The 288,358-nt window shown below is 35.8% G+C and overlaps 1 protein-coding gene across 28 annotated transcripts; it reads left to right on the forward strand.

Annotated features, from left to right (window-relative positions):
• Window positions 1-37,022: 37,022 nt before the first annotated feature.
• Window positions 37,023-236,826, forward strand: MBNL1 (muscleblind like splicing regulator 1). Of its 28 annotated transcripts, none has more exons than XM_008951855.5 (11): window positions 37,023-38,109; window positions 68,212-69,173; window positions 186,470-186,640; window positions 204,212-204,415; window positions 216,501-216,758; window positions 217,925-217,978; window positions 218,842-218,995; window positions 226,770-226,805; window positions 227,496-227,590; window positions 230,483-230,557; window positions 233,424-236,826. In XM_008951855.5, exons 2-10 carry the CDS (start codon window positions 69,000-69,002, stop codon window positions 230,537-230,539), a joined length of 1,203 nt encoding a protein of 400 aa, XP_008950103.1. In that variant the 5' UTR covers window positions 37,023-38,109; window positions 68,212-68,999; the 3' UTR covers window positions 230,540-230,557; window positions 233,424-236,826. The 28 variants fall into 28 exon arrangements, 26 of the variants coding, with proteins under 26 accessions (XP_008950103.1, XP_057157927.1, XP_057157932.1 ...); XM_063602980.1 differs by lacking the exon at window positions 68,212-69,173 and adding an exon at window positions 103,564-103,683 and having other exon boundaries at window positions 37,922-38,109; XM_008951857.7 differs by having other exon boundaries at window positions 37,946-38,434.
• Window positions 236,827-288,358: the final 51,532 nt, after the last annotated feature.

A 288,358-nucleotide genomic window follows, 5' to 3' on the forward strand; every position in this document is an offset into this window, starting at 1 on the left:
AACCACATCTTCACTCATAAGTGGGAATTGAACAATGAGAACACATGGACACAGGAAGGGGAACATCACACACCGGGGCCTGTCAGGGAGTTGGGGGGTTAGGGGAGGGATAGCATTAGGAGAAATACCTAATGTAGATTACGGGTTAATGGGTGCAGCAAACCACCACGGCATGTATATACCTATGTAACAAACCTGAATGTTCTGCACATGTATTCCAGAACTTAAAGGAAAAAAAAAAAGCTGAGATACAACCTTGGAAAAAAAAAAAAAAGAAGACATACAAATGGCAAATAGACATATGAAAAGGTGTTCAACATCATTGATCATCAGAGAAATGCAAATCAAAACCACAATGAAATATTATCTCAGTCCAGTTAAAATGGCTTACATACAAAAGACAGGCAATAACAAATGCTCCAGAGGATGCAAAGAAAAGGGAACCCTTGTACACTGTTGGTGGAAATGTAATTAGCACAACCACTATGGGGAACAGTGTGGAAGTTGAGCTAAAAATTGAGTTACAATATGATCCCAGCAATCCCACTGCTGGGTATATACCCCAAAGAAAGGAAATCAGTATATCAAAGAGATATCTGCACTCCCGTATTTGTTGCAGCACTGTGTACAATAGCTAAACTTTGGAAGCATGTAAGTGTCCATCAGCAGATGAATGGATAAAGAAAATGTGGTGCATATACACAATAGAGTATTATTCGGCCATAAAATGAATGAGATCATTCAATTAATGGAGTGATGTCAAGATCTCTTCATTATAAAGGTCTATTTTCTCTTTCTAATTTAAAAAAGTTATCTCTAATATGATATTTTAAAACTGTGTGAATATTTTGTTCTCTAATAAACTTTCACTAATTGGTTTGCAAATCTCTGATATTCTTGTCTAAGTTACATATTACTTTGGGGGTTGCATAATGATGATGTTTTAACTCTGTAATTGTATATTTATTGTTAACATTCCTCTCTATGAAAGACAGCTCCTCTTTTTCAGGCATCTTTATTTCCTTGTCCTTTCCCATCATTATGTTCCTTCTCATCATAACATTATGTTAAGTAAATAAGCCAGACATAGAAAGACAAACATCACATGTTCTCACTTATTTGTGGGATCTAAAAACCAAAACAATTGAACTTACGGAAATAGAGAATAGGATTGTTCCAGGGGCAGGGAATCATAGTAAAGGGCTGGAGGGGAAGTGGGGATGGTTAATGGGTACCAAAAAAATAGAAAGAATGAATAAGACCTGCTATTTGATACCACAATAGGGTTACTGTAGTCAATAATAACTTAATTGTACATTTTAAAATAACTTAAAGAGTGTAATTGGATTGTTTGTAACTCACAGGATAAATGCTTGAGAAGATACATACCCCATTCTCCACTGTGTGCTTATTTCACATTGCATGTTTGTATCAAAACATCTCATATAACCCATAAATATATATACCTACTGTATACCCACAAAATTTTTTAAATAATTTAACAAAAAAATGAGAAAACAATCATTGCTTACTATGTTTGATCTTTGAGGGTTTTTAAAAGACATAATAATCATGGCTGCTGTTTTATTTGTTAAGTAGGCTTTTATGAACCTGTCAGGAAAGTTAACAACATCATATAACCTTATAATTATGAGAGAGCAAATTCAAACAACTAACATGCAAATAAACTTTTGGATCGCATCCCAAAAAAACTTGGAGTCTGTCTGTATTTCTCAAATTAATTAGTTGAAGAGTTGTAATCAAATGACTGTGGAGACCAAATTACTTAGAACATGTTAAATCATGTCATAGTTAACGTCTCCTCTTTGATGACTCTCTGCCATTTTAAATAATTCCAATGAGTCACTTATTCTAAAAGTTGAGTATGTATCATTTGCATTGCATATTACTTATTCTCACAAAGGTGTTTTCCCTTTCCAGTCCCTTTTATAATATTCCCAGTGCAACCACCTCTCTTCTTGCACTTCAAGGTTTGGTTTTCTAAATAAACTATATAAGGAATAAAATACTGAATGATGATGTACCCAAGAGTTAATGATTTTTCATTCTGAGATGTTAGTTATATCACTTTCTGAACTTCACTCTATTTAGAATTTTGTTTCCAAATTAAAAACAAGCTGGTCATTTTCTAAATATTCTGCAGCTTCTGACATCAATTCCTTAGTGAGTTTTGATTTATTGATGATTCTCAGTACAATGTTCACTGGATATTTGTCTGAGATTTTGATTATATATCTCCCTGAAGTCTTCATTTTCCAAACTAACTTTCTTAAGTACTATAGCTCCTTCCCTAATGACCTCCTCCAGATCTTATCTCTTTTTAGAAACTTTCCCAGGTTTTGTGGAAAGAAATTACTGATGCATTTCACTCACTTTTAGTATAAGAACCACTAATACATACCTCCTGAAGTCACATAATTACTGATTTCCAAGCTTGTTTCTTGCAAGTTGTGGCCTATTCTGGTTTGGGGCAAATATTTTGCGTGTTTTTGTTGATAATTATAGAAACTATAGCAGTAGAAATTGCTTTGAACATGGAGCAATCAGCATAGCCACAAAAGGTTGGCTTGCTGCTAAAAGATTTAAATCAGTAGTTTACATTTGCAGGTCACAGTTTTTACAAAAGTTCTTCAAATCATACATCCAAATCATTCAGTAGCCTGGCTATGTAAGTTTTCAAAGGATATGTGTAACTATTGTTCAAAAATATGCAAGTGATGCTGTGAATAATAATTTTATATGTCACTAAAATATAGTAGCTTTGTCATTAGCATATTTCCTGTCTGTAAGTAATAGAAATAGAAAGGTGGTTATATAGGATTTTGTTGTATTTTTATATAATCCTACTTTTGAAAAATAATCTCTCTCTAATCTGTATCTATAGAAGATAGATAATAGAAAGATATAGTCATGCATCTTTTAATCGTGGAGATACCATCTGAGAAATGCATTGTTAGATGTTTTGTCTTGTGTGAGCGTCAGAGAGTGTACTTACACAAACCTAGACAGTATAGCCTACTACACACTTAGGCTATACGGTATAACCTATTGCTCCTAGGCTACAAACTTGTACGGCATGTTACTGTACTGAATACTGTAGGCAGTTGTAACATGAGCTAAACATTTGTGTATCTAAATATGTGTAAACATGGAAAAGGTACAGTGAAAATACAGTATTTTAATCTCACCGGAACACCATTGTCTATGTGGTCCATTATTGTTATGTGATGCGTTTATATACACGTACATGTGAATCTGGAAGGATGTACATCAAAATTGAATAGTAATAATCCCCAGCTGATTGTAATAAAGAATGATCTTTATTTTCCTTCTCACAGTTTTTTATTTTCTAAACTTTTATGATGATCATATATTGCTTCTGCAACTCCCGTCCACCAAAAAACTATATCTATAGTGTACGTATATATATATATATATACACACACACACATATATTTGTGTATGTATATCTCCAGAAAAAGTATTTTCAAAAAGCAAAAGTTTATCATGTCCTGACCTTCAAGAAACCTTTAAAACTACTGATTTACTTAAGAACACAAAATAAGGTCTTAGTTTCCCTAGTGTGTGCCAAGTATTTGAGCTTTGATATTTTTGTGAGTTTTTAGTCACTGTGAAACGTGAAGCTTTCTAAAAGCTGTGTAACTGCTGGTAGTTGGCTTTTGGGAAGAACAGATACATTAAGGTCCAATTTCAAAATGTTTTATTATAAAACAGTACCTTGAAAAGCTCTTCAGTATGATTATCGAGGGCTCAGTCTGTAGTGACCACATGGGTATCTGTACTTGCCATCAACTGTCAGAACTAGTCTTCAATGTCAAAAAGAGTTATTTCTATTGATACAGACCACTACCTCCAAAAACCAGAGATTAAATTCTTCCTAAGAAATACCACTTCTCTTATTGATGATTAACAGTTCCACAAACTGTGGATTCCACATTTTCGAATACGTATCTCATCATAACTACAAAGAAAAAGCAAATAAATGAAGCCAGTGTATCATTTTATGAGACCTCCCAACACTAATTGCTCCATTGTTCCCTGGCACCCTTGTTATAAAAGTGGCTGCAAATATCTCATTTGCTGAGGCCACCACTGATGGCTGTTGCATTACCTTCTCCATGGCTAGACATAGCCAGTACCCAGCAACTTCCCTCTTGGGACTTTTTTCTGACCTGCCCCCCATTTAGAAACATATTCTTCTCTTGTACTGGTTTCATGCTGTTGAAGGAAAACATATCCTTTTTTTGTTTCACTATAGAAATAATAAACATAGCCCTCATCCACTTGGCAGAAACAAAAAAATGTTTACCTAACTATATAAAATGCCTCTGCTCAGGAATTTGAAATGTTCTTACAGAAAAGGGTGTTTCTCACAAAAAAAGTTTTCTGTTTATGTAATCCATTTGCTAGGACATAAAGACTCTTGGAACTTACAATATCATTTGATTAAAATTGTAATGAATGTCCCAGGTAAGAAGTATTATATCTTTAAATAATTTCACATTTATAAAAAAATAGAAAGAAAATGGAGTGTTGATCAGAAAATTTTAATTTAAAAAGTTATTAAAAGATGTTAAATAGATTAAAAATGGAAGACTATTTTTAAAGAATTCTATTTTATATTATTTATCCAAGAAGACTAGAAAGACTATTATTTGTATTTTATAATTCACTAGTTACATTAAACAATTTTTTTTTCAGTACCTAATATGCCAAAGAACTGAGTTGAGACAACAACAAAATGAAGCATACTTTCCTCCTTTGGAGCAGAGAGTAGATAGTATATTTTCCTGACTCTAAGACTTTGTGTTCCTGTTTGAACATGTCTCAAACCAGGATTGGTCTTTTAGTTAATGAATACATTTGAAAAAGTACTATTAATCATTCATGCATCTTACATTTGACTCCAGTCTTCTACTGTTCCTGATGATCTAGAAGCAGAAATCAGAAAGCCAATGCCACTTCATGCTATGGGGATGTTCCAAATCCTATCAGGGACAAAAGAATGGGTGAGCTAGGTCTTGAGAGAATCCTGCTCTGCATGAGTTATTTCTATGGCTGCTGCATTCTAAATGACTAAGCATTTCTGACCCTGAAGAACCTGGCATGTGTCCTTATGACTCCACGTGAGAGGATTATAGAGAAAGGCATTAATTTGACTGGGATATCAGGAAAGATTTAAAGATACTGGAGCTGTCAGATTATTTTTATAAAAGCATTGTTTTGCTTCCATTATTTCTTTGTTCAAAAAATATCAAATATCCAGCCTGAGCAACATAGTGAGACCCCTATCTCAACAAATAAATAAACAAATAAATAAATAAGCCTGGCATGATGTTACATGCTTGTAGTCCCAGCTACTTGGGAGGCAGAGGCAAGAGGATTGCTTAAGCCTGAGAGGTTGAGGCTACAGTGAGCAATGATCATGCCATTGAGAACTGAATTTTTAATTATATTTAATTTTAATCTATTAAATTTAAATTTAAAAAGGGAAACTGATTTTCTATATTGCTGCATATTTGAATGGTAACATTTTTTATATATTGCGTTAAATAAAATATTTTATTATAATTTATTTCACCTCTTTCTCTTTAAGGTAGAGACTAGAATATTTTTAATGATATATGTGGTTTGCATTATGTTTTTCTTAGACAATGCTAGTCTAAGGACAATAAAAAAGCCTGCTTTTCTTCACATTCTACACTTCAAATAAAACATTCCCTTTCCTTCAGATTTCCTCCCTGTTATAAAAGACTTTTGGTTGCAAGTGACAGAAGTTTAATTCAAACTGGTTATAGAAACAAGAAATAATTTATTGGCTTAGTTAATGAAAACAAGCTGAAGAGGGATTCAGGCATAGTTGGAGTCAGACTCTGATGATGTCATCAGAACTCTCTTCCTCTTCTCACTTTCCCTCAGGTCTGCTTTCCTCTCTGTTGGCTTCATTCTTTTACTGGTTTTCTCCTCACAGTAGTCCCCAGTTTTAGGCTTATATAATTCTTACAGCTAGCCAATCCCAGCAAAAGCAGGGCTTAAAATTTCCATAAGTAAGTCTTACTGGCTGGCTTGAATTACACGCTCCTCTTTGAACCAATCACTGTGTCAAAGGAAAACAATTAAACTTATTTCCCAGACACTGGTCATATGCTTACACCAACATTGGTGTAGGAGGAAATTGATGCCACTCACCTCACATGCAGTGATACCAAAGAAGGGCCTGTTCCTCAGAGAAAAATCGTGACAACTTGTCACCAGAAGAAAGAGAATCATTAATGGGTAGGAAAAAGCACAGACACCCAAAAAAGCTGATTGTTCACTCTAGAAGTTTTTTCTTCTTCTTCTTCGGAAGACATATAAGACGCCTGGTCAACATAATGAAACCCCATCTCTACTAAAATACAAAAATTAACCAGGCGTGGTGGTGGGCGCCTGTAATCCCAGCTACTCCGGGGGCTGGGGCAGGAAGATCACTTGAACCCAGGAGGCGGAGGTTGCAGTTAGCCGAGGTCGCGCCATTGCACTCTAGCCTAGGCTACAAGAGTGAAACTCAGTCTCAAAAAAAAAAAAAAAAAAGACACTGTTCCTTACAACACCCTTCATTTTCTGAAGCCCCTTTCTCTCTGGCTTCATCTGTTGTGCTCCTTCACCACCCCATTCCCAACCCTTCCAGTTTATGCCTCCCAAATAGGATACTACATGTAGCTCCGTGAATATGATTCTGTTTCTCTGACTTTCATGCCTTTTCCAATTTGTCCCCTCCACTTTCAAACACCCATGAAGTCCTACTCATCCTCAAGTGTCAATTCAATCATTACACTTTCTGAGCCAATTCTTGATTTGGCTAGCCTAGGACAGTTCTATAACTCTCCTTTGTGTTTCCTCTGAAACGGTACACCTTCTAGCAGATCAGTTTCCAATTAAAGTGTATAATTTAATTGTATGACGGGACTAATGTATATTTTTTTTAACCTTGCTTTTTCCCCTTTAGAACCTTGCTTTCTTGCTCAGGCTGGACTTGAACTCCCGGGTTCAAGTGATCCCCCTGCTTCAGCTTCCTGAGTAGCTAGGACTACAGGTACACACCACTGTGCCCAACGAGGGCTAATGTAAATCTTGAGCAATGTCTGCTTGAAGTGGTATATTTTAAATGATCGATTTCATATAGTTTAATGAAGGGAGTATTTAGAGGTGTTGCCATGATTAGTAGTAAATGAGGTATGGCAGAGATGAGCAATGGTGGAAATTGCTAATTGGATTACCACCCCTAGACCTGAAAGGCAAGGAAGAATCATGATATTGGAACCTAGTAATAGCTAATAGCTGAGACTGAGAAAGACAGAGAGTAGCTGTGGCTGTAGGTGAAGGGATACAGACACTTCCAAAACCATGCCCTGGCAGCATAAAGGAGATACAAATAAGCACTCCAAATTCCCTCTTCTCTATATCATGCTGATCCATCCATTAGCCAAAGTTAGCTGGAATTTATTTGTATTCCCAGTCCCTATCATAACTCCCTACATATAGCAGATACAAAGTATTGAATGAATGACTCTCCATAAATCCCGTATATTCCTAGTTTTTTAAAGTTCATTTTTCTTAGTAAACACAATCAATGTAATATAAATGTACAACTAGATGTGATTTGTTAACCTTTGCTATGTTTTCAAATAAATATATTCAAAAATTAGAAGAATATTTTTTTCCAACTATTCATTCACAAATTAGGTTTGAAAATGCTCATCACCATCGTTCTCAGGAAACACGGTCTTCTTGGCCCTGTACCTATGATATTCAATTAATCCTCACAGTACCCCAGTGGAGTTAGTATTATCATCCACTTTTATATGTAAGGAAACTAAGGGTCAGAGATACTTGAAAATAATCAGACTATGCTATCCTCTTCAATTCTTTAACTGCATGTTAAAGAATTTAAATATTTAAATTTATGTTAAGATAAATATAAATATAAATGTTAACATAAATATTTATTTATTTATGTTAAAGAATGTTAAAATATTTAAGCCATTCTCTTAATAAGTAAAAAACAAAATCAGTGAACCAGAAATATTTCTGTCACCACTGAGCTATGAAAAGAGCAGTTGAAATATTGCTACTTCAGTAGTTTTAAAGTGGCCATGAAAATATACCTTGAGAAAGAAATAGTGGTTAAAACCATAAATATATTTATTTTATTTTACTTGAAATCTGTTTCCAGGGACATATGCACAGATGCTTATTTTCTTCTATGTGATAGGCACCTAATAGCAAAATTTACAAAAAAAGAAGAAAAAGAAGAAGAAAGCCGATTTAGGATTAAAATGGTAAATGCAAATGAAAATAATGGGAAATACGAAAACTTTAATATTTTTCTAATCTGCATGGTTTTTGAAATTTCTTTGGAAGGGTATTTTGAAAGTTCTAAATGCAAAATGTGATTATTACTATATTGTTACCTTTATCAAAATATCCTTTCATAAGAAAATAGTGCCCGAATTGTATTTAAAAAGAAGGTATTTTTGTGTATTAGATATATTAATCATAAACTATTTTTAATGCAATATATGATGTAACACGTTCATATATATTATAAACTCCTAACACATGTTTAAATATATTTTTTCTTGCAATTATGTACTGCTTGGCACACAGAAGAAACTAACAATGTGTTGACTGAGTTTATTCCAAATGCTATTAATAACCCAATAGCAATAAGCACTACTAAGGTTTAGATGGTGATCTCAAAAATCCCTGTCTACCAAAAGCAACGAAGGTTCTTTAGAGAAATGGGTGATTTCAGTTCTGGGGCAAGAAATACACAAAATGAACCTGGCTATCTTGTGCCAGAAATCAAAGACATTATCAGAGAATATTAGGGTCATCTCAAGAGGTTACCATAGCCAGCATGAAAAGCCCTAAAATGGAGGATGGGGAGAATGGACCATCACCAAAAAAGAAAAATTATTGCAATGCATTCAAACAGAATGTACTTATAATCCTACATATCAATAAAAAGCTGACAATTATGCAATAAAGAAATGTTTGGTCCTGATAGTAGGTGATCAGGTAAAAAAAATAATAATGAGATAAAATAAAAAGAAAAGTTTGGAATGAATTAACAGGTAGTTCCCAAAACTGGAATTGTAAAGGAGGATACAACATTAATATGTGTTCAATATCCACAGTAATCAGGGAAAAGCAAAATAAAAATATTAAGACTCCATTTTCTTGTCCATCAGATTGGCAAATCTTTAAAAGTTTAATTAAAGCAAAAACTGGCAATCGCATAAAAAAACAGGAAATGTTGGAGATTCAAACCTTTTTTGACTGGGCCATTTGGCAGTGACAATTAACATTTTAAATGTATATGCCTTCTGACCTAACAATTCTACTTTCCTGTATCTACCTCACATAAAGACTTGTACTACTTTTAGAGAGATATTTAAAATGCTCAACTGATCACATTATTTTTAGCTGTGAAGAGTAACACAAATTCAATCAGTGAGGGAATTAGATATATATGAATCAGTTCAAACGTATGTCTTGGGATACCTTCAAGCCATATTAAGCTTTTTAAAAGTCCCAGTGAAGAACATACAGTGTGATGTTATTTACATTAAAACCCCACAAAATTATTTAACTCCTTATGTGTCTTACAGGTAATTATACAGGAAATAGTTAAGCAAGTATACACATCAAACTGATAGTATTATTTCTAGGGAGAAGAATCATGTTAGAGGGAATTAAAATGGACTTTTGCTTTAACTGTATTTTTAATACTATAAACATAAGAAAGTGTTTAAGTAGTCTTTGTTTTCTACTTCCAGTAACCGTATTAGGTGGTCATTTAAGGCCCCATTTACAGGTGAGGAAATAGGGCTCAAAAATATTGCCTGACCTGCTGAAGTTTAAGCAATAGTAGAATTGAAAAATTAATTGAGGCTTATCTTAGGGCCTCTATGCAGACTCTTTTCTGTACATTGCAAGTAGAAATGATTTTATATTTTGCATTGGTGAAAACTTTTCTAGGGAGATAACTGGGTTGGAAACAGAGATTTGGGAGCAATTAGTATTTGCCAGTTAAAACCATGCAAGGATAGTGAGATTGTCGGGTAAGGAGAGTAAGCCCAGGACAGAATCCTGAGAAGTGGCAACATTTACTAGAGGAGCAGAGTTTAAAGACTCATAAATAAATCAGAGAAGTTGCTACATAATCAGAAGGTGAGAGTGAAGTCAAGAGCTGAAAGACAGATAACATTTCCTGGAGGAGGAAGTGGTCAACATTGGCATGTGCTGAAAACAGGTCAAGTAAGAGGGCTTTTGGATTTTGGATTTGGTAACAGGGAGATCACTGGTGATTTTGGCAAGAGTCTTGATAAATAGGAGGAAGAAGAAACCCATGCAGGAGGAAGAAATGTGAGAAAGATAGGTGGACTTAGTATGGTGGATCCTCAAAAAGTATAAAATTACAGTATGATTCAATTCCACTTCTGGGTGTATATACAAAAAAAAAAAAATGAAAGCAAAGATTCAAACAGATATTTGCACACCCATGTTTATAGCAGCATTATTCTCAATAGCCAAAGATAGCAACAATTCAAGTGTCCATCATCTGATAAATAGGAAACAAATGTGGTATATACATACAATAGAATATTATTCAGCTTTAAGAAGGAAGGAAATTCTGACACATGCTGCAACTTTGATGAACCTAAGTGAAATAAGCCAGACACAAATGGACAAATGTCTTATGGTTCCATTCATATGAAGTACCTAGAGTAATCCCATTCATAGAGATAGAAAGTAGAATGGTGGTTGCCAGGTTGAGGGCAGGAAGGAACGTTCAGTTATTGTTTAATAGGTACAGAGTTTCAGTCTAGAAGAATGAGAAAGTTCTGGAGATAGATGGTGGTGATGGTTGCCTAACAGTGTGAATGTACTTAATGCCTCTGAACTGTACACTTAAAAATGGTTCAAATGGTAAATGTTGTTAAATATATTCTACCATACACACATACAAAAAAGATATAAGGGCTCAAGTCAATGTGGGCAACTTTCTCAAAAAGTTCTGATGAAGAAAAAGAAAGTAATATGACAAGTCAGTCAGAGGAGGAATTTTTAATAGGGAAGAAACTTGAGCATATTTATCAGCCTGGAAGGGATCATTAGAGAAGAAGAGAAGTAGAGATACACATCCACTATTCAGGCAAAAGGTACACAAATATTGAGGAAATACATTAAAATTACAGCAGACATTGAGGACTATGCTTCCAGAGTGTGACTGGGTCTTTGGGGACTGATAAGCCTAGTGTTTTATATAATGATACCCAAATACAATAATATTTAAAATTTGTCTAAACCCATAGAATCTAAGCAATTTTAATCACATTGACAACTTCTCTGTAGGGATTTCCTTATAAGTAGTTCACAAAAGAATTCAAATAAAATTTGATATCAATGACATACTGGGGTTTTGTTCGTTTATTTGTTTTTGTTTTTTGTGCGTTTTATGGAGGGGGCAGCTTTCTGCATTTGGTTTATTTAACTTCCTGCAAACTCACATTAAGTATGAGTTTAGGTGAAATGGAAAATATTTCAGTTTCTAATCATCTCCTAATTACTCTTTGTTTGTTTGTTTTTGAGACGGAGTCTCACCCTATGGCCGAGGCTGGAGTGCAGTGGCAGGATCCCGGCTCACTGCAAACTCTGCCTCTCAGGTTCAAGGGATTCTCCTGCCTCAGCCTCCTGAGTAGCTGGGATTACAGGGGCCTGCCAACGTGCCTGGCTAATTTTTGTATTTTTTTTAGTAGAGATGGGGTTTCACCATGTTGGCCAGGCTGATCTCGAACTCCTGACCTCAAGTGATCCACCCACCTCGGCCTCCCAAAGTGCTGGGATTACAGGCGTGAGCCACTGTGCCCAGTCTAAGTACTCTTTAATGCCTCTTTGGACATAAGGTTAAATAAAAAGCAAAGAGTGTGGTGCAGTGACAGCATGATAGCTTCTAAAGTCCAGAAAGTGGTTCTTGCAACATGTGGAGGTTTGCATAATTACTGTATTGCTCTTGCAATCCATCTCCTTCTTCCCCAATGAGCAAGGGAGGTTGGGAGCAACTGCCACACATAAAAAATGAAGCTACACATTGGCTTCTATTATCTGGCAACCTAAACCCATGATAAATATATTTGTATATATCCTTTTATTTGAATTTGGCAGTAGTAGTTGCTTTGATCAACTTTTTTATGTCTTTTTTCAACCATTGTCCCTACTGTCCTTTAAATATTCTCATTTACTACTCCAACCTGTAAGAAACTTAGCCAGCTAAATGTTCAGTTTTGCAGGATCTGCACCTCTGCACCTGTTTTTTACTCTTGTGGCTGAAGTAGTGAAAGACCATAGTTCATGTGTAAGTAACAGTTTCAGTTTTGCAGTGCTTTATCTATATGTAACAGGCAACTATTCATGAGAAAGGAAGTTTGAGACTTGTAGGTAAAAAACCGCTACCCAAATTCCAGGAAAATGTCTGTTTACTGGAGGTTTTTTTTTTTCTTCCTTTAATAAGATGCCTGTAGTCAGATTAGCATTTGTGTCATACTTCAAAGACTTTAAATTAATTAGACTTGTAAAAGCAAGTTAATTCCCATATATCAGCTGGACAGTTTTCTTCTGCATAGAGCAATGTTTTCTGTGATCATTGAGCCACACAGGAGATGTTTCCTTATGTAAACGAGCACTACTTAATCAAGTATAGGTTTCTTTTCTTTTCTTTTCTTTTCTTTTTTGAAATGGAGTCTCACTGTGTCTCCCAGCCTGGAAAGCAATGGCCGCGATCTCAGCTCACTGCAACCTCCGCCTCCTGAGTTCAAGTGATTCTCCTGCCTCAGTCTCCTGAGTAAGTGGGATTCAGACGCCTGCCACCATGCCAGGCTAACTTTTGTATTTTTAGTAGAGACGGAGTTTCACCATGTTGGCCAGGCTGGTCTTGAACTCCTGACCTCAGGTAATCCGCCCGCTTCAGCCTCCCAAAGTTCTGGGATTACAGGCGTCAGCCACCGTGCCAGGCCAACTATAGGTTTCAATAGCTTAACTTTTCTAAAATTTGCTTGCACATATAAACATGCATATAGTTTAATTATATATGTGTACAGGCACCAATTATAGCCTGTTGCTGTGATTTCAAGTGTAAGCTTTATGAATAATTTTCCGTGCCCCATAAAATGGATAAAGCATAATGACTGTTATTTCATAACTTCCTCTTTTGGTGGACTATCCTTTTGCAGAGGAAAAAAAATAATGTAACTAGAGAAGAGAGTTGAGCAGAGAACCGAGCTCTTTGAAGTGCTGGTAGTTTGTCTCAACCCATGAAGCAGCTTAACAAGCAACTATAACTAAGCATAGAGGTAAGAACAATTATTTGCTATTTTTCATTTTATTATTTGGATTGCTATTTATATAGCAACAATTTAAATGCTGGCCACATTACAGTGTAGATTAGATAAACCTGATAACTCTTTCAAGTAAGTAACCGACATTTTAAATAAAAAGTTTAATACATTTACAAAGCTTCAGCTTCACATACAAGCTTTTAAAAACCTGGAAAAATTTAAAGTTTTCATTGATCTCCGAATTATTTTACCTGCAAAATAAAACGTTATCTTTCTTGTGTATTTGTAATTTTGCACACAATTTAGTGCTGAAGAGGCATTTGGATTATTAACAAATTTGATAACTTTTCTTCTTTCCCAGCTCTAGATTATTTCTAATATTCTCTCACAGATATACTTTTGTTCATTTTGCATATTATTAGTTGAGCACTTTCCAGAAAAAAAAGCATTCTTACATTTGTTTTTACCCACCGTGAAAATATATTGTATCATTTAAAATATGACATTTCAGTATTATTTTTATATCATCACTTTATGATGATATTTGTTTAGAAAAATTAATTTGTAGTGTAGACAGCATGACTTAAAATTTTAAATGAAATTTGCAAATCTAATTTTTAAAATGTATTGTTTTCTAAATAAGTTTAATTTGTATTTATAATGCTTAAAATATAGTAAGAATGAAAACAAAGTAAGACATTTGGTTTGATAATTGGAAATCAAACTAAACTGAAACTGATCTTATTAGTGAAATTCTAAAATAATCTAGATCCTAGAAACTTTTATTCTCATTTGCACTAATCCAGAATAATACCTACACATATTAACTGTATTTAATACAATTGTATTCATAATATAGCAATTTTTAAATCTTCCTTTTAAAAGCTGTTGGTTTCTTTATACTTTGGTAAAAACATTAAGGAGTGTTTAATACAGCTTTGAGAAGAAAAATCTGTTTAAGTGAACTACTCTGGCTATATATACATATGGAGGTTTGAAGAGTTTGCCTCTGAGCATTTTCATAATTGAATCGTTTTGAGAAAGTTTCATACATCACACATTTACCGTGTGAGATTTGGTAAGTATAAATATCCCAAGATGTATTTGAAGCTTTCTTAATTTGGTTTGAAAAAATTAGACTAATCTCATGGCTTCCAAAAAAGAAAGTCCACACTATCCCATCAATTAATAGATTTAATTTTTGATAAATTTTGGTAAATGGTGCTGTTATTACTGGTTCTAGTATGTTACCTAGTACCTAGTTGGTTTTTTGTTGGTTTGTTTGTTTTACATATTTTCATGCACTACACCAATAAGTTGCACCAATAGTTGCTGTCTTCTTATTATAGGGAGAAGGAAAGCAGATTGTTACTGTTACAAACTCAGATGTGAATTGTTGAATCAAATTTGACATACTTAACTCGATGAAAATTTTAAAATTAAGTTGATGGTTGTTAGAAATCTGTTACAATTGTGCTTCTTCATCTTTATCACACACTAATTAAACACAACTGCTTGTCAGGTCTAGGGGCTCAAGCCTGTAGTCCCAGCTACTTTGGAGGCTGAGGCAAGAGAATGGCTTAAGTCAGAAGATCAAGGCTGCAGTGAGCTGTGATTGCACCACTACACTCCAGCCTAAGTGACAGAGCCAGATTCTGTCTCTAAAAATATAAAAATAAAGAAACCTTAAAAATAAACACAACTACTTCCATCAGAAGTTCAAATGTCCACAATTTTAACTATGAGATATTTTGATATCATGAGCTATTAATTGTTATATGTAGTATGGTAATATACTAAATAATGGCTAACAATCACAAGGAAACATAGCCCAAGGAGATTACAATATAAGTTGGTCGTAAGTGTAATTCAGAACAGCAAATGAAGGCTAAAGCAGCAGAGAAGATACTATCTTTCTGGCAAGACAGATTTGTTGTTGTTGTTGTTGTCAATAATTAGTAAAGTCTGAATGAACATCCTAGTTCTAAATTATGGAAAATAAGTTTTTAAGTTGTTCTCTCTTTGATAAAATTGTCTTTACATAAGAAAAAAATGAGTGCTCATCTGAGTTACCATGATAATATTAATGGTAAATAAATATTAACAAATATTTAATATTAATTATTTAATATTATTGTTTATTCATCATAAATATGATAAATAATTTATTACTGGAAAATTTAATTTTGGCTTCTGAGCTGTAGTATATATTTTACTGTGTTTTAGTAGATTATGTTTATGTGACATGATTGTCTAAGAAGTTTTCATTGAATCTAATAAAAAATTGAGACTGGATGACTGCTGTATATAGTATTGTAAAATTTTGTCTCTGTCTTAATAAGGCATAGTTTGATTGGGTGAAGTGGATGATCTTCTTGGGGGTCTATTAAACTATTGGGTCCAGGGTTGATGCTGCTAATCTCACAGTTAAATGGATGTTCTCCTCCTCCTTCACAAGATGACCTTCCCAAAGTTGCTCATCTATAGAAATAGAAAAGAATGATCTGCTTATAGAGGGCTCTATCCCACTCCAACAAATAAACATATATTATTTTTCAAATAATAATTACATTTAGGAATAACAGTGCTATATGTTTTTGACATAAATTACTGAACTTCCAAAAGAACATTGAAACATTTAGTTTCTGTTTAGTTGTTTTGTTTCCTCTTCTTTTGGCCATTTTCCCATTTGCAAGAATAAAGAGAAGAAAGTTTGTTGCCTGAAAGAAAGATTACAGTTTGGGTGCAAACTCAGAGACATGACCTGTTATTGAAAAACAAAAATCTTTGTATCCCAGATAATGTGGGTCTTTCAGCCATTTAAAAGAAAATTTGTGCCCTCCTGTGTTTGTTGACTTTCTATTTATTTTTAATAAATGTAAATTCCAAATGATTGCTATATTTACATATTCACATATAATTAAAATATGCTAAATAAATAAGAAATTATTATGATTGCAAAAATATGAGCTATGACAGTACATGAGCTCTGTATGATAAAATATGTATCATTTTCATGATACATGAAAAGAAAATACCTTTTACAGATATAAAGAATAAGGGTAAGCCATTTTATATTTCTGAATACTTCCATTTAAAAAAATAAATGAAATGGAATCTAATTTACATATCTGCATTGTAGAAAATAAAACCACTGTTCATTAATTTTTAATCTTTAAAATGTAACTTGTTATTTGAGAATTAGTATAGTTCTGTTATTTGTCTGACATCATTGATGCTTTTTATCATTTTTTATTAACTAAAATTAGGCACTTAGATTTAATGTTTTTAAAATTCCTTCCAGTTTTATTTTTATCTTTATATACATTTTCTAAATATAGGTTTTAACTTTTTATTTAATTTTTTTGCTTTTAATATTATGGGGGAAAATATCAGATTTGCATATTTAAATCCAAATTTAAATAAAAATGTCATTAGAATCATTCATTAATATTGCAACCTTGGAAAGCAGATGAAGAATGAAGTTAGTCTATTGGTGTTGCTCCATGAACCAGTATAAAATTTCATACCTCATTATTATTCTACTTTACAGATATTTCATCATGAGCCTTTAGTTTTTTTTTAATATGTAGTGGTTATCACATTCTCAAAATTTTTCTCACCGTGGGAAAAAATAAATTGCAATATGATTTTGAGAAAAATCACAGTTTTGATTTTGAAAAAATAAGCAAAATTTTTAAAAGTGTACCTTAATTCAATCTATTTTCTTTTGCACAAGAAAAAATTTTAAGTAGGTTGCTTTTATTCTCGTTCTATGTGGGTGAATATAGCTGAATTGGAGGAGCAGCAAAAACATTTTCTATGCAATTAGGCGGCCTTCTGAATAAAATACAATCATATATCTGATGGCAGTGAGTTTTCTTAAATGCTCACCAGAAACTCTTGTTACACTTCACCTACTTTAAAACATCTTATTTAGAAATAATTGGAAGCTCATATAAGTTGTAAAAATAAAAAAGTATAATGAACCCCTTATATCTTTACCTAGATTTGCTTAAATATTTTATCCCATTTGCTTTATAATGTGCTCTCATTTTTTTCTTTATATTTTTCTATGGTCATAATTTTTTTCTGAACAACTTAAGAGTAAGTCACACATAACAAGGGCTTTCAGTCTGAATTTTCCAAGAATAGAGATAATCTCTTATTTTTTTTTCAAATAAAATTTTTTTAAAAATTATTATTATACTTCAAGTTTTAGGGTACATGTGCACAATGTGCAGGTTAGGTACATATGTATACATGTGCCATGCTGGTTTGCTGCACCCATTAACTCACCATTTAGCATTAGGTATATCTCCTAATGCTATCCCTCCCCCCTTCCCCCACCCCACAACAGTCCCCAGAGTGTGATGTTCCCCTTCCTGTGTCCATGTGTTCTCATTGTTCAATTCCCATCTATGAGTGAGAACATGCAGTGTTTGGTTTTTTGTTCTTGCGATAGTTTACTGAGAATGATTTCCAATTTCATCCATGTCCCTGCAAAGGACATGAACTCATCATTTTTTATGGCTGCATAGTATTCCATGGTGTATATGTGCCACATTTTCTTAATCTAGTCTATCATTGTTGGACATTTGGGTTGGTTCTAAGTCTTTGCTATTGTGAATAGTGCCACAATAAACATACGTGTGCATGTGTCTTTATAGCAGCATGATTCATAGTCTTTTGGGTATATACCCAGTAATGGGATGGCTGGGTCAAATGGTATTTCTAGTTCTAGATCCCTGAGGAATCGCCACACTGACTTCCACAATGGTTGAACTAGTTTACAGTCCCACCAACAGTGTAAAAGTGTTCCTATTTCTCCAGATCCTCTCCAGCACCTGTTGTTTCCTGACTTTTTAATGATTGCCATTCTAACTGGTGTGAGATGGTATCTCATTGTGGTTTTGATTTGCATTTCTCTGATGGCCAGTGATGATGAGCATTTTTTCATGTGTTTTTTGGCTGCATAAATGTCTTCTTTTGAGAAGTGTCTGTTCATATCCTTTGCCCACTTTTTGATGGGGTTGTTTGTTTTTTTCTTGTAAATTTGTTTGAGTTCATTGTAGATTCTGGATATTAGCCCTTTGTCAGATGAGTAGGTTGTGAAAATTTTCTCCCATTTTGTAGGTTGCCTGTTCACTCTGATGGTAGTTTCTTTTGCTGTGCAGAAGCTTGTTAATTTAATTAGATCCCATTTGTCAATTTTGGCTTTTGTTGCCATTGCTTTTGGTGTTTTAGACATGAAGTCCTTGCCCATGCCTATGTCCTGAATGGTAATGCCTAGGTTTTCTTCTAGGGTTTTTATGGTTTTAGGTCTAACGTTTAAGTCTTTAATCCATCTTGAATTAATTTTTGTATAAGGTGTAAGGAAGGGATCCAGTTTCAGCTTTCTACATATGGCTAGCCAGTTTTCCTAGCACCATTTATTAAATAGGGAATCCTTTCCCCATTGCTTGTTTTTCTCAGGTTTGTCAAAGATCAGATAGTTGTAGATACGCGGCGTTATTTCTGAGGGCTCTGTTCTGTTCCATTGATCTATATCTCTGTTTTGGTACCAGTACCATGCTGTTTTGGTTACTGTAGCCTTGTAGTATAGTTTGAAGTCAGGTAGCGTGATGCCTCCAGCTTTGTTCTTTTGGCTTAGGATTGACTTGGCGATGCGGGCTCTTTTTTGGATCCATATGAACTTTGAAGTAGTTTTTTCCAATTCTGTGAAGAAAGTCATTGGTAGCTTGATGGGGATGGCATTGAATCTGTAAATTACCTTGGGCAGTATGGCCATTTTCACGATATTTATTCTTCCTACCCATGAGCATGGAATGTTCTTCCATTTGTTTGTATCCTCTTTTATTTCATTGAGCAGTGGTTTGTAGTTCTCCTTGAAGAGGTCCTTCACGTCCCTTGTAAGTTGGATTCCTAAGTATTTGATTCTCTTTGAAGCAATTGCGAATGGGAGTTCACTCATGATTTGGCTCTGTGTTTGTCTGTTGTTGGTGTATAAGAATGCTTGTGATTTTTGTGCATTGATTTTGTATCCTGAGACTTTGCTGAAGTTGCTTATCAGCTGAAGGAGATTTTGAGCTGAGACAATGGGGTTTTCTAGATATACAATCAAGTCGTCTGCAAACAGGGGCAATTTGACTTCCTCTTTTCCTAATTGAATACCCTTTATTTCCTTCTCCTGCCTAATTGCCCTGGCCAGAACTTCCAACACTATGTTGAATAGGAGTGGTGAGAGAGGGCATCCCTGTCTTATGCCAGTTTTCAAAGGGAATGCTTCCAGTTTTTGCCCATTCAGTATGATATTGGCTGTGGGTTTGTCATAGATAGCTCTTATTATTTTGAGATATGTCCCATCAATACCTAATTTATTGAGAGTTTTTAGCATGAAGGGTTGTTGAATTTTGTCAAAGGCCTTTTCTGCATCTATTGAGATAATCATGTGGTTTTTGTCTTTTGTTGTCTGTATATGCTGGATGAACATTGATGCAAAAATCCTCAATAAAATACTCGCAAACCGAATCCAGCAGCACATCAAAAAGCTTATCCACCATGATCAAGTGGGCTTCATCCCTGGGATGCAAGGCTGGTTCAATATACGCAAATCAATAAATGTAATCCAGCATATAAACAGAGATAATCTCTTAAATAATGGTTACATCCAATTATCTACTTCATAGATTTACATAGCTACACTACTTTTATCTAATATTTGTCCATGTTCCAATTTTGCTGTTTATCAAATAATGTCTTTTTAAATATTTCCCCTCCAGTAAATCACCCAGTCTGGAGTCAATTATCACACTTAGTTGTCTTGTCTTTTTAAAATGTATTATTGTTAAATGATAAGTAAAAATTGTTTATTTTTCTTGTGTAACGCATGTTTTAAAACATTTATATATGGTGGCTAAATGTATAATGGATCAATTGAACTAATATATGCATTACTCAAATCCTTTTTGTGGGGAAAACATTTAAAATCTAATCTCTTAGCAATATTTAAGAATAGAATACACTGCTATTAATTATAGTCACTACGTTGTACAATAGATCTCTTGAATGTCATGTCTCTTTAGTCTCCTTTTGTCTGGAACATTTCCATATCATTTCTTTGTCTTTTATGAAAATGAAGATTTTAATCATTATGGCATATTCACTCTTTTTTTCATTTTAATAAAGTGCTCCTCATTGTTTATTTTTCTGACATTTCCCCATGATTAGATTACGGTTATACACTTTCTGCTGGAGTTCCTCATAGGTGATGTTGTTTCCTCTCCTGCTATCATATCTAGAGGCACATGAGGGTCTTATGTCCCACATTGTTAATGTTCATTTTTGTTGCCTAGTCAAGGTGTTATCTGATTTCTCTATTGCATAATGATGGCTCCTCATCAAAAATTTCCTCTCAGATTTAACATTCATTGATGTTCTTGTCAAATGCAATCTTTACTATAATGGCTGCAGTATGATGGCTTTACAACTTCAGCACTCCCTCCACATTTACATTAGTCTTTCCCATTCTACTGTAAGCAAAAGAACTCCCATCTTCAACATCTATTTAATTATTAATTTATGTATCTGTTTGTTACTGGTATGGATTCATGAATTTCTTTTTTCCATGACTCAACTATTTTGGTGCTTAAATTGTTCACATTTGACCAACGGAGCCCATCCATTCTAGAACAAACTAACCTTCCTTCCTTCCTTCCTTCCTTCCTTCCTTCCCTCCTTCCTTCCTTCCCTCCTTCCTTCCTTCCTTCCCTCCTTCCTTCCTTCCCTCCTTCCTTCCTTCCCTCCTTCCTTCCTTCCTTCCCTCCTTCCTTCCTTCCTTCTTTTCTCCCTCCTTCCCTCCCTCCTTCCCTTTATTCCTCCCTTCCTCCCCTCCCTCCCTCCCTTTGTTCCTCCCTCTCTCTTTCTGGCTTCCCATTCAGGGTGATCACAACACTCCTTTTACATACAATTAGGTTCATTGTTTCCAATTTTAGGGTTTTTCCCTTTACATTTTTATTGATTTAATTTTATTTTTTGAGTCAATTAATTTACTTTAAATCTTTTTTTAACCTGTAGAGATTAAGTGCTGCTTGCCTTAGACATTTCTACTAAACAAACCTGATACACCCTAACTCAAATATTATTGATACAGTTCAAAAATACCTGCTTGAGTTTGGGGTTGAGCTTTTATCTTTGTATTTCAAATCTCTTCAATCTACATTTAGTCTGAAGTCAAATTATCCTCCTTTGCATTCCAAAAAGTGACAGTTTCAGAAAAGAAAGTAGATAGCTATAGTCACACTGGTAGTTCACTTACCTTATGGATTTATTATTCCAGAGTTTTTAAAAGTTAAATGGGCATGTTACGGAAAAAATAATTATGTAAAGCAAATAAAGACAAGAGTAATCATAAATATATATAGTCTATAAGAGCTAAAAAAATTTTCACTCTTTTATATGTGATTCTAGAGTATTCCTGCCCCCAATACTTCCCCATATTCTACTCCAGTATTCATAACTGAAAATAAACCCTAAAATTCATAATAGGAAGAGAAATTTGTGGTTGGTGTCGAAAGATTCATTTTCAAGTTCCGTTTTATCACGTACTGACTGTGGATCTTGTATAAGTTACATCTCCTGTCTTTCCAGACATCCACCCTTATAACCCTAAATAAAAAACAAATTCATACCTCCTCAACTTTCTACCAATTTCTGGGCTCATACTCCACACAGATTATTAAAGCTATACACTCAGATGTTAAGAGGCATCTCAAATTCAACATGTCCCACGTAAAACCCCTCATTTCCTACCCCTCTGTCTGCTCCATCACCAGTCTTCTTTGTTTACTAAATAGTACCACCTTACCCCCATTATCCAGGCCAACAGTATCCTTAATTTCATTCTCTCTTTTCCTCACCTACACTCCATCTATCAGCATGCCTGTCTCTTCTGTTCCCAAAATATATTCCAATGCTGACCAGAATCACCTGTTTCACATCTTGAGCAAAGTGTAAGACACTGTCATCTCTGGTCTGGACGTCTCTGTTTTTGTGTTAGCCTATTAAGAAACCCTCTTTTTCTATTCTTGCCTCCCTACCAATATGATCATTTAAAATATCCATCAAATCATGTGACCTCCTGCTCAAAATTCTTCAATTGCTTCTTATTTTAATTAGGATAAAATCCAGATTCCTCACTAGAGCTTATATGTCTTTGTGTCTTCTCTCATATCCTTTCATCTCTTCATTCATGATATTCTAGCTCTACTCCTCATGTTCCCCCCAGAGTATTCTGAGCTCATTCCTGACTCAGGGATTTTCCACATGCCCTTCTCTTTTCCTGGCATGCCCACACATCTTAGTGTGACACAATTTCTTCTTTATTTGGGTCTCTTCTCAAACATATCTCCTAATAGATGCTTCCCGTGGTCCACTACATATTTAATTGTAGTATTCCCAACCCCATCACTCTGTCATTTTACCCCATTTTAATTTTACTGATAGCACATAAAATGTTACACAACATGTTGATTTTTATTTCTTTATCCAATTATTTGTTATCCGTTCCTTTCACTAGAATGTAAGTTCCATGAGGGCAGAAACTTGGCCTTTGTTGTTCATGTTACCTTTACATTTTCTAGTAAAATAAATGGAGCATTGTAGGTGCTCAGTAAATAAACAATGATTAAGTAAAAGGTCTCAACATTTCTGATAAGCATAATAGAAATAACTATCTTCCAACACTGTCTTCAAGGGGCCAGTACTCTAAACTGCCATGCAAATGTCAGGTGTAGTTTATTTTGTCCATGTTGAGTCAAACGAACTGAGACCAAAAAGTGGTCCTTGGAGACAACAAATAGACAGAGAAGTTCTCTTTTTTTCTGTGCTGGCAATTTTCCACTGAGCTAAAAAGAGATAAGTTCATAGTGACTGCCACTAACTTTTTAGAATCCTGGGGTGCAACACCTGGGCATTTCTTGCCCCATTGCCTCTGCCCTTGTCCTGCCTTGCCCTCGCCCCCAAGAAAAGCATGCACCCACTCTTCCTTGACAGTTAGGGTTCATTGTTTTCCTCAACCACATGGAAGAGTAATCTCCCTCCAGAATCCTTTCCTGATTAGCCATCTGCCTATGCTGGCCTCACATCTATGCTTATTTTCAATATTTTTTTGTAATTACTTCCTTGTTCTATTTTTGATCTTGAAATGGATTATAAAACTACTCTAGGAAAATTCTTTTTCTTGTACATCCAAAATATCAAGGTTAGTTATATGTATTAACATATAACTAAGTTTTTGAGATTATAAGGCCCTAAATAATAATAAAACCAATGATAATGATGATAATTGCAAAGTTAGTAACAATAATAGCTCTGCTATTTCGTGTTAAACTTTTTTTGTATCATCATATGTCAGGTGCTTCACATGATTAACGAATTTAATGCCCTCATCAGTCCTATGAAATAAGTACTATTATTTCCACTTTACAGATTTAAGGAAAAATATAGAAGTTCAGAGAGGTAGGTAGCTTAATAAAGGTCACACAATTGATCCTGGCGTGTCTATCTCTAAACTGGATCTGCATCATATTTATATATGGCCTATACCACTTAATTTCTGAGAAGCAAAGTAGGTAAATCTGTGGTTTAGTTACAGTTAAGAATTTATAGATTATTATGATGCAGTCCTAAGCCAGAAATCTTACAATTTGGTGGAGTAAATATTAAAAGAAATAGATTTTAAGACACAGCATAAAAAATAGAAGGTGCCACATGAAAGATCAAAATAATTTAGAACTGTACTTCCAGGTGCATTGATGGTTACAAGGCTCCCTGGAGGTAGCTGGTTTAAAGCTGAACTATTGAAATTGTTTCATTAGGTGGAGAAAAGTTGTGATAATAAATTTTCAGAAGAGTCCAGAAAATTTTCAAAGAAATAAAAATATTCTAATATTACATTAATTTAATATTGAGCCTTAACTTAAAATATTGAGCCTTTTTAATATTGAGCATTATCTCCTATAGTGCTACCACAGGAGATATTTGGTGGCTCTGACTTTATGGTTCTTCTCAGGAAGTGGGTTATGTGATGAGAGGATTTTTAACTCTTGCAAGAAGCTCTGTTTTCATTTTAAAGTGAGTTTATTCATGAAGTCATATATCAAGCAGTATACTTTGGGCACTATTTTAGGTGCTGGGGAAATAGTTACGGACAAGATCAAGTTTCTACCCTCAAGCAGCCTTCAGTCTAGTGGGGAAAGAATGGAGTAAACTAGTAAAGAAATAAAATTTTAAAGGACTTCTAGGTAGTGATAGTGACCAGAAGAAAATCCAGCAGAGTAAAAGGATAAAGAGAAGATGGGAAAATAATCTTTACGTAGGTGGTCTCCTGAGATGGCCTATTTGAAAAGGTAATATTTAAGCTAAGACCTGAACAGTGAGAGGATTGAGAGCACCATGCAGACGACTCCAGGAAGAGTAGTTCAGGAAGAGTGATTGACCAGCGCAAGGGCCAGAATGAGCTTGGCATATCTGAGAAGTAGAAAAGAGCCTGGGTCTCAAAGGATGGTGGGAGATGAAGCTCAGGAGCTGGAGTTGAGAAAGGGCCAAGTCACATAGACTGCAGACCAAGGAATGGAGTTGCACATATGAGCAAACATTTGCAAGGACATGCACGTGTGTTAATTGGGGATGGGAATGCAATGAATGAACCATTATCTCTGGCTAACACATGCTTGGAAAAACTGTTGTATGAAGAGAAACAGGAATTACTACATAGGTAAAAGTTTCATAGGAGATAAAGTATTACATTTAGGTGAATTTCAGATAAGCCAAGTTTACCTGGATAAAAGTGAAAGGGGCTCAAGTATTATTTAAATTTGTAAACTCAATGTTTTCAGCAAAAATTGTCATGGAATAATTAACTCTAATCTTGGCCATTTGAAGATATGTACACTGATTTCTGATAATGGTGTCATCATGCAACCTAGTTTCTGCATGGATGAAGCAGAAAAGACTACAGAAACAACTATATTTTAGCCTCCAGAGACCGCGGATGTTTCCTTGTTTATTGTTCCCAAATCCCAGTAGCTATTGGGATTAGGGATAGCAATCCCTGGCAACATCAACCCGCTCCCCTTAAAAGTAGACGTAAATTACTCTGCCATTTTCCATAGTAATTATATTCCCTATGATTTATTTTTATTATCCTAAGAGATCTAAATGACTCATATCACTACATTTTAAATCTCTGTTAGTTGGACACTGCTTCCTTTAAGGGGTAGGAGGTTGAGGGCTGTGATTTGGAGAAAGAATACAGAATAGCTTACTGAAAAGACTCTTTTTAAATTGAGTAAACAAGCTCAATATTTATTTGTTAGGAATGATGGAAAAAATGGCCTTCCCTCATACTTAAGAAGTTAATAACAACAAGTATAGATTCTTCTATTTCTGGTTCAGGTTAAAAGCCGCCCATAAAAAACATTACCTGGCCTTGGACTGAGTGTGTACTAGAAGGATGACAATCATGTTGTCCCCAAGGCAGTTGGATGTGTTGTTGTAGGAGCCAGAAGCTTACTTTTGAGTGCTCCTGGCAACCTCCAAATAGAAAACCATTGTGCTACTGGTATTACAGGGTGTGGAGGATTATAGATGACTTATGTGCTATTTAAGCAATGCGTTCTATCTTATCATGTATATATGTGGGTATGATGACCACCATACTATCGGATTATTGCAGAGTGTGAGGTAGTGTGCGGTTTCTAAGTGCGTGTGTGTGAGAGAATAAATGCTTGAATATCTGCAATAAGTATTAGAGAGCACTCCTGAAATATAAGCCACTTCCTGACCTGGGCATATTAACCAAGAAGCAAACCTATTAAAAGTATGAGAGCATTCGATTTTCTACAATAATAGTACACATTTGTTGACATGAACTAGATTCAGGAAGGGAATACAGAAAGAGCAGGCAGACATTGGGCCTATTTAATTAACTTGGGGCTGATGATCACCCTTCAGAAGAGGATGCTAAGGATGCCTTCTCCAGAGCCAAGAGGCCTCTCCTTGTGCCTTTATTTGGCTTTCCTCCTCTCATTGGTGACCCATCATGTTAGGAAAAAAAAATATCTCTCAAAAGTGTAAATGTTATTCTTTCTGTGGGTGATGTCATCATTTTAGTGGCCCAAGCATTTGTTACTAAAATAGTACTTAGCAACACATAATCATTATTTTCTCCTCTTAAAATTCTGAGTGTGTTTGTTCTGATGAAGTCAGGAGACACATTTTTCAGGGAGGTAGGAGTAAGAGCTTAAAAACACGAAGTAATGCCTGGAATAATCTCTTGACTTGTGTTCCTTAAATAAGCAAGAAGACAACTAAATTTTCCTTCCTGTGGCGACAGCTCTGGCGGAGTAAAAAAAAATTTTTGAAATATAGTGCTAAAGGAAGTGGTTTTCATGCAACTGTGCATCTTATACTCTTCGTTAATGTGGTAGATACCATTTGCTTGGCTTCATTTGACTTGTCTTTCTCATGTTTTTGCTTGTAAAGTGGGTGAGAAAAGTTCGACCAAAGAAACCTGTGCACTGACCAATCAATAGTGATGTTTCTAAAGTTCCTGTTAATCATTTCAGGAAACATCTTGGGTTCCTTTTTAATTACATCCTACCTAATATAAAAACTGTAAAGGTATCTCTGTATACCTATACCATCTTGTAGAAAATAGCTATATATTTCTTAAAATTTGTAATTTGATTTGAATCCTCATATTTTGAAGAGACTTGAAGCTTAACAAGAGCTTATTTTTTAAAAAACATATTCTGTATTTTAAAATTTCTAATTACTATTTTAAATAATGAAAATAGCTGTAATTTATCAAAGGCCTGATCAATGTTAGGATAATTCTCATGAAGTCATTTATTATCATAATTCCACAAGGTAGACATTTTAAGTTTGCAGGAACCTGAGACTAGGAAAAAATTGCCCAAAATCTTATGCCTAATAACAGATTCTAAAGCCTGTCTTTATGTCTAATAGCCAAGGCCATGGGAAATTACACTTAATCTTTTCCTGCCCTGATTCTTCTAAAAAGTGTGTGGGTCATGTACAGGCCATTGCACCAAGTTGGTTGTCAGGGGGAGGTGGGTATGCCCTGTTGCCAAGAGCAGCCAACAACAAAGGCAGCAGGGCAAGATTGCAGCAAAGACCAAGGTTGCAACATCAATAACTACTGCCAGTGGAAACTAGCCCATGTGTCATACTTGGTATGTATATATCTGTTGCCAATAACCCCAAAGTAGACAGTGTTTTCCTTTTAGTCACTGAGTAATCTAGTGATAAACAAAACAGATTTACTTCATCGGCTGCTTCTTTCATCATGGTAAGGAAAATGCCCAAAGTTATGCCACATATCATCTAAGCATACCTTCTTTCTAACAATTAATTTTGGCTGCCTTCTATGAATCTGATATTGGTGCCAAACATTCCCTTTCCCACAAGTTCAAGAGTAATCAAGCAAAGTTGACACCTTCTAGTGTCCACGTGGGCTTCTTGGTATTTAGGGACCTTGGCAAATTATTTACAGCTTCTTTCAGATGAGCCTTCCAGAGCTTTGTAAGAATAAACAAACTTCAAAGGTCTCCGAAGGGGAAAAACTGTCCTGGCTAAGTCTATAATTTAGGCTATCTTTAGAGAGTACAACTCCATAAAGAGAGAGGTCCAAGAAACCAGCTTCTTTTATACAATTAACTTTTTCTTTACTTAATTGTAAAGACTAAATGACAAGTAGGAAAGTGCTTTTGCAGAAGCGTGGGAGTCTTAAAGCTGTAGAAGGAAGAAACACTGTGCATGGGAGTAAGTATGTGGGTGGGAGTTATAGATTACTGCTCTTTTGCTAGTCTAGAATAACTATGCATAAACATCTTTATAGTAGTAACTTGAACAGAATCGTTAAACCTCTATTAAAGGCACTTGATACATCATTCAAAATAAGCACAGGTTACCTTATATCCAGAAACAGAAAAAAATCATTTTACATCCAGCCAAAAAAGATTTTAAAAGAGCCTTTGATGTTTGACAAAACAAGTGATAATAAAATTAAATTTTTATTTTATTTTCAAATATTAATTCAAAAGCTGACATGCTATACTTCTTGAAGTTATCAAAGATAAGCTGGCTAGCTTTGTCTGTAGATATCATACCCTTAAAAGATTAAGCCCAGGAAGTGAATGACGGTAACACCAAAGACAGCAACAGCAAGAGCATAGTACTAATGATCAGTCACAGATTTCTTCCGACCCTGCCTTTAGAGGCTATGTGATGGACACCTTGCCACTTAACACAAATAGTCACTATTTCATGCAACTAGTAATAGAATTCTGTCCTTACAAATGAAGAAGAATTCAATGTGCACATGTAGTACAAATACTGTGAAGACTTTCAACTATAATGTGAGACATTTGAATTCAATAAAAAAGGGACAGAGCAATAAAATAATTATAATTGTTTATCTGTTGAGTTTAGATTCACCAGATACACACTCTCATTTTTCTCATTCACTAAATTTTGCACATTTATATTATTTACTTAGTTGATCATAATTATTTACCATTTCATATTCATTGTCCTTGTTATACTGCATATTTCAAGAGGCTTCAGGTCTAGTTTTTCTTACCATGTAGCCTCAGACTCTAGGAAAGACTGGAATTATGCCAGGTGCTCAGTGACTATTTGTAGACTGGATAGGAAAGTTGATAGCAATAAGGTTTAGAATGAAAATGCAGCAGTAACTGGTGAGCTGGTGACCTATGGCCAGAAAAGTTTGAAAAAGGAAAAGAATGCTCCACATTGTCTAAAAACACATTCATTACTGGGAGGGCTCGATGGAATCAGGCCCTGTCAGCAGTTACTCATTGCTAAGCCCATTGCAGAAACATGGGCATTCAGATCCATCCAGGTGGGGCCAGGAGGGTCAACTGGACTGACGGCACATTCACAAAGGCCATAAACTAAGATGTCTAGCATTATCTTCAAATGAGTTTCAAATGCGGTATGTTCTGCTAACTTGTTTGTGTTTATAATTTAACTATGTTAATTTATTGAACGAATTTATAAAATATATTGAATGTACAGAATAGCTTTTGTTGAATACATATAATTACATGTATGAGTATGTAACTGGTGAAGATATGTATATCTTCAAAAGGAAGTGGCCAAGGACACACTTTATCTCTCAGAGGCTCTGATGTCACTCTCAAGGGGGTGCTTATAATCACAATTTCTTAGCAAGAGACAGGGTATAGAATTTTAAACAAACAGCAACCTAAGCATTTTAGAATATGTAGGATTCTCCTTTGTGTGATCTTAACTCTTTGTCTTATCTGTTTTTAATCCTATGGACCACTAATGCTTCCCTGGCATAAAGTGAAACATATTTTGGTTGCCTAAGAAGCACCACTTCCAAGCATGTGCATGACAAAATGTACCACCTTGCACCACCAGTTTAGCTATTCACAGCTAGTCCTAACTCCCTCATTTCTAGATGCATATGGGCACCAGCCTACCCAAATCTAATTCTATATGAGATCGAGTTTCCTGCAGATAATTCTGTTTCTATTGAGCCAAATAAACTTTACTTGCCAAAGGAAAAAATGGAACAGGTCAATGGATTGCTACCTATTCTGGTTAATTTCCATTTCCTAAACTCTAGCTTCTTGCAGAGTTTAGGCAAGAAGCTGGCAACCTTGGCTGCGCTTTGAAATCATCTAAGGGGCTTAAAAAAGATACAGACGCTTGGATGCCCCTCCCAGAAATTTTGATTTAATTTGTCTGAGTTGCAGCCCGCCTATCCAAAATGTAGTCAGGGTTAAGAACCACCGCCCTAGTTTCAGTCTCCTCATTATGAGCATGGGGTCATAATTACCTCACATACCTCTTGTTTTAAGTTCAAGGAGATAATGTGTGACCTTAGAGTCCCTAACACTTCCATTACTCCTTTGCTTCATGAAAGACAAATAAAAAGGAAGGACGTGGGGTTGGCAAGTCTGGGAAGGTGAGGAGGAGGGATCCTTCTGCAGAGTTCTTCCAATGAGCAGTTCGTTAGGGTTAACAAGCTATCCTTTGTTAAAGCAAAAGCTCTTGAAGGATTAAGCCTCATTCTCGCCTTAGTGTGAATGACTTTAATCAGATAATCTCCTATCACCTAGTTGAGGATTTGTTACTGAAAGCCTAGGGGAGGCAAGGAGAGAGAGTTGCAAGGCCAGTTTGGGATTCACTGAGGCAAGCCAAGGAAGCCTCAGCCTCTAGGAAATTAACCTGACATGTAGTAAGCTTTCCATAATGACAGCATGAAAAATCTGAACAACAAACTTTCTCCTCATGTTGCTAGGACAATATTTGTTAAAAGTGTTTTTCTGATCAAGCCTCTTGTCTGTCCAATAGCCTTTCATGACTTTTTTTCTGACTTTCTTTCTGCCATGAAGCTGTTAACAAGTGTCAGGTAATTTTACCATTTGCCAGCTGCTTGGGAGTCCGTGAGGAGCAAGGCCTTGCCCAGTCCTATCCTCCTTGCCATCTGCTTGGCACATGGTAAGCACGCAGGGTTTGTTGAATTTAACTGAATGGTTTCATTTGCTACACTCTTTTCCAACTGTGATTTTTCCCTCACGTCTGTCCCCAACCGCTAGACTATGAACACCTTGCACAAGACTTAATAACTTCTTTATCCCCAGTGCCAAGCACAGCCCTTGGCACATAATCAGCAGTCAATGACTATGTGTTAAATGTATTAAGGAACAATAGCCAGTGCACTGATGCCTAAGTTAAGATATTAAAATTAATTTATGACTGTACTGCTCAGTTCCCACTCTTTTGGACAAGGCAAAGAGGAAAGAAGAGAAAAAGAAACAGATATATGAAACTCCCACCATTTATTAATGGGACAAATGTTGTTCTTATTCAAAGGTCTCTTTAGAACATCTTTTGAGACATGATTTGAAGGTAATTTCAGGAAACTCAGATAGGCAAGAAGGAATAAGAGGAGCTAACAAAAGATCCACAGAGAGAACTCACCCAATGGAATGAAAAGAGAGGGATGTGGAATATCATAGAAACCAAAGGAAAGGAACCTCAAGAACACAATGAGTAAGTAGATAGATACAGCCAACATTTAGGAACATTGACACTGCTATTGGCATTGTCAAAGATTGGTTTACCTTTAGAAATAAATAAGACAATGGCCATATTTTTCATATTTGTTTTCTATATGGAACAGTGTTACTACGTAGAAATGTTTGGGTTACAGTACATAAAACAGTTTCACTACAACATTTATATTAAAAGCCCTATTAGATACTATTTTTAAAAGATTGCAAGGGAATTCTGGGCTAAATAACAACACAGAATTTTATGAAATGGTAGAAAGTGTTTTACAATATTACATGTAATTACATATTATAAGCATAAATAGATAATATGTCAATTTTGATCTTCTGGCTGTATTCTATATTTATTTTTATATCTGTTTAGTTTATTGAAAGACCACGATTGCATATTTACTTGTCTTTAACAACAGTCCATAGTAGAAGGTACGCATACATCCCAGGTAGAGTGTTTATAAATATATTACACATTAGACAGATGAATTCAGGAGCTTGGGGTACTGGCTGTGAAACACTGTGGGGCAGGAGGCTTGTCCTCTTGTTAGCTGCAAGGCTTTGGTCAAGGGCCAACTCTCCAGCTTCCATTACCTCATGAAAAATGAAGATTATATATAAATGACATGGGGGGGTGGCCTTTGTTTTATAAGATTGTCTTAAAAGATTAAATTTGGAAAAGAAATTGCATATATAGTACAATATTAACTATGCTTTTAAAAATGCATTGGAAAAGCCTAGAAGGAAATAAACTGTAATACAAACAGTTCCCTATCTCTGGGAACTGGAAACACTGCTGATATAAAAATATTCTACCTTCACTAATTTCAAATTTTCTATATTGTGTTGACTCCAAATAATAAGTCACACACAAACAGGCATACCACATCTCCCTTCCCTCAAGGTATGTTATCTCGAGGATCATGAGTCTTATGGCTTCTTTTCAACTCTGAGATGTAAGGTTCTAAGGTTTGTTGTACCCCATTGCTGAGGGTCTTCAACCAAATCACATTCTGCTGCTGGGTCCCCAGCCATTTGCTGTCTGTTGCCTCCTAGACAGAGCCCACTTTTGGTTTGCTCTCATTCTCAGCAGTGGTGGACTTCATGCAGTCTCTTCTGAGATTAGACTACCAGCCTTTACACAGCAGTCAAGAGTTATCTAGTTATCTTTGTGAAAACAAAATTTAGATAATGTTCCATCACCCCACCCCACCCCTGCCTCTAACATAATCAAACACTTCAATGGTTCCCAGTGAGGAAAAGTATCATGGTTGTAGCTTTGCATTTTGAGTGTGATTAATTTGATGGAGATTCATTTTTTTCCTCTTCCTTGACTGTAAGCTCCTTGAGGTTAGGTAGTTTTTGTTCACCATTGGCTCTCTAGCCCTACCATGAACCCTGGCCTTAGGGCTCTTGCCATGCAGTCCCCACTGCTTTGAATGCTCTTTCCCCAGTTATTCCTCACTTCACCGAGAACCTTGCCTGCATATGACCAGCTCAGTCCTCCATCCTGTTTCACACAACCTTCTCTCCCAGATCCCCCCAACCTGCTTTATTTCATAGCGCTTATCTCCATCTGAAATTACCTCATATGTTTATCTTTTATTTTTTATTTTTGACTTATTTTTTGTTGCTTGTCTCTCCCTAGCAGAATGCAACCCCTTTGAGGGAAGTGATTTATCTGTGCTGTTCATTTCTGTAACCACAGTACCTAGAATAGGAGTTAGCCATGGCTGATGCTCAATAAATGTTTGTGAAATGAATAGAGTCATTGTGTGAAAAGTGTTTTCTGTATGGAAAGAAGAAAGAAAGGATGAAAAAATAGAAAGAATAAAAGAAGGAAAAAATGAAAGAAGGAAGAAACAGAGGAAGGAAGAACTATACTTTTGGAAATCTCATGTAGCACCTCCTCACATTAAACTGGGGAAACTGTTAGGCCTATTTTAGAGCTTCTTCTTGTCCTTATTGTCTTTAAGAAAAAAAAAAAAGACAATGAAAATGAATGGCCTGAGAGAGTCAGAAGACACTGATGTCAGTTCTGCTCTGCCATGGTGCCAAGTTCCTTATATAATGCACTCCTCTGGTTTAACAAAGGAACAAGGCCAGATGCTCTCTAACATTCCATTCAATGCTAAAATTCTATGATTTTGAACTTTTAATTTCAAAATGTATTCGCTTACTGTCTCTCTATTGCCAGATCCTAAAATAATGATATTGAAGATATAGATTCAACTTTTAGGTAAAATAACTTAATTGAGAAATGCATAATATTTAACTGCTTTAAATTTCATAAACATTTAGTAGCAAATATATTGATTTTATATATTTTCACATTCATGTGCAATATACATGTTATACATATATTATATTATATATCAAATATATACATAGTATCTATTAGAATACATATTTTTATTTTTAAATAATGAGCACAAAGAAATTGTGTTGTGTACGAAATATATAAAGGTCCTTGAAGATAAACTAAATTCATGTAATTCTCTCAAGTATATGTATTCAAATATCTGAACAAGTTTGAGTTCTACAAAAGAAGGTCTCACCTCTCTCCTCAACCCTGTTGTGAAGTTTAATGTGATACATTTAATGCATCTACTTAAACTTGATTCTCCATACAAGAATGTTTGCAACTTTTGATTGCCTTTTAGAGTCATCTTCTCTTGACCATCTATATTTAAATATTGGTTAGGAAGCACAGGACATGAGACTAGGTTCTGGTTTTGACACCATCTTTCAATCAATTATTTTTATCCTGGTATAATAAAAATAGCATTTTAAAAGAGTATACCTCCTTGAGATATTTTTATTTAGGTGATTGGTTTGTGTGAGAGTGTGTGTGTGTGTGTGTCAGGAAAGACAAGTTATATTGCAGAGGCAGTGAGAGCTTATTGAGCTATGAATGTGGTATGCAGAAGAAGTAAGTCACAATTCACACAGGCACTCACACACTTACATAGGTACCTTAAATATCCCCATTGGACTGAAAAAGATAAATGCTGCCATTATCTTTATCTTTATTATTGGTAAACAAGGAGCTGACATTATCTATAAAAAACATATTCCTTAACTGTATTTTTATTGAGATTCATTGGTATAATTAAAACTTGAATGGACTGAAATATTTCAGGAACCTGCAGTGAACACTCTTTCCTTTATCTGAAAATGTAGTTTATTTCATCTGAAATTGTTTTCTATAATTTCCCTCTCCACCCATAAATGACCTTCTTTTTATACTCATGGATATACTCACTTATGAACCTGTAGACTATACACTTCACAGAAATAGGAGAAACCATAATGTTCTCCTGGCACTGAGGGAATATCAATGGTATTCTAAATGAGGAACTATTAACTTTTTATTACAATAATGATTTTTTAGTAATTTCCATAGTTTGAAATGTGGTTAGGATGCTACTGGCAGTTGAAAGCTGACAACATGATTGAATAGTTTTAACATATGATCTGGTGTTTGTTACAGTGCTTTAAAATTTTAAATATTATCATTCATGTTATAATGTTATCCAGTGATAGTCAATTAGGCCAAATCAGTGGTAATTTAGTGTTATATCACAATTTATTTGGACTCGAGTTATAGATTGACCATTGCTTTGTGAGTTTTCTTAGCCATTCTGTTTTTCTGTATCTAATGTGAAATAAAATTTTTTCTCTTCTTTTTTATGTACCAGGATGGTTATTCTACTGTTTCTAACATTAAAGGATCATCCTTGTATTTCTTTGTATTCTGTCATGGAGTAAAAACATGTCTCATCTCAGTTTCCATTTCTCTTTTGCTCCCAGAAGTCCGCCCTCCTCCAGTGTTGAAGTAGAAATATAATTTCCCCTTTTGCACCATAAGCAGGTTCAAAAGTCCTGTGTTTCACCATGTTGCTCCAAACAGCAAATTTTCTAACCCACATGAAAAAAGAACACCACAGTTCTAACTTGGAATTCTACAAGGGTTTGAGAACAATTGAAAATAAATTTCTACCACTAGGATTAGTCCTTAGTGGTTCGCAGGCATTCTAAGCAGAGGGGCATGGAAGCTAGCTAGGGCACCAACCTGCTAGCAGATGCAAAGTTTGCTCTACTAAGAAGTTAGGCCTTTAATATCACAGACAATGGGAGGCAAAATGAAGAAATAAAAAGGCAAGTAGCAAGCAATTCAGTAGGCTAAGCCAGGGATTTGAGAGTCTCCCAAGGCTCCTCCCTTCCTCATTCCCTGCATGAGTCATTTTTCCAGTCTGTCCACACCCATTCACCCCTCCATCCCACACTCTCATTCACCCTGCAAGCTGCCGTCACAGGAACTTTCTGCAATACAAGTCCAGACTCCATCTCTGGCCCTTGCTGCCTAAACTTTCCTAGTTCATTAGTTTTGGCAGTAAAGTTGAGACTCGTTAGATCAACACAGACCTACTTTTAGTGTCATCTCCTGCCACTCTCCTGTACTACCCTACCCTCGCTTCTCACAGAAAGGCTGAGAAGGCTGGCAGGCCCCTTGTATATACCCTGATCCTTTCGTTTTCTTTGAGACAGGGTCTTTTAATGTCACCCAGGCTGGTCTCAAACTCCTGGCCTCAATCCTCCCTCCATGGCCTCCCAAAGTGCTGGGATTACAGGTGTGAGCCATGCCATCCAGCCTGCCCTGCTCTTTTCTCTTCTCCACCTGGACTCTACTCCCTTTTGATCTTGCCAACTTCTACACACCTTTCCAGGCACCAGTTAAATGTAAATCCTCCAGGAACCCTTCCTTTGCCATCCTCAGAGCCCTCATTGGATTGCTTCCCACATACAGCACTTATCCCTTATGCAGAATTAATCGGTTTGTCTCTCACCTACTAGAGGTGTTATCCTTGAGTGTAGGGACTGTCTTATCCATTCTTGCATCACTGGCATAGTAGGCACTAAATGTAGTTGCTGAATGCTTAATAAGAGGAATGGAAGTCTTCGTAGCTTGGGGTAGATACTAATGGGCAGATAGAAAGTTCCCATCCCTGTTCTCTGAGAAAGTGTCAGTGTTCTTTTAGTTTGCTTAAACTGTGTGGGTACTTGAGTCCTTTTAAACGATTAACGCTGGGAAGAGGCACCATTTAATTAATTAATTTGTTCTGGAAGGGATCAGTGTACAATTTTAACTCAGTGCTTTGTGGATCTAGCTAAAGGTCAAGAACTCAAGTCGGCTATTAGTGCCTCTGGAAGATATTTCTGCACTTTAGCACCTTTCTGATGTTTTTCCTTCACCTCGAGCTGGCCTCACTCTCTTCAACAAAACCGAACCTGCAGGAAGAATGTTGTACCATATCCAGCATTTTTGTCCCAACAAACATGGGACAAACGTTTTTCATTAGAATCATCCTTGAACAAGTTATCCGAATTCCTTACATTCAAAGGAAATCCTGCCCCCAGTCTCCAAAACTTCATCACATCACAGACGTTCAGGATTCTTTCCATTCAAGGCAAAGCCAAGTTACATCTTATAGCACCCAGTGAATTATGATATGGGGCTGTGATTTATTTGCTCTGGCGACAATATGGCTTACTTGCCGTGGAATATCCCGGTATTTCCGAAGTAACACATTATTTTTAAAGAGGGAGCTTTGCTTTCTCTAAATCACATGGTGCAAAGTTGGGAATACAGTGGCCTGTAAATTACAAATATTATTTACAAACTAGAAGGAAAGCTGACATGTGAGTGTTTGTGCTTGTGTGACAGTTTCACTAACGAATTCCAAAACTGTGGATAGCCTGTTACTTGAGAAAAATACACGGTGGCAGTCTTGCAGATGTTTTTCCCGCCTGTTAGCCCTCCAGGTTCAAAAACTGTTTGGTGCATTTTAAGGCGGCAGTCTCACCAGATCGCAGGATTCTAGTCTAATTGGCTTCTAACCTTCAATCTAACCTTGCCGGCTTCCTTGCAAAGCCCGGTGCAAGGGCCTCTTTCAAAATGAACCCACTGGTGTGCCCAGCAGTCGGTAGAAGAAGCGGGAGGGCGTCCGGTCTGCACGCCCGCCGCGAGGTTACAATGCTGAACGCATGAGATGGAAGATACCAACGGGAGGCCGAGGGGATCCACGGCGCCCGCGCGGGCTCCGGCTTCCTCCTGCTCTCGGCGCCGCGGGGCGACCGCCCATGACCCGCTCTTGCGGGCTCTGTCCGGTTGACAGGCGACCCTGTGGCCCGGGGAAGCGCGGGAGGGCGCCGGCGGAAAGTTGAAGAGCGTTTTTCTCGCCGCCGCGTGCATTAGGAGCTCGACGAGTCCGCCCTGGGCTTCCTGGTGGGGCTGGGCGGGCGGGGGAGGGGCCGCGCAGCAGCAGCGGAAGCCAGACCTCGGCGATAAGAGGCTGCACAGCGACATGCAACAGTCTTTTCACTGCAGCTGAATGAGTTGTGGCGCCCACAATGCTCCCATGACAAGGAGCTGACAAGTTCCATTTTCCGTCGCGGGCATCTTGGAATCATGACTCCCACAATGCCTTGGGCACTTGGTCGACAGTGGGGCCGCCTCTGAAAAAAAAATGTGAGAGGTAAGTTTCCATTTTCACAGTTTCCCCGCGCCGGTCCGCCGCGCTTCATTGTTCGGACTCCGGCGGGTCTGCCAGTGGCTGAAGGAGGAAGTGCGAGGAGGTGCTCGCCGGCCGCGGTTCTCCCGGGCAGGGGCGGGCCGATCGCGGTAGTTGGTTTCGCGTCCCTCAGCACCTCCTGCCCGGGGGAAGGCGGGAGGGTGAGCCGCAGCCGCTCCTGCGCCCTTCCCTGCCGCGGGCTCTGCGGACGCTGTCAGGGCACAGCCCGCGCACGGCTTGGCAGCCCAGCGGGACCCAGGGAGAAACGGGGGGGCGAGAAGAGAAACAGGTGCGTGCAAGTGTACTCACAACTTAATAACCTTTGTCGGGGGAAGGTGTGAGTCCCTCCGAGTCGAGCGGCGCGCGGGTCTTCCCGGCGGCTCCCGCATCCCTGGCCCGTGGGCTGCCATCCCGCCCGGTTTTCATCTGGGCCAAATATGTGCACGCAAAGGTTAATTCTCTGCTTGCTACCCATAAATTACGCATGACATGTTTAGCTGGGCTGCCTTATATGGAGAGTGCTGTATTTCAGGCCAGTTTGCGTTTTGCCAAGTTTACAGGGCGGAAGACGCCCTGTAGGAGAGGGCTGCCTCCTCCTTTTCTTCTTCTTCTTTTTTTTTTTTTTCATCGTTTTGTAGTGCGTCACTCAAAAACTGTAAGAAAAGTAAGTATAGAAGCTTTTTGGGTGGAGCCGCAGTCGGTTGAATTGCTTTCATGAAAGGTTGAAAAGAATGAAAAGTAGTTAGTACTTGGGTTCTGGTTTTTAGACAAAAGCAGGACAAATATGTAGCACCCCCCCCCACTTTTTTTTTTTTAAACGGAGCCGGAATCTGTTATTGGTAGTAATGTGTCATGTGAGAATACTTTGATTCCAGAGCCTGTAACACGAGCAGGTATATGGTGGCGCTTATGCCTTCCCCTCGCCAGCACTTTACAACTACAGGGGTGTTGCTGCCAGAGTAATATTGTATTCTTAAGGCTCTCTGGGGCCGGGAGATTTGCGGCTGTTGGGATTCTGGGGTGTATTTCCGTGGAGTATGTCTCCCCAGGATTAAAGTTAAGAAGCTGCCAGAAAGGTTGTTGCCGCTGACTTCACTTTGTGTGCCCACCAGCACAGGCACAAGTCATAGCAGATGGATGGCAAACTCTGCCATATACTCTGAGGAGTTTCTTAAATTAATACGCTAGGAGAGAAGTCATAATTAATGCTTTTAGACTTTCGGGCCCTCTGCAGTGTGCTTTGAAATACTACACCGGTGGACACTGTGTCCCTTCCTCCTGGGTTTGAACACAGTGTCTGTTTATACACAGAGGGTGTTTAGTACCTAAGTATTCTATACCAGCACAAGAGAGCCACTCCACAGTTATCTCTCTGTGTGGATTCCTAAGTGTGTTGGTGTTTCTCCTTGCTGTTGAGATAAAATATTATCACCCAGAGAGAAAATGAAAGTTCAACGGCTGTAAAATTTATCCCAGCAATGTGCAGTTCAATACTTAGAATGTCTTAGATGTAGTTATAGATAGAGGCACTGAATAAGTTATTTTGTAGCCTGAGAATGCACATCGCTGTCACTTGTATCTTGCTTTCTTAAAGTTGGTGACAACTACGGCTCAACTTCTTTAGAAAACCTAATGTTCTAGTTTTTATCTGTTTTGTGTATTTGCATGGGAGTTACTTTATTATTATTATTATATTGTTAGGTCTTCTTTGAAAATGTAGGCATAGGTTTTTTAGTCTTATTTGTTTAATGGGGGGTTTCCTTGCTGAAGGCTACAAAAGTTGCCTTTTGTGTTTTAAGGAACAGATTGGGTCAGCAACAGAAAACCTGTTCATTTATAATTATAGTGTCACTTAAGACATAATAATCAGATTTCATTATTACTAAGAGACTCAGAAAAACCTCACATATGCCTAGTTTAATTTTTTTCCTTATATAACTGTGAACAAATTTGTGTGTAGATACACATCAAGTGTGGTACTCTGCGCAGTCATGCCAAAGAGAAACTGAAGTGTTATATGGTTTGAGATATTATTGCTTGTGTTTACATTTCCACATTTGAGGCAAAGTTAGACTCCAAGTTGAATTCATTAAATTTTGATTCCAACATTCTGTTCTTCCTTTGGGCACAGAATTCCTATGAAATGAAACACTGGGTTTTGTTCCAGAACAAGAACAGACTAACCCAAAATTTCTCCTGGGGGGAAAAAAAAGAGTAAAATTATATTTCTCATTGAAAATTGTATTTCTTATTGAGGAAGGGTGTGTTACTTTATTATATAAAATGCCTTATCTTCATTATAAGAAAAAAATGCCCTTGCATTTGTCACTGTTGCCATACATTAGGCCTGTATTTGATAGATCTATTTATGGAAACAGAGAATAAATAATCTTGCTGCACCTTCTGGCTTTCTGCTTGGTGATAGATGTGCGGATTAGAGAACATCTCAGGTCTTGGTTAGGAGAAGCTGAAAAGAATAGGTGATTGGGTTTTTAAAATTCTGTATGCAAAGGCATTAGGGTGGGTAGTAGATATGAGAGTCAAAAGAGTGGAGGAAAGAAGTGAAATAGGTTCATGAAGTGATTGGCCCAAAATAAAATCCCATCAACCATATGGATCATAGAGAATGTGACATAGAAAGATTTTAAAGTGTATGGTTTTTTAGGCCAAAAAGCTTCATATGTTTGGAAATCTAGAATGTGCTGTCCAGTACAGTAGCCACATGTGGCTGTTGAGCACTTGAAATGTGTCTTGTCCAGATTGAGAAGTGTAAAATACTACCGGTTTTGAAAACTTTATATGAGGGGAAGAAAGTAAAACATCTGATTAATGTTTTTATATTTATGATATGTTTTAATGATAATTTTTGATATATTGGTTCTAATAGAAGATCTTACTAGATTAACTTCACCTGTTTCTTTTCTCTCTCTCTCTCTCTTTCTTTCATGGTGTCTAGAAAATATAACAAATGTGGCTAACATCGTATTTATTTTGGACAGTGTTGTTCTAGGATAAAGCAGGAAAACAATATTCTGGGAGAAAGCTTAAAGATTTTGCTGGTCAAAACAATAAAATTGGCTTATTTTATTATACATAGAAATACCTCGTCTTTCTTATCCATTGTAACCAAAATTTGAGAAAACACACCACCTAACATCTATTTTTATTTCCTCAAAGCTGCTATTTAGTTTAGAGATTTGATGGTGAGGTAGTAATAATAGAGAAAAACTTATAATTAGAGAATGAGTCTTAACACCTCTCAAAGGCCAAAATAGAGTATGATTGTTACTTAGGAACATTTTAGAGACACTGTAGTTATCATTGTCCTGAAGTTACCAAACATAAACGAGTCACTAAAATTATTTTAAAATAGAGATTTTAGTAAATAGCAATTATCTTCAAATACTTAATCTGTGTTTTCTTTTGCTAGAACTTTCTTTAGAAAATTAAAAAAAAAACCCATATCCAAAGTCCTGAGCAAATGTTAATAAAAGATTGCTGAATTCATAAGAATGAAAGATTTTTACCTGCAGATAGGAGGGTATTGTTTTGAATATTAGCAAAGGTGAAAATGTGTTTCTAACGTAACATTATGGGCTCTGAAGAATTTCTATACATGGAGACACTGTCTTTATAATTTGAACACATTCTTGAGAAAGCATCTGACTGGTAAACAAAGCACAATGGCATAGGTCCTGGAAACATTCCTTTCAGATATTTTCATAACTGAAGTACATTTTGCCATTCACAGTGAGTGTTAAGCTGAAAAAAATGTGGTTCTTTTCTAGCCATATAAAGTATGCTTACTATTATTTTCTCGAAGGATGCCAAAAAATGTAAAATGGATGTTGTGGATTCTTTGTGGGGAGGGAGCTAGTTTGTATATAGAGCCTCAAGAAGAGTTGCCTCAGCTTGGTGCCATCTTGAGTCTGTCTTCCACTATATGAGGCATAGCTTCCATTAGTGTCAATGCGTGTGTGGAGGGTGAGGGGAAGAATGATCCCCATTAACTTTGTATATTGTTTCTGATGAGTCATGGAGCATATTCACTAATGGTTGGAGAATTATTGATTGCAAGGCAGAGGATTCAAGAAGAGCTATTGGCATATGGCATTAACTGTCTCTAGACATATTTTTTATTTTTAAATTTGAGGTAGAGAAATCGGTTTTTACGTAGTGTTTTTCATATTATAAAAAATAAACGTTTATGTAAGCATTACAGATACATCCTTGAGGAAAAAAATAGTAAATACATGGTTATAGTTTTCTACATATTACCAGTTTTTTTCATAACAGATCCAGAACATCTCTTTCAGATAATCGTTCATGTTTTTAGAGAGGCATCTCATCATATGTGCCTGTGAAATCTGTAAAAATATGTGTAACACACATCTTGAAATATTTGTGTTAGGAGAATTAAGTCTTACACATTTGGTTCTTTTTCTACTGTTTTTGATTATGTTTTCTAGGTTACTATGATTATCCTTTGTTAAAACAGTTCAGGAAATATTAATCTCAAAACGAAATGTAGCCATATTGGACAGAGTAGAGAATTGCTTTTCCACAGAGACCAGTTATTCCAAAAAGGTGAAGATGTTTCTGAAATAATATCATGCTCATATGCTCCAAAAGAAAAGCCATCATCTCTTTTGACATTCTTTTAGGAAACTGAGAGATGTATGTTTTATATACCAAAAGAGGTGAATAATAGTTGATAAAGGTATGCAAAATACATACTCCTGTGAAGTGTGAACACACAATTTGTATGTAATGCATGCATGAGCATATAACTTTCCCCAAGACAATGCCAATGTATTCAAATCACCTGAATGTTAAATAATATCGTACTATTAAAAAGAATTGTGGTAAATATGAAATCTAAATACCAGTGATGATGTCCATGCTGATGTCAACTCCATTCCAGTCCTGCTTTAGCTAAATTCACAAAATGAAGAGATGTCTTTCTCCAAAGTAGTTTTCCAAAAATTTGTATTTGACACTGGATTTTTTCCTACGTTTTCACTTTTAAAAGTTTAGAAGCTATTAACTAAAAATGAACTTGTTTTAGAGCGCTAAGAAGATTCTAGATTTATGGGGACATATTTAGTTCTATGAAATAAGCATTACGTTGCTGACTTGAAATATTATTTTATCATATAAAGTTGATTTATAAGTGAATACATATTGTGAAAAATTACCACAGTAGACTTAGTGAAATCTACCAAACTTAATCAAGATAGATATACCTTGTCCTCAAAAAAATAAGAATCTGGTAGGGAAAATAAGAGCTTTGAAAATAACTATAAAGTAGAAAGTGATATTTAATAAACAATGGCTGGCTAACATGGTATGGAAGTTCAGGTAAGGGAAAGTCTTAAGATAACTCTGACTTGACCCACATACATGTAATAAAGGCAACAGTCCTTAAATGCATAAATAATGGGAACAAAAGGTATTCAGTATTTTTCAGCCTTAGCAAAATATTATTCTGTTAACGCAGTATTCTATTCAGCAATGGTTCCATATTTTCCATATGTTTATAGATAACATTCAGATATCGAATTTTCATATGTTTTAATTCATTTATTTATTTCTTTTATCTAGGAGAAATATAATGGTTTCCAAATGTCCTATACTAGATTATTGATAGATTTTGTCATTAGTTTTACTATTGAATACCATGAAATATCAGCTGTTGCAGCCACTAAATAGTTACAAACTGTTGGTACTACAGTTTAATAGTCAATCCATGGTCATATGCTTGTACTATGCTAAATATAAAGGATTCAAGATGAGGACTTAAGCAGTTCATATTCGTATTTAGAATATTATCAAAGATATTTTCTTAACTTGTCTCAGTATTAGAATTTACAGCCCATTTTCAGCTTATTGTATCCAAAAATTTCAATCTTATATCCAATAATTTATCAGCATTTGTTGATGACAGTAAAAGTGACACATTAGCATTTTATTTGTTTCTGTGTTGTTTGATTACAACAGTGACATTTTAGCACTCTTTGTGGACGGATAACTCTTCTAGTAGAAAGAAAGCAGGAGGGTGGTCAAGCTAAGTGACAGATACAAAGAGTTGGAGGACATAGGGCTTTCTGTGGGTAAGAAATTGATGAGAAAAGCTTTATGCCACTGACTAGGCTTGCAATTCAGTATTCCCCTATCAAAGGCCCCCTTACTGATGTTTCTGTTTACCAGATCTTGGTTTCAAGATGCCAGGTTCTGAAGAGATACACCACGAGTTCTTATAAACACTATATCTAAATTTGGTTTGAAAGTCTAATGTTTGGCTGTGTGCGGTGGCTCACACCTGTAATCCCAGCACTTTGGGAGGCCGAGGCAGGCAGATCACGAGGTCAGGAGATTGAGGCCGTCTTGGCCAACATGGTGAAACCCCGTCTCTACTAAAATACAAAAAATTAGCTGGGCATGGTGGCGCATGCCTGTAATCCCAGCTACTTGGGAGCTGAGGCAGGGGGATTGCTTGAACTCGGGAGGCGGAGGTTGCAGTGAGCTGAGATCATGCCACTGCACTCCAGTCTGGCAACAGAGCAAGACTCTTGTCTCAAAAAAAAAAAAAAAAAAAGTCTAATGTTTATACCAGGCAGGTAGAAAAACAAAAACAGACCTCATTAGAGGATACATGAGGTTTCTAAAAGTGGAACTCCTTTGTAAATGTAAGAAGTGATATCAATATTATTATTATTTTAATATACTTATTTTGAAGTAACTAAGTTTTTTTGTTTATTTCTTGAAAGAAACAATAGATTGGGGAAAAACCATTTACTCTTTTCATGCCCTAGTTTCTAAATCTGTGACATTATAAAGGTGTAAATATTTATGAAAATAGTAGAAGTTGCCACTTGCTGTATACTTTTAAATAAGGTATCTCATTTAATCTTTTCTACTGTAAAGTAGCCGTAAAGTAATAAGACTTTTACCTTAAAGATCATGACTAGAACAATTTTTTCATTTGCGGAGATATGAGGCTTGTCATTTTTATTATTCTAATGTTCATGTTTTTAACCAATTTTTCTTGTCTTGCCTCCACTGATTATATATAAAGAATAGCGATGAGAATATAGCTGTAATTATGATTACTAACATCTTTGAATACTTTCTATGTGCTAAGCTAAGGTTTATAATTAATTCATTTATTCCTCAGAACAACCCTATGATATAGGTACTGTTAATATTCTGATTTTACAGATAGGGGAACTGAAGCACAGACAAGTCCAATTAATTGTGCAAAGGTACTTAATTAATAAGTAGCACAGTAAGGAGTTGAACCAAGGTAGCCCAGCTTTAGAATCCATGCTCCTGGGTAAAAGAATAAAAACAGATTTTAAAAATACTTATTTTGGATGCTGATAGGAGCTTGAGAACATAAACGTTTGGAATACTTTAAAAGACTTGTACTTTCTACATCATTTGAAGAGATTCCAGAAGAATGGGCAGAAAGTAAGAGGACAGAGAGAAAAGGCCTGGGATGAGGGGTGGGAAGCATTAATAGGATAGGAAGAAATGAGGAATCAGGTGGTTAAGGGAGATTGGTGCTACACTTTTGAGGTCATTGATGACCAGGTAGTAAGTTTAATAATACGTAGTGTGGAACATAAACAGACACTTGGTGTTTAGGGTAGTAACCTTACAGGAGTTGTGTTTTGGTGACATTTTATAAGGGAAGTATAGGACACATATAGAATGAAGTAGAGATTGTGGTTATACAGAACAGAGATGAGGGACTAGATGAGGGGAGTGGCCCTAGAATGAAAAGGAGGACATGTATGCTGAGAGAAATGTGATAAGGTTAGGCTGCATAGGATGTACCAGCTGACTGGATGTGGATATTAAAGGCAATGGGGGTATTAACAATTATTTTTAAAATACAGCAAGAATTTAAAAAACTTTTAATCAATCAAAAATTCCTTATTTAAGAATTATATAAAATATCAGTAAGTGAAAAACATTTAAAATTGTATTTTATCAGGGATTATAACTTAAGTAGAAGATACATGTTAATTTCTTAAAACATTTCATTTCTATGCTCTTTTAAAGCACTGGATGGTGATCTAAAGGTCACCAAATTCTTTGTCCCAAATTGGTAATTTTAAAGTAAACATAATTTCAACGTTAGGCCTATTTTGTTATTTGCTGAGAAATGTCTCAATGTCAACCAGGCAGTTCTCCTCTCTTATTAAAGTCCATGCTCAGAATGCCTGTGTAACCTATCCTTAGTGATAAACAAGGTGGCAGATAGATACATGATAAAACAAGTTTGCAATGTGCTCAATGTGGCTGACATTTATACTTCTCAGACCTTGCTATTTTAGGGAAGGTATCAGTATAACCAGGGCATTCTTTTTCCTGGAACTAAAAATCCTTAATAATCAGTCACTATTATAAACAGAATGATTTACATACAGGAATCAATAAACAGTTGCTTTTGGATAATGGTTATCTGGAGTAGGAGGATAGTTATATTTCAAATAGAGTAGAAAGCTTTATTGGAATACTTACATGTCTTTTTAGTTTGAGGACCTTACAAGCTTTTTACAAATAAATGGTTTAAAATAGTTTAAACAGAAAATGTCAGAACATTAATAGATTATGTTTTATTTAATATACAGAGAAAAATTCCCATGAAATAAAGACAGTTTTCAAGAAAAATATTCTATTTATAAATATTTACAACTTATTAGTTATTTAGATTGCCCGTGTCCATAAAAATAATACAGAAATTACACTATTTATGTCTTTAAATATAGCATGTTTCTATAAACTAGAGAATAATGTTGACAATATTTTATTTTGCCTTTGTTAGTATTATGTGAAAGTCACACTTATTACATGCCTTTTTCTATTATTAGACTTTTTTTCCTATCTAGTTTTTGCCTTGTGCTATACAGTATGGTGAAAATCTATTTAGCTATGTCATTAAGATAATGCTTAGAAAATGCTAATTTTTAAGTAACTAAGATTAAGTAGTATTGGATATTCTTTGCCTTCTTTATTATTCTGTCATTGGGCTAATTTTAACTAGACAAATTTATTCCAAAGTATTTTGAGCCATTATTTGAACTTCATTGCTGTAACATTCAGGGAAAACTGCATTGTCTACCTAGTGGCATTCAGATAAGGCATTTGGTCTTAGGTACCTCTTCCAAAAGACTTTTAAGAGGTTTGATAAGCATAGCAAAAGTGAACAACAGAGGATACAAGAAAATCTTTGATCCAGGAGTAGTCTCTCTGAAGCATTGCATGACCTTTCCAAAAAATAATTTGAGAAGTGCCTAACAATAGAAAAATATATATTTTTTCCTTCAAGAGGAAAGACTTTAGAAAAAATATACTCAAGTAGAATTCTGCATAATGCTTTCTGGGGGACCACATTTGCTGAAAATTGCCTACGGGAAATGACTTTCTCAGAGCGATATAGTTTTGAGGACTGAGATTTTAAAAGTAAATATTTTATTGGGAGCAATTAATTTAGGAGGAATAGTATTATGCCTATTCCTCTGTAGTTGATTAAAGTTTACTAAGTGCTGAGGTCTTTTCCCTTAAAACATTACTTTGCCATGTTAACAATCAGGTCATAGAGGAATGAATTCATCTTTTGTGTTTTGCTAAATAATCAGTTAACAAACATATTCTGAGCACGTTTAAAGTCAAAGGACTGTAGTAGGTCACAAGAGGGGGATCGAAAGTATAATTACATAGTGTCTTTCCTTCTTTGACATACAATTGGGTTGAGGAGAAAGACTTGAAAACTTAATGCAAGGCACTATACAAGTTAGTACCAAAGGAGGAAACTGAAAGAGGGAAGGAAATTCAAAGAAGGAAGTTTTTGTGGAACTGAATGGCAAGGGAATGCCGTGGGGAAGAGGGGGCATCTGTCATAGGCCCAAAGATTAAGCACTCTTTTCGGAATATGGAGTGACATAGTAAGAATAAGGTGGAAGTAGTGATGAAAGCTACCATATTTGAGCAGCGTCTTTTCTATGTGAGGCCTTGCCAGCTTATGTTGTTTTTGGAAAAAAACAGATAGACAACCTGGTAGTGATAGTAAACAATGAATGAATTGGGCCGGTGAGTCAGGAATCATCCTCCTCTTAGAGGACACAGACTTAGAGAAATTATCTTATTTGCCTAAATCCACATAGCTGGTGATCAGCCGAACTGAACAGAAGCCAGGTCTTTTCATACTTCAAAACCAGCATTCCCCAACCCCATCCCTCCCCATCCCATGATTCTGTTGGGAATGAGTGTGGCATGTTAATGACATACTAATTTTAAAACTTCACCCATACAACAACTGACATAAGTCAAGAAGATAGAAATTTTATTTAAAAGGCTGTCAAATGTATTTTCATCTTTTTGCTTTGATGATGGGTTACAAATAGCGTATAGTTTGACAAATGCTTATACTCTGTTTCTTGGATTTGTAAAAACAAAAATAAAACAAACTAGGCCCCCCATCTTCAGTAGATATGGTATGGAGTTGCAGTATCATGATGTTGTAACAGTGCATTTCGCAGTAGGTAGACCCATTTGGGATTCCCTCAGAGGAAGCTTGTGAAGTTTGAAGACAATGTACTTTCTCACCAATAGTATGAGGCTATAAAATTTTCACCAAGAAATGATAGGGGCAAAAGTTTATAGATCATGGTTGTTTGATTATTTTATGCTTTTATGTTACATCATCTAATTTATACATCAGTCGCTGCTCTCTGTAACTTTACATGTGATGTAGCCTGTGACTTTAAAAGATAAGCTGTTAATTGTAGAGTTGTGCTGTTGGAGACCTGTCACTTTGCTAACAAATTCCTCTCTTCATAGAGCTATTTAGAAGATATAGCAAATAAAATTATGTGATTATGTGTTTTTAGAGAAAAATTTATTTATATAAAATGGAAGTCTTTGCTTTTGGCTGCAAAAGAAAGCATCCTTATTTAGCAAATATTGATTGCAGTGCCAGTGTGCCACGTATCATGCTATACCCTTTGGAGGAAAAAGAGGTAAGATGTGCCTGTTCTCAAAGTAATTTCCAGTATAGTGATAGAAATATTCACAAATAATGGACGGGCAAAACAAAGTGGGCACAAAGAAGCCAAGAATAGGCTGTTTGTGGGCAGAGTGTGGAATTTGCCTAAAACCATTCGGTAGACAGGTTAACTCTTTAGATACTTTGTATATATTGGAGAAGAGACAAAATCAACTCATAATTTATTAAAATGATGTGATTCGATATGTAAACCATTTAGTTTTTCTGTTCAAGTATTTGGTAAATAAGTGTGATGCCAGCATAGTATCATCCTGGACTAGACAGAAGAAATTAATTTATTTCTGATGCTGGCAGTTTTGGAGAAAGGTGGGCACATACAGTTCATCTGAATCTTCCTCATGCTAAATTCTTGATTGGAAGCAGGTTAAAACACTCAGGATTGGTAACCAAGTTTCAGTGCCTACAACGTTTATGTTAACAGAAAAGAAAAATCAGTCAGAGAGAGGTGCGTTGTATTTAACATTAATGACAGAGAATTTTAAATATGCACATGATTCTCTTTTTCCTCCAGCTTTTCTTTCTGCACAGGAAATAAAGCTGTATTTTATAGGCCAGCTTCCAGACTTTGAAATGGTGAAAGTGCAACTGTGCATATTCTTCTATAAGACCCCATTCAGCTGTGACGTGTTGTTACTTGTTTCCAAGATTTAATCTGCATTCTAGGTTAGAAAATTCAGGATTTTATTGCTTATTATTATTCATTTTTATTCATAAATATTTGTTTAAAGCCCATTACATATAAAGTTTTACTATAAGATTTTAAGTGAAAATTTTAAGACAAATTAAGAATATGGTTTCTGATTTTCTGAAGTTTATGGCCTATAGAAAAAGGTCCATTCATAAGTGAAATAATAAAAGCAAAACAACAAAAGACTCGAGCTTTAGCCATTCTAATAATTATTAAAATAGCTACTTTCTTCATAGGAACTTATTATTTTACATGTGTGATCCCATAGCTCTTACACAATTCTGTGTGATTTAGGCATTGCTATCTTTCTGGCTCCCAAGTGAGAAGATTGAGGCTTGGAAAGATTAAGGTTAGGGGATTTGCTCAAGGGTCATATGATAAGGTACTACTGTGAGAGCTGAGATCTCAACCCAGGAGTTTTGCTGTTTTTCTGCTTGTTTATTTCCATCAGTATGGTATGAATTAGGCACACAAATACTCATTGCATGTAGATTTGGGACCTACTCCAAGTTAATTCTGGAAAGACTCAGTGAAGAAGATAAGATGTGGAAGAGGTTTTTTTAAAGCATTATGGTCATAAAAGAGCAGACTATGGAATGGACTTTGAAGTTTCACTAGCTTTGAAAGGAGGGGTATATCAAATGGCCTAATCTGCCTGTGTGGTTTGCTCAGTATTAGTTCTACTCACACCTAATACCCTCTGCCCCAGCACTCGCCAAGATCAGCAAAATCTACTTTTAGACTCAAAATCATTACCACCTGTGAAGTTTCTGATGTCGCTTCTGAGTGACATAGCACTCTGTCAATTGCTCTGTTGGATGGCTTTGCTGAATGGCACCTTTTAAGAAGTGCCTTGAGCCCCAAAAGAGTTTCAAATGGTCTTGTAATCTATTCAGCTGCATTATTGAAGATATTAGGGTAATTCAATTCATTTTTTCATCACTAAAACATAGAAATCTGTTGCCAACATTAAAATAGACAAACATATCATTGAAAATTTAATAGCTCTACATTCACTTGGAGATTTCCGATAAACTTTTCTCACTTTCCCCCAAATCCTTAATAATTAGAGCATGTCCATGTGTGTATGTGTGCATGTTTTTGTGTCATATCCCTATGTGTCTATATATATATTCCATAAATGATTGTGAAGTGGTACACAAGTTGTAGCTAAAAATGAAATAGAATAAATGTATGAAGCTAAGGGATCCATTCTCCAACTAATGCGTTAGTTGACAAATTTGCTCTGAAATATTGATACCATTTTGTGGTTCCCTGTATTGAATACAAGTGTGAGCTTGTGAAAATATAGTATCCACAGACCCTAAGTAGAAACAAAGTAAAGGTATTCTAATATACCTATGCAAATTTAAAGTTTTAACTTATTCATATAACAGTTTTCAGCTTGTCAGTGACCTGATATCAATGGATTTGAAAATGATTTTACCTTTAAGTACCAAGAATTCTTAGGGACATGTGTGTGTGTGTGTATTCAGATTAAAGATTCCATGCTAATATACTAATTTTTTGGCAAGAAAATTAAGCACCTGTATTTCAGTTTAATAGTACTATGGTAAATGAAATATATTAAACATGCAGATTCTGTTACATTCACCTAATATTAATTTGAAATTTTAATATTCTAGGCACTGTGCTAGATATTGAATACATAATGGTAAACATAAACAGATAGTAAACAGTTATAAAATTTAGACATCTCTCAATTTTCAAATTGGCCATTGCAGAAATAGTGACATTTTATTAGGTTTTGTTGCCACAAGATTTTCAATAATTAAAAAAAATTATTTATAGATGCCAGTAAATATTTATTTTACAGTATCTACCAATGTTAGATTTACTATGCATGAAGGAAGGATTTTATTTTCATGTAAAGAAAAATGCCATTTTATGCTTAGAATCAGTGCTTTACAATTAAACAAGAGAAATAGCATCACAAAATAATACGGGAAGAGAAAACTCATTTTGAGTAGCAGCAAAATATTGTGAGTTTAAAAGGTCAGGCCAGTACAGGAGGCTCCAGTTTTGCCACTCACTATGCAGAATGCTGTGACAGCCAGGGCTGATACAGCTGAAAATATCTGCAGCTTTGGAAGCCTTGTAAGTTTCAGAAGGTCATTTTGGCATCATGATAGGAGCACAGATTCACATGGAAGGTCAAACTGGACAGCCAGGCGGGAAGATAGGTTGCTGAACCCAGTGCTTGTAGATTTTAGAGCAATCACCAACTGCAGTAACTGAGTTTTTTAATTCAATGCAGCCATCTTTCATTGTAATGTTTATTGGGGAATGAGCTTTACTTGGTGGGGAAATTATAAATTACCTTCTCTCTTCTGAAACCTAAGTGTTGCATCTACAACTTTCCCTGGTATCAAGACAAATGTTACTTTAATTTTATTTACGTGTGATATGTACCCCATCAAGCTTACAAAAGTAAAGTGCACATCAGATAGGACTGTTGTTGTTGGTGGTGGTGGTGTTTTTAATCAATTAGAAGGCAAAGAAATGAAACAAGTACTTATGATGAAATTGAGCACTAAATTTATCTCTCAGCTTCCTGGCAACTGAAGCAGAAGCTTTAGGAAGTGAAAAAGTCCTGAGTTTATTTAATAAGATTTCTTCAGATCCCATATACTGTCTTATTCTTAGCCCTTTGGGTGTTTAGTTAAATATACTGACTCTGCCCTTGGGTGAAGTCTTGAATGGGTGAATTCCAATTACTAAAAAAGTGAAGGCTGAATTCTTTAGCCTGCCTTTAAGGCCCTTACTGATTTGGCTTCAGCCCAAAGTTCCAGGGTCATCTTCTGCCAGCCCCGTTACATACAGGTGTTCCATACAGACCAGTTCTTCCAGTGTTGATATGCAGTGCTTTCCCACATCCCTGCCATTACTGTCTAGATTTCTACAGTTTGGATTTCTACTCCTTTTTGTCTCTAACCAAATGAAACTTGTCCTTCCAGACCAACCTTCCATTTCTTATCCCTTTTGAAACTAACCTTGACCTCTGTCTTTAACTTACCAAGCTTTCTTGTTACCTCTACTGTGTACTTCTCGCTTCCTTTTTTATATATAGTTATTTGTGTGTTAGTTTTATACCTTTAATTAAACATCAAATTCTTAAAGGCTGGATCCAAGTATTCTTGCTATATCTAGGCTACATATAAAAGGTGGTCAATACACAGTTAATATAATCAATACACATATTTTATGTGTATTATATATTGTTAATGAATATATTCATTTAATAAAGTTACTGTTGAATGTATTTGAATTTCTTGAAGGAAAACATTTCTTTTCCTAGGATAGTAGGGAACAAAGAAAGAAAACCTAAAAAAAGAAGCACAATTAGAGAAACACACTCCTGTAATTTTTCTCAAAGGAAATATTTTGAGACAGCAGAACCAAGATTATAATTTTTTTAATTGTTTTGACTTTGGGTTTTCTTTTTATAAGTCAGCTTAATATTTGTGATTTCTCTGTGCCAAAAAGTAACCAATATTAATAGAGAACAGCTTTAGTACATGTAAAAGAAAAAAATCATTTATGTTATTTCAAACCCTCAGTGCTTTCTTTCTGACAGATTTTTAATGGTTTTATCAGCTGTTAATTAGGTTGGTGCAGAAGTAATTGCAGTTTTAAAAAAAGATTGCAAAAACTGAAATTACTTTTGCACCACCCTGATAAAAAATTGGCCTGACTATATTGCTTTGAAATGTTTCAGACAGTATTCTGTCTCCTTCATTGCTCTTCAAATACTGTTTTAGCAGTTTATCTAGATCAGTCTTACTGTGTGCATAGTCAGCATACATCAGTTTTATACTTTTAAAGTGGCATTGCATTTTACCTACGTGGAAGTTTTCTGCAGACATATTTTAAGCTTCTCTAAGAAAAGCTCTGAAGAAAATGTAGGCTCCTGTTGCTCGGAGGGCTGATGAATAAATTTTAAAAAATCATGCTCAAAGACCACTTCCTTGACAATTAATCTTTCAAAATCAGCTACCGAGTATCTAGAACTTCATAATCTATTCAAAATTGATTAACAATCTTAACTGAGAAGACATTTGTATCTGAAGTGTAGAATTATCTTGTCTCCAGGTATACATTATTAATGTTTAGTGTGTACCCCATGGACATAAAAGAGCAATAGCATCCGTTCTCAGCTCTGTAAAAGAGACCATCTTATCTTCTCTAGAATCAATATTCAGGGGTTTCTCCTTCACTTACACACACCTCAGTCTGAGCTAACCACAAGCAATGCAGTAGTGGTACCTCCAATAAATCCCACTCACCCCCTATCTCTCTCCCTTCTTTTGGCTTCTGTTGTATATATTAGTAGTCATTGTCATTTCTACCAAGTTTGGTATTAAATTGCTAGCATGTATCGTGAATGAAGTTTTACATTTGAAATCAGAAGAGCTGATTTGGAGTTCTGGTTCTTCCATTTATTTAGCATAGGGATTTTAATGGGTCAGTCACTTAACCATGCAAGCCTCGCCTTAATTTATTTGTTCACAAATGAGCAAAATAATATAACCAACCATCTCTTAGAGTTGTGAGGAACAAATAGTAATTAGGATGAAAATAAATTGTATGTCAACATATAAAATATTGCTATTTTTGAATAATAGAATGTATAAGTTGTTGGGAAAGTAAATTTCTGTGCTTGGCTTCTTCAGTGGAAACTTTTTTTTTTTTTTCAATTTTTTTTTTTTTTTTTTTGAGACAGGGTCTCCCTCTGTTGCCCAGGCTGGAGTGCAGTGGCATGATCTCATCTTACTGTGGCCTCCCGGGCTCAAACAATCCTCCTGCCTCAGCCTTCCAAGTAGCTTGTACTGCAGGCATGCACCACCATGCCTGGCTAATTTTTGTATTTTCTGTAGAGACGGAGGTCTCACTGTGTTGTTCAGGCTGGTCTTGAACTCTTGGGCTCAAGCAGTACTCCCGCCTTGGTCTCTCAAAGTGCTGCGATTATAGGTATGAGCCACTGTGTCCATCCTGAAACTTTTTTTTTTTAAATTAAAGAACCAAATGAACACCTTGCAGATTTTATGTATAAGCCAGAAAGAAAGCTCAGTACATGTATAGAATGTAGCACAAGCCAACTTTTCAAAAATTAATCTTTTTAAGGGGCATTATGTAATGAAGGAGCATACATTTTTAGTTTTATCCAGGATAAAAGAGGTTCTTTTTCCCCCATTAACTTTAACACAGAGGTTTTACTTTAATTTAAATTCCAAGGACTAGGTTTTTGTTGTATATGAAGAAAACGATTTGACTAAATCCAATGTAAATGTTTTTCCTTATTCTTTGGGGGCACACACATACACACATTAATCCTTATTTTATATTTTATTTATAATATAAATATTTAATTATATTTTATTTATAATATAAATATTTATATTTTATTTATAATATAAATATATTTTATTTATAATATAAATATTTATATTTTATTTATAATATAAATATTTAATTATATTTTATAGGTTGAATAGGTTCCTTGTTTATCTTTTTTGCAAAATTTATTGTTATAAATTGTTCTTATTATAAGCAATAAATAAGGAACCTAAATATCACAATCTGTAAAGCATTTTATTTGTGTGTGATTTTATATGATAGTTCATTAGACATTAGATAGGAAAGTACAGAAAGTTTTGAGATTGCTACATGATTGCTCTTTTAATTTGTCCAATGTATTCCTTTAAATGTTGTGAGGGATTTTTTTTACCAGTGAAGTAGCTTTTGCATGCTAAGTTGTAGTGAACTGCTGGGCAGAACTAAAACATAAATGGTTTGAGGCATGATTAATAGTTGTATATGGTGGCCGGGCGTGGTGGCTCATGCCTGTAATCCCAGCACTTTGGGAGGCCGAGGCGGGTGGCTCACGAGGTCAGGAGATTGAGACCATCCTGGCTAACATGGTGAAACCCCGTCTCTACTGAAAATACAAAAAGTAGCCGGGTGTGGTGGTGGGTGCCTGTAGTCCCAGCTACTCAGGAGGCTGAGGCAGGAGAATGGCATGAACCCAGGTGGAGCTTGCAGTGAGCCGAGATCGCACCACTGCACTCCAGCGTGGGTGACAGTGTGAGACTCCGTCTCAAAAAAAAAAAAAAAAAAGGTTGTATATGGTGTAGTATCTTAGAGTGATGTGCAGTGGCATGCATGATTTAAAATAATATTAATAATCATAACAGAGCTTTTTTGTAACATTTTATAAGCATACTAGCTTGCTGAAGTAGTCGATGGAATATAATCAAAGATTGTGTCACCAAATCTTTAAACAGGACATTTTATCAGAGAAGATACTCTGGTTTCTTAGGTAAAGTTATAGGGTAGAAACACAGTAAGCAGTCTCTGGTAAGAATAATATTTTAGCCTTGATTGATTATGGTTGCCAAAATTTAATGGAATCAAAAATAACCTGGGAAAACATAGATTCCTGGTTTCTATCCTCAGTAGGTCTAGGGTAGGTCCCAGGAACGGTATATATTTTTAACAGTTACCCACAAGTCACTGATTCAGATAATCCAATAATCTTTCTGGAGCATCAGTATCCCAGAGAAACAAATGTTGCTGTTAATAAACAATTTGCAGTTATTTCAGTTTATTAGCTAGCTACGATTGCATTCTGATTTGCTGTGGAAAGCTGGTCATTACTTTTTAAGAGCATATGATGCTGATGGAAACATGCAGAGCTTTAATCGCTGTCTCATTAAAAGGATGTAGTTTATTCTTTGTGTTTCCTTATTTGTTACAGCTTTTCCAGAATGCACAGAACCTTATGTGCAATTAAAATAATTAAGAAAAAGATATTGTTTTCTATTTAGCAAAGGAACTAAATCTCATGCTCCCTTATAGTTTCTGTTCAATATGCATTCTCTTTTGAAAGTACAAATTTGTAATAATACAATTTTTGATCTCATCTCCCAAGAAGCCTAACTTTATTTATACTCTGACTACACGGTAAAATCACATTGTCAAAATAAAAGCGTTGGTAATGCTCACATTCTGTCAACCAACCATATTTGAAGTCTTTTAAAAATTCACTTTCAGGTACTTTATTCTGTAGACTGTTATTTAATAACTAAGAAAGAGAGTTTGAGGAGGACAAAGTGAGGGCGGAATGTTTTTATTTTCCAAGAGGACATACATGCAAAGGCATAATCATATAAGAGTATATACCTATCTTGGTTATTTTAATTAGAAGTGCATGCTGCTTCAGGGAGACTCCCCACTCCTGACTCAGGAATGACTGCAAGTGGAACCCCCGCCTCAGGGAAAATTACTACATGGGAAAATATGCTTGGGCCTACATGAGTTTTCCAGAGTTCTCTTGTGCCTTAGCTAGTTTGATAATGCTTTGCATTATGTATAGCAGTTGTCAGAAACCATTTCCTTTAATCAGTTAGCATCCAAAAAAGGAAGGGGTAGCAGATATTTTCTGACATTTGTAGATATAATGTATTAAAAAAAGCATCACCTTACTCTTATGACATAGTGTTGTCAGAGATTTCCCGAATACAACATGCCCTGCAGATTCTTAAAACTACACATTTTCCTTTTGTTAATAAGAAAATAACAGTAAAGTATTTATTGTCTATTTTGATACCCTGTCAACCCAAACATTTATTCCGAATTCCAGCCTCTGTTTCTTTGTAAATAATTACAAAATGCAAATACTATGATTGTTTTAGGAATGAAATGCCATGTTTTGATGCAACAGGAGTTGAAAAACTGATTTTACAAATGTTTCCATTGATTAGCTGCTATATGAGGGCTAACAGTTGAAAATATTTTGGAAACATACAAAAACAGGCTTTCATTTCTATTTATAGAAAAACAGATATACTTTTTTTGCATGTTCCCACAAGAGAAATTTACAGTGTAGATAAAGTACAGCATAGGCTTAACAAATATAGAAAAATATGTTATTGACTCTTGGTGGAAGTACATATTGGTAAAGGTTTTCTTAAAGTTTTTTATTCTAGTTCAAAGTTAATACATATATGAATACACTTCATGTTCTAAGGATTTATATTATTAAAATCACTCATAAGCATAGCTTTTTATATGCAATTTCAGCATTGATTAAAAGAGTGAAAAATGGGCATTAACTTAGTTGACTACTGATAACAAAATGGACATATAGTGGAGTAATATATAATTGTTAAAAAGTAATTATATTGATCTGTTTCTATTGACATAGAAAGATCATTAATATATTTTATATTGTGGAATATTAACATAATTTGTTGTTTAATCTCTGGACCTAGTTAGATATGTGAATTATGTGAAACCTTCTTCAAAGGATATTTAAGTTACATTGAAGTGAAAATAGGAGTCGTCAATGCATGTCTTTGTTTTGTGGCGTATCTTAGTCTTTTAAACCAGGGAAAAACAACTGGGTCTTGAGTCACTGTTAGTCAGTGAAAACATTATTCTTGTTTGTGAACATATGTGAATTTGTTATTTTTTTGAAAAAAAGTCAAGTTAAACTGATATATCTTGTTATGAAGAATATATATTATTATGAGGAATATATTCAGTTAACATTGGTATATTTTTTAAAAGTATGTTTGAGATTATTTGTTAAAAAGTAATCCTTAAGGTCAGTTGTATAAGTCAATAGAAATATCCATAGGATTGTAATGTTAAAGTGTGTAGCACCTATGTGGCTTGAGTATTTGTAAGTTTGGAATAAGAAATATGTTAGTGAAATAATAGGGACTTTTACTGATTATATGGAATGGAGGAAATATTTGTGTATTACGTTGTGTCATGAGAAGTTCACTAATTTGTTTTTTTAGGATACATTCGAGCAATTCCATACTCATTCGTAATTGGTTTTAGTCATCGTATTCTGAAAAATAATTATTTTGGTCTTTTTATTTAATTATAGGCATAGATTTTTCTATACTTTTTTTCATAATGATTAATAATTAAATCACATATTTTGGGCCATATTCAATATAAATAAGCTAATACAATTTTCCTGATTGAGGTTATCACACCAGGTTTAAAATCAGACATTTGGAAATTCAAATTCTATTTGTTAAGATAAAGCTTCTGTGGTCAGATTTAGTGGGTAGTACTGAGGGCAATTATCACATTAAATTTTTAGAAATTCTGAACAGTGTGGCAACTATTAAGTTTGATCCTAATGAGATATGCTTTATATTTTGGGCAGGTTTTTTTTTTAAATTGTATCTGTCATTTTTTTCACATGTTGATTTTGTAATTTATCCTACTTGAGTCTGCTAAAATAGGAAAAAAATATAGGTTAATTATGGAGAAGATCTTATAACTATTGGTTGTGAGAATGATTTCTGTGTGAGAGGGAAAGTTGGAATAGAGGGGCAAAGAGGTACAAAATGCAGCAGATTTCACCAATGTATGAGGTGTTGTGGAAATATTTTCTTAGTTCTGTGATCAATTAACTTCATACTTATTTTTGTGTTGTGCAATAATGTCATTAGGGATGCACAGATGAATTTGCTACCATTATTTAAGCAGTGAGCATCATATTTTAAATGTTTTAGGCAGAGGTGCCACCAACCTCAGCAAGAAGCTTGGTGATGTTCAGAAGATATAGAGGTTAAATATGAAAACTATGATTTTGGCCCTTAGTTACTGTGTCAAATAAAATAATACTCATTTAAGTAAGCTTTAGGATCAAAGTCTATAATCAGGACATTGTAACGGGAATAACAGCATTACTGTGTATTGCATTTCATTTAGCGTTCACATTTTTGTTGTGTTAGTTCTACATTGACAGATTCGGGTTGGGTCACTGTACCATTCTTCCTGAAAATTGCCAAGATGATGAGATTTGATTTTTCTACCATTTAGCTCTTGAGCACATAACAGCATTTTAACTTTTGCTGTAGTCTGTGTTCTGATTCCCTATTTACTATTTTGAAATATTAAATGATATGGACAGATCAGATATGTCTACCTGAGGCTAACAAGATGATGTCTTAGTGTAATATATAGGTAAATAAAACACTAATTAGGAGTAGTGCTTTCTCTTGTAGAACAATTAAGTAGCATTCACAGTTTTATCTCATTATACCTTCTTGTAGAAGGAAATGTTAAAATACTTCCTCTTTGAATAGCATCAGAAAAAATGCAGTGTTTCTTTTGCTGGAATTGAAGACTGGTTCTGTCAGAATTTCACAGATAATTATTTAAATATTTTAAATTTGCAAAGCCACATAAATCTGTTTCGAATATTCTGTGGCTCAAAATATCTTTCTTCAACTTCATAATCAAGGAGGTATTTAAATATGTTGCTATTTTAACTTCATCGCCTCATGTTCTCTTTCCAATGAGTGACGTTTGATGCTGGTTTCATTCACTTATAAAGGTGACATCCCCAATATACTAAACCATATAGCTTAAGCATTGTGATTTGTCGAAAATACAAACTAATCTGATATACTAAGAAAAATCTTCAGTCATACCACAAATATTAATTGTTCGTTTCCTCTGGGCCAGGCATTGTTTTGGTGATCTGTTTCTATTAATGGAGAACTAGCATAACCACTGCCTTCTCTCATGGAGCTTACATTTTTGTGGCAAAGGCAAATGATAAGCAGATAGCGAGATAAGCGTGTAATATTACTCTGCTTTCTTCACAGTACTATGTAGTATTAGATGGCGTTTTTTTGTTTGTTTTGTTTTTTAGACGAGGTCTCACTCTGTTACCTAGGCTAGAGTGTAGTGGCTTAGTCATAGCTTACTGCAGTCTTGAACTCCTGGGCTCAAGCAGTACTCCCATTTCAGCCTCCCAAGTTGCTGGGACCACAAGCACATGCCATCATGTGTGGCTAATTTTTAAAAATTTGTTTTCTGTAGAGATGGGGTCTCACTGTGTTGCTCAGGCTGGAAGTGTAATGTTATGTACTTCTCTCAAAACGAGTCTGGACTGCTGTTGGGAGGAACAGAAGGTTGGGTGCTTTGGATGGTGGCCTGAAAATCTTCTAAGAAGATAACTTTGCAGTAGGGACTTGGACGAAGGCCTATTGGGGTATAGAGCTAGTATGCAAAGTGCAGTGATTCATTGTGATAATTATCTTCTAGTGAGCTTAAACCTTTTACATTTTTAAAAATTTTGCCTGATACAGGAATTAATTCAAAATTCACTTTTAAATCATTGTCTGTATAGAAGCTTTATGTTCTGTTTTGTCCTAAATATAAATACTTAAGGATCAACAATCATTTTCTAATTGGAATACAGTTTAGTTGCCTCTGGAATTCTAATCTTTGGCAGTAGTGTGTCACCTAACCGACACTCCTTCATTATCCTTCCTACAGTAGACCACTAGGTGATTTAGGGAACCAAACTGTTGAATGGATCAGAATTCTAAAAGACTGCTTCGACAGAGCTTAGATTACTTATTTGAGTTAGTAAACACAATCTTCCTTTCTTGGCAGCAGCTAGTCTGAAATGTGGCAGACCAGCAGGCCACATTGGCAGTCTCTATGCCATTCCAGAGGATGTGTGATTGAAAGTTATCTTTTTCTTTGCAGTATTGCTAAAACTTAGTCATTTACATATCTCCTTCATGATTTTCATTTATGTGTAGTCTCTTAGGTATATTTGTGTGTATATGTATCTATTCTTTAAATCTTTTTTAAAAACTTATTTAATTAATACTTTTTTTTTTTCAGACAGGGTCTTACTCTGTTGCCCAGGTTGGAGTGCAGTGGTGTGATCATGGCTTACTGCAGCCTTGACATCCTGTGCTCAAGCAATCCTCCTGCCTCAGCCTCCTGAGTAATTGGGACTACAGGCATTTGTCACCCTGCCTGGCTAATTTTTGTATTTTTTGTAGATATAGGGTCCTACTATGTTGTTCAGGCTGGTCTCGAACACCTGGCCTCAAGCAATCCTCCACTTCAGCCTCCCAAAGTGTTGGATTACAGGCGTGAGCCACGGTGCCCGGCCCTTTAAATTTGTAAATTAAACTTTAATTTCTTCCTAAGTTATAATATTGATGTAATCACAGACCGGACACACTAGTTTTAGCATTCTAATCCATCTGTTAAAATTATGTTGTTTGTGCATCACCTGAAATTGCCATGGGTACTGCTGGTAGTGTGCTTACCCCTCACTGAGAAATACTTACCTCTGCTTTTTGCTATGTGGAGTTGAATAGTGCTGAAGGCTGCATTAACTCATTCAGATGACAGTTCTTCCCATATAATGTATAACATCTTTGTTACTCTACTTAGCACCTTAGTGAATACAGAGATGGCTGTACAGCCTCCAGAAATGCTAAGTTGGTTGGTTGTATATGGAAATCTCTGTTAATATTTGGGACAAACCCTGGGAATAATTGTGTGAGCAAACTTAGTTTACTAAAGAACTGCATTGCTAATTATGGACTTGTTGACACCAGTGAGCCAGGGGAAGAAGTTGTGGTTTTGGGCAAGGGGTTCTTACTTATCAACTCCAAACTTACAGGGTGAAGTTAGCCATCTCTTTCAGTTAGATTGAAACTGTCTTAATAAACGACCTCAAAAAATTACTTAGTTAACTTCCTCAGTATATAACTTATATCAACATTAAAAGCATATTAAATAAAATTCTTCAAAATTACCAGCTAACTACTCTGGGATATAACTGGACTGATTGCCTATATTTGCTTTAGAAGAACTTTTGCAATGATTAGTAAACATATGTGAGCAAGAAATTTAACCTTGCTCATGGAGGCCATCCAGTTCTCCAAAAGAGAATTTCATTTTCATACCTTGTAAGCATCTCTTTATCTTCTATAGCAGTAGGTATGTGACTCTTAAATAGGCATTCATATGAAGCCATATATATATATATATGTAATTTTTAAGAATAATTGTTGAAAGAATAAGAATAATTTCATTCTTCTTTATCCTTTTCTCGGTTTTTATTATCTCTGTCATTTCAAATTTTATTTCTTTCCTTTTTATTTTCTCCCTTATATTTATCTTAAAGTAGAATATATACATGATTTCTGATATCATTCAAAAAGAAATTGGTTCTTGTGGCAGAATATTAGTGTTGTAGATGATGTCAGATAAAGCAAGAAACTATAGCGTTTGGAATGTGATCAGTAGGTTAAAGAGGGACAGCTGTTAGCTATTATTCAGATTTTTAAGTTTGATTCTTTTTTTTTTTTTTTTTTTTGAGGCAGAGTCTCGCTCTGTCACCCAGGCTGGAGTGCAGTGGTGTGATCTCGGCTCACTGCAAGCTCTGCCTCCCAGGTTCACGCCATTCTCCTGCCTCACCCTCCCGAGTAGCTGGGACTACAGGTGCCCGCCACTATGCCCAGCTAATTTTTTGTATTTTTTAGTAGAGATGGGGTTTCACCGTGTTAGCCAGGATGATCTTGATCTCCTGACCTCGTGATCTGCCTGCCTCGGCCTCCCAAAGTGCTGGGATTACAGGCGTGAGCCACCGTGCCCGGCCTTAAGTTTGATTCTTACAATATTTTTGTTGTTCAGAGAAGTTTATTATAATGTATTGAAATATAGGTCAGATATTTACCTCAGAAGCAATGTACCCATTAGTAGAAATCTTTCCTTTAATAATTATTTACAGACAAAATTTATTTTAGGCCAAATATGTTTGCAAGAATTCTCATAATCTGGACATTACCCACATATCTTTAAACATTATATCTATCTATAGAACAAAACCCCATTACTTAGTTAATGTTTTGTGAATTCAGTATTGATCCAAATTCTATAAAATCTTAATTTACCAAAAGAGATTTCTATTTTTTGAAATTCTTTTTTTTAATATAGAGAAGGAATATAAAACAATAATCTGATATCAGCAGTTTAGTGAAATTGATCTATAGGATATAATTTGAGTTTGTTACCCACAGTGCCCTATATCAAGGGCAGGCACATACATTATCAGGTCTAGCTAGACTAATGCATAATGGCCAGTATCTATTTTAATTGTTCAGTGTCTATGCCTGAACTAATTATTAATACTTTGATTATCATCCTTGTCTATGTCCTTTACAATTAAATGGTACAAATCTATGTTGATAATGCTTTCAATAGCACTTTTGAAGTAAATAGAATTTCTCTGCTACAGAAAATAAATATAATCAGAACACTGATTTGCAAGCATTTTAGTAATCAAAGTATATTTTGTACTTGAGGGATTGTCTGTAACCTGGCAAAAAGGAAAAATAATCAACTCTAGAAATTAATTTTTAGTTGTATTTAGATATGACTACCAAGCAATGCAGATATTTCTTGGGGTACCAGTCTTCTTACATATATTGTCTGGGTGCCATAGATCATGATATTAAATAATCTATTTCATCAGTGTTGGGACCACATCCTCCCATACATGTTTATTTCTGTAAGTATGAATGAAGTTTACTCATTTATCAAACATTTTTTAAAAAGATCTGTTATGTTCCAAGAACTGTGTGATGGAAGACACTGGACCTACACCCTGTTGTCAGGGCATATATAACATTGAGGGGGAGAGGTACGAAGAGCTACAAAGTACCAGAAACATTCTGAGATGGAATAATGTTTAGCATAGTTGACCCAGTCCTATAGAGAAGGTGATTTTTGAACAGCAATTTAAACAAGGAGAAGGAATTTGCCAAGTTGCAGGGGTGAGGAAGTGTGTGTCAAACCAAACAGGGAGTTAGCATGTAACAAGTCCCAGGAGCTCATACATGTCTTGGCACCTGCCAAGAACCCTCAGCAACTCCTCTCCAGGGGAGATACAAGAGGTACAGCACTGAGAGAAGCAACAAGATAAAATGTATCAGTTTGTTAAAAGGGAAAGGTTCAAGAAAGAGGGAGTTGTAAATCATGTTACAGGTCAAGTAAAGGCAAGAACAAAACATAGTCTTTGGACTTGGCTTTCCTGACAGCATTGATGACCTTTGCTGAGCAGTAAAGTAATGGATGTGAAAGTCAGACTGATAAGGATTCAGAAGTGAATGGGAAAGGAAGAAGCAGAAAAACAGCACGGTAGATGACTCTTTAGATATTTGCTTGGGAAGGATGGATTAAGTGCATTAGGGAGAGGAGGATGCTAGCCAGGGCAGGGTCCTCTTCCTCCTGCCATGTCACCATCTGCATGTTGGAGTTTCTTCAGCACATTTGGAAGCTAAGAGAAGGAACTGCTGAAAGACAGGGCGTGCATGTATAGAGGAGGCAGAAAAAGAACTAGGTCTTGAGAATGAATGAGTCAAGGTGGAGGCTTGTGGAAGCTTAACTGTGGGCAGGAGGAGGGAGAACTGGGAGACCAAGAAAGATACAGAAAGATAGGTTAAAGACTCGTGGGTAGGAAGGTAAGAAAAAGTTCATGCTTAAGGGCTACTGTTATGGCTATGAAATATTCGTGACACATAATATTGTTATCCACTATTGCTAATGAACATGGAGAAAGAGTAATGAAGTTTTAAAAAAAAGCTGCCGTGTGCAATGAGATAGGGAGCTGTCCAAGGACAGGGCTAGATTGTGAGGCAGTGAAAGGGCCTATGTGACCCTGGAACATAATAATTTATAGAGGCAATGATTGTGTGTGTGTGTGTGTGTGTGTGTGTGTGTTTTCAAATGTATGTTTCAGTGTGTTCATGTGTTGTATTCATATATGTGTTCATGTGGGTGTGTTTGTATATTTTGTACCCTAGAAGTAATCCAAATCCTGATGCAGCAATTGATAATTTAGTTTACCAATATTTTTGGAACTCCATCTATTTTGCATCATTATGCTAAGCCATGGGGTTACTGAGATGAATAATATATTTTTTCTGTCCTTAAAAACATATGGTCTAGTGGGTCAGATATATAAGGAAATAAAACACTGTATAGGGCATAGGTGCAGAGATAATTCAGAGAAGGCAGTATTACGATATGGATGGATAGAGATGGGGATAATGACATCTTGGTAGCTTTTTGGAGGAAGTACCATCTTAGCTGGCTTTAGAGGAAGAGAATAGTTACATGTGAGGCACTTGAAGATTCTGAAGAGAAGGAGTAAAGACATTGTTGACCATGCAGGTGGTCCATTCTCAAGGCATGAAATCATTGAGTAATTCTTAATGCAGAACAAAGTTTCAGGAAGATAGACACAGCTTACAGTTTATGCAGTTTATGACTGTACCTTTTTTTTTTTTTTTTTTTTTAATAGAAACTGGCATTAAGACCTAGGAACTTTTTTGAAAACCAAAATATTTCTTGAACACTGGGGATGAGGTTTTTTTTTTTTTTTTTTTGATGGAGTCTCACACTGTCTTCTGGCCTGGAGTGCAGTGGCGCAATCTCGGCTCACTGCAACATCCACCTCCCAGGTTCTAAGTGATTCCAGGAGAATCACCCAGCCTCCCAAGGAGCTGGGATTACAGGTGCCTGCCACTGTGCCCGGCTAATTTTTTGTATTTTAGTATTTTTAGAGACAGGGTTTTGCCATGTTGACCAGGTTGGTCTCGAACACCTGACCTCGTGATCTGCCTGCTTCGGCCTCCCAAAGTGCTGGGATTACAGGTATGAGCCACTGTGCCCAGCCATGGGTTTTTAAAATTTTTTTTTAGACAGAGTCATGCTCTGTCACCCAAGCTGGAGTGCAGTGGTGCAATCTCAGCTCACTGCAGCTTCCGCCTCCCGGGTTCAAGTGATTCTTCTGCCTCAGCCTCCTGAGTAGCTGGGATTATAGGTGCCACCACCACGCCCAGCTAATTTTTGTATTTTTAATAGATATGGGGTTTTACCATGTTGGCCAGGCTGGTCTTGAACTCCTGACCTTGTGATCCACCCACCTCAGCCTCCCAAAGTGCGGGGATTACAGGCGTGATCCACCAAGCTTGATTGATTTTTTAAATCTCTATCAAAAGTTGTAGTCTTACTGTAGTATTTTCCAAATAGTTTTGGAAAGTAGTTTTTTAAACGAAATTTAGTGTTAAAATGGCAATATTAATCTTAAACAATTTAAGTTCTAGATGTTCGTGTTTTTTAACATACGTATGTATTTATATCCTATACTCTAATTTCCAAAAATTATAAATATACCATATGCCAATAGAGCAATTTTGGCTCATGAAGAAGTATCATCAAATACTAGTTATCATACTGTGTCATTGCCTCTTTAAAATGTGAAAATTTTACTTTTTAAAGCCTTGTTTTCCTCATTGGCAACATTCAAACAAAAAAAAAAAAGAAGAAAAATCCTGATAGAAAAAGTAAGTTGTTAAAAGTAAAAATGCCCTGCTCTAAGTAGTCTTGTGGTGCTGAGTTAACTGATCATCAGGCAACAGGGGATCCCTCATCCCCCACCCTCCAGCTTTGTTTGGAATTGTACTTCTGAAGTGCATCACGCTGCTCAAATCAAATTGCTCACTTAATATTTAATGTTTCTGCGATGGAATCACTTTCTCCCTTGAGGTTGACTTCAGATTTACCAGACACACTGACAACACTGCACTCCTTATTTTCCCCACATGACCTCAGCTTCTGCTTTAAAAATGTACGAATAAAGGATGCTTTTGTTCATATCTTGCCTGCCTGTGATATATTGACAAAGTGTCTGCGGGCTCAATGGAATAGTTTTACAGTATGAGTGCTGTTTTCAGTGGAGGGGCAGGACTTGGGCTTTAGAAGGAAGTGAATTGGATAGGTCAGGAGAATGTACCATTTGTAAACACCCCTTTCCTTTTTTATTCACGTGTCAGGACAGCAGGAGCAGGCTGTTCAGTGCCCGTCCCTGCGCAGAGCCGGAGGGAAAGCAGCTTGGAAGTCAGCTGCAATTTTTAAACCTTGCTTTTTATTCCCTGGTAATGATCTTCAAGTGCTTAGACTTGTCTGAGAAGCTGTTTTGAAACTAACATGGTTTAGTCCACTAACTGCATGTTGGGTAAATTCAAAACCCACATGCTCGTCCTCTTGCAGTGGAATAAGTCACATCTGATGGACATTTTCTGTGCTTATAGCATAGTAATGAACGTCTGACAGGCGCGACCTTTCATAAGACAACCCACACTATTGGCTTTCTGCCCAGAATATTGCTGCAACACTATCTGTGATTGGTTATCTCTCTATCATGCATTGCTTCAGAAGGGGAAACGGCCCCTTTTTTTAATAAATCTACGATGGCTGGCTGCAATATGCCTCACTGTAAGTATTTTGTGTGTGTATGTGTGGGAGAGAGAGAGAGGCTGACTTGAATATTACTTAGTCTGGTATCACATGGCAAGGCTGTGATACTGTAGGACATCAGTGAAGTGCTGCTTAGTAAATCTTAACCTATCTCTTTTTTCTACAGGTTGGTACTAAGAAGTGCCTTTCCTGACGTCTCTGCTGCTTGGAACCGCTTCTAGAGCAGTCTCTGCTTTTGCCTTGCTTGCTGCCAGCTAGACTGTGACGACAGCACATCCACCCTCCACCTCTAGCCCAGACACCCCCATTTCTACTTATAATCAAGAGAAAAGCTCTAAGTATCTGGCATTGCCCTAGGCTGCTTTAGTGTTAAAAGAAAAGTTTGCTGAAAAAGTAAGATATCTTCTGCCAGGAAATCAAGGAGGAAAAAAAAATCATTTTCTCGATTTTGCTCTAAACTGCTGCATCTGTCTATGCCAAACTAATCAATACCGATTGCACCACCAAACTCCATTGCAAATTCAGCTGTGAGGAGATTCCCTTTCAGACAACTTTGCTGAAAGCAGCTTGGAAATTCGGTGTCGAAGGGTCTGCCACGTTTTCATGCTTGCATTTTGGGCTCCAAATTGGCACTGGGAAGGGGTTACTGAGAGCACAAGGCTGATACCAGGCCCTACTTTTAAACGTTCATCTACTTACAATCCTAGTATTTCTCTAAAAACCAAAACCTCTTTGAATTAACAGTTTCATGCTATGAATTTCTAGTGGGAGATCTTTTCCTTGATATTGACGACACAATTTTCCATGTACTTTTAAAGCAGGGAGTGGGGAAAAGTATTTTGAGGGGACATTTTCATCATCAGTTCAGCTTTTTTTTTTTGGTTGTTGCTCTTTTTTGGGGGGGTTGGGTTTGTTGGTTTCACTGAAACATTTAACTACCTGTAAAATCTAAACATGGCTGTTAGTGTCACACCAATTCGGGACACAAAATGGCTAACACTGGAAGTATGTAGAGAGTTCCAGAGGGGGACTTGCTCACGGCCAGACACGGAATGTAAATTTGCACATCCTTCGAAAAGCTGCCAAGTTGAAAATGGACGAGTAATCGCCTGCTTTGATTCATTGAAAGTGAGTAACTATTATATTCTTTTAAGGATATTCAATGATTGAATGAGGGGTATATGGACATACAGTTCTCTGCATATGGGATTATGGATTGCTTTGTTCATAGTTTAGTTATACAGTGTGTTGATGATGTTGGGCTGGGGAACTTTACGAGAAGCAGTAGAATCAAGTCTGGCCAAACTTTGTTATGAATAACTTTATCAGTCCTTTCACTGCATGTTTTTTTTTGCTAGGGCAGAAAGTGTTGACATATTTTTCACTTAGTAATGGCAAAGTGAGTGTCTGTCCCTGGAAATGGTAAATGTAGCTACCTGTGAGTGTTTAGCATATGCATATATTATATATAAGGCCATGGCAATAGCTGAATGAGGATGATTTTTATTTGTTGGTAAAGGCATTGTACAGTTGCAAAAGAGAAGCAGATTTAAAATCAGCTAAACTTGGATAGACTTTTTACTCTTTTAATATTTTGACATTTTAGATTTTCTTTTTATTTTGTGGGCATTTTATTTTCAGGCCAGAGCCACGCATTTTATGGAAAATGTAACTAGAAGTAAGGTGCTGAACTGCTGCTACAGCACCTTACCTGAGGCACAAACTTTGTTGCATGTGAGTTTTATAAATAAGTAGAAACTCATAAGTACTATTGTTTATTGGATTTTTCCAGCTTCAAAAATTCTAATGTGAATTAGCAGTTTATTTTCTGTTAGATCATGTTTTTTTTTTTATTTGTAATAGTCTTAGCTAGAAATGTTAAAAGTTAGCTTTTGTGGGCACCATAATACTAAAATATTTACTTTAGTGTTTCTTGACATTCAAAAATGTCATTGGATTTGTAATTCAGGTATCATATTTGAAAATGAGTCTTTTAAAAGATAACATAAATATCTTTATTTTGACACACAAGGTCAAGACTAGAAATGTGTTCCTGGGTACTTTCAGCCTACTTGGTTTAATCAAATTGCTTTTGAATATGAATGTCCTAATTTAATTCTTTGGACCTTTGAGGGAAGGACACTATCACTTCTACATATGTAGAGAAGTAAAAGTCTCATAGATCCATCTTGTCTTTAAAAATATATGGTGCTATAATAATCTTTTCTTTAATAACATCAGGGTGAGTTATGAGTTAATTGTTTCAGTTCATTGTTTCCTGGTCCAGTTTAGGCTGTTCATTTTGCTAAAGTTTTTGCCAAAGATTTCAAGAATATGATCTTTAGAGTTGAACAGAAAGGAGGTATTAACAACAAAAATATTTTAAAATGTTAGATTCTTCTTAATGTCATAGTCCTAAAGATCAATAAGCAAAAGTTATAAACTCCCATTGAGACTTTCTTCACCCTTTCCTTTGAGAGGCATCAGTGAAGGGCACAGTGGTTGTACCTCCGTGAATGTGTATTCCTAAATTCATGCTGGCTGAATTCAGGTGTAATTAGAGACTGAGACCCATAAAATGAGGGGCAAAGAGCTAATTACTCTTGTCGGTAACCAGCTGTGGCCATAAGTAACCCTGTTTTGACCCAATTAATAGTAAATCCAATTTTGAATCCTACAGACAGTTGATGGTGCACTCGTAGCTGCAAAATGAAGGACATTAAATTTGGCTGTGACATTGAGTGGTTACACAGAAGACCTGCTTCTACAACATTTGGAAACATTGTGAAACATTACTATTCAGTTGCTATTTTTCCATCTCAAAATATTTTTTTTTAGTTGCTGCTCACTTATGGCCACAGAACAGTCCCTTTTTGAATAAAACAGCAAGGTTGCTTAATGACATGCTATGTGGTTAACAAGATTCAACTGCCACATCAAGGACTTTAAATAATTTCAAGATTTTAAATGTATTTATGAAATGAACTCATTACAGCAGCTAATCAATGCAAACTTTGTCCTTTTTCTTTGTCTTTCTAAGAGAAACTAAATTTAATTTAAATTTAAATTACAGTGTCTAAAACTTGGTAAAATATTTTAAATTTGAATAAGAGGAAAAAAATAAACATGAATTTATTTATGATGGAGCTGCATACCCAGGACAGTAGCTTCTTAAATGTTAGTAAAATAATTATGTTAAGCATTAAAACAATTTTGAATATGTAATTAAGCATTTATGTTAAAAAACATGTTTCTTACGTGTGTGTGTATATATTTATAACTGACACATGTGATTCTTTGTACAGTATTTAGAATCCTTCCTTTCAGATAGCAGTCCTCTTGTATTCAGTCTTGTGGCTAAAATAGATCAAAAACATATTTTAAAACTGTTAAAGTAACTGTATGACTCATGCTTGAAGTTCTGAAATTTGGGAGCGTTATGAGGTTTCCATGCCAGTAACCGCTAGATCATTTGCATTCTCTCACAGAGTAAACGGAAAAAAATTTAGAAAACTTGTAATAATCCTGACTTCTTTAATAAAATGTGTCCTGTGTATTGCTTAAATCCATAGTCCAGCCTTTTCTGAGTTCTTGAGCCATGAGATGGAGGTGGCCTGTGTAATCTACTATTTTTAGAAAGTTAGGAAAGCAAACCAAATACTCTCTGAGAGGACCCTATGAAATGGCTGTACCCTTCAGCTGTGCTGCTTCAGACTTTGGCCAGGCTCCCAGGTGACTTACGTTAATAGCAGACTTCTAGTTAGAAGAGAAGAATTTATTTCATTAAAAAAAAAAACATAAGTCAAACAGTTCAAGAAAGTATTCATTTATGTAAAAGAAGTCAATTGGTATGTTACTAAAGATAATAGGAAGAAAATTAGCTGACTATTTTAGTTGCATACTGATGATTTTAAGGTTTAAATAATTAGATTTAAATATACCGTATGAAAATGTAGAAGTCTGTATCGTAATAAATCTATTGCTAAGTAAAATGGGAATACATGACAACGAGGAATGTAGGTATTTATTAAGAATGTCAGAATTAGAACGAGAACAGTAAAAGAGCAAAAGCTGTAATAATGTGTGCTAGTATATAAACAATACTCTAAATACTTAGTTTCTCTAATTTTCCTTTTACAATTGCAGTTTTAATTTATAATAGTCTAAGAGTGTATTCATGCTGAGACTTAAATTGCTTACGTGCTATAGATTTAGGTGTATTAGCTATTTCAGAAATCCACAACATTTGCAAAGGTGCATTATTTTATGCCAAAGAGTATTATGTTCCCCTATGGCTTGTGAAAGAGATAGGAAAAAAGAAAAGAAAAATATTAACACTGCAAGCCACGATTAGAAAATTATATTTCAAAAATGATGTTTCAAATCAATGACAAATTGCCTATTCAGTCATGAGCTCTCAACTAAAATTTGGGGAGTCAATGTAAAGAAAGCCTACAGAATGTATTTTAATATTTGCCAAGTTATTTATACCCTCAAAAAAAAAGCTTTTACGATATGATCAACAGAAACAGACTTATTGTTTACTGAATTTTATTTCAAATACCCATTCATTTTTCAGGTACTAGGGATGGGAGGAAGAGAATATAACCTTTATATTTACTATCTATTTTCCAAAAATCTAGCAAAATTCTTTTACCTTTGAAAACTTTAGTCACTTGTTCCTTTGTCAAATTGAGCCATTTTATTTAAGGTAATTAAAATTTCTTTTTGCTATATACAGTGATATCTATCTATAAATAGCACCCCTGATCAGATTTATCATAGACACATTTGAGATCAGATTCCACTGCAAAGTGGCATACAATCAAGGGCACTGAGAACAGTTTTAAAGAGCCTCTGCAGGCTTAGCAGAATATATGAAGTATGGAAATTAGGTATTAGAAGGCACACAAATATATGTACATACAGGTAAATGAACAACTAAAGCACTCAAAATCAGTAAGGCAAATCAAGTATCCAGATGGTCACATATGGATTGGATGGCATAACTAGACATGATAAAGTAGTCCCAAAGGTGGTTATAGTTAAATTTTAGAAGATCCTCTGTTGCTAGCATGGTTTATCCTCAATCCAGAAATTGCCTGTGTTGCTGCTGTTCTAAGCCCCAAGCATAGACTTTTCATCATATTTTAAAAACCAGTTTCACTGATAATCCTGATAAAATATCTGCAAGTTTTAGACTAAATATGCAATTTTCAATTAAAATTTTGATCTATTAGGGTCCTAACTGGAATCACTGTTACCAGGAAGTTTTTTTGTGGTTTGATTTTTAACCACTGGTATCTCCCATGTATTAAAACTTTGACAGATTATTATATATACTGTGCTGGCACATATATTCAATGTGTCTTTCAGTGACAGATTGACATATCACTTCCTTGTTTTCTCCTAGTAACTTAGGAGATGAACTAACTATAAGGCATAACCTGCACAGCAGTATGTTTCATATAAAAGGTCCCTAAGCAGAAACTTCACAACTTTGTAAAGAATATCCTGTGAATATGCTGCAGTGTCATCAACTCTGACATAAACCTTTCTTTAATGAAATTCTCAATAGCTGAAGTTGCTTTGGTGAAACTAGTAATTGTATTCATTTGCCTGTTTATATTGTTAGAACTTTTTTAGAAAATTTTTTTTAATGAGTAAAGGTTTTTTTAGACTATTAGATAAATTGTAAACCATGTTTCGAATCAAGCTACCTGCTGCAGTAATTCTAGAACTATTTATTTTGCTTCATATTATAAGATTTTGGTACACTGCGTCTACTTTTTTTCTCATGAAATCTTGCTTCACTGTGTGAGTGTGACAAACTAAAAACAATTTAGACCTCAAGCAATGTGGCACTTACAGTTGAATTCAGTTTCATTGTAATTCAGATGTCTGAAGCTAATCAAAATTCCACGGAGTACCCTTGAAACAATTTCATGTATAAGGCTGTTTCTCACTTAAAAGAGACAATGCAGTGTGGGGTGAATTGTCTTTTGAAGAACTGTATGACACATGCCCAGTTCAGGTGAAAGGTGAGAAATGGAATGTTTCTCAGACCTAGCACAGACACCTAGGGACCTAGTTTGGGAAGCTTATCTTGTCATTTTCCTTGCCAAGGATAAGTAGAGGATTTCAGCTATCAACATTGCTAATCCGTTACCTTTCATGCTGAGCAATGTCTCTGCCTTCCCACAGACTTAGACAAAGCTTCTTATTTTCTTACAAAGAGATCCTATTGAGGAAATTTGAATTTGTTTTTTTTTTTTTTTAACTTAGCAGTACTACATCCTGTGCTTTTAGATAGGTGAGCAATTTTCCATGTTAACAGCTAGGCCAAAAATCATGACTGCCAGTAGAAGTGGGTAACTAGATAGATAGATAGATGGCCTTTGATTTAGCACTGATGATAGTTATTAGCATGTAGCAACTCAAGTAAAAGCAACTGGAAAGGCTTGATAGAAATTCTGAGTTGTTTGAAGTATAATAGATTATTAGGATAGTAATTTCTTCGTGAATTTTACTGTAAACAAGCTTGATTCTAGTGAGGACTTATGCTAATTGCTCACTTATAATATACTAACAGCAACTACAGAGTTTTTATTTAATACTGTTTCTTATACAAATATCATCAAATGCACATCTACCTACAGCATCATCCCTACATTTTTGGCACATGTTTGAAATATTTTCACTTTGAGATAAAGTTTGATTTTTTTGCTAGCGATAAAACTTTCTATGCTATGAGCTTGTGTTTTGAAAATTACTGATAATTACTAAACAGTATAACCCCTGATATCTTCTAATTTGGTTGACAGGCTGTTTGTCCTCTGGATTCCTGAGGGCCTTGGCCATCTCTGACCATTACATTTCTTCTTTTGTTATCTCTGAGTTCTTTCCAGCTTTCTAATTGTCCATCTTGAGAACTGTTGGTTCCGATCTTAAATATGTCTTTCCATAGTCACACACAAGTGATTTAGACATTTTGTCTGTGAAGAATTAGATTCAGCTTTGCATAACAGAGACACCTCCCCTACCCTCCCCAGCATTTGGCATAAACAAATTAGGGGTTTATATTTCAGTCAGTCGTCTAGGTCTGTTTGGCGAATCTATAGTCATTGGAACTCAGGTTCCTTCTCTCTTAGTTCCTAAGGAGCACATGGCTTCCAACTTTAGGATTATTTCAAAATTGCAATGTGGCCACTGCAGTGCCAGCCATCATATCCTTAGTCTAGCAGGACGCAGAAAAGGCAAGACACCATAACTCAGCCCAGCCAGGCTCCTTTTAAGCAAAGGTTCTCTGAGCTTCAGCCAGTAGTTTTTCAGTCTCTTATTGACTGATTTTGGTAGCAGGGATTGCTAGGAAGTATTTTTTTGTATGTTTGTTTGTTTGGTTTTTATTTATTATTATTTTAAAAAACTGTTGCCTTGATTGAAATCAGGAGTCTGGTAGGTAAGACAGAAGGGGAGAATGGAAATGGATGTTCAGGAGGGCCATTTCTGGAATAAAAGAGTGATTATTTTTCCTCTCATAAAACTTTCAGAATTAAGTAAATCTCTCTGGAAAGCATCTGGGTAAGGGAGGTGGTTGAGGAGATACCACTTTTGAAGAGAAACTGAAGTCTTCTCATCTTGACAAACTTGTCATCACTTCTGTCTTGGTTATTTAGTAAATAAAACCTGGCATATCACAAATGGATTTATTTTTCCTTAGAGAGAAAACTAAAACAGCTTCATTTTTTATCTTCTTATAACTGTACTTATTTATTTATTTATTTGAGACAGAGTCTTACTCTGTTGTCCAGGCTTGAGTGCAGTGGTGTGATCTCGGCTCATTGTAACCTTTGCCTCCCACGTTCAAGCAATTCTCCTGCCTCAGCCTCCCGAGTAGCTGGTCCTACAGGCGTGTATCACCATGCCCAGCTAATTTTTGCATTTTTAGTAGAGACAGGGTTTCACCGTGTTGGCCAGGCTGGCTTGAACTCTTGACCTCAGGTGATCAGCCCGCCTTGGCCTTCCAAATTGCTGGGATTACAGGCGTGAGTCACCGCGCCCAGCCTACTATTCATATTTATATAAACAGTAACATTTTTATAACTGGAATATAGCAGAAATGCCATGTCATTAAAAACAGGTCCCAAGTGATTTTATATGACAAAAGAATCTGTACTTTGATTTGTATTTCTGCTGCTTCCACAAATACACTTTCTTATTTTTTCTGTATGGAGTAAAATAACAAGGTGAGTTAATATTTATTGAAACTTAATGTATGTCAATCAGTGTTTTCAGTGCTTTTCATTTTTTCATAGTATTTTGTCCCTATAAAATCTCATCGAGATAGTTACTGGTGTTACTTCCATTTCACAGATGGGCACACTGAAATACAGAGAAGTTAGGTAATACATGCAAGGTCAGTCAGCCAGTAAAATGTGGACTTGAAGCCTCGTAATCTGATTTCACAGCCTGTACTCTTAATTGTTTTGTTATGTTTGCTGGAAAACATTGCTTCTTAATTTCCATATGCATATTCTAAGGATTCGACAAAGAAAACATAACTAACAGCAGTACTTAAGAATAAAAATGAATATCCAAGACAAATTTATAGTACAGGGCCTAAAACAGTAAGTACTCAGAAGTAATCACTGTATTTTAAGTCAACAAATGAGTCAAGGAGTGAACCCAAAATAACAGAAAGAATGCTGCCACCAACTTTCAAAGATGTTGTATCTGTTGTAAAATATATGGCCATATAGGAAAAATTTTAAATGAATCATCTCAGATAACTAGTCACTGTATAAACTATATAGCTGCCTCCCCAGTGCATAAAAAGCCATATTCAAAAGGTTTAATTGTTTAGAAAATGTTTTTCCACAGAAGCAAGGTGATTAAGTCATCGGGTCAACCCTGAGAAGCCAAAGTAGCCCAGAGGATGCTTGAGTTATAGTTCAGTACAAACAGTACCTTGGAAACCCTGGTTATTAATTAAACCCAAGAGGCTCCATAGAAGTGTTATCTTATCATAAATCTTGAGAACTACTAGAGTCACAGACCCCAGCTGCTTTTGTCAAACTATTTCTGTGGCAAAGATGTATTTTAAATTTCAGTTTAGGGTTCCAGAAATTCAACTTGCCTAGTGCAGGGGAGGTGGCCTTTCCCAAAGTCCTGGAACTCATGCTGTGAGCCAGTGTAGTTTTCCCCAGCTTTAACTTTGGGCTGCTTCTGTTTCCTGAAGCTAGTCTTTAATAGGGCATTTGCTTAGAATCAGCAGGGTCTAAAGACAGGGTATGCAGTGAGGAGCTGGAGTCCAAAGCTTCCCACCTGTGTAACCTTTAGGGTGGGAAGGTGTCGTCAATATGTCTTCCAAGTGACCCCCATGTTTCTAAGGACTCAGCCTGCCTGTTTTTTGAATGTAGTGCTTATTGATCCTGGGCCCTGTCTACTGCAGAGCTTAATGAACAGCTTCTCCCCATTCTTCCTCCTCTCTGAAATTTTCAGCTGTGTGGTTGTTGCTGTTGTTTTCTAAATACTAGTAGCCATGGGGAAACAGGTAGATCATAAAAGTATCAAACTCAATTTTTGTTTTGGTTTTTTTTTGGCATTTTATCATAGGATATGGTCAAGAGACCAGTTGTAAAAACTCAGATGTGAGGAAGAAAACCATTAGGAGGTGATAAGGATTCAACAATTTGAGTAATATAACTTATGTACTTCCTATGTCAAACTTTAGGGAGGCAGATGTTAACAATACAGTCCTCAAGGAGCTGGTTACTAACAGGGAGACTAGTATATTAGGTGGTGGTGGCAATGGTTAGGAGGGGGAAGTTTCTCGACAGCAATTGCAGGGTCAGTGAAAGAGATACTTGAGGAAGAGAGAAAGAAATAGCTCTGGTGGTTTATCTTTCCTTTTTCCCCTTCCCTCTCTCTCACACTATTAATTATGACACCACAAGTGGGAATAAAAGAACTAGAGGGAATCCCCAATAAGAGACTTCACATAGCCACAGGCCACCAGACTGTGGCAGCTGTCCCTGAATCATCATGGGTCAGTTGGTAACGACCTATATTTTAACCCTAGATCACAATTTTAGGCCCAGCAAAATTCTTCTGAAGCTGTCTAGATTTATTAAGCAATATTTATATTTTAGTTTATGTTAATATGAGGTTGAGATCCAAGACCCTGTTTTCTCCAGACCTCATATGAGTCCAGTATCTTAAGTTATAATTTATCTCTCTGCATAAAAATCAGACCTAGTGCGTAGGCTTCTGGATCTCAGAATCACTTAAGTCCAGGCTGTTCTCAAATAAGGCAAGAAGCATCTGCTGTTAATAGCTGACAGTAAATTACACAAAGTAAAACATGGAAAATTAAAGTCAGAAAAGCTAGGAAGCTTTTCTATCATTTTCAATTTTCTGCAAAAATACAGACATAATCAGTGTTTAGGATCTGCTTGTGATGGATAAATTACATCTGTAGTTCCTTCTTTTCCGTATTACTGCATTCAGACGATAATTTGCTTTCAGATATCTTTGCTCATCTAATTGTTCATAGACTGGAAATAAGTAGTAACATCTCCCAATCCTAGGAAGCATTTATAACTAGTCTTTGCCTTTTTGGGTGTTGATAGACTAGTGGTGATTATAAGCTTTCGAGCTTCTGAAAAGCACAACGAAGATTAAAATAATCATAGGATAATAAAATACTTTAAAACCCTTCTAGTCTTTAATTTTAAAATGTTCCAGTAGAACACAAATTTGCTCAGGTAACACACAAGTAAGCATTAAATGCCTTCCTGTGTATCTGAGAAGTTTGTTATGAAATATTTTGGAAACCGCTGCATAGTCAGTGTAGGAGGAGCAGATGAATTTTAGCCGTGGTTATGTGTGCTGTAAAAGACTATACGTGCTTGTATTAGTCAGAATGAGTACACCACTAATTTTTCTATGGTAAGAGATTTATACTAAGCTCATCATCAGTTTCTATAATTCAGTGAGATAAAACTTAGTCAGATTGATTTTTAGGTAGCACATGTAGAAACAGCTAATTTTATTCCCCTGATTTGATCCTCATCTATTGATTATATAAACTAAAGAAGCTAAGAACAATTAACCCTTACGAGGTTACACAGTCAGGAGATGCTGAACTGAGATTCAGTGCAGGAAGTCTGTCTTCAGAGCCTATGCTTTTAGTCTTTATGCTAAGTTTAACTTGTTTAAATAGCAAGATTAGGAAGCACTATACAGTGACCTCGTATAGACAAAAATATAGTATATTGATTATTAGAGAAACTATATTAGACTGTTGTACATACATGGGCAAGTATTTGTTGAATCATTTCAGTTGCCTAAATTTAAGCAACTGTGCTGTTTAAAACATGCTCATTCACATTTTTTCTTAATCTAGAAAGTCACTTCTGAATAATTGCTTGTTTAGGTTTTCTCATTTGATGTGGGAAATTTATATTAAAATTTTAACTAATATTCTAACAATACAGAGTCTGAACCTAAAGTCAAGAAGAATTTTAAGTCATGCCGCAGACAGAGGATGAACAGTATAGCAAATCAGAATAATAGACTGTTTGCGGGGGTTGGGGGGAACCCATGAGAATTTCAGGATTCCAAGATAAAGCTTGGAATTGAGGTAAAGGCATCAGATAAGGAAGTGTTTCATTTCATAACTTTTTTTTTGCTTGAAATATAATATATTTTAAATCACAAAAGTAGTATAACTGTTATTTTTCTAATGCATAGAACCATGAGACTTTTTTTTTTTTTTTTTTTTTTGAGACAGAGTCCCACTCTGTCGCTCAGGCTGGAGTGTGGTGGTGCCATCTCAGTTTACTGCAACCTCTGCCTCCTGGGTTCAAGCGATTCTCCTGCCTCAGCCTCCTGAGTAGCTGGGATTACAGGCATGCACCACCATGCCCAGCTAATTTTTGTATTTTTACTAGAGGTGGGGTTTCACCATGTTGGTCAGGCTGGTATCAAACTCCTGACCTCGTGATCCGCCTGCCTTGGTCTCCCAAAGTGCTGGGATTACAGGCGTGAGCCACTGCGCCCAGCTCAAGACATTATTTTATAAGAGGCTGAGATTTTATTCATCTTACTAGGCATTTATTTATATTGTTTCCAATATATGCCTAGTAAGACAGAAATATGCTTAAAAACCTTTGTAAGTCTTTACAAGTTGTACTATATTAAGTTAAAATCCAGATGAAACCATTCACCACCTCTTTGACAATGATTCATATATCTTATTGTATGTCATGCTTGTTTGTGATTTTGAGTATTACATTTCAGAAATTTTCTAGGACTAAAATTTCAGTAGTTTATTTTAATTTTTTGTTTATTTGTAATAATTACTATATCAATAATGCTGAAATATTTAGATCTAGTAGGTAGAATTTTTTTCATGTGAATACATTAATTTTAATGATGTATTTAAAAATAGCTCACACTATTCTTTTTAAGACTTTTGTTGTATGTAATTGGACAAAAATTTGACCATGTAAATATAAGAATCGTTGATTCTATTTTGTTCATGATATGGCATAAAGAGCATGTTTGCTCTCAAAAAACATGGGTTTGAGAAGTTGAAATTTCTGGGCATACTGGGTATTTAGTAGCTATCAGATTGTAATCCTGAACTCTTAAGAGATGTATCTCAAATATTAGAATTGATCATGTTTTTTAAAATACTCCATTGGAAATATAATTATTTTTATGGAACAGTTCATTTGGATCAATGGTAGCTTGAACAGAAACTTTCGATACCAATAGCTAGTGTTATAAGTGTCCTTTCCTGAAACTCTTGCCACGCATTGTGTTTTGGCGATTTTCATGGTTGTACGAATTTAGTCAGACAGCCAATTAGAAATATATTTTTAGAAAATTAAAAATGAATTTATGTGGATTCAATGAGATCGGTTGGGTAAATCCCTTAATTCAGTGTCATGCTCATGTAAATACTCCATAAATGGTAGCCATTAGTATTGATTGTTCTTATCTGAATGCCAGAGTTTAGTCTAAGTTATCTTTCTTCTTATGGGAGGAACTTTGTCTTAGGTCAGAATAAAGATTGTTATATAGATTCAAACTTGGTATGTAATTCAAACTTATTTTATGTCCAAGACTAAATTGATCATAGGGAAAAGTGACTGGTGTTCCTTGTCCTTTCATTTCATTTCTCTGGACGCTTTCTTCATTGGTTTGCATTAGCTATAGTGTAACTTTTTATTGTGTTTTGGTATTTTCTGAGTGTCTAGATTGGCCTGTGTGCTCTTTTCTTTGGGATGAAATTTGTAATAAAAATTATTTTGTAGCAAATAAATACTGGCGACAGGAATAATGACAATGTGACTACCAGTGGTTTTCACTTCATTCCCAGTGTCACGTTTAGAATTTTCATCAAACTAGGATCTTCAGAATAATTGCAAAAAGCCACATGAAAAAATGTGCAAGTGAAAACTTTTTTTTTTTTTGAGACGGAGTCTCGCCCTTTCACCCAGGCTGGAGTGCAATGGCACGATCTTGGCTCACTGCAACCTCCACCTCCTGGGTTCAAGCGATTCTCCTGCCTCAGCCTCCTGAGTAGCTGGAATTACAGGCGTGCATCACCACACCTGGCTAATTTTTTTTATCTTTAATAGAGACAGGGTTTCACCATGTTGGCCAGGCTGGTCTCAAACTCCTGACCTTGTTGTCTGCCTGCCTCGGCCTCCCAAAGTGCTGGGATTACAGGTGTGAGCCACCGCGCCCAGCCAACATTTTATTTTTTATGGCAAAGAATCAAGACTTTGTTAAGAGCCTAAACCGTGGATTCAGCTGGATCTGAGCTTGATACCATAGTGACTTCCTAGTGACATTGTGCCAATCACTTTACTGTCCCAAGCTGGTTTCCTTATCTGTAAAACAAGTCTAGTATCATTTGCTTTCAAGATTTGTGAGGATTCAATGAGATCAGTTAGATATAAATCATTTAATGTAGTGTCTTACTCCATGTAAATACTCCATAGATACTAATGGTAGCCGTTTGTATTGTTCTTATCTGAACCACAGAGTTCAGTCTAAGTTATCTTTCTCTTATGGGAGAAACTTTGCCTTAGGTCAGAGTGAATGTTGTCATTATGCCCATTGCACTACAGGTCTCTGTGTTGTTTGAAAAAATTAAGAAGGACTTTCCTTGAATGTATATAAGTGTGCACATACTAGCTTATTTATTTACCTGTTATCAAGAGAAAATAACCCCTTAACCTCTTAACATATGTATGACTTGACTACTAGCTAAACCAGTAGGTATTAATGGAATAATTCAGAATTTATATTGTCTGTACCTGAAAATTCATTTTGTAAATGCAATTAACTATGAATGGAAAAATGGTTGTAGCCATCTGTTAGCAAATCTCAATTCATTTAAAACTAATCCTATTTAGCTTTATGCTGCTCTACAATAAATAATTCATACTTGATATTTCAAATGCTGTATTATTTATGTAAATTTTCTCCTAAAAGACTCACCTAAGACTTTTCTAGAAATAAAATTGTTTATTCAGTAAAGTACCTGCACAGATTAGAAGGTTAAATATTAAAGTTTATTTTTTCATGATTGCACTATTCTTTTCTATTTTTTTATACCTATATAAACTTAATTGGTCAAATATCTACCACTCACTTCCTTAAATGTGTAAAGAAGCATCCAAATCCATAATACTCTGTTTATCACAGCTTTTTTTTTTTTTCCCCTTTCACTGTCACTCAGAATCGATAGGGATCCAATTCTAGCCTGTTGAAATGGTCCGTTTTGCTCCAAGACTTTTTTTTTTTTTTTTTTTTTGAGATGGGAGTTTCGCTCTTGTTGCCCAGGCTGGAGTACAGTAGCGTGATCTTGGCTCACCGCAGCCTCCACCTCCCGGGTTGAAGCGATTCTCCTGCCTCAGCCTCCCGAGTAGCTAGGATTACAGGCATGTGCTACCACGCCCGGCTAATTTTGTATTTTTAGTAGAGACAGGGTTTCTCCTTGTTGGTCAGGCTGGTCTTGAACTTCCAACCTCAGGCGATCCGCCTGTCTCGGCCTCCCAAAGTGCTGAGATTATAGGTGTGAGCCACCATGCCTGGCCTAGCTCCAAAATTTTAAAAAGCATTTGCCTCATTTATGAGTTTGAGACTTTTAACATGATTAGAAATAGGAGATCATGTACTTTTTCCAGCAAGTGAAAAGGGGGAAACAAACACCAAAACCCCATCTCCCTGATTTTTTTGGCTTTTCAGAAATAATACAGCCTAGTTGTTTCCTATGGCCAGTTCTGGGTTTTTCTTGACAGTGTCTGTAACTGTTCTCATTATAGTCTAATTCTGGATATGAGTTATGTGTTTACAGTTTGATTTACTGAGCCATGCCACTGCATTCTTGTTAAGGTTATTGATTATTGCCCATTCTGTTCTGCTGTGTATTGATTCAGTGTGTGACAATGAGTTAATTGTATTACTTGATGTTGAAGAAGGATCAAATATCTGTTCAAAGGGGATGCTTGTAGCCTGTGTAATTGAGTTGGCTATTTCAGGCTTTTAACATGTTGTGAAACAATTAGGAGAAAGTACAGGAGGACCTCTGAGGGCAGGGAACATAAAATTTGTTTTCAGCTTTTTCGCAGTTGCCAAAAATGGTGCGGTAAGGCTTTCCTGGAATTAAGTAGTCAGTTGGTATTTGGTTAGCAGATGCTTTGTAAAACCTAATATATTCCCATTATATTTCCTTTAAAAATCAAGGGGGTTAACACCTTTAGATTGTCATGTTTTATTGAGAAAAATCCACTTCTCTGAAACTCCCTATTACTGGATATAAGAAAAAATAACAAGCAAGATGTGTTGTGTATGTTGGTGCCCACATTTTGGAGGAAATTACAGAGATAGAAAATTAAGCTAAATTATTAAGAATCTGATGAGTTCTTTTTGCTTACTACAGTTTTGTTTCGTATTTGATAAAAAAAATTCCATGTAATAACATTTAAGATAAGGCCAGTATTATTTTCTTTGACATTATTTTGCAGTTTGAATTTTCTAAGCTTTAGACAATTCACACTTAATGTAAAAAAAAAAAAATTAACCTTCAGAATGAGATCATGGTGCCATGGTTCTCTAATGAATGTTACCTTTTGTTTTAGCAGCTCGGTTGGCTCTAATCCATGGAAAAGTTTTTATTTCCCATCAGCTCCAAAGTAGGAGCCAAACCAAAGTTTAAAGAAACGTTTTCCAGCAGACAAGTTTCTACAGATAATATCAATAGTGAAAGCGTGTGAACACACACACACACTCTCTCTCTCACTCCTCTCTCACACACACATATGTGCGCGCACACACACACACGTCTTATGGAAATATTAAATCAGGAAGAATTTCTGAAGTTCTCATAATAAAAATAACTGTAATATTAATAAAGTACTCCTTATCAGTTATTTCTCGTCACATTGTGGCCCCAAGGGTTTGCTTGACTTTTCAAAATGTATTTGCTTCAGGATAAATTGAAGAAGTACCACTCTCTCCCTGTATTAATACCTTTCAGGGCTTTCGATCTGTAACCTCTTGTCACCTCTGGTTTATCTGGCTTAGCATATGAATTTTGAAGAATGAGGGAGCATAAACAATTATGACTGCCTTTTAAAAAATGCACGTTAAACCTGCGGCCTCAAACTTGTCAGTTCTGAACTTTAACAGTAGAAAAGTGAAAACTCGGCGTTGAAAGTAGAGAGTGTAAGAGATTTTGCCAGTTGGACCACTTTGCTGCAAATACCTATTAGACCCAAACCTTTCTTTTGCCTAGTGATCAGCTATACTAATAGCAAGATCCACTTAATTCCATGTGAGTCAACAGCTTGCATGGCATGCCCACTGTGTGCAAATAGCTTCTCAGGTACTTTTCCAAGCGTCCTGCCTGCACAAAGCAGAAGAGACTTGGAATATATTTATTTATTCTCTCACCCCACTGCTTGCTCTATCACCTAGACCTTCATGCTCCATCACCTAGTCCTGCTTGCTCCATCACCTAGTTGGAATTTCTAAATCAACAGACATGGGCAGATATATATTTTAAAAGCTGTGTGCCTCTGATTAACAACCATTCCTTTAATACTGCTGAGAGGTTCTGGGAACGTAGTATTTTTGCCATGACTTCTCAGTCTATAGAGAAGATGTATTTATCTCCTAAGGATAAAACCATCTGGAAATTTTCACATGCTCCAGACTTTCAGATAGAGCTGGCTTTGCCTTCTCTTTTTCTTCTTCCTCCTCCCCTTCTTCCTTCTTTTTCTTCTTTTATTTATTTATTTTGCTTTGCTTATTAAAACTATGGATGAATTTTTAAAAAGATTAAGAAGATGAAATAACCTTCTCACCTACTTAGTAATTTCTTATTCATAGTTAGAAGGTACAGTAACTGTTTCATAAATGTCCCCATTAAATTTCTGATTCAAAAAATATATATTTTTCTTTATAAATACCGTTTCCTATGATTTTTGGTCCCTAAAAAGCAAACAAAAAAAAGCTACTTGATGGTACATTGGTTGTAGTTAGCAAGTCTCCATTTTCTACAGATCTTCCATTCTGCTTTATTAACTTCCTTTATTAATGATAAATCAGCCAGTTGATAAAATAACGTGTTAACTTTTAAAAGATTCTTATAAATTTATGTGGAGTTCCGTGACTACCTGATATGACTTTGTGACTTTTTAGTTGTATAAAGAATTTCAAATTATTTATTCCTTTAAAAAAAATTTTTTTTCAGAGACAGTCTCACTGTCACTCAGGCTGGAGTGCAGTGGCACAATCTTAGCTCACTGCAGCTTCCACTTCCTGGGTTTAAGTGATTCTCCCACCTCAATCTCCTGAGTATCTGGGATTACAGGCATGCACCACCATGCCGGACTAATTTTTGTATTTTTTGTGTAGATGGGGTTACAGCATGTTACCCAGGCTGGCCTTGAAATCCTGAGCTCAAGCGATCCACCCACCTTGGCCTCCGAAAGTGTTGGGATTACAGGCATGAGCCACCGTGCCTGGCCTGTTTTTTGTTTTTTTTTTTTAATCTTGAAATAACTCCACAGAGTTATCTCCAAGTAAGTCTAATATCTTCTCTTTGAATTTCTAACTGATTCTTATTTGTAAACCCATAGAATCTGTAAACCCACAAACAAATGTTTCTTCATCGATCAAGTTCTGTTTTCAAATAGATGTTCAACAAGATGTTCAAAAAGACGATAAAGGATACATTGTAACCTAAGGACTTTATTTCGTTCATTTGGTCTTTTACCTTTTAATTGTAGTGGACTTAAATGTATACAGATTTTCTTGTGCAACAAGTAGTATCCTTTAGCTGCAACAAATGAATAGATTAGCCTATGTGAATATAGTTTTGCAAAATATTAATATATGAAAGTAGTCCTAAGACTGCAAGTACTGTTGCTTTAGAACTTCATGCATAAATTGGGTGTGTTGTTACAGGATACAGAGAAAATTGATGGTCAACCTTAGCCTGTAGTGTATTTTGACAGCATGAATGAGTCAAGCAAGCAGTTTTCCAGACTGTTTAATGGTACAAAGGAAAGGGCTGCTAAGGAAGTCATTCTTATGACTAACTGAAAAATATTTTTCTTAGTGACTGTTCTAGAGAAAAACAGGTCACCGTTGGAAGAAAAAAGCAGTCTCACGTTACAAGCATTTTGAAAGTGGTTTGATCATTAAAATGTGTTTATCTTACGACAAAACTTAAAACGGATACTGCTTACTATATTTGCAATGTCTTGAAACTCAACAAGAAATTATGTAGCATCATTACAAGTTTTAATTCATGGTAAAATTTTGGAGATTATATTTATTGAGCGATGTTTTTTATTTCATTAGTACAAATAAAACTGCATTATCATAAACATAAAGATAAAATGTTTTAAGTTTATAAAATTACTGCAAATTTATTCCACTGTGTGGTTCTAAACTGTATTTGAATTAAAATAGGACTTGATTGATGGAGAATCATTTGTTTGTGGGTTTACAGATTCTCTTCTAGGTAGTTTGAAAAGATTCATTGTCCAGCAGCAACTGTTCACCCAGAGACATAGTGCTTAGCATGAGCTTGATGGATTCAAACCACTGGGTTTATCATTACTACATAGATCTTTGAAAAGACAGGCTGCAAATCTTGTTTCTAAGCTGTGACTAGCTATTATTATGTCAATTTGAAGAACAGAAGTAAAATCAATCCAGATTCAAAAAAAGACACTCTACAGTCATTCACAGACTGCAACCAGTTCAAATTGTAATATCCTGCCTATTTAAAGTCCCCTGATTATTATGATTATTCAATATCATGTTAATATTTAAAACTTGGAATACAACCTACTAACCTTATTTTTATTTGTACTACTGGAAGTTCCTCTAGCATTTTTGAAGTAGCTTGGAAAAAAATTGAGATTCAGTTGTGGTTCTACTTACATTTTTACTAGAGTAAGTTGGAGAGACAAATCAGTGAGTAGTCAAGTCTTCATATAATCAAAGCTTTTAAAATATGATAACAAAAACTTCAGATGTTAGATTTAGCTTCATGGAAAACCTTTTTTTGGGGGGCCTAAGTTTAAAATGTGTTTTTTCTTTGCATTTTAAAAGATTGCTTGTGCAGTGTTCAATGGTTTTGTTTAGCATTTAGAGATGATTTTTTCCTTTGTCACTTTCCACATTGAACTCTACTGATTTAGTGTGTCAGAATTGCTGTCAGAAGAGTCCTTAGAAATGATGTCATGCAGTTCATTAGTTTTACAGATAGGGAACCAAGGAGTGGTGAGGTTAGGGTTTAATCATATTCATAAAGATCTTGAGGTCATTAGGACCCTTTAAATGTGACTAGTTAAATCACAGCAAAAACTAGAATATATTGTCTTCATTTCAGGAAAATGGCATCATTGACACACCTGACAGATGAAAACTGCTATTAAGGTCGAGTCCAAGTGACAAAACTTTCTTGACTGTTCTGAGGCCTTGGTTACGGTGGCATTAAAGTTTTATACTGTTTTTTTTTTTTTTTGGCTGGACAACAGACTCTCCAAAAAAATGCATGTGTATACATTATGCTTATTATAAAATTTACTAATAAAATGACATGGAAGACAATTAAAATTATAATAAAATATACAATGCTCAACATTTAAATTCTATATGGCCAATTGATTCTTACAGAATGCCTTTTTGATTTTTGTCCAACTCTTGCATCTATAGTCAACCTGTGGTGGCAATTGACAGAAGAGTTTAATTCATTCTTTGTGCTCTTACTCCTGGGTCCCTCATTGTACAGTGATCATCAAATGCAACATCCTTCATGAAAATGAATAGCTTCACTTTTTGGCATTTCCTTCCTTTTTATGTGTCATAGAATACACTACATTATTCTTGATTTTACAGTTAATTTGTAAATTTTTTCTAACCCCCACTAGTTTATAAACTCCTTAAGAATGAGAAGCTTGCATTAATCACTTCTATATATATAGTGTTTTGAATATCCTTGGCATTCATTAAATGTTTAGTGAATTGAATGCAATGTTTCTTCCAGACTATGACCAATAATTGTGAGAAGATTTTATGTGTTTTTAAATTCAACTTTAGAGAACTTCTTTTTATGTAATAGGACATTTGTTGGACAGCAACATGTAATTACTCATAAAATGTTTCTCTGCGGAGTCCAGCATCCTTCATTTGTGATAGGACTCATCCAGTTAAATTGCTCAGGCACTATAATGGACTATTTATGTTCTGTTGATGTGAATTTCTAGAACAGGCCTTTCCTTGGACTCATGCCATGTTTTGTATGTTATCTTGTGCAGGCAGCACATGGGGACCTAGTCAGGCTTCCTGATATGATAGCTGTATATACAGCCCATGTCTCAGAGGGGAATGATAAATTGGCCTGTGCAGTGACACAATACACAGTTATTTTGGTGACAGTATTAACTCTCTTTTCATAAGGGTGCTTTGTTGGAAAACTATTCAGCTTAACACAGAATATTTAGCTTTCAAAGGTTGCATAGGGAGAAATGATACTGCCAGGATAGAAACATTATCAGTTTTTTCTTTCTTTTTTTTTTTTTTTTTATCTTTTTTGACTCTACCGAGAATATTGAAAAGAGTTTTGATTAGTATTGGTGTTTATTACAAGAGGAACATTCTGGGAACCAGACTACTAGTATAATTATTATTGTTTTTATTATCAAACTAATAGCACTAACAAGGACATATGGTATTTGTCAAGGGATTCCTATATCTCTGTTACACTTAAATTTCTCTATACTCTAATTTTAGAAAAAAAGTTGTTTTGTCTTCCAACTGTGAATACTTTATAGCGTTGCAACTTCTACTTCTAATCTTTAATCTGAAGTAGAAAAGAGAATCCAAGCTTCCAAGAAGTATGTCTCTAGACTCTGCCACTTATTAACTTGCTCCTTATTTTTTCTCTCCAACAATTATTTTAAGATCTGTATGATATAAGCTATTTTTAGAAGAACTGAAAAGTTCTAGAGAGTAAAAAAATGTTCCAGATTGTGTGTTGGTGCCAGTAGTACTGACAATTAAATATTTGATTGAGGAGAAACCTACATTTATCCACTTTGAAGAGGATCATCAGGGGAATTAAAAATTTAGTACTTCAGGCTCATTAAGAGTTAGAATAGAGTAATTATGTAGCTGGTAACAAATGCTACAATCACCACTTGAGCATTGTGATATGTTACTCATTGAGACTTACTGGCCTTCTTCAGGGAACTTCAGATTTTATAAAAGTCATTTGCTTAGAGAGTAAAGTTCTGCTAATCCATTATTTTAGTTCTGTCATCTTTTTCTGCAAATAGGGTGAGTTTTCCGAGAAGGTAAGTCCCTGGTAATAATCTTAAAAATGATACAACTTTATAGAATATCTCCCCTTGGCATGAAGCAATACTTAATGTCTTGAACAGTGAGCCTCTTGTTCATGCAGCATTTAAAAGAGATGAGTGTAGAGGTCTTCCTTCTACATTCATTTTATTTGTTAGTAATTGAGAAGCAGGTCTAATTTTCTAATCTTGCAAGTTGGGAAATTATTAAAATGCTCAAGAGACAGTAGATCAAGCCTGGTGTCCCTTTCTCCATCAAATTTTAAAGGATTTTTTTTTTCCTCAGTAATTCTGCCTTTGTGTATTTCCAATCTTGCTTCCTATTTGCATTGCACACAGTGGCATGTCAATTTCAAAAGAAAATGTATTCAGATCTACTTTCAAACTAACTGAAAGAGATAGTGGTATTTATTTTATCCTGAGGTTTTGTTGTTGTTGTTATGGTTGTTCTTTGTTTTTTAAATCTGGACATATCAGTAATCTCCTAAGAGAATCTATTCCAAACACAGAGACTGTTTATTCTTGTTTTAGATACTATTTTAAAAGCCAGGTTATGTTATTATAGTATAGATATTTTAAAAAATAATGAAAACAGACTTTTTTTTAACCATATTTTTGTACTGCATAAAAATGCAGTGACAAGAGAAAAACATTAGAACTCTGTCATACTCCTAATATAGACCATTGCTGTTAGGTTTCTAACTCCATGTTCCCTGTCTGGAAGCTTTATAAGGCTGTGCCTTAGTCTTCTTAAGCCTAACACATTGTAGCCTTCCAATAAATATTACTTTATTTGTATTAAATTTAAAATGGAATAGAATGTGGTACATCACCAGCGTTCATAGCTCCTGACCCATGTCATAACTTTCCTTGCCCCATCCCCAAGATTAAAAAAACACAAACTATTAGACTAATTATAGTCATTACAGTTGTAAATTAGGTCATGCATTTCATTAAAAATTGACGCAGCTCCCTTTTTGAAAGGCTATGTCACGGAAATGCAAACTAGCCTTGTATATAGAACACTAAAATCATTTAACTTGAATTATTCTAATTACGATACCACAAAGATTAAAAAATACATCTATATTATGTCAGTCTGATAACTGGGCTGGGAAAAAATGTCAGTTTTGATATGTAACAAGATTGGTATGAGTTATTTTATGTAACAGTTTTATTGATTGATTTTTTTTCATTTATAATCACTAATTTTGTGAGGTTTTCTCCCCTGCAGCAGTGGACTGAAAAAGTTAACATTTTTCTGCCATTTATAAGCGCTAAGAGTAGAAATCAATAGTTAAATTGACCTAATAAAAGATTTGTGCATCCTACTACTGTGACAAGAAGAACAACAGAAAGCAACATGTATAGACTCTAAACAAGGCTCAAGGCACATTTTGCATTTGTTTTGCATATGAATTTAATAAGCATGAGACAGTGCTAGTGAATTACATTTGTTTTATTGAGTCTATTTAAGCCAGGATACTGTTAAGTAATAGGCTGACGGTTTGTGGGAGCCAGATTCAGTAACAGGTCAGCAACAGACTTGCCACATGCCAAAAATGGGGTTATACTGGTTTCAGTTTGCTAACTGCCTAAGTAAACTTGTGTAGAATTTGCATTTTTTGCTTTGCAATTACTGGTTACTTCTCTTTAACATTACATTTGCATTCTATGTAAAAAATAGATTTTATATTTAATTCAAAATTTATCCAAATGTACTTACTCATTGGACATTATTTTTAAATGATAAAGGAACTTAAAAAAGTGATAGGATCAATATAGTAATAATTCTAACTCCCTTTTATACCCATATAAAATTCATTTAAGTAGACTTATTCTTTCAACAATATTGTTAAATAACCTAAAGGAATTTTTTTAAAGAAATAGTGTAAACATACAAATATGAATAATTTGAACTCCCTTTTATATAAATATATCTGTATTCACTAACTGTAAATAATTTTAAAAATATATATGTACACACACGTGCGTGCACACACACACACGTCATGCCTTAACAATGGGGATATATTCTGTGTGTCATTAGGGTATTTCATTGTTGTGTGTACATCATAGAGTATACTTACACAAACCTAAATGGTATAGCCTACTACACATCTAGGCTGTATAGTACGGCCTATTGCTCCTAGGCTGCAAACCTATACAGCCTGTTATCCTATTAAATACTGTAGGCAGTTGTAACATAATGTTATGTATTTGTATATCAAAACATACTCAAACGTAGAAAAAATATTGTGTTGTGCTATGAGGTTATGATGTCTACAAATGTCACTGGGTGGTAGGAATTTTTCAGCTCCATTGTAATCTTATGGGACCACCATCATATATGTGGGTCCTTTGTTGACTGAAGCGTTGTTATACAGCTATTGACTATAGTTAGTGAAAAAATCTAGTTCTGTGATTGGTTTTGTTCCCTCCTTTCTTATGATCACTATTCATTCAACACCTTTTATATGACATGCAGTTTGAAAGCACAGGGTATGCAAAAATTATCCCCGTTTTCGGTTGCAGTATCTGTTGCTGACCCAGATAACTTCATTTCCTTCAGCTGTGCTTTCATTTTCAACTTCTCTAGTTGGAAATAAATCCTCTTGTGTTGCCCCTTGAGGGAGGAATCGTTTAGCAGGAAATCACTTACTAATCACAGTTCATTAATCACATATAAAGAATACTTTATAAATGTCAACTGTCATTCATAGAAAATGTATGTTACCTTGAGGAATGTCTATGAATTACTTATTCATTTTCATTGCCTTTCACACATTATATTCCTTAGGAGTTTATTAATTTCAAATATAAATTGACTATGACTTATACAGAGTCTTGCAAACAAGAGAGATAGTAGTTTTGCACCTTTTCTTTGATTTACTTGTTATCTTCCTGGTCATGTAATTAGTCTGTTAAAGTCACTCTGCCTGTATAGCTTGTTGAAGGTTACAGGCAGTGGAGTGCTGGAACTGGCTTATGCCGAGACCTCTTCCCAATTCCATGTTCAATGATGTCTTTGTTGATAGCTTAAAATTGGCTATGGTGAGAGTGTTTACACTTTGGAAATTGGCAGATGGCAACCATAGTTCTCTCCTAGACAACCACTTATTAAACCCTTAGCAGCACTCACTGTTTACAGTGTTCTTTTTCATTTTTTAAAAATACTTTTATTATGAGGAATAGCCATGTAGAATTTTATTTCCAGATATTTTGTTGTTTAAAACACTAAGAACATCACTCACTATACCAATTGCCAACTGAGTAACTGGGAAAGTTACTTAGCTTTTCTGTGCCCAAGTGTCCTTATCTGTAAGATGGGGATGATAATAATAGCACGTACCTTGGGATTGATGTGAGGTTGAATAAGAAACACATTTATTTCAGTGAATACATAATGACCTGGAATGAACACTCAAATGATGCTACCTCTTATCTCTCTGTACTTTAATTAATAGATATTTATTGATCCCTTACTAAGTACTTAGTATTTTGCCATGTACAGTGGGTCATCTACTGAGACTCAGTACCTCTCACATCAAGTTATTAGCCACATTGACCTGTGGCATATGACTTCTTTTGATGTTCCCATGTAATGCCCACCCCCCCCCCCCCGCTTTTTTTTCATTTGTTTTTGTTTGTTTTTTGGTCTTTCTGCCTGGGACTCTTTTTTCTTCCTACATGAGTTTTGCAGACCTTTTTCATATTTATATATGGCTCATACATTCCCTCCTCTAGAAAGCTTCTCCTCACTCTAGACCTGGCCACATAACTGTTTTGCCTCTTTGCTTATGTAGTTTGGAGTATGAATCATAATTATGTATCTTACTCCATCTCTGCATTTGATTCCACAGCCTACGACTTACACCTTTGTGTTCTTAACCTCTTAGTAAGAAATGCCTGACACGTAGTAGACTGACTAGAAGTGTACATTGAATGTTTGCTGGTTAAAGGAATGGAACATGGACTTCACTCATAGAGACCTTACTATTTGGTTGAAGAGATAATGCATACACATGTGACGTGAAGGTAAACACAAAATATATTGAAGATATCTATTTTTTTTTAGTTTATAGTTAATTTTTACATACTATATATTTTTGTAGTAGGTAAGTCAATTATTTTCATGCTACAGATATGGACATTTATGTATTTATGTACAAATACATTGATTTAGGTTATCTAGGCCAGATTGTAAGTAGCAAAGCCCGGTTTGTAAACCAGGTTTTGTGACTTCAGGTTAGAAATATTAAAAAAAAAAAAAATCCTTGATTGCTCTTCCAGATATGAACTCATTCTTTTTTTTTTTTCCCCTGTGATTTCTGTCTTTTTTGTTTGTTTGTTAAGTTTAAAAAATTTATGGCAATTTTTAAATGTACATAATATTAGAGAAACAATATAACAACCCCCTCCATGTATCTATCAGTCAGCATTTTGTATGCATGTATCCGTATGTGCATCAGCCAACATTTTGCCCTTTTTGTTACCTTTCACACTCCTTTTATCCCTGTAGCATGTTAAAAGAAGTCTCAGACATCCTATCATGTCACCTATACTTCTTCAGTAGTATCTCTGACAGTTAAGAACTTATTTTAAATATAACTCCATTTCCAAATCTATGAAAATTGACGACAATTTTATTGTATCATTTGATAGCCACTTTATGTTCAACTTTTCCTGATTGTCACAGCAATGTCCTTTTTTAATAGGTACGTTTTTCCAGTTAGCATCTATGGTGTCATTTAGCTTGTTCTTCCATCATCCTTATTTTCTGTAAACTAAAAATTAGAGTCGAGTTTAACTTTAATGTTATTTATTATTATTTGGGGGGAACATTTCCTAGAAGGTTCTGTATACTTTCTGTTTCATCATATCAAGAGGACATAATTTTAGTAATCCCTGCTTTTAATGATGCTGCAATCTATCAGTGAATCAGATTGGCCTGGGCCAATCCTTATAAAGTTCTCCATCAGACTTGGATCCAATGATTTCACCTCATTGTTGATCATTTTGTAGCCATGATATTTTTTAGAGTTTGCAAAAATGGTGACTTTTAATTATATAATTTCTGCTGCGTTTATTATCAAGAATTTTTTTCATAAAGAACTTTTCATAGTAACTAATGGTCAACTTCAAAATATAGTTTATATCAGAAAAAGGGAAAAAATGCATGATATTTATCAATTTTCAGAATCAGATATTCTCTTCTAATATAAGATCTAAATAAGGTTACACATATAATCAAGGATGCCAGTAAATTTTTCTAAAAAATTTTTCCCTTGGAAAAATTATTTATTTATTTATTTATTTATTTATTTATTTATTGAGACAGAGTTTCCCTATTGTCTCCCAGGCTGGAGTGCAGTGGTGCAGTCTTGGCTCACTGCAACGTCTGCCTCCTGGGTTCAAGTGATTCTCCTGGCTTAACCTCCCGAGTAGCTGGGATTACAGGCATGCACCACCATGCCCAGCTAATTTTTTTGGTGTGTATTTTTAGTAGAGATGGGATTTCATCATATTGACCAGGCTGGTCTCGAACTCCTGACCTCAAATGATCTGCCTGCCTTGGCCTCCCGAAGTGCTGGGATTACAGGCGTGAGCCACTGCGCTCGGCTGATAAATTATTTGAATTGCTTCTCCTAATTTTTTTTGATTAATTTGTTTTGATAACATTGTTCCTATGGTAATATTATCAAAAAAGTTTTCTTTCCTTCCTTTTTGTTTATCATTAATGTGCCTCTGTATGGTTGAATTTATTTACTCAGAAGATATTTATTAGGCATCTGTCTTTTTTTATCAAGCTCTGTGCTAGTCCCTGAGGATTTAGATATGAGCCCTGCTTTTTTCTTTTCTTTCTTTCTTTTTTTTTTATTTCAGACAGACTCTCACTCTGTCACTCAGGCTGAGTGCAGTGGCATGATCTTGGCTCACTGCAACCTCCGCCTCCTAGGTTTAAGCGATTCTCCTGCCTCAGCCTCCTAAGTAGGTGAAATAACAGGCATGGGCCACCATACCCAGCTAATTTTTGTATTTTTGGTAGAGATGGGGTTTCACCCATGTTGGCCAGGCTGGTCTCAAACTCCTGGCCTCAAGTGATCTGTCTGCCTTGGCCTCCCAAAGTGCTGGGATTACAGGCTTAAGCCACTGTGACCGGCTGCTTTTTTCCTAGAATATATAGTTTGGGTTTCTTTTCCACTCATGATGTGATTTAAAAAATTGAACCTGTTGTATATGAATGTGGTTTTGTAAACTATAATATTTGGTATCATATACTATATTTTTTTCTATATATATGCTACTGTATATTCATATACTAGCATTTTTTTTTATAGCTTTCTTTGGAGTTCTTGGCCTTAGTGTCTAAAATAGTGGCAATAAAGGAATTTGGAAGTTAAGTTGTTCTTGCTGACCCAAAGAAAAATCAGATGTTTCTGTTTAGGACACTGTATGTGACAAACAAGGAAGGTTTTATTAATTTATTTTTTTGAAGAAGAATTGATGAGAGAATAATGAGAATTCCTCCAAGATTAAAAGTAAATTATAAGATCCTGTGCTATTTTAATGTAAGCCAACATTTGAATTTAATTTGACTTCTATTTTCAGTAAATTAGAGTGAAATTTTAGGGATGTCTTTATCTCCTATAGTGTGTGTTTTGCCAAGATTTATTAAGGGTAATTTTGGATTTTAGAAAATTTACAGTTTCTAAAGGCTTGTGAACGTTTTATATTGATAGAAAATGTAAGTAAGACTAGTAACAAACTATTTTCTCCAAAGGATCCTGTGACTGACACAAAAAATATGATATAATATTGAATCTGCCAAAAGATGCACTGTTAATCTAGGGTTATGTTATGTTGTTATTTTATTAGGTATGTGATACTATGCTGTGAATTTTAGAATATAGGTAATTATTTAAGTAATTATTATAATTCTAAAAATCTTCTGAGATGTTTTCTCTAAAGCAGAAACTCAGCTTTTACTCATGTTTAGATAATGTGATATAGCTGTTCTAGATATTTGAGATTAGGGTTGAGGCAAATTGTTGACATATAATTAAAATGTATTTTATAACTAAAATTTAGAAGAATGGAAAAAGTTTACATTGTATTTATAAGACTTTGCTAACATGCTTTATGACATTACGGAGAAGTACTAGGAAGAAGGAGATCTTTAAAAGGAGTGACATTCTGTTTGCTTTGCTGGAGTACCTTATCAGGAAATTTGAAATCTTAGCCCTTTAATTGTGATATCTGTTAATTCTAAAACTTATACTGAATTTAACTTTGAAGATCAACATATGGATCTTTTTAAAAACAATATTTACTCTATCAAAAGATTAGTTGTATTTTTGACTTGAGGAAATAGCTTAATCTGAACAGCATGAAACTTGACAAAAAAGTTTGCTAATACATAAATATTGGCTATTTTAATCTGTTGAAAACGGAAGGCTAGTACCAAGGGAGACGGTAGTAAAATTATAGAAGGAGCTAGTGAAAAGTAAACATTATGCAACATGAAAAGAATACTAGGGGAAAAACTGACAGAGTAGAATAACAGGAAGATTAGTCACTTCTGGAAGGAAAAAAGTAGGTAGGGGCAGGGGGATGAAGTACTTTAAACAGGAATGTGGAAGTGGAAGTGCTAGGGCTAAAAGACAGATATGAGCTTATTTGGGAGCTAAACTGGGCTTTGAAAAAGGAATAATACTGGTAGCATTTAATATCAAAATTTAAATTTTTTATTAACAATAAGAAAAAAATGGAGAAAAATTTTTGTTAGGGATTATAAAATGCCTGTTAAAATAAAAAGACTTATATTTACTCCTTTGTGGAGCTGAATTGGTTTCGGTCAGACAGCAATATCAAATGCAAATCAAGAAAATACATTTCTGAAGCCAAGGCAGGAGATTTCTTGACCCCAGAAATTTGCGACAACCCCAAGGAACATAGTGAGACTCTGTCGCTACCAAAAAGAAAAGAAAAGGAAAAGAAAAGAAAAAAAATTAGCCAGGCATGGTGGTGAGCACCTGTAGTCACAGCTACTCAGGAGGCTGAGGTGGGAGGATTGCATGAGCTTGGGAAGTCAAGGATGCAGTGAGCCATGATCAGCCATTGCACTCCAGCCTGGGCAATGAAACAAGACCCTGTCTCAAGAAATATACATATATATTTTATCTTATATATATATATATATCTTATATATAATATATAATATCATATATAATATCTTATATATGTCATATATATAGTATATATAAAAGAAATATATATATATATAATTTCTTTCAAAACCGGTCAAAGTTCTTTTACTTTCAAGTGATGGATAAAATAAAAGCATTGTGGATATCATGGGATATATGTGCTATTGGTTTGAAATAATTTTCACTTTTGCATTTATTTATCTGACAAAGGAGTACCAATCTCTAAATATTTTAAGAATTATTTCTATGAATTCTCTAAAAAATATAAATTGTAACTGTCTATATCATACAAAAATATTTAGCAATCTTTATAACAGAAAACAAGATAGTAAACATTGTGTGTATGTTCATGTGTGTGTATGTGTGTTTATTGGTAGTCTCATTAATCCCTAGTCTCTACTGACGTTATTAGGGACATTAGTGGAACAGATTTTGCTGAACACATTTTCAGCCACTCTGAGTGTTCTTAGGTATTTTATTTATTTAGAGACTGAGTCTGTGTTGTCCTGCCTGGTCTCAAACTTCTGGGTTCAAGCGATCCTTCTGCCTTACTTTCCCAAGTATCTGGGACTACAGATGCACACCACTGCCCAGCTAAAATGTACTTTAAATAAAGTAGATAATTCTGGGGTTATCTCAAACTCCTGGCTTTAAGTGATCCTCCTGCCTCAGCCTCCCAAAGTCCTGGGATTACTGGCTTGAGCCACTATGCTTGCCACCTCTGGGGTTATATTAGCATGACACCAGGACAAAAATCTGCCCATTTTTATATCAGGAAAAAAAATGCTACTTTCATTTAGGTGCAGAAAATGGCTTATGCCTATTGAAATAAATTCAGTCTAATTTAGACACCTAAGATTATTATTTGATATAGCGACATGGAATACATCACTGTGTGTCACTGAATTCATGGAAATGCAGTACAGAATGCAATATAGTAATCCCCCCTTATCTGCAGTTTCAGTTACCCATGGTACAACACGATAAGATATTTTGAGACAGAGAAACCAATAGAGAGACCATATTCACATAACTTTTATTACAGTATAATTGTTGTTTTATTATAGTTATTGTTGTTAATCACTTACTGTGCCTAATTTATAAATTAAACTTTATTGCAGGTATGTATAGGAAAAAAATAGTATATTTAGGGGTTGTTACTGTCCATGGTTTCAGGCATCCTCTGGGGGTCTTGGAATGTATTCCCCATAGATAAGGAGTATCTACTATATACAATCAGGTTAGCCATTCCCATTGATTTTATTACAAATTGCAATGCTTCCATGGCTCGCTTACACATAATTTGCTTAGGTAACTTTTGCAGAAAGTAACCATTTTATGTGAACACCAAATACTGATAAAAAAATCTCTTTTTCTCCTTTTCCCTCTCTTACTCTCCCTTCTCCCTCTCTCCTTTCCTGTCTTACTCCCTCGTTCCCGCTCTTCTTCTCTTTTCATACTCACACAGACACTCCTTCCCCTACACACACACACACACACACACACACACACACACACACACACACACACACACACACACACCCTGCCCCTGGGCATAACTGAATAGGAAATGTTTATTTTCCAAACTACAGAAAAAAACCTTATCTCAAACACTGAAAGTCCTTCCTTTTCCTGGTTTGGAAACACTAAGTCATACTGAGTCACTTGTAGATTTTCTTTAGCCAGTTTTATTTAAAGCATAAAGTTGTGAGGACAAAATGACTCAGGAATTTGTAATGTACCATTAGAGCTTTTCACTTTTAGGATGCTAGTTCATATTCAGATGACTTAGTATTAAAGATTGATGGGTTGTTTACTTTCTAGAAGAACCTGAGGAGCTCACTGTAACTTCACTTATTTTGACCTAAGTATGGCCTAGAGTTTATGCTTATTAATTCATTTATTTCTCGGTAAAGCCATGTCCAAGGAATTAAATAAAAGGAAATGGACCCGGTAAGGGTTGATGAATAAGAAGCTGTTACCTTACTCATTTACATGTATTACTTCAAATGTTATTGATTGATTGATTGATTGATTGAGTTGGAGTTTTTGCTCTGTTGCCCAGACTGGAGTGCAGTGGCATGATCTCACCAACCTCTGCCTCCTGAGTTCAAGCGATTCTTCAGTCTCAGCCTCCCAAGTAGCTGGGATTACAGCCTCCCCACTACCACACCCAGCTAATTTTTGTATTTTTAGTAGAGACAGGGTTTCATTATGTTGGCCAGGCTGGTCTTGAACTCTTGACCTCAAGTGATCCACCCGCCTCAGCCTCCCAAAGTGCTGGGATTACAGGCGTGAGCCACTGCTCCCGGCCTTGATATCTCTTTAAAAATAAAGTTTGTTAAAATGATCAGAAACTTATATGCAGCTGATTGCACTGCCATTGACATCAGTGAGAAATAAAAACTATAGCTATAGTGGTTAAGTTGAGCAGTTGGAATCTGTAAGTCTGTATCTATCTATGTTTTATTTAGATGACTGGATAAAAGAGTCGTGATTCCTCCTAGTCTATCACGTGGTAATGCCAAGGTCAGAAAAATCATTTGTTATGATCTATCTTATGTAAAAGCCTGTGGAGTTACTTTGTTTTCCTCACTCATAAGATGTCAAAATGTGCTTTCTAGAATTTTTGAATAATTTTTGCTTAAATTCAGTGTTAAAGTTGGAGACTGAAACAAATTTAAATCTGTTGTTAGCCAAAGAGTAAATCAAGCTTATGTGGGTGCAATATATAACATGACTACCCAAGAAATTCTGCAAAAAATGTAGTTGTCTAGCAATTAGGTACAGAGTTGTCATCTTCCTTCTATGATAACTTTTGATTATAAAAATAATTGAAGGTAAATAAACTGTAAATGACACACCACCTCAAGCTATGCCACATGGGCACCTAAATAAGTTCTTTTTAGTAAATGCCACCAAATGGCTGTATTTCTTACAGCTTATGGCTAAATTCTGACAGAGGGGACGTGCCTTCACCATAAGAGTATTTTCTCTCTGAAGTTTTCATGGTTTTGTGTGTGTGTGTGTGTGTGTGTGCATGCGCACACACTAGTTTATATTAGGTTAGAGTTTAAAAAAAGCTGAAGATAGCCAAAATTAGTCCAGAGAGTTAGACTTGCTGCCAAACTAAAGAAATAGCTTGGTTTCAGTATTCTTCTGGCTTCTCAGTCTTAACATTTGGGGACCTGAGTGCTTGATTTGAGCTGACTGAAATTACCCAGATGGCCCACTTTGGGTCCTCAAGAGCTAATTAAAGGAAGTCATTTCAGTTGCTGAATAATCAAGGCCGTACCTTCCTCCAATGTTGGTTTCAGCCCACACCTTACAGATGATCGTTGGCTTTCTGAAGCTCTCTCTAAACTCATAATTATTGTCTGGACCCTGCATGTAACTAAATTAATTTGCCAAGGATGGGAATGAAATATAAGTTTTATTGGCAACAATGGTAATCCCCCAAAACAGAATGACAGATACTGTGATGGTAATAATGTTACTGCCCTGTTAATGCCTCCGAAGATAAGATACACTTGAAAAATAATGTGAAAACTGAATTTGTCCTTGACTTGAAAATCTGAGAATCACATAAAATGTTTGTTAACTTCTTAAGCTGGTAAATATCATTAAGAGAAATGGACACATATAAGATAAGTTTGTGTACATATTTGTACACAATTAAGTTTTTGAAAAAAGACAGGGATATCAGATGCTCCTGCCACCAGGGTTCTGGCCAAACACGACATTTCCTACTCTTGTTTTTGAAGAGTTCTAACACTTCATCAGTTTTCAAGTGTCAGTAGAGAGTGGGCATAAAACCACAATTTCAGGAGCTGCATTCTCTGGGTCCAGATTTCATCTTTGCTACTTATTAGTTGTATAACTTTTGGCAACTTAACATTATATGCCTCAGATTTATCAGATATACCCTATTACATGGGAATGTGTCTACCTTGTTAGGTTATTGTGACTCTTAAATAAGTTAATACATGTAAAGAACTTGTGGAATTTCAGGGCACACAATGTTACCTTACCATTGATATTATTTGCTGTTATTAAATCTTAATTTTATGTAAACATTTTAAAATGTCTGTCTCGTTAACAATAAATGTGCAATATACAAATAAATGAAAATCAAAATTAGTGGTGGAGTTTTAATGAAATAATTTAGAGCTCCAGCTCTGGAACTCTATAATCTTCATTCAAATCACTGTGACCTTGAAGAAGTTATGTAACCTAACTAAGCCTCAGTTTCCTTGTTTCCAAAATGGGAGCAGTACTAATATCTAATCCTTAGAGGAATTGTGAAAATTAAATGGGATAACACGTATAAAGCACAGAGAACAGTGCTTGGCACTTAATGAGTCTACAGTGTGTGTTAGCTATTGTTTTATTAATTCTGTCATGATGAAGTGAACACTGTGATGCAATACTTTTATACTTAGAATCTGCCTATATAGGGTTTTCAGTTTTGCTAATGAGGAGTGTTATTCTCTGCTGTGTAAAGAACACATGCTTTGGTGTTTATAATTTTTCTCTAATAGGTAAATGATTAGGAAAAGAATAACCTGTTTTTTTTACTTATCCTTTGTTGAGATATGTAAATTATACAAAAAAAACTGTAGATGGCTTTTTATATCTATAGGATTTTAGCTCTGGATAAATCAGTTAGGTAAATGCATTATTAATGTTGGAACCTGCTTAACTCTGTTGTCCAGCCACATTGTAGCCACTGGTTAAGTCGAACGCCACTAGAAAGAAAAGCAAATAATCAAAAACATCAAAATGGAAATGAAATATGGAGCAAGGAAGTCATTACTTCTGTAAAATAAAGGTCTGAGACCTAATATTTTCCCATCGGTTGGAAGTATTGATTATGAAAACATTAGAATTTTCAGTAAAATTGTTTCTGTGCCAAGATGGCAGATAGAATATTATGAAAGAAATGACCAAAATTGCATATGACATTTATTTTATATGGTAACATTCTTTCTTTCATTAACAGGAAATTTTAGGGCAATTATTTGCTTATTGGGAATGAGGAGGATGAATGAAAATTTAAAAAGGATTCATCAAGTCTTCCTTATAATAAAGTAAACTTTTAAGAGCATGTTTTTCCATAGAATTAGAAACTTAGAATTTCATAGTAACAGTGTATTCATCACCTCATTTGGGGAGCAGATTTTCAGTATGATCACAGGAAAACACCTGTTTTGACACTCTGAAAAAGGTGCAGACGTACGGGCAAACTCTCTGTAGGTGTAGAGTAAATAAGAATGCTTTGGCTAGCATCCTGCAAGGAGGTGGGTCTAAGTGGTCTGCTCCAGCTTCTGCTGCTGCTGCTGCTGCTAATATTGCTGGGAAGGAAAAGTGGCTGACCTGGCATATCCATTACTCTTGGTGCTGCAGCAGTCACTCAGGAAATGTTGTTTAAGGGGAACCTTCTGGATCCTTTTCATGGCACCATGGCAAGAAGAAGCTGTATCTTATCTATGGAAGATAAAGCATGGAGTTGGCTAATGGATGCTGGTGAGTGAATAAGGCAATTGGGGAGCCAGTTTGCTAAGATACCATTTGGGTAGGCCTGCTCGCTCAAGGCCTGAGATGACATCCATGGGAAATGGCTTTTGGTATTCTGTACATTAGAAACTGTTTTAGAGAGGAACCGTGGTTTTCACATTGGTGATCTGATCTGTGATTCTGTATATGTTCCATAAAGTTCTCATTTATTCTCTGCTTCACTACTTGAAATACTAATACTGAAGTTTGTTCAGTACTTCAGTAGATGGAGCATAGTTTTCCATGTAACTTCTTAGTCACTAATCTCTACTCTTGTTTTTGACTTGCCCTACAGTGATTTTTTAAAATAACTCTGTGGTATATGAAAGCAGTTGTTCCTCCTTTCAATTCTAAGTGAGCACCTTTTTTTTCCCACAACAGTAGATTATAGGATTTTAAATTATCTTCCCTTTTATGATTTACATCAGACACAAACATGTCAATAGTTTACTTTTGTCCAATTAAAAATTGGAAGAAATAAGAATTTTAAGTTAATCATAGAGATGTAGGTCAAATTTTCTTAGAATTATTATTCTGTGGTTAATAGGTATCCCATAAAAACGGTAAGAGCTATGTTTGGGAACTTACAGTGGCATAGTAAAGGTTCTGCCAAGTCATGGGGGAACAGACTTGTTTAACTTCAACTTTTAACAGATTCATTTGACCAACCCCCTCTCCTCAACTCTTCTTTTTTGATGAAGAGTGCCTTTCCACATGTGGCACTACCAGACAGTAAGTATTTATTGAGCACCTACTATGTTGCTAGGCAAACTAGGTGCTGGAAATATAACTGTGAGCACATTCATCAAAAATTTCTCCCCTTGCGATGCTTAACAACAGTTATGAAAACCTTCGTTTAGATGATCTGATCTTATGTAAGATACTTTAATAACAACATAATTTTTATTCAAAAATGTAATCTAAAGAGCTTCATAAGTGAATAAACCTACAATTTCTGATTGACAATGTTTATTTACTTTGTCTTCTCTTCCACTTTTTTGGGGGTTTGTTTTGTTTTTGTTGTTTAGATTGTTAAAAACTGGTTTTCACCAATGGGATTAAGAGCATAGGTGCAGAATACAAACTGCAATTGATTTTTAATTTTTTATTTAAAGTCAAATTATTACCTTTAAAAAAAGGTCAGCCTCCATTTGGATTCTGCCATAGAGGCTTACACAATCTTTCTGCATTCAAACCTATCACATTGACATGATTATATTTTTAAAAAATTAAGTTTAGTTTAAGTCAAAATCTAACCTTAGGCACTGTCTCTAAGATGAAAAAGTATTTTTAAAGGAAAATTTAGATTCCTCATTCTCTTATAAAATCCCAGTTCCCTCAAATTTAAAATACTAACTGCTTAGGCAGTACTTAACATGTCGTAAGGTGGGAGTTACTTCATTTTATAACAATGTCTAACTCTTAGTGACTTATCAGACAGAAGTAAACCTTGCACAAGCTATTCTTGATAGCTTTTATTTCCTGTGTCACTTAGAATATATATTTTGCAGGTGAGGGGAGAAATCAATTTTCCCAACACAGGATAGTTTGAACCATTTGTCTCAAAGTAAAATAGACTACTATTACTATTTTAGTTACCTTAGAACTAAATACCTTGGAATAGAAGAAATTAGATACCTGAAGTCAAGAATTACACACACATAACTGCTTTTAGGCAATAGCTTTTCTTCTTAACTAATTACAGTTATAAAGTCCATGGTTAATTTGCTTCGAGTCTTGAAAAAATGAGAGTTCCTAAATGATCTTGACCATTTTCATTTTCATTTCATACATATTAGGAATTATTAAAGTCCTGTCAGAGTTTATACTGAACCTCTGACTTGATTTTATCCAGCTCATCAAAGCAAAATTGTCTTAGTAGCACTCTTTTGTAGCTGTTTAATATTTAATATTCAATGGGCTCCTTAAGGTGAGTTCTTGAAGGCTTGTGAGTAGTTGAAGAGCTGTGAATGGTGGTTAACAGGCTATTATCATCTCCTTGAAAAGCATAACATGAAGCAGAGATTCAGAAAAATCTTAGACAGTGAGTAGTCTATCTGACAGTGCATCAAAACTAAATTAGTTGGCCAAGCACGGTGGCTCACGCCTGTAATGCCAGTACTTTGAGAGGCCAAGGCAGGTGGGTCACTTGAGGTCAGGAGTTCGAGAACAGCCTGGCCAGCATGGTGAAAGCCTGTCTACTAAAAATACAAAAATTAGCTGGGTGTGGTGGTGCACGCCTGTAGTCCCAGCTACTTGGGAGGCTGAGCCAGGAGAATTGCTCAAACCCGGGAGGTGGAGGTTGCAGTGAGCCAAGATTGCGCCACTACAATCCAGCCTTCCAGCCTGGGCAACAGAATGAGATTCCATCTCAAAAAAAGAAAAGAAAAGAAAAGAAAAGAAAAGAATCACCAACTAACTAAATTAGTTATATTTTCTGTCCTTCCTCTTCTTTATCCTTTTTCTTTTTCCATCTTTTGTTCTTCTCATCTCTGCACTGCTTATCTACTTGCTTCTTCTTTGTATTCTTCTCTTATCTCATTGAATTTCTTCCGTCTGCCTCATCTGATCATAATAGAAAGTGATAAGTTTGATAAAATGTGTATTGTACTTACTAAAAACAATTTTAATTATCAATTTAAAAATCAGTTGTTTAACCTTCTCTCTGTCTTTCCATTTTCTCATCTAATTCCCAATAATGTTGCCTTTTAATTTCTGCTGCCTTGCGGATCAGCACCCTGGGATTTTTTTTTTTTTTGTATTTGTAAATTAAATATTGAGATGACAAGATATAATAATTTTATGTCACTTATTAGATTTTTAACCATAAATGCCGTAGGCATGCTATAATATGTATTCCTTACTTTTCTTTCTAGAACTAAATCTCCATACCCACTTCATCCGTGTTTTTGGCTTATGTATGGGATGCTAGAATGGCCTATCTCCGTGTATTTTGTTGCATTTCTCCATTGCTTCTTGTGTTCTGGTGGGAATCTTGGTGATTCTTTTCAAGCACTACCTGAGCTCTGTGCCAGTTGTTCCTCTTCTCCCAGGGTGTTGTGCTGCGTGGTCATGTCTCCACTTCCTCAGCCCTGTCCATTGACAGAACCTTGGGTTCTGTGATGGCTGCCTCTAAACCCTTGTGAGAGCGGGGAACATTCTTCCCCCTGCTGCTACAGTTGAGCACCGTGCTGGGTACCATGTTGCCCTCTACACTTGCTTTCAGTTGTTAAGGCTTCCCAAGCTTTGGCTGTGGCTCAGTGATCCTGCTGTCAAAACCCTGAAACTTTCCTAGCCTGGACACTCAGTGGTAGCAGCAGGTGTTGGGATTTCTCCAAGCCCCTAAGACTCTGGGAGGAAGAGAATGGCTGTTTGACATAGACCTCAGGAGTTTTCAAAGCACCAAGAAACCTCTCCAGAAGATATGTAAAGGTAAGATTCTGATTTCTCTAGGAAGCCGTTCTAGAAGCTAAAAACAAAACCCTGTAGCTATGGATTTAATATGTTAGTAGTTAAAGAATGTCCTTGGGAAACTCTGTTTTTGATCAAACCAAAATATGAGTCTTAGGGAACTACTTATTAAAAACTCTTATAGGAATTTTGTGTGAGATTCACATTAGTTTTATTTATATTAAACTTGGCATGGAACAGATTTTTAAATATTCCATTTTTTTATTCGAACTCTGTGAAGCACTTTTTCACAACCTGCATTGTATATCTAGTAAGAGAAATCTTGTTGAGAATTAAAATGGTTAAAGATAAAATAGAAATTATTTTTTCAAATACCGATGTTTTATTTGCCTCTGTGTTAATATTTAAAACCAAAAACATTTAATGAATATATCTTCAAATTCTTCAAGCTGAAATTCTTAAATCCATAATTAATTCAAAAGGAATTAGAAGAGCAGTTCAAATCTTAGTTGGTAGTGCTAGGGATGCATTACTGTCCTTTGTCAAAAGTTACTGCTTAGTATTCTAACTATAGTGATTTCTTGCTTTATTTTTAGATTTTAAAGGGAAAAAATTTAAAATAAAAAAACTTTTTGGGAAAAAAATTCACTACATATGGATATAAATAACCTGAATGGAGGATACTTGTGGAGAGGTGGTGAGGGTGTGTGTGCGTATGACGGATAGGGGAGAGAGATCAGCAGCATCTTAAGTTAACAATACAAAACACCTCTTCAGTGTTATGAGTTTGTGGCAGCTGTTATTTAGCGCCCCCTTCCTTTTCTTTTCTTTTTTTTCCCCCTGCTTCTATTTTCAGGCAGTAATCTGTGAAGTGATATTAAGACACCTCTTCTAATATGAGATCATTGTTGGCCTTACTGTCAGTTTAGGTCTTTTGTTCACCCATTTGTTTTCTTTTCAATATTAACTTAATTCCTTAAATGGTTTCCCCTTGTTGAAATTAACGCTATTAGCTTAATGTGGTAACATTGGAGCCCTTTAATTTCAATGGCCAAAAATGCAACTTAATTTTTAAAAATGAAGGAAAATGTTTACTCATAGCTGAACAAAATGAAAAATATTGATCTTTGACAGTGTTTATTAAGGATGCTTTTTATTTTTAGTAAACTTTATTTTTATTGATATTTCATTTAACATAATTTCAGAGTAGCTCTGTGCTGTAAGATGAGCAAAACAACAGATACCCTGAATCTCAAAGAGCTTTTTCTTTCGTGTTTTTCTTCTGAGTAGGGCATGAGGTTTCAGATTCCCCAGTGTTGACATCTATTATTTTCTACCTTGAGATTTTACCTATAGATACAGAAAGAGGAGATAAAAAGGCCGGGCATGGTTGCTCATCCCTGTAATCTCAGCAATTTGGGACGTCAAGACCAGAGGATTGCCTGAGGCTGTAAGACCAGCCTGGGCAATATAGCAAGACATTGTCTCTTCAAAGATAAAGAAACGAACAACAACAACAGTAAAAAACTGGGCATGGTAGCAGGCACCTGTAGTCCTAGTTACTCAGGAGACTGAGGCAGAAGTATTGCTTGAGCCCAGGAGGTCGAGGCTGCAGGCATCACTGCACCCCAGCCTGGGCAATAGAGTGAGACCTTGTCTCAAAAAGAAAAAGGGGAGATAATATCAACATGCAAAAACTGAACAATAGTAATCTCTTGTGGTGTATACTTGCCACCTCTGTAAGATTGTAATGACAATGACTGAGTTTTTTCCTGCCAAGTTCAGTTCCGTTTTTTTTTTTAAGTAAAATATCAGACTATGTGAATTTATAGACTTATTTCTCAGAGTATATTAAAAATAGTGGAAGTTGGGAGATTTTTAATTCTTCATGAGTCCAAGCTGAGACATAGCTACAACTGACAGGATCTGTTCACCATACATACTTCCAAGTTTGGAAACTATCAGCAGTCACCTGCAACTAAACCCACAAGCGTAAATGTTCCAGAGTGTTAGAATCTTATTCGCATAATACCTAGCAAGATCCCAGCGGTAAACGGGAAAACTCAAATGTTCCTTTGGATTCTATGACGGCTGAGAAGCATCCAGGCCTGCTAACTCACTGAAGAAGAATCCAGCAGAAGGAGACTGGACAGAACCTACTTTTGCATAACCACTGATCCCACCTAAAGCAGCCAGTGCTGCATAGACAAAGCCAAGCCAGTATAAAGGCACCTGTGGGCCAGGGTCCTTCTGTGTTGTTCTCTTCTAATTCTCTCCAGACAGGAGACTACAGCAGGCCTGCACCTATACCACTTTCCTGAAGGTCTGGGTAAATTGATGACGGGACACAAACTGTACGATGCTTATTTTTTAAAATGAAAAGATGTTTAACAAAGCATTTTATTCATACATGAAAACATTCAAGTTTATTCCCTCTAGACTTTATAACTAAATGAAATGTTTTGAAGTGCATTAAAATGGGTAATTCTTTCATATATAAAAACAGAAAAGTGAAATTTTCATGCTTTTATTAACACTTATAGTGAGTTTATAATTTTTTTAAATGTGTGGCACAGTCTCAAGCTAGTGGTTAGCATTATTTGCAAGTTTGTCTATAGAGTGCATTTTGTCTTTTCTATTTCTAGAACTCTTAAATTCCCTTGGGACAAGAAATGAAACAAATATAAGAATGTAAATTATGAATTCTCTTTCTTGGAAGTTTAATTTTAAAAAATAGTTTAAGTACTTTTGGAGTGGGAATTTAGAACACTTAATTCACAAACAGTATGAAGTACTTAATCACTGAAAGTATTAGAAGTGAGTGTTAATTCTCAAAATAAGGTCTCAATCGCAGTCATAATTTCTATAAGAATTTCTGCCATCACTCTGTTCATAAGACTAGTACTGCTCAATTCGCATTGTTTCCTCTCTCCCTTCTGTTCTGTTCTGTTTTTGGAGAGCATGGGAGCTGTCCATACCGGTAGGCAATGAGGAGAATGTTTATAATTGAGATTGAGTAATGTCAAATATAAGCCTTTTATGATACGATTATTTCCTTTGTTGTAATAAATTTCTCAGCCTCATTAGGCATATCCATGTAGAAAATAAATTTAAAAATAAGGTGTGTACAGAGCAGCTAAAAGAGGTGACAAATATAGGGATGAGCCCAGATAGTGACATTTTTGATACTTTAAGGGAGTATTTCACTTCAAAAACAAAATATTCCTGTTTATTATTTTTAGGTGGAAATAAAAGCTCACTGAATCAGAATTATTCAAAATTAAAATGATGTCTTTAGTTAATGGTAGTAATGTATGGATTACCTGTAACCTTCAGTCCCATTACAATGATTATTTTATTTATTTTTCACAAAAACACCTTGAGGTGTAGTTAGCATTATTTCACCTATACAAGTGAGGAAACTGATACGAAGAGAAACTTGGCCTCACAGCTGGACGGATTCAAACTCAGGAAGTGTGGCTCCAGAGTCCATCCATCCTTAGAGGTCCTTGTTAGTTGTAAATCTGACAGTGAGTGCCAGTTCTCCAATCAGTCCTAACCCTTTTCATACCCTGGTACCAGCAAGGGGATTCTGTCTGCACCTCCTTCCAACTCAATTTTGGGTTGCCATTCACTTGCTGGCTATTTGACCTATCCTCTCTCAGCAATAATCCCACCCTGTCTAAAATATGAATAATATTGTCTCCTTCTCAGGGTTTTTATGAAGATTTAATTTTACGAGACAGAGTATGCCAAGCACTTAGCACAATGGCTAGCATATAGAAAATAGCCAATAAATTGTTGATGTTATTATGTAATGTTTCCAGGGTCACACAACTAGAAAAAGATTGAGTCAGAATTCAGGCCCAACTCTGTCTTACTGGAAAACTAAACAAAACACACACACACACACACACACACACACACACACACACTTTCCACAAACAACAGGACCTACAAAGCAAAACTCATGCTCTTTCTGGATTATAACACTACCTCTCAACTCTAACCATAACTTTTAGATGAGTAAATAAGGATGTCATGTATGTGCTGAAGGGATAAGTAGCATAGTTTAGTGGCTTAGGGCAAACTTTCAAATTGAGGTTTCCATTGTGTGACAGCAGGCAAGTTAACCCCTCTGAGGTTCGTTAACTACACATATTAAACTAAAAACAGTTGTATTGCATTATCATGGATAATAAATTTTAATACAATTAAAGAGCTCCAGTAAATGTTGGCTTTTAGTAATTGATATAGATATAAATGTTTCCTTAAAAATATATTCACAAAATTGGGATGCATAGTTAGTGAAATCATAAACATGTAAAGTCTTAGAGATGGATATAATCTTAGTGGATGATCTTCCATTTTTGAACAGTCTGTATGCTTTCTCTGTCAAATCCATTTAACCTCTCTGAAGGGTCAGTGGAGAAAGGGGAAGAAGGCATCAGAGATCAGGACTGACCCAATACGGGGTGGTTTTACCTCCAGAGATGTGGGCAAATTTTCTCAGTCTTGGCTTGATGTCAGTGACTAGCATTGGAAAACCAGATGGTGGAAATAACCCCTGTTAAGCAGATGATGGGATTATCAATCTTGTGTTCTTTCTCTTTTGAAGCAGAACCCAAACCAACGGTTGGGACTCCAGTCCTGAAGAGAGAGAGAGTTACCTGGACTGAGTTGAATGCCAGAGTTTAACCTTGAATGCTAGTCACAGCAGGGACTTCTTGAATTCTTGGAGCTCAAGTGTCTGGCCTGCCTTACTAGATTCTGAACACCTTGAGGTTGAGGATGTGTATCATAATATTTATTTGCAACTTTAGAACAGTGTCTGGGAAATAGTGGGCACCCAATGCATGTTTGATAATTAAATAAGAGCATAAGATCCAGAAACAGTACAAAAGATCTTGTTTAAGGATCCCAAGCCATCAAAGGGGTTAGAAATCGAGGCTGCAGTGCAGAAAGCATAGGATGTCCTGTGGTTGGGGGTGGGTGCCATGGAGCTGAGGGTGCATAACATTTGTAATGACGGGTTTAGGAACTCGGTAAACTGAAACTGTCAGTGTAGCCTATTCAATAAATGTAGGAATAAAGTATTCCAAATTGTTTAAAAAATGTCGTAAGCAGATGACATATTTAAAGAATTGAAAGCCATTGGAATCCATTTATATTAGTTTTTCATACAGTGAAAAATAATATTTCTGGCACTAGAAACTCAATTTGGTACCAGAGACTTGAGGAAAAATGTATTTATAAATGTGTCATTGATATATTCCCTTATAAATAAGTTATTAAATAGGGTTTTATGTTTATAATATTATAAAATTGTAATTTGTATGTATCAACGTTAAGAACTTACATGGATGATGGGGGAAGTAAGAGTGGAAGTGTAAAAGATGACATTTTTTGGGGGGTGACTGGTATAACTTTGAGGTTTGTTTTTTAACTATAATTTTACTACTTGTTTGATATATTTTTCCCAGAAATATGGTGAAAACATCTTTCAGTCAGAATCTAAGTTAAAAAACATAAAACATAGTAAAAAGAACAAAGAGAATTAACTATGTTTGGTCTATTGAGACAACAAAAGAAACCACAAAGCACAAACTCATACTTTTTTTCGGACTATAACACTACCTCTCAGCCCTAACTGTGCCTTCTCTGATAAATCAGGATGCCATGCGTACTAATGGGAGATGTAGCAAAGTTTAGTGGTTGCCACAAAGGTGATTTTAGGTAGTCCTAACAGGTATTGCAGTGATTTGGCGTGGTATATTAAAAGCCAGAGACACTGGTACCTTGTATTAAAACCCTGGATATTGTGTGCTGGCACCTGAAGGAAGGTTGTTTAGAAAACTTAAACTGAGAGTAAAACTCAAACCAAGTGTTTCCGTGAACATTTGTGTCTTCTTAATTTGAAAAAAGCTATGTATTACACCAGTGCTCCTGTCAGTGTGGAACTTTCCGGTTTCTCAAGAAGAGTCTCTTAAATCAAGCACTAAGTTAATATTACACATTTAAACATTTTCGCTTTAAAAAACATGCATTGTTGTGAAAGTAAAATATTAAATGTAGAGAGAAATTATCACTTACATGTGTACCTTATTTTGTAGACTATAGAGTCCATTTGTGCTATTATTATTTTCAGATGTGCCTGTAAAGTGGCTTCTTTTGCTGTTCTTCTCTTCCTGCTCTCTCTGTATACACAAATGTCCACACAGATGGAAAGGCACACAAAGACACACAGACACCCATGCTTTTGCTTTTACTGTAAAAGAGTCATACTAGAGTAGAAATTACGTGACATTAATTCTCTATAATTCTCTATTTCTTTGCTTTCATGGCTATGTATGCCTGAATTGTATATAGGTCTAGCCTACCATTTGGGCATGAAAACATTGTTTTACTTCACTTACCCTGGGAGACTTTTTTTTTTTCCTAAATTCCTAATGCCTGTTTTTAATTTATTTTGGCAATTCACTATGGGAGTTTTAATTAGGTAGTATGTTTGGGTTACTATTGAAGCAGTATGTATTAACTACCAAAAGTTAAACTCATCGTAAAACCCTTTACACATGAAATAACTTAGATACCTTGAGTACCAGCTTTTCTTTTCCCTGCCCTTATCCTGGATGTGTCCTTGGCAGTTTAATCTGCTTTATTTTACTCCTTTAAAAGCGTAAAATGGAATGGCTCAAATAAAATCAGTGGGATCTCTCCCTGAGGAGAATTTTGTCATCAGAAATAAAAGTGACAACACCAAGAGGGAAAGTGTTATAAATAAAGTGAGTGGTGTTTGGTAATCATCACCATTCTTGATTTCCTATGTGGAAATAGGACTTTGATATATGCATTTTTAAAAGCATCTTGCAATTTAAAAAATTACACATGGAACAAGCCAAATAAATATTTTTAAAATACTGTTTTTATTTAGAGAGACAGCTGTATAAACTGCTCTGTGTATGTGTAAAACATTAATAATACATTAGACATAATTTGCAGAAACTACTAATTTTCACATCATTTCCAAGTAGAATTGCAAAGGTACAGTACTGGTTTAGCTTTATGGTTAAAAGAATTGGCTCTAGAGCCAGATAACACAGGCTCAAACCCTAGTTCTGCCATTTACTGGTTGTGTTACCTTGGGTAGGTTACTTGACCTTTCTAAGCTTCAGATTTCTAATCTTTATTTAATGAGTTTTAATAATAGAATAATAGGATTCTTTTGAGGATCAAATAAGTTAATAAACCACTTAGAACAGTGTTCAATAGGCTAGATTTTTGTTTGTTTGTTTGTTTGTTGCTATTCTTTTTGTGTTATGTTTTGTATCCAGCAGAAGTGGTTATTTAGCTTCCTATTTTATGAGGTAGGACTGATGGGAATTGACAGTCTTAGGAAAAAGTACAACTGTAAGTCGGTGGAAGTTTTTCCTAGTCAAGATGTCAAATACCAGAGGTCAGATTCATGTGGCAGGATGGGGTCCAAACTGTACAAAAGCTTGGAGATGAATGAGGTGAGACAGCTAAGCTTAAGACAAAAAACAATGTGAAGTTATGTCCTTGGGCAGTGTTTGCAGTAGTATAGTGCCGCTTTGGAAGACTTAGAAGATGATCCTCAACTGTGTCCACTCAAAATAGGTTCTGCATCTCAATGTCATAGAGTCAGAAATTTCTACCAATATCTGTTTAAATCATCGTTTATTTATATTCCTTAAATATTCATACCTTTCACATAAATGAGATACATTATTTTTAAAAACGCAGTTTTCCTTCTTGATTTTTTTCCATATTGTCCCATTATTCTGAGAAGAGTTTATTTTATGAGAATTAAGTTATTATCTTACAGAATAAATCTGATTACTGACTAGATACAAGATAACCACATATTTTTCCTAGAATAATTTAATTCCAATTTTACTTATTTGTACCTTATATGACTATTTTCAGGTTAGAAAAATGTGGTCCTACAGTTTTGTTTTGAAGTTTGCCTGGGCCATGTGAAGCCACCATTATCATTTACGTCAAAAATGAAGGTTATCTGTTGCCCAAGAGAAAAATATAGCATTCTCAACTTAAAACACTAAAATAGTGAGGGTTTCATAAGCTGTTTCAGTGATTTCTGACCTTGGGTTGGAAAGCTCTCATGTCTCGGTTACCTCAGTGGGTATAGTGACATTGTCCCAGTCTCCATTACCAAATTGTTTCAAATCCCTTTAATTAAAAAATAAACAAAAACCAGTCATGGTGACTCACACTTGTAATTCCAGCACTTTGGGAGGCTGCAGTGGGAGGATCACTTGAGTCCAGAAGGTGGAGACAAGCCTGGGCAACATAGTAAGACCCTGTCTCTACAAAAATTTTTTTAAAAACAATAATAAATTATCTATATTGTAATTTCAAAGTTTAGGATTGAGAGATTGAGCTCATGCTTTTTAGTGTAATTATAATTTTGGAGCTATGCTGACATATTTGTAAACAAACGCTTAGTGAAAACTCATATAACAATAGAACAGCCAACTATACTGTATTAAGATTGCTACATGAGAAGAGTTCCCTTTAAAAAGGAAATTTCGGCCGGGCGCGGTGGCTCACGCCTGTAATCCCAGCACTTTGGGAGGCCGAGGCGGGCGGATCACGAGGTCAGGAGATCGAGACCATCCTGGCTAACACGGTGAAACCCCGTCTCTACTAAAAATACAAAAAATTAGCCGGGCGTGGTAGCGGGTGCCTGTAGTCCCAGCTACTCGGGAGGCTGAGGCAGGAGAATGGCGTGAACCCGGGAGGTGGAGCTTGCAGTGAGCCGAGATCGCGCCACTGCACTCCAGCCTGGGCGACAGAGCGAGACTCCATCTCAAAAAAAATAAAAAATAAAAAAATAAAAATAAAAAGGAAATTTCAACTCAGAGGAAAGTTTGATTTATGTTCATTATAGAACCAAAATTATTTAAAAATATTTTCCATGAGTTGAAAAGTAACATGAAAAAAATGGATTATTTTAAAAGCATTAATTGACACTTTAAAAAAAATATTTTTATAGAACCTCAAATTGAGTTAAAATTATACTTTTAGTCACTTTTAGGTTATAGTTTTCATATCAAATGTATTTTAAATTTAGGTTTTATGTTTTTTAAGTCTTCAAATAGGCCATTTTCTGCCTATTGCTCAAATATGTCGACCCTTATAGCGTCAGGTCAGTTTACACTGAAGGCTTTCAATGTGTTTGGCATTTTTAATGGAAGTCAGGAGCTTTACAACAAAGAAGACAGAAAATCACCTAAGAAGACAGTGTGAAAAAGCACTGGACTTGGAGTCAGTTATTTGGCTTCCTATGACAGGTCCCCATTTGATCACCATGTTACTCTGTGTGTGTCATGTTTTCTCGGAAGCATACCCGCCGCCATCTTGACTCCTTGGTTGAACAAATCTAATAAAGATAATGCACAGCACAGTACTTTTTGTAAACTGAGACTCATCTCTGTGAAATAATTCATTTATCTGAAAAGCAATATAAATGCATGTTTAAAAATATACTGTGAAAGTCAATATTTTTATGAATTCTGCTCATGAATCCCACAACTGTATGTTGTTCTCATGAACAGTAAAATTGAAAATGTAATTATTGTTTTTATAAGGATAATTGGTAGTATAATTTTTAATCTATTTAGAATAACAATGAGGTGGGTGAAAAGAATACAGACTTTTCCTCCAGGATGAGTCATAGATTTTAAAAATTAAGATGATATTTACCATTTAGTCTACAGTTTTGAGAATGATAGTTCTGTTGCTTGAAAGAGTTAGATACCTTCCAAAAGAGAAAAGGAATGTAATGGGAGGAGAGATAGGCAACAGAAAACAAGCATCTGTCCCTTATGGAGAAAAATGTATTTTTAACAGATACTAGAGAATATAGAAGTTGCTATATCAACAAAAAATTTTTATTTGCTCAAGCAGGTGGATAAGCCAATGTGTATTTACTGAATAAATGAGTATGTGCTAGTGGAAATCAATGAGTGAGTGAATAAGTGAACAAGTAAATGGATAAACTCAGTAGGTAACACATTATTCTTCCTGTTTATTATTTTTAGGAAACAATACTTATTTTAAAGTATTACAAAGAATTCACTTAAAGAACCCTGGTGAAATTCCTCAATTTCTCTTGTGGTAATAGGCAGTTGTTATAGTACCGTCATAATCTTTTGGTTGTAATTTATTATGTAGGTTGAATTACTCTACATTTACAGAGCTTTTGGGAATCAGGAGATGAGAAAACACAAATCATAAGCAAAAGGGCAGTTAGTACTATCCTAAAAATAAACATTGGCCCATGTAATCACATCCTAAATAAAATAAACTGAAGTGGGTTAAGAAAATTATAGCGGTTTAGAAGAATTTAGTGTGTTTTCTAGCCCCATTTTCATTTGATTTTGATAGTAATGATTATTAAAGGAAGACAGAGTACTTTGTACTTTTAACATTTAGCCGGCAGCAGCAATTGCAGCAATATCCAAAGTGTATTGAATGTCTTTGGTGTAGAAAAAGGCACTGGACTTGATATGATCATAGAAGGTTTTTAAGTGCTTGAGAAAAAGGTTGGGGAAGCAGGTGAAATATGAGATTAGGGCTTGTTGGAAGTCTTAGGACATTACAGAGAGCATAATAAGTCTTACTACCTCCTGGGAACAGAATGCATGGTTACAAAAATAAACTGAGGTGGAATTTGAAGAGAAGGGAAGAACTTTGGCTGACAGGGAAGCAAGATCAGGTTAGCAAAAGATCTGGCTATCAAGACCTCTCCTGGGGGCCATTCCCTAAGAATGTATCCCTTGTGCTAAATAGAGTATGTATGTACAGGCACACTGTACATGTTTGAAATACTTGAATAACAGTTCTTCAGGGATTACTGCGTAATTATTTGTGTCTATTGCCTTTATTTATCTTAGTGCTGATTTATGGGGCTAGATTTTGACTTAAGTTACCTACAATGTCTTGTTTCATAGTTTGAGAAAGTACATAAACAATATTGAAAAAAACTAAACATCAGTGGTGTTATTTAGTGAATAGAACAGTTGGAAACATACCTTATTTTTAAAAGAATAGCTGAATGTGACATATCCATGGCATGTTAAAAAATGAAAAAAAATGGAAACTGACTTTGAACAGATTATTGAAATGCTAGTGTATAATTTTTCTGAGTTGCACTATAAAAAATTTTTACTCTCGCAACTAGAGGAAATCCCTCAACTGGAAGTGCTGGATATAATTTCTGACTTATCTATTAGTCATCCTAATAATAAGAAAGTATTTAGTTCCTTTTTTTCATAGCGGTCCATCTTAAACAATAAAATTGCATAGCCCACTCAAAGATATTTCAGGAAAATTGAGGTGTTGCTTTCAAAAAAGTATTAAAAAGTGGGCACAGTAAATTGTCTGTGTGTGTGTGTGTGTGTGTGTGTGTGTGTGTGTGTGTGTATTTTAATGCTACTGTTTTTATCATTCATTTCTCATCATGTAGATAGGAAGGTTAGCAGAAAATTACCTTGAGATTTATAGTTGGGATGACTAGGCCTGGAGCATTGCCCTTTGCTAAGATAAGAAATATAGGTGTTAAAATTGATGTTTTCTCTTTCTTTTTAGGGAGAACATGTAATTGGTTTGGGAGGGTTGAATTTAAGGAAAAACATCTGAAACCCACTTACACAGAACTGATAGTGCTGTGATAGGAAGAAAATACCCAGAGAGAATGTACAGTAAGAAGAAGGAATCTAAAGACAAACCTTGGCGCATCTCTCTATAACCAGCAGTCAGAAAGGAGGGAAATCAAAAGAAAGTGTCAGAGAATGAGTAGGTTAATACATAGCAGGTAAATGAGGATGGTGCTTTGCCAAGGCAAAAGAGAAAAACATTCAGAAAGTAACTAGTTATTCTGCAGAGAAGACAAGAAATGAGAAAAAAATCACTTTGGCAGTTAAAAGGACAGTAGTAATCTTTGAAAGCAGATGAGTAGAATTGGGAGAGAGGAGGTAGAATTCAGATTGTAAACCAGATTCCAAGAAGATGAGTCACTAGTAAATTGGGAGATAATGCATGAGGCCTCAACACATGTAGACAACTCTATAAAGAAATTCAATAATAATAAGAGAAGTGGGAGTCAGCTGAAGGATTCAGCACAGAAGAGGTTGTTGTAGAGCAGTGAGGGTTATTCCACTGCAGAATAGTGGAAGCATGTCTTTTTCACTAAGGGAAGGGGCAGCTGTCAGTGGAGAGTGAAAGAATGAATGACAAATCGCTAAAATAGGGAAATATCAGAGAAGATGAGAAGGGATTAAGAAAAAGTGAGTTAGAGAGATTGGCCTTGAATGGAAGATTAACCAAAAACTTCCTGAGAGACAGAAATGAAGGTGCTTAGCCAGATTCCATTCCCTAATACTACCTGCATTTTGGTCATCCTTGTCATTTGGGTGGTTCCATGCCTTGGGTCCACACTCCTTTCTTTACTCTTTTTAAAAATATTTTATTTTAACTTTGACTTATAGACCCACCTCGATAGAATTTCATGAGGGCAGAGGACATGTTTTATCCATTCATGTGTTCTCATGTGTTTCAGTAACCCCCGAAGTCAGTGCTCTTAGGGGAAGAAGTTTCATAGCCCTGCCTATCGATCATAGTACAAGGCTGATGACTAATTAGCTACCTAGGTGAACCTCAAAAGCTGTTTCCAAAACAAGTCCTCAATTTCTAATGAATGGGGCAGATTATTATGTATCAGACTTTTTTTTTCCTGTTTTTGGTTAATAAAGTTACTGCATAACAAAACATAACTTAGAGTTCAGAAGTGGATATATCCAAAGCCAGATAAAAGTTGTAACTATAATTCATTGTAATAAGTAGAAACATTTAACTGAAAAAAATGAAAAGACAAAAATTTGCAAGGCAAATAGTTGTTAAATGCCATGGTTTATACCACTATGTCAAACAAATGAGATTTCATTATGTCATTATATTTTGTCTGATCCATACCATAGGCACAAATCCCTTGATTAGAATAGTTGGATTGCATTTTCTGATTCTTACATAGCAAAAATAACTGTAAGCAAAAGTTAACTAAATGTTTTCTTCCTCTCATGTAGAAAACATGTTTTATGTTAGTGTTTGTTTTATGGTTGCTATTTTTTCTGTAAGTTATTAGTTTTCAAGTTTTATTAAAGGTGTAATTTCACAGTTGGAGTATATTTGTCAAATCCTGACCCTTTTTACTTGTACATATATGGTACAACAATTTTTTAAACACCTTTTTATGTGTAAACACTTACAGGAGGGGTTTTAAGGTAGTGGGCTTGAAGTCAGACTGCTAGTGTGTTGAATTCTGGCCTCAGGAATCACTAGCTATGCAATCAGATACAAGTTACTATAAGCTGTAGTTGTGTCATCTGTAACACTGGGTTACTTAAAATTCTTTGCTGAAATGACTTTTAGGATATTTAAATGAAGTGAAACACAAAAAGCATGCAAACAGGGTCTAGCACATGATAAAGCCTTATTAAATGTTAGCTACTATTATTATATTTTCGGATTATATTTTGGAGATTCAAAAGTACTTAGTAAATGTCCAGCATTGCTCTAAGCATATACTTGGTCTCTACTAATCCACTTTATTTATTTTTTTCACAAATGATCGATAATCTAGTTTTCAAAGTACAGTTAGATAGACATAGAAACATTATGAACTGTCTACCATTTTTATGGCTTTAGACTCAACATTATATTTGAAGTGAAAAATTGTAGCTATTTTAATTCCTAAATTATGTAAAGCTATAAAATGTGTTATGTTAGCCAGTTGATTTTATTCCTCCTGAAAATACTTTGTTTTATTTCTCTTCAGAAGGAAAAATAGATAAGACAGTAAATTTAGGATGAGCAAAATATGGCCGATGACAACTTTCATGTATTCATTTTTTCATGTTTTAAAAATTATTACTATCACTAATCACTTAAAACACTGGTTGATTATGACTATTGTACAGTTGCACAGACATCTTGTTTTCTTCTAGAGAGTCCCAGGAAAGCATGAGAACATCATTTAACTACACTAGAATTGTAAATTAAAACACAATTTTATCCTGGCTCACTTCTCTAGGGCTGCCTTGAACCACTCTTTAGTGTAGACTCTCCTGTCCAACCTCCCTGGAGTTTTTAAAACACATCGCCCTGTCTCACATTCCTGTCTTCACACAATTTTCTTTTCATAAAAATTTTCCCACCCTGGTTTTTTTTTGCTGTTGTTGTTTTTTTTGGTTGTTGTTGTTTTTAAACTTACGACTCATCCTTTTAGACTCAATACCGGAGACAGCTCCTCTGGGGAGTCTCCCTTGATCCCCTCTATTTCCTAAGCTGTGGGAAATGTCTCTGTTAGTAACCCACATCAGTTCCTGTTGCAATCATTTACTGACCTGAGTCCTCTGGGATGCAGCAGAGACAGATCATTTGCCCTGCATGTACCGTGGCTAACACTGTTGTGTCAGTGCTCACTTAGTGTTGGTTGAATGACTGCATGCAAGAATAGCTGTTTTAATTTGGACATTAGGCTAAGTTTTATCCTTTTTAGGGAGGTGCATGGATGTAAACTTCTTGGATTATGTAGTACGTTATGAAATGAACTTGTTTAAGTCTATTTTATGATGAATAGTTTACAAACATAGAAACAACACTTGTAGTAAACTCTCTTAAAATTAAATCCAGACAGATTTAAACTATGTGTGTCAGATATAATTTTTTATCTTTTATATGAGAGTACAAAAGTCGGAGTACTCTGTGATCAGCGAACAAAAACACACCTCAATCTCAGAAGCTTATCCTAGCAAAGGTGTCTTTCTTTCTCCTGTAAAGTCAATGGTGTACTCTTTCATCCAACTACTCAGGAATCCAAGCTTACTCTGCCTTCCTCTGATGTGTGGCTTCCAAAGTGTCTGAGGCTGTGGCAGAGAGAGATGGGAAAAGAACAATGGTTTCCAATAATCTCTTCTGGGAAATCAAACCACCATTTACGCTTAGTGTCTTTTGGCTAGAATAATGTGCCACCAACTTAATGCAACAGAGGCTGAAAAGGTTGCCTTTTAGAGTAGTCAGGCAGAGGAAATAGTGCGTAGGAATTGACCAAGCCACTAGGTGATTTGTCTCCTTTTTTGTGTTTCTATTTTTTATTTATTTAATTTTTTTGTGATACTTGAGGGCCTGGATGAATGATGTGAGGTAGATACCACTGGGTAAATTCAAGTATAAAACATAAATTCTATACCAATTATCAAGCCCTTGTCATATCTTAGTCATATTAATTTTTGAAGAAGAGTCTATCTCAACAAATCCTTTTTTTTTTTTGGCTTATAGTCCATTTTGAAAATGTGGTAGACATTTTAAAACATAGTGCACATCAGCATGTAACCTCAAAATCTGGCATGCAAATTCAGAGGTTTACAAAATCTCTGCAGCCCACCCACTGTAGCCTTCCCAGAGTTAAGAGCACCTGGCCTGTGCTACATGGATTGGTGAAATATTGGAAAAGATGAGAGAAAATCAGTATAAGCATAAATTTTATCTTCTTTTTGGTGAGTACTTTGAAAGAAAATTAGGACCTCATCCCCTAGTTTAAGTGAAAGAGGTAATTTGGTTGCTACCTGATAGAGATTAATTGAAGGAGAAAGAAGTAGACAGTAGACAAAATTGTTGTTCAAAGTATAATCAAGAGTCAGGCATCCAATTGAGGTCTGAACAATAGCTTTTATTCATGTTCTCTCACCAGTCTGTGTTACATGAAGCTTTAATGATATTTGATGATTGAATTCATTTTTTAAAATAGCTGCATTGCAGAAAAGTGGTTTGCTATTAAAATATTACGTACCTTAGGAGACTGAGGTGGAAGGATTACTTGAGCCCAGGAGTTTAAGACAAGCCTGGGCAACATAGCAAGACCCCATCTCTAAAAATAATAATAATAATAACTGAGCATGGTGGCTTCCGCCTGTGGTCCCTGCTATGTGGGAGGCTGAGGCAGAAGGATCACTTGATGCCATGAGGTGGAGGCTGCCGTGAGGCGTGGTGGTGCCATGGCCCTCCAGCCTGGGTAACAAAGCAAAACCTGCCTCTTAAAAAAGAAAAAATTACGTACTTGAGTTTGGATCATACAGATTAATAAAAGAACTACAAAAGATTTTTACTGCTTAATTCTATATTTGGGGTCTCTTCATTTTTAAAAATAATAAAGCAATTTGCTTTATCTTACATTGGGGTTTTATATTCCCAATTATTTCACCTTAATTTTACAATTTTTATTATATGAAAAAAAAAACTGCCCTGAAGCCTTTGGTTTATATAGAATAAAATAGGGCACATATTGTTGTGTAAGAAAAGTAAATACCAACTTAGCATGTTTAATCATGTTGTAGAATTATGTATTTTCAGAGATAAATACTTGTTACTTAATGTCAGTTTTATAGATGAGGAAATTGAAATTCAGTGTTTAAATGATTCCCACTTAGTATTTGCTTCTATAGAAATTTTTACCTGTTTTCACTCTGGTTTCTCTTCAGATGGTGTAAATCTTTCGCCTTTTACTAAAGAAATTTTTACCTATTTTCAGCAGTTTTCTCAGTGTATTATAATTATTTCATCAAAAGTTGAATCTCCTTACCAAACTTGGGTACTACTGAAAGGCAGAAATTTCTGTTATTCATCATTATTCCTCCAGAGCTTGGCATTTTTTTTTTATGCTCAATACATTGAGTGAAGGAATGAGCAAACAATTAAAAGAAAGTATGACAAAAAAATCATAAGTGAGATCCAGTCTTTGCCCAAATGCCTGAGAGGCAAAATAGCAACATGATTGGTGCTGGGACTCCAGAGCCAGGCTTCTTACCAGCTTGACTTCATACTGTCTCTGTCAACTTGGCAATTGATATTATCTATCTTATAGTGTTGTTATGAGAATTAAATGAGTTAGTATACACAAATGCCTAGAGCAGTGCCTGCGTCCAGTTTAATTTGGCTTTACAAATTTAAACCTGCAAGGATTATGTAATTAGACATACATAAATTTTACAATAAAATAAAAATCAGAGTGAATGTAATTTGACATCAGTTGAATAAAATGAAGCAAAATATCTTAATCTTTGGTTTATTACTGTGTATTTGGTAATCCTGGAAATTGATACAATTTGCATTTTAGTTTAAGTGCATGTTATTTAAGTAACATTTAAGTTTTATAAGATCATGGAATTAACCATTTTTTCGTATTTTGCAGTTAGAAAAATTTTGTATTTTTACAATTAGAAAAGTGTAATTTTTTATTAGTATGCAACAGATATGACACAGCTAGGCTAAATCAAATTATTACATATAGTCCAAAATTTAGATGATTATACTGAATATTAGTATTCACTTACTGTACTACTGAAGAGTCAACATTTCAAAGCTAATGATGAAAATTATCTACTAAGTGTGTGACTTTTTTCCCAAGAATGATTTCATCTGCTTCCACCAATTTCAGTATTCTAGTTGATAGAGTCAAAATCATAGCATGCGGAAGCAACACAAGATATCATGTGCAACATGTGTTGTGCCAAGTCAGTAAACAGCCATCATAGGAGTGGCCAGCGTGGCCTTATACCTTACTAGAAAACAGAGAAAAAAGAGCCTGCTTTTTAAAGAGAAAGGCAAAATTGCTTCTGGCCTCCATTTCCCACTCTTTGTTTCTCATGGGAAGAAGCAAGAATTCCAGAATCGTGTGAAATTTTCATGGTTTTATGAAATCATTCTCTGACTCATTAAAATGTATGCTAAGAAAAAAAAGTAACTTATGCTTTATGCTCAGATGCAATTTTAATAGTCTCAAACTAAGATAAACAGATATCCCAGCACACTTTTTTAATTAAAAAAAAAAGCACCCGAAAAACTTATTACTCTATTCTTTCCTGAGATTGACTAGAATTAATACTTTTCACAGTTTTTATGTGCCACCAATAGCACTAAACTTTTTAAAGGGTATTGTCTCTTTATAAAATGTATTGACCAGAATCTGCTTCTTAAACAGTGGAATACTAGAATGTGTTACAGAGGTGAGGAAGCTTCTAGTAATCCAAGTTTGCCTGACAAAGTCCACTCTTTAAAATGTCTTGATGTATTTATTTGAGACAGAGTCTCACTTGGTCGCTGGAATGCAGTGGCACAATCTCAGCTCACTGCAACCTCCACCTCCTGGAATCAAGTGATTCTTGTGTCTCAGTCTACCTAGTAGCTGGGATTACAGGTTCGCACCACCACTCCCAGCTAATTTTTGTATTTTTAGTAGAGACCGGGTTTCACCATGTTGGTCAGGCTGGTCTCGAACTCCTGACCTCATGATCTGCCCGAAGTGAGACCTCGGCCTCCCAAAGTGCTGGGATTACAGGCGTGAGCCACCACACCTGACCCTGCTTTTTCTTTTTTAAAATGATAAAAAATACAGTTACTTTTATTCTGTATTCCAGAGGGGATCTGGGCATATGTGTGTAGTGTGTGTGTGTGTGTGTGTGTTCTTACTGTAACCCAGGTATATCTTAATGCAAAATCATGTGTTTCCCTTGTGGTATTACCATACTTATAATATCAAATGTGGTGGGTCTTGTGGTAGAGAGGTAGTCTGGGAATGAGTAGACCTGATTTTAAACCCCCAATTCACCATGCTGTTGACGTAAATGTTGGTCTTCACTTTACTCATTTTCTCAACAGAGATCATGTCATCCTGAATTATAAAACATGCCTTGCCCATCTCTCCAGGCTGCTGGGAGAATAAGAATAGAGAGCCCAGTGTAATACAAGCCCAGAGAGAACTTCAAGAATGGTAGCTGTGGTTTGTGAATTAGCTACTATTCTTAATAGTGACACAAGGACGGAGGCAGGATTCAGTTTTCAGAAGCCCACAGTTATAGTCAAGACCATTGCTACTCCTTAGTTATATGATCTTTGAACGGACTTTTTACATCTTAGACCCAATTTTCTTATCACTAAAACAAAGTTGTAGCATCTGCTGTGATTACTTCAAATGGCTGTTGTGAGTTGTATATAAAATAATACTGTTTTGTAAATATAAATCATGGTAGCAGTTTTCTCATGCTTTCTTAGTACTACATTTCCAACCCTGAGATGGAGTGTTGTAGGAGCAGGGAAATCAGCCACGGGTGGGTGTGGGCAGGAATGGTTAAACACTACTGTTTTAGGGTACATGTACACATTGTGCAGGTTAGTTACATATGTATACATGTGCCATGCTGGTGCGCTGCACCCACTAACTCGTCATCTAGCATTAGGTATATCTCCTAATGCTATCCCTCCCCCCTCCCCCCACCCCACAACAGTCCCCAGAGTGTGATGTTCCCCTTCCTGTGTCCATGTGATCTCATTGTTCAATTCCCACCTATGAGTGAGAATATGCAGTGTTTGGTTTTTTGTTCTTGCGATAGTTTACTGAGTATGATGATTTCCAATTTCATCCATGTCCCTACAAAGGACATGAACTCATCATTTTTTATGGCTGCATAGTATTCCGTGGTGTATATGTGCCACATTTTCTTAATCCAGTCTATCATTGTTGGACATTTGGGTTGGTTCCAAGTCTTTGCTATTGTGAATAGTGCCACAGTAAACATACGTGTGCATGTGTCTTTATAGCAGCATGATTTATAGTCCTTTGGGTATATACCCAGTAATGGGATGGCTGGGTCAAATGGTATTTCTAGTTCTAGATCCCTGAGGAATCGCCACACTGACTTCCACAATGGTTGAACTAGTTTACAGTCCCACCAACAGTGTAAAAGTGTTCCTATTTCTCCAGATCCTCTCCAGCACCTGTTGTTTCCTGACTTTTTAATGACTGCCATTCTAACTGGTGTGAGATGGTATCTCACTGTGGTTTTGATTTGCATTTCTCTGATGGCCAGTGATGATGAGCATTTTTTCATGTGTTTTTTGGCTGCATAAATGTCTTCTTTTGAGAAGTGTCTGTTCATGTCCTTTGCCCACTTTTTGATGGGGTTGTTTGTTTGTTTCTTGTAAATTTGTTTGAGTTCTTTGTAGATTCTGGATATTAGCCCTTTGTCAGATGAGTAGGTTGCAAAAATTTTCTCCCATTTTGTAGGTTGCCTGTTCACTCTGATGGTAGTTTCTTTTGCTGTGCAGAAGCTCTTTAGTTTAATTAGATCCCGTTTGTCAATTTTGTCTTTTGTTGCCATTGTTTTTGGTGTTTTAGACATGAAGTCCTTGCCCATGCCTATGTCCTGAATGGTAATGCCTAGGTTTTCTTCTAGGGTTTTTATGGTTTTAGGTCTAACGTTTAAGTCCTTAATCCATCTTGAATTGATTTTAGTATAAGGTGTAAGGAAGGGATCCAGTTTCAGCTTTCTACATATGGCTAGCCAGTTTCCCCAGCACCATTTATTAAATAGGGAATCCTTTCCCCATTGCTTGTTTTTCTCAGGTTTGTCAAAGATCAGATAGTTGTAGATACGCGGCGTTATTTCTGAGGTCTCTGTTCTGTTCCATTGATGTATATCTCTGTTTTGGTACCAGTGCCATGCTGTTTTGGTTACTGTAGCCTTGTAGTATAGTTTGAAGTCAGGTAGTGTGATGCCTCCAGCTTTGTTCTTTTGGCTTAGGATTGACTTGGCGATGCGGGCTCTTTTTTGGTTCCGTGTGTACAATGTGCACATGTACCCTAAAACTTAAAGTATAATAATAAAAGAAAAAAAACAAAAACAAAAATAACAACAACAACAAAAAACATATGGATGTTGATTCAGTGAGTAACAAAAAAATGCAGTATTTTAGATTCTCATTAAATGTATTCTTGAATTACCTGCTATCTTTGTATCAAATGCTAGAGATAAAGAGGTTTTTTATGGAATATGTTTCCCCTTAAGTTGCTAATATATTTTACACTATAGCCTGTGCCCTAATGCAGAGGTCCCCAACCCATGATCTGCAGACCCCTACCGGTCCCTGGCCTGTTAGCAACTTGGCTACACAGCAAGATGTGAGCAGTGGGCAAGAGAGCATTACTGCCTGAGCTCCACCTCCTGTCAGGACAGCAGTGGCATTAGATGCTCATAGGAGCGTGAACCCTATTGTGAACTGCACATACAAGGGATCTAGGTTGTGTGCTCTTCATGAGAATCTAAGATCCTGATGATCTGAGGTGGAACAGTTTCATCCCCCCGCATCCCCGTGGAAAAATTGTCTTCCAGGAAACCGGTCCCTGGTGCCAAAAAGATTGGGGAGCGTTGCCCTAATGGGTTATTGGATGGCACCAGCTCATCCTCACCTGCAGAACTGGGTTACAAGGTATACTGTAATGTTACTCTTTCAACTTTTATTGAGGCTCTTTGCAATAAGATACAGTATTGAGACAGTCTCTGTGTTGGTTGTAAAGCTCTTTAAAGAAAATATTTTTTACCAGTGTTCTCCAAAAAAGGTCTCACATTTAACTATTCTTTATGATTTCATCATTAGGATGATCCTTCTTGGAGAGTTGGTATACTAAATATTTTTTGTGGTAACAGGAATTACACATCAATAATTTTGTTTTCCTCACTGATTACCAAGAAGTTCAGAGCAAATATTATATTCAGTTATCATTGTTGTATTAGCCCTTGTTTTTGCAAGTTGTTTTTTCCTTGTTTTTCATGGCTTTGGCTTCTATTTCTTTTAAAATAATTTGTACATATTTATGTGTGTAATAGTCATATGTGTGTGAATTACATATATGTAATTACATATATGTTCATTACAAAATATATTATGTATACATGCATTCATTGTATATTAAGCCATCTCAGATCCATTTTGCAAGGAGTTAAGAAATGAATATGTATGTAAATATTTTCTGAAGTCATTTCAATCAATACCTCTTCCTCCTCACTTCTTCCAAATTAACTACAGGTATTGTCAAAACAATTTATATGCAATAAAATTTTAAATAATCAAAAAAAACCACTACTGTTATTTCAGTAATGTGATAATTGGAGTTTTAAGGGTATGTGTGTGTGTTTTGGGAAAGTAGAGTGGAGCAGGAGAAAGGGTATGTAGACAACTGTGTTAGAGAAATTGAATCTCAGATGGTGAGTGTTTCATTTTCCCACCTTACTCTTGCTTCTTTAAGTTACTACTCCCACAGGGGATTGGCTATAGACTGACATGAGTGAGTAAAGTTACTCATTAGGGGAATCTAAGCTTCAGTGAGATGATAAGAAAGTGATTGAAGCAGGGAGCTGCGAAGAGTTAGAAATAAGGTTGGCTCATGGCATGCATCATCAGCTTATCAGGACATGGATGGTGGCAGAGAAAGGAAGAAAACTCATTGAAATAAATATGGGGATTTGAGGGGTCCATGGAGCAGAACACACTTGAAAAGGTCAAAATGAAGTTAGAAGGGTGTGTGTGTGTGTGTGTGCACGCACACTTGCACGCACGTGCCTGTATCTGTGTCTGTGTGTATAAATTAAGGAATGAGTATGCTTGTAGGACGTATTTAAGAAAAAGGGGGTTTGTTAATTTTAGTCTTCTAAATTTTACACACTACATCAGTGAGGACAGTTTCAGGTATCCCATGAAGAGCGAAATGTGTATAAAGAGAGATCTTTTTAAGCTTAAAAGACAAATTATGATTTCTGAAGTTTTGAAGTCATAGAAAAGTTTATTCACTTCTTATAAATATGTTATTATCTTTGATTAGTGATATTAAAGGTACTTCTCATTTTTATTCATATTTAAACATAAATGTGTTGATGAAGATAGTGATGGTAATGTTAAATCATTGGCCTCTTGAGAATTGTGTAGTCCTGGTATGTGAAAGAAAAAAAGACAATAAATGATAAGTGACTCATTAGGATAAAGGATAGAAAAGAGAGCAAGAAATATTTGAAAAATATGTATTTCATTTACTGTTAAATATCCAGTTCAATTAGTTTTCCCTGCAAATAGATCTATTTCCTTTGCTGTTAAGGAGAATGAATTGAGATATCCAACTGATGACATTCTGTTTTTTCATTTTTCCTTTTATTCATGTTGCTAAAGCATGCTTTGCTTCTTCCCTGATTATGGATTACATAAGGAAGCACTAGTTTAACTATCTTTTCTAAAAAAGTAACTAAGTGATTCACATCAGTTAACCTCTGAATTACAAAGGAAATTTTGTGGACACTATTATTATTACTATTATTATTATTATTTTAATAGATATGGGGTCTCACTATGTTGCCCAGGCTGGTCTCAAACTCCTGGGCTCAAGTGATCTTCCCACCTTGGCCTCCCAAAGTGCTGGAATTATAGGTATGAGCCACCGTGCCCAGCCTCATCTGGTTTTTAAAGTAATAAATACACATGCTTTAGGAAGATATCAGTTGCTTAAAAGTACATTAACAATTAATTTCCCTTGAAGGGGAAACAGTTTGACTCATTCAAAAGCTAGATTTACTGCTTATGAACAATGACTAATTATTTCCCTGAAGATTAAAACCTTATATCCCTGAAATAACACAATTTAAGTTTGTATGCCTATTATATTATTGGAGTTTAACTACATGTATAAGCAAGAAATTGTTTTTGCATTCTTCTTTGCTGTCACTAGCAGAAGAAACTATATGTATTTTGACCCAGTAAGTTTCAAGTCATTTGATTTAAAAGGAGAATCCAAATGGATTTGCTTATCAACAGATTGCCAAACTAAAATTTAAAAAATAGTATCTCCATTTCTCACATAATTTTTATTTAAATATTATTCAAGTCTAAAATTCCATCTATTATTTATCACACAATTCTTAGTTGACTCCTGACTGTCTAGGTGAGATGGATCCAGTGGTATACTGGTAAATGTTTACCAACCTGCTCTTATGGGGGTGGGGAAGGAGACACTGATTTGTCAGGTTTGCTGATTTCTGTGGTGCAGACACTAATATCACAGACTTAAAGCTACCTAAGTGAAATCACTAAATGTGGAGTTAAGAAGAGATGCTCCCAACCAGCTATTGCCAGCCAGTGTAAGCTGGCTCCTGCACATTCCTGGAGAGGCCAAGATTTGAGAATCCCAGGATTTTCATTCTGGGATTTGAGAGAGGAGTATAATAAAAGATAAGGGATGGTTCTAGATATCTCTGATGGTGTTAATGAATGTGATTGCTACATGTGAGCATAGGTGCTCCAGGCCCTTTCTTCTATTCAAATAGAAAATTCCTCAGTGATTCATAGTGGTTTTAAAAGCTAGGAGAGAGTTCAGACATTAGGTAAATCATGCCTGTTTTATGGTGCCTATCTTTTCTTCATCTGCAGTTAGACCAGTCTCACTATAAAATACAAAGCACAATAATACACAGAAGCTATTTACAAGTGAGATTTAAAAATTATACTTACTGCCTTTTGAAAACATTGGGCTTTTTCCTCTCTGTTCAGCGTTGCCCAGGATCCCTGTTAGACAAGTCTTCAGTATATTCTTTTGGCTTTGTCATGTCAACCACATACCTTGGCCAGGTCTCTGATGATTTCCAAATGTTTAATCATCCTAATTTGTGATATCCTTGTTCTGTCACTTTTTTAGTATCTTCAGCCTAACGTGTCTTGAATAGGTCTTTGGTCTGTGCTTATAATCAGGTTAGTAGTCCTGTCGTTTTCCCCTCCTCCAATAAATCTTTCATATTTTAAAGGAAAAGCAGCTTCCTTGTTAAACCAATCATAACAAAAGCCCCACACCCTTATCCCAAACCTTCATGGTTAAGATAAATGATAGCTGAAAATCATATACCCGTTTAATAATTATCTTGGTAATGTTAATAAAAATTTTAATTGTTTTCATTGAAAAAAATCAAATATGAACAATCCCTCCCTGCCTGTGCCATTTAGGTCACTTACTCATCCTGGAATCCCCTGATCTTCTTCCTGTCCCCATCTCTCTCTGTCCTTTAAGACTCATCTCAGGAATCATCCTTTCTATGATGCCTTCTCTAGTTAACTCCCTCTGCTCCCAGGCCTGATTGGGGGTTCTTCTCCTATGCTTCTTCTTAGGGCTCCCATAGAACTCTGTTGACCCTTCATTAAGTAGTTCTACATTTATTATATCTGCTGTCATTTTCTCCTCAGCTTTTATTTTGAAAAAAAATTAAACCCAACAAAAATTGTAATACTAGTATAATAAATACCATATACCATTCAAGTAGATTTTCCAGTTGTTAACATTTTGCTGACACTCTCCATCATATACATTTTTCTGAATCTTTAAAGGAAATAAGTTGTGCATATCCATTCCTTTTGTTAGTCAACTTTATCTAGATTTTGCGATTCTTAGATTAATTATACTTAATAATTTTTGAAGATTTATTTCTTGATTTATTCATTCATCAAATATATATTAAGCAGCTATTATGTAACAGATGCTAAAGCCTTGAAGGTTTCCATGTGTACATAGCCTGATTACAGCATATTTTAGATGTATGTGATATAATTATGACCAGATCAGATGAGGAATAAAATATTACCATTTTAAGTGTAGAAAAAACCATATACCCAGATCTATGAAAGTGTCATCACTGATTCATCATTGATTCGTTCAGTCACCAGTTGTCTACTCTGTGCTGTTCTATGTTAGGTGCTGCCAGAGACTGTGGGTATACATTTGAGGTTTCTTACCCTTAAAGAATCTAATCTCACATGAGAGACAGAAGATTATCCAAGAAAGCAGTGGAGTATGAACATCAGTGGAGTTCCCATGGTTCTATGGGAACAGAAGACAGAGAGGCAGGCAGATCTTTCTGTGTAGTTCCAGTGATGCTTAGATAGTAATTTGAAGGATAAGTAGAAGGAATAAACTAGGTAGATAAAGAGACAGAAGACATACGAGATTGAGGCACCATTATATTTTAAGTCAAGGAAGCATGAAAAAGATACAAGATGTTCCAGAAACTGGTGGCGGTTTAATACAATGGGAGGGGCAAATGCTAAGGGGCAATGATGAGAAAAGGAAAGACACAGGGCTAGAGGGTTAGGCCCAGGTTATGAGGGACTTTGTGAGTTGAGCTGAAGAGTTTAAAAGCTATGGTAAACCCCTGAATGATTCAGATGGATAATGATAGATACCAGATTTGTGTTTTTAATAAGATTATCCTGAAAAAGATGGTGGAACAAAATTGATCTTGATGTCTTGATAGTTTTAATTTAGGGAGATTAAATCTTGCTTTAATAGGAGCTAACTCAAATATTAAAAGTGATTCAAAGGTGATTACTGTACATTTAATAAATTATCCAGATTATTGATGCCTCAGCCAATTTATCTTACCTAAGAATTTTATTTTCTTCCACATTGTTTTCTTCTAAGGTAACCAGCATTTAAAATTTTAAAAATGTGTTGCTCTCAGCAAGGAGTTAGTAGTTTCTGCAGCTAATATTGCTGCCTGAAAGACAGAAAGAGGGAAAGGAATTGCTGTAATTAGACACCTGGCTTTGTAAGAGGACTAGATGTCATTTAGAGCATTTTATTTCTTGCTGCAAAACTCTTTCTGTTGAGTAAATGAGTAGGAATTAATCAATGACAACATGACAGTGATTCTGGAGGTTTTATAATGGATGTAATGTTTTTGTTTATTAGATCAATTAAGCCTGATTGACTTGCAGATTGCAGCAGCTCTGACAAAGCACCCATTGCTTATAACATTTCAATTCTCTGTGCTCACTGCCGCGCGGATCCACTGGCAGGATCAGCAGGCTGCAGGGATCTTGTCAGAGATAGCACTAGTAGGGGTGGTTTGTGCAGATGTCAAAAGTCATATGATGTAGATTAAAAAAAGTTACCTAGCTGTATTAGTTTAACACTTTGTTTTAACAGTTTTACACTCCTACAGTCAGATAGCATAGTTCATACTCTAAGATTAATACACCAAAAGAGCTTATTAGTTTGATTTCTGAAGGATGTCAAATTGTTAAACTTCCATGTAGTGTAGGGTTTCTTAGCCTCAGCACTATTGTCATCTTGGACCTGATAAATATTTGTTGTAGAGGGGTGTCCTGTACATTGTAGAATGCTTAGCAGCATCTCTGGCCTCCACCTGCTAGTAACAGTTTTTCCCCAACCTCCAGATGTGACAACCAAACATATCTCTGGGTATTGCCAAATGTCCCATGGTAGGCAAAAGTGCCTATGCTTGAGAACCATAGTTGCAGACATTTAACAGTTGAAGTAAAACAAAAAAAGCGGTTCACTTAACCTTTCCATGGGCTAATTGTATTTATTTATTTAAAAATCTATATTGATACATCTGTACTTATAGAGATATAGATAAATGTTTGGCACTTTGCTAAGTACTCAAAGTTGGGGAGTATTTTATAGAATGAACAAATCTGAAAGATCCATGCAATTGGCTAAATTAACGTGTGTGTGAAGTTTCCATGTTTTTAAAATTAAGATAGGCAGGAAGCTAAGTCACAGAAATGGGTATCAAATAAAATAGATGTTCTATTTAAAAATTCTATGTTTTGACATAATAATAGGAGAAATAGAATTGCATATGTAAGAACATCATCAGAAGATTATCTTTTTCATTCATGGTTTACAATATTGGAATTATGCATTTGTTTTATAATTTTATTTTTATATGCATGTTTAATATATATTTTCTTCACTTTTCAAATGGTATTACTAGCATGTGAAAATAGCACTGAGGGATATAAATTGAAGCTGTTATGGGATTTTATGTGGACCTTGCACACCAAGAGCCTGATCTTTGTTTTAAAATGTTGTTAACTCAGTGTTAAATCAGACTGTAAGACAGCAGGGAAAAGAGTAAGGCCTTAGCAGGGACTATGTGCTATGATCATTAAGTTGAATAGAGGTGTAAGATCCTTCTAGCTATTATAGAAGAGCAGTTCATGGAAGACCAAGTTTCTGAGAAGAGGAGGATAAAGATGGTAGATAAATGAATATTCCAAAATGAAACTACTTGTTGTCTTTGTCCAGTGTTAAACTATTACTATCCATCATTTTCTTCTTTGGTAATCACTTACCAAATGCTGAGCGTATGCCAGGCATTAAGGTGCTAAGCTAGAAACTTTCATTTACATGGTTTCATTCAGTCTATAAAACAGCCCTCTGAAGCAGGTATTGATAGTTGCATTTTAGAGAGAGGGAAACTAAGAATTAAATGCCTAAGTACGGGTCATACAGTCTGTTCCTATTGCAACTAGAGATTGAGCCTCATTGCTATATCATTACCTTATTTGATATATTCAACAAGCACCTTCAAATATACCACGTAGTTTTTTTAATGAAAAAATATCAATTCCTGCCCATTTGTATATAATAATCCTTATCAGATCCTCTTCACATTCTATGCTTTTTCATACTCTTTCTGAAACAAATTAAGAATGAGATTGATCCTTCATACAGCTGATAACCTGTGTTGATACAGTAGCTATATTTCACCAAAACCTTTTTCATAATAAGACTATTGGTCAGGTGCATTTTTTTCCCTACAATACATTAAATTCAAGATGCCTTTTATTTTTCATGGACAACTGCTGGAAGCTAGTTAGTTCCTTTTGTCTCTAATTTGATTACTTAAGCTATAAAATACAGGCTATAGTAATAATCTCCATCTGTTTCATAGCTCAAGAAATAGCATCTTTATTTAGCGGTGCCTACATCTTTTATGTTTAAAATTCCTTAAGACAAGACATCTGTACACAATGTAGCTATAGTGTGATTTACAATAACTTTGTGTTTTTGTTATCAGCAAGAGATCACTTACAAAGAGACAATACACCCTTTGTACTTGCTAGTAAAACACTACATAGTTTTACATGTCCAGCACATGTAAGGCATGGTGGAGGTCAGGAAGGATAAATGCATTACATGCCTGTCATCACATCAGAAATCCACCTCAATCAGAAGTGGTGTGGGAGTTGAAACATATCTGCCACTCAGGTGATATATTAATCAGATTTGCCCTTTGAATTGTACAGTAAGAGCTGTAATGGCATTACATATTTATGGCCAAAATTGGCTCATTAGTGGATAGCTTTGATTTGGAGGTAAAAAAAAAAAAAAAAAAAAAAAAACTAACCATGTTTTATTTTCCAAACCCAGTTTTACTAACATGATGTAGCTTCTCATAAAATATTTTGAACTAGTAACATTAAGTTTTGACAAAAGCTTGTAACCTGAGGGGAAAAAAAATTGGTCAGATACTGTGAGAGGGATTTCAAAAGAATAGGGAGTAAATTTGTTATTACAACAGTGAAAAGGAATACAATTTGTTATTTTGTGACTTGTCCTGCTTTTTTTTTTTCCATAACCATTTTTAGAGTTTTTAGTAAAGATCCAGGGGACATTGGTTCGATGTAGTAGCAGCTGCATGAAAATGGACTGCTTCATGTGTGTGCTCATCTATCTGTCTTCTATCTCACCGAATTGTCTTTGACAATTGACCTCTCCTTTGGAGATCTTTTCAGATAATTCCAGACACTGTATAATGCCAAACCTTAGGATAGTTGCAGGTGGCATATGTAGAAAGCATTTTAATTATGCTACAGATTTGAAATAGATGCAAGTCATATCTTTATTGAATATAACACCTTTAACATATATATTGAGATGAATTTCCTAAGGTGTAGTCCAAAAACGCTTGTCAGTTCATTCATTTTGAAAGTAAAATGGGCATGGGGCCTAAACAATTTTCTGATTTTTTTTTTATAACCACTCTTATCACTTGATTATGTGAATAGTTACCACATGACTATTCTCTTCAGGTTTCAGCAACGAAACAGAATGGTTGAATGTTTGCTACTTCCACATTGCTTCATTCAAGGCAAAATAACTCACCTATTAAAATTGTCGTTATTTCTTTTCTGTCTAAAGTCTCAAAGACTTTTCCTTTTCAAATTTTGATACCTTAAATTGGATGAATCTAATTGAGCCTTTAAGCTCAGTTTATCTTACCTAACTAAATTCAGAGGTTGCTAAAAGGATGTACTAGAGGTTAAGTTAGTAATGTTAAGCAGTTAATTTTTTTTCCCTAAAATTATGGCTTCTAAAAATGGAATTGGGAAACCCTTGCTTAATTTTACTTGGTGTCTTAAGAACAGTTTGTATACAACTGATATAACCATGAGGTTGATAGAAACAGAACTATATTATTTTAATTATGCAATTCTATTAAACATCTGTTAAAAGGCTGAAAGGCTGAAAGTTTATGAAATGTTTTTTCCAGAAATTCCAAGATAGCTTAAGGGACCTTTTTTCTTGTCTAAGATATTTTATTAGCATAAAAGAAAAGATACACAAACTCACACACATATATTAGTGACAGGAAGATATTTTTGGACTTAGATATAAAGAAACCTTTCAAAATCATAAACAATAGAGCCTTTGTTAGGACAAACATGTAAAAAGGTGCTGTATTTGCTACAACCTAGGAGGAAGACAATACTGACATTTCAGGAGCCTTCATTTCTTCATCTCCAGAATGAAGTAGTTGGCTTAACACTTTCTAAATTCTATTTCAACTCTAAGAAATTACTAACTGCAAAATTAAAATCAGAAAAAAAAGAGTAATTTTGTTGATCACGGTGTAGCTAAAAAGTTGTTAACTAGGCTGGTAATCATAGCCCGAGGGTTTGTTGTTGTTTGAATATTGAGTAACAGGTTTCTAACCTTGAGTTTAATTACCATCAGAAGTGTCTTATTCTGATGTTAAAGGCCAAATATCTGTGATTTCAGGACATAATTCTTTGAGAAAGTACACACCTTTCATCACATGTAATTTTTACCAGCTGATTTTTATAGCACTTAATGTTACTCCATTTCAATCCGTTTGTCTTCTATTTTGCTGTGTGAGTCATCTTGCCGAGTTCTAGAGAGGATAATGTAATACCCTCAGCACTTAATAAGCTGGCAGATACATTTCCAGTTGAATGTTGATGCTATGGAAAATTTAACCGAATTAAGCTATAATGCTTCACTTACTTTTAAGTGGTCCATGTTAGAAGATTAATGAAGGAATCTTTTCAGTTCATTATTATATTTTGGAAATATAATACTTTGATAGGATACTTTGGTAGGATAAATTATAACAGGTATAAGACTGCAATTTAAATATGTAGGCATAAGGAAGAAACAATATCACAGCCAATTAGGAAAGTGAGTAAGCTTTTGAATGTCATTATGCTTTGTTGTTTTTGTTGTGAAAATTAGGGGCATCAAATTAATTGATTATTAATGTCAGTTATTTTAGATGGTGAATAAAGACAAATTTTCTTTAGATATCATCTCATTTATTTTCCCTTAATTAACAGTGAAGGGATAGTTTGCAGAATATTAGACATTAATAATTTTATGTACAAAAGAGAAAATAATACAGTGTTCATAATTCTGTGATTGAGGATGTATTATATATTTACATAAAACAAGGCTGTAAATTCTAAAGGAACAATACATTAGACATAGTTTACATTTGGCTTTTTAAAATTATATTTTAAGTTCTGGGATACATGTGCGGAATGTGCAGGTTTGTTACACGTGCCATGGTGGTTTGCTGCACCCATCAACCCGTCATCTACATTAAGTATTTCTCCTAATACTATCCCTCCCCTAGCCCCCCACCCCCTGACAGACCCCAGAGTGTAATGTTCCCCTCCCTGTGTTCATGTGTTCTCATTGTTCAACTCCCACTTATGAGTTAGAACATGTGGTGTTTGTTTTTCCGTTCCTGTGTTAGTTTGCTGAGAATGATGGTTTCCAGCTTCATCCATGTCCCTGCAAAGGATATGAAGTCATCCTTTTTTATGGCTGCATAGTATTCCATGGTGTGTATTTGCCACATTTTCTTTATCCAGTCTCTCAATTGATGGGCATTTGGATCGGTTCCAAGTCTTTAATATAGGGAATAGTGCTGCAATAAATATACGTGTTCATGTGTCTTTATAGTAGAATGATTTATAATCCTTTGAGTATATACCCAGTAATGGGATTGCTGAGTCAAATGGTATTTCTGGTTCTAGATCCTTGAGGAATCACCACACTGTCTTTCACAACGGTTGAACTAATTTACAGTCCCACCAACAGTGTAAAAGTGTTCCTATTTCTCCACATCCTCTCCAACATCTGTTGTTTCCTGACTTTTTAATGATTGCGATTCTAACTGGCATGAGATGGTATCTCATTGTGGTTTTGATTTGCATTTCTCTAATGAACAGTGGTGATGAGCATTTTTTCATGTGTCTTTTGGCTGCGTATATGTCTTCTTTTGAGAAACGTCAGTTCATATCCTTTGCCCACTTTTCGATGGTTTTTTTTTTTCTTGTAAATTTGTTTAAGTTTCTTGTGAATTCTGGATATCAGCCCTTTGTCAAATGGATAGATTGCAAAAACTTTCTCCCATTCTGTAGGTTGCCTATTCATGCTGATGATAGGTTTTTTTTTGCTATGCAGAAGCTTTTTAGTTTAATTAGATCACAATTGTCAATTTTGGCTTTTGGTGTTTTAGTCATGAAGTCTTTGCCTATGCGTATGTCCTGAATGGTACTGCCTTGGTTTTCTTCTAGGGTTTTTATGGTTTTAGGTCTTATGTTTAAGTCTTTAATCCATCTTGAGTTAATTTTTGCATAAGGTTTAAGGAAGGGGTCCAGTTTCAGTTTTCTGCATATGGCTAGCCAGTTTTCCCAAAATCATTTATTAAATAGGGAGTTCTTTTCCCATTGCTTGTTTTTGTCAGGTTTGTCAAAGACGAGATAGTTGTAGATGTGTGGTGTTATTTTTGAGGCCTCTGTTCTGTTCCATTGGTCTATATATCTGTTTTGCTAGCAGTACCATGCTGTTTTGGTTATTGTAGCCTTGTAGTACAGTTTGAAGTCGGGTAGCGTGATGCCACCAGCATTGTTCTTTTTGCTTAGAATTGTCTTGGCTTATACAGGCTCTTTTTTGGATCCGTATGAAATTTTAAGTAGTTTTTTTCTAATTCTGTGAAGAAAGGCAGAGGTAGCTTGATGGGCATAGCATTGAATCTATGAATTACTTTGGACAGTATGGCCATTTTCATGATATTGATTCTTCCTTTCCATGAGCATGGAATGTTTTTCCATTTGTTTGTGTCCTCTCTTATTTCCTTGAGCAGTAGTTTGTAGTTTTCCTTGAAGAGGTCCTTCACATCCCTTGTAAGTTGTATTCCTAGGTATTTTATTCTCTTTGTAGCAAGTGTAAATGGGAGTTCACTCATGATTTGGTTCTCTGTCTATTATTGGTTTATAGGAATGCTTGTGATTTCTGCACATTGATTTTGTATCCTGAGACTTTGCTGAAGTTACTTATCAGCTTAAGGAAATTTTGTGCTGAGACAGTGAGGTTTTCTAAATATACATTCATGTCTTCTGCAGACAGAGACAATATGACTTCCTCTCTTCCTATTTGCATACACTTTATTTCTTTCTCTTGCCCGATTGCCCTGGCCAGAACCTCCAATGCTATGCTGAATAGGAGTGGTAAGAGAGGGCATCCTTATCTTGTGCCAGTATTCAAAGGGAATGCTTCCAGCTTTTGCCCACTCAGTATGATATTGGTTGTGGGTTTGTCATAAATAGCTCTTATTATTTTGAGATACATTCATCAATACCTAGCTTCTTGAGAGATTTTAGCATGAAGGGGTGTTGAATTTTATTGAAGGCCTTTTCTGCATCTATTGAGATAATCATGTAGTTTTTGTCATTGGTTCTGTTTATGCGATGGATTACGTTTATTGATTTGCATATGTTGAACCAGCCTTGCACCCCAGGGATGAAACTGACTTGATTGTGGTGGACATGCCTTTTGATGTGCTCTGGATTCGGTTTGCCAGTACAGTATTGAGGATATTCACATTGAAGTTCATTAGGGATATTGGCCTGAAATTTTGTTTTTTTTGTTGTGTCTCTGGAGGTTTTTGGTATCAGGATGACGCTGGCCTCATAAAATGAGTGATGGAGGAGTCCCTCTTTTTATATTGTTTGGAATAGTTTCAGAAGGAATGGTACCAGCTCCTCTTTGTACCTCTGGTAGAATTTGGCTGTGAATCCATCTGGTCCTGGGCTTTTTTTGGTTGATAGGCTCTTAATTACTGCTTCAATTTCAGAACTTGTTATTGGTCTATTCAGGGATTTGACTTCTTTCTGGTTTAGTCTTGGGAGGGTATATGTGTCCAGGTATTTATCCATTTCTTCTAGATTTTCTAGTGTATTTGCATAGATGTATTTATAGCATTCTCTGATTGTAGACTGTATTTCTTTGGGATCAGTGATGATATCCCCTTTATCATTTTTTATTGTGTCTATTTGATTCTTCTCTCTTTTCTTCTTTGTTAGTCTGGCTAGTAGTCTATCTATTTTGTGAATCTTTTCAAAAAACCAGCTCCTGGATTCATTGATTGTTTTTGGTTTTCCGTGTCTTTATGTCCTTTGGTTCTACTCTGATCTTAGGTATTTCTTGTCTTCTGCTAGCTTTTGAATTTGTTTGCCCTTGCTTCTCTTGTTCTTTTCATTGTGATGGGGTATTGATTTTTTATCTTTCCTGCTTTCTCCTGTGAGCGCTTAGTGCTATAAATTTTTCTCTAAACACTACTTTAGCTGTGTCCTAGAGATTCTGGTACATTGTGTGTTTGTTCTCATTGGTTTCAAAGAACTTATTTATTTCTGCCTTAATTTCATTATTTACCCAGTAGTCATTCAGGAGCAGGTTGTTCAGTTGCCATGTAGTTGGGCGATTTTCAGTGAGTTTCTTAATCTTAACCTCTAATTTGATTGCACCAGGGTCTGAGAGACTGTTTTGAGACTGTTATGATTTCTGTTCTTTTGCACTTGCTGAGGAGTGTTTTACTTCCAATTATGTGGTCAGTTTTAGAATAAGTGTGATGTGGTGCTGAGAAGAATGTATATTCTGTTGATTTGGGGTGGAGAGTTCTGTAGATGTCTATTAGGTCTGCTTTGTCCAGAGCTGAGTTCAAGTCCTGAATATCCTTGTTAATTTTCTGTCTCGTTAATCTGTCTAATGTTGACAGTGGGGTGTTAAAGTCTCCTACTATTAATTGGGTGGGAGTCTAAGTCTCTTTGTAGGTCTCTAAGAACTTGCTTATGAATTGGGTGCTTCTGTATAGGGTGCCTATATATTTAGGGTAGTTAGCTCTTCTTGTTGCATTGATCCTTTTACCATTGTGTAATGCCTTTCTTTGTCTTTTTTGATCTTGGTTGGTTTAAAGTCTGTTTTATCAGAGACTAGGATTGCAGGATTGCAACCCCTGCTTTTTTTTTTTTTTTCTTGGTAAATATTCCTCCATTTCTTTATTTTGAGCCTATGTGTGTCTTTGCATGTGAGATGGGTCTCCTGAATACAGCACACCAATGGGTCTTGACTCTTTATTCAATTTGCCAGTCTGTGTCTTTTAACGGGGGCATTTAGCCTGTTTACATTTAAGGTTAATATTGTTATGTGTGAGTTTGATCCTGTCATTATGATGCTAGCTGGTTGTTTTGCCCATTAGTTGATGCAGTTTCTTCATAGTGTCAATGGCCTTTACAATTTGGTATGTTTTTGCAGTGGCTGGTACTGCTTTTTCCTTTTTGTATTTAGTGCTTCCTTCAGAAGCTCTTGTAAGGCAGGACTGGTGGTGACAAAATCTTTCAGCATTTGCTTTTCTGTAAAGGATTTTATTTCTCCTTCACTTATTAAGCTTAGTTTGGCTGGCTCTGAAATTCTGGGTTGAAAATTCTTTTCTTTAAGAATGTTGTGCCAGGCACCATGGCTCATGCCTGTAATCCCAGCACTTTGGGAGGCTTAGGCCGGCAGATCACCTGAGGTCAGGAGTTCAAGACCAGCCTGACCAACATGGGAAAACTCCATCTCTACTAAAAATACAAAATTAGCCAGCTGTGGTGGCACATGCCTGTAATCCCAACTACTTGGGAGGCTGAGGCAGGAGAATCGCTTGAACCCAGGAGGTCAGGTTGCGGTGAGCCGAGATCTTGCCATCATACTCCAGCCTGGGCAACAAGAGTGAAACTCCATCTCACACACACAAAAAAGAATGTTGAATATTGGCCCGCACTCTCTTCCGGCTTGTAGGGTTTCCGCAGAGAAATCCACTGTTAGTCTGATGGGCTTCCCTTTGTGGATAACCCGACCTTTCTCTCTGGCTGCCCTTAACGTTTTTTTCATTCATTTCAACCTTGGTGAATCTGATGATTATGTGTCTTGGGGCTGCTCTTCTCGAGAAGTATCTTTGTGGTGGTCTCTGTCTTTCCTGAACATGAATGTTGGTCTGTCTTGCTAGGTTGGGAAGTTCTCCTGGATAGTATCCTGAAGAGTGTTTTCCAACTTGGTTCCATTCTCCCCATCATTTTCAGGTACACCAGTCAAACATAGGTTTGGTCTTCTCACATAGTCCCATATTTCTTGGAGGCTTTGTTCATTCCTTTTCATTCATTTTTCTCTAATCTTGTCTTCATGCTTTATTTCATTAAGTTGATCTTCAATCTCTGATATCCTTTTTTCCACTTGATCGATTTGGCTATTGATACTTGTGTATGCTTCACAAAGATCTTGTGCTGTGTTTTTCAGCTCCATCAGGTCATTGATGATTTTCTCTAGACTGGTTATTCTAGTTAGCAATTCCTCTAACCTTCTTTCAAGGTTCTTAGTTTCCTTGCAGTGGGTTAGAATGTGCTCCTTTAGCTCAGAGGAGTTACCCACCTTCCGAAGCCTACTTCTGTCAATTCGTCAAACTCATTTTCCATCCAGTTTTGTTTCCTTGCTGGCGAGGAGTTATGATCCCTTGGAGGAGAAGAGGTGTTCTGGTTTTTGGAATTTTCAGCCTTCTTGTGCTGGTTTTTCCTCATCTTTCTGGATTTATCTACCTTTGGTCTTTGATGTTGGTGACCTTTGGATGGGGTTTTTGTGTGGACATCGTTTTTGTTGATGTTGATGCTATTCCTTTCTGTTTTTTAGTTTTTCTCCTAACAGGCAGGCTTCTCTCCTGCAGGCCTGCTGGAGTTTGCTGGAGGTCCACTCCAGACCCTATTTGCCTGAGTATCACTAGCAGACACTGCAGAACAGCAAAGATTGCTGCCTGCTCCTTCCTCTGGAAGTTTCGTCCCAGAGGGGCACCCGCCAGATGCTAGTGGAGCTCTCCTGTATGAGGTGTCTGTTGACCCCTGCTGGGAGGTGTCTCCCAGTCAGGAGGCACAGGGGTCAGGGACCCACTTGAGGAGGCAGTCTGTCCCTTAGCAGAGTTTGAGTGCTGTGCTGGGAGATTCGCTGCTCTCTTCAGAGCTGGCAGGCAGGAACGTTTATGTCTGCTGAAGCTGCACCCACAGCCGCCTCTTCCACCAGGTCCTCTGTCCCAGAGAGGTGGGAGTTTTATCTGTTAGCCCCTGACTGGGGCTGCTGCCTTTCTTTCAGAGATGCCCTGTCCAGAGACGAGGAATCTGGAGAGGCAGTCTGGCTATGGCAGCTTTGCAGAGCTGTTGTGGGCTCTGCCCAATTCGAACTTCCCAGAAGCTTTGTTTATACTGTGAGGGGAAAACCACCTACTCAAGCCTCAGTAATGGTGGACGCTTCTCCCCACACCAAGCTCGAGAGTCCCAGGTCGACTTCAGACTGCTGTGCTGGCAGCAAGAATTTCAAGCCAGTGAATTTTAGCTTGCTGGGCTCTGTGGCGGTGGGATCCACTGATACACTTGGCTCCCTGGCTTCAGTTCCCTTTCCAGGGGAGTGAACAGTTCTGTCGCTGGCCTTCCAGGTGTCACTGGGGTATGAAAAAAAAAAAAAAACCTTCTGCAGCTAGCTTGGTGTCTGCCTAAACGGCTGCCCTGTTTTGCGCTTGAAACCCAGGGCCCTGGTAGTGTCAGCACTCGAGGGAATCTCCTGGTCTGTGGGTTGTAAAGACCATGGGAAAAGCATAGTATCTGGGTTGGAATGCACCATTCCTCATTGCACAGTCCCTCATGGCTTCCCTTTGGTGGGGGAGGTTGTTTTCTCACCCCTTGAGCTTACCGTGTGAGGTGATGCACCCCCCCTGCTTTGGCTCACGCTCTGTGGGCTGCACCCACTGTCTAACCTGTACCAAAGAGATGAGCCAGGTACCTTAGTTGGAAATGCAGAAATCACCCACTTTCTGCATTGATCTCACTGGGAGCTGCAGACCTGAGCTGTTCCTGTTAGGCCATCTTGCCAGCCACTCATATTTTACTTTTAAGTGATTAGGTTGTTTGGGAGAAATGGTGATTTAATGCAAAACTTATCCATGTTTACATATTTTTAAATTAGATTTATAAATGAAGATTTTCAAATATGTACAAAAGTAGAGAGAATAGTGTAATATACCATAATTCAGTGTTGATGATTTTCCTTATTTATTGATCTTGTTGCTTCTATCTTCTCACTTTTTTGGGAGGAGGGAATAAGCTAGAACATTTTAAAGCATATCTTAAATGGCATATCATTTCTTGTGTATATGCATCTTTTACATATAAAGGCTGTTGTAAAAATGAGTTGCTGCTTTATAGTTTCTTCTTTAGAAACATATAAGATTAAAGATAAAAGAAATAGAATAGGGAAATAGCCTAGCTATAGAAACAGCACTTTTAAATTTCATATGTACAGTGATTTATTATTTGCAAATCATCTACTTTTTAAAAGTATGATACTTTATTATTTGCAAATTATTTAATTTTTAAAAGTGATTTTTGTGGGAGGTCAGAGTTGGATGGAGAAGGGCCATTTTCATTTTTGATTAGAGGATTCTTGTAATGACCTGATGAAAACTGCTCTGAGGGCATCTTCAGCTGGAAAGTATGTATTACTACTTTCTGTAATCAGGGTCAGCCACCAGTGTCTCCCAGGAGCACAGCAAGTAGTCATTTCCCAGCTCTATTATAAATCACTAAGTAATCACACTGCAGTGTCTTAAACCCATAGAGTTGACAGATATGCCTGGTATTCCCCTTATATGCCGTGACCATTCAAACTAGGGTGTCAACTTGGACTCAAAGTAAGCTGACTGAAAAATGGGCAGCATACGAATACTAGGAAAGTGAAATTGAAGTCACACTCATTAAATAATCTAGATCAAATTTACCAAACAAAGTGTTAACTGTGGATCTGAAACATGTAAAAATAAATGGAAAACTAGAGGAAGGCTTCAGGGATGCTTGAGCTGTTTCTAACATGGCATCTATAAATTGCCACACCCACTGTCTTCTGCTCACTGGCGGCGGATCCTTTGTGTTCTCATAGGTCAAAAGAGGACTCAGGAAATGGAAGTAATTATTTTTCCCATGAGCAAAGAAGAGTTGATTTCATTATATTATTTCTTGGAACTTGTCTGTTATTTTCATATTTTATTTATGTGGCAAAGAAGATATCTTCTAAGACATGCATGTTATAAGAAGTTGAGGTTATTTTTTGTTTGCCTGTTTGCTTTTTTTCGCGACAGACTCTTGTTATGTTGTCTAGGCTGGTTTCAAACTCCTGGCCCCTCTTCAACCTCCCAAGTAGCTGGGATTACAGGCGTGTGCCACCATACTTACCCAGCGGAGTTGGGGTTGTTAAGCTACTTTTGAGAATCGTTGTATTCTACAGTGAATAAAGATGGGTTTGCCCAAAAGAAATTTTTTTTCCTCAAGTAAAGCATTGGCACTAAAAGGCTCCTCTTGACAATCTGTTTATAGCTATTCTCACAATTAAGTGTGGAGAATTAGATTAATTCCATTGAAATCATAAATGCACTGCAATCTGTAGATTATCAGTTAGTTTAGATAAACACCACTGATTACTGTTGAATTATGCATACAAATATTTATAGCATCTTGTATAAGGTACTTGTAAAAATAAATAATGATTATAATAATAAAGATTTAGATCTGGGTGTGGTGGCTCATGCCTGTAATCCCAGCACTTTGGGAGGCCAAGGGGGGAGGATCACTTGAGGCCAGAGTTCAAGACCAGCCTGAGCAACATAGTGATTGGTATTAGGTCTTCTTCACATGTTTGGTAAAAATTCAGCAATGAAACCTGTAAGCCCCAGGCTATTCTTCTCAATATCTACAAACAAAACAAAAAAGTTAGCCAGGTCTTCGGTGTGTGCCTGTAGTCCTAGCTACTTGGGAGTCTGAGGTGGGGGGATTGCTTAAGCCCTGGAGGTTGAGGCTGCAGTGAGTCGTGATTGCTCTGCTACACTCCAGCCGGGGTGATGGAGCTAAGACCTTGTCTCAAAAAAAAAAAAAAAAAAGACTTAGTACTTAAATTTCTGTATCTTTCTCCATCTTGAAAGGAATATTTTCCAACTGGTTTAATACTATTGTTTAATAAGAATAAGATATATCCTTAAATTAAACAAAAGTATTAACCAGATTTTGAGATGCAATGTTAGCCACATTTATTTCCCTTTAGCGTTCAGAAAAATCCAAGTTTAGATACCAATTCTTTGTTTCCTGGATAAATTTCTCCATTTTTCTTTATATATTTCTGCTCAGAACTCATACTGTCAGGCCAGTATCCCATGGTATCTTATATTCCAACTATAAGATGCATGAATATATTAATAAGTTTTTAGTTATAAGTGTAGTATGACATACTTTACAAAAGTTTTCAAGTTCAGAAATAGTTTCTATTTATGATAGAAATATTTAAAATGTAAGATTTTTTTTCTTGAGAAAAGACTATATTTTGTTAACTTTTTCAGATTATACAAGTATTTGACTCAGATGTCTCAGAAAATAGTCTCACATATTATCTTGAGGAAACATACATTGAATTATGCTTTAATTGTTTATCTCCATCGTTTTAACCTTTTGTCTAATACAGTGATACAGTTTTCTCATCATAGTTAGACTCTCTTAAAAAAGAAGCTCTTGAGAGTGTAGTTATGTGTGGTTCATCCGTAAAATAAGAAGCTGTTTTAGAAGTAAAATGTGATGTTTATGGTGGACAAGACTTGCTGACTAATGGTTGTTGGAAATTTTCCATTTGTCAGATTGTTATGTAGATGATCATATATTAAATATAGCTAAGAGGAGAGCAAAAGCCCAAGGAATCTAAAGAACATTTTTTTTTGGCTAATAGTATGTTTTTAGGAATAAGAGCTGCTGTAAAGAATGCAGAAGCCTCATGTCATTAGCTGCACGTCCATCTCCTAGCAGATGAGCTGAGGGGTGCAGCACTCTCTCTATATACACACACACACACGTGCATGCACACACACACACATACACACACACATACATATATATCTCTTCTTGGGGAAAATGGGTCTCGCTGCTTCACCTGAAGTCTGCATGCTTTTTGTTCCCTATTTTCTGCTAGTTTCATTTCCTCACTTCCTCTTTTCCCTTTTGTTCCCTTTTCCCCGTACTTCCCCTAGACTTAAAATGTTACATGAAGTTGAGTTTGTGGCTAGTGATTTACATGCGAACTTGTTGTTTTAAAACAAAGCCCCAAAACTGTGGCAGTGAGGATAATACAGCAAAAACAGTGAGGCTATTCCAAGTAGTTGAAAGATTTTCATTGTGAGTGAGAAGCCATTAATGATGGTTGTGGTTGTTCCTTTTTTCAAAGGTTTTCTCATTTTTCATAAGATGATATTTTACTACATTTAATAGAATTATGCTTAGATAAGATGCTTTTTTCATTGAATTGGCCTGGTCCTTGTTTTTATGTGGGCCTTTGAATCTGGGTTGATTTGAAACTACCTACTGCTGTCCTCTATACTGTCTGCAGAGACCTGAACCTGTAGATCATATAGAAGTCGTGTAATAGCTAGGACCCCTCAGGTGGTTATAGAACCGAAATTAAATTCAAGCCCCAACACCTCCACTCATCAGCCATAGACAGTTAGTAAATTAACCTGTTAATTTATATTGTATTATCTCTTATTTGGGGACAATAAAAGGCCTATTGAATAGAATTTTAGGGTCTAATATATGTGAAGCTCTTAGAACTGTGTATAGTACACATTATATAGCAAGAAATGTTAGTTGTCATTATGTGTTCAAAGGCAAATTGTTGATGGAATTGAAACCTATATTGTGACACACATTAATATATTTGGAGGCCACATTCATGTTTCAGAATCTTTGGTATTGTTTAAAATTATTTAACATTGAGTAAATTAACTGACTTCTACAGTGACCTAAATTTGATCTATGATCAGATCTATCATGTTAATCTATTGTTTCATAATAGGTTGAGCTATCAAATGATGGACACAAGGATAAGGTATAGGAAATCTTCGCTTACTGTCTTCCATGGATTCTTGGAAACTATGACTTGACATGAAATGGAGTATAACAAAACCAATTGTTTTTCTCATCAGTGTTATAACTAAATGACCTTGAAGGAAACGATATTATTTGAGGACCTGCTGTATATTGTTTTACGTAAAGTAACAGTTTCTAAGAACCTATTGGTGATGTTAAGTGAGGACTAACTATATTAAGAATGTTTCAGGCCATGTGGGGTGGCTCATTCCTGTAATCCCTGTGCTTTGAGAAGCCAAGGCAGGAAGATTGCTTGAGGCCAGGAGACTGAGACCAGCCTGGGCAATATAGCAAGACCTCATCTCTACAAAAACAAAACAAAACAAAACAAAAAAACAATTCGCTAGGTGTGTTTTCTAGCTACTTGGGAGGCTGAGGTGGGAGGATTACTTGAACCTAGGAATTAGAGGCTGAAATGAGGCACAATTTCACCACTGCACTCCAGCCTGAGTGATAAAGCAAGACTCTACGTCTATTTTTTTTAAAAATTAATGTATGTTCTAGCTACTCAAGAGAGATATAGTAATGTACTTTTTAAAAATATTTCTATTTTGCATGATAGCTCCTACCAAGAAACGGGTACAATATAATGCAACAACATGTTTTTAATGCTACCTCTCTATATTTATTTAGGTAGGTAATAGTATATTTCTACCTGGTATTTATGTAATAGCTAGACAGCTTTTTGCAAAAATCTTTTTAAATGTACTTATATCATTACTTTTTCCTTTGAAAGATTTTGAAATCTTCCAAGGCTTTTTACAATTCCAGTAATATCAAGAAATCATACCCAAGATACTATGTTGCATCATTATTGAAACAGGAGTTTTACTTTTTATCCTTATGTTATTTATTTATTTTATATTTAGAGACAAGGTCTTGCCCTGCTGCCCAGGGTGGGATACAATGTTGCAATCATGGCTCACTGCAGCCTCAACCCATCAGGCTCAAGCAAACCTCCTATCTCAGGCTCTCAAGTAGCTGCAACTACAGGCACACGCCACTATGCCTGGCTGATAATTGCATTTTTTTAGAGATCAGGTCTCACTGTGTTGCTCAGGCTGGTCTCACACTCCTGGGCTTAAGTGAGTCCCCCTCCTTGACCTCCCAAAGTGGTAAGATTACAGGTATGAGCCACCATGCCTGGCCTGAAGTTTAAAATGTATGTTTGTAGTAGACTGAATACTCTATCAACTATATTTTGATTTGTAAAAGGGTCATCCTGCATGTTTAACATTAACAAATAATCTCAAACTAGATTAGAAGCAATGGAAATTAATTAAAAATTTGTCGTATAAAGTCACCACTGACATTTTTGATAATTAACCTTGGGTTTCTCTTGGCAAATTGATAGACTCTACCCTGAAGCAGGAACTCCTATATATTTAGCTCTCTGCTTTTAATGTGGTTATTTATGAAAAATATTATCAGAGTTTTCTGTCAACCAATGATCATTAATATTTGGTGATTACAGCATTTTCCCTTGGAATAGAAACCACCTATGGAGGTGTACAGCTTTTCTTACAGGTTTAAATATTAAAACTATTTTAGCCTTTCTTTGGAACTATTTTGACTATGAGTTATATTTTTGGCAAAATATATTTTCCTTTCCTGGGGACCTTTCCAAATTGTTCAGAATTGTCTTCATTAAATTAAAGCACTTCTGTTTATGCATTTCAAATGCGTGTGCATGTCACTACACGTTCTTATAAGCACTGACGTAATACTTTCTCCTTCTGAATATTGATATGTTTTTGTTTGGCATTACACAGGCAGAATCTCAGAAATTTTCTAAATGACATCTACATTTAATAATTGCTGCAAATATTGTTGAAGAATCATGAGGTTGCAGTAGGGTTTTGTTTTGTTTTTGAGAAGTTTTAAAATTTGTCTTATTTTGGATTTTTTTCCCTTTAGTTAAAGATTCAGATGAACACTGAGTCAGAAGATAGGTTAAGCTTTCCCGCCTCTGCTCCATTGGAATGAGATAGACTAATTTCCTTGGGATAGATGGAGGCTATTTATATAGGATGTTTATACTATAAGGCAATTAAATACTTACTAAGTAGATATAATTTCTAAAAGTAAAACAGAACCTAAAACTACAAGACTGCTATTCCTAGCCCAGATAAATTAATATTAATTCTAAACCTCAAAGATCTTCATAAAGATTGCTAGATATGAAGATTTTTATACCATTGCTCAGTAGTATATAACAGGTTGTATAACCTTGTGATGAAGAAATTCTCCTTCCCTATTCGTCACTTACTGTTAGGTTCTCTGTATTTGGAAAGTCTCCTTTTGTTACAGATTTGAAGTTTAAAGATGCATCATAAAGTCTAAAAGTAGGAAATGCCCACAGAATTTAACATTAACAGTTGTAGAACATATTGAATGCCTAAAATACAGTGTCTGAGTGATTAGAGGAAGAAAGTGGAGTATTTCGAGAATTTGACACGCTCCTTATCTTCCAAATTGCTCAAATCTGTTTCCTTGTATCTAAACTCAAAGTTTATGGTAAGGTCTAAACGGGCATTGAGCCAGATAGAATGGAGAGAATGAGAAGAAAAGGGGAATCGACAGGGAAACAGCATGAATGGAAAAACTTTCCAATTGTTAATTGATTACTAGATGTAAGCCTCTAAAGAGGTATTGAAAGAGGTTTTACAGCTTTTGCTTCATTATCCTTACCTTCAAAACCTTGGCTAAATGTGTCCAGAGTATTTTGAGCTCAGAGTATGAGCTGAAAAGAGTAATATTTCAGATACCTTAATACATTATATTTAGCCCTTCATGTGGGAGTTACTGCATTTTCACATTATGTACTTTAACACAACTTTAAACATTTCCTGTATTGAGTTTTTTTTTTTAAAGGCACTTCTGTTTATGTATTTCAAATGTGTGTAGATGCCACTACACATTTTTCTAAGCACTGAGTTAATATTTTTCCTTGTGAATATTCACATTTTTGTGGCACCACACACACAGACTCTTTGAATAATCAAACTATTCACAAGCCAATTCTAAGTTAGAATATCCTTTTATTTTTGTTATGTTTTGTTTTTGTTAATAGCAAGTTCTTATACCTTAATATTTGAGAAACACACAGTTAATAAAACAGAAGGAGGGGCAGCAATAAGATAAACTGGCTTTGCTTCATCAAATTATCTTGTTTTTAGACAAATCCAAATGGCAACAACCATGCATCTTTTCTCAAACTAAGATTTTATAATAGATGTTTTCATTATAACAAGTTGTATATCTACATTTCATTTATATAAAAGGCAGCTCTAAACTCTGACTACATTCAAAGTTACTTGTAACAAAGCCTGGATTGTAATATGAACACATCTGGATTTGGGGAAATGTGTACAAATATGGCTGTATGTAAAGGTAGCAGCAGTTTATAGCTTTCCTTATTAGACTTCTGTCTATATACTTCAGGCAGGAGTAGAAAAAGCCCATGGCATATTGAGCTAGTATGTGTCCTTACTTGCTAAAAACAAACAAACAAAAAAAAGTAAAAACAAACTCTGTCCATAAGTGCACACTATTCTGTAAAGAAAAATTCCTGTTTACAGTTAAAATATTTTAAATTTTAAAACAACATAAAAATGTGAATACATTTTGGTTACTTTTTGGAATATTAAAGCAGAATAGATAAATGTGTCTGTGTCGTTTCCTGGAAAATCACTTGTTAAAGAACTCATTTTGGTAATTATCTAGTAATTCTATAGTTAGCAAAATTTTATTTTATATTTCTATATTCATATTTCTATGAAAATTGTTCTGAATTTAACATGCCAATAATTCTTTTCATTCACATGTTAATTTCCATACCTGTTTCTATGAAATGTTTGTTTTTAATTTTTCTGATTAAAAAATGTTATCTAGTTTAGCTTTGTAACTTAGAGTGAGAAAAGGCTATGGTTTGTTCTCTGAAATGCTTAACTTACTTTCAAACTGATTAAATCAGCCAAAGAATTTGAAGGGTTTAGCTATTAGATGTCAAATAATTGCTTGATTAACCTATACTTCAGTTTTTCAACTGTTCTTTTGACATATTAACCTGCTTCAGTTCAGGGAACAAATTTTTGAGGCTGGGGACATAGTAGGTGTTTGGCGTTTTTCTCAATTGATTTAGAAACAAACTTAGTGTAACTAAGTAGGCATAACATACTCTTTAGTTACCCCTAGAAAGGTATATTTAGACTTGTTTAGTAAGCAGAGGTGGTAATATTCAACCAAGTAAGCAAATATAAGTATGAAATAGTTTGCCTTTAAACCCACTTGGCAGTGGAAAGAGCCAAATGGAAAACTAGCTGACCACTCTGATCCTGTTTGTCTTACACAGTAGTTAAGCTAAATGCCACTCAGACAATGATTTATTTATTAAAGCAAAGAAAATATTTTTCTTTCCTAAAATCGTAATGTAAAATAATAAATATAAGAGTACATTTTGAATCTGTGATAGAATCCGTGTTCCTTGCCATAATATGTTAGGTTGCATAATATTTTTTTTAAAGGGACAAAAGCTGGAGAATTCATACGTTGTGTTAGCAAGAAAAAATAGATAATGGAAGCAGGACTTTCCTGCCCCTTCCCTAAAGCTTCAAGTAATTTGAAGCGTGAAAAAGAAAATGAAACTTAAAAAATCAGTGAGAACAATGTGCTTCCCTAGAGGCTCTTTTCATTATGATAGCACTTATTTCCAAGAATGCTTCTGAATATGTATCCCAGGCAATTAATGCAACATACATTTGTCTTTAATACTTTTCAAGTTTGAAGATATTTGTCCTCAGTGGCAGAATATAAATAGGAGTTGAATAGGTTTCTTTCTGTTCCATTATCTTTTCTTTTTACACTGATTGCCCTAGCAGGGGCTATCTTTTCCTTGTTTTTCCTCACCTTTTAAATCCAGTTTTTGTTATCTTTAGCATTTTATTCAACTTCATTTTATATTTTGCTTTAACATTCTGGTTCTATAATGCTACTTTATCTTGTATATCACTCCGTACTTATTGGGGTTTTTCCATGTCTGCCAGTCACATCTCTTGAGGAATGATTCTCACTTGAGAGGTAGTGAGATTTTTCTTCCAGCTCAAAACCAGGAGAAAGGAAGACCTGCCTGATTCCATCTTTGGACTCAAGGAGCCCATGAGATAAAGGCTGTCTCATAAGGTAGCATCAGGCTTTTGTTTTGACACAAGTTTACCATGCATTTTCTATAGTCTCCTTTCATTACCTACTAAAACTTATCCGAATACTTACAGAGAATGGTTTTGTGCAAACTGCCTTGCTCTTGGCTGCTTAGTGGAGCCTTATTTCCTGTAGTCTGTAGCAGCTACTGCAATGGGTAGAACTTAGAATTCCACCTTAAAATTTCACGTGTACAGTTTTCTGGAGAGTGAGTCTGTAGCATACAGAGGTGTTTGTGTCATGCCTCACCACAGTTTAAGAGCTGTTTATATGCATTGTACAGAGCCCAAGGGTATTCTGGAAACAACAAAGATATGAAAACCTTGGTTATAGAGAATTAGAGAATTACTGTTCCATGAGTGTGGAATACATTATATTAGACTAGATGAGCTGGTGTAAGGGAGTCATTGTAACAAAATCAACAAAGGTTTCTTATGCCTGTGGAATAGCTGCCATGGAGCTAATTCCCAAGTGATCCCTCCTGAGTTGTTTTTGTAGAATCATCTGGGCAGCTGTGCGTTGTATTCATGCTGAGGTGATAGATGAATACTTTTCAGAATGTGGACATGTTATGATACATTTCAGGATCCTTTTACCTTGAAAACTACGTTGCTGCCATGTTGGAAGAATAACACCTAGCAAAAATGATTAATGTGGAAGGGTGTGTCTTTAATCTGTGATGAAGAGAAATTAATTTCATCTTCACTCACCTCAAATCCCTGTTCTATGTAATGGACATTAGCAGATCTATATTGTACTCATGGCACCTAAATAAATTCATACCATTAAAGGGAGTTTTAGATTTATTACCTATTAGATATATTATTTATTCAGGTTAAATGAGAATTTGGCTTTGCAATGTGTATTAGTTATTTGGGTAATGAAGTAACAAACATTTTAATGTTACTTTTCAAAATGTAAAATGTAAATGATTTATATTTGAATTATTATAGACTCCATATGCTTAGTGTACAACAGAATTTTGTAATGTTTTATTTTTAAGGAAAGTTACACTTTGGGAAGGGTGATCCATGGAGGCAGAATGTACCAAACTGCCTAGAGGAAATGTTTTTCTTTTTCCTAGAGGAAAGGCATAACGATTGGAGTAGCCACCAATAGTTAGGCTTTTTATCCATATTATCAGGGCATTAAGTTTTTTGGCATATAAAATAACCCTTTATCCTCAGAAGTTGTTGCTTCTGGGTTTTTGCCTGACTAGAGAGTTACAGAAAGATAATTGAAAATAAAATATATGCAGTTTGAAAAATATTCAAACTAAATTCAAATTGGTTTTTAGAAGTTACATTTGTAAAAAATCACACTTGATTGCCATTTAAAAACCATCAAACTTCAGATGTGGGTTTAATGACAATACTATAGAACAACATATCTTAGAAAAAGAAACTACATGACAAATAGATTGCAGTGAGCATATTTAACATCCTTTTAGGCAGCCTGTCACAGTGCTGGTTAGTGACCAAGTCAGACAGGCACTTAAGCAGGTCATTTCCAACATTCACTAGCAGGTGCAGGTTTTATATGATGTTTGTTTTCCAACTTTTGATTTTAAAACTTTGAAATCTTAATTTGCAGAGAACATTCTTGCCTGATAAAACAGACATTCTTTTGTGTTGCTTTAAGATGTTCACTTTTATAAACCTATGCTGTCCGGAGTTTCTATTTCCAAAGTTTGTACCATTAGATAGGCTGTGGTCCTGAGTGGGCCAGTTGTTTGAGTATTGCTTGCAGATTTGATTCCTCAATGGAAATGTTCCCGTAAAGCTTATTCAGATAATTATTATTTATTCTTTAAGCATGAAAAGAAGGTCAAATAGCTATGGTGTAATTTTCAGAATTATTTACACTTTTTGTGTAACACAAGAGAGATTATACATCCCTAGTAGAAATCTCAGGAAAAGAACCCTTTCCATTTGGTAGCAATACTTAGTTTTGAGATGTGATTTGCATCTTTGCTGTAATTTGAAAGACAAATGGCTTAAGGTGCATGTTTTTAAATGAAGTTTGAGATTTTTTTAAAATATGCCTTTTAAAAAAATATTTCTTCTTGTATTTAGGCCTCTCTTATATTAAATCTTTGAGAGCCATTGTTTCCTTAAGTAAATAAGGTACTTCTTTAATCCTCTCTGAGAGTGGGGAAAATGCCCACAGGGTATAGAGAAAGGAAGGACTGGTACTCTCAGATACTTGGTAATATTTTAGTTCTTTGATTTCAAAAAATCACTCTCCTCTTTCTTAACAACTGCTTTCTTTCATCTAAATTAGACATTAGATGTTAAAATCTTCATGGATTTTAATTATATCAAATCATGCTATTTCTGGATAATTAATGATGGACAATTAATACTAATGTATTAATTGAAGTATTCTATGGAGTACCTTTTTACATGTTGGGTAACTCTACCCTCAACTGATAAAGGAATAAATAATTTTAAATTTCATAAGTCATAGGATCTTTTCATTTTATGCATAATAAATCAAGACACATGCTAATAGACTGATACTTTCAAAAATCAAATTTTAAATGTGCCACTTGCCTTTTAGAGTGATACTGAAGTGGTGCAATCTGGAAAATACATGATAGAATTTCTACCAAACATTAATATTTATCTTCTGGATCACCACCTGAAGACTAATAGCACTATGTCTAGAATTCTTGTCATGGGCCGTGTTAGTAAAACAGTAATAAAAGTGATAGAGTAGTTCACTATTTTATGTCCTGTGGCTGGTTATGGTCATCTGGCTGAAGTCTATCCCATATTAATCCCTTGAGTCAACAGTCGGGAACATTCAATGATGTACTTGAAATATTTTTAACATGTGGTATTTAGAATGTTTAGAATGTCAAAGGATCCTTTGTAATGATCTTCCCCTTGGGTAGTTCAAAAGATATTTTTAAAGTTATTTTTCAAAGAGCACAGTATTTGAAGATTTTAATAAGATATAAATCTAGAGTACTTTGGGGAAAAAAAGCTCAGTTCTAGAAAAGGAAAAATCGTACCATACAGTGAAGTGATATATTAGTCAAATAATCTATGAAAAAATTCAAGAAAATAGAGCATGTGTTCATTTTTGGTTGAAAAAAAGGAACTTTTTTTATGAACAAGAGAATGCATTTGATACTCTCTTGGGAAACTGTTACACCCTTCTCTAATTGTGTTTTTCACATTTTATGTTCAAGTGTAGATGACTGAAGAGATAGCATAACCTGTTCATATTTTTCATAGAACATATTAAAGCCTGTTTCTATGGCAACAACTTTTAATTGGCAAATCCCATTCTGTCAGCACTCTCAAGTGGATTTTTCTTGGGTACATTGAATTGTTAGAAATGCTTCACAAAGTAAAAGTTAGATTTGGCATTACTGTTTGGCATGAAAGATGTTCATGGTCAAGGATTTATTTTATTAAATAATTTATAGTATGTGTAGTAAGTTGCTGTACAGATGATACATCTATCTCAACATCCTGTTGGTGTGTCAAGATACCTGCTGAGAATTGATACAGACACTTAGGGCTTGCACACTGAAAATAGCAACTTGGGTTATTTCACACAAGTAAAGTAGGCAAATGCCTTACCTGGCAGGAAAAAAAAAGTTTGAAAAAAACACTAAAATCCTTTTAGGCAACATTTTAGACTTTTTAAAGCAGCATATTTATAGTTTTTATTTCCTTATGGCTCTGACTTTAATAGTATAGATTGATTTGTTAGAAACATAGTTTGCAGCTTTCTTACTCATAAATTTTATTTCTTGAATCAATGTGGTGCAGAATGTTGAAGCAGGTATTTGGTAAGTTGGATCTGGCTACTGCAGTGTTGTAAAAATAGATTAAGTAAACAGACACAGCAGGCCAATGCAGCTTGAATTTTGAACCCTTCTGAGACCCCGTATAGCTTTAATAGTCTTTAGTTCTAAGAAGGAAAACTATGAATCTCTCAGGTAATTTTAATATTATATAATGAAGGAAGATCTGTCTTACAGCCAATAATCAGGTGTTGTATCTTTTGTAATTATTTCAGAGCGCTTTATCTGAAAGCTTCAATTTTTAAGCTATTCCAGTCTGTGTATTTTTTTTTTTTTTTTGGTCTTTGCTATTTTTATATCACTGCGGTAGCATAACCCTGCACCAAGTACAAGACAGTATTGCAGTTTGTGTTGAATGTAAAACTGTTATTAAATGAAAGCTAATAAAGCAAATTCTTGGAAAGAAGGAAATTGTCTACATTCAAGACTTAAAATATTAAAATCAAATTTGTCTTCTAAAAATTAAAATATGAAAGGACTAAATGAAACTGTATATTTCCCCCTCTTCAAAAGTCATGACTTCATGTAGTCAAGGACCAAAATCTGATTAGTCACTCATATTAATTATTTTTCACTGTTGCAGATATTCTGTAAAAGTGTTCCTTTCTCATATATCATCTTTGTCTCTTAAAACTGTCCTTACTGTGTTTTTGGATTTTTGTCCTTTTCATCAGAAGTCACAGAAAGCTTTTATGGCTGAATAGTTCAACCTCACCTAGGTAAAGTGCCATTGTATCTTTCTAATCCATATGTTTCCTGAGCAGTTATGACTCTTGTAATTTTATAATTATATTTAAAAGAAATAAATTGTGTGTATATATATTTATAAATATACGTATGTGTACACACATGCATATATGCTCTGTGGGTATATTTGTATGAATTTATTTCTAGTAGTCTAAGAAAAGGATGAGATGGTATTATTAATAACTTAGATGAAGAGTGGTAAGCCAGTTTACCAAGGCTTTTCCATAAATTAGTGAGAAAGGTAAAAGTAAAAATAAAGATTAGATGGCCTACAGCTCCCTGTAAAATAATCCATTCTCAGAACCACAGGCCTTGTGCATTGTTTTATGGGCCAACAGGCTTTCACTAGACCCTTGACATTCTTGTAGTTTAGATTTCTGGTTTTTAACATTCAGGAACTGTCCCAAAGATTCTTTACATGTAATCGATTGTTTTTGGTCCTTGGGAGGAAATTTACATCAGGTGCTCTGAGTTGACTTGAGGACTCAGCTGGAGAAGGCGTCTAGTTGGCTACCCTCTTCAAGATATCTTTGTTGACTGTTCACATAAGCCATAACTATGGTGAGGAGGATGGAGTATTTGTCCATTTGGGAATTTGCAAAGGTCCGTGGAACACATAACATTAAAATATCAGGTTCTTTTCATACCAGTGCTTTACAAACAGGACTTGAGAATAGTATAATAAATGTCAGTAGTTATGGATTTTAGCTTTTCAGCTTTTATTAACCCTACCAGTCCCAGTCCCATAGTTGAGTGAAACAATATATGTCTGTCTTCTCTTTGCTCTCAATTTCTATGCCAAGTGCAGTTCCCTTGATTGTGAGTGCTTCAGACTCCCAGCTCTTACCTTTACCTACCTAGGTCCAATCTAAAGTTTCTGACTTTGAGGAGGTATGACTAGGTACTGTATGGGAAAAGGGTAGGATAGAAAGGGGCATAGAATTCCTAGGAAATGACCACTGATTCTGGTTCAGAGGCCTAGCAGTTGAAAGCTAGAGCTGGAAATCTGGAAGCTTTATTAATGGTATTTAGTAGGTATCTGGCAGCACATCTGGTAGCCTGCATGTGCATTATTTACACAGGTATTCAGGTAGATGAAGTGACTAAATGAAGAAATATCTTTATCACACACAATGAATCATGTTCTAACATAAGGGCAAAGAAGGAAGGTGAAGTGGTGGAGGAATAGTTTCTGAGTTACTGGAAAATATGAATGTAGACATTATTAATAAAGATTAATAATAAACCTTTTCTGGTTTAGAGCCTAATTCACGTGCTTTTAAACAGTTGACATGAAATATTTCATAGATTTAAATGGGGATCAGTCTTTATACATACCCTTTTATACAGTCATGCATCTCTTTTTTTTTTTTTTTTTTTTTTGAGTTGGAGTTTCACTCTTGTTGCCTAGGCTGGAGTGCAATGGCGTGATCTCAGCTCACCACAACCTCCGCCTCCCAGGTTCAATCGATTCTCCTGCCTTAGCCTCCAGAGTAGCTGGGACTACAGGCATGCATCACCATGCCCGGCTAATTTTTGTATTTTTAGTAGAGATGGGGTTTCTCCATGCTGGTCAGGCTGGTCTCGAACTCCTGACCTCAGGTGATCCACCCACCTTGGCCTCCCAAAGTACTAGGAGTAGCACAGGTAGCACAGGCGTGAGCCACAGCGCCTGGCCCCGTATCTCTTAACGATTGGGATATGTTCTGAGGAATGCATTGTTAGGTGATTTTGTCATTATGCAAACATCATAGAGTATACTTGCACACACCTGGACGGTATGGCCTCCTACATACCCAGGCTATGTGGTTATAGCCTATTGCTTCTAGGCTGGAAACCTGTACTGCGTGTAACTGTACTGAATACCAAGGGCAATTGTATCTCAGTGGTATTTGTGTATCTAGACATAGAAAAGGCACAGTAAACATATGGTACAAGAGATTACAAATTTTTACACCTGTATAGTATACTTATGATGACTGGAACTTGCAGGACTGGAAGTTGTTCTGGATGAGTGAGTGAGTAGTGAGTGAATGTGAAGGCCTCAGAGATTACTATACATGACTGTTGGCTTTACAAACACTGTGTTCTTAGGCTATACTAAATGTATATTTTTTGTTCTTCAACAAATTAACCTTAATGTAATTTATTTATTTATTTATTTATTTATTTATTTATTTTTTGAGATGGAGTCTCGCTCTGTTGCCCAGGCTGCAGTGCAGTAGCACGATCTCAGTTCACTGCAACATATGCCTCCCGGGTTCAAGAAATTCTCCTGCCTCAGCCTCCCAAGTAGCTGGGACTACAGGCTGCCATGCCTGGCTAATTTTTGTATTTTTAGTAGAGACGGGGTTTCACCATATTGGCCAGGCTGGTCTCGAACTCCTGACCTTGTGATCCACCCGCTTCGGCCTCCCAAAGAACTTTTTTAAATTTATAATTAAAAAAAAAAAAACTTACTGACTCTTTTGTAATAACACTTAGCTTAAAATGCAAACAGATTGTACATCTGTACAAAAACTTTTTTATATCTTTAAGGCTTTTCTCTATTTTTTTTTTTTTTTTTTGTAAACCTTTAAAAACTAAGACACAAACGTATATGTTATTTTAGGCCTACACAGGGTTGGGACCATTAATATCAATGTCTTCTTCACTCCACATCTTGTCCCACTAGAAGGTCTTCAAGAATGATACCATGCATGGAGCTGTCATCTCCTATGATAACAATGCCTTCTTCTGGAATACCTCCTGAAGGGCCTGCTGGAGGCTGTTTTACAGTTAACTTTTTTTTTTTAATTATTAGAAAGAGTACATGCTAATGATAAGTAGTATAGTAAATAAGTAAACCAGTAGCACAATCATTTATTATCATGTATTTTGTACTGTACATAATTGTATTGTTATACACACACACACACACACACACACACACACACACACTCTCTGATATAAGTGGGTTGTAGTCCTCTGGTGACTTAGGCCGAGATAGTTTTTGAAAATGAAATGCCATACCTTCTTTATTGTAGTGGCAAATCAAAGCTAAGTAGCAGTAAAACTGTTAATGGACTAGGATACTTGATGCAGGGAGAGGGTCACAGGGCACAGGCAAGAATGCCCTTGCCCTAAAGACTGCAGAGTAGCAGAGCAGGAGCAGCACTTTGTGGAAAGACCCAGCTTAACCAGAACAATGCCCAAAAAACCTTTGAAGTGCAGTGATGTGAGAGCAAGACTAGAAAACTTTCATTTAACAAATCTAGAAAAACTTATAATAAGAACAACAGCTATACTCTACCTGTGTTCTCTAGGTGCTAGGTATTGACTTCAAACAAATGTTCATTTAAATCCTCTTATATAACTTTATCAGGGAGATAGTATAGTTATTCCCATTTTATTGATGAGGAAACAGAGGTTTAGAGGATTAAGTGCTATGTACAAGGCCGCAGGGCTGGTAAATGGCAAAATTGGGATTTGAACTTGAATACATCTTTCTGCTTTTTGAGTTCCTACTATTAAGCACTCTCTCCTTTTTCAGTTTTAAAGGAATGTTGCAGCATAATATTACACGTTAAGTTGCCCTTTCTTAGATAAATTAAAACCTTACCTAAAATGAATAATGATTCTAAGTTTGAACCATGAAATCTTCATAGCAAGGACGGATGTTATGTAACTGCTTAAACTTCTGTTCACAGATTTTTGACACTACCTTTCAAATTTATGACCTTCTTTCTACGTTTTCGTTTTTTCTTCCAGTTCTTCATACCTATAAACCTTCCTCCTTTTGACCTTGTTATTTGCATTTGAAAACTTGGTCCATAAAGCTTTCCTGAAAATCACATGGGAAGCAGTATTTCATACAGCTCCAGAAAACTTTTGGAAGGAAGGCTGACAGTGTTGGGGGCTTAATTCTACATGCTTCTTTATTCTCTGCATTTAGCTCCTGCCTGACATGTGCAGCATATTGCTAAACACATGCGAGACATTATTGTAGTGATATTTCCTATAGAAAACACCTTGGTATAATTCAAGATGAAAAATAGAATATACATGAGAGGTGAAAAGTCAACTTTGATTAGTAAAGTGCTGACATCCCAGTTGGAAGCACTGAGAAGTACATTCAATTGCCTCTGGCTTGCTGAATCTGTCTATCCCATACCCACCCCCATCTCACAGGGCTAACAGGGAAGCACATTTTGAAAATTCTGATGAATGCATTCCAATTCTCTTTTGGTGGGAAAGGCTGAGTTTGCAGGGAATTGGTAGTAAAGTATTGGCACTTTCTTTGTTTCTATAATATCAATAAATTGCAAACTGTCGTTTCTTTTACTGAACATGGGTTTCAAATACAGAGCTCATCATTAAGTCCTGTCATTTTGTGCAAAAAAAAAAAAACAGTATGATTACATTATAGAGAAGCAGTTGACATTTATAAATAGTAAGTAGTGGCATAAAGACTTCTTTTCTCTTTACGTAGTGCAACATGAACAGAAATCTCTGCAAGAAGTACCTGAAGATGGGTCTTAATATTTTTTTAAATATAATCCCCTGCTTAGGTAACATTACACATAGGTTAATGTGTATTTCACTTATTTCTTTGTAATACTTTTATTATCAATTTCAGAGCTCATTTCTGAGATAAAAATTCAGAACTAAAATTGATATTAAAACCATTGGAGTGGTGTTAATGGGAGACAGAGTTAAACAAATTGAGCCTTTTGTACATATTTACATTTCATGTGCTTTTTAAAAACTCAAAAAATGAATGGAATGCTTTTGAAAATCAGCATACTTATTCTGCTTCTGCCGCTTTGAATAAACTACTATCCCAGAATTTCTACTTTTTAAAAGCAGCAACAAGAAGTAAAACAAAACATTCAAAGCCTTAATGTTGAGATTTTGAATAATATATGTCTGTTTTTAACATTTATCCTTAACCCCTTTCTATTTTTATCCTCTTTGGCAAAATTATGTAATAGCCTTAACTGGGTGAGCCATAATCTCCAGATGGGTAAGATATACACAGAGAAGGAAGATATATTACAAAAGCACCTTTCAGAATATTCCATGTTCTGGCAATACAAACATGTTCTTCTGAAAGGTAGCTACTCCCAGTTTTTTGCAATAATGTCAGGGAAACTTTATATGAGATGTAAAAATATTTCTGAGAAGTATTCTGAGTAGAAAATCCCAAAGGCCTTCTTTTTTTGTTGTTTTTAACAGGAAAACATGCTTGTACAGATGGCTAGTTGAATTTTCTAGCTTTTAAAATGGTGTACAATTTGTTGCGTTGGATCCTAAGTTTCTAGAGTGCTGCTATCTTATTGCTTCAAGGTACCTCCTAAAAGAAGCCCAGAATCTCTTGCCAAGATGCCTCCCATAGGAAGGTACCAGAATTCCTTTACATAAACATCTCTGTTCTCTCACCCAACCCTCCCTGGCCTGTCTCCTTGACTTCTGTCATTCCTCCCTGAAATCCCTTTTCCATGCATACCTGCTTTCTAGATAGTCCTGAACTGCTGGAAAATAGATATTATATTCCCAATAGACTGGGAGTAGAAAGGGCCCCTGGCCATTGAATGGCTTTTAAATCTGGAATGTAGGTTAGCTACAAATTAGCTTGCAGCTACAGTCTATCTTAGAGAATTTCTTGATATCCAAGACTAATCCTAGGTATCAGATAACTTTTAATGGGCATGATAATTTTAGGCCTTTTACTTTCTGAGCATTGAATCTACCCAAGAATAGCAGCAAAGAGCTAAAAGTCTCTGGAACTGTACTGAAACACTGGGTGAGAAAGCCATTGACTTACCTTCTTAAGGAAATGAATGTTACGGTGAAATATGATTCAGGTCTGAGGGAATATCGTTTGACTATTAGTATCCCAGCTTTATTTGTACCTCTTCTTGAGAGTGTTTCTCATGAAGTTACCTTCCATTGATGTCTTCTATAGCTAGCTTTCTTTACCAATTGGAATCGCATTTTGTATTTCTTTTTCTATCCTGCATCAGCCAGCATAATGATAAGCAAGTAGATAACCTTATATATTTATTAATGGATAAATATGAGTATTAACAACACATTGTGGATATATGTTCCCCTTTCCTGTGTGTGAGCTATAGTTGGCACAGTGAATTTCAGCATTATGTAGTTCACTAGTTCTTTGTAGAAATTGTTTTCCCAAAGGTAATTTCTTTATCGCCTTTAGTAGGAGATATGAAATTATTTTAAATAATTTTTTCTGAGAACTATACTGAAAAAATAGTGCCTAATTAAGCTATTCCAGCGGTTATTGAGAGTAACCAATTTAGTTATAAATCTGTTTTTATCACTGACATTCAGTTCATCCTACATGGTTTTCCAAAACGAACCTACCATTTTAAAAACCAAGATTGTTGGGTAGATTTTCTTCACAATTTCATCCAAAGTGAGAATCTCTGAGACAGCAATAATATTTTGAGGGCAAAACCAAATTTTTCCAAAGGGTAACAGATAACATTGTTTATAATTTGCAAAATAGTCATAGTCAATTAGTGTGAAATACATATTTTAACTAAATGTGTACTGTGATTAAAGCTATAAGAAGTCTGTCTGACTATTTATATACAGTGAGAAGAGTCTTCCACAGACTGTTTGCTTAATTGCTGCATTTTTAAACACCACAAGCTATTTGAATTCAGTTTGACACTGTTTTAGTTCTGAATATAGCCTGCCAAATTTGTTTATACGGTACATATGCCTCATGCAGATGTCTCTGACACCTTAATTGTTCTGTGACCTTGTACAAATTATTTAATTTCACAGGATGTCTGAATCCTTGTCAGCAAAGTGGGGAGTAACAGTACTGGTGCTATAGAATCCTTGACAGAATTATGTGAGATTTACTCTTTCCTTTATTCAGCACTCTGTGGCACACTCTAAGCTAGGTGAAACAGGGCCCCTGCCCTTACGGATCTTATTCCCTAGTGCAGGAATTAGTTGATAAATAAACACATAAATAAGCAACATAATTACAGGCATGAGAAGTACTATACAGAAAATAAACAGGGACAAGTGTCAGATGGAGCCTGACTCTGGGAGACCTTTAGATGGGTGTTATGTCCACTACTCTTGGAAGAGCATAAACAATAAATAGTAATTTTCTCCCTTCATCATCCATAGTTAATTTTCCTTTTTTTGTCCCGAGAGGGAGCCTCACTCTATTGCCAGAGTGGAGTGCAGTGGAGCGATCTCGGCTCACTGCAATCTCCACCTCCCAGGTTCAAGCGATTCTGCTGCCTCAGCCTCCCGAGTAGCTGGGACCACAAACATGCACCACCACGCCAGGCTAATTTTTGTTTGTATTTTAGTAGAGACGGGTTTCTCCATGTTGGCCAGGATGGTCTTGATCCCCTGACCTCGTGATCCACCTGCCTCAGCCTCCCAAAGTGCTGGGATTACAGGCGTGAGCCACCGTGCCCGGCCTTCAGCTTTTATTTAATTATTATATTCACAGTCTATAAAACAAAAATATGGATAAGTAGTTTTTATCCTGTGAGAAATATTTTTAAAGTTTAAGATTTCGTAGCGGACATGTTATTGCTTCAAGGTTAATGGAGTGACTAGTACATTTTCATTATTTTGTGGCATAATATAAATTATTTTAAACTTTTTGTTTAAATAAAATGCAGGCCAACTGTTGTGCTGTTTATCAAATGATAGTCCTAATTAATATTTGTCTGTTTTTTCTTCTCAAGCATTTTGGTGCTATATTTCACAGAAGACATTTGTGTGCTAGCTTATCTTGCTACCCCACTTGAACAATTTAGGCAGCTGTTTTGTCTTGGATTTTTAGGTCCTATATAACCAGACAATCAGTCATTACTCTTGACTTCTCTTAATGAGTGCAGTCTTTCTGTATCCTTAGGTCATCTTCACTAAGGCGTATCTTCCTGAAATTCAAGTAGGCCTCAGCAAGAGCATTGGATGGATGGATTATCTTTGCTTGTATTGTAGAGTTCTTAACCTGGCATTGACATTACTTTCACTTAACTCTTGCATTAACTCTGAACTTAACCTCCCCTGAACAAAGCCTTTACCCCAAACAGATTGCTTTAGCCACTGTCTGTTGCCTAGCGGGAAGTTCACACCTGTGTGGTTTTAGTTACTGCCATTTTACCTATCAGGCCCTCCTGGCTTTTTTAATTCCTGGGAAGTCAGCTGTGTTATAGAGCAGAGGTCCCCAACCCTGGGCTGAACAGCAGGAGGTGAGTGGCTGATGAGTGGATGAAGCTTCATCTCTATTTACAGCTGCTCCGCATTGCTGGCATTACCACCTGAGTTCTGCCTCCTGTCAGATCAGTGACAACGTGTTGGATTCTCATAGGAGTGTGAACCCTATTGTGAACTGTACATGCAAGGGATCTAGGTTGGAGACGCTTTATGAGAATCTAATGCCTGATGATCAGTCACTGTCTCCTGTCACCCCCAGATAGGACCATCTAGTTGCACGAAAACAAGCTCAGGGCTCCCACTGATTCTACATTATGGTGAGTGTTATAATTATTTTATTATATATTACAATGTAATAATAATAGAAATAAAGTGCATAATAAATGTACTTGAATCATCCCCAAACCATCCCCCACTCCACCACCACCAGTCCAGGGAAGAATTGTCTTCCACGAGGCTGATCCCTGATGCCAAAAAGGTTGGGGACCACTGTTATAGAAGACATAATGCTCAGACTTGATATCAGACCTGATTTGCTACTGTGTGATCTTAGGCAAATCCTTTCACCTCTCTGAGCTTTAATTTCCTCATTGGCATAATGTAGTTAGTACATTTACTCATATCATCATTTCAGGTTAATTGAATCTGCTTTTGAAAGTGCTCCACTCCTAGTCTGTCTTTCCTCTGCATTTTTTCCACCCTGGTTTCACAGCACACTTCATATTAACATTCTTCTATTTTCTGTAATATATCCTATATTAAGCTTTATTGCAGCCCTACCTTGACCCTATTCCACCTTTTCTTCTGTTTTTTGTTTGTTTTTGTTTTGATTTTTGGTAGGTTGTCAGATAACAGAGATAAATTAAGATTCTCAAAAAAAGTTTGGGGATTACCTGTTTATTGTAATGAACCATCTTTTCAATTGCTTGAACAGTATTTAGTATAAATGAAGTACAAGAAATGGTCTGTATGAATTAACAATTTCTTTTCCATGGTGGACCCATAGAAATACATTAAAGAAAAACTCATGGGGGTATAGCATGTTCCTAAGTGTAACATTGGGAAAACAACAAAAGGAAAAAAGGACAGAAATACACTCATGGTAAGTAGTAAGCTGGCTGGACAATACAAAGAGAAAATATAATAATGCAATCCTGTTGGCACATGTAATAGGATGTGATGTACTGCCAGAATGGATTGTCTAATCTGAAAGTTTCCCCAGCTTAAAAAAATCTTGGAGATAAGAACATTGGCATTCCATTCTAAGACCTGTTAGGTTTCAAATGATTGAGAGTATGTTTATTATTATTATTATACTTTAAGTTCTGGGATACATGTGCAGAATGTGCAGGTTTGTTACATAGATGTACACATGCCATGGTGGTTTGCTGCACCCATCAACCCATCACCTACATTAGGTATTTCTCCTGATGCTATCCCTCTGCTAGCATCCCTACCCCTGACAGGCCCTGGTGTGTGATTTTCCCCTCCCTGTGTCCATGTGTTCTGATTGTTCATCTCCTACTTACACTTGAGAATGTGCAGTGTTTGGTTTTCTCTTCCTGTGTTAGTTTGCTGAGAATGATGATTTCCGGCTTCATCCATGTCCCTGCAAAGGACATGAACTCATCCTTTTTTATGGCTGCATAGTATTCCATGGTGTATATGTGCCACATTTTCTTTATCTATGTTTTAAGCATAAATAATAAAGCGCTGATAATCTGTAAACTTTACTTGAATCTATTTAAAGTATTTCTTGGTCCTTTCATGGTAATCTTCTTTAATCTTTCCTTAAAATAACCCTATTGAACATATTATAAATATTTTCCTACTGTGTGTCATGTGAGCTCCAGTGTTTTTACCAATTCACACATGTAGAGAGGAACCTTCCCCCCACCATAAACCAGTAAACTAGCAAAAATCAGTAGTCTGTAATGTGGAATACTGGTTTTAGAAGAAATTCTATTTTGTTTGTGTAATCAGTTCATTTTATTGTCAGCCAATTTTCTACTCTTTCAGAGATTATTATTATTTAAAACAAATTCACTTGCTACATAGTCTTTTCAAACCACAATTTATTCATTTATATTTTTTCACAATTTATTTTTAAAAAATCAAAACAAACCAAAAACAGTTGCCCAACTACAGTACAAAAGAAATGCATTGTAAATTCAGAGCCACATTTTAAAAATGAAATTTGAAATTATTTTGAATTATAGGTAAGTGCTATGAAACAAGATATGCGTAATTTTGGAAACAGGCAAAAATAGTTGCATGTAGAGACTGGGCCCTATTTTGGATAACATAGAACTTAGTCACTCAATTATGATTTTTGAAACAGTTTCAGAACAGTTGATTAAAAGTTAGGCCCATCTACTCATTCTTTCTGTTTATGTTAGTGCATGTAATATATTAGTATAGCACAGTTTTTTTTTAAATTAAAAAAGACCTATCATGTTTAATTTCAGGAGAGGTTAGGATTCTTTTAGGGTGTGTAGTAAATTATTGTTTTTAAATATTATGGCTGAATATGTCACATTCAAAAAACATACATTAAAATTATCTAATAGAATCAAATGATGCAAAAATATGGAGTGTATGTGTGTTAGTATGCATTAGAAAAGGAGTAAAGTGGGAGATTATGAAAGATGGGTCTGGGATTATTATCTAGAGAATGGTAAAATCTGTTACCTCTTGCCTGGACTGTTAACATAATTACTTAATTGGTCTCCCCTTTCCAGGCTCTTAGCCACTTCAAGCCCTCTTACATTCTTACTGAGGAATTCATGAAGTACAGCTTTGCTTATGTCCTTTCCACCCCATTCAGTGGCTCTTTCTGGCTTACAAAAGGAAGTAGACAATCTGTAATACAGTATTTGAAACCTTCCCCAAGCTAGACTTTTCTAGGTGCTTTTTCAAACTTGTTTCCTGCTGCTCTTATTACAGATTTATTACTTGTCACTGATGCCCCAATGTATGATATTTCCTCTACCTAAATATCTTTTCCAGCTCTTCATGTATAAATTTAGCTTCTTTTTTGAAGCTATTACCTGATACTTCTAAATGGAAATAGTCCCCTTGTCTTTAAAATTACAAGAACTCTTTATCTGAATGTCTTTTGTGACACTCTTTGCCCTATAACCTTATATTCTATTAATAGCTATTTATATGCGTGCCTTGTTTCCTTTCTTAGGATAGGTTTCTAGTTCATTTTGTGTTTCCACTGTCCCATAGCACAGAGCACATGAGAGGTCTCACCATACAGTAGGTGAATAAATATACAAATGAGCTATTCTGAAATTTGGTATAAAATATATTCAAGGTGAGACCACTTCTGCCTGCCTTGCCTTGCCTTCTTCTTCCTTCATCATTCTTCTTCCTTCCCTCCCCCTGCTCCTGTTTCTTTTGTCTCATCCATTATTACCTTTTTTCTCCTAGCTTAGAAAACAATGAATTAATTGTTCTGCTTTCTCTTTTGCATCTGTGTCTACACATACTGTATTTCTGACCTAGATATCTAGCTCTTCTACAACAATTTCAGAAAGTAGGTATACTCTGTTATTATTCTAAGAAAAACAAAAGGGACTTCTTATTTAATTAATTTTTTTTTTTTTTTTTTTGAGACAGGCTTTTGCTCTGTCACCCAGGCTGGAGTATAGTAGTGCAATCATGACTCACTGCAGCCTCAACTTCTTGGGCTCAAGCAATTCTCCCAAGTAGCTGGGACCAAAGATGTGTGCCACCACACCTGTCTATTTTTTTCTATATTTTTGTAGACACAGGGTCTCACTATGTAGCCTAGGCTAGTCTGAAGCTTCTGAGCTGAAGTGACCCTCCTATCTCAGCCTCCCAAAGTACTGGGATTACAGGCATGAGCCACTGCACCCACCCATTCTTATTTAATTTTTGATGACTTCTAATGGGAGAAGCACATTATCTATTTTCATTTTCCATCTCTATTATAGTAAAATCATTTGTTGTATCTGAAAACAAGCAGGAATGACAAAGTTTTCCTTCAGTCCCTGGATTATTTAGGCCACTTTCATTCTGGCTACCAAATGGTGGAATGCATGCTAACCCTGACATTACTAGTACTTCCTAACTTCATAACTTAACATTGTCGGGACCTTACATGAGATATTTAACCTCTGGGAACTGCAGTTTCCTGATTTGTACTATGAGGCTAATAAGAATACCTCATGGGATTGCCATGAGGATAAAAGCTACATATTATTGTGAGAGTTAATGGTAGATGTTGTAATTACCTTTGAACAGGCCACTGAGGAGAGGATTCTACTGATAGTACTAATTGTCTTCCTAAACAAACAGCAGCAGTCCTGTTGAGACATCTTATCTCCTTACTTGAAAATTTATAATATGCCACTTTAGTTTTATAAGCATTTGCTATAGCTATGAAATTTTTAACTTGAGCTTAAGCAACTTAAAATTGAGTTATAAAAGCAATATTGTCAGGTTAACATAGGAACTGCCTAAGACCTCTAGCCCTTGATGGGTGATAAGAAAACTAAATTATATAGAATCTATTATTACTTATCTAATTTGCTATAAATAACACTGATAATACACTCTTTCTTAAGTGTATTATGTATGTTGAGTATATTTTTAAAAGAATAAGGGCTCTCATGGGTACATTGATGTTGTGGATCTGTTATCCCCCCTTTTTTCTTGAAATATTTTCTTTCTTGTGAACAAGTTGTTTAGAAATAACCCTGTGATTATGCAGGTGTTGCTGGTCTTGAGACCCTGTCCAGGATTATATGCCCAAGGGAACAAAGGACAGTAGCTTTTTATGCCATCCATTGCACTTGAGTGCCCTTTTCCCCAGTGTATATGAAATGAACTATTTGGAAAATGGATAATTTAAAAACAGAAGTATCAGTTAACTAACAGTCAGATAACATTAGCAGTTATCTTGAAGTCACTGGCAAAAACAGAGTTTTAAAAAACTCTGGAAAATGTTGTGGTTGATTGGTAAATGAGAATGTGTATTAGTATATGTAAACCAACCTGTGGTCTTCAGAGTAGCCGTCATTAGAATCATCTGGGGAGCCTTTAAAATACACTTATGCCTGGGACCCAGCCAAAACTATCTAAATAAGAATTTCTGGGAGTGGAGGCTGGATGTAGGAATTTTTTATTTATAATATACAGTCATGGTCAAGGACCAGTGACTAAGCTTTACAGTATTGTCAAGTGATGTGATAGCTGGACACCCAGAAATGCCCTTCTGTCTCTTATTCATTCTACAAACATTTATTTGAAATGCTTAGGTTGCCAAAATATATAATTCCTAATCAAGAACAGTAGACAGACTTGTAGAAATTATCTATAATATAGCTTGGGAGGTGCTGAATTCACTACTGTGAGTTTATTCTACTTGGCAAGAAAAGAAGGGAGGGAAAGTGAAAGAAAATTTCTTTAGTAAGTGATATTTGAAAAGGGTCACTTCTCATAATCAAATTTAACCTATTAAAATTATTTACTTTTAATATCAACTCCTTTTAAAAACAGATGCCCAGTTTCTTAATGGTAAGTGAAATGAACATGAGTTGATTCTTACTTTGGCCTGAGGAAAGCTTTGTCACAGCTACTCTAGGAGCTACTGTTTCTTGAACACAATTTCCCAAGTGAAGGTACGGCTTGGGCAGGGAGTTTTGAGTACCTGCATAAGGTCATGTAGCTAGCGGGTGAGAGAGCTACAGTGAACACAGGTCTTATTGGTTCCTGGATATGTGTTCTTTCATTGCACTAAACTATACTATAGTCCAGTGAAAGAGGCTTCGTTTGGGTTAATTCATTAAAGGAGATTTGCGGCTGGACGCGGTGGCTCACACCTGTAATCCCAGCACTTTGGGAGGCTGAGGCGGGCAGATCATGAGGTCAAGAGATCGAGACCATCCTGGCTAACACATCCTGGTGAAACCCCATCTCTACTAAAAATACAAAAAAAATCAGCTGTGTGTTGTGGCAGGCACCTGTAGTCCCACCTACTCGGGAGGCTGAGGCAGGAGAATGGCGTGAACCCGGGAGGCAGAGCTTGCAGTGAGCCGAGATCGCGCCACTGCACTCCAGCCTGGGTGACAGAGCAAGACTCTGTCTCAAAAAAAAAAAAAAAAAAGATTTACTAGAGGCTTTGTTGGGTTAGTTCATTAAAGGAGGTTTTAACTTGATGGTGAGCTGGCAAACTCTGACAAAGGAAATGTTGAAGGAACAGGAGAAAAGGATGCTTTCAAGCATCTCTGGAGAAATTGACCTGGGTGATGGGAACCAGGGGTTGCAAGGTAAAGAACGTGCTAGGAGAGTGAGAGCAGCCTGGTCATTTTCCTTTTCTGAGTACCAGACCGTAATTGAGGCCCCTGTATATATTCCCCCATTTAATATTCACGTTATCCCTAGCCTGGTATTCTTATCCTCATTTTCATAGAAGAGGAAGTTACAATTCAATGAGGTTTAATAATTAACCCAAAGTCTCACTGTTCATAAATATCAAAGTTGGGATTTGAACAAGCAACTTTCTGATTTCAGTTCATGTGATTTTTAACCATTGAGCTGGGACTGTATTGCTCTTTCCATGTCAACTCCTGGGACTGTTTCTCTGTGCTTATCTCTAAGGCTTGTGTATATGAGAAGCTTACAAGCTTAGGATACAGATACATCTAACAGGTGACCATATTGTTTACTTAGGTGGGAGCAGAGCCACAAATTTGTACTTGGGTAACAGTAGTAAGCAGTTAACTGAGAAAAGGAGGAAATGGTAGAAGACTAGAGGAGAGAAAAATATATTTGAATGAAGAAAAAAATGGGGCTATAGTATGTCAGTTTATGGACCCTGAAAGAGATGCAAAAGGAATGTTTGAGAACTGTTTTATTGGACAGAATATCCTATATTCTGAAATATAGTCAGGACTCATTCACTTGGTAGACACTTATGGGGTTTTCTTGGCCTGATATAGACTGTGGGCATGAGCCTCCTTCTGGAGGCTGTCACCAGGGAAGGAAGATGTGTAAACAGTGCCCAGTATTAGGAGAGGAACATGTACAAAATACAAAGGAAGATACAACAACTATTTCTAATAAAAGCCACCTGTTTTCAGCACAGGTAGAGAGTGTAGAAATCACAGATACATTCCTTTACTCACTTAATGCACCCGAGCAGAGTGTTTAGCAGATCCAGGCTTTCAGCCTAAATGTTGTTGGTGTGATAGCAAGAAAAAAAAAAATCATGTGACAACCTTCTGTGCTTTCCCCTCTCACGTTCACATTCTGGTTTGTTAAAAAAAAAACTGTGTTGCCATGGCTGACGCTCCTGTGAGGCCCAACATCTCTATACTTTTCATCTTAACTAAGCACTTAAGAATATGCGCTACAGCTTCTGATTGCCATTTAGAACAGAGCACCTTGTGATGACTAAGCTCTTTCAAGTATCTATGCTTAACATGATGGCTTCAATACCCTTTTGCTATATAGACTCATCTGTAGATACTTGGTACAAGTTCCATAGTTTATAGTTGTCATCTATTTTTATTTGTATGTTTATTGTTAATATGGATCTTTTTCTGAAAAACTATTCAAGGATACTAGACACATACTGTATATGAAATGATTCTAAAAATTCTGAGACTTTTCTATTTTATTCTCAGTGGTAATTTTTAGGTAGTTTGTTGAGTGTTACTTTAGCTATTTGGGGAACTGCCCTAGAAAACCAGTGGAATTCTCTAGGTATGGGGGTGGAGTGCAGAGGAGGAGACAGGCTCAGATAACCTGTGTTGTGATACTGCTTTTTTTGCCTCAAGAGATTTTCTTTACCCTTACTGCATATGCTGCTGCAGTCCATCCAATAGAAACATGTTCTGGGCTCATGAGCCAATTGTCTTTCCCCTCGCTGCTGCCTCAAGTCTGAGAGAGCTGATGGCAGTGCACAATTTTAGCAAATTGTCATAGGCAGGGGGGTGGGGCAGGGAGGGGAATGTTTTCTCCATGGGGACAGAGCCAGTGTCATTGAGCACATTTTGTTCAAGTACAAAGTTGATCTGTCTGAAGGAGACTGTGGTCAGCAGTGGTGAGAACCTTTATTGCCTCACCTTTTCTTCGTGCTCTGTCATTGTTTATGTGAAGCAGTAGCATTTAATGGCTGGACTTGAGGCAGAATTTGTGAGGTCAGAAATTGACAGTATTTGTTTTTCAGTTAGGGAATCTCACAGATTTAAAAAGGAGTGCCAGTGAAAAATTGGGAAAAAGAAAGGGTCTTTGTATTTGGCAAAGACAATGCAGAGCAGTGTAATATATACTAATTTCTGCATGTAAATGGCAGCCAAAATTTTAGACATCTGCTACAGTTTAGAAAATTATTTAAGCACTAATTATATGCATAATATATGCTGTCCCATCTAGAAGGCTGAGTAGACTTCAATGGAAGAGTTACAGTGGAAATATTGACATAGGTTGTTGGAAACATATTACATAATATTATACTTTGAAATTTATCATGACTGAATAAGTGTTATCACTTTAGAGATACTTTATTTGTACGGATATGTGGGATCTAGCAGGTACAAATACAACAAATGCCTCATATAAATACTAAGTAGTGATGTTATTATTCTCAAGCTGACTTAACCAAAATGTTTTTCCTCTCTGATTTCCTTTAGTTACTTTTATATTTCTCAATAACGACTTGCCCCTTAAAACATACCATCCTATATTACCGTCTAACTTTATATCTTTAATTTTATGTGTTTGTATGTATGTGTACATATATATGTATGTATATATACACACACAAAGATATATAACTTTTTCATTATATAATAGTTTTTAAATTATTTTATATCTAAATATAATATATAACTATATATAATTAATTTTTCATTATTTGTGTTATATCCAAATTGAAGAGGCATGTCAGTGAAATATATAGATAATCCAAGAACCTCTTGCTTCACTAGGTTTCTTATTGAAGTAGATAATATGAAGCAATATTTTAACTTATTTGGTGTTCCATTTCTTAAAAATATTGTTGATACTGTAAGACAGGTTCCTCTGAGGAAAAAAAAAATGACAAGTAAATTGAAATTTACAAAAGCATCTAAATTTTTCCCATTACACTTTGGAAATGCTATGTGGATTAGTCTTCTCCAAATTCAGTTGCTTACGTTATGAAATATCTTTTCCTTTGCAGAACTCAGAAGGGTTGAAGACTTCCATTTGGTTCTGACCTAGAGTCATCTGTTTCTAGTATTAGCTGTCAATGATTAAACAAAAACAAAACAACTTACAGATGATAAGTGGGATACACTTGGTACAAATACATATCCCTACAGTAATGATTAGGAGCACCTAGTTTGTAGTTAAACTGCCTGGGTTCAGTCACTTGTTTTGTCTGTACTTAAGTATTCAGAAAAACTGAAATGTTACAAACAACCCTTCCCAGTAATATTGAGAGAGGATTAAGGGAATTAACATTGGTAAAGTTTTGAAAACAGTACCTGGAATATAGGAAGCACGATGTAAGTTTTATTATTCCTGTGTTATAATAAAAATATACCTTTTGGTTTTTAGTCAGTACTTCATGAAGGGAAGGAGAGATTTAAAGTTGGAGCATTTTTGCTTTGTAAATGTACTAGGAACTAGTCTTAAACTATGTTTAAGCAGTCTGTAAAGAACTGCTTAAACAAGTCTTTCAAGAGATTGTTAGAAGAAAAATTGGATGCATTTGACTTAAGAAGTTTACCTCTGTTTTATCCCCAGGAAAGCTCTAGAAATTTAATAGAGACAGTCATACTGTAGATCCACCTAGTAATGGTACAATGATAAATTGGATAAATATGTATAACACATTTTGTGTTTCTCTCCTGAAAGGCATGCTATACACATAGAGTGCTAACATTTATTATGTAAATGTTAGGGCTTTTAACTATTAGCCAAGATTGAAAAGTGTCTGATTTGGATGTCATAAAACTTCAGAAGTATTTCAGCTACAAACAGTTTAGAAATCTGATTGTTGCTGTACTGAAAAAATAATGAAGCAATTTAAAAATAATAGAAACATAGTGATCTGGCATTTCCAGTTTCATGATGCTATAAAAAAAGCAGCCAACAAATGTTGGACTGTTCAATGATGCTGGCACCTACCAAATGTCACTGGGCTTTCACAAGGTCATAGAGACTCTGGTTTGGCTCAGGGATGGTGGTCAGATCTGTCTTTGGAGCCTGTGAAGACTATGGAATAGTGGCAGACAATAGGTGCAGTTAAGCCCTGCATAGCATTAACCTCAGCAGTGGTGATACACTTTTCTAAGATTCTCTGGGATAGAGGAGGCCATAGGTATGAAAAAAAAGTGAGACTTTCTTTTTACAGCATCCCATCACAAGCAACTCTAAATAGAAGAGCCTTATAGGCCCACTCTGAGGAGATTAAGATTTCTTCAGATGACTGTCAGCTAAAATTGTGTGCTGAAATAACTGCTTCTGCAACAGTTGTATGTGTATCTGATTTCTCACGGGCAAAAGCTGCTGGAGAAAAAAGTGGTATTTTTTGTCACAAGAATGTGTGTGTGATTTGTTGCCGTTTTCCCTTTCTCAACCCTCTCAGTGGCAGCTACTTTGACTCTCATGCATTACATAACGTTCTGTAGAAGTGTAGAGTTTCGGTTATGCCATTTTCAAGATGATTAATGGGAATTGTGCAATTAAAGCTCTTAGGTTCTCTGGGGAAAAAAAAGTCATAGTATCCCAGTGTTTGAGTGGGGGTGTGTTGATATTGCGTCAATAGTGAGGATATTTTGGGATATCGTAAATGTCGCTATTGGTTTCAGTATCTGAGAATCTTCACCATTAAACTTAGGAGTGTTCTACAAAATAGTGCCTAGAACAGCTATTGAATACTCGAGAGGGCTGTTTAAATAGCTAGAAAAGTCTAACCTAAAATCCCATTTGTGATTAGATTATGCACTGATGAAAAAATGTTTAATGCCTGTTAAAAAGAATCTATTACATTATATTCTTTCAGGCCATGGTAAAGTTACAAATTTGAACTCAATAGGCTGTGTGTGTATGTGTATGTGTGTATTTTTCTTTCTTTTATTGGCAGTCTCAATAATTGTTAAGCCACTGTGTGTGTGTGTGTGTGTGTGTGTGTGTGTGTGTGTGTGTACTTTTCACAGGACCAGGAAAGGGGAAAAATCTACATTTGTTTTATATTGTGTTTCATTTGAAAACATGTTTTATATCTGTGGTAAAGTAATTGAAAGAAACTGGGATTATATCAGTGGAAATATGTTCTTTTTTTTTTTTTTTTTTTAAGTTTGTTTCACTGGTACGAAAAAAATCTCCCAGCTCTTGTGGTTGAATTGAGCTCCATGCATTTGCTGTTACGCTGATTGGGTGAATAAATAGCAATTTACATCTAGAAAGTTAAGCTTTAAATATTGATTAGGATTGCTATATCTACTTTAATTTAGAAGACTACAGATTGCTTGCCTAGCAAAATAAGAGAATTGCCTCATTTTTTCACCTTCTGTGGGGATGCGAGGCATTTGTTGCTGGTGTTACCTGAAAGACCAGTGAAGAAATCAAAACAGTAGAAGTTGTGTTTGATTTAAAGAATAGTTTCTTGCCTTTAAAGATGGTAAAACTATGAAATAAGTACAAGGGTGCTATGATACTAAACACAGACAATTATGTAATAAAAAATCCTATTTACTTATTTAGGTTAAAGAGTCATGAATATTTGAGAATTTAAACATTAATAGAAAAATTAGTGTTACTGCAATAGCAAAGACATGGAATTAACCCAAATGCCCATCAATGATAGACTGGATAGAGAAAATGTGATATCCCTACACCATGGAATACTATGCAGCCATAAAAAGAAACACAGTTACATCCTTTGCAGGGACATGAATGGAGCTGGAAGGCATTTTCCTCAGCAAACTAATGTAGGAACAGAAAAACAAACACCACATGTTCCCACTTATAAGTGGGAGCTGAACAATGAGAACACCTGGACACGAGGGGAACAACATACACTGGAGCTTGTTGGGGAGGGCGAGGCAAGAGATTGAGGGGGATTGGGATAGCAGTAGGAAAAATAGTTAGTGCATGCTGGGGTTAATACCTAGGTGATGGATTGATAGGTGCGGCAAACCACTCACTGTGGCACATGTTTTCCTATGTAACAAACCTTCACATCCTGCACAGGTACCCCAGAACTTAAAATAAAACAAAAAACAATAGTGTTAATATGAAAATATATTTCCTCCATAGTTTAACATATGATTTAAACATAGTAGATACATAATATTTACTTATTAACAGGATATATACTATGTATATTTACTCTGTGGTATAGTATACTACTTGTAAAACAAATAACAGCATCAAAACAGTGAAATCTCCCTAGAGACTTTTCAAAGAAAAAAATGAATGTAATGTATCTGTTATAACTACTCAAAAAATTTTAGGTTTTATTTTGTAGTGCTATAAAAGCTCTTAAGAGTTTATTCAAATAAAACATGAAATATAAATTATGTCATATATCCTAAGTTTTGAATTTGTAACACAAGCAAAATCTGTTTGTAATACATATGCTGCTGTTAGAAATAGGTGCATAATTGGGGTGAGTATATAAGTGTGTATTTATGCATAATTATACACTGTTATATTTGGTATTTTATTATGATAACTATTGTTATAACTGGTTATGATAAAATCTGGTATACTAGATACTGGTATAACTGGTATTTTGTTATGATATCCCAGGCAGATGAATACAGCCCCCCACTAAATTCCATGAGGTGTAAAGTGGCGGTTGGCTCTCAACAAAGGGTGATGCTGTCCTCCCTCCTCCCCGCCAAGACATGTATCAATATCTGGAGACATTTTGGTTTATCAGAACTGAGGGTAGGGGTAATATAGGCATTTAGTGGTTGTAAGTTAAGGATGCTGCTAAACGTAGTACAATGCACAGGACAACTCCCACAACAAAAATATATCTAGCCCAAAATGTCAGTAGTGCTGAGGTTGAGAAATTGTGAACATCTTTTTAGGATGTATGTGCTCTTGTAAGCTAACCCAAGTCCTTTATGGAAACAAGTGAGTTATCAGGAAATATACATTTAAGAGCAACAATATACTTCGTGTTAGATGCAGTTATTTTCACTACTTGCAAAAGCCAGTAAACTGTGATTCTTAGAGTGAATCAAACTCATATCTACCAAATGAAAACATAACCCTGAAATATATATGTGTGCATGCATATTTATATTTGTATGTATGTGAAGTATAATTTTCTCTTAAAATCATTCACCTTATAAGCTGCCATAAATTTTCTAACACTAGATACTTGTAATTTTTAAATAAATATTTTATATACGTGTATGTGTTTGTGTGTGTGTGTTTATTCACCCAGGCATTAGAATTGATAACTAAAAAGCATGGCAGAGCCATAAAAAACATTTTTTGCAAGTGTGAAATAATATGGCTTGACTGCCAATGTTACTATTTTTGGCAAAAATTTTCTGAGATATTTGTATCATCTTAGCTGAAAAAAAAAAAAAATGGTAAGAATTTTCAATAGCTAACTACCAAACTTGTTAGCCAGAGTTTCTGGGCAATATCTGAGCAATGAATACCCAGAAAGTGCTTCAAAAACATTTGCATATATCAGCTATCCCAAAAAGAAATCTTGGTTTTAACAATTTAAATAAATAATTATAGCTTGAACAGTCTTACCAGAAAACCATAATGAAAATTTGAAAAGACTTATGAATATAAGCTAGTAGCCCTGTACTTTTCCCATTGCTCCTTTATTTCCAGAGTCTACTTAAATAGAACTTGGTAATTGTAATCCTGCCACATAGTTACCATTTGGCTGCTTAATAACATGTGTCTTTAGACTCTGACTCCACAAATCACAGTATTCCTTTTAAGTAGAAGAAATATAATTAAAAATGGAAAATTAGTTTTCATTTGGGATTTTGATATTTTTTGCTTTATTAAGTCCAACCAACTTCTAATCGTTTTGTTTTCAATTAGCTAGTTCGTAATTGCATTACACATAGCTAGAAAATAGCTTTCTCATATTTCTAACTTACTATCTCTAGTTTCATTTAGTTTTATTCTTATTTTGATTGGCTATTAATTACCTAGCTTCCATTATATAATTTATATCTTACTATATATATCACATATGCAGTTTATATATATACTATATTTGTACATATGTAATGTAAAGGTATACTGTATTAAACTGTAATGTTTATAAATGAATCATACATTTATTTGGAGGATTAAACACTTAATCTAAATGTATATTTTCCCTTATTATGGCCACAAAAAATTTATAGCAGTTTGAAAGACTAATGAGATAATTCTTAAATTCACAATTGAACAACTTACAACTTCAGAAATTACTCGATGAATTTATTGAATGACTGTTATTGGTCTCATACAGGTTTTTAAGACTACAAGGGGGAAATTTTGCCTTTTTTGGACAGATTACTTTTAATTGAAAAGTATAGAAAAAATATTACAAAAAATGAACTTGGTGTAGACCAATATTTTATTAACTTTCCTTCTTTCCCTTAAAATATATACTGCATATATTGCAATGATGTCTTTGGAATCTTTGTTGGATTAATTCTATTTTAAAAGCCTCCTTGAATGGAGCCTAAGGGATCTGTTAGGCTGGGGCAAAAGTTTTGCCATTAATGGCAAAAACCTCAATTACTTTTCCCCAACCTAATACTATGTAGGCTCTATAGAGTGGCCTGCTAGTCAGCAGGACAGCTCTCCAAAAGTAAGATTTCAGCGTAATCAACAAAAGCAAGGCACAGAAACGTAACATTGTAAAAAATGTGTTACAATGAGACTTTTTCTTGGTGGATGTGGCAAATACACATTGATTAAGAGCCAAGCTTTTATTACATTATTGATGACTGATATGCATTGTCACTGGGTTTTGCTACCTGTATTATTTTTAGAGCGTTTAACAGATACACTGCTAAATTGAGCAACTGCTGCTTGTTATTAGCTTGAGAACTTAGGAGAGGAAAGTAACTAATATTTATTGGCTGCCTATTACGACAGGTGCCATTTGTGAGGATGGCCTGTAGTCTTACTAATCTTCATACATCACCAATGAGATGTTATTGTTACTATTATATAGAAAAGATGTGACCACTCAGAGAATTTCACTAACTTCCACAAGGTCACACAGCAAATAAGTAACATAGCTACAATTTGAACAAAGCTGTATTTGATAAAATTATACAGTTATCTCAATAGTTGGAGCTACCTGTACCTATCAAAACTGAAGATGGCTGGTCATGGTGGCTCACACCTATAATCCCAGCACTTTGGGAGGCCAAGATGGGTGGATCATGAGGTCAGGAGATCGAGACCATCCTGGCTAACATGGTGAAACCCCATCTGTACTAAAAATACAAAAATTAGCCGGGTGTGTTGGTGAGCACCTGTAGTCCCAGCTACTTGGGAGGCTGAGAAAGGAGAATGGTGTGAACCCAGGAGGCGGAGCTTGCAGTGAGCCCAGATCGCGCCACCGCACTCCAGCCTGAGCAACAGAGCAAGACTCCGTCTCCAAAACAAAACAAAACAAAAAAAACTGAAGACATATTTATATTTATATTTCTCATTAACCTAGCAGCCCAATTTAATGTATCTTGAAGTGAAATCTCTAAATGATTTAGAGTAGTAGCTCCAATATAAAAGTCTGTATATGTGAACTTTAGATACCGATGAATTTCTGTTTTTAGACTTTTAAAATGTAATGTCATTGTATAGATTTTATGATGCCAGAAACATTGAATGTCTATACAAATCTCCTTTTGTACCTGGTGAAACTTACAAACCTGCTTCTGTTTCCTTTTTTTCTTTTATGTGGCTAGCTTTATCATGTATTTAAATGACTGACCTCTTAATGAAAGCATCATTAGGTCAGTACAACTCAGAACCAAGATTTGGTATCATATTTAGTTTTTTCTATTATCTCCATTGTCTCTAGAATAGAGTTAGAGTAGAATTCATCTTGAGGCATTTAATAAGAAATGAACATTCATTCATTCTGTGAATGTTTATTGAGGTGTGATGCTACTAAGGGCTCAGAGATGGATGAAGCTGGCAACATACCAACATAGTATTTACCTTAACTCTCAAAGGAAGGTATGTTCCTGGTGGTTTTAGGCAATTCTAATGGAGGATGTATATTCTAACTTATTTTTGACCTTTTTCGTTTGTCAAACTATAATCATTCAGCAGCAGAGTCAGTATTAAACATGTTTTAAACTTCCTAAGAAGCAAAGTGTATCTAATATCATTTGCAGACATTATTCTCTTATTTTTTCCACACATGTCAAATGAAAATTTATCTGGCTTTGCACAATTGTATTTTGTAGTGTTTTCTGCTATATCAGAATCACCTGGAATGCTTGTTAAAATGTTAATTTCTGGGCCCTCAAACCTGTGGTCACAGCTCTCTGTGGGAGAGTCTTTGTAGTCTGTATACGTTCTCACCAAATATCAGTTGATTCTTAGGAACACAGCTTTTTGAAAATGAAGGGCTCAACACAGTCAAATCAAGCTGAGCATAGAAAGGTACCATAGATAAAAAATGTAGGAGAACAGCATTTTTCCTGAGTAGATGTCATATATTCAGAATGAAAATCAAAAGTCTGAGCGTCTTGTAAAAGTTTTGAGATGCACTGATGCAGAATATACGTATACCAAACACACGTGATTTCTCTCTGTTATTTCAGTCCAGGCTATGTTCATTGGCAGTATGGTCTGGGTGGTATGTATTCAAGGAAGGTACTGGAATGAAGTGCTTAGGAAGACCACAGTTAGTGTTGGAAGGTCTGGTTCATGGCCCAGGGCTATCTATCTACTATTTACAGAACTATAGAAACCGACGTGAGTGAATTGACGGGAAGTGAATTCTCGTGGTGACCATAACCCCTCTTACCTGCATTTAAAGAAATCCAGTTTTAGTAAGAACTATGATGCGGAGATACTGAGAACAAGAATTTCTGTTGCAGCCAAATTATTCTTTGTATTGAAAAAGCAGGCTTTTTCTAGGAGACTTCAACTAAATATCCCTGAAATTAGACCATATGCTATCCAGGAATTTATTTATTTTTGCCAGTCCTACTCCGTGGTTTATCTTGTGAGTCTAAGGTTGTTTTTGGTTGTTTTGTATCAAGACACTTTTAAGCTAATAACATGCTCATGATCCCAACCTACATCAAGCATGGTGATTTTATATGGAATAAGTTTAATATATATGTTACTTCGTGAGCATACCAGTAGCCATAACTAAAAGATGTTTAAAAAATCATCTTCGTACCAATGTTTTGTTTTTCTTTTGTTTGATACACAATTTAAATTGTGGTGGCAGTGATACATGTTTTCTAATAATTCAGTACTAGATAGAGAGCCTGAGGCTTACAGAAGTTAGCTCCTTATGCAGTTCATGCATTTGATGAGTAAGAGAGCTAGGCCTCTGTCCCAGCTCATGAGACCTGTAAGGTCTCTGCTATCCAGTGTCCCCTGCTGCCTACTGATTTCAAGTATTACATGAAGCTTGTAAAAATAACAAGCAGGTATCCTATGATTCTAGCCTAGTGTAGAGACATTCCTAAAAACCTCATACAAAAGGAGCCAAAACCGATCATTTAAATTAGAATTATGACAGATTTTATCATAAGTATAAGCATCAGAGTCAATTTATAGCATAAAGTTCAATTATATTAAATTGGTTTTTTTAGAATGTGAATGATGGCTTCAATTAATCTTTCTTTTATTCTACTGCTTGTAAACAGTTTTAATTAGATCTATTGGTGAAAGAAGTTGTCAAGATGGTTGATGAGATCTGCTACTATTGATATGATTTGAAAATATATTGAAATAATATGGGTAGAGTGCCTCACACCATATTACATATTATAGGCTTTAATGAATATTTTATTAAAAAGAATTATCCAAAAGGAAGGTATATTTATACTTATGATTTTATAGTAACTTCTTTTTTTTGAGATGAGCTCTCACTATGTTGCCCAGGCTGGTCTCAAACTCGTGGGCTCAGGGGATCTCTTGCCTCAGCCTCCCAAAGTGCTAAGATTACTAAACATGTATGATTTATCTCCATTATTTCAGTCCAGGCTATGTTCATTGGTAGGATGGTCTGGATGGTATATATTCAAGGAAGGTACTAGAATGAAGTGCTTAGGACAGAGTACAGAGGTAGTGCACCGCCATTCCTGGCTTATAGCAACTTAATTTCTCCATTTTTAAAATTTTTTGAAGGGTAAATATATCCATTTCTTATTGTTTCATAGATTTTGTAAAATGGAGAAGACTAGATTTATCTTTGAAAAGTTAAAGGCCACATTTTTCACCAGTATTTCATTATACTTATTAATCTCTATATGCAGTGGGAACACATGGGAGTTTTCTTCTTTTCAATTATAAATTCCTAATGCATGGACTGGTAAAGCCTAGTAGTAATTTTAATTTTATTTGTTATTAGATACTTATAAAGGTGTTTTACTGAAGATACAATGTGCCTTGAGTCCTCTAAGTTCATTTCCTAAGATTTCAGTACAAGTAAAAATAAAATATAAAACTTGGATTCTTAAATCATTAAATTTAACCAGGAAGATATTATGACAGAAGCCTGATATTCTTTGTTTGATATTCTATGTTTTAGTATTACCCTAGCAGTTTGTAGATTTTTAAACTTGAATCTGGAAATGTTAATGCTAATATTATTAAAATAATTGAAACTCTTTAAGCTTTTAAACTTCTTCAAATGTCTCAACCTCTCATATTGATAGTACATTCTGGTGAATTCATTACTTGTTCTAAATGTATGATCAAATGATATGGACAATGCATTGTGTGAAAAACCAATGATACATTCAAGTGGGTGGTTTGCATTATATTTTTTTCATAATTTGCTGATTTTATTCTTTTCTAAGATGATGTTTGCTGCTTTTGTTTTTCTAGGGCCGTTGCTCCAGGGAGAACTGCAAATATCTTCATCCACCCCCACATTTAAAAACGCAGTTGGAGATAAATGGACGCAATAACTTGATTCAGCAGAAGAACATGGCCATGTTGGCCCAGCAAATGCAACTAGCCAATGCCATGATGCCTGGTGCCCCATTACAACCCGTGGTAAGCATGTTTTCAGTCTTCACTCATTAAGTTTTTGATTCAAAGTGTTCAGTTTTAGTACTAAAGTGATTATTGCACCGGATCAAATGAACACAGGCAACAATTTCAGTTGCCTTACCATTTTCTAGCAAAATTAAGTATCAGTCAAATGCTGGAACAATTTATACTTTGTGTAGGTACTCATTTTCTGGCTAAATCATGTGGACATTTACATTATAGCATTTTTTTTTTCCTCTAAATTTTTCTTCAAAATAAATCCCAAGACTGGCAGGTGTTAAAATGGTCTGTGTTAACAATGATCATCTAACTCACCAGTATAGTCAATATACATTTTCAGCCACCTTCAGAGGTAATAATGATATTTAAAATTGGTATGTATAGTCTTTAATTTTGAGAATAGTTCTCCCTTTCCTCCCTCCTTGAAAAGAATGTGTATAGTTCTTTTTCTTGAAAAGGTACCTTTCTTGTTCTTCTATAATTTAAGTTGAAATTATTTCATAGCTACAAATGCTAGGAAAATTCTGACAGTAGTAAATCAATATCATAGACTTGGAGGTCTCATTAAAGAAGAATTAATCAGGGTAGGCTGAAACTCTGAGGGCTTAAAGAGCTAAAGTTGAAAAACTGGGTGGTCATATATTTAGTGTTTGCTGAGCAGTATATGTGGGTGACTCTTGCTTTGAAACACACATTTCTATTTAACTGTTTGGATTTCTGGAGTATGTGTGTAATAAATGACTTTAATAATCTCTATTCATATTTATTCATCAAAATGTGAAAGATTATTATAAGAATTAGTGTTAGGTTGAAAAAGGTGCTTTGACGTTAATTGTGATATAGTAATTCTACATTTAAATTTAAATGCATGTTGAAATTTGCAATGATCGGAATATATCTGTCAGTAATTTATGTCACTAGCTTATGTGCAGTATTGTGGGGTCATGGGAATGTGAAGACCCATGTTTTTCTGCTATGCTAACTGTAGCATGTGTGCTGTTTTTTTTCTGAATACATTCTAAAACCTGAACTCAATGTAATTATTATTCTCTTTTAGAACTTTATGCAACAATCATTCCAAAAAAGAGTGGGGGATTGCATTTCAAGGTGGGAGGATCTCCACATTACATGGGCAGTGATACCAGTTATCAGTTCTATACAGTTGAAGTGAGAGAATATAATTAATTATGTGTCTGTTTTAACCTGATCTGTTTTTTTCCCCCATGATTGTAGGCTCAGTTAAAAATGTGATAGCTTAAAGTTATTTTTGTGACGTCTACTAATTTCACATGGCTGTATTAGGATAGCATGAAGATTTCCATTTGGTTAAAAAAATTAGCTATAATCATTCTCTAACAGAACATGTAGGACAAAAGTCTCATTTGCACTTGGCTCTCACATACAGTTTCAAAGATCAGACAAGTCTTTAGGGTGGCTACCACCTTAGCTGCTCTAAGGCCTATCCTTGATGTGAAGATACTTTGTTCTACTTAAACATTTAAAGCATGCTTACCACCAGGCTATACCCTCTCTGTGACCAGGAGCACCTTTGAGATCAGCAAGTGTGGTTCCCAGATGGAAGAGAACACTGGCCACCACATTTCCTGACCTAGCCCTTGAGTCTTACTCTGAAGGCCATTCTAGGATGTCATGTGTGCAATCCTGGGACAAACTGTAAACAATATTTATGCCCTTTGAAATACTAGTAACAAATATATTGTTCGTGAAATCACTAAATCACGGATTTCTGAAACCATGAGAACAATCATCACATTTTCTGATGCTTTTGTTAGAAAATTCTCTGCTTAGACAAAGAAATTATTTTTATTAGTTGTGAGCATATTCAGGCTTTATGTTAATTTTTCCTCATATGACTAGATTTGAATGTGGAATTACCCTTCTGCTAAAGGTATCCTGAGATCATTGTCTAAAAATATACTTTATTCAGAGTGATGACTTTGTAATAAGTACAGAAATCATTTTAATTATTCAATTTTAAGGCATTTGGGACTTTAATGACTGTAGAGAAAGCTTTAGTACAGGAAATTTGCCTTCAAAACCTCACCTGAGATTTTTTTATCCTTTTTGTAGTCAGCACTGTTTTGATGAGGGTAATGACATAGAGATTCAGAAATGAATGGAATGGTCATAATCAACTGCTTACTGGGAGTTTAATGTGGGCCTTACAAATAGGGATTGTAACAGGACTAGAAGAAGCCAGGTGACTAATGTGGAAAAGGGTTGCCACTCAGAGAGAATGGCCACTACTTACAGATGAGTGTTTGAAGACATGGCATTAACTTGGATCCAACCCAGGTAGTAGTCATATCAAAGAAGATAAATACTATGAGCAGTTCCATACCATCAGCAGTATTCAGAGTATCTGAGCAGTGACAAGACTTTTAGTCAAGTAGGTGACAGCATCTAACTTCTCTAGGGCCAGTTTAGCTCCCAAACCTTGGAGGAGCAGGAAGGAGAGAGGGAGACAGCAAGGTCTAAGCAAACTTGGAAGCATCTAGTATTATGCCTGGCATATAGCAGAGATCAATAATTACTTGATGAGTGAAAGAACAAATGAAGGAAGGAGTTTCCGAAACACCAGAAAAACAGGCAGAGATTCATAGTAGTTTACCTGCTCCATAGTTCAAAGGAGTCATAACCAGCACCCAGAACAAAAGCCCAGTTACAGAGGCTGCAACATAGAATGGGGCATAGAAGTGGACACATATCAGCAGATTATTAGCAAAGGCAGCTAGAGGCTTGATGACTACAAGAAATATGCCACTAAGCTTGGGTTATTATGCAACCAAGTTTGGGTTCTCATTTTCTCATAAATTGTGAGTGACGAGGTCTATACATTTAATATCTTCAGAGCACAACACTGGGCTAACTTGGGGAATGCAGGGATCTGTAGGAAGGTTTCCCATTTTTATACACTTTGTGAGCTTCTATTGAAATGTACGAAGCCAAGAATCAGAAACCGGACTTAAAATTTTTGAGACAAATACAATACATTAGGGGCATTTACTGCACTTGGCACTTTTTGTATATTAAATCCTCACAAACCATCCTTTAAAGTAGTAATGTTACCCTAAATTTAGAGATAGACTGAGAAGTTCAGAAGGGTTAAGAGGTTTGCTCAGGTTACACAGCTAGTGAGTAGCAAGGCTAGGATTTTAACCACCTTGTTCCGCTTTTGGCATTCATGATGTGGAAGCACCTAATTGGAGACACACCACTGGCCAACTCAGGGTCCTTGGTTGATTCATTAAGATCTCTAACCTAGCTGGGTGTGCTGGCTCACACCTGTAATCACAGCACTTTGGGAGGCTGAGGCAGGAGGGTCACTTGAGGCCAGGAGTTCAAGACCAACCTGGGCAACATAGCAAGACACCAACTTACTCAGGAAGCTAAGGCAGGAGAATCACTTGAGCCCAGGAGGTTGAGGCTGCAGTGAGTTTTGATCAAACCACTGCACTCCAATGTGGGTGTCAGAATAAGACCCTGTCTCTAAAAAAAAAAAAAAAAGAGAGAGAGAGATCTCTGACCTTCTTCAACAAATGGTGAAAAGTTTGGAATATATTACCTACAAGGTCTTAACAATCTTTTTTTTTTTTTTTTTTTTTGAGACAGAATCTCACTCTGTTGCCCAGGCTGGAGTGCAGTGGCGTGATCTCAGCTCACTGCAAGCTCCGCCTCCCAAGTTCACGCTGTTCTCTTGCCTCAGCCTCCTGAGTACCTGGGACTACAGGCGCCCGCCCCCGTGCCCAGCTAATTTTTTATAGTTTTTGTAGAGACGGGGTTTCACTGTGTTAGCTAGGATGGTCTTGATCTCCTGACCTTGTGATCCGCCTGCCACAGCCTCCCAGAGTGCTGGGATTACAGGCGTGAGCCATCATGCCCAGCCGACAATCTTATAACGTAAACATAATCTCATTTCATAAGATGAGAAAATAAGTAGTAGAAAATGAATGATTTAATTTGTGTCCACACAGATTAATAAAACTAATATTATCAATTATAGAATAATTGACATTCTGCTGTCATTCCTATATCACTAATAAAATGCAAAATGATCTTTTTTTTTAAATCATATGTTCTTTGAGGACAAATGGAAGGCCTATAGTGTTTAATTATTGAAATTTTAAAAAATAAAACTTCTGGAATTGCCCGGGCAAGATGGCCAAATAGGAGCAACTCCAGTCTGCAGCTCCCAGCAAGGTCAATGCAGAAGGCAGGTGATTTCTGAATTCCCAACTGAGGTACCCAGTTCATCTCACTGGGACTGGTTAGACAGTTGGTGCAGCCCACAGAGGGTAAGCAGAAGCATAGTAGGGTGTCACCTCACCCTGAAAGTGGAAGGGGTCAGGGAACTCCCTTCCCTAGCCAAGGGAAGCCATGAGGGACCCTGCTGTGAGGGATGGTGCTGTCCAGCCCAGATACTACGCTTTTCCCATGGTCTTCGCAAACCGCAGACTAGGAGATTCCCTTGGGTGCCTACACCACCAGGGCCCTGGCTTTCAGGCACAAAACTGGGCGGCCATTTGGGCAGACACTGAGCTGGCTGCAGGAGTTTTTGTTTGTTTGTTTGTTTGTTTGTTTTCATACTCTAGTGGCTCCTGGAACACCAGCGAGACAGAACCATTCACTCCCCTGGAAAGAGGGCTGAAGCCAGGGAGCCAAGTGGTCTTGCTCAGCAGACCCCACCCCCATGGAGCCCAACAAGCTAAGATCCTGCTGCCTTGAAATTCTTGCTGCCAGCACCGCAGTCAACCTGAGACTATCGAGCTTGGTAGTGGGAGGGACATCCACCATAATTGAGGCTTGAGTAGGCGGTTTCCCCTCATGATGTAAACAAAGCTGCCAGGAAGTTTGAACTGGGTGCAGAAACCACCTCAGCACAGCAAAGCTGCTGTAGCCAGGCTGCCTCTCTAGATTCTTTCTCTCTGGGCAGGGCATCTCTGAAAGAAAGGCAGTAGCCCTAGTCAGGGGCTTATACATAAAACTCCCATCTCTCTGGGACAGAGCACCTGGGGGAAGGGGCGGCTGTGGGCGCAGCTTCAGCAGACTTAAATGTTTATTTCTGCCTGCCAGCTCTGAAGAGAGCAGCAGATCTCCCACCTAGCACAGCGCTTGAACTCCGCTAAGGGACAGACTGCCTCCTCAAGTGGATCCCTGACCCCTGTGCCTCCTGACTGTGAGACACCTCCCAGCAGGGATCAAAAGACACTTCATATAGGAAAGCTCCAGCTGGCATCTGGTGGATGCCCCTCTGGGATGAAGCTTCCAGAGGAAGGAAAAGGCAGCAATCATTGCTGTTCTGCAGCCTCTGCTAGTGATACCCAGGCAACCAGAGTCTGGAGTGGACCTCCAGCAAACTCCAGCAGACCTGCAGCAGAGGGGCCTAACTGTTAGAAGGAAAACTAACAAACAGAAAGCAATAACATCAACATCAACAAAAAGGACGCCCATGCAAAAACCCTATCGAAGGTCACCAACATCAAAGACCAAAGGTAGGTAAATCCACAAAGATGAGGAAAAACCAGCTCAAAAAGGCTGAAAATTCCAAAAACCAGATTGCCTCTTCTTCTCCAAAGGATCACAACTCCTCGCCAGCAAGGGAACAAAACTGGACAGAAAATGAGTTTGACAAATTGACAGAAGTAGGCTTCAGAAGGTGAGTAATAACAAACTCCTCTGAGCTAAAGGAACATGTTTTAACCCAATGCAAGGAAGTTAAGAACCTTGATAAAAGATTACAGGAACTGCTAACTGAATAACCAGTTTAGAGAAGAGCATAAATGACCTGATGGAGGTGGAAAACACAGCATGAGAAGTTCGTGAAGCATACACAGGTATCAGTAGCTGAATCGATCAAGTGGAAGAAAGGATATCAGAGACTGAAGATCAGCTTAATGAAATAAAGCGTGAAGACAAGATTAGTGAAAAAAGAATGCAAAGGAATGAACAAAGCCTCCAAGAAATATGGGACTGTGTGTAAAGACCAAACCTACATTTGATTGGTGTACCTCAAAGTGATGGGGAGAATGGAACCAAGTTGGAAAACACACTTCAGGATATTAGCCAGAACTTCCCCAACCTAGCAAGATAGGCTGTTTGGGCAGACACTGAGCTAGCTGCAGGAGATTTTTTTTGTACCCCAGTGGTGCCCAGAATGCCATCGAGACAGAACCAGTCACTCCCCTGGAAAGGCGGCTGAAGCCAGGGAGCCGAGTGTTCTTGCTCAGTGGATCCCACCCCTGTGGAGCCCAACAAGCTAAGATCCACTGGCTTCAAATTCTCGCTGCCAGCCTAGCAGTCTGAAGTCAACCCGGGACTAAGGAGCTTGGTTGGGGGAAGGCATTTGCTATTACTGAGGCTTGAAGAGGCAGTTTTCCCCAAACAGTGTAAACAAAGCCGCTGAGAAGTTTAAACTGGGTGCAGAAAATTCACATTCAGGAAATACAGAGAACAACACAAATATACTCCTCGAGAAGAGCAACCCCAAGACATATAATCCTCAGATTCACCAAGGTTTAAATGAAGGAAAAAATGTTAAGGGCAGCCAGAGAGAAAGGTCAGGTTACCCACAAAGGGACTAACAGCAGATTTCTCTGCAGAAACCCTACAAGCCAGAAGAGAGTGGGGGCCAATATTCAACATTCTTAAAAGAATTTTCAACCCAGAATTTCATAGCCAGACAAACTACGCTTCATAAGTGAAAGAGAAATAAAATTCTTTACGGACAAGTAAATGCTGAGGGATTTTGTCACCACCAGGCCTGCCTTACAAGAACTCCTGAAGGAAGCACTGAATATGGAAAGGAAAAACTGGTACCGACCACTAAAAAAAAATACCAAAATGTAAACACCATTGACATATGAAGAAACTGCATCAACTAATAGGCAAAATAACCAGCTAGCATCATAATGACAGGATCAAATTCACACATAACAATATTAACCTTAAATGTAAACAGGCTAAATCCCTCAATTAAAAGACACAGACTGGCAAATTGGATAAAGAGTCAAGACCCATCAGTGTGCTGTATTCAGGATACCCATCCTGTGTGCAAAGACACACATAGTCTCAAAATAAAGGGATGGAGGAATATTTACCAAGCAAATGGAAAGCAAAAAAAAAAAAAAAAAAAAAAAAAAAGAAGCAGGGGTTGCAATCCTAGTCTCTGATAAAACAGACTTTAAACCAACCATGATCAAAAAAGACAAAGAAGGGCATTACATAATGGTAAAGGGATCAATGCAACAAGAAGAGGTAACTATCCTAAATAGGTATGCACCTAATACAGAAGCACCCAATTCATAAAGCAAGTTCTTACAGACCTACAAAGAGACTTAGACTCCCACACAATAATAATGGGAGACTTTAACACCCCACTGTCAATATTAGACAGATCAACGAGGCAGAAAATTAACAAGGATATTCAGGAATTGAACTCAGCTCTGGACCAAGCAGACTTAATAGACATCTACAGGACTCTCCACCCCAAATCAACAGAATATACATTCTTCTTAGCACCACATAGCACTTATTCTAACATCGACTACATAATTGGAAGTAAAACACTCCTCAAAAGGTGCAAAAGAACAGATATCATAAACAGTCTCTCAGACCACAGTGCAATCAAGTTAGAACTTAGGATTAAGAAACTCACTCAAAACCACACAACCACATGGAAACTGAACAACCTGCTCCTGAATGACTACTAGGTAAATAATGAAATTGAGGCAGAAATAAATCAGTTCTTTGAAACCAGTGAGAACAAAGACACAATGTACCAGAATCTCTGGGACACAGCTAAAGCAGTGTTTACAGGGAAATTTGTAGCACTAAATGTCCACAGGAGAAAGCAGGAAAGATATAAAATTGACACCCTAACTTCACGATTAAAATAACGAGAGAAGCAAGGGCAAACAAATTCAAAAGCTAGCAGAAGATAAATAAGTAGGATCAGAGCAGGGCTGAAGGATAGAGATACAAAAAAACCCTTCAAAAAATCAATGAATCCAGCAGCTGGTTTTTTGAAAAGATTCACAAAATAGATGGATCACTAGCCAGACTAATAAGAGAAGAATCAAATAGACACAATATAAATGACAAAGGGGATATCACCACTGATCCCACAGAAATACAAACTACCAGCAGAGAATACTATAAACACCTCTATGCAAATAAAGTAGAAAACCTAAAAGAAATAGATAAATTCCTGGACACGTACAGCCTCCCAAGACTCAACCAGGAAGAAGTCGAATCCCTGAATAGACCAATAACAAGTGCTGAAATTGAGGCAGTAATTATAATAGCCTATCAACCAGAAAAAGCCCAGGACCAGACGGATTCACAGCCGAATTCTACCAGAGGTACAAAGAGGAGCTGGTACCATTCTTTCTGAAACTATTCCAAGCAATAGAAAAAGAGGGACTCCTCCATCACTCATTTTATGAGGCCAGCATCGTCCTGATACCAAAAGCTGGTAGAGACACAAGAAAAAAAGAAAATTTCAGGCCAATATCCCTGGTGAACATCGATGCGAAAATCCTTAATAAAATACTGGCAAACCGAATCCAGAGTACATTAAAAAGCTTATCCACCATGATCAAGTCGGTTTCATCCCTGGGATGCAAGGCTGGTTCAGCATATGGAAATCAATAAACATAATCCATCACATAAACAGAACCAATGACAAAAACCACATGATTATCTCAATAGATGTAGAAAAGGCTTTTAATAAAATTCAACATCCCTTCATGCTAAAAATAATAAACTAGGTATTGATGGAATGTATCTCAAAATAATAAGAGCTATTTATGACAAACCCATAGCCAATATCATACTGAGTGGGCAAAAACTGGAAGCATTCCCTTTGAAAACTGGCGCAAGACAAGGATTCCCTCCCTCACCACTCCTATTCAACATAGTGTTGGAAGTTCTGGCCAGGGCAATCAGGCAAGAGAAATAAATGATATTCAGGTAGGAAGAGAGGAAGTCAAATTGTTTCTGTTTGCAGATGACATGATTGTATATTTACAAAACCCCATCATCTCAGCCCCAAAACTCCTTAAGCTGATAACCTACTTCAGCAGTCTCAGGATACAAAATCAATGTGCAAAAATCACAAGCATTCCTGTACACCAATAATAGACAAACAGAGAGCCAAATCATGAGTGAACTCCCATTCACAATTGCTACAAAGAGAATAAATTACCTATGGATATAATTTACGAGGGATATGAAGGACCTCTTCAGGGAGAACAACAAACCACTGCTCAAGGAAATAAGAGAGGACACAAACAAATGGAAAAACATTCCATGCACATGGATAGAATCAATATCATGAAAATGGCCATACTGTCCAAAGTAATTTATAGATTCAATGGTATTCCCATCAAGCTACCATTGACTTTCTTCACAGAATTAGAAAAAAAAAAAACTACTTTAAATTTCATATGGAACCAAAAACCAGCCTGTATAGCCAAGACAATCCTAAGCGAAAAGAACAAAGCTGGAGGCATCACACTACCTGACTTCATACTACAAGGCTACAGTAACCAAAACAGCATAGTACTGGTACCAAAACAGATATATAGACTATTGGAACAGAACAGAGGCCTCAGAAATCACACCACACATCTACCACCATTTGATCTTTGACAAACCTGACAAAAGCAATGGGGAAAGGATTCTGTATATAATACATGGTGTTGGGAAAACTGGCTAGCCATATGCAGAAAACTGAAACTGGACCCCTTTCTTGCACCTTATACGAAAATTAAGATGGATTAAAGACTTAAATGTAAGACCCAAAACCATAAAAAGAAGACCAAGGCACTACCATTCAGGACATAGGCATGGGCAAAAACTTCATGACTAAAACACCAAAAGCAATGGCAACAAAAGCCAAAATTGACAAATGGGATCTAATTAAACTAAAGAGCTTCTGCACAGCAAAAGAAACTATCATCAGAGTGAACAGGCAACCTACAGAACGGGAGAAGATTTTTGCAATCATCCATCTGACCAAGGGCTAATATCCAGAATCTACAAATAACTTAAACAAATTTACAAGAAAAAAAAAAAAACCATCAACAAGTGGGCAAAGGATATGAACAGACACTTCTCAAAAGAAGACATTTATGTGGCCAACAAATGTATGAAAAAAAGCTCATCATCGGTGGTCATTAGAGAAATGCAAATCAGGGTCCGGGCGTGGTGGCTCACGCCTGTAATCCGAGCACTTTGGGAGGCCAGGGCAGCCGAGATCAAGACCATCCTGGTTAACACAGTGAAACCCTGTCTCTACTAAAGATACAAAAAATTAGCCGGGCATGGTGGCACACACCTGTAGTCCCAGCTATTCAGGAGGCTGAGGCAAGAGAATTGCTTGAACCTGGGAGGCAGAGGTTGCAGTGACCCGAGATCATGCCACTGCACTCCAGCCTGGGTAACAGAGAGAGGATCTGTCTCAGAAAAAAAAAAAAAAAGAAAGAAATGCAAATCAAAACCACAATGAGATAGCATCTCACGCCAGTTAGAATGGCAATCATTAGAAAGTCGGGGAACAACAGATGCTGATGAAGATGTGGAGAAATAGGAATGCTTTTACACTGTTGGGAGTGTAAACTAGTTCAACCATGTGGAAGACAGTATGGCAATTCCTGAAGGATCTAGAACTAGAAATAACATTTGACCCAGCAATCCCATTACTGGGTATATACTCAGTTTTGTAAATCATTCTACTATAAAGACACATGCACACGTATGTTTATTGCAGCACAATTCACAATAGCAATGACTTGGAACCAACCCAAATGTCCATCAATGATAGACTGGATAAAGAAAATGTGGCACATATACACCATGGAATACTATGCAGCCATAGGAAAGAATGAGTTCCTGTCCTTTTCAGGGACATGGATGAAGCTGGAAACCATCATTCTCAGCAAACTAACAACAGGAGCAGAAAACCAAACATCTCATGTTCTCATAAGTGGGAGTTGAGCAATGAGAACATATGGGCACAGGGAGGGGAACATCACACACTGGGGCCTCCTGGGGGTTGTGGGGCAAGGTGGGGGATAGCATTAGGAGAAATACCTAATGTAGATGACGGGTTGATGAGTGCAGCAAACCACCATGTCCATGTCACATGTATGCCCATGTAACAAACCTGCACGTTCTGCACATGTATCCCAGAATTTAAAGTATAATAAAAATCAAAAATAATCAAAAAAATAAACAAAACTTCTAGATTCTTTTTCCGAATTATTATTTTTACTTTGTCACATACTGTCTGGTGCAAATTTTGTCTAATGAAAAATTGGTACATAATTTAACCAAAAATAGGCTGTATATCATGGCTTGCAACCTGGAGACCTCTGGTAGATTTCTTTAGTGCATCCCAGCCAAGTGTCCTTCAGAAATTCTGTTGTTGCCAGGCTCTCTTCATTGCCCTCAAAGAGCTCTACATAAGCAGTGGTTATAAAGAGCTTTGCATGATATCTGGAGTTTCTCTAGTAATGGTCTCATGTGCCTTTACCTGTGATCCCATGGGTAACCTTGGCTATCTATAATTTGTGATGGCAGCTATTCTTTGGGTAAACAAATTAGCTATCTCAAGGTCCATAATTTGTGTAGAAATCCTGTGCATTACATGAACTTTGAAATAGCCTAGGAATAGAGAAATTCAGTTTCTGGTTTTAGCTAATGTCTTGAGAGCTTCTTTGCTGCTTCTGTAACCTAGATAGACTTTGCTGTCACGTCATGTTCCAAGCATTTGTTGCCATTCAGATGCAGAATGCTTTGAAGTCATCATTTGTCATTCTTCCAGGAACACCTAGAATTCTTAAATAGTTTTTTGGTTCTTTACTTTCCACTTTATCCAGGTAATGGTTGAGATAAGGCACTTTATCCCAGAGTGTTTCTGGTAAAATGTTTCCATGTCAGTTTCTCTGAGTAGTCTTTCATCCATCCTGCTGTTGTTACTGCCTGTTTCCATTAAGGAGCCTGTGAATCCTCAAGCAGCCTGGGAGAATGGGTCCTGGATTTTAGGAACTAGGCCATGTCTGGTTGATACCTTTCTATTAGGAAGGCCAGAGTGTTCTTTATTTAAGTGTTTGTTATTTCAGTAAAACTGGATTGAAGGATAAAGTGAAACTAAGAATGAAGGAGGTACTCATTGATTTATCCAGTTACAAGTCAGTCTAGGAGCAAAGTTATAACAGTATCTCTTATTTTATTAATCATTTGCTACCCTTTTTTTTTAAAGATAGAGGGTCTTGCTTTGTTACCCAGGCTAGAATGCAGTGGTGCAGTCGTAGCATACTGTAAGTTCACGCTCCTGGGCTCAAGTGATTCTCCTGCCTCAGCCTCACAAAGTGCTGGGATCATAGGCCAGACCCACTGTGCCTGGCCCTGCTTTCTTAGAAAAAAAGAACTTTATAATATGAATTTGTTGATAACTCCTGTTAGCTTTTGGCACTGTTTATATTCAAAATAGTTCACTGAGACTAGTTACAGGGTTACGCCTACCCAGAAACATGCTTTCATATACCTTGATTATGTGTGCTTTTTAAAAAAAATTTTTTTTATATTAAAAACATTTTTAAAATAAAAATTTTAAAAATTTTTAAAAATATTTAAAAATTTTAAAAAAAATTTTAAATATTTTATTGCTTTATATACATACATAAAATCTAGAAAAATATGACTTAAAATTTGTGATCTGTGAATTTCATCTGATATTGATTACATATTATTTGTTACATATACTCCCTCTATTTTTTTTTAAATCTCAAACATTGCAAAACAAACAGTGTTCACATGGTGTTTTAAGATAAATATCAGCCCCTGTGATATTTGCAGCATTACAGCATGGTAACTACATTACTGAAACTTAGAAAGCTTAATATAAAAAATTGCAAAACAAAAGGAAAAAATAAACTTTGGACAGGTATATTAGAGATAGTAATTATTGAATTTTGAGGTAAAGAAAGAAACAATCACTTTTATTTCACATTCAAGTATATATTCTAAAGAATATTTAATGTATTTGCTTGTTTCTATGGCAGAGAAAAGCAGCAAATCCATTAGTATATATGTTAAGTAAATGTTTGTAGAAGATCTGTATAGATGCTAAACGCAGCGTATACATAACGTGAACAAGACATAAAGCAAAAGTCTGCCCTCTAGGAGCCTCCAGTCTTGTCAGACTAGAGGAGATATTCAGGTAAACACTGGCAGTGGTATATGCTGATTCGAGTAATTAGGAGTTCGTGGGAACAGAGGGTAAGAAAAACCCCTTTATAGTTAGAGATGTAGATGGATCAAGAGAAACTTACCTAAAGAGTCCTAATTCTTGAAGCACAATTAGGAATTAAACAGATTGCCTAGGCACAGGTAGCATTCAATGTGGAGGATAAACCATGTTTAAAAGAAGAGCTATAAGGGAACATGTATCCTTAGAGACCTTACTTACAGTCAGAAAAATGTACCTATATCTGTAGAAAACCACATAGTGTGTGGAACCAGAATCACCTAGGAGCTTTCAAAAAATACTGCCACTTACCAGAGATTCTGACGAGTGAGGAGTGGCCAGGGCATTCACGGTTTAAAAGTCCTCCAGATGATTTTAATGGACACCTGGTTCATTGTGTGAAAACTATCAGAACCACTTGGAATCAGACATACCTGTGGTGACATCTTAGGCCTTTGATTCACTCATTTGTGTCTATAGACACATAATCTTTGTGAGCCTTTTTCCTTATCTGCAAAAATGGGGCTAATACCCACTTCAGAAGGCTGCAATTCACTCATTCATTCATTCACTCAAGTACTAATTCAACAGGCATTTATTGAGCACCTACTGTGTGCCAGGCATTGTTCCAGGCTCTGGAGATTTAGTAGGGAACTAAACAGATCTCTTCTGATCTGTACCCCTCAAAAAACACAAAAGAAAAGAAAATTACCAAGGGAATTTATACTCTACTGTTGTAAGGATTAAATACAATAAATAGCACAGATAAAGCACTCAGCATGATGCTGACACACAATAAATAAGGAATTACTACTAATAATCATGTTTGCATAGTTAACTGGGGTCATAATATGAAATTAACACTTTGATTTATAATGAAGTCTGATTACCTTAATGGAATCAATGTCTGATTTAAAACAAACGAGTGATTAACCCATAAACAGCACCAGAATTAGTAAGTTTGTACTTTGTTTTTCTCTGGTGAGGATGTTCATTGGCAAAAGGCAATTATAAACCAAACTTTCTTATGTCTTTCAGGAACAGAGATACTTACAAATCATTATCACAAGAATATAGTCAGTATGAAATATACCAATTACATTGTTATATGTTATCCTTCAGAGAAAACAGGATGCCACTTGATAACAACATTGCATTAATATCTGTCTTTGAGATTCTGCTGAACCCCCTGCAGGTTAGCTTTTGGAATAGAAAACTGGTAGTAGTGCAGGTCAAGTGCTTTCCTAATCTGATTTCTCTGATTAGGGCACTCTCTGATGGGGCTAGCAGTGACCTATCTTCAACATGGCGCTCCTTGAAAAAACAATATAACTAAAGTGATGTAACAAATTTACAAAAATTTAAAATAAATGAAGGAATGGTGTGTGTTTGTGTGTGTGTGTGTGTGTCTGTCTGTCTTTTGGAATCAAGTTTCAAAGTATAAAGCTATTGTTATTGATTGTCTGCCTGTTCAGCAAATAGCTCTACTTATCGAAAGAGGGAACAATTTGAGATAGTGCTTGCTGAATAGTTGATGTTTCACATTTTTAAAAGCTCCTACCGACTTTACTTGGGGACAGTGCCCTAAAATTGTTCAGATTTGAATTTGCTCTGCTGAATTAAAGTGAAAGATCAATTCTCTTGATGACTCTATAGAAACAACTCAGGAAAGATTATTGCCAGTTATTAAAAGCAGTATTTTTACATAATAAAAGTATTATTCTGCCTGTAATGTGCAACAGCTGCATCATATGCATTTTTAGATTTCCAGTGTATTTTATTTGACGAGATTTTAGAGAGCTGAGTTTTATTAGCCTCTGGTCTCATTTTATTAAAATAAAAATTGCTTTTTCTTCCAAAAACATTTTTAAATTTGACCTTTGCTTTTAAATAATTATAGTAGATTATGTGCAATAATATAAACATCTCAATAACTTTCTGAAGTATACATTAAAAATGCACTATCTGAAAATACATGTTTATTCATAGTAAAAGAATGCAAAGAGGAATGATAATGAATAGCTTCTATTGTCCATTTGCTAAACTAGTCTGTTAGTCCCCTGACATAGACTCTTTTAGTCTTCTATGCTAAATTTCTTATAATTCTTAAATGACTAATATAGAAATTAGGGTGCTGGTCTGGCTGGATTTTCATATGCAATCTGACAATGTATAACAAAGTACAAGTTTAACCTGAATATCCTTGAATAGAAATCCAAGTTCAACATATATTCAGTATACAATCAATGCTTGTCCTGCTGTCACCTGGGCAGAGAGTGGACAGTGGCACAGCATTAAGTCGGCTGCGGCTCAGGGAAGTGTTGGTGGACAGAGAATGCCCTAGGCCCTAGTTTCTGACAGCTTGTTGATAAGATTTGGAATGCACAGATAGTTCTTGTTGTCTGCAGGTTGCTGCTTTGTGCTGGGAGGGGTTGGGGATTAGAGGTGCTACTTGAGGGCACTTCATCAGGCAAGAGCCATCGACCTGGCAGAGCAGCTAAACATGGCATTCAAACCAACATGTTCAGAGGCATAATTATTTTAAGTTGAAATGGTATAATCTATATTGTATTGTGTCTTCTCAATGAATCACATTAGGTATTACATATTCTGTTTTTTCATATTTTTGTTAGTAAAAATGTATAGCTAAATGCAAAGAGTTTGTTTCCCAAGCAATTTTTGAGGTCAACAGAAGAGTTCCCTAAGAAAGGCCTTCTTAACATTGATAGTATTGACTTTTGGGGCTGGATAATTCTTTGTTGCGAGGGGCTGTCTTGTATGTTGTAGGACACTTAGCAGCATCCCTGGCTTCCATCCATTGAATATAATAGTTCCCCTCCAGCTGTGACAACCAAAAATGTCTTTAGACATTGCCAGGTGTCTCCTGAGAGGCAAAATAACTCAGTTGAAAACCACTGCCCTAAGAAAAAGGGAATACTTGAAATTCATTTTATTTTTCTAAATATAGAATCAGGGCCAGAGTGAATAGAGGATATATTTTATTTTTTAACATATTTCTTTTGTACTATGAGAATTACATTTGTAATATATACCTTATATTGCAAAAAGTTTTACTACAGAGCTCTCTTGAATACTACATATATTCAGATATCATGTAACTTCTTATTCCTATCAGATGGCAGAATTAGTTATTAATACATTCTAATGTCTCTTTTATTCTAAAAAGTGTTCTATAATTCTGTTCATTACTGCTGAGTAAAGAAAATAAATTGTTAAATATTACCTTAAAGAACAGCATCCGTTTTGCCTACAAGCTTTTGTGTTTCAGAAACAAACATTATTACACGAAGCATTAAACTTCAAGAATTAGAATTGAGACTCTATTAGGAAGTTAAAAATGTACTATGAATAAGGTGTGAAATTGTGTTCTGTTATACTTTAAATACTAGAAAAACAAATTGTTAGATTTCAGGTAAATTAATGCTATTCAAGAACAAATATATTTTATGATGTGCAAGTTAGCATATCAACAAATAGAAACAATCCTTATATATCCACGAAAGCATTTCTGGAAGAAATTCTGTCTTGTAGCAGTTTATTCAGTGCTGCCATATGTATTTCCTTGACCAATCATGTAGCATTTCTTTAGTAGCAGTTCTACTTCAGACTTCACATTTCAGACTTGTTTTCCCCTAGTAAGGTGTGATAGGCTAGTGGAACACTTATAATTTCCCCCAGGAAAATCATCATCAAGTAAATATACCAAACACTTTATCTTATGTGCTCAAAAGGCAAGGTGTCATCATCACCTTTCACATACCCCATGAGATTTATTTACAGCTTACATTGACTGTGAAACTCTTTTATCCCCTGGGAGTACTACTTTATTTATTCCAGATAATAGGACACTTGCAACCTATTAACAGTTGTAAACAGGTCTTTCAAGTACATCTGACATAGCAATTACAAAATGTATTTCTTAGACAAATATCTAGAATTAAATCAGAACAAAGATGAAGATTAGATGACCACAAGAAGTTTCTGCATAATTTATCTATTTTTCAAAAAAAATTACAAGTATTATAGACCCTCAGCTACAAAATTGCAGTGAATAATTTAATGGATATTTTACGTATTATATTTTAGAAAAACATTGATTTGATGAATGTTTATTTAATAAAACAGCCTTACCCTAAATGATAGTAAATAAACACAGGATTAAAGGGAAGGAGGGAAGGAAGGAAGAATGGATAGATGGATGGAGGACAAATGTATAATTAAGAATATCAACTTTGAGCTGAGACCTGCATGTTAAATTTTGCTTTTATTTTATTTTTCAGCCAATGTTTTCAGTTGCACCAAGCTTAGCCACCAATGCATCAGCAGCCGCCTTTAATCCCTATCTGGGACCTGTTTCTCCAAGCCTGGTCCCGGCAGAGATCTTGCCGACTGCACCAATGTTGGTTACAGGGAATCCGGGTGTCCCTGTACCTGCAGCTGCTGCAGCTGCTGCACAGAAATTAATGCGAACAGACAGACTTGAGGTAGGAATGACTAGTTGGTGTCTTTATATACTACATTCTAATTCTCAAAGTGTGGTTTTTTGTTTGTTTGTGTGTTTCCATGGCCAAAAAGTTGTAAAAATTTTAAAACAGAGATTTTGGCTTAGGGTTTGGAACATTTTACTAGAGTATAGATAATGCTGTATTTGATTAATGTAACGTTTATAAAGGCTACAACATCCATGTTTAGAATAGTGGATAAGAGGTTGGACGCTAAAGTCACATTGCCTGGTTACATCACTGTACCTCAATTTCCTCATCTTTAAAACGGCGCTTACCTCAAAGAGTTAGGGGAATATCTGGCACATAGCAAATGCCTCCTGAATGTTTGTTGTTGTTGTTGCAGCTATCAAGAATAACAAATATTATCAATCCCCTAAAAATTGTTCTCATAAAGATTAACAAATATTAGTGTCTATAAAACATTTTACAATTTATTATTGCAAGTTTCCTCATAAGCTGTACAATATTTTGGTTGAAGTAGAAAGAAAACTTTGTTTATGAAGTGTGCTCTCATAAAAGTTTTTTGCATAATCCTCTAAGTTCTAGAGTAAAGGATGATCAGATGTGTGGGCCCTGCTGTTGGTACATGAAAAAGATATTAAAGTTTTAAATCTTATTTCAAAGTGGTTGTTCAGAATTTCAGCATGACTGTGAATTAATGAATTTGGTAAACTATAGATGTAGAGAAAAAGTGACAGCATCAAATGTACACTGAAGGTACAAACGTGTCATTCATTGAACCCACCTAAAGAACAAAATGAGCTTTTCCTCTTTTCCCTGGTGAGGATGAGGCAATATATTTTTTTAACTTGCATTTTAGGTTCAGGAGTACATGTGCAGGTTTTTATATAGGTAAACTTCATATCATGAGGGTTTGGTGTAGAGATTATTTCATCACCCAGATAATAAGCGCAATACCCAATAGGTATTTTTTCTGATTCTCTCCCCTCTCCCACCATCCACCCTCAAATAGGCCCTAACATCTGTTATTTCCCTCTTTGTGTCCATGAGGTCTCATCATTTAGCCCCCACTTACAAGTGAGAACATGTGGTTATGTGGTTTCCTGTTTCTGTATTAGTTTGCTTAGGATAATGGCCTCCAGCGCAATCTATGTTGCTGCAAAGGACATGATCTTATTCTTTTTTATGTCTGCATAGTATTCCGTGGTGTATATGTACCACATTTTCTTTATCCAGGCTACTATTGATGGGCACTTAAGTTGATTCTATGTTTTGCTATTGTGAATAGTGCTGCAGTGAATATACACGTGTGTGTCTTTATGGTAGAATGATTTATATTCCTTTGGGTATATACCCAGTAATGGGATTACTGGGTCCAATGGTATTTCTGTTTTTAGGTCTTTGAGGAATTGCCACACTGTGTTCCACAATGGTTGAATTAATTTGCACTCCTACCAGCAGTGTATAATTGTTTCTTTTTCTTTGCAACCTTGTCAACATTCATTATTTTTTGACTTTTTAATAATAGACGTTTTAACTGGTGTGAGATGGTATCTAGTGGTTTTGATTTGCATTTCTCTGATGATTAGTGATAATGGGAATTTTTCATATGCTTGTTGGCCACATGTATATCTTTCTTTGAAAAGCATCTGTTTATATCCTTCACCCACTTTATAATAGGGTTGTTTGTTTTTTGCTCGTAAATTTAAGTTCCTTACAGATTCTAGATATTAGACCTTTGTGGGATGCATAGTTTGTAAATATTTTCTCCCATTCTGTAGGCTGTTTACTCTGTTGATGGTTTCTTTTGCTGTGTAGAAGCTCTTTAGTTTAATTAGATACCATTTTTCCATTTTTGTTTTTGTTGCGATTGCTTTTGGCATATTTGTCATGAAATCTTTGCCAGGTCCTATGTCAAGAATGGTGTTTCCTAGGTTATCTTCCAGGGTTTTTATAGTTTTGGGTTTTACATTTAAGCCTTTAATCCGTCTTGAGTTGATTTTTGTATATGGTGTAAGGAGGGGGTCCAGTTTCAATCTTCTGTGTATGGCTAGCCAGTTATCCTAGCACCATTTATTGAATAGGGAGTCCTTTCCTCATTGCTTGTTATTGTCAACTTTGTTGGAGATCAAATGGTTGCAGTGTGCTGCATTATTTCTGGGCTCTCTGTTCTGTTCCATTGGTCTGTGTGTCTTTTTTTGTACCAGTACCATGCTGTTTGGGTTACTGTAGCCTTGTAGTATAGTTTGAGTCAGGTAATCTGATGCCTCCAGCTTTGTTATTTTTGCTTAAGATTGCATTGGCTATCCAGGCTCTTTTTTTATTCCATATGAATTTTTAAATAGTTTTTTTTCTAATTCTGTGAAGAATGTCATTGGTAGTTGGACAGGAATAACATTGAATGTATAGCTTGCTTCGAGCAGTATGGCCATTTTAATGTTACTGATTTTTCCTATCCATGAGCATGGAATGTTTTTCAGTTTGTTATGTGTCATCCATGATTTCTTTGAGGAGTGTTTTGTCATTCTCATTTTAGAGAGCTTTCACCTCCCTGCTTAACTGTTATTCCTAAGTATTTTATTCTTTTTGTGGCAATTGTGAATGGGAATGCACTCCTGATTTGGCTCTTGGCTTGGATGTTGTTGGTTTATAGGAATGCTACTGATTTTTATACATTGATTTTGTGTCCTGCAACTTTGCTGAAGTTGTTTATCAGATCAAGGAGCTTTTGGGCCGAGACTATGGGGTTTTCTAAATAAAGAAACAAGTTGTCTGCAAACAGGGATAATTTGACTTCCTCTCTTCCTATTTGGATGCCTTTTATTTCCTCCTCCTGAGGATGAGGCAATACTTAGTGCTGATAAATTTTACTGAGAAACTGGCAAACTGAGGCTGTTGTATGAACATAATTGATTCTAATACTTTGTCAGCTTAGCAGGAATTTAGTTAATAAGCTGATTTATCATTTATTAACTTTTGTTGCATATATTACAAAGGCTGTCAGATTTTAGCATATTGACAATCATATACCAGACACATGCATCGCAGGTTTAATGCTCAAAACAATCTTATGAGGAAGATACTATTATTAATTCTCTTTTACAGGGAAATGATTTTAGGAGAAGAGATGTGAAGCAACTCTTTCTTGTTAGGTAGATACACCTGATACACCTGGATTTTTGAGTGATTTGTCATTACACAACTGTACTTGCTTATTAATTAACTAATGCTGTTTGCAGATGGATTAAGAGGAAACTTAAAAATTTTTAAATATCTGAAATTATTGGATCCTCAGCATGTGAAGCAGTTTTATTCCCCCAACCTTTCTAAAGCAAACCCTGAGTTCTTAATGCATAATTGTTGATTGATTAGTGGGATCCAAATAAGAAGTCTGAGATTAACTTTAATGAATTAATTATTAATAGATGATATTCAAAAAGCTGGTTATAACTCTTCTAATCCAATCCTGCCACATTCACAATTTCAGGTAGTTTGTTACTGGTTATATTTTGTAGTGCTTAATTGAAATGAAGACTTTTGTCTTTGAGTTTTTTCTTTTTGTGAGGAGCTACTTAGTGTATTTTGTCTGTTTTCTTTTGCTGTAGTCAGCACAAACGGTTACGACTGCATCAACTGTCATTTCCCTTTTATCTGAATCCCGCTGATCTAAATGCTTGATTGTAGTGCAGCTTCCTGTCTTATTCTTGTTAACAGGATCTGATCCAGTGTCACAGTTACAACCTGTTAGGATACTGCAGTGTGAAGCTCAGAGGCTTATCTTTCTGCTCTGTGCTTGTGATTTTAGACAATCCTATCTGCAGGTTATTTCCTCGCATGCTAATTGCATTATGTATTGAAGTCTAAAAGACATGGCAATAAATGCACACGCTTATTTATTAATTGACCAAATGTTTGGTCATTTGGCATTTAAATGTATACTCTACTTCTTCCTTGTGAAATTCTGAAGCATATTTTTGAATGTTGAGTTCCTTCTGAGGTGAAAAATTTTCGGAATCAGTTAAACTATTGGCCAGTTCTTCTTGCCACTTCTTCCTCTCTTTTTACTGCAACTTGTTAGACAGTAAAGAAATTTAAAATACCATAGATTGTCAGCCTTCTGGTTCTTACATAATTGCTTAAAACTGACATCTTTACAGCACCCAGTGTGATACTACAGAAAAAAAATGTTAAATTGGAAAACAGGAATTCAAGAATTACTGCATGTGATGTTGCTAATTAGGTGAGTCAGCTTGGATCGGGATGCTCTTATTCTCTGGGCTTCATATTCCTCACATGTAAAATTAGGGGGTTGCACCAGATAATCTCTAAGGTCACTTCCAGTTAGAACATTCTAGGGACACTTAGGTCATTTTCTTGTTTTTAACACCAGCCACAAGCTACTGAAACATTTATTTTTAAAAATTATATACATATATCTATAAGCATATATTACATATATCACATATACACACAACATGAGATTTATATCAATATTCATATTATCCTTTCTTTACTGACTGTCTTTTAAAAGACTTTGTTGCCAAGTACTTTCTGTACTCCAAAATTCATACTTTTTTTTTTTTTTGACACCAAGTCTCACACTGTTGCCCAGGCTGGAATGCAGTGGCGCGATCTCAGCTCACTGCAACCTCCACCTCCCAGGTTCAAAGAATTCTTCTGCCTCAGCCTCCTGAGTAGCTGAGATTACAGATGTGTGCCACCATGCCCGGCTAATTTTTGTATTTTCAGTGGAGATGGGGTTTCACCATGTTTGCCAGGCTGGTCTCAGCAATTTCTTTCCATGATTATGTTAAGAAATTATTCAAATTTGTAGAGTCTAGGAAAGACTGAGTTTTTTAGCCATACCCCTGCTTTGCTACAAAGAGTTAGTAATTGGAGAAATCATTGTTTGACTTATTTTCAAGATGCACAGTAATTTTTTATGGTGCAAAAAGAATTCATGAATGCATTCATTCTCTCATTTACTGAACGATATTCAGTAGAAAACTGTTGAAAATATTTCAAGTAGAAGATGTGAGGAATGTCTTTGAAATACTTTAATTCCTGTCTTATCAATGACAATAAAAGATCCACATGAGAATAGCGCCCAAACTCATGACTGATGCCCAGTAACTTGTTAAATGAATGGATAAATGAGTCAGTCAACCAGTTACTCAGGTAATTAAACACAGAAAGATACATCCCCTTATTCAGGACTCAGGGTAATCCCACAGAGTTACTAAAATATAAAAAATGTTTATCATGTGTTAACATTCTCCTTGGAAACATGTTTGCATTTTGAGCACTTCAGCTATAAAATATGGCATCTTGGTTATGCACCTAGACCTAAAGGAGTGGTTTTCATACTTTAATGAGATTAGAATCACTTGGGGTGATTGTTAAAAATGTAGGACCTCATCCCCAAAGATTGATTCAGTAGATCTGCAGTGGGGTTTGATAATATTTTTCACAGATCTGCCATGTGATTCTAAATGCAAATAGTTAAAAACACATGCACTAAAAGATACTAGCATCTCTTATTTAGGCTTCAACTTTTCATCGTTTACTTAATGTATTTGTAAATGATATGGTTTTTTGTGAACCTTAATTAAAAATCTGTCTCCTCAGATAAGTTGGTAAGAACACTGTGCACGGCATAGTGAAATACTTTAGGTAAACAATGATGACTGTTAAGGTAATTCATATTACATAGGTGTAATCCAATAAAAACCAGGGGACATGTATTCCAGACACTGATGAAAACATTAGATTGACATTTGGTTAGCTGCACCATTTTTACATCAGCAGTCTATATGAGAAAAGCATGAGTATTCCAGGAAAGGTGGGCAAACGACTTGGTTTCTGATAGTTTCAGTTCGCGTTTGCTTGTATTAAAATATAAAATAAATTATTCTTGGCTGAAAGTTTTATTCTGTGAGGTAATCATTACACAAGTTTCTAATTTGGGCCACTAATTGTTGTATGTTTCCATTACTTACACAGAAGAATCTAATAACCCTTTTCATATAGGCAGAAAAAAATATAATACCCATTGACTACAAAAAATAGAACGTTTAAAGCTAAATGAGGATTAGAATGACAGTGAAAACCATGCCTATGTTGGGATTTTTTAGGTGTTTAGTGGATTTAACATGATGGGATAAAAGACTTTCTATTCAGAAAAGATTAGGAAAGAAGATGCTTTTAATAATGTAGGAAAGTCTTATCGGTAGGATTATTTTAATTTTGCATTTTTGTAGAGGATGTTTGGCTACTGCTTGTGTGATTTTTTTTTAATATCTCCAGAAAATTGCCAAGAAACCTTAAGAGTTTTGCACATAGAGGTTTATGTAGGTTGTTTTTTTATATCTGTAATAAACTTTAGAATGGCTCTTAAAAATGTAGTCACATCTTCATTTAAACAATTTAATACACTGTGGCTCTGTCAATTATTAATCTATGTGATTAGAGTTTTGATGTGGTATAGAGTATAGTAATTGCTAGATTAAGAACAGTGGTTCACACCTGCAGTCCCAGCTACTTGAGAGACTTAGGTGGGAGGATCACTTGAGCAGGGAGGTTGAGGCTGCAGTGAACTGAGATTGCACCACTGCACTCCAGCCTGAGTGACAGAGGGAGACCCTATCTCAAGTAGTAATAATAATAATAATAATAATATAAATGAAATAAGGTAATGGCTAATTTGGTGTATTGACAAGCTTGTTTCAAAGTTGTGTCTATTTTCCTGTCCTGTTGGGTTTGCACAGTCATTCATGGGAATGAATAAATGACAATGTGGAAGTGGATTTAATGGTTCTGTCTTTGGTCATTCCTATTCAGATTTTATTTTATGTTTTTATAAGAGATCAAGTGGTAGATTCTTAGTTCTGTTACCTATAGAAGCATGCTTGTGTTTTCTGGCCTGAATAGTAATGATGGAGTCTGCCTTTTAGGCTTCAAAGAATGCTCCCATTTGATCCTAACAGAAATACTATGAGGTAGCTAAAGTAGGTGTCCTTTTCTTGAATTTTTTTGGAAGGAGAAAAATTGATCAAATATTTACAATTATTGAATAACCAAATGTATTAGTCCATTTTCACGCTGCTGATAAAGACATACCCAAGACTGGGCAATTTACGAAAAGAAAGAGGTTTATTGGACTTACAGTTCCACATGGCTAGGGAGACCTCACAATCATGGCGGAAGGCGGAAAGCACGTTTCGCATGGTGGCAGACAAGAAAAAAGGTTGCACAGGGACATAACCCTTTTAAAACCATCAGATGTCATGAGACTTATTACCTATCTTAAGAACAGCTCAGGAAAGATATGCCCCCATGATTCAATTACCTCCCACCGGGTCTGTCCCACAACATGTGGGAATTCAAGATGAGGTTTGGGTGGGGACACAGCCAAACCATATCACCAACTGAAACTAGAAATCACATCATCTGATATTTATCTAGGGATTTTAATTGTACAATAAATTGACTACAGTTACATTTACCTAATCACCAGAATTATGAGGATTACAAAGTAGATATTTTAATCCTTTTAAAATGAAAATAGAGATAATTTCTTTGCATTAAATTATAAACTCATGATCAGCGATGCTGTGGACACTTTGATCAAAGTGATTGATCAAAGTGATTATCCAGGATTACTTTTTAAAGTAATACTTAGAAAAATTTAGCTTGTTAGTTCCAGCTTAATAGAAAGTGAAGTCCATGCTGCTTATTGGTGAACATGTAGCTATATGTCTTTGAATACGTTTCTTAATATTGGCCATTAACTATTAAATTGACTTCTCAAAATGTTAAAATGGACAAAGTCCCTGTTTCTTGTTATAATTAGCTTTCTGTTCCTGCTTTTGATTGTTTTTCTCCAAGATGACTGAGTTAATTATACAAATATGGTGAACACAAAACATATTACCTCAAAGGGATATCTCCTTAAAGAATATGCAAATGACCCTCCACTTTTGAATAAATTCAAATATTGACATTAATCTCCTTAGAATCCCAGTGCTTTAACTCGAGAGCATTGCTGAGTTTAATACTACTTATAAAACTTACATTATTTTGACCATTGTGAAATATGTTTTTCATGTATTAAAAAATTAGAGATCAAATGACAGGATTATTCATATTATCCAGATTTGTATGGTGTGTTGTAAGCTATGCGTTATTTTATTCAGTATTCATGACCTTTTAAATAGATGTTAATAGTGTTTTCATTGTGAAGATTCCTTAGCTAGTAAAGTGATAGGAACTGGAACTCCCAATTTTTGACTCCAAACCCTATTGTCTGTCCGCTATATTGCTATTTAGTTAACAAAAGAAGGTTTATTTAGAATTAATTTACATTTTCTTGGGAAATTTTCCTGATTATGTTTTCTTTTGATTATTTAAAGTTTATAATTATTCCATAGATATTTTTCTGGAAATAGAACTTAAATGTTTTCAGTGAATATCTTCATTGTCAAATCTTGCCTTAGTGTTTGTAAAGTAAAAGGCTCATGTTGAATCACATTATATGTGTAGCTAAATAGATCTTATTGTTTTAATGCAGGTTTGAAAACCATTTATCAAACAATATTTTTTTTCTTTCGTGACAGAGTCTTGCTCTGTCACCCAGGCTGGAGTGCAGTGGCATGATCTTGGCTCACTGCGACCTCCACTTCCCGGGTTCAAGCAATTCTCGTGCCTCAGCCTCCTGAGTAGCTAGGATTACAGGTGCCTGCCACCATGCCCAGCTAATTTTTGTATTTTTAGTGGAGGTGAAGTTTCACCATGTTGGCCAGGCTGGTCTCGAACTCCTGTCCTCAAGTGATCCACCCACCTCAGCCTCCCAAAGTACTGGGATTACCAGCTTGAGGCACCGCGCCCAGTCAGAAAATATTTTTATGTGTTGACCCAGTACATACACATATACCGATAAATCTGTACATTTATCTGCCAAAAATAATGAAAAATGCCTATAGTCATGGATATATTCTTGGAATATTACTTGTAATATGGAAATACTGGAAATTATCTAGATATCCTCCAAAAGAGTTACCTGTATTATGTACACTATTTGATGAAATTTGATGCAGCCATCAAAAGTATTAACTCTGGAAATTATTTAGCAAAATGAGAAATGCTTATGCTGCATTGTTGAGCATAAAAGATCACCAAATAATAGCTATACTATAATTACAATTATTTTTAAAAATGTGTGCATACATACAGAAGACTGGATGAGAAGAGAAAAATGAACCACAATGTTGTTAGAATTTTCAGATTTAATTTTACATTCTGTGTTTCAAATTCTCTGTATGATAAATGTTATAATTTCTTATCCTGTTTTTAATTATGAGATTAAATTTGTGAAATGTTGTCAGTTATAATTTACTAATGTAATAGTATGTCTAAGAGATTTATTTTGGGTATCAGCATAGTCTAAAGTGTCCTTGAGTTTGTCAGAGAAACCAGATCAAACCCATATTGAGCAACCAAGGGATAGATCCCATTTTATTGATGATGTCTATTAGGGAAAATGTGTTTTAGAAGGTTTGGGAAGTTCATGTTCCCATAGGTACCCCACTATTCAGATGCATATCTAATGCTTGGTAAATTTCCAGTCCCACTGGCCTGTAACTCTCACCAGTACAAGTTTTCACAAGAGATTTTCTCTTCCTTATTTTTTCACAAGCAAGAATAACGTGAGAGTAGCTATTACAGTATGTTTCTGTCCTATTTCTTAGGAGAAACCGTAAGCTGTAAAAAAAATAAAAATATGAAAGAGTCAAACATGCATATTATGCAAAAGCAGTTGACTAAGTTTTTTTTAACCTCAGAAAAGGTTGGTTTTATGACACATTCTGAGCTACTTCTTAGTTATTAAGTCTGCTTAAATATTTTTAGAATTCTTTCTAAATGTTCCACAGGAGAGTAAAGAACATGAAATTATAATAAACCAATCCTTAACCTGTAGAAACCGCCGCCCCCCCCCACACACACATGCAAATACATACACACAGAACCTAAATAAATTCAGGTCTTCTTTCTTGTTAATGCGGAAAAGAGTAACCTAAATTGGAAAAATAGAGTATTAGTTCCCTGCTGCCAATTCATTTTGAGCATATTCAAGAAAGCAGGAATTACTGAGGGAGCAAATAGCAGCTGAGAGAGATCACTTATAGACCTTCTGCAAGTTTCCTGTTTGGTGATGCCTACATTGACATAGACTTGCTTAAACAGAAAAGTAGCCCTTTCGTTTATGCAGTAGTATATATTTAGCATACACACACACACACACACACACACACACACACACACACACACACACAACTTTTTATCATTATTTAATGTAGGCACATCACTCTTCCTGAGTATAGTGATGAGCCTCACATACAATAAATTTTGATTAGGTACTGGGTACTGTTTTAGCAAGCTCCATAGCTGATGCTAATGTTCAGCCAGAGAGGAGGATAATTTTTCTCGGTAACAGCTTGATCATTTTTTGCTTTTAAGTTATAAATCTTGGTAATACTTTTTTTCTTCTGTTCAATAAGATAAATATGCTAATAAAAAACCAGAATCTTGAATAACTTTTTAAGCCATTTTTGTGATCTTAATAACTGAGTGTAGCGGTGAATGACACTGGCTCATTGTATGTATTTGGAACACAAAACTTTAGCTAGGTTGAGGTTTCCAAGTAGTGCAAGATATCATTTATAATGCTCTTTTTTAAGATGTAGCATGGTACAGATTATAGTATCTCCTTCTTTAAGAAACACTTTCCTCAATAATAGGATATGAATATAATGTGGGAAAACACCCAGATTTAAATGCAATCATTGTATTTATACAAATCCAAGAAAACCTTTGCTTCCTAAGTCATAGTAGGGTTACAGTTTTTCTTTCTTGCTTAACTTCAAAATAAAGTGCTTAGTATCTGCGTTTGCTATTTGTGAAAAGATACTTGAACAATTAAAAACTGTTTCCTTGAAGCTTGAAGTAAGAGCACGAAAATATTAAAAGGACATTCTGTGTTTTAGATGGCCCTCTTGTGGTAAAAGGGTCAAAGTATCCTGAATGAAGACTGCTTTTAAATAGTAAGAGTCAAAATTGCGCAGATGAATTATTATAATGTTCTCGCCTTTTCCCTAAGATCTCCGTGGCAAAATTAACAGAATTAGCAAATATAAAACAAACAGACATAACAAAACCAATCTTTTTTTACTGCTTTATATAGCTACCAAGTGAATCTCTAAAGATCAAAAAAATAACTCCTGGAAACATTTTCATAAAAAGCTATCAAATTTGATTTTGTATATTTTTCACTTGGAAATAATTTTATATTTACACGAAAGTTGCAAAAATGGACCCAAGAGTTTCTGTCTATGCTTTACTGATCTAAATATTAATATCTTACATAACTGTAGAATCCCTCTTAAGACCAGAAAAATTAACATAGATATGCTGCTGTTTAACCAATCTACAGACTTTAATCAAATTTTACCAATTGTCCTCCCAATATTCTTTCTGTGACTCCAGGATCCTCCAGCTTGTGATAATATCTCAGTCTGTCTTGCATGACCTTGACACTTTGGAAGAGTACTAGTCGGTTATTAGTAAAATATCTTTCCATTCACTTCGTCTGATGTTTCATCTTGATTAAATTCAGGCAGTAATACCTCTACTGTGATTGTGTGCCCTTCTCATTGTATCATATCAATAGATACACAACGTCATTATGTCTCATTATTGGTGATACTAATTTTGATCACTTGGTTAAAGTGATGTTTTCCATGTTTCTTTACTGTGAAGTTATTATTTTTCCCTTTGCAATTAATAAGTGTATCAACACCATTTCAGATTGTATTTTTACCATAATTAACATTATACATGCATTTTCTTATGGACATTTATACTGAAATGGAGTTATAATTTGTAACTAAACTAGGAAATGCTGAAGTTACTTGTTGCCTTGGTTGAAAATCATTTTCCCCTTTCATCTATAGCCTTCTATCACCAGTCTTGCACTTTAAGTTAAAATCTTCAGAAAGCTTCTTCTTGTTCATGTTGACTAAACCTCATGTACTTAATGACCTCATAGGTATGTCGAGAGTACCAACGTGGCAATTGCAACAGAGGAGAAAATGATTGTCGGTTTGCTCATCCTGCTGACAGCACAATGATTGACACCAATGACAACACAGTCACTGTGTGTATGGATTACATCAAAGGGAGATGCTCTCGGGAAAAGTGCAAATACTTTCATCCCCCTGCACATTTGCAAGCCAAGATCAAGGCTGCCCAATACCAGGTCAACCAGGCTGCAGCTGCACAGGCTGCAGCCACCGCAGCTGCCATGGTGAGTAGAGATATCAGCTCTCTCCTTGTTAGCAGTCAGAAAAGCAAAGTGAGCAACTATATCTGACTACAAGCTATTCATTTATTAACCTTTTTAAAAAAAATTGCTGAAGATATGTTTGTTCAGGTATCCCAGACAATATATAAAGAAGTTACTTTCACAGAAGTGAGGGTAACTCCTCAAATGGTTCAGATTGCTCCTACTCTTGGCCTAACTCTTAATCTGTCTTATTCTGGATGTAGGGTTTCTGAAATCTCTGCTTTGTAAAGAACCACCTGTCTCCTTTTCAACTTAACGATATTGCCATTTTCAGTCTTCTTATTTCTGTGTGCCATCTAATCAGCCATTGTTTTCCTTTGGTGTGTTCTTTTGCACATCAAGGCTCTTCTTTACATATATCTTGCTTTTAACAATAACATGATCTGGAACTATTTAGGAGAATTGTTCAACAAAATTGTTCTTAGAATTAGCTACAGGATTTTGAGTAGTATACTATCTAGATTGTCTGAAATAATATTGTGGCATAAACATAATAGTAACACTAGAGAAGCTTGACTATGCCATTATATAGAAAGGAGAGAGACAGCAGTACTCAAGGAGTTAGAAATTGGATCATTAAGAATAGCTACTAAACTATATTCTCAAGGTAAATTTTAATGTGATCTAGTAGCTGATTTTAATGAGCCCATTCTTTGTTCTTTGCTTACCTGTTTTAATGTTGTCATTTTTTTTACATAAATATATGACTTAAATCAATGAAATACTCATTTTAAAAGTCACTGTGTAGTATTTCATAACACAGTGAAATAATCACGAGAGAGATCTTTTCTGTGTTTATGGATACTTGAGCAAAAATACAGAAGGCAGACTCTCTCCTCCTCTCTTCCTTTCACTCTTTTTTTTTTCTGTTAGAGTATCTTGTTTGTAATTAACTACAAAGAGGAGTTATCCTCCCAATAACAACTCAGTAGTGCCTTTATTGTGCATGCTTAGTCTTGTTATTCGTTGTATATGGCATTCCGATGATTTGTTTTTTTATTTGTTTTTTCTCACCTACCCAAAAATGCACTGCTGCCCCCATGATGCACCTCTGCTTGCTGTTTATGTTAATGCGCTTGAACCCCACTGGCCCATTGCCATCATGTGCTCGCTGCCTGCTAATTAAGACTCAGTCGGCTGTCAAATCACTGAAGCGACCCCTCGAGGCAACCTTTGACCTGGTACTATGACCTTTCACCTTTTAGCTTGGCATGTAGCTTTATTGTAGATACAAGTTTTTTTTTTTTTAATCAACTTTAAAATATATATCCTTTTTTCTGTTATAGAGTTGTAAAATACAATGAAAAAACTGAGTGTGGTTTCCTGACAAAATTAGTAGAAAGACTATAATCTAAGTACATAGATGGATATCATACAATAAAAGATTCTGAAAGCCCAGCAGCCCACATTCAGTTTAACTACATTGTAGAATGTTCTGAAGAAATAGTCGGAGGACATAGAGTGTATTTTTGACTGTATATTTATGTACCTGTTTGGTTAGCATGGCTTTAGTGGTAGAATTATTTACATTTTAATATTTATAGTTCAGTATTTAAGGAAAAAAACTTGCATGCTCTGGGACATTTGCATGTCTAGGTAGATCTCGGGGGAGGAGCAGAGTGGGTTAGTTTTTATTTTATCTGTTTCAGTCACTCTGTACAATTAACTATTAACATTGCTTATACTTGTCAATCCTCATGGAGCTCGCAGTGCGGCTTTTCTTCTTTTCCCAAATCAATGGCTTCTCACAGAAAGCCTGAAGCATTATGGGACATAAAGCACTTTAACACATTATAACATGTGCTCTTGTACTAGTGAGATTTTGTTTTGGACAAAAATAATGCTTCCTTTAAAGCTTTTATCTTGCTTTTTTTTTTTTTTTTCCTCCTTAATTTTTTGTTCATTGGATTTTTTCCCTTGGGTAGTTAAGTGCTCTGCTGCTTGCTTGCTCATGCTTCCTAACAATTTTAGCCTTCGACTGATTTTTCTTTTTTCTTTTTCTCTTTTTACTGGTATTTGTTTTTTATACTCATTCACTAAACAGGGAATTCCTCAAGCTGTACTTCCCCCATTACCAAAGAGGCCTGCTCTTGAAAAAACCAACGGTGCCACCGCAGTCTTTAACACTGGTATTTTCCAATACCAACAGGCTCTAGCCAACATGCAGTTACAACAGCATACAGCATTTCTCCCACCAGGTAAGGGGTGGGGTTTCTTAATAAATGAATCTGATGATCTACAGAGAGTCCTACTGTTAGAGCAGATAAACCACACCCCAAGTTTGTTTGTAATTATAGATGAGGTGTCAGGTAAGGTGGTCAATGATGGAAACTTATCTGAGGTATCTCATGTGGTTTTCCTTAAAAACTAAGGATTGTAGCTTAATGAAATGTGGATTAAAGATCAGTGGTATTTTATATATTTATTTGTGTTTGTGTAATTTGGAAATGAAATATAGTTCTCTTTTTTTCTCTTTCCTCAACACTTATATATGTCTGTCAAGCTATTTTATGATATTTTCTTGCTGTAAGACCCCTTTGCCTTCATTATTCCATAGAGTTAATTTAAATTATATAAAACAGCACTTTCAGTTTTGATTTTTATTTTTCAGCCTTTTTGTTTTCAAGGTCAAGAATGAAAACAACTATGCATTCTAGAGCTCTTAAAAAGGGCTCTTATTGGCATCAATCAGTACACTGTTTAAAATTATGACTGTTCCTAAGCTAATATTGAAATAACCCTAAGTGCTCAGCAATGTTTAATTTATTATGGAGTTCTACATTTGTGGTTTCAGCTTATTTTCAATTTGGTAACGTATACATAACCTAGAACTATTCACACAGATTGCAAAGTTTAAAACACAGACTAGCTACTCATTTAATTACCTGGAAATTTACTCTTTTTATTCACTCTGAACTTACTTCAGAAAATACATATAAGCTCATTATTATCTGGAATTTTACTAACCAGAAACTCAAATCTCACTTTCCTCTTTATCACTTCACCCTTATTTTCAGAATACCATGGTTTTAGAGACTTACTTAATAAAATTATTTTATTAATTAAATTAATGAGTGGATATATATGTCAAAAATCCAGCTCCCAATTTTATATTAGACTATACTGGCAGTATTTACAGTGTATTAGGTTCATAATGCTATAAGAGAATGTGAATTTATTTTTGATTCACAAAATAAATTATATGAGCTTTTAATACTAACCATAAGTTTTATACAGTACATCTTCGAAAATCAGTCATCCATATGTAAAATAAATATGAAGTAACAATTAACTACAATATTCCACTAGCTGAAATAGCCAGTGCCCCAGACACGTGGATAAAATGATATTTGTACTTGTGAAATAGTGTCTTTCAAATTGCAGTTTGCCCATATTGGAACAAAAACTAAATCATTTTGACCTGCAGCCTCACATTTCTCTTATGTTTTGTAATATTATAACTTTCTTCTCAACATGCATAGTTTTTCAGAAATTAATCTTTTTGCTCTTGTGCAAGTTGCTGTGTCCCTAGATTTTCTCTGCCCCCAACAAACAATCCATCAGTTTTTCTATAGTCAGATGAGCAAAGTTTCAAGGGATTATATGTAACTATCATAATCTCTTTGAAGAAATTAAAACTTATTTTTGTCAGTTTATTTTATTGGCTAAAACATTACCATGAGAAATGACCGTTTCAGCTAGACCAGAGGTAGTGAGTTATCTCAATAGATTGTTTACAGTCAGTTACAGATTGAACTCCTCGTTCTACTCATTGCTGTCTTCTCACTGCTGCACTTGACTAGTCTTAAAAAATATGATAGTTTCTCTACAAAGTCTAAAAAACAAATCTGTGCTATTTAAAGAAAGCTGAAAAAATCTGTTTTATCAAATAGGTTTCACATTAGTTTTTTCAACAACACTCAAATGACTATAGTTTTTTTTCTAAATAAGTATAACCAATTACATGGTATGATGACCCTTACTTGTGACACTAGTGTCTCCCTAGAATAGCTTTTTGTCTGTGGATAGAGCCAAAGATGCTAGATAAAGTTCAAATTAGGGAAAATAATAAACTCATTCATAAATCAGAATCAAACTTGTCTCTCTGTGCTAGGTTAAGCATTGCTAATTTAAATAAAATCTGCATTAATTGAAATATGCTGAAAATTTTAAGATATATTTGCATTTATTATGATGCATTTTGCATCAGAGATATTCTATTCTTGATCAATATTTCTCAAATATTGGCCAGGCGCAGTGACTCATGCCTGTAATCCTAGCACTTTGGGAGGCCGAGGCAGGCGGCTCACTTGAGGTCAGGAGTTTGAGGCCCGCGTGGCCAACATGGTGAAACCCCATCTCTACTAAAAATCCAAAAATTAGCCGGATGTGGTGATGCATGCCTGTAATCCCAGCTACTTGGGAGGTTGAGGCAGGAGAAATCCCTTGAACCTGGGAGGCGGAGCAGTGGGCCGAGATCACATCACTGCACTCCAGCTTGGGCAAAGGAGTGAGACTCCATCTCAAAAAAAAAAAAAACACACACACACAAAACAACAACAACAACAAATATATATATATACACACACACACACATATTTCTCAAATATAATCAATATAGTGTGAAATTATTGCATTAGTAACATAAAATAACATTTATTTGCAACTCAGTTTTAAGGGCCTGAAACAGCAAGTTGACCTTTATTAATCACATAATCAGAAGTAGGTAGTGACTCCATGATTATTTTAAAATATTTTCATTATATAATATGTACCTGCATGCACAAAAATTGACGCTGTGGCATGAAAAGGTTAAAATGGATAGCTCTTCATTATTTCTGCCCCATCACTTTGTCAGACAGTCAGAAAGGAAAGAAGTCTAATGCAGGGAATGTATATGCAAAAGCCTCAGGGGCCAGGCAGGAAACACAGGTGAAGCAAGAATAAATTGGGAGCTGTGGGGTCTGGGAGGCACAGGGGAGCACAGGCTCAGTCTAAAGAGTATAGTCAATGTTCACACTTTGCCTTTTGTTGCCTCAGAGGATTGTCTGCCTGGCAGGTTGTACTTGCTGTCCACTGCAAACCCTTTGTGGCTCCATTTATATCATAGTCTGTGTAAACCACAATTGATTGTGTATATGCCTCATAGGGTTGGTTGTAAGAAACCCGCACAACCTAACACAGTAGCCCTGACATACAGTGTTGCTAGGTCTTATGGTCTTATGATTTTTTCCCAGATATTCTAGACATTTGTATGTTTATATGTGAAATTTCTCAATATTTAAATTTTGGCAATTCAGTTTTTTAAAAACACCCTTTGAGAACTAAAGGAAATTCATCTTACCACAAATTCACATGTAATCTCATGTCTAATACCTGGGAGAACAGGAATTTCATTTTCCAAAGTTTGGTTGTTCTGCAGACAAATAATACAGAAGAATTAGATGATCAAGGAATCTGATCTGAACACAATTTAATAATTTGGAAGGTACACTTTTGAAGGCTTTATTGGAACTGGGAAGAAAATGGAATTCTTTTATTTTTCGCAGCTCAGAATTTTAGTGGTCTGTAGTCTGTTGTTTCAATGGTAACTTCAGATGTGTAGATCTATTTTATTCAAATTACAGTGAAGCATGGTTAGCTAAATTCTTAGAGCAGGTGGCTGCGTATAGAGTAGTTTGCTGGCAAAAGATCAGGGTTCAGTGACAAGCCAGCCAGCTAGCTAAGAAAAATTACTACATACTTTAAAAACAGAATTGGATTTAATATGGACATTACCCATCTAAGCATCATTCAACCATACATCCATCCATCCTCCTATCATTCTATTCTCCCCTTTCCTTTCCTCTCTTTATCCTTTTTTCCTTCCTCCCTTCCTCTGTCCTTCAGTTTTCCATCCATCTATTCATCCCCCCATTTATCTATCCACCCATCTTTCCATTTATTCAGTCAATAAACATTGATTGTATGCCACATGGTATACCAGTATTTATGTGAAGGATTGCAAACTCATATCTCAAGGGTAAAATCTAGTATCTAGAAATATTTTTGTTTGTTTAAGAGTGTTTAAATGAAAACTAAATGTAAATCCTTTAGATAGGACACATACTGTACCCTTCAGTTCCAAACGCTACAATTCCCTATTGCCTTAGGCCAGGTTGTTTCAGATATTTTGTTCAAAAGAGCTACGTTTTATTGAATGGTTGCTCTTGTTCCCTGCTGCACTGAGTGCTTTGCCTACATTATCTCATTTTTTTTTCACAACGCCCAGAAGGTTGGCATTAATATTTTCATTTTACCAAATGAGTAATTTGGAGCCTAGTAAGGTACAATGATTTGTCCCAAGTTAAATGGCTTTTGTAAGGTTTAGGTTTAAGTACAACTTGAACTCAAGTCAGGCTGACTTGGTTAGTCTCTCAATATCTATTACACGAAGACCTTAAAAATGATTTGGGAGAGTGGAAGTAGCCCTTACTGAACACCTAACTCCATGGTGTTTCACACCTTCCACCTCATTTAAAGATAAATATAAGTATTAGGTTAAATTCATATTGAAGTTTTGTCTTTTCAAATTTTGATATATACTTGTTTTAACCTTCCCCTTTCAGGACCAGATTGATTATTTGTAGATATTATGCATAATTTAGGATCTATTTATGTTATATGTATGAGTTTTCACTCATGAAATTACGGCGTGTAAGAAATACCACTTTCCTTTACACCATTTTTTTTTTCATTGAAATTAAGTCTAGCTCTGAACTCTGATCTCTATCTCCCTGGGTTGAGAGAAATAACAGGCATTACTGGGAATCCAGGACTACATGCCCCAGCTCCCTCTCTTTCCTGACCTTACCTCAATGTGAGGTCCTGTACAGTCTAGTATTCTCAGACAGGCTATGCATTCTTCATGCTTCAGTCACCGCTGCTCACTGCTGATATGATCATTGTCCATGCTTGCAAGAGCTCTTAAGGCAGGTACTCCAGGGGTTCTGTGCTTGCCTTGGGTATAGGCTTCCTTGTCTATGCCCTCCAGGCTCCCATGCCCTTGAGGGCCTGATGTCTGCAGGGCTATTGTGAAAGAACAGGCTACCTACCCAGCTACCTGTGGAGCTGCACACTGCCTGCCACTTCAATCTTGAGGAATTTTTTTCTCTGCCCTACATCACCATTTTTGCTTACCTACCATCTTCAGAATCACACCTCTTGTCTCCCTCTCTAGCATATCTCCCTCAATCAGTGTTGGCTTATGAGTTTTAACAGTTCTGAAAATACATTTACTTTAAACAACTTCTATTTTGGCTTGTATTACAACTCTACCAAGAATAAGGCAACAAAAGGCCAGGAAACTCTTAGGTGGTGGTGTAGGTCTAAGGGCAGGGGTAGGCAGGGTTGTGTTTATGCAAAGAAGAGAAAAAGATTTGTCACATTTAGTATCATTAATACATACATTTATAATTATGTATATTAATAAATTACTTATAATTAATAAAAATAAAGACGGTACTGCTTGTTTGGATACCAATTTTGAGAATAATCCAACTGATTGTTAACTTTTAGTCTTAAAATGATATACACTATTTGTAGAAAATCTTAATCAGCCTAATACTTCTTATAATCAACCTAAATAGGACTGAATTATTACATCGAAATTCTAACTTCCAACTAAATCTTCATTACAATTCTTTTTCTCTCTTCTACTTACTTCCCTTCTACTCCAAGTAATTTTAAGTATGCATACATCTTATTTGTAAATTATCATCCTAGTTTTTCCTACATTTTCATACATATCAATTAAAATTTTTGATTTAAAAGGTCATGCAATTAAAATAACACATTTCTCAGAAGCACACCATTCTGCTCTGCAAATATCTTTGTAGGAGAAATTGGAAATTGACAAATACATTCACTTAAATTTTGCTTTGTGCTGAAAATTGAGGAAAAATTTAAATTGGCCATTTGCACATTATTATTAGTAAATCAACCCATGTAAAGATGGAAACTATGGCCATTTCAAAAGTGATTTTCATTTTTGGTAAGTGGGTCCTACAGCATTATGTCCTCATATTTGTGAGTTATTGCACCCTGGCTAGTATTTTCATTGCTGCCTTATGTTTATTTGCTGCAAATCCCTCTCAAAACTGTGTGCATTGGTTATAATGCTAATGAGGAAGATAATTCAAACTAAAATTCAAATCATAATAGCTTTAGGATTTTAGAGAGATAGTATAAGGTTAACTCATTTTCAGCATGTGCAGACTTAATTATGCATGGGATGAAATACAGTAGGCAAGTCTCAGCCTAATAATAAATAATTGAAAAATATAACCTGTAGAATATTTAAACTGGCTTTAATATTACTTAATTATCACATTATTCTTTTTCATTCGTCATTTCTTTTCCAATTCTCTCACCCTACCATTAAGACAGTAATGATTTTATAAGATGTAGATCCGGTATTAAGTTTTGCTTGCTCTACTGTCTCAAATTATTATAACTTCTTTGTTATTACTGGCTTGTTTCTGTTTGTCTTTCACAAGTCTTTGACTCAGTAGTAGTAGCAAATGACAGAGATCTTCAAGTGTCTTAATGCTTGTCAATATAATATTATTCCACTTGATAGGATGTGTCCCCAGATTCATTACAGAGTTTAATCGTTGATCACTCTGCCCACAGTCTAATTGTGATAACAAACTAATCGCAGCTGTTACAGAGATGCCAGTTAAGTAATCCGTGTTTCAGTTGAGTTTCTCAATGGCAGCTTTATTTTATAGGGCCATCTCTGACAAGATTCATTTGGCAGATATTTTTCTAACAAATGTTCGTCCCAGATGCTGCTAGTATTTAAACAGGATATGCTAAGATTTAGACAGAAATATAAAATCCTTGGATATTTTAAAACCTAGAATTCTAAAATAATCCCATAGAAAGAACAGTAGTTCTGCATATGGGAAAGTGCCTTGTACTTGGTAAAATAAGTTAAATTTTCAATATTTACATGTCAAAGAGAACAAGGACTATCTATATATGCAACATTTATTTTTGCTTATCATGGTTGAACAATTGTCAGCATCAGTGCTAACACCCCATATGTGATGTATGTATTTTCACTCTCTCCCACTCAAGGTTTTTATTGAAGTCTAATTAGCAGTTTCTTGCGTGTGAAATTTTGTAGAACATTTGCTACTCCCAGAAGTCTTGAAGGTCTAAACCAGCAATGAAAACCACTCTGATTTCCTAGATACTGTGAAGTAAACCAATTTGATACTTATAAGAAATTATATTCCCCTTTAATGCTTTTCCTACGTTTTAATTTCAAACTAAGGAAATGCACAAATTTCACCTTTTTATGTATAATTTATTGCTTGGCATCCCTCCAAATACAAATCCTGTATGAATAATTACAACCCCTTTCATGTTTATATGGTTGCTGCTACAATGAACAGGAAAATAAAGCAAAAGGAATGAAAATGAATGTTTGGGTTTCCTTATATTGTTAAGTCAGTTTTGTACATTGAATTATTTAGTATTTAATAATAAATAATATCTTTAGTAAGTTAATATGTGCCTGATATAAAGAAAATGTTAAGGCATTCATAAGTTAAAGTCAGAAATAGCAAAACGACCAGATGGTTAGTAATCAGATTAAAACAAAACAAATTACAATATTATTTTTAAAAGAATTAAGTGGATTTAAATTACTTCCAAAATACTTTTGTTTATAGGCAACAATTAAGAGAAACAAAGTGTACCAGCACACAGTTAAACTGGCTTTTATTCTTCACTTGAGACTAGTTCTAATTGATCACTGTGCTATTGTATGATTTGATTGTGCTGACAGTTACATGCCACTGTTCCCATAATAACAATTTTTCTTCTTTGTTCAAATGAATTTTCTAATTACACGTGTGATGGGATGTTTTAATTCTTTTCCCTTTTCAAATCCACCTTCCTGTTGCAATGCATGATGGGCAGGCTCAATATTGTGCATGACACCCGCTACAAGTGTTGGTAGGTGCCAGCTTTGTTTCTTGATTATCTTAAACCTATGGTGTACCTCACAGCCCCTCAAAATCCACTGCTAAGTTTAACTTATATCTATTGGGCAAGTCCATTTCCCTTTTACTAACACTTGTCAATTAAATGCCATTTTCTATTTAATTGACATGGACTCACATAAGTGTTTTCTTTACACACAACAGTTTCCTTTAGTCACCTTTGGTGGATTTTGATTGGACTATGAGTTCTGGTGTGTAAAAAAAAATCTATTTCATAAAAGTAATATACTGTATATTTTTATAATAGTAAATGAGAAAAAAATACTTTCATTCAGACAGATAACTGTATATATGAAGTAAATACTTGTATTTTGACTTAGATTTTGAATGTCTGACTATGAACACTATATAAAATTCTTGTTTTTGACTTAGCATATTAAGCCTATTTGTGTCAATTTTCTTGATTTGATGGTAACAAGCTTTTTTCCCCCTTTTTTTTCTCTTTCATCCCTCCTCCCCTTCTCTCCTTGGAATGTTGTCCTGCTTTGCGCTGTGATTGCATGTCACTCGCTGGTGATGATGTCCTGTCACATGGCTTATTGCTGTGATAAATACCATGCCCAATTATCTCTTCCATGTTGCCATGGTTTCCATATTGCTACACTCTTCTGTATGTTCGCTTATATGATTTTCCCTCCGAAAGTTCCCATGGTGCACGGTGCTACGCCAGCCACTGTGTCCGCAGCAACAACATCTGCCACAAGTGTTCCCTTCGCTGCAACAGCCACAGCCAACCAGGTTTGCTAATTTACAGCTTTGTTTCTTAAAAAACAACTCTAATAGGGCTCAATCCAACAGCCCTTACGCACGTGGATTTCCCATTGAGGTCAGTGGGAATCATGTGTACGTGAGGGCTGTAGAGGGTGCTTTAATAAGCATGGGGTTTCAAAGATACCTCTTGTTGGCCTACACATTCTCTCTATGATGAGCAGCAGAATGCTTTTATGCCATTTATAAGTGCTCCAAAGTCGTCGCAGCTCCATTTCTGAAGCTACTAAAATGATATTTACACAAGCAATTCTCAATTGGTTTCAACCAATCGTGCAGGTATTTTGACCAATCAAAAATAGAGGCCATTTTAAGGTTTTTATTTAAAATATTTGGTATATACAGTTTCTTAGTTCTTGCCTAAATGATTAATAGAAAGTAAAATACTTAAATGTATTACATATGCCACAAATGACCACTCTTGTAAATAAGTTTGTTATAAATTCATTATAATCTGAATCATTTAATGAGCAGATTCAAAATAAATTGTTTGCATGTAGCATTTCTAAGCTTTTATTCTCAATGCTTTCAGTGAAAGAAAAATCCTAAGCGCTCTTATTTTTATAATTACCCTGCATAAATGTTGGAGATTTATGAAGGAAAAGAAAAGAAATTAAGTATGGCAGATTGACAGTCATTCTGTATTCCATGCAAGTTTATTGCAGGATACTTTTAAGTGAAAGGGATTTGTTTCATAAATTTAAATGTTATGATATACAATAATAACTATTTAAAAATAAATGATGATTTAAAATATTTAAAATTTAAAAATTGACATTTATTCACCCAGCATTTTCTGATTCTACTTAAAAATATTTTCTAGAAAATACTGGTTGATTTCAAGTTTCATTTATGTAGATTTGGGCTTCAATAGAGTTGATAGTGTATGAAAAACATAGAGCCAAGCCACATTTCAGATAATCCACAGGTGAAGATTAAATGTAGCCAAATGAATCTCAAAAGAATGAGTGTCAGATGAAAATGAACATGTTCCCCCTTGGGAAGGGAAGACCAATTAAGACATAGATTTGCTGTTATTACTGTGAGGAGTAGCCACCCTTGTTCTATAATACATCACGTACTGTTGATGAAGAACATTCAGCTATTAGTACAGCCATTAAAAACTTTCAAAATCAGAACACAAAAATGAATTTAACATTTCAGTCAAGCTTTAAACATTTCTTGGCAAAGAATCATTAATTTTTCAGAAGCTTGTCAAAATAGCCCTGGGTTTACGTGAACACGTCAGACTCATTTACAAGAATGCTAGATTGTGCATATGTGGCATGTTAATAAGTAACCTTTGGTAGAACTATTATGATGGATTCAATACAATCCATCTATGGTGCAAATCAATGATAAAGAACTCTCATGCGTCTACCATGTATGACTGTAGAATTGCTGGTGTAAGCAGAACTATAGCAGAGCAAATTTCAACATGCCCTTGGCCACCTGGGTTGTAGGGGACACTTTACTTTTTGCATTGTGCTGTGACCATTTCATGCATAATCTTGGATCTTCATACTATTTGACAACCAAAAGAAAGAAAAGGGAATGGATATATATATACACACATATATTATATCTACATATACATACATATGTATATGCCTACAGTACATTAGCAATGCTGGAAATAGCTGATGCCACAAAATGCAGCCTGCATGCATGCAGAAGTTTATAGCTGGCCCTTCATCTGCATCGATTGGTGTTGAAGGTCCTTGGTATGTTTCGACAGCCCCATCCTTGATGCTTCTACACTGTTGGGTGCAACATCCTGTCCTGCAGCAGCAGGAAAAATGGTATGAGAAGCTTCATTATGCTTGGAGCACATTTTCGTGCCATTTGCCAATGCTGTAAAATTGTGTAAAAATGTCAGCTGAGAACTGGAAATAAAACAGGGACATATTAATATACACGCCAGACTGTGGATTGTAGTATGTTGAATTAGCCTAAGATGTCTAAATTGAAAGAACAGCAACAAAATGCCTTTGTGTATGTGATTTCATTATTCTCCCAACAACATTGCTGAAATGGGATTAGTATCATTTTATAGAAGAGACTTAAGCATAGAGTAATGAGTTGCTTTGCTCAGGGTCACACAGCCAGTAAATGGATCTCTGGGGCTAGCACCCGTGTCATCAGTCCTCTGACAGTCTCAATCTATTGTGCTGCCTCTCTCAGGTTAGCAGGCATTAATTTCAGGTTGAAGAATCAAGCTACAAATCTGAAGTTCTTAACTTTGGGAACTGTTGAAATAAGTCAACTCTATATTGGTTTCTTATTGTATTTTCTCTCAAGTTCTCTAATTCTCTTGCCCATTTAAAATACAATAAAAGGTGTCATCAGGATTCAGAAATATGGCTCTTACCTAGTTCTTTTGAATTACTGCTTTATAATTCTTACCTGGTATTTTTAATTTGGAAAAAAAAAGTTAGACACCCTAATTTGAACGAAAATGTTAGAAATTTGGTTGCACAAAAATAGGCAAGACATTTCCTTATCTGATTTCTGGATGATTACTAAGTAACTGAAACCATGGGTGTGTGTGTGTGTGTGTGTGTGTAGGCCAACAAAAAGGGCTTCTTTCAATTACTGCTCTGCATGAATTTTTGATAGTTTTACTTATTTCCTAAAAGCTGGTAACATTTATAGAATAGTATTTAACATGAAGATTTTAAAGTTAGTTGCTACTTTGGCATTTAAGTTTACATTAACTTACTGTTATGTTGACTAGATAAGGACTATCACCTCACAGCTGAATTTCACTTTTCTTTAAAAATTTAATATTAAAATGTTTTCATCTCTTAATTGTTGGCTTGCTTGCATGGATCATTCATTAAATAATTTTTTATTTGCTAGATACCCATAATATCTGCCGAACATCTGACTAGCCACAAGTATGTTACCCAGATGTAGAATTTTCATCACTAAACAGTAAGTTCATTATGTAATATATAGTTGCATATTTGTGGTGGTTTTTTTTAAGATAGCAATTGTATAGTGCACTTAAAATTTTGCAAAATCTCTGAGAAAATATATACAGATCACATTTTTATCTTAAATGGGTGTGAGGAATTTTATCAGACATCTTTATAACAAATATGTTAATATCACTTAAATATACAAAGTACTAAGAGAAAATAAATTTTTTAAATTTCTGATTAGAGATAAACACAGCATAAAGAAAATGTATGACCAAAAAGTAATTAGAAGGTGTAGATCAAGGGTTGGCAAACTTTCTTATAGGGTCAGACAGTAAGTATTTTTGCTCTGTGGGCCATATCGTTTCTGTTGCAGCTACTCTCCTCTGCCATTGTATCATGAAAGCAGCCAGAGACCACATGTAAACAAATGGGTGTGGCTGTGTTCCAGTAAAACTTTATTTACAAAAACAGGCAGTACATCACATCTGGCCCACAGGCAGTAGTTTGGCTGACCTCTGATGTAGATTATCACTTTTTTTTTTTTTTCATTCTTTGGCTAAACCTTAAATGGGACCATGTACTTACTTCATCCCATGCACCACCATACACAGGGGCATTAGAATGTAATGAGTTTGGCTAAGTGTGGTGGCTCACACTTGTAATCCAAGCACTTTGGGAGGCCAAGGTGGGTGGATTGCTTGAGCCCAGGAATTTAAGACTAGCCTGGGCAACATGGTCAAACCCTGTCCTACAAAAAATACAAAAAAATCAGCTGGGTATGGTAGCACACTCTGTAGTTCCAGCTACTAGGGAGGCTAAAGTGGGAGGATCACTTGAGCCCAGGAGGTTGAGGCTGCAATGAGCTGTGATTGCGCCACTGCACTCCAGCCTGGGCAACAGAGCAAGACCTGTCTCAAAAAAAAAAAAAAAATGTAGTGAGTCTGACTTTAAATAAATATATACACGTAATCAAAAATATGTGTACACACAAATCTACATATTCAAATGAATCTTAGTTACTTTAAAGTAGTTACCTTAGAGGATCATATAATTCTGAAAATGTTGCCATTGCCACATTTTAAAAATGGTTTGAAAGTCTTGTATTTTGTCTTTAAAAACACTGTCTTAAATACTTAAAAAGGTGTCCATTTTTCATCCATAGGAATGTTTTGTCCAGTATGCATGCATTCAAGTTATAACATGTGCTCAGATGCTTGTTAGATATTTATTTTTATATTTAGAAAGAGACATTACATTTAAAACTGAAATTGGTTAAGATGGGTGACCATTCTTTGTTGCTTCCTTTATTTATTTATTAACATATTTACAAATGAGTTTTTGGTGCTACTTTGTGTTAGTTACCATGGCAAGGAGATAAAGGTAAATAGATAATAAAATAAAGATGTAAGGAATTTCAGGATAATATAGTAAAATAAGAGAGGTTTGAAGAAATTTCTCTTAGAGCAAAGATGAAGGAGCAGCTGTTCCCAACAGGATCTGTAAACAAATGAATGTGGACAATGAAGGTGTTGTTCTAAAGCGAATGGAGGTGTAAAGGCCTTGTAAAAGAAGGACAGTGTGCCAAGTCAGGAAACGATGATGGCTGAGAACCAACTCAGAAACTCTTGTGATGTTAATCTGTAGCAAAGCTGGACAAAGTCAAAGCCCATGCAAGAAAGGAGAACAGGCAGAATTCAATAGCCATTTAAGAAAGAAATGATAGGCTCAACTGGAGAAGTATGCCAAAGATATGCTGCAATCGTGAATTATTAAAATTGATTTTTGTCTATTTCATAAGTTTTCTCAAAGCAGTTCTGATAAAAAGGTTCAGATTCTGAACAATAGCCACATTTGTAGAAGAAGAGGCATTACTTTGCAGTGTTGTGGGTTTAGAAGAAGAGTTTTTTTGACATGCCAAAAAAATCTGTTTCAAGCTCTTATAGTCAATTAGGTGTGTTTGGTATGTATATATTTAACTAAATTCTGTTTCTTAGCAATAATCCAGGTTGAAAAAAAATTTCTAAAAATAATTAGCAAACCAGTAGTTTTGTCTGTATTGAAGCTAAGCTTTTAATGTTCTGTTCATTTAACAAATGATTGCTCATCTTCATGAGGAGTTGCAACATTTAAACTGGTTTTTGAGTCACTAGATTATGATTTCTTTCATTTTCAAGGTTGTATTGTGAAGCATACTTTTAATATATGTAGATATTCCCTGCTGAGAACAAATTTCATGTAAAAACTGGAACTGTTAATCCACAAGTACATTGTAATGTCTATTACAGCTTAATTCATGAGTAATAATTCTGTAATTCAAAAAGAATGATTTTTGTTTTCTTAGTTTTAGGTGAAAAAAGTTCAACAAACTGAATTACCCAAAGCCATCACTTAAAGTATCATTCTTTTTTTTTCAAACATGCATTATGCTAATCAAGCACCCAAAAAGAATAAATCTTGTTTAATAGAACATATTACATGAATTTTAATTTTGTAGACCAGACCTTTACTCTTGAAACCTTATTAAACTTCAGAAAAGAAGTTTAAATTTTGCCCTACAACAATTGTGCTAAAAAAGAGCTCTGTATATTAGGCCCCTTGATTCTGCAAATGTATTTTATACTTTTAGTTTAGGATTGGTAAATTTTGGAGCACATTCTGCAGTTTTATTAAATTGTACGTGTTATTTCATTCGTGTAGAGATGATAGACAAATTTTGATCTGTCTACTCTTGTAAAATGGTTTTTGTTTTTATATGAAGATATAATAATGTAAATATACTGGTTAATCAAAAAGAAAATTTTCATATTAAATGTATATTAGAAACTGCTTTTAGATATTATCTGTTCTAACAAAGCTTATCTCTTTTTCCCTTGTAGATCATGCTAAAGAGGAAAGGACAGTGTGCTTGGTTAGAGTAAAGGACGAGGTCATTAGCCATATTGTATATATCGTCAAGCAACACACACAAAAGTTCCTCAGCCACAAGACATCCACATATTGCATGTTAACCAGAAGAAAAGACAACATTTTCCGGAAATCCACTGCACACTGTTGCCTATACACTTTGTACATTTAATTGATATTTGTGCTGAGGTGATATTCCTGTCTAAAAGAACAACATTGTCTTTCTTTTCTAGCACAGAGTTATGCATTCAAAGATGCATACCTAATTAGTTTCCTATATATTCATGCCATCTTGAAAAGACAGACTATGGTGTAACCATGATTCTATTATGTATTGGTACGTCTGTAGACCAAGATATAATTTTTTAAAAATAAGTTTATTTCTTTCAAGGTTTACAAATAACAAAGGTGCACCTTGTATTTAAAATTGCCATTATAGATGAGAGCGTGCATGCACAGTCATTTTTGTTTAAGAGTAATATTTTTAATGTAATAGATTGTAAGACGTGGTGAGGGAGGGATCTGACAGAGATGAATGTGCCAAGCAAAACCACAACTGTGTATATTTTAAAGCACATCATGGCTTTAAGTACCATGTTGTTAAGGATTCTCATGAAGTGCCATAGACTGTACATCAAATTAGAGTATTATTTCTTCAGTGTTATTGTTTTCAGAGCCACATTTTGTTGCATATTTGCTAGTACTAATCAGTCAAAGGGCACCATTCTTTTTTTTTTTTTTTTTGAAACCAAAGCTGTCTCAGAAATGGCCAATTTAACTTTACAGTAACAATAGACAGCACAACACAAACTCTCTCAATACAGATAAACTCACACATACTGGAGATATATACATAATAGATATATATAAAATTATTTTAATGCATTGTAGTGTAATATTTATGCATACTATACTGTATAACATGTTATTCAAAAGGGATTGCCATTTCTGAGACACAGTAACAAAAAAATGTTTGAGGAAATTATTTTGCTTCTATTTATAGCCTCTGTCAAAAGTCAAAAGACTATAAATGCTTTGCAAAAATGGTTTCACGTTTGCTTAAATGCTTCATCACAGTCACATTCAAAATAGTGACTCTAAACAAAGAAGAAAGCAGCACTGTCATCAGATGCATGATAAACCAAAATATGAAAATGGGAAATGTTTAATTAACCTAGTAATTGGGTGGGTTAAGTACATGGGTGAATTTTATATGTGATTTTTGTTTTGTTTTGTTTTGTTCAGATTAACTGCTTATAGCCTTAGAAAGCCTTTTACAAAATTAAAAAAAAATAGATGTGCATTCAGTTTTTAAGAATGGAATCATCCAAAGGAATTCCTTTTTTTGAGGTTTGGATGTTGCAGCTAGTAAAGGATATTTTTGCTCTGTTCAGCAGTTCTAAAAATTGCTGAAGTAGGGGCCAGGTCACTGGTAGTTATAGTATGGAATGGGAGAAGTGAAAGTTCAGTTATAGAACTTTCCATACTTCCAAGTTTACTGCAAGTTTTTATGCTTGAGAGAGATGCTTTCTAATATAAGACTGATGTGTTGATTTTACTGATTGTACTGTACATCTATTAAAGCCTTAGATTATTACATTACGGGTTGGAACCCATACCAATGTAATTTCAATCGTGTTAAGAAAGTAATGGTGACTTCACATGTTATTGTAGTTAGTTACATTATAGAATATTACTTATTTTTCTTGTTAAAATGTAGTTTTTCATTTCCTACATTTATTAGATTTTCATTTTCTATTAACAATTGAATACCATTTCAGTTTATAGACTATTGTTTTATTAGATTTTACCAATGAATTTTTCAAAATACAAAAAAAAAGTAGTTTTTCCTTCATAACATACTCAGTTTTGAATTACATGTAGTGTCATATGAATATTCGTATTGTTAACTAAATGATTTATATTTTACTGATTTAATATTACAGTGTAAGAATGTCAGTCATTGTTAGTTCTTGTCTAGTTTTCATTAAAAGAACAAAGATCTTTTATATGGATATCTTATAAATATATAATCATTGCTAAGTAAGAAGTTAAGTTGTTGCTATCGCAACAATCCTGGCAGACAATTGAGTAATATTTTGATGATTTATTTTGTTTGTAATTAGTTATTATAAGAAGATCTAGATCCTAGATATTAGAATAAAATTTATTTTCTACTGTATCCATTTCAAATGTTAAAATATTGTTTAATATTTTTGAAATCCCTGAGTATCAGGCCTTGTTATAAATAAGCTGCATAATCAATAAATAGAACAAGGGACTTTTTGTTGATAATCCAAATACTCAAAGTTTACGTAATGAAAATTATAGCGTGTGTGCAAACTCTTGAGGGTTGATTATGCTGCAATTTAGCATGTTGGAACGTCTAGGGAGAAGGTTGACTTTTTGCACTTCTGTATATAGTCAAAAGAGAGAAACCTGTATAATAGTAAGATCTTATTTTGAATAAAAACGTCTATAATTACAAGGAGTTTTGTTAAGGCTAATACAATGACAGACTGAGCAAAATTGCTTGCAAAAGTGGCACAGAGTTAGCACTCCATACCCCTTCAAACATGTTGCTTTGCTTTCTTGTGGACAGCTTGTAGTTTGCCAGGATTTTTTCAGCTGGAAAGATACGCCATCCTTTCAAACCCTCATGACTGACAAAAACTCCATGGGGCCAAATCTGCCTGAAGATCATTACCAAAAATAGCAGGTACTTCTACCATTAAGGTGAAATCATGGATCAGATATTCCTTACATTTTTCAAAACTACTGCATGTTTAAAACTTCAACAAAAAAAGAGAGAAAGAACTATACTAAGAACATATATTATTCAGATCAGTTTCTGCCAATTTCAGTGGTTTATTGTTCACAAAAAAATCTTCAAAACAAGTATTGACTTTCACAAAATTTAAATCATAAACAGGCAAACCAAACAGCACACTGTAGCTATAGTTGTTATGTGATTGTTTTTTAATTGCTGTAGGATCCTGTTCTTTCAGCAGGTGAAAAATAAAACGCAGTTCAAATTTCATGGTTTTAATTTTCAACTCAGAAGCACTCAAAAATGCAAAATGTGATAATGGGCACTTGTTAAAAGAATTAGTGTATCCAGCCTTCACTCCAGCTGGTTAAAAATGTTGCACTTATCAGCAACCCTACCACTTTCATCTGCTGAAAGGACAAATGTGCTTGGTTTTACTATTATGTAATCACAACTTACTTTCTGCTTGTAGTTGCTTAAAATTATGTATTTTGTCTTGGGCTGCAATTTGTTTTATGCTTATTTTATTATTACTGCAGTAGTTGACTTTGCTGTATGGAAAAATAAAGTGAAATTGCCCTAATAAAACTTCTCTTTCTTAAGTATATTAGTGTATCTGAGATTGAATACTAAATTATTTTTGCGTGTTTCATGTATTCATGCATATGTATCTTTACAAACATATTGATGTATAAATTTGTTACCTGGTTTTAACTGATTGCAACTGCGAGGAAGGCATTTGTTGTCTTTCTCACTAATTATCCTTTGATACTGAGAGGGAGAATCTAAATCAGCATATATTGCCCTCCTGTGCCCAATGTTTTCTGAAATTCTTGCCTTCCCCTGTCTGACAGTTTAAGTGCTGATTGAAATAGTTTTAAGTGTCAGGGCGAAAAACGGTAAGAAAAAAATTATACATTATAGATCACTATCTATCTTTTATTAAAGAAATCTTATTTGCCTGACTGCTGCGTCAGCTGATTAGGACTGGAAATCAGGCAATCCAAGAGAGATGATGGCACTGTATTCAGAGGGATGAAAGAAATTATGCATATGATCTATGAGGCAGGCCATGATATTACTCCTGAGGGGTGTGTGTGTGTGTGTGAATGTCTTAAACGGTGGGTTAAAAACTTTGTTGAAGTGGGGCCTGGCATCACATATAAGCTTTGCAGTTTCTACAGATAGCCAGTGAATGCCAAAGTTTCAACATGAAGAACGTGCACATTGTATCATTTAGTTCTACTTTTTTTTTTTTTTTTATACTTTAAGTTTTAGGGTACATGTGCACATTGTGCAGGTTAGTTACATATGTATACATGTGCCATGCTGGTGCGCTGCACCCACTAACTCGTCATCTAGCATTAGGTATATCTCCCAATGCTATCCCTCCCCCCTCCCCCCTCCCCACCACAGCCCCCAGAGTATGATATTCCCCTTCCTGTGTCCATGTGATCTCATTGTTCAATTCCCACCTATGAGTGAGAATATGCGGTGTTTGGTTTTTTGTTCTTGCGATAGTTTACTGAGAATGATGGTTTCCAATTTCATCCATGTCCCTACAAAGGATATTTAGTTCTACTTTATGCTGACTGCCACTTGGTATTTGGTCAAGAGTTACAAATGCTCATTTGTAGGTTGATGCCTTTTTTTCTAAAATTTATTGTGATAAAAATAGGTGCATTATTCATAATCAATACAGTTCTGTTACTGGTTGAGTTCTAAAGGACAATTCTGTTATTTTCAGTAGGTCCAACTGTTCTGGGTGCCACTTGTCAAAAAGAATGGCTGCCCTGAAGATGATTGTCTAAAGCAGGAGTTCACAGCCTTTTTTGAGTAATATCAAGACATCTGGCTCTTTCCAGTTAGTGATATTTTGGAAATCTTTTCATTGAAAAAATGCATAACTAAAAGTCCTTGTAACTTTTGCAATACTTCAAATGAAACTGTATTTTGTTAATCACAACAGCATATACATGCATCTGAAAAATTATTTTCAGTAGAGTTATTATTACAACGCCCACTGGGAGTCCTCAGCTCACAGAATGGGACTCTGTTAGAAGTCATTCGTTTTTCATTTGGAGAACAAAATCGTTTGCTAGAGCTATTACTTCATCACATACCCTTGGTACTCATGGAATTTAAACTTTGAAATGATACTAAAGGTCAGTGATGTAGCAATCTATTATTTCACTGAGACATACTTTTGAATGCCTGTATGAATGCTTTCATACAGGAAGTAGTCACTAAAGCACTGAGGAGACATTGCAGTGGTCGAGGAACGGCTCAAAAATCAGAACACCTGGAATCACGTCTCAGCTCCCTGACCTTGGCAAATTACTTCTCTGACTCAGTTTCCACTTTAATAAAATAAGTACGAGAATATAAATACTGCACCATTATTGAGTGGTTTCCAGACTTTGCTGCAAACTGGAATTATCGGGGGGATTTTTTTTTTTTTTTTTTTTTTTTGAGACAGTCTTGCTCTGTGGCCCCGGCTGGAGTGCAGTGGCGCGATCTTGGCTCACTCCAAGTTCCGCCTCCCAGGTTCACGCCATTCTCCCGCCTCAGCCTCCCGAGTAGCTGGGACTACAGGCACCTGCCACCACGCCCGGCTAATTTTTTGTATTTTTAGTAGAGATGGGGTTTTGATACTTTTAAAATAAAACTCAATAAAAGTATCGATACTTTTAAAAGATCCCCCAGATAACTGGTTCCTACCTGCACACATTCTGGTTTAATGACTATGGAGGAAAGAACTGGGTTAATATATAAAAAGAGCTTAGAAATGTGCTTGGTTTATAGCAAGTAATTGATACATGTTAACTATGATTGCTATTTTATCAATTTTAAAAATCGCTCCACTTATTCTTCAACTTTTTATCCTGATTCTTGGATTACACATCCCTTTCAAAGTAGCCAGGTACACACACTCTCTATTCATTTATATTATCTGTAATTTTATCTTTCATGTTTAGCAAAGAAACTATCTTGTAATTTACCACTACCACAAGACCTGCTGTTACTTCATTTGTACTATTTCAAAAACAGAATCAAGTACATTTTTATTAACTCTGAAAATTTTGTATAATTATTATTTCAATTTGATATGGTCACAGACAACACCTAGCCCATTTAGACCCAATATGAAAGTAACCATTTAGGCATATCTAAGCTTAACTCTTTGAATCCCCCTTCAAATATTTTAACTGTGTTCAAGATCAAGTAATAGAATGAATGCATTATGAAAATGGTACCATTAAATAATGTATTTTAAATATTTTTGTATTTATCAAAATAATACTTCTAGTAACATTTCAGTGACACTAGTATATTTCCATAACATGTTTCATCATAGGTTTATTTTGAATGCTTAAATTAGTACTATCTCAACTTAAACATATTAGAATCTGGTTATATACTGTACATGATGCTAGGCTCTGAGATACAAGGATCAATGGCAAGAACCTTACAGTGTAATGACTAAAACAAAATATGTAGAGTATGTGATTCCATCTGTATAGACACTCATCTAGTATTTCCCTCCTCCCTCACTAGTCCGAATCTCTTTATACCACAAAATAATTTAGAATAAAATTAAATAAAAACTACATTCTCTTCTGGAATACAATGATACAACTCCTCTGCTTACTGTCTAACTCACTTTATCCTTAAAAATTAACTTGAATATTGAAAAAATATTTTTGAATAAACATGTTCATTGCAGCATTTTTATAATGGCAAAATCCTGGTCTCAATACTTAGGAAATGTTTCAATACTTAGGAAATAATTAAGTAAAGTATCATACAGTGTTATATATTTATAAAGCATTTTTTCAAAAATGAGTTAATCACATAGGAAAGTAATTTTAGTGGTAAGATAATAGGAGACTTTAATTGGCTTTTCAGAGATTTCTAGTTTAGTAAATATTCATTGTTTTTTAAATTTTTTTTTAAAAAATCTTTGAATTATTTACTTTTTTTCTTAGACCATTTCCTTATTTAGTTGAGTCAGTTTGTCATCTTCAGAATCTTAAAATGTCCTACAAAACTTCCACTTTACCTATCACTGTTAGTTGAGAAATTATAGAAGACATCTTGCCAAATCAGTAAAATATGTATGCTGTTTTAGTAAAATATGTGTTGTTTTAGTGAAAAATAGCAAAAGGATATGAATAAAACTCCTTTTAACTTTTTTTTAAATTGTTCTTTTTTTTTTTTTTTTTTTTTTTTTTTGAGACAGGGTCTTCCTCTATTATCCAGGCTGGAGTGCGGTGGCATAAACATGGCTAACTGCAGTCTCAACCTTCTGGGCTTAAGCAATCCTCCCAGCTCAGCCTCCCAAGTAGGTGGGACTACAGGCATGCACCACTACACCCAGAGAATTTTTTAATTTTTTCCTAGAGATGGGGGTCTTCCTATTTCCCCAGGTGGGTCTCGAACTCCTGGGCTCAAGCAATCCACCTTAGTCTCCCAATTTAATTTAATTTAATCAATTAAATCATCTTTTTGTTTTAGGATTATCTCATCACCTTCCCGACTCTTTAAAAGATGCTGAGTCAGCAGAATTGGTTAATATCTACTATAATTTTATCAAAAAAAGATAACTGTGTGCAAAATACCTTAGGAGGATTTGCTAACAGGGTAACTATAATAATGTGGGAGATGAGAGCAAGGTGTGCTCCAAGAAGGTGATATTTGAGCAGAGACCTTGTTAAAGTAAAGGTGGCATAACATTACCTCGGTAGCATACACTCTCCAGCCATCTTTGCTATTGGATACTGACTCATCCTTCTTGCCAAATTAAATGCCACTGCATCAAGAAGTATTATTTTCCCTCCTGACACTATGAAGCATTATTATTTGCTTAATTTTTTTCATGATGTATTGCTTTTAACTGTATTTCAGTACTCATTTTGTTCTGATATTTCAAATTTGTTTACAGTTTGGAATTGTTCCAAAGACAAGTACATTCTTGCTAGGAGGAACCAGTCTTACTCATGTCTGTGAAGCACCTAGAGCCTAGCATCTAGTTTTTATTTAGTAGGAACTGGCTGATTGTATACATTAATTTTTATTAAATCTGTCTTCTAGCCTTGATGGAAAATGCAGATGAGGAACATTCTATGACACTCTACTTTTCAGATTGTAAAAACAATGCAAACACAGTATCTAGAAAGGTTGACTCAATACCTTCCATTCTTTGAAAATTAGTCTGGAAAAGTGAACTGGTATTTTCCAGCCCACACTGACCCTAAACCCCAAAAGCCCAAACTATACCACCAAATACAGTATTTTAGAATGTGTTTAATTAAAACTTCCCTCGCTTGAATACAAAGATGTGATTACCTAACTCGCTGTCTATGGAGAGAAGGATGTGTGGGAAGGAATATTCTGGTATGAGTGGTATACGTTATGAACATTTTCTTACAAAGCATCTGTGGTGAGAGAGAACATACCTTTACGTTCTCTCTGCGTCCCTTAAAATATTTCTAATTCTGAACTTATGAATCTCTTGCCTTGCATTCAAATGCCTTTCCTTACCATCTGCTGAACTGTTTTTATTTATGTTTTGGTTTCTTTCCCTTGGCACCTCAAACCTGTGCTAATTAGCAGCAACAGCAGAGCATAGGAGGAACATAAGCCATCCACTTGTGAACAAATTATAAGAACTGCAGTGGACATTGATTCGTACAGAATATATACTTACAGTTGAATGCTTTTTAACATATCTATTTTGCTTTAATTAGTTGTGTGTATTTTTCTTTCATCCTGTTCCCTTTATATTATTTCATAGAGCTCGAAGCTCTGATCTCTATTTAGGCTATCTCAGCTCCCAGGAGAACCCTCATTATGAAAATGTGTATCAAACAGTTACTTCATTTGATAAGGGGGTCTGAGAAACCACTATATTCTCCTACAATTTCCCACTTGTTCACAGCTAATTAACAATCGCTGAGTTAGACATGAATTTAAAAATTCATAGTTAATGAGATTTAAAAACTTTAAGGAGACTTTATTGGAAAGTGACTTAAATCCATATTAGTTTATTTCCTTCTTCCCTCCTTTCATCCCTTTTCCACCCTCTCTTCATTCTTTTGTTTTTTTTCTGTTCTCCTCATAGGAATTTACAGATTGCTAATCTGCTAAGCACTGTGGTAGACAGATTAATCCAAAAAAGTCTGTGCTCAAAGAATCCAGTGAAGAGTGGGCAAGATATACGTGTCAACAACTAGTTAAAATACAAACTGATAACTGATATGCTAAAAGACTGCCTAGTGTTATGGGAAAAGAGAAAGGCCACTGATTCCTAAGGAGAAATGGAAGAGAAGGAGCCCAGAAGATAGGTCTGTGTTGGAACACAAATTTCCCCAAATTCACAGTTTTTCCCCTGGTTTTCAGTGTCATGCAACTTTCTAAAGGCATTATCATGTTCATGAGGATAAGGAGAATATTACTATATGCCTTCTATAATTGCACAGTAACCTGACCTCAAGTTGGTTAAGACAAAATGTGACAATCAGCCGCATTTTGGTCCTACAAACTAATGATACTGTGTCTTTAACTTGAATTGATTGGGTGTGTTGGTATAATGTGGATATCTTTTGAAATTTGAAATTCTTTCATTTGTTATTATCAAGTTCTTACCCACCACATGCATATGTATATGAAGGAAATATTTTATATAAGAAAAATTATTGAAATAGTTGCCTCATTGCATTTTTTTCAAGACTCCAAAAGATAAAATCAATGTATTAGTTTATTTATTAGTCTTGTTTCAAAAACAAATAGATAAGGATGGACAAAGAAACTAGTTCTCCACAAAATTCAGAAATTTAGAACTCAATTTACTCAGGTTTTTTTTTTTTTTTTTTTTTTTTTTTGACAGAGTCTCGCTCTGTTGCCCAGGCTGGAGTGCAGTGGTGCTATCTAGGCTCATTGCAACCGCCACCTCCCGGATTACAGTGATTCTTCTGCCTCAGCCTGCTGGATAGCTGGGACTATAGACACGTGCCACCACACCCGGCTAATTTTTGTATTTTTAGTAGAGACGGGATTTCACCATGTTGGCCAGACTGGTCTTGAACTCTTTACCTCAGGTGATCCACCCACCTCGGCCTCCCAAAGTGCTGGGATTACAGGTTTGAGCCACCTCACTAGTTATTAGTATTACCATTTTAAAAGTTTTCCTCCAGATTTGCTATCAGTATACAACAGACTGATTCTAATTTATGTTGTTTTCCTTCTCTTGCTCGCCCTCTGGTGGAGCTTCCTGTAACCCTAAAATGACGAAAACTCTGGGCAGTCACCGTTTTACTCGCGTCATCTCCCAAAATACAAATAACTTGCTCTCTAATGGTTCAAAACACTTGAACAAACTAATCGATTATTTTTTATTTTAAGAGTTTCTAAAAATAGTAAATTCTTAAATTACTAGAGCCTAACACTTTGGATTTTACAAAAAAATCTACTGATTACTTTGAGCTGAGTATGTGCTAGCACTAGACATACGCAGATGAAACGAGTAAGGTACTGTCGCTGCTCTGGTGGAGGCTGTTTCCCTTGGGGAGAAAGTCACAAGGCAGTAACATGTAAGACCTAGGAGTATTGAGGGGGTAGGGTGTTTGGTGGGGTCCAGCAGTAAATCTAGCTTGAGGTGATGTGAGAAGTTCTCCTGGAGGAGGTGCCAACCAGATGAGCAGCTGTATTTAGGAAAAGAGGAAGGAAGGTTATCCCAGGCAGAGGAGGCCACCTTACTAAGGCACAGAGGAAACCAAATACAAGACCTGAGTGGAAGGCATCAACAAAGTTGATACCATTATCACATAAAATGAGAGGCTGAGAGGGCCAGATGAAGACACTAATGCGATAGACTGGTATGGGATTATGGAGATCTGATGGGCCTCAATAGAGAGTTTACACTTTCAGGGGGCAGCTATGGACAGATGGATTATTCTGGTTGCTGCTGACAGAGGATTTGTGAAGGTAAAATTGCACGCAAGGAAACCAGCTGTTGGATAAAAGACAACATGGTGGCAAATTGGAATAATAAGTACAGGGGCTGTATTACTTAGGGTCCTCTGGGAAATAGATGCCAAGATAGATCAAAAATGCAAGAGACTTAGTGGGGAAGGAGCCACAGAAATTAAAAGGAGATGTCAAACCGTCCTATAGACCTGACAACTGTGAAGGAAAGGGCACTAGGGTAGAAACATTTTCAAATTGAAGCACAATTCCAGGAAAGTTTCAGCCGGGTCAACAGTCTCCAAGCCAAAATAGCTCATTAAAGGAATCATGATTTTTCTGTTATAGGTCTGCATTAATAGGAGTAGGTATTTGCAACACAACAACAAAGGGCAAATAAACCGAATTTATGAAGAATTTCTGGAAATATGTTTTTGAAAAGACTGACACCCCATTAGGAAAAAGGGCAAGGGGCTTATACAGGTACTTTATAAAAGAGGATATTCAACACAAGTTAAAAACCAAATGAAATGCCTCTACTCACTCCATCCCAATTGCCAAGATAAGAAAGTATCCATATCAGGTGTTGGTGAAGATGTGAAGTAAATGAAACACCATGTACTTCTGGGTAGAGATCAAATTGGTAAAACCACGTTATTAAAATATATTGGTGTTACTGAAGTTGAAGACCTATAACCTATGAGCTAGCAAATTCATTCTTAGATTTATATCCAACAGAAATGCCTGTATATGCACCAAAAGACTTGGACAAAAATGCTTATATTAGAATTAGAAACAGCTCCACATCAGAAACAACCCAAAAGTTCATCAAGAACACTTTGGTTCAAAAAATGGTTATATGTTCATAAAATTGAATAATACTAATCAAGAAAGATGTATAAATCACAGCAAAAGGCAAAACTAAACCATAGTATTTAAAAATGTATACTCAGGGGTTAAACTGTAAAAGGAGCAAAGATGTGAAATGTAATACAAAAGGGGCAATGAGGATTTTCTGAAACATGTTGGCAGTGTTCTATTTCTTTATCTGAGTGGTGGTTACATGAGTGCCCATCTTTCCATAATACATTAAACTGCACATTTGTATATGATATACTTTTTGTATTTACTTGCTATGTTTTATAATGCAAAGATTTTTTAAAGGGACAAAATAAATATTTTCCCGAAAGGATAACATAAGATAAATTCAGAAGAAAATATTAATATTTCCTAACATGCAAGGCTTATGCTAGGAAACTAGGAGGTAATTTTTACAGATACCCATGGAAAATATACAGATTTTTTTTCTGAAAAAATGAAACAAAATAATTTTTAAGTTGTAGAATTATTTTTCTTTTACTGAAAAGTTTCAGTAAATGAAAGATTAGTGTAGCAAGGAACATTTTGCATTAGATTATACTTAAAATTTATATGTAGCCAAGGGTAGGAAAGTGTATTCTTCTTCAATTTCACTATTCCTCTAATACCTAATTCGTATCACAAGTGAGACAGCAGGAAGAAAACTTAGAAGAATGGGCAGAATATTACAAACCACAGCAACAAATCATTTGTCAAAACTGTGTTCTCATATCAATGAAAAGTGAGGCCTCCAAATAATTTAATTTTTTCTGTAATCCAGAGAACAATAACCATGCTACTTATGAAACATGGGGTGAAATTAAATTCTTCATATTCAGAGATATGTATAATGTTTTGCTTTTAAAAATATCAAATACGCTTATTTGGACCATGCTAAGGCTTATGTATATAACAATTAGTAATTTAGAGTAAAAATCCTAAATCCTATGGCCATGTTTATCCCTAAAAATTTGTTTGCCAAGATTATCATCTCAATAAAACAAATGTTTCTTTGCACTTTATTTCTACTTAACCAACTGCAGGAACTGTGAGCAATGTGCATTTCCAGCAGATGTCAGTGTTGGCGTTTGATGTAATCTAGAAATTCCTCCAAACCTGAGGCCTTACCCTGAAGATGACCAGAGTACAGTGCAGATTCTTGTGAAATGTGAAAAGGCATTCTGGAGAATTCTGTTCTCTTGGGCAATATTTTCTTAAGAAATATATTGTTATAGGTTAGGAAATAGACATGGAGGTCTTCAGCAGTATTCTCCCATCTCTGAGATTGCATTTCTTCTGGTTATACATTAATTACCTGCATTTATTCTTCCTCTTGCTCCAAGAAGTATATTCACTACCTATTCCTGTCTCTGAATTTCTTCCCAGAATAAAGTGGTTTTTTTTTTTTTTTTTTTTTTTTTTTGCCTTGAAGAATTTCAATGCGTTTTTACAAGAAAAACATATTTAGCATTTACTGGATGTCAAAGAAATAGAATAGTCTAGCTGCCCTAAAGAAATTCTTATAATGATAGAGTTGAGTTCTGTCACAAGGTACTAAGAATACACAGAAGAAATACATGTAAGGCACTTAGTGCAGTGTGTGGCACATAGTAAGTCCTCAAAATGTTAGCTATTATTAATAGCTATTTTATCTCATTAGGAATAATGAAGAAACATATTTTAAAAGTTAGCATTGAGTAGAGGTACTCAGATTTTAATTGGGAAAATAAGTGAATTGATTACTTTTTTTTCTACCAGTAGCTCACTAATGTTTGATATTTGTATGAAAACTGCTCTATCACCTAGGAAAGAGAACATGTCAAAACAGCCATTTCAAACTGTTGCCCCTTCTGTGTTTCATGCTATTTGGTTTGTATTATGTTCACATATTATCAATGAAGGACCAACTCAGGTTCAAGAGCATATAAAGAGTAAGACAGGCTTAAAGGGCAAAATTTGAGAAAAATCTTCAACCCAGTAACAGTTGGGCTAATTTTTTATCTTGTTCCTGTGCACTTTTTTTTTTGTTTTTCTTTTTCTTTTCTTAGATGGAGTCTCGCTCTGTCTCCCAGGCTGGAGTGCAATCTCAGCTCACTGCAACCTCTGCCTCCCAGGTTCTAGTGATTCTCCTGCCTCAGCCTCCCAAGTAGCTGGGATTACAGTCGCCCACCACCATGTCAAGGTAATTTTTGTATTTTTAGTAGAGACAGGATTTCACCATGTTGGTTACGCTGGTCTCTAACTTCAGACCTAAGGTGATCCACCCGCCTCAGCCTCCCAAAGTGCTGGAATTACAGGCATGAACCACTGAGCCTGGGTTGGTTTTTTTTTTTAATTTTTAGCCAATTGCAAGAACTGTGGGCAATATGCATTTACAATACTGGGCATGTTCCCAACAATAGCGCTCAAGCAAAGAAAATAAGAGAGGACTTTGTCAATATGAGCCTAGAAGCCAAAATTCCACTTGGAAAGACTGATCACCCAGTAGTCCTGCTTCCCCTCTTATGAAGAATCGTGACTCTTTTCCTAAGTCAGAACAGCTGAGAATAAAATGCTTTGGTTGAGGGAGAGAGTGGGAATCATATCCTTAGCTTTCAAGTTTACTGACAACGAAGTCTCCCTCATCGTTAAGCAGGTGAATTATGGGGCTTACTAACGTTGGGTTGACTGTATAGTAGGTATTTATATTTGTTTCACTGAAGTGATGTTATTCAGAAAATAAAATGGCATATAAGAGGAAAAACAAGACTTAGAGAAGAAAATCAATTTACAGCAACTGGGTAGATATGCCTTACTTTGATTTTCCAGACAACAACGTAAAAAGATTGACTGAGTTTAATTACTCACATGAAGAGAGAAATATATCACTCTCCCAAAGAAAGCCAAATTTTTATAAGAAGGAAATTTTGTCAAATGAGGTATTGTTCAGGGGCCAGTGAGTTATGTAATTAAGAATATTCTCAACAACAATTTTACAGTATTGTTCCTATGTCAGTCTGATGTATATTTGGATATATAAGGTGACTCTACAAGTTTTAAATACAACTTTAAATACTTTTCTTAGATTAGAATTCTTATTTTTCATAATGAGAGTAATATACCCTCTTTACTTCTCTTTTTGACTACATACCATCTCCTAGCTATATGAACTTGAGTGAATTACTGCCCATGTGTCTTGTACATTCCCTCATGTGCAAAATGGAGACTAATGTTAGTGACTTTGTGGTTGGAATTTGAGGAATTCAGAAATTCTCCAAAAGGACCTAATCTCTACTTTTCCATGGTAACACTAAAGATATTAATACAAACAATAAGTTTCACTTGCCCTGGAAGGATTAGATCAATTCAAGGTGATAGGAAATACTGACAATTAGCTATATGTCCCTTGGTTTAAAATTGGAAACATGTATTATTATTCAACACATGTAACTTGGTTAGTAGATGTACTCATTCATATAGAGTATGAAATAACACAAGTTAAACTGTTGATATTTCAGTTCTGAAAATTGGTATAATTCTAGGGTAGAGAATATGGGATTTACCTTGATTCCCGCCCTTGGCTTTGGAACAAATGGTCTGGATAAGAATCCTAGCTTCTCTAAGCCTGGCCTCAGTCTTCCTGGTACAGCATAGGTACAAAATGTACCTTTATTTTTTACTGAAACTGTATTTTCTTTCTATAAAAAGCCCCCATTCTGCTTGAAGAATAAAACAAAAACCAAAAAACAAATATTAAGGCCACCTGATTCTAATCACTCCCAAACAAACATACTCAAATTTAGTGATAGAGTTAGTGACTAAGTTTTCATTGTCCAGCCTACACTGGCATTCTTCTGAGATAACCACATCCTAAAATAATCCCTGGCTGGGATTATTTATTATTAACTACATGCAGTTGTGCACATAGTTGCTGCTACAGAGCCCCTTATCTTAGCTAAAGAAACCAACTCCAGGTTTTATCAATCCCTTTCTCATCCAGCTTCTGTACTCTTTCTGTTGGGCACTGAGAAGTCTTAGCTGCTCTCATGCACCCCTCTAGGGTAGCCAGAAGCCATAACATGTTCCTATTACCCCTCATAGACTTCTTGATTCTAGTTTTCACAACTTTTAATGGGAGGGCACTAGCAAGGCTGCCAATCACCAGAGTCTGGAAGGGACTGGGAGTTCATAGGTCTTCTCAACTCTCGAACCATTCCCAGGGGTTCTGAGAAGTCCTATTGCTGCTGCAAAGTCCCCCTCAGATGTATCCTGGGATGAAGGTGGAAAGCAAGGCATAGAGAACAACCAATGTCCAAATGCTTTCAATTCTCCTCACTTTATGAGAGTTTTATCTGGTCTGGATATGGATGGAAGTAGGATAAACTTGTTCTGGCTGAACACTGTCACTTCCTAAAGTATCCTTGCATAAACTTTGTTGGAGGTTACATCAAAAAGCTATAAATTTTGATCTTTGATCTCTTGTCCCTTTCTGATGCCTCTTTGCTAGGCAAGATAGCTCATATCTTTTAGCCCCAAAGAACATTTCAAATTATTAACCTACCACATTATTTCTTTCAACTGGGCCAGAATCTGGTGTAGTTGTAATAATGACACCTGTCACATTCACAAATTGAATATCTGCAAAGGCTTTTGTCAGAGGAAAACGTTCTCAAACTTAACTCTATTTGGCATATACTTTAGGATAAAAGCTTCGTGATTTATGGATCACAGAAATTCTCCATAGAAAGGTGCATATGCTTTTCTTAAAAAAAGCATTCTCAGAACAAGAAGAAGGGACATTTTTTTTGGTGGCAACTTTTTGTATTAAAAGAATTGTATTTTTAAAATGTACCTGAGCATTTAGAAAGAGAGAAAGAGAATACTGTAAGTATAAAGGATACAGCTGAGATAGGTAAAAGCCAAACAGGCTTAAAAGTCATATTGCTATGAATATGATATATTCATTCAGAATATGTATTTTTTGAAGCAGAGAAAAGGTATTCCATAGTTTTAGTGCCAGCTGAAAAATATAATTGTGCCATAATGATAATTACTATGTACTAGGTGCTTCCATAAACTAGATGCTATACTCCGCTTTTTTCTGAAAATCATTTCTTTGTTGTTGTTTTTGTTGGCCAAAACGTCTTCCATTTTTATTTTCTTCAACTTCTATTTTAGATTCAGGGGATACATGTGCAGGTTTGTTACCTGTGAATATTGCATGATGCTGAGGTTTAGGGTACGAAGGATCCTGTCACCCGGGTACTGAGCATAGTACCCAACAGTTAGTTTTTCAGCTCTTTCACCCCTTTCTCCTTCCCACCCCTAGTAGTTCCCAGTATCTGTTGTTCCCATCTTTATGTCCATGATTAACGAATGTTTAGTTCCCACTTACAATTGAGTACGTGCAGTATTTGATTTTTTGTTATTGTGTTAATTCACTTAGGATAATGGCCTCCAGCTGCGTCCATGCTGATTTTTTTTTCTTTTTTTTTTTTTTTTTTTTTTTTTTTTGGTGAAGTCTCGCTCTGTTGCCCAGGCTGGAGGGCAGTGGTATGATCTCGGCTCACTGCAACCTCTGCCTCCCAGGCTCAAGCAATCCTCTGCCTCAGACTCCTGAGTAGCTGGGATTACAGGTGCCTGCCACCATGCCCAGCTAAGTTTTTTTAGTAGAGATGGGGTTTCAAGATCTTGGCCAGGCTGGTCTTGAATTCCTGACCTTGTGATCCACCCGCCTCAGCCTCCCAAAGTGCTGAGATTTACAGGCATGAGCCACCACACCAGGCCGATTTCATTCTTTTATGGCTGTGTAGTACTCCATTCTGTATATGTATCACATTTTCTTTCTGAAATTGTTTACTCTGTATATGTGTGTTTATACACACACATATATAAACACACTCACACATGTATATGTACAGAATACACACATACATATTGCGCACAGAAGCTCTTTAGTTTAATTAGGCCCTACTTGCCAATTTTTGTTTTTGTTGCAATTGCTTTTGAGGACATTGTCATAAATTCTTTCCCAACGTCGATGTACGGAATCTGTTTCCTAGGTTTTCTTTTAGAATTCCTATAGTTTGAGGTTTTACATATCTTTAATCCATCCTGAGTTAATTTTTTATGTGGTGAAAGGTAGGGGTCCAGTTTCATTCTTTTGCATATGCCTATCCAACTATCCCAGCACCACTTATTGAATAGGGAGTCCTTTCCCCATTGCTTGTTTTCGTCAAAGATTAGATGGGATGGCTGTAGGTGTGTGGCTTTATTTCTGGGTTCTCTCTTCTGTTTTATTTGCTCTGTCTGTTTTTGGACAAGTACTATGCTGTTTTTGGACAAGTACTATGCTGTTTTGGTTACAGTAGCTTTATAGTATAGTTTTTAGTTGAGTAATGTGATGTCTCCAATATTGTTCTTTTTGCTTAGGATTGCTTTGGCTATTCAGGCTCTTTTTTGGTTCCATATGAATTTTAGTGTAGGGTTTTTTTCCCAATTCTGTGAAAAATGATGTTGGTGGTTTGATAGAAATAGCATTGAATCTGTAGATTGCTTTGGTCAGTTTGGCCATTTTAATGATATTGATTCTTCTTGTCCATGAGCATGGAATGTTTTTCCATTTGTTTGTGTCATCTATGATTTCTTTTTTGCAGTGTTTTGCAGTTCTCATTGTAGAGATCTTTCACTTCCTCAGTTAGATGTATTCTTAGATATTTTGTGTGTGTGTGTAACTATTTTAAGTGGCACTGCATTCTTGATTTGACTCTCAGCTTGGACATTATTAGTGTGTAGAAATGCTACTGACTTTTGTACGTTGATTTTGTATCCTGAAACCTTGCTAAAATCGTTTATCAGTTATAATAGCCTTTTGGCAGAGCCCTTAGAGTTTTCTAAGTTTAGAATCATATCATCAGTGAAGAGAGAGGGTTTGACTGCCCCTTTTCCTACTTGGATGCCTTTTGTATCTCTTGTTCAATTTCTCTGGCTAGGATTTCCAGTATTATGTTCAATAGGAGGAATGAGAATGGGCATCCTTATCTTGTTTTGGTTCTCAAGGGGAATACCTCCAGCTTTTGCCCATTCAGTATGATGTTGGCTGTGGGTCTGTGATAGATGGCTTTTATTATTCTAAGGTACGTTCATTCAGTGCTGAGTTTTTAACATGAAGGGATGCTGAATTTTATTAAAAGCCTTTTCTGCACCTATTTAGATGATCATGTGGTTTTTTAGTTCTATTTATGTGGTGAATAACATTTATTGCTTTGCCTATGTTGAATCAACCTTGAATCCCAGGAATGAATTCACTTGATCATAGTGAATTAACTCTTTGGTGTGCTGCTGAATTCAATTTGCTAGTATTTTCCTGAGGATTTTTGTGTCTATATTCATCAGGGATATTGGCCTGTAGTTCTCTTTTTTCACTGTGTCTTTTCCAGGTTTTTGTTTCAGGGTAATGCTGGCTTCATAGAATGAGCTAGGGAAGAGTCCCTCCTCCTCAATGTTTTGGAATAGTTTTGGTAGAATTAGTATCAGATTTTCTTTGTATGTCTGGTAGAATTCCACTGTGACTCCATCTGGTCTAGGGCTTTTTGTTGGTGGTTGTGGTGGTAGGTAGGTTTTTATTTTTTTAATTACTGTCAATTTTGGAACTTGATATTGCTCTGTTCAGTGTTCCAATTTCTTCCTGATTTAATCTTGGGAGATTGCGTGTTTCCAAGAGTTTATCCATTTCCTCTAGATTTTCTAGTTTGTGTGCATAGAGGTGTTCATAATAGTCTATCAGGATCTCTTTTCTTCTTCCTAATCCTCTTACACTGATCTGAGGATCTTTTGTATTTCTGTGGGGTCAGTTGTAATGTCACCTTTGCCATTTTTGATTGTGCCTATTTGGATATGCTCTCTTTTTTGCTTTGTTAACCTAGCTCTATTGATCTTGTTTATCCTTCCAAAGAACCAACTTTTAGTTTCCTTGATTCTTTGTATTTGATTCTTTCTATTTGTATTATTTGATTTTGGGGTCTCAATTTCATCAGTTCCACTCTGATTTTAGTTATTTCTTTTTTTCTGCTAGCTTTGGGGTTAGTCTGTTCTTGTTTTTCTGATTCCTCTAGGTATGATGTTAGATCATTAATTTGAGATATTTCCAACTTTTTGAGGTAGGCATCTAGAGCTATAAACTTTTAACACTGCTTTTGCTACATCCCAAATATTTTGGTATGTCGTGTCTCTGTTTTTATTTATTCCAATTTTTTTTTACATTTCTGCCTTGATTTTATTGTTTACCCAAAAGTCATTCAGGAGCAAGTTGATTAATTTCCATGTAAATGTGTGGTTTTGAGAGATCTTCTTAGTATTGATTTCTATTTTTATTCCACTGCAGTCTGAGAGAATGGTTGGCATGATTTCAATTTTTTAAATTTATTGAGGCTTGGTTTATGGCTGAACATGTAGTCAATTTTGGAATATGTTCCATGTGCAGATGAGAAAAATGTATATTCTGTGATTGATGGGTGGAGTATTCTGTAGATGTCTTTTAGGTCCAATTGGTCAAGTACCAAGTTTAAGTCTAAAATTTCTTTGTTAGTTTTCTGCCTTAATGATCTGTCTAATACTTTCAGTGGGGTGTTGAAGTCCCTAACTGTTGTTATGTGGCTAAGTCTTTTCATAGGTCTAGAAGTACTTGTTTTATGAATCTAGTTTCCCAAATGTTGGGTGCATATGTATTTAGTATAATTAAGTCTTCTTGCTGAATTGAGCCCTTTATCATTATGTAATGCTATTTTTTGTCTTTTTTTTTCACTGTTTTTGATTTAAAGTCTCTTGTATCTGACATAAGAATAGCAACCATTGTTCTTTTTTGTTTACTGTTTGCATGGTAGATCTTTCTCTAACCCTTAGAGCCAGTGGGTGTCATTATGTGTGAGATGGGTCTCTTGAAGACAGCAGATAGATGGATTGCATTTTTTTATCCAACTTGCCACTCTGTGCCTTCTAAGTGAAGCATTTGGGCCATTTATATTCAAGGTTAATATTGATATGTGAGGTTTTGATCCTATCATGAAGGTCTTAGCTGGTTGCTTTGTACTTTCTATTAGGTGGTTGCTTTATAGAGTCAGTGGGCTATGTACTTAAGTGTTTTTGTGGTAGCAGGTATTGATCTTTTGTTTCCATGTTTAGAGTTTCCTTAAGGATCTCTTGTAAGTCTGGTCTAGTGGTAACAAATTCCCTTAGCACTTGCTTGTCTGGCAAATATTTTATTTCTCCTTCACTTATGAAGCTTAGTTTGGTGTGATAAAATGAAATTCTTTGTTGAAATTTATTTTAAGAATGCTGAAAATAGGCCCCTGATCTCTCTTGGCTTGCAAGGTTTCTGCTAAGAAATGTGCTGTTAACTTGATGAGGTTCCTTTTGTACATAATCTGCCCTTTTATTCTAGCTGCCTTTAAATTTTTTTTTCTTTAGCACTTACCTTGGACAATCTAGTGACTATATGCCTTGGTGTTGATTATTTTGTATGATATCTCACAGATGTTCCCTAGATTTCTTGTATCTAAATATCTACCTCTCTAGCAAGATTAAAGAAGTTTTCTTGAATTATCCCTTCAAATATATTTTCCAGGTTGTTTACTTTTTCTCCTCTCTCAGAAATGCCAATAGCTCACAGATTTGGTTGCTTTATATAATCCCATAATTCATGAAGACTTTTTTTCTTAAAAATCTTTTTTCTTTATTTTTGATTTTTGTCTGACTTAGTTCAAAAGACTGATGTTCTAACTCTGAAATTTTCTTCTGCTTGGTGTAATCTGTCGATAAGGCTGTCGATGGTATTTTGAAATTCCTTAAGTGAGGTTTTTTTTTTTTTTGAGATACAGTCTCGCTTTGTTGCCCAGGCTGGAGTGCAGTGGCGCGATCTCGGCTCACTGCAAGCTCTGCCTCCCGGGTTCATGCCATTCTCCTGCCTCAGCCTCCCGAGTAGCTGGGACTACAGATGCCCGCCACCATGCCCAACTAATTTTTTTGTATTTTTAGTAGAGACAGGGTTTCACTGTGTTAGCCAGGATGGTCTTGATCTCCTGACCTCGTGATCCACCTGCCTCGGCCTTCCAAAGTGCTGGGATTACAGGCATGAGCCACCACTCCTGGCCTTAACTGAGTTTTTTAATTCCAGAAGTTCTGATTGATTTTTTTAAAGATGTTTATTCCTTCCTTCATTTCCTGGATTGCTTTAGAAGTTTCTTTGTATTAATTTTCAACCTGATCTTGAATGTCATTGAGCTTCCTTGCAATCTATGCTTTGAATTCTTTATCTGTCATTTCTGAGTTTCCATTTTGGTTAGGAACCATTGCTAGAGAGCTAGAGCAATCCTTTGATCGTGTCACCACATTCTTATTCTTCATGGTGCCAGAATTCTTATGCTCTTTCTTTCCCATCTGGAGATGCTGGTACTTCTAATTTTTGTAATTGTTTTTGTGTGGGTAAGATTTTTTCTTTTTTGTTCTTCCTCTATAATGTCATTATTATATTATTTTTATCTTTCCTTTTCCCTTTTTCCCCATCCCTAGGTGTTGTGACTGTAGAGAAAGCTGGGTAGGGTATTATAGCTTTGCTTCCATAGCCCTATACACTTCTTTTAGCAGTTTTTATATTGCATTGTGGAGTACAATCTACAAGCCTGCAGATGGCACTTACAGGTAAGAGCTGGTGCTGGCCAGTTTGGCTGTGTAAATACTTGATCCTTGTTTAGTGGCAGAAACTCTCTGTTGCTTCAGGCAATAAGATGATTTGTGAAATGTATCGTTGTCTAATCTCCCTACTCAGCCCTGGGGAGAGGGGTACAAGGGGCAGACCTGGACTGGGAATGTCCATGTACAGATCCTCCAATGTCAGGCATAGACACCAGTGCCAAGGGAGAATCCCATGAGAAGCCACCAAGTGCCTAGAGGCGTGCCTAGATGCGGAGCTAGGAAACCACCTTGGCTCTAAGTTCTCTGCACAGAAAGGTCAGGGATGCCCTAAACTACCAATCTAGAAGAGTGAGTCCTCCATATGCCTGGAGATCTGCCTAAGCATGCAGCAGAGAGAAGAGCCCTGCACCAAGATCTCTGGACAGGAGGGCTAGGGTAACTCAGGCTGCTGAACTAGGCAAGCAGGTGCTCTGAATACCTGGAAATCTCCTTGAGCATGTAGCAGAGAGGACCCCACTGCACTAGGATCTCTGCACAGTAAAGATGGGGTGGCTCAGTCTGCTGGTCTAGCTGAGCTGGTACTCAGAATGCCTGGAGATCTGCCTGGACATGGAGTAGAGAAAACCCCACTGCAACATGGAAATCATTTTTTTTAATTCTCACAACTAACTTACTGAGATAGGTATTTTTATCTCTATGAGGGAAACGAAAAAACTCAGGAACAGAGAGAACATGTACCTTGCTAAATACACCAATAATAATTAAGCAATACTTCAAAATAGGTATTTCTGACTCTAGAGTTCTTAAGAATATCTTGAATTCTCAAGGCAAATATCATTGGTCTTGATCAATTTTAAATTGTGGTTCACCTGATTTATAACTGATCTGTTTTATTTTTATATAAATTTGATCACAATAGCTTAAAGCCATATAAACATTTGAAGAGATTATGCAGCTGGATTACTCATTAAGCATTAATTTGGGTTAAAGGATATATATATATATGTATATAAAATACCAAATATATTAATACCAAATAATATAAATTAATACCAAGATAGGTATACCATGATTTTATATATATAATAGATATACCCTGATTTTATATATTATATAATATTATATATAATATATAAAATCAGGGTATATCTATTTTGGTATTAATTTCTCTTCTTCTAAGGAAAGTAAATGAAATGTTTAATTATAAAGATGCATTGATTCATTTGTATCCCTGAGCACATTTTACAAGAAACCAATTCTAGTCATTTTAGTCATATCAATTGAAAAATTACTTATAAAGAGTGATAAAGAAGAAAAACATTATCATAAATATATAATATTTTATATTGAAGGTAATATTTTTTGTCTTTTATATTTAATGAGTCCAAAACTGATCTTTATAACTCTTTTCCTATTAAATCACCACCTACTATTGTAGTAAATTTGAATAAGGCAGATTCATCTTAATCTTGAAAATTTTTTAGCTCCTATTAAGCTCCTTCGTTATGAAAAATACTCACTTGGATTCTCTGAGAGGCTGATGAGCTGTTTCTAAAACCATATGTCCTCGAATCTGAGGGTGAAGTCACCTTGAAATTTATATTTGAATTATCCAAATTATTTATAATTTAAGACAAAGCTCAAGCAAGTGAATTTATTAGATTGTCCTCTTCAGTGAGAATCTTGTTTGGAGTTGGATTACGGAAGGAAGCAGCACAGTACCTAACTTCCAAACCTATCACTCTTGGTAAATGCTCAGCTATGAAACCATTACAAGTGAGGATCAGAGGCTTAATGCTTACAAATAAATTTATTCATGATGCCAAGTATTATAGCTAAAGTAATTTACCTCTCAGTACTACATTTCATTAGGAAAAATTAGACGTAAATATATATCTTAGCAGAAAAAAATATAAATATATATCTCACTGGAACAAACAGAAATGGTCATGCTTTTATTCTGAAGTATATTGTGAGTGAAAAAAGCCTAGAGGAAAAGAAAAAAATCTGAATACTTTCTGTGAGAACTCCACTTTATGAGTTTTATATGAATGATAAAATTTAATTGACAGAAATCTTTTATGATCTTCAGTTCACTTTTCAGGGGGACTAACATCATTTCTGAGTCTCCTGAGTCAAGATCGTGTGAAGTTACATCGTTTGGCAGTAAGGAAGCCAACAAGATCAGCAAACCATGTGTCAGCATTTGTCTGCAGGTACTTCTTTGTGTGTGTGCTTACTAAATTATTTATATTTATAATCTCATGTAATCAAAGGGAGACAAATGATTTTGTTCATGTCATAGAGGAAAAAAATTACTGGTTATTTAAAGTGCAAATGTATGTAGTAACTTCTGCCTACTAGGAGGCATGGCACATTTTTATCAATAGAAGTAATAATCTCCTTATTGCTCTATTTCTCTGAATTATCTATTTTAGAATAGTATGCTGCAAATGCAAATGTCTTGTGTAAGTAGGACATTTATGTTCCAGTCGTTGTTTCAGCCATGAAGAAGGAGAGAATTCTGCATTTTGATCAAATCAAGTGCAAAGACACAATCGGTCTTGGGAGAGGAGGTTCAAGTGAGAATCACAAGAGAGCAGGAATTATGAACCTAGGGTGATCACAGGAACCTAGGTCCCTGCAATACATAGAAATCTAATGGGTCTACACAGTATAGGAGGCAGCATGTGTGGGTAGGTATATTCCAATGTGTACCATGTTTGTGCAAGTATAGTATTACGATAAGGTTATGACTCCATTTCTTAATGTTTGTCTGCTAACAACTTTTAAGCTTCTCCTCTTCCTTTTCCTCTTTTTTCCCACATGTGGGCAACCTGATTAGAAAGCCTAATACTTTCTCCTTTGGCACCTGCAGGAAGTTCAAGCCGCATACAGGAATCCTCACCTCAGTCTTCCTCTCTAATTACATAAAAACCCCATGCCAGTCTTTTTTCCCTCCTCTGTCAAACTACTTTTGGATTTGCTTGGAATCTATCTTCCTCAAAAAGCCTCATTATTTGAGTAGTAAACCTTTTCTTTTAATTAATTAATTAATTTTTTTTTTTTTTTTTGAGACAGTCTCCCTCTGTCACCCAAGGCTGGAGTGCAGTGGTGCGATCTCAGCTCACTGCAACCTCCGCCTCCCAGTTCAAGCGATTCTCATGCCTCAGCCACCTGAGTAGCTGGGACTACAGGAGTGCACCACCATCCTCGGCTAATTTTTGTATTTTTAGTAGAGATGGGGTTTTGCCATATTGGCCTGGCTGGTCTCAAACTCCTGGCCTCAAGTGATCCACCTGCCTTGGCCTCCCAACGTGCTGGGATCACAGGTGAGAGACACCACATGATATGGTTTGGCTGTATTCCCATGCCAATCTCATCTTGAATTCCCACATGTTGTGGGAGGGAGCCGGTGAAAGGTAATTGAATCATGGGGGCTGGTCTTTCCCATGCTGTTCTCATGATAGTGAATAAGTCTCACGAGATCTGATAGTTTTATAAGGGGGTGTTTCCTGCACAAGCTCTCTCTCTTTGCCTGCCACCATTCACATAAGATGTGACCTGTTCCTCCTTGCCTTCCCCCATGATTGTGAGGCCTCCCCAGCCATGTGTAACTGTTAGTCCATTAAACCTTTCTTTTGTAAATTGCCCAGTCTCGGGTATGTCTTAATTAGCAGCGTGGCAATAATACACCACGCCTGGCTGATAAACATTTTCATACTCTCTTGGTGTATCATTCTCAACATTCAAACAAATTTTGGATATAGGTTCATTCCCTTGTGTTACATAAGCATGTAAGTACATTTCAGTATATATGCACAGTTAGATTTTAGATTTAGGTTGAATTTATAGGGAGAAACCTACTATCAGAAAGAGAACTCAAAACTTGTGAAAGGAAATAAGAGATCTGAGTAAATATTTTTCTGAAGTCCGTGTTTAAAATTCACATTGAGTGAATATAGCTAAAAAGTCATTTTGAAAATTAAGGAGCTTCTGAGAAAGAGATAATCACTTTTAAAACAGCATCTAATAAATAAGCTTTTCTTTTTCTTTTAAATATCAGTGAGGTTTTAAAATCCTACCCATAGTTACAGAGTACAAAATAGAGTCTCAGGTGACTATGGCAGGCATAGATATAGATTAACATAAGTTCTTGCATTTGCGTGGCTCTAGTCAGAATCAAATCAAGGACAGAAATAGACAGATGAGATAAAACCAAATGTTGATAGAGTCTATACATGAACTTGGCACCGTTAGAGATGGAAAGCCTGAGTATTACTTCTGTCATTTCTGGCACAAGGTAATGAGACTGGTAAGGGCAAAGTATTATGATCAGATGCACTGGATGACATGTAATCACATGATGATTAAGAAAAGAGGCATGTGGGTTTTTTGAGGTGTTAGGTGAGAAAATTCAGGGAAGTTACATGTTTAATATATGCCATTCAAGAAAGGAACATTCCAACCATTTTTTTTTTTTTTTTTTTTTTTTTTTTGAGAGGGAGTCTTGCTCTGTCACCCAGGCTGGAGTGCAGTGGCGCCATCTTGGCTCTGGGTTCATGCCATTCTCCTGCCTCAGCCTCCCCAGCAGCTGGGACTATAGGCGCATGCTGCCACGCCTGGCTAATTTTTTTGTATTTTTAGTAGAGACGGGGTTTCACCATGTTAGCCGGGATGGTCTCGATCTCCTGACCTCGTGATCCGCCTGCCTCGGCTTCCCAAAGTGCTAGGATTACAGGCGTGAGCCACCGCGCGCGGCCATTCCAACGATTTTTATGTCATCAGCATCAATGTGGTTTCTTTAGAAAAAAATGAAGTTTCGGGCTGGGCATGGTGGCTCATGCCTGTAATCCCAGCACTTTGGGAGGCTGAGATGGATGGATCACCTGAGATCAGTAGTTCAAGACGAGCCTGGCAAACATGGTGAAACCCCATCTCTACTGAAAATACAAAAAATTAGCCAGGTGTGGTGGTGAATGCCTGTAATCCCAGCTACTCAGGAGGCTGAGTCAGGACAATCACTTGAATCTGGGAGGTGGAAGTTGCAGTGTGCCGAGATCACACCACTGCACTCCAGCCTGGGTAACAAGAGCAAAACTCTGTCAAAAAAAAAAAAAAAAAAAAAAAAAAAAAAAAAGAAAGAGAAAGAAAAGATGAAGTTTCAAAAGTCTATCCAAAGTGGCTTTGTTGGGTCATTCTACTTCTAGAGAGGGTTCTGAGGTTGAGGTCCTTGGATACACTATTCAAATTAAATCATGATCTCTTAGAGAAACAATTATTCCTTCTAAAATATAATAAAACCCAGCCAGCTCCCTTAGGAGTTGTTAACATCTCATTGCTATATCAATGTTCAGCAGAAGCACGAGGAAGAATTATATTCAAGAAATTATTCTGACAGATAATAGTTTGAGGTCTTGTTAAAGGTTATTAAGGGTTATGTCCTCCAAATGATTTTTCCATCACAGTAGGAACAGATACACCAAACAGCCTGAGTAAGAATGAGTGCCGCCATTTGAATTAGCTGAGAACTGGATTGTTAAAACCCAAACAAGGTCATGTGCAGTGACTCACACCTGTAATCGCAGCACTTTAGGAGTCCAAAGCAGGAGAATCGCTTGAGGCCAAGAGTTTCAGACCAGCCAGGGCAACACAGTGAGACCACGTCTCTTAAATATATATATATTTTTTATTAGCCGGGCTTGGTGGTGCACACCTGTAGTCCCAACTACTCAGGAGGCTGAGGCAGAGAGTATCTAGAGCCCAGAAGGTGAAGGCTTCAGTGAGCTAGTATCACCCCACTGCACTCCAGCCTGGGCGACAGACCAAAACTCTGTCTCTGAAAAAAATTTTTAAAATTTAATTTTAAAATAAAAAATGAAACACAAACAATGTTATAATCAATATTCGATAGAGGCACTGCAAAACACTTTTAAGTGATAAAGTCTTCATTTAATTCAAATTAGGTTGCCTTAAATATTTCTAGTTAACACATTTTTTTCTCCATTTACCCCAAATTTTCATTCCACCATCTCTAAGTGAATGAAGGAAAGGTAATTCTGTTGTGGCACATTTTAGAAATTACACTGTTATTGAAGGTAAGACATGCAGTAACTTTAGTTATACCAAGAGAAAAGTTATGATTACATGAGAAAGACCAAATGGCTTACAGTCCACTTGCAGAGAAGCCAGTAGAATGTCAAACAGAAATGTGTTTCATTGGGAATCTCCTTAAACAAAATCATGAAATAAGGAACAACTCATAATGGATTCTACGAAACAAATTACTTTGAAAGAAGTATTAATATCATATAATTGTGCCTATAACAATATTAGATTAAACAGTAGAAATACACTAGCTGTAGCCACTTTGAAGATAGAACCTATAGATAATGAGCAGAAACAAAAATCAAGACTGTAGCAAATTGTTTTAAGAGACAAGAGCTAAAGAGTAGAGAAGAGTACTTTGCAAGGGGATAATTAGACTTGTGGGAGTCAGAATCCAATCTTGTTAATGGTATGAGGCTTTTTATTCTTTTCCACAATCAATTATTTAAGCCTATTTCAGGAATTTACACAATGAACGCAGTCAAGGTACAGAGATTTTGGACGACATGAAATTGTCCAGAGATGCACTGAGAGTAATTCAGTCTACACTGGAAAGTTTCCAATGTGTGAGTACTTGTAGAAGCTCTAAAATGGATTATTTTCTTTCAACTAAAGTCTTGGGAAGACTTATACACGTTAGTGACTCTCAGGACTGATAGAGCCTAACAAATAATCTGGAGACATTTGACACTATATATCCATCAAATACTGGAAAACAAACACAAAATTATAACAACTATCTATTAAGCACCTATAATATCCCAAACACTCTGTTAGGTCCTCTCTCTCTCTCTCTCTCTCCATATATATATATATAATATATATATAAAATATATATATATATATAATCTCATTTAATCAAGGAAAGCTTTATAAGCCTTTAAAAAAATGGGGACTTTGTGACTCTGAGGGCTTAAATAACTTCCTGAGGTCACTCAGTGGATTAGTGGAAGGTTGAAGATTAATACATTGCTCAGATTTTACTCTGTCAGACGCCTCTTTGTAGATTCACATGGACAATATTGAAATTAGCTCTAATAATTCCAGTTTTTCATTCATGTTTGGAGGTCAACTTTATACCATTTCTTGTTTTTTTTCTGGTCACAAGGTACTATGAATTATTAGTGTCTCCTCCAAATTCTTATGTTGAAGCCTTAATTCCCAACGTGGTGGTATTAGAAGGTGGGCCCTTGGGAGGTAATTAGTTTTAGATGAGATCATGAGTTTGGAGATTCTATGATTGGATTAACACCATTATAAGGAGAGGATGAGACTGGATCTCTCTCTCTTCACCATGTAAGGATACAGCAAGAAGATGGACAAGAAGAAAACCAAGTTTTGGTTGGCCATCTAAAAACCAAAAAGAGGGCTCTCACCAGGAATTGAATAGCAGCAGTTTGTCATGGACTTCCTAGCCTCCAGAACTGTGAGAAATAAATTTGTGTTGTTTGAGCCACTCAGTCCATGGTATTTTTGCTGTGGCAACTGAACTGATTAGAACACAAGGCTAAAGCTAAAACTCAGAAATGTGACGGTATGAATCAGGCCATTATCTGACAGCTTCCATATGATAGGCTGCTTTTATGAACACTTCCTGTATTTGATAATTTGATCTGTAGTGGTTAAAAAATGTCATATGTGGGGTCTAGCTCTGACTTCATCACTAACCACCTGTCTGACCTGTGGTAATTAACCTTCTCTCAATTCCTCTTCAGTCACCTCTAAACCGGTAATAATAATAATAATAGGATCTACTTCATAGGACTGATAGACAATATTAAATGAAATAAAGTGCCTGATGCCTACTGTATGCTCAATTTATGTTCAGCAACTAGAATTATAAATAGCTGATTTCTATGAGCAAAACCAGTATTTCTAAAAATAAGATTCCAAGAGCTTTACAAAGCTGTTCACTTGATTTTTAAAATTGATTACAAATTTTTGTTGCTTAGCATCAGAGAAATCTATAAAGAGTTTATTTATATGGACAAAGAACAACAAAAGACAATTTTCACAAGGCAACATAATAAAATATGTAAAAATTTAAAGCTAATTAATCAAATAAATGCACAATGCGAGATGCCGTTTATTATTTATTAAATTGATCACTCCCAAAATGATGCCACTCAATGATTAAAAGAGTGCAGTAAAGAAAGTAATTTTATACATTGCTGAAAAGGACATTTAGGATAATAAATAATATTTTCCAAAAACTATATAAAAATAATAATTTTTAAATATTAACTCTACATCTGAGAACTCCCACTAAGGAAAAATCAAAAAATGAAAAATCACTATAGATACAGATTTTCATTATAGTATTAGGTAATTGAGTGAAAACTGAGAGCAATCTGATTACCCAACAAGAAAATTGTTTACAATAGTCATGGTGCCATCTTTTCTAGGCATATTATGTGCTAATTAAAATTAAGGTTATGAGGATAATGTGGCATCATGGTAAGGATTAGGAAAAGAGAAAAGTGTGATATAAATTGTGTATAGACTGGTTAAGGTTAAATGAGAAAGAGATGACCAGGAAAAAGTGATTGCTAGAAAATTCAATATGTTAATAATTGTGTTAGGGTTATGGAATATATGAACATTATTCTTTTGAAAAATTATAATTTCAATATTAATTATATATTTAAAAAACCAATTTCATTAAAATAGTATGAGTGATTGTAGTAAGAGGTGACTATCTTCAATTCTACATAATATTGGCAATTTTTAGAACAATTTAAAATTTCTGACTGTAGAACATAATTTATAAATTATGGTGGTTTTTATATGAATAATATCAAGAAAAAACAAGAACCAAATAGTAAAATTCATCCTAACAGACATTTATGCTTATTATTTTTTGAAGTATTTTCAGTCAAATTAATACTTTCTCAATATGAGTCAAATATATGATATAGGACTAATTATATTCATTCAGTAGGTTAAAATTTACTACGATTGATTAATATCTTTAATTTCATATGTACATGGACATTGATAATTTGTTTTCTCAAAGTTTTGGCATAATCTCTTATCTTTCGGGAGTTTCTTTAGAAGGATCAGTCACAATACCAATATTGCTATATTCTTGCTAAAATCTTTTTTAAGAAGTGTAGGGAAAGGTACACAGTCAACCATTACAGCAAGTAGCCAGAGAGGGCTTTGATTAATAGACAGAGCTTCTTCACAGTAACAGAAGAAGCTCTGAGACTATGACAACAGAGAAAACAATCTACCCAGTGAAATTTAACATTCACTAAGGCTTATATGCAAGTGCTAGATATGGCAGACAGAAGAAAAGATGAGCAAGAGACAGGTTTTGGTGTCAACCTAAATTACAAACAGAGACTCTAAAAAGAAATTATGTTCAGCCAGGCACAGTGGCTCACACCTGTAATCCCAGAACTTTGGGAGGCCAAGGTGGGCGGATCACATGAGGTAAGGAGTTCGAGATCAATGTGGCCAACATGATGAAATCCCGTCTCTACTAAAAATACAAAAAAATTAGCTGAGTGCGGAGGCTCACGCCTGTAATCCCAGCACTTTGGGAGGCTGAGGCAGGCAGATCACAAGGTCGAGAGATTGAGAGCATCCTGGCCAACATGGTGAAAACCCATCTCTACTAAAAATACAAAAAATTAGCTGGGTGTGGTGGCATGCGCCTGTAGTCTCAGCTACTCAGGAGGCTGAAGCAGGGGAATCGCTTGCACCCAGGAGGCAGAGGTTGCAGTGAGCCAAGATTGTGCCACTGCACTCCAGCCTGGGCAACAGAGTGAGACTCTGTCTCTAAATAAATAAAAAATAAATATTATGTTTATTTGGAAATAGAGTGTTGCAATGGGAATATACATGCTGCAACAAACTTTGTGCTTATTCAAGGAAGTAAAGGAAAACAAATCTTTCTAAAGGAAAAAATGAAGAAGAGTACATAATTGTTTTGAAATAATTACCCTTGGCTACAAAGATCAATAACAAGGGTGACACCCGTCCAAGGTTGGACAGGCAGTTGCTGAACAGATGTTCTTGCAGAAGTATATATATAAGTATGTGTGTGTACATACATATATATATATATATGTGTGTGTGTATATATATAAGTATATATATATAAGTATATATATAAGTATATATATAAGTATATATACACACACACATCTATACATACACATATACACATATATACACATATATACTTACTATATATGTACTTACACATATATATACTTATACACACACACACACACACACACACACACACATATATATATATATATATACTTCAATGGCCTTTGTGTAAGGTCTTTGTAGAATCTTTTTCTTTATCAGGTATACAAGGGAGAACCCTCCCTTCATGGACTTCCTTGACTCAATTTGTCAGGAATTTCTTAACATTAGTGACTCCATTTTAATTCTGAAAATTTTCACCCTGGCAACAAGTATATATTTTAATAAGGAAGAGAATACATATGAAAACAATAATAAATATACACAAGTCACTAAACTATATTTCTTTCAGTTATGCTGGGCTGAAATTCTATAAAAGTGTTTTTTGCCAAGCAGTTTTAGAAAATGTAAAGCAAAGGCTATTTTTATCATTTTATATTTATTCCTAAATGCATACATAATATTTGTGCTCATTATAATAAATTTGGTAAAGGGGGGAGATGACTAACAAAATTACCCACAGACTCTGGCAGTGAACAAAATAGAATAAGAACACTATATCTATCTTTCCCATTGACTACAACCAAACATCCTGGACAAAATACCCAAAATAAGCAACTACTCTGAAAATTAATAAATGAATTGGTAAAGACCAAACTTGATAAACAATCTTTATTGGGTGAGTTTCCCAATTAATTCTCTCCTCTTTTTTCTTTGTGCTTTGGTCCAAGGGCAGCTCCAGCTTCTGGGCAATTGGTTCAGGCAGCAAATTTCAGAAATGGTCTTTCCAGCCAGAGGAACAGGAAAGGAGCTACTCTTTGCTTTAATGGCAGCCCGAATTGTGCATAACTGTGCAGCAGCAAAAGTGGCTAAAACGCCAAAAAAACAAAACAAAGAACATCTTTCAAGACAGGGAACTAGGAAAAGAGAGCCCTGGGAGTCAGATAATAGGGGAAAACTTGCAGAAAGGAGAGAATCGAAAATAGGGATGCCTTAATTCTGTGTGTGAACTGACAAAAGTTCAGCTCAGCCCTGAGCTGTTCATATGTGGGATAGACCAAAAGCAGCATAGCAATGGCTTTTAAAACTCAATTGACTTTGGAATGCTCCCCATGGAAGCTAAGACAGAACTTCCAGTTTGAACCTAACTAGGTTAATTGCCTGCTGAAACAGCCACAACAATAGCAGAAAAGCCAACATTCTCCAGCGTATTGTCATAGGACTCAGAGTCTCATACTATTAAAATGTCCAGGATGTAATCCCAAAATACTCACCTTACAAAGAACCAGGACACCCTGAGAAACTCTCAAGTGAAAAACCATCATCAGATCAACAGATGGAATCCCTGAGATAAACCAGACTTCAGTCAGAGAATAACTATGTAATAGTTCAGTCATTTTGAGTTTATTGAGACTTGTTCACAGCCCAGCATATGATCTATGTTGGTGACTGTTCCAAGTGTACTGAAGAAAAGTGTTTTTTGTTATTGTTGGTTTAGGGTTCTAAGTTCCCACTGACTGCCATTTTTCTGGATTATAGATCCCACTTTCTTCTTTCTTTGCATGTCTAGTAATATTTTAATACTGAACATTGCAAATAATATATTGTAGCAACTCTGGATTCTCTTGTGTTCTTCTGGGTATTTTTCTTTTTAATAGTTGGTTAATTTTTTAGATTCAAACTGTATCCTCACTCTTTCCTGTGGAATGCAGCAGCTGGTAACTGCTTATTGCTCACAGCATCCAGCTGCTGTTTTTCTTACCCTTGTCCACTGAGGGTCTCCACTGTGACTGCATGGCAATCAGCTGAAGACTCAGACAAAATGTATTGTTACATTTTTAAGCTCACACATCATGGTTACTCTGCTGCTGGAGAGTTCCCCTTAAATTTCCAGATGCTCTACCAGCTTCAGGCTCTTTTCTGTACTATTTCAAACTAGTAAATTTTTAGGTTTTCCTTGCTAGATTGAAATATGAGTTGGGAAATGCACCTAGTTAACAACAACAACAAAAAAGCAGCAAACTCACAATCTTACCTGGTGAATCTGTTCGGGACTATATGACTTTTTGGTCTATATTTACCAGACACACAGGGCTCTTCTTTGCACATTTGTAATTTACTGGCCAGTTGGAGATTTCTGCAGAACTTAACATGCAAATTTTGGTTCTCACCCCTTCTGTAGTACTCCTGCTTACAGGATTTCCTTTTCAAATACTCAGCTGCTCCCCTGGTACTGAGTTATTTCCCCTGCATCTTTGACCTGGTTAGGCTGGCTTTTTCTCTTTGTTATACATGTTCTTAAAGAGAATATCCAATCATTTCCTACCTTTTGTAAACACAGTTTTATAAGAATAAAATTTCCTCTGGCTTTTGTTTGTACTTGAATACTTTCTACTACTTCTAAATAGTTATTTTTAAAAAAATATATTATGTTTCAATGTGGTAACTTTTATTTGTGAGGTTTATGACATCACTTTGTTACCACTATCAGAATTCCACCCAAAACCCTCCCAGGTCTTTGATCTGCACTCCCTTCACGGGCAAGTTTTCATAGCTGCCTTTGTTTTTGCCTGCTGTAATGGTATTGAAGCTTTAAGTCTAAATAATCATTTTAAAAGAACTCACTGTCAAATAAATCTTGGAAAGGCCATCTCACTAGAAGTCAGTAGATCTGCATTTTAGTTTTATTTAACTTGAGCAAGTTGCTTGACTGCCTTGTATCATTGCTTTCTCTTCTAAAACTAAAGGAATTGGATGAGCTATTCAATGACTTATCTGATAAAGTTTCTTTTTCCCATGGCTAAGTCAGTAAACAAGACCTCTACTAATTTATAGGCATAGTGATTGTCTAAGCTAAGTTTTCCTTCTGTTTCCATTTTCCCAGAAGAGAAACTACTGGTGAACTGAGATGTTCTCAAGAGTTGAATGAAGCATTTTATCTGTCTGTTGCTTTCTACATCCTGTTTTCAATTTCAATGCCAAAATGGTCATCAGGCACATTACTCTTAAGGATATTTTGCAATGTGCTCTAGTTTCCCAACCAAGATGTCTCATTTTTCTTTCCTTGATTTGCTGTCAGTTTTCTCCCTTTCTTAGTATCTCTGCTATCACTCAACTCTAATTTCCAATTCTTTCTCAGGATTTTAATATCAAATTGCATTTTTTCTAAATAAAAGAAAAACTATGATTGGCTATCTTGGCCCAGAGTATTTTTACTCTCTGCACAATTTAAAAGATGGATGCTGAACTGTATTTTCTCTGCTGAATGACAAAGTAAACAAAATAAGAAACATGTCAAGAAACTATCAGGTGTTAGTAAGAGGCGGAAAATAACAAGTTGAACAAAGTGTAGGAAGAATTCTACCACACATCATGGTTACTCTGCTGAGTAATTATTCATAGTTTGTGAACACGTCACCAACTATGAATAATAGTTTTTGTCATCCTTATTTTTATGTCATATATGTGGAAAAAGTAATATTTATCTTACTAAGTCTAGCATGCTTATTTACTATAGCTGTTATATTTTCATTCAATTTTTTATTTATCAAAAATGTTTAAATTACTACCATCTGCCATGGAGCAGTGAATAAAACAAAGTGTTTCTCACTTATTGTTGCCCCCGCAAGTCACAGGAAGAAGAAAAAGGCTACTTGGAGTTGACAGTGATCATGGGATTCAGTAGTTAGGTAAGGCTTCTGGACAAGACAGCAGAAGTAAGTAATTCAGGGATAAACTTCTTTTTAAGATGACAATATGAGTGATGAAACAGGAAAGGGAAGATGAGGGACTATCAGATGATTTGTTTTGCTATTCTTCCACTGAATTAACCAAATTGTTTCTAATTAAATTTATTAAAATCCTATTACATTTCAAAACAAATACCTGCTAATTTTGACAATTCAAACAAGAGTTAAGTTTGAAATTACCTTTCATAGTTACATTAAAAAACCAATTGATTGATGTTGCATTATCAGGGAATGAACATCATAATACATTTTCCTTTTATTTATTAAATGAACAGCCAAAATATGTTAAAATGTATTAATCTAATTAATATAAAATTGATGTATCAAATATTTTAAAACTTATTCGCTTGAATTTACTTGTAGTACACATTGAGATTGGTACGTGTACATTTTAGAAATACACAATTACATTTTGTGTGAATTTTATGATCAATTTGTGAAAGAATTGAGAATATTTATTTAGGAATCTTCTTACATATCTTAAAGCAAATGATGTCTTCCAAAGTAGTTTATTGAAAATTTTATGAAAAATTGATTTTTTGCTAGCACTTGTTCTGTAATACTTTGATTTCGGAGATGCTGAATTTCTGAAGCTGGATTTCAAAATTAAAAAAACTAAGTCTCTCATGGTAGTTAGATTATATAGATATGCCTTGAATCATGGATTGTATATGTGAATGTGCAACTTTGATTTAATATGAAATATGGGAATACTAGAATTTTTAAAGGATGTGTTGCTTATTTGCTAGTTTGTGAGTATTAGGATAGAGATAAGTGGAATGTAAGACTATCTTTCAAAACCCCGTATCATCCAATCCTTTTATTCTGGTGATGGGGATGCAAAGGAGAGATGAGAATTTCTTGGTAGTAAGAAAAGGTAGAAAGTTGGGGAAACAGAAGTATATTTTTAGTAAGAAAATTAGGCTTTCTTTTTAATAATATGATTTATGTGTAGTTGACATTTACATAAATGTTCATATTTTGGTCAGGTAAACTTTTATGTTTCTAAACTATCTTTACTATTATCAATAATATGTAATAAGCTAAGGTATCTTAATATTGTTATATGGACATTAAACAGATATGATGACTATGTTGCTACAATTTGAAGCTACTGTGCATCTAGATTTATTCATAAATGTAAATATTACTTATCTTAGTAAAATGCTTAACAGAAATTGCTTTTTAAAGAATATATGCTTTCTCCAGGGAATAATTTTGGCCTTGAAAAAACATGTATATATGTTTTACTTATCTTTCAATATTTACATCCCAGTATTTCTGAACAGAGATAAAAATTCTTGCTGTCAAAGGTGGCAGACCAGGAACATGCATTTGTCTCCCATGCCTGCTAAGACCTCACTTAAAAAAAACATAAGGTGTGTGATTAAGAATAAACTCATAATAGAAAAAAAGAATTGTGGAGGTTAACGGAAGGGAGGCTATCATCGTGAAAGGGAAATTACACTGAATTTCTGCAAAACAGGAAGAGGATGAGAAATCACAGTTGGAGGAAACAAACTAAACAAACAGAAACCTGAGGTAGCTTTTGTTCATAGTGAGCTGTTACCAAAATTTTCTCCCATAAAATAAACTCTAGACAAATCTCTAAGGAAACTGAGCAGAGCTTTAGAGTAGAGCTAATCTCTATGCAGGTTTTATTTTGTCATTTGGCATTGCATTCACCAGGAAATCCAGTGCCACACCGATTCAGTTTGCTGACCTTCATACCCACTTGCCTTGCTCCAGTCAGAATTTCCATTCCAGGGAGGTCCGTGTAAGGAAACAGTTTTATATACATAAACCCACACCATGTACCAAAATTTTTAAAAGGGTAGCTCTTTGACAAACGTATTCTATGTTTATTGGATTGGCTTATGCAAATGTAGAGGCCAATTTTAGTAATGTATATCTTCCCAGAAAATTAATGTTTTCATTCATGTTTGAAAATATGTTTAGATGGAGTTTAATCAGGTAGTCAATTTTGATTATTTAAATTTTGTTTGTATCCTGTGGTTATTTCACCATCTTTTAAAAATTTAATTTTTTTATTTGTAATTTTTGTGGGTTCATAGTAGGTTGATATGGTTTGGATTTGTGTCCTCACCCTAATCTCATGTTGAATTGTAATCCCCACTGTTGGAGGAGGAGCCTGGTGGGAGATTATTGGATCATTGGGGTGGATTTCTCCCTTGCTGTTCTTGTAATATTAAGTTCTCATGTAAGATCTAGTTATTTAAAAGTGTGTAGCACCTCCTCCTTTACTCTTTCTCCTGCTCCCACCATGTAAGACTTGCCTGCCCTCTTCGCTTTCCTCCATGATTATAAGTTTCCTGAGGCCTCTCCACCTAGCCATGCTTCCTGTACAGCCTGCGGAATTGTGTCAATTGAACCTCTTCTCTTTACAAATTACCCAGTTTCTGGTAGTTCTTTTATTTATTAAATTTTTTTTTTGAGATGGAGTCTCCCTTTATCTCCCAGGCTGGAGGGCAGTGGCACAATCTCAGCTCACTGCAACCCCTGCCTCCTAGGTTTAAGCAATTCTGTGTCCAGACTTGGTGGGTTCTTGCTCTCACGGACTTCAAGAATGAAGCCACGGACCCTCGCAGTAAGTGTTACAGTTCTTAAAGATGGTGTGTCTGGAGTTTGTTCCTTCTGATGTTTGGGCATGTTCAGAGTTTCTTCCTTCTGGTGGGTTCGTGGTCTCGCTGGCTTCAGGAGCGAAGCTGCAGATCTTCGTGGTGAGTGTTACAGCTCTTAACGCAGCACGTCTGGAGTTGTTCATTCCTCCCGGTGGGTTCGTGGTCTTGTTCATTCCTCCCGGTGGGTTCGTGGTCTCGCTGGCCTCAGGAGTGAAGCTGTGGACCTTCCCAGTGAGTGTTACAGCTCATTATGACAGCGGGGACACAAAAGTGAGCAGCAGCAAGATTTATTGCAAAGAGCAAAAGAACAAAGCTTCCACAGTGTGGAATGGGACTAGAGGGGGTTGCCACTGCTGTCTTGGGCAGCCTGCTTATATTCCCTTATCCGACCCCACCCACATCCTGCTGATTGGCCCATTTTACAGAGAGCTGATTGGTGCATTTTACAGAGAGCTGATTGGTCCATTTTGACAGGGTGCTGATTGTTGCGTTTACAAACCTTGAGCTAGACACAGAGTGCTGATTGGTGTATTTACAATCCTCTAGCTAGACATAAAAGTTCTCCAAGTCCGCACTAGATTAGCTAGACACAGAGCACTGATTGGTGCCTTTACAAACCTTGAGCTAGAAACAGAGTGTTGATTGGTGCATTTACAATCCTTTAGCTAGACACAAAAGTTCTCCTAGTCCCCACTAGATTAGCTAGACAGGAAGCAGTGACTGGTGCATTTACAAACCTTGAGCTAGACACAGAGTGCTGATTGGTGCATTTAGAATCCTCTAGCTAGACATAAAAGCCCTGTTGGCCAGGCTGGAGTGCAATGGCACAATATCAGCTCTAGATCTTGGAGGCATGCTTCATTCTTTTTTATTTCTTTTTATTTTCTCTTTTCTGACTGTGTATTTTCAAATAACTTGTCTTCAGGCTCACTAATTCTTTCTTCTGCTTGATCCATCTGCTGTTAAAGGACTTTGCTGCATTCATCAGTATGCCAATTGCATTTTCAGTTCCAGAATTTCTTCATGATTCTTTGTAATTATTTCATTCATTTTGTTAAATTTACATGATAGGATTCTGAATTCCTTCTCTGTGTTGTCCTGAATTTCACTGAGCTTCCTCAGATTTGAATTCTCTGTTTGAAAGGTAACATAAGTCTGTCTCTCTAGGATTGGTCCCTGGAAACTTACTTAGTTTGTTTGGTGATGTCATGTTTTCTTGTATTGTCTTGAAATCAATGTCAAAAAATCAATGTCTGGGAAGTGATTTTTTGAGTGTTTTAGGACTTGTTTTGTGACTTAATATATGGTCTATCTTTGAGAAAAATCCATGTGCTGAGGAAAAGAATGTGTACTCTGAAGCTCTTGGATAAAATATTCTGTAAATATCTATTAGATCCATTTGGTCTGTAGTGCAGATTAAGTCTTTTGTTTCTTTGTTAAGTTTCTGTCTGAAAGATCTGTTCAGTGCTAAAAGTGGTGTGTTGAAGTTTCCAGCTATTAATATATTGGGGCCTATCTCTCTCCTTAGCTCTAATAATATTTCCTTTATATATGTGGGTGCTCTGGTTTGGGGTGCATATATATTTAAAATTGTCATATCCTCTTCCTAAATTGATGCCTTTATCATTTTATATAGTGACCTTCTTTGTCTCTGATAGTTTTGGTCTTGAAACCTATTTTGTCTGGTATAAGTAGAGCAACTCCAGCTCTTTTTTGGTTTCCATTGGAATCAAATATCTTTTTTCATTCCTTTATTTTCAGTCTATGTGTATCTTTATAGGTGAAGTGTGTTTCCTATAGGCAACAGATCAGTCAGTCTTATATTTTGTTCATTCAGCTAGTATATGTCTTTTTATTGGAGAGTTTAGTCCATTTACATTCAATGTTATTGATAAGTAAGAACTTACTTCTGCCATTTTGTTATTTTCTTTCTGGTTGTTTTGTGGTCTCTCTTCCTTCTTTCTTTCATTCCTGTATTCCTCTACTGAAGGTGATTTTCTCTGTTGATATGATTTAGTTTCTTGCTTTTTATTTTTTGTGTCTCCATTGTATGTTTTCTGGTTTAGGGTTACCATGAGATTTGCAAATACTATCTTATAACTCATTATCTGATAACAACTTAACACTATTTGCACACACAAACACACAAGCAAAAAGGAAACTAATAAAACCTTGCTTTAACCTTGTCTCTCTGCTTTTTACATTTCTATTGTTTCCATTAATATTCACATCTTATTTTACTACGTCTTGAAAAGTTGTTGTAGTTAGTATTTTTTATTGGTTCATCATTTACTCTTTCTACTTAGGATACAAGTAGCTTATACAACATAGTTAAGTGTTATAATATTTTGTGTTTTCCTGTGTACTTACTATTACCAGTAAGTTTTGTACCTTCAGGACATTCATTGCTCATGAATGTCCTTTTCTTTCTGCGTGAAGTACTCCCTCTAGCATTTCTTGTAGGACAGATCTAGAATTGATAAAATCCCTTTGCTTTTATTTTTCTGGGAAAGTCTTTATTTCTCCTCCATGCTTGAAGCATAGTTTCACTGGATATACTCTCCTTGGGTAAATTTTTTTTCTTCAGCATTTTAAATAAGTCATGCCACTTTCTTTTGCCCTGCAAGGTTTCTACTTAAAAGTCTGCTGCCAGATGCATTGGAGCTCCATTATATGTTATTATTTTCTTTTCTTTTGCTGCTTTTCAATCCTTTCTGAATCCTTGACCTTTGGGAATTTGATTATTAAACACATTGAGGCAGTCTTCTTTGAGCTAAAACTGCTTGGTGTTCTATAACCTTCTTGTACTTGAATATCTCTCTCTAGGTTTGCGAAGTTCTCTGTTACTGTCCCTTTAAATAAACTTTCTACCTCTATCTCTTTCTCTTCCTCCTCTTTAAGGCCAATAACTCTTAGATTTGCCTTTTGAGGCTTTTTTTAGATCCTGTAGGCTTCCTTCTGACTGTGTATTTTCACATAGTCTGTCTTTAATTCACTAATTCTTTCTTCTGCTTGATCCATTCTGCTGTTAAAGGACTGTCTTCAGTGTGCCAACTGTTTTTTTCGACTCCAAAATTTCTGCATGATTCTTTTTAATTATTTCAATCTCTGTTAAATGTATCCGATGGAATTCTAAATTCCATCTCTGTGTTATCTTGAGTTTATTTGCATTTCCTCAACACAGCTATTTTGAATTCTCTATCTGAAAGGTCACATATATCTGGCATTGTTCCCTGGTGCCTTATTTAGATAATTTGGTGAGGTCATGTTTTCCTGGATGGTGTTGATACTAATAGCTGTTCTTTGGTGTCTAAGCATTGAAGAGTTAGGTATTTATTATAGTCTTCACTGTCTGGGCTAATTTGTAGCTGTCCTCCTTGGGAAGACTTTCCAGATATTTAAAAGGACATGGGTGTTGTGATCTAAGCTGTTTCTGCTTTAGGGGGGATCCCAAACCTAATAACACTGCAGTTCTTGCAGACTCATAGAGGCACTGCCTTGATGGCCTTGGACAAGGTCTGGGGGAGTTCTCTGGATTACCAGGTAAAGAATTTTGCTCTCGTCTCTTACTTTCTCCCAAATACACAGTCTCTCTCTCTGTTTTGAACCTCCTAAAGCTGTAAATGGAGTGACACAGGCACCCCTGTGTCCACCACCACTATGACTTCTATGGGTCAGACCTGAAGCCAGGACAGCACAGGGTCTCACCCAAGGCCTGCTTTAACCACTTTAACCACTCCCTGAATACTACCTATGTTTGCTCAAGGCCCTTGGACTCTAAAATCAGCAGGTAGCACAGCCAGCCAGATCTGTGTTTTTCCCTTCAGGGTAGCAAGGTCCCCCAGGCCCTGGGTGGGTCCAGAAGTGCCATCCAGGAGTCATGGACTAGAGTCAAAAACCTTAGAAGTCTACCTGATGTTCTACTATATTATGGCCAGCTGGCACTCAAACCATAAGATGCCATAATTCCCACCCTTCCTTCCCCTTTCCGAAGGCAGAGGGTCCTCACCTCCATAGCCAATGCCACACCTGGCCACGAGGAATACTGCCAGACTACCACCAAAGTTCCTTTAAAGCCAAGGTCTCTTAAGTCAGCTTGTGGTGAATGCTGCCTGGCCTGGTTCTCACTCTTTAGAACAGTGGGCTCCCTCTTGCCCAGGACAGGTCCAGAAATGCTGTCCGAGAGTCAAGTCCTGGAATTGGGGAACCCAAGAGCCTGCTTGGTGCTCTACTCCCTTGTGGCAGTGTTGGTACCTAAGGTGCAAGAAAAAGTCCCCTTTACTTTGCCCTGTGCTTTTCTCAAGCAGAAGGAGTTTTGCCCCATAGCCACCACAGGTGGTTATGTGTGAGTATCACCTGAAGCCAGCAAGTCTCATAGGCCCACCAAAGCCCTTGATGTGCACCTCTCTATTGCTACTGGTTATTCAGGACCCAAGGGCTCCTCAGTTAGCAGAATACTGGCAGGACTGAGTCCTTTCCTTCAAGGCAGTGGGTTCCCTTCTAGCCCAGGGTGTGTCTGGAAATGTCGTGTGGGAATTAGGGCCTGGAATAGGGGCCTCATGACTTTAATCAGTGCCTTATTCTGCTATGGCTGAGCTGGTATCAAAGATGCAAGACAAAGTCCTCCCCGCTCTTCCCTCTCCTCTCTTTAAGCAGAAGGAAGGGGTCTTTTTTGGAACCATAAGCTGCGCAGCATGGGGTTAAGAGAGGAATGATGCCAGCACTCTCTAGGCTGCCCCAACTGGTGTCTCAGTATGTCACATGCCCCTCCAGTCCACTACCTCTGTGCCTAGTTCAGCCCTAGGACTCGCCTACAAATTGCAGTCCTAATGGACTGAACTGCCTTTCATGTTTACCTAGAGACCCAAGGCACTGTGGCCCTCGGTGGTGAGGTTTGCAGGCACTCAAGTTCAGACCACTGGACTAGGTGATTCCCCTCTGACTAGGGCTGGTTTAAATGTTGCCTTTGTGGGCGAGCATCAGCTGAGGTTGGTCTCATTTTCCTTTCTGCTCTAAGAGAACAGCCTGAGCTCAGTGCCTCATGATTGCTGTGTTTTTTCCTCCCCAGTTCCCAGAAATGCTCTCCACATCATGCTGCTGCTGTGGGAGGTGGGAGGACGGGCGGCATTGGTGATTCAGGACTTAAAAAAGAAATCTTTTCATTGCCTCTTTCAGCAATACGAAGTTAAAGCCAGGTACTGTGAGTGCTCATCTGATTTTTTATTCTTATGCAGGTGTTTTTTTCTGTGTAGAGAGTTGTTAACTTGGTGTCCTTGCAGGGAGGATGATCAGAGGAACTTTCTGAGGATGATCAGAGGAATGTTCTGCCATCTTGCTCTGCCTCCTAATTATTATTAATCTTAATAGCTGTATCCAACATTTATAGCAATGTATCAGTTTCATGTACAAGACACTATTGTATGCTCAAGGAACACTAACTCATCTAATCATTACCAGTTTGCAGGTCAGAAATAAGAAAACTGAGATTTAGGAGGTTATAGGCATCATGTTAAGTCATACAGCTTACTAGACTCTAAATTAGAACACGTAGTCTCTAACCTAGGTCTCTCACTCCAGAGCTAATGCTCTGACATCAGAGCCGCACACTCTAATGAATGTGTGTAAGGGAAAGAGCATAGGAACTGGAGTCAGTTCACTTATATTCTAGCCCCATCTCTGCTACAGTAAGACCTGGTTCAGGTCAATCAAGCTCTATGGCACTAAGTTGGAGTTGTACTAAGTGAGTTCAAAACTCTACTAAAGTAAGCAGCAATATTATATGATCCTTTATTTGCTATTTCCAGAATAGGGATAGATTTATGCACTTCAAATACTTCTCATGGTCAGTTGCATCATCTGCGATATGGCCAGCTTTGAGTAAGGGTACATTCCAGAGTCACGGAAAAGAAAAGCTACCTGCCCATATTACATTGACATCATTAAAACTATACTGTCACCAAGTACTCTAACAGTAACCTAAGATTCCATGCAGGCCTAAAACTAATGCTAAATTCTCAGAAGCCATAGGGGTGAGCTGATGTCAGAACAGTCTACATCCATGTGATAAGTGCAGTGGATGTAATAAGCTTCAAGTTTAATTATTTAAAACCAATAATATTGGGTTTGACTAATCCACTGTTGGACCAACTTTAGTCATGTGTTAAGTACAATTTTGAATACAAAAACTACTTCAGTTTCTTAAGTAAATGCAAAAGAAAACAGCCTTTTCAAAAGAAAGCAAAGATGAAAATATATATTGTATATATATATAAATGATAATATGGCAGAGTTCACAGTATAGCATTGAAGAAAAAAATAACTAGGGCTAAGAAAGAACAGTTCTTGGTATCCAATTCACTAGAATTAAAAGGCAGTCTCTTCAGGATGATGGGAGAAAAATTAACCCCAAAAACTTTTCATCTTTTTGTCACTCAACGGACAAGTTTATGACATATGAAATCTCATTGGTCAAGGTTGGATTCTGTGCCCACCTCTTGCACAAGGCAAATGGCATCTTGTTTCATAGACCAACTAAGAGAACCGTCATGGTTCCACAAAAGCTGAGCTAATGTTATTACAGAAGAAGAGTGAATACTGCAGGAAATTATGACAGGGAACAGATAAGTCCTATACTTACTACATTTTCCCGTCCATTATACTCCATAGAGTAATTTCATTAGACTTACTGTAATATCATACATTAGAGTAATACCATATTTAATTTGGCTACATGTATCTGAAAACTCAAACAACAGTGCCTTAAGTTTAAAGTTTATTTCTCTCTCACATAAAAGAGGTAGGCATATAGGGCCATTCAACAATTAGCTGGCTTCCCTCTTCAAAGTCACCTTCAAGGTGGCTTCTGAAACTTCATTCATGAAATCTGATTTTCAGGCAATAGGAAGGAGGAAAGGGGAAGGCAAAAGAAAATAGCTCTCAAATGAGTCAGATTCTAATAAGCAGCCTTCCCAGAAGTCCCCCATGCTTAAAATTACATCCCAGTAGTCCAGAACTTTGTCACCTAGCTGCAAGCAGGGCTGGCTTTGATCTAGTCCGTTACAAGAGTGTATTATAGCCCCATTATGATTTGGGTTCTATTACTAAGGAAGGAAAGAGTGAATACTCTCTCTTCATCTTAGAAATTACTCTTCTAATCTTCATAGTGCAGGATTAATTCAGGGTCATTATAACAATCTGAGAGTTTTAAACAACTCAATTTTTAGCAATCAATGAAGTCATTATGTCTAAGATTTAAAGTCTTTTCCCCCTTCTTGCCAATCATTTGTATTTTTTTCTTAATTGGCTGCTATTTTCAATCAAGTACAATTGCTTTAAAGTGAAGTTAGAGTCACATTCCACTGATTAGAGTTGTCTTCTAATGATTAATGAGCCAGTCTTAAATTCACACTGAGCTTATTTGGAACATGATAGCATCGTTCAGTAATGAACTTTTGAGAGATTATTTATTTCCCGTTGCCATATTTCTAATCAAGTGCTCATATGCATAATGAATGCTTCAAGAGAAATCAGTTTTTGTCTTGTTTACAAGAAGAGTCATTTTAATGGCAAACTATAAGCATGTTGAGATAGATTGTCTAGTCAAACTTGAAAATGAATTAAAATATTTTAAGAATTCATAAACCAGTGAAATATAATTATCTTTAAAATTCTAATAAAATCACATTAACCCAGAAATGTAAGACCTTGGAATTCATTTAGTTCAACCTTCAAATTAATGTCATGAATATAACGACCAGCAGGTGGTTCTCTAACATCTTGTGGACACCTTTGGAAGCTGAAAACTTATTACTTCTTGTCAGTCCCTTCCAGATGGCACCAATTGTTAGAACATTTCTTTATTAAGCAAAGCCACAAAATATACTTTCCCTATCATCATCTTTAATTTTTTGTCTTCTTCTACCACGCCAGATGCCAGATATGTGTGTATGTGCTAGGTATTTATTTAGCAAAATAAGTTGCCATCAATACTGACAGCCATATTACAACAAATTTTCATTTTGGGAAGGGATAGTAAAAGTGGCGAAAAAGATTACCAAAGAGCTAAATAAGTTAGGAAAGGAGGATTAAGGATGACAGATTTGGGAGAGGCAGGGAAGCCTACTTTGATAGGCAAAGTTTGACAGAGACCTGAGGGAAGTGAGGGTCCTATCTATGCAGATATTTAACTCTTTGCCCACATTTTGGGCAGACAAAACAGAAAGTGAAGAGGCCCTGGGGGAGGAGGTGAGTTTGGTTGGGTGTGTTTGAGGAATACCAAGAAGACTAGAGTTAGCAGAGCAGAGTGAGTGAAGAGAATATGGTAGGTGATTAAGATAGACAGTGAGGCGGGTTGTGAAGGGGACATGAAGTCCTTGGAAGGTTTTAACAAAGGAGTGACATGATATTTCTTAGATTTAAAAGAATAATTCTGTCTGATATGTGAAAAATAGATTATAAGGCAAGGGAGAAGTACAGAGACCATTTAGGTTGCTAAGTGGAGATGGTGGCTTATGTCAAGGTATAACAATGTATAAATGGTCTGATTCTAGCTGTATTTTGAAAGAAGGGCCTGTAAGATGCCTAATGGATTGAATGTGCACAAAAGAACTAAATATAGTGAATCAGATTATTTTAACTTGAGCACCTGGAAGAATGACTGTATCACTTACTGAAGTAGGGAATCTTGGGGAACAGGCACATTTATGCAGGAAAAAATCAATACTTGATTTGCATTTTATTACGCCATTTAGGCATACAAATGAGGATACTGAGTAGGCAAGTAGATATATAAATTAAAATTCATCTGAACACCATTAGTCCAATGTCTTTAGAGTTGTTCGATTTATAGGATATCATCTATATTGTTTCCTCTTTACTGCTTTGAGAGGGTTGAGCTTGATGATGACAAAACATTTTTTTCAGGTTATATTTCAATATTAATGATATCATAATCCCAATAGTACATTGGAAGATTTTTCTTTGAGTTTGTAAATTATAGAGGATACTATAGTGTACCCCACCACCTTCAGGATGAAGGCACTTAGTTACCGAGGGTATTGAGTGATTAGAGCTCACAGTTGCATCTTATTTGGAGAATTGCTCTTCCTTCTGTAGAGGCTGCCTTGTATATCCCTTCCTCTGGGTGTAGTTTACATCCAATGACTGGTCAGTGTGGGAAGGGTAATAAGGCTTGGACCCTTTGCCTTGACTTAAGAACACTCTTTTACAAGTACATCACAGTTTTATTATTCTACTTAATTCTTTTCCTTTATTCCTTAGAGGTGCTCCTGGAAAAACTCCCTAATAGATCTCTGACACTCAAGTTTCCATCTCAGAACCTGCTGTTCAGGGAACTCAACTTAAGCCAAAAATATTCTACAAAAGTGAATATTCATAAATAAAATGTTATAAGTTACAAATGTAACAGGAATACTAGTGATTAATTGAATTTGGTATTACTTGCATTATTTATTGTAGCTATCCAAGAACACTGGTTAGAGTATTCAATGAGACTACATCCTGTTTAGAATTATTTTACCTAATGTACACTAATCCAGGCAGAATCAGTCTCATGGCAAATATAGATTTCATTTGCCTTGTATTCTGTTTAAAGCTTAATTATTGATTCATCCATAGACTATCATGCTTAAACAACATCTTATCAAAATTTATATTGAACAAAACAGAAAAAAATGAACCAAATAACACTTCAATTGCAAACATACCTCAAAACGACATGCTAGATTCATCATTTTTATAATGTAAAAATTTCACAAAAGACACCAAGATCAAACTCTCAAAGCTTTTGTTCAGAATATCATCTGTCAATCAAATGCTTCCTTTATGAACATGTTGCTTTTCATTCCAAAAAATTGACATTTCTATGGTTAAGATTATCCTCTCATTTAAAAATCTCTCCCCCAAGTTCCTGTGTCTTTCAGTATTCTTTTTTAAAATACGAGTAAATGGTCTTTTGATGGATTCAGTTTGTTCACTTGACTACTTACAAACCAGCAAACTTTAAGATAATGTTTCTTCTTTTTTAATTCTTAAAACATTTAAACCTGCTGATTGCATTTTCTTAACTTTTGTTATATATTTACTAATATTGATTTAAATTGTTTTAGAAACATGGGAAGAAAAACATGACCAATAAATAAGACATATACCTGAAACCCCATTACTTCATTGCTTTCAAAAAACAATACCTTTGACTACAGAAACATCTGTTTATCAGCTGCCTAGAAGTTGCTGACCCTCATTTATTTTGTTCCTTTAGAATTTCAACCTTCAATTTCTTTCATTTTGTTGATAAAGTAAAACTGTATCTTAAAAGAGAAACTAGGCAATGTTATTTTATTTAGATTATTTTAAAGTGAAGTACTCTGTTTTCAAATTATATTTCATGAAAAGAAAATGGAAGATTGTTTTTCTAATCTTAGTTTTAATGACTGAGGTGATCTTTAGTGTATTGGAGATAAATTTCAAGTTTAAACTGTCTGGCTGAAAGTTCATTGTAGAGGGTTTTTGAGATTTTCTTTGCAAAGAACCCAAATGAAAAAAATATGACATGGATTAAAAATAATTTAGCAGATCTATGATATTATGCATCTCTTAAATGGTCTTACAAGTGATTACATAAGCTAGGTTCTTTTTTGATTTTATTTAAATTGTAAAATAGGAAAAGTTTATTAGTTTCTTTATTCTAATCTATTCAGTGGCCTAGAATGGTTCCATAAGGCCAGTAAAACTGTAATCAGTGGGCTGAGCAGAGACTTATTTTTAAAGGAGAGGACTTTTAAAGGGATGTGTTCATGACAGGCCTTTAGCTCCACTATGCGATCATTAAGTATGCATTGAATGTCTACTAGTGTTCATGATGGGAAACTGAAGGTTAAGTTCAAAGACCTTGGGGTTAAACAATGCTGACTGAGTTCAGGCTCTACTATTTAGGACTGTGACCATAGCTGTGATCAAGTTTCTATTTCCTCATCTGAGAAATAAGGATAACGACCATGCTAAACTCTTAGGTTTACTGTGAAGTTGAAGTGAAAGTACACATATCACATGCCTAACACAGTGCCTGGTGTAGAGTAAGGACTCGGCAAACTTGACCAATTAGTTATTCTCTGTCTCAGGCTCAAGATAAGACATTGTGTAAAGGCACAGAAAAACAAGAAGACTCAACCCTGAACCCCACGGAGCTTTCTCCCACCCTTCAGACGTTTCCTGCCTGTGAACAGGCATCAGAAAAGCAACAGCTCTTGCTTTTACAAAGTAGTTAATTCATACAAACCTGGAATTTTCAAACAAATTTTGATCAACAACAACAAAGCCAATTACTTAAATCCTTGTGTATACATGATTTTTCAGTGTACTGCTTTAGAATTCTCACATTCAGGCTGGGCGTAGTAGCTTAAACCTGTAATCCCAACACTTTGGGAGGCCGAGGTGGGAAGATAACTTGAGGCTGAGAGTTTGAGACCAGATTGCTCAATATAGTGAGACCCTGTCCCTACTATATATACACACACACACACACATATATATATATATATCTCCTGGTATGGTGGCATGTGCCTGTTGTCTCAGCTACTAGGGAGGCTAAGCTGGGAGGATCCCTTGAGCCAAGGAGGTTGAGGCTGAAATAATCCATGACTGCACCACTGCACTCCAGCTTGGGTGACAGGGTGAGACCCTGTTTTCAGAAAACAAACAAGAATTCTCACAGTTTAAAGAGGAAGAAATGCAAAGGAGAAAACCCATAAGTAAATCAGAATTATTTTCCCTTTATCGTACACAATGAATAACTAACTGAAGAAAAGATTGTCTTTAAAAACATGTCATGGTAGAGTGAAAAAAAGGGATATATATTTTAGAATATATGTCTACAGCTTCCTCTGGAATTCCAACTTTGCTCAGGATACTTTTGTTACTGCTATAAAATAGAAAGGTACCAGCCAGCCAACACAGTGAAACCCCGTCTCTACTAAAAATACAAAAAAATTAGCTGGGCATGGGGGCGGGCACCTGTAATCCCAGCTACTCAGGAGGTTGTGGCAGGAGAATTGCTTCAATCTAGCTAGGAGGCAGAGGTTGCAGTAAGCCAAGATCATGCCATTGCACTCCAGCCTGGGTGACAGAGCTAGACTCAGTCTCAAAAAATAATAATAAAATAAAATAAAATAAAATAAAAAAATAAAATAAAACATATAAAATGAAATAAAAAAATAAAATAGAAAGGCAGTCCTGAGTGAAGGTGACGACATCAAGACTGATTTGGTGAAGGTTGTTAGGTGACAATAATTATTAATAGCTCCATTTTGTGGACTAAAAAAACTAAACCAAACAAAAACCAAAGAAAACCCCTCAATTTTAATTTTAGATCTGAAAAAAGATGAACCATAGCATGAACTGTTAGACAAGGCAAAATAATTCAAAAGGGGCCTTCTTGGTATTTCAGAAAAGAGGAATTGAGATTTTTTTCAAAAGTTAAATTTAAGAAAAAGCCTGATTATAATAAAAGCTGCTTTTCTTAAGAGATACCATTCAGAATTGATTACCTTCTTTCACACGATACAACATTAGATATGATTGACAAGCATGCCAAAGGCTTCATTCTTCTAGCTGATTATCAACTTTTCTTCCTGGGAGCCAATTTCAATGAGCCGTTATATTTTGAAGTGCTGTCACAGATTTATTGGAAGGAACTAGAAATGTTAGTTCCTTATGTCTGCAATTCCAGTAGGAATTCCATGTCTGAGTATTTTAAGTTTAATAATATAATTTTAAAGAAATTTTTAGAACTGTATGGAGAAATGGAGCAGAATTACCACAAATAAATATTTATAGGAAAGCTATAGAACATCAGAACAGTGCTTCCTATAGTCAATCATATTTAACTGCCTGTTATTGTGAATTGATATATGTTGTTGCAAACAGTGAACTGAATACTAGACTAGCACATAAAAGTCAAATGAAATAGAGTTGTTAATACTTTTTTGAGCAGAAATTGAGTAAGTACTCCTTGTAGCATGAAAGGATAAATCTAACTCTTAGAATATCTATTTTCTGCTGAAGGGAAGGTGTGACCATTTATACAGTTAAAGTTAATCAGGCTGGGTGCAGGGCTTATGCTTCTAATTCTAGCACTTTGGGAGGCTGAGGTGCGTGGATTGCTTGAGCCCAGGGGTTCAAGACCAGCCTGGGCAACATGGTGAAGTCCTGTCCCTACAAAAAATACAAAAAAATTAGCTGGGTATGGTGGTGTGCAGCTGTAGCCCCAGCTACTCCAGAGGCTAGGTTGAGAGGATCACTTGAGCCTGGGAGGGCAAGGCGGAAGTGAGCTGTGACCGCCCCACTGTGCGCCAGACTGAGCAACAGAGCAAGACCCTGTCTTAAAAAATAAAGAATAAAGTTAATTAATCCTTCATGGGACAAATGAGTCTATAAAAATATCACAAACTAAGGATGTCTAACCTGCATAGAATGTCACTATCTTTCTAGGAGTAACACTTGAAAATTACTTAGGATGGTGTCTGGCACATGGTAGATGCTCAATAAATGTTAAGTATGTCATCATTTAGAAATGGTATTAGGGGCTGGGCGTGTTGGCTTACGCCTGAATCTCAGCACTTTGGGAGGCTGAGGCCCTTGAGTTCAAGAGTTTCAAGAGTTTGACACCAGCCTGGCCAACATGGTGAAACCCTGTCTCTACCAAAAATACAAAAATTTAGCTAGTTATGGTGGTGGGTGCCTGTAGTCCCAGCTACTTGGGTGACTGAGGCATGGAATCGCTTGAACCCAGAGGTGGAGATTGCAGTGAGCCAAAATCATGCCACTGCACTCCAGCCTGAGCAACAGAGAGAGACTCCATCTTAAAAATAAAAAAGAAAGAAAGAAAAAGAAAGAAAGAAATAGTATTTAGTTGGAAGTTAGAAAGATCTAAAAATAAGTGGCTTAAAAATACATTAACTTTTTGCTTATGTACCATGGAGTCCAGAAGTAGGCTGTTCAAGTTTGGTAGTATATTGACTACTTTGGCTATATTATATTATCAAACTCTCAGAACACTTCTGTTAAAGTTTACATCCTCAGAACCACCTCATGCTCACAAGACGGCTGCCCGGAGTCTATTTTTCATATACAAGTGCAAAGAAGGAAGAGAAAAGAAAGGTGGTTCTGCAAAGGGATGAATGCCAGCTGGATACACACACACACACACACACACACACACACACACACACACACAAAGGTTTCTAGAACCCTACCCAACAACTTTTGCCCAAATATCATTAACCTAAACTCAGTCACATGCCTTCCTTTTTCTTTAAGATGGAAATATTGTATTTTAGCTGAATGCATTGCTAAACATAATGAAATCAAATTTCTGTTGTTAGAAATAAGGGAAAATTATACATTGGTGTTATGTGGGAAATTTACAGAAAAGAAATACATAGGGGAAAATTGGATTTGGGGAGGGAATTAGAAATCTTTCCCATTGTTATTAATGAGATTATGTTTATTTGGAAGTTTACGAATAAACTAATCCTTTTTCAGGTGTTTGCTTCTCTGTGGGACTAAAATATTTTCCTTTCAGCAATGTGCTGGAGAAGCCAGCTTATACCTACTTGCAGGAACCAATTGAGAAATTCTTAAGAATTTTGTAAGTCAGTAATGAAACACAGCCATTATTTTAAAAATAAATACTATAAATATGGAATTAAATTATGTTAGAAACAAAGGATAGTAAATACTTAGAACAGCTCACTTCCTAATTTTTTTCTACAATTTACTGTTATCTGTGCTGTTGGCATGATGTACATCTATTGTATCTGTATAGTGAAAATATTATGTGATAGAAACCTACATAATGGTATCTACTGTACCTCTCTTTCCAACTCTGAATTCAGTGACATCACTTTGGTAGCTTAAAACTGGCCATATAGGGAATATTTACATCACAGAAGTTGACAAACACTAAAATGAGGGCCCTTTTCCCTGAAGAATAGGTTGTAAAAATCTACCAGCATGCTTCTGCCTTCTAATATTTACAAATACATTTTTAATAGTTTGCTGTATTAGTGGTGGCCAGTATAGAGATCAGAGTAGAGATAAATTTAATGTTTCACTAGCATAACCACATACAGAAGGTTAACCAGTGAGTACATTAAGAGGGAAGGAACTGTTTTTCTTCTATTCATGTCTTGCAACAGCTCTCATGGGACCACCAACACCACCAGCCAGATATTTCAGCTCCGAGCTAGAGAAATGAATTTTTTGTGACCAACTCCTTGGGGAAATAGGAAAGGAGAGGAACTGCTACATGTTTTCCCCTGAGGACTAATAAATTTGTTTATGTCTCTTTGAGCATAGAGCACTCATCAGAAAAGAAAAAGATACTTTAAAAAACCCCCACAATTCTCCCTCATCGCCTCTTTCATTGCCACTCTTTGAAGCGTAAATAAATGAGGCATTTGGGGCAAATAAATGTAATATTAAGCAGAAAATAAATGAGACAATATACTGATAATCATTGAAAAGAGTGATTTATAGCTCCTCTTCTGTATCTAGTATTTAAATTGATCATATTAAATTAAAATTAATTTTTTCACCTGGAGTATTTTTTCTTTTTGTTATCTACAATTTTGTGTAAACCTTCTGCCCCACTCTCTGGAGTGTAAGATGGTGCCAGAGAGATTTACAGGAGAAAGTAGTTTAACAACATACTGCTTTGGTGAGGTTATGGGGAAGAAAGAGCTCTTCATTGCTGAGGGAAGCGTGAATTAGTATGACCTCTATGAAGAAAAATTTAGCAACATTTATCAAAACTGTAAATGCATATAGCCTTTGACCCAGCAATTCTACTTTTGGAAATATACTCTCTAGATGTACTTGTATATATATGAAATGATATAGGCTCAATATTATTCTTTGTAATATTTTTGCATAATAGCTAATTGTTAGAATAAATGTAAAATCCA

The sequence above is a fragment of the Pan paniscus genome, chromosome 2 (genome assembly GCF_029289425.2).
Source record: "Pan paniscus chromosome 2, NHGRI_mPanPan1-v2.0_pri, whole genome shotgun sequence".
Taxonomy (NCBI): Eukaryota; Metazoa; Chordata; class Mammalia; order Primates; family Hominidae; genus Pan; species Pan paniscus.

What these genes read in the sequence shown, in the direction of transcription:
- MBNL1 (XM_008951855.5), top strand. Translation starts at nt 69,000, where the DNA reads ATGGCTGTTAGTGTCACACCAATTCGGGACACAAAATGGCTAACACTG. An exon ending in TACAGCATTTCTCCCACCAG is followed by an intron (nt 218,996 to 226,769) that starts GTAAGGGGTGGG and finishes CATGATGGGCAG; the next exon opens with GCTCAATATTGTGCATGACA. An exon ending in CAACAGCCACAGCCAACCAG is followed by an intron (nt 227,591 to 230,482) that starts GTTTGCTAATTT and finishes TTTATTTGCTAG; the next exon opens with ATACCCATAATATCTGCCGA.